This window comes from Rhipicephalus sanguineus, chromosome 4 (genome assembly GCF_013339695.2).
Source record: "Rhipicephalus sanguineus isolate Rsan-2018 chromosome 4, BIME_Rsan_1.4, whole genome shotgun sequence".
Classification (NCBI taxonomy): Eukaryota; Metazoa; Arthropoda; class Arachnida; order Ixodida; family Ixodidae; genus Rhipicephalus; species Rhipicephalus sanguineus.
In genome coordinates, this window is record NC_051179.1 from 119,144,691 (window position 1) to 119,433,048 (window position 288,358).

The 288,358-nt window shown below is 46.1% G+C and overlaps 1 protein-coding gene and 1 pseudogene across 7 annotated transcripts; both read left to right on the forward strand.

The window, feature by feature from the left end:
• The first annotated feature begins 3,464 nt into the window (after positions 1 to 3,464).
• LOC125758287 (uncharacterized) lies at positions 3,465 to 5,694 on the forward strand (annotated as a pseudogene).
• Positions 5,695 to 12,130: 6,436 nt separating this feature from the next.
• LOC119390622 (uncharacterized) lies at positions 12,131 to 226,171 on the forward strand. 7 transcript variants are annotated; one of them, XM_049414882.1, is made up of 6 exons: positions 12,131 to 12,224; positions 16,164 to 16,290; positions 26,694 to 26,805; positions 224,388 to 224,448; positions 224,515 to 224,677; positions 226,014 to 226,171. In XM_049414882.1, the coding sequence occupies exons 3-6, from the start codon at positions 26,698 to 26,700 to the stop codon at positions 226,132 to 226,134; spliced, it is 453 nt and encodes a 150-aa protein (XP_049270839.1). In that variant the 5' UTR covers positions 12,131 to 12,224; positions 16,164 to 16,290; positions 26,694 to 26,697; the 3' UTR covers positions 226,135 to 226,171. The 7 variants fall into 7 exon arrangements, 3 of the variants coding, with proteins under 3 accessions (XP_049270839.1, XP_037514156.1, XP_037514155.1); XM_037658228.2 differs by lacking the exon at positions 12,131 to 12,224 and adding an exon at positions 12,660 to 12,919; XM_037658227.2 differs by lacking the exons at positions 12,131 to 12,224; positions 16,164 to 16,290; positions 26,694 to 26,805 and adding an exon at positions 220,612 to 222,997.
• Positions 226,172 to 288,358: the final 62,187 nt, after the last annotated feature.

Genomic DNA, 288,358 nt, shown 5'->3' on the forward strand with positions numbered 1-288,358 from the left:
CATAAGTTGTAAAATATCAAAATTTGCATAGCATAGGATGAGTCTATGACGAACACGATTCACCAATGGTGACATGAATAACGCAAAATACCTTTCGCGTACGTCATGAAACGCTTTCCCTCAGCCAGGTGTGGCACATACCCCCATACCAGTGTTATGCGGTATGTGCGACAGGTGATTACAGAGTCTCAATCAACGCAGTAACCGCGAACGTACACGCTGACGCGGAAGGAAAGTGGTAATATAATAGTGCAAGAGGGTTTATTTACGACGTCTGGTAGCAGGCAGACCGCAGGTCCAGCGAGAAACAAGCAGGCTCAGCAACCACAGCTCGCGATCAGCGCTCGCGCCTTTGCACCAAGAGGTGATCCCACTGGTGAATGCCTTGCTCTTTCACCGCTACAATACCCCGGTGATGAAGAGGAGCCATCCTGGCGACTCCAGGTGACTCGAGGACGGGAGGGTCGTAGCAGGGCTTGAGGCGACTGACGTGGACCGTCTCACGACCAAGACGGCGCTTGTCCGTGGACGGCTGGACTGGCTCAATCACATAAGTGACAGGAGAGGGGCACTTGATGACGCTGTAAGGGCCGGTATACTTCGGTGCAAACTTGGGAGTCAGGCCAGGAGAGTGGAAAGGCAGTCGAAGCCACACGAGGGAGCCGACGGGGAAAGTGTCCGGGGCCGCATCACGGTCATGGCGATCTTTTTGGAGGGCTTGATTGTTCGTTGGGAATGAGCGTGCGAGCTGACGACACTCTTCAGCATATTCGGCCATTTCGGAAACTGGGCTGAATTCTGAGGCATCGGGATTTTACGGCAGTATTGTGTCGAGGGTGCTGCATGGCTCGCGGCCGTACAAAAGAAAGAATCGGGAAAAGCCTGTTGTGAATTGTGTCGCAGTATTGTATGCGTACGTGACGCAAGGGAGAATGACATCCCAATTGAAGTGGTCAGAATCAATATACATAGTAAGCATGTCTCCCAGTGTGCGGTTGAAACGTTCCGTTAGGCCGTTCGTCTGAGCGTGGTAGGCACGATGACCAGTGGCGACTGGGCCGTACCTTGTTGGGCGGTGCCTTGCTCGGTGGTCTGATCAGGCATTGTCGGCGCAGCGGGCAGCTTCCGGCATCGACGTTCCAGATTTAGCTACCCAGCTCCTCCACCACTTTGCAAGGGGGTTTATTGACGACGTCTGGTAGCAGGCACACCGCAGGTCCAGCGAGAAACAAGCAGGCTCAGAAACCACAGCTCGCGATCAGCCCTCGCGCCTTTGCACCAGGAGGTGATCCCACTGGTGAATGCCTTGCTCTTTCACCGCTACAATAGTAATTGTTGGGGCTTTACGTCCCAAAACCACGATATGATTGTGAGATCCGCAGTTGTGAAGGGCTCTGGAAGTTTAAACCATCTGGTATTCTTTAACGTACAGCGACATCGCACAGTACACGGGCTTCTGGCATTTCGTCTCCATCGAAATGTGACCACCGCGGCCATGATCGAACCCGTGACCTTCGGGTCAGCAGCCGAGCACCGTAACCACTACACCACAGCGGCCGAAGCCAGGAAAATTAGGGAGCTGAAGACAGAGCACCCCTGGAAGACGCTTGGCTACCATGCACTCGTCAACGTGGTGCGCAACGTCTACCACGTGCATTACGCAAAAACCGGGGTCATTGTTTCTTATAATACCTCTGCCAAGAGGACCATGTCCCTCATGATTACCAGTGACTTCAGCATTGATTTATCAAAACCCAACAATGCCTGGTTCTTGGACGGCATGAAAGACGGCTTGTGTGTGGACCTTGGTGCCACGTCCAGGACAGGAGGCATCATCGATCATTTCTTAATAATAATAATATCTGGGGTTTAACGCCCCAGAACCACGATATGATTATGAGAGACGCTGTAATGTTGTGAGGGATTCCGGAAATTTCGACCACCTGGGGTTCTTTAACGTCGCGCCTAAATCTAAGTACACGGGCCTCAAACATTTTCGCCTCCATCGAAAATGCAGCCGCCGCGGCCGGGATTCGATCCCGCGACCTTCGGGTCAGCAGTCGAGCGCCATAACCACTATACCACTGTAGCGGGGCCATCGATCATTTCTTCGCAAAACCATCCGCCGCTTCCACCAGCTCTACTATACCTCGTACTTCTTTACACTTACAGCGTTCGCAGCCGCGATCACGAACGGATAAGGGAACAAGACTGGTCCAGGTGCTAGTGCTCACTGATCACGGTGATGATGACCTTATGTAAGAACCCCTTCCACACATGCACACGGGTTCGTGAAACGTGCGTGCGTCCTTCGTCATAACGGATAAGTATAAGCATAACAACTGTACGCAACTCTAACAACTGCAACTGTGACTGTAACGTACATGCAGTGCACCTACGCGTGCAACTCGCCTGTGTATCTATCTATGGAAACTTTTCTGAATAAAAGCTTAGTGGCGAGTAGCGCCTGTCCTGTGCATCTATTTTCCTTCATTTTCCTATTCGAATATTGAATATTTCGAGTATTGAAGAATATAAGGACTACATATCAGCTTACTGCGTCTGGTGTTGGTAACACCTATGTTGCTGTTGATATTGTTAAGCAGCTGTAAGCAACTGGTTATATAACACATACGCGACTCTTCAAAATATGTGTGTGCGTATACCATTTCAGGGTGTCTGGCGACCGGGAAAACCTGGAAATGTCAGGGAATTTTTAGCCACCGGGAAAAGTCAGGGAATTGTCAGGGAATTCGTCAATCAAGCGAGACAAGTCAGGGACAACTGTCTTGGGGCCTGCCCACACTACTAATGACTCGCACAGCCGATCGCTTTGGGCGAAACGCTAGAGTCAGGGGAATGAAATTTCCATAGAAGGATGATAGGAGGTGTCTAAATTCCACGCTCACTCTGCTTTTTTTTTATGTAGGGAATCTTGAAGACGATGCACTTTTGGAGGCGATGCATTTTGGTAGCCAATATTGAAGTCAATGCTTTCTTACGACGTTAAGAGCCGGAATTACGTAATCGAAGTGGAACACGGCATGTTTTCGGTGTCACCTATTTTTGCGCCATCGTTTGCACGCACTGACCTCTACTAAAATTAGTTTGTGCGTTCTGGCTGCAGAGGCAGGGTAACGTAGCATATCGAGCCGAGCCACGACAAGCCGCACGCAATAAATCCAGCATGGCGGCGTCCCTTTGTTGTACAGTGGGGCTAGGCTCTACTACGACTGAAAATGTGTGAATTGTGAGCTAGCGCGAATTGTGGTGTGCGACGTTGTCCGCGACTAAGTGCTTCTGTGATTTGAAGTCAACATATCCGTATATTTCTCTGAAGACATATTCCGAAGAGAAGAAATCCGTCGGACCTGCAGCATTTCAGACGCGAGTATCAGTGTCGCGCGCTGCTTATCAGTGCTGCGTTTCGGTGTCGCGCGCTGCAAAATATTTTTTCATAGAAGATGTCAGGAGGCAAGAGGTGTTTCTTTAATGCGGACTGGGCGAACCCAAGTGTCTCCGACTATGCAAGTTGGATTAGGCCTGTGGAAAATGATCCGCACAAAGCCATCTGTACAGTTTGCCAAAAAAACGTTTTTGCTGAGGAACATTGGTCACAGAGCGGTTTCAAGTCATGCCTCTAGCAAGAAGCACATTGCTGCATTGAATTTTCTCAAACGTGCTTCCCAGCCAAAGATATTGTCATTTTTTAAAGAGCCCGACCGACGCCTCGCCTAGCAGTAGCGCTGGATCTGCGCCTGCTGCTACCGAAGTTGCAGTGACTACAGCGCCTGTGCAAAGAGTCAGTGGGTGGTTTTTAAAGACGATAGTCTTTCTTGGGATACTTAAACGGAGAAATTTTGGTCTGTCTTTCTGTTTGTCGGCACGTCCCTCGATTCAACCACTCGGCCAAAGTTGAACCACTTGCCCACTTGAACGGCTCACTAGGTTCATACTTGTGTACATTGTCGATCAAAAAGCAAACATTACGCATAACTGAGGCGCAACATCATTAGGTAAGTATTAAGTGGTGTGTTCCTTTAATAGAAAATGCATACATACGTAATTCTAAAGACCCTAGTTTCTTAAGCTGTGCTGAAATGCGACTGCACTGAAACTTGCCTTCCTCCGTGCCCTCTGCACGAGCTCATTGTTGTGTTTCGGTTTCGGTTCTGTATTGCACTGTACGAATGTCATGGGGCGCCGCTCTGGCATTCCTGTTTTACACAGGCGACGTGTAAATAAAATTGTGTGTAGAGTACTCGTTGAGTGCGGAAGTTTCTTCTGCTTCAGCGCTTCGTGCCAAACCGCGTGTTCGGGCTGGCTGGCGTTCCCGCCGGTCGCGCTGGTCACCGCCGGTCTTCGCCTGCTGCTGCGCCGGGACTACCAGCCCGCAACACAGCACTCATGTTTCCCGACGTATTGCCAGATGGCGTCCATATCTCACACAGCGCCTCTTCTATCGTCTTTAGACGACATTTGCAGCGAAGCACGCAGATACGCGGCCAATTTTTGTTTAAGAACAACGTGACTAAAACAGAAATAATTTGGTGTCTCAATACCATAATGACACATGGATCCTTTCGTTCTGCGGCAGCGTCTGCGGCACTTTTTCCACTGATGTTTCCCGCTTCTGAGGTGGCTGAAAAAGTTCAGCTGGGTAAAGACAAGGTAGGCTACACCATTTGCTATGTCATTGCGGCGCCGTGCTTTCGCAATATGTTGCTCTCGAGTCTCGTCAATGTGCCTTACCTGGTAGTCTGTTTCGACGAGGCGCTGAACAAGGTCACCCAGAAACAGCAAATGGATGTGCTCATTAGATACTGAGATGCTGCTGACGACAGCGTGAAGACTCGCTACCTGACGTCTTGTTTCATGGGTCACACGGCGCGGAAGACTTGGCATCAGCGTTTCGTCAAGCGGTGCAGAAAATCAAAGGATCCAAAATCCTGCAAGTGTCCATGGACGGGCCAAATGTCAATTTTAAGTTTTTGTGGTCTCTGAAGGAAGAGCTTCGCGAGTCAGATGAGAGCCATATCCTCGACATAGGAAGCTGTGGCCTCCATGTAATCAATGGTGCTTATAAAGCTTGCCACGTTGCATCTGGCTGGTATTTGGTATCATTTCTTCGAAGCGCCTACAACCTGTTCAAATGCGTTCCTGCACGTCGCGCTGACTTCGTCAGCCTCACGGGGTGCTCGAAATTTCCCATGAAGTTCTGTGCAGTGAGGTGGTTGGAAACAGTACTGTAATCTGTAGGGCACTGGAGATTCTACCACACCTCATTGCATTTGTGCAGCAGTGTAAAGAAAAACCACACAAGAAGCCAATATGCTCAAGCTACAAAGTGGTTGAAGGAGCTGTGTCTGATCAGGTCTTGTCAGCAAAGCTAGCTTTTGCTCCTTCTATTGCTGAGGAATTGGAACCCTTTCTGCGTGAATTTTAGACGGATAAACCGATGGTTCCATTCCTGTCAGCAGCACTAGAGAGCATTCTGCGTTCACTGCTCTCGAGAATTGTAAAACGGGAAGTTCTCGATGCTGCCTACACGATCGCCAAGTTGATGAAGATAGCCATAAGTATACCAGAAAATGCAGTAAATGTAGCCGCATTCGACGTTGGGTTTTCGGCAAAAAACGAGCTCCGCAAGAAGAAGAAGTTGTCACAGCTTGCAATAATGAATTTTAAAAAATGCTGCATATTGTTAGTCAAGGCTTGTGCACAGCAAGTGGTGGAGAGATCGCCGCTTAAGTACAAGTTGGCAGTGGGTGCAGGCTGTTTGGACCCGGTCTGTGCATTGTCATTGGATGCTGGTCCCAGGCGGCTTACGCTGGCACTTGAAGTACTTTCCGAGCACCACTGGATGACCGGCTTGCAAGCAGAGCGAGCCCATCGCTCCTACGCGAAGGTGTGCTCAGAAAGCAGTACACAGGCACAGCTGGCAAATTTTGACAGGAAGCAACAGAGGCTGAATACTCTGTGGACAAACATATGTTCCCAGGATTACAAGGAGCTGCAGTTTTTTGTGAAACTTCTCTTGTGCTTGTCTCACGGCAATGCTGCGGTGAAAGGAACAAGGAATGCCTTGCTTAAAATTTGAAAGAAGATTCTCTTGTGGTCACAGAGAGTAGTGCATGATGCGGTCTTGGCAGCAGGTAGCATCGCTCAAGTAGACATTACCGACAGGATGGTGAAGACAGTTCGCAGTGCCTACAGTGTCTACAGGGAGCAGCTGCAAACGAAGAAGAGAGCGAGATGAAACAACTGAATTGGAGACGAAGAAAAAGAGAGCAGCAGCTCTGATTAAAGAGCTACAAGAAACAAAGCAAATGCTGCTTAGTGAAGCGCAACTTGAAGCTTCTATTCTTCAAGACGAAATAAACTCTCTCAAACCCTAATTGAAGTGCACACCCTGCATTTGCACATTTCTCTAGCGTCATTCCGTAACGTTTCACTCAATGCGAAAAATGCGCATGCTTCGCATAACATCGATTCACACGGTACGTGCGATATGCCGAATTTTTTGTTCCTCCACGAAATCTCACGATATCATAGGCTTTCTTAAATCTCTCTTCAAGAGCGGGTATTCACCAGTCAAATTGTCACCGACAATGTTCCTCTATTCATATCCGAATCATTCCAGGATTTTCTAGAGGAGCGAGGCATTCAGTATTGCAAGTCATTGAATTGTTATCCGTAATCGAAAGGATTAATCGAACATTTTAACAGAGTACTGAAGGAGGTAATGCAGGTCGCACAGCTGGAAGGCAAACCAGTGGAACAGACCATTCTGGAGCATCCAGATATGTACCGATTTCCACCACAGGCGACAACGAGAGTTCCGCCTGCAGTACTCGTACATGGCAGACAGACACGTATAAAACTGTATTTGAGTAACACGAACTCTAAGTTCTGATAACCAAATCTTCCACGGAACGTAACTATGTACAAGTCACTCGAACGTAGGGGCGCTATCAGAGATCACCTCATTCCTGAGATCGCAAAAGCGCCACAGAATAAAAGTAAACAGCAACTATGTCGGTAAACGTAAATGCATCAAGTACCCTTTAGTACATCACGGGGCTTTCATTAGAGTCCGATCATACCGAACAGGTACAAGAAATTACTTAGGACCATCTTAAGTAACGCAGAAGAGAGGTCCTAGCTCCTTTCTACTCAGTGATGGTAACACCTGGAATGCTTCGAAATTAGTGCAAATACCGTCGCTTTCAGAGAACGCCTTCCAAACAGAAAATATTCGTATGCAGGGCTAGCTCGCTACTTCGGCTGTCCACTCGCAGAAGAACAGACCGATTAGACTGAGAATGCTGCAAAGATAACGTAAAATAATACTAAGCTAGGTGTGTCAACGCCTGAAAGCACGTCATCGACCGTTCCTGAGTTCTTCAACGCGGAGGGGGAATATAATTGAATGGCACCATCAGCTGACTGTGGCTGGGAAAAAGCGAGTTCGAACGATCGAGCTGGGCGTGCAGAACCGAAGCGCGACCCCTCAAGATGGACAAAGGATTACTACATGCAAGTTTTAGCCTATTGCTACAAGGTTTCGTAGTCTTGCTGCGGTGTGCGCTAATATGTCTGGTGTGTTTTCTTCGTTTTCTTCTTTAATGTGATAAGTGCTTTCCAAATTTTTTTATTGCTATCTGTCTACTTTTCCCAGTGTCTGAACGTCCCATCATAAGGCACGCTTGTTGTTTATATTATAATGCTGTTGCTCTGCTTCCATTAATTAAGAGCATATTTTTAAGGAAGCGCTGATGTGGTGATGTCGTGTGCGGTCTTCTGGTGTACTCCACCAAACCACCTTAAACCGTATCTAAGAATAGTAGACCATGCTATTGGGCCAACAACACTGTGTGTGCTGAACTGAAGAAGATTAAAAGAACGGAGGGCCTCGCGCTCTTTGTTCATCGGCGTCGGATTGATATTGTCCTTTGATCGAGGGCGCTCGTCGAACGCAGGGCGTAAGCCCCAATAGGACGTTGTCCGATCTTAAGCTACGTGATCGCGATAAAACGCCTTTCAGTGTGGCTTCAATGCGACTACGAAAGTGCGACGCAACGCGACCTACAAAATTTCGCGCCCTGGAAGGCAGTACACTCGAAGTCGCCTGCGCTCCTTCCGTAGATCACTCGCCAGACAAGGCACGCGGGCCGGCTATGCGATGAGCAATGTGGAGCTGTGTGATGAGTATTGTACTGTAACTTGGACTGTAACTGTTTGACTTAATGTGTGGTGTTTCTTTATATCGGTGAGACGTCGAAACCGAAAGCACATGACGTGCATCAGAACAAATAAAAAGAAGAGCGCACAAAGAAAATGCTGTGGACGGGACAAGGCGGAGGAAGGAAGAGCAAGACGAAGCGGCTGGCTTTTGGAGCGTCGAAGGAAGACGTCCGTTGCTTTATGTTCGAGGTGGTCTCAAGGCAGTTGGGTTCCGGACCCTAGCCAGTAGACTCGATGGCAACCTCTTCGACCCGCAAGGACGACGCCTGCTGTGCCACGTGGCTGTGGTAATGGCCTCTAGGGTGCACTTGGCAGGACTTCCATTGACCCGTTGATCGAGTCTCCAGGAAGCGCCGGCCCTCTTCTCTCCTGGCCTACTAACGCCTACATCACCGACGTCTCGCCGCAGCATCACCACAGCACCCCGACGTCTACCTCTACCAGAACTGTAAGAGGAACTTTGCTACTTTTGCAGGACCTTAATTTTTGTAGTCAAATTTGAACTCTTATTTATTCTTTTTGTATAGATACCGTTTTTTTTCCTTTCTTCATTGTACTTTTTTTCTTTAACCTATTTTTAGAAATAATGAAGGAATATTTTTCCACCACGCGGTTTCGTTGACTATGCCACTGAAACAATAATTTCAGTGACAGTATTTACCGTTCGAACCTAACACACGACAAGCTGCAGATGCCTATACACACTCTATAGGAAGACACGCTCAGGCCTGCCGCGCCCTACTCCAGACGCCAGCGTGCGGGAAGACGGCGCGTATTAACAAACCATCGTTCCTAGCTTAGACTTGTATGCTGCAGAAGCTTAGCGATGTAATCTTCGCGCAGCTTGATTCTATAGAGGTCAGGTCGACCGAATCTATATTCGCATGAAGTGCCCCTACAATTCCAAATGAATTTAGATTAAGATGTTGAAATGTCTTGAAAAAAATAGCGCTAGCACAATCATGTGCTCATATAGCTGGGAGTAAAACGTCCCGTAAAGCGTAACGTTTGAGCAACACAAACACAGCCTGCGACAACATTATCCATGTGGTCTAAGGTTCTCCGTCAACCTATGTGTAATTCTGCGGCTACCGTGCACAAAGGGAATGCGACAGACGATAAAGAAGATGAAGGCGCAACCACGCATAATATGAACACATTACTCTTCCTAAGAAACCAAACTTGTCATTATTCTACGATTAGTTTATACATTTTACTTTGGACGTACAATTTATTCATTAATTCAACAGCACCTACAGACCGCGGCTTTATAATGCCAGCCACCGTACGGCGTGCGCGCAATTACTCAACAGAATGGCATAAAACGATCGTATTGTGGTCTTTCCTTGGGGAAGATGTTCCTACCACATTATTTGACTATGGCACCGAATAAATCGGTAAATCCAGTGTATGTTTCTTTTCAGCTGCTACTGAGGTTTCCTTTAACTTTTGTGGTTATTTGGGTGCGCTAGCTTACTGTTTTCTTGAATCTGCTTCACTCGAATACTAACCATTGTTTGAACTTTTAGTGTAGCAGGATTGTCGAACGAGAACGTGCAAAAGATTTAAAACTGTTTAAGAAAATATGAAGTGCACCACGGCGGTAATTTTTAATTTGTTTAAATTGCATCTCCCCATCCATATTTCGACGTACTCGTGAAATTTCACTGCGTCAAAGCGCTTGCGTTGCAAAGTCGACTGTCATCGTACCGCTGAACTGTCGCCTACGAGAAGACGGCTTATAGGTGATGGAGAGTAAAAAAGCTATTTAATCTGTAAATTAGGCTGAATGTGCCAGCACAGTGATGGAATTTGGGACACTTCAAGGTTCGTGGTCGAGGGGCGTCGAGATGTTGCGTTACCCACGAGACCTACATTGCCCTCGCCTACATCCAGATGCCTATACAGCAAGATTTATTATATTAAGTCAATCATTTGATCAGGCTTCTGGCATGTTTGATATGATTCAGGCATGAACATTAGATTTAAAAAAAAAAGAAATGTCATTCATGCTCCTTCCTGTCTTTCCGTCGATCTAGATTCGCTTTGAGAAAGACCGAAATTGGTTGTAAAAGAGCAGTGCACGTAGAGAGTCGTGCTTTCGCATCTATTTATCTGGCCCGCACTGTAGGTCTTCATGGTGAAGGTTAAAATAGAGACACGTGTACGCCCTTCGTGCTTATTTTTATTGGAGACTCAATGCAAGATCATTTTGGATGAACCTGCTGCGCTGCTTTTATCAATATAGCACCTCTACATTTCATACTTTATCAACTATCGAGAACCTTCAGCTACCAGTCCCATAATATACTAGGAAACAGCTTCGCGTTTCGTAACTAGAAGTTAACTAAACGTACAGAAACCCTCATTAGTGAATCCGAACCAGTGACTGCCTTAACCCTTCATCACTTTACATTGCCAAGAAATCCGCTTATATTGCTTCTTCCAACATTCCACCCGTGCTCAGCTTATGTAGCTTCGCGTTAAATCGAATAAAAAAAAAACGTCAGGACTTGCGCGGAACAAAGGGCTCAGTCACAACGTAAGCTGGGGGATCGGCTTCTTAGAGGTCCCTTGTTAACTCTCTAAGCGCATCATCTAATACAAGTACAACTGCGAAGTAGGCACTATGCCACAATTCAGCATCATTTTACTGAGTACCGAAGTACCCACTGCGCGTGGTAAGCCAATGTGAGCACCTAGGTAGATGCTGCGGCTTTAATGATGGAGAAATATTGCGCAGCTCTGTGTAATAGGTGGGTAGTTTGGAACCACCCAGTGTTCACATAGTCATTTCGCGTGACATGGTATGACACCAAGTGCGATTCTATGCTTCCGCCATGCAATACTTGCATAGCTGCAAAAAGTGATTGGCCACCTGAAATCACGCCTCTATAGCCTTTTTCCGAAGCAGTTTCAAGTAATGATGCGCTTCTGGGGTAGAATACCCGACAACTACGGAGAATGACGGGGTTCCGTTGTGAGCGGTAGCTGGAACGCACACCTGCGTCCGTGGTAACGGCGGCGCGAGACATCGCTACCAATATCGGCTGTATTGAGCTCATAACAGCTTACGCTGTAAAAATTATTTTATGTGCATTCACGTGCCAAAACGAAAATATGATTATGAGGCACGTCATCAGAAGAGACTCCGCATAAATTTCGTCTACGTGAGCTCCTTTAACTTCCAACTAAATCAAAGTAGACGGTGGTTCTTGAATATCTAAATTTTGGAAAGCTGTTGCCGTGACGAGCAAGCGAATCCCATCTACTCAAGCTTCGCACAGCAACAGCTTATCGGTTCAGCAACCAAGTAGGGGAGACCTCAGGGTTATGTCCTCGGTCATGCTTTTTTAGGAAACATGCTATGTATTGTTCATGGCTTCAATTTATATTCAACTTTCTGAAAACAAAAGGACAGCGCTTGGACTTACTTTTAAATATCGTTCCCCGTCTTCGAGTACACAAGAATTACAGATGCAGTGCCGTGTGCGACATGCACCTGTTGCTTGCTAAGGTTTTCTTTTTTTTCTTAGTATCCAGGACATCGACATTGTTCCAAGCAGGACAATGACTCAACGTGTCTAGTACTGGATATATATCTCTCTTAATGTTGTAATGAATGGTTTGTATTGGTTTATTGAGCTTCCTCGTTGTCGTCCTGATGCCTGTAGTTTGATTTAAATAGTGTTACACGAACAAAAAACGAATTGCATATTTTTGACGCTGCCTATATGCATATTATGACAGTAAACGCATCTGTACGACCGCATGTGTGCTCGTGTACGGGCACGTTTGTCAATCTTCTTGTGGCGCGAGCTATGGACGGTTGCCACAGAGCATGCATATAAAAGTTATTCTTATTGCCGACAAGGCATAACGACGGATTGATGTTAGCGTGGATTGAACAAAGAGCTCTTTTTAAGAAAAGCGTACGAAGTTCGCCCTGCGGGACGGTAAACGCCATTGCACTGTGAGTGAGTATGTGACAAAGCCGCTTTATGTGGGGATGCGTCTTTGGTAGCGGTTAACGTGTAGCTGACGAAAATAACCTCAATGGCATACGTCTCTAACTTGCGTGAAGACGCGGTAATTTGTTATGTAAATGCACTGAGAGTATTTGACTTTCTTGGCGAAGGTATACCACCCCTTTGAAAAAGACCGGTATACGACGCACCATGATCCTATATGTGATCATGCGAGCGCTCCTGTGATGTCATTCGCGGAGACATTATATCCGTGGAGAGGCGGGTGAAATCCATAGGTTATTTCACACCTTCCCGGGCCCTCCTTCGTGCCCTTCTCCTCTGTTATTTCAGACCTTTTTAATAGTGAATCTGTTAACGTTCGAGGTAAAACGTCCGCCCGACCGCAGAAACCCTCCGCGCCAGTTGCCTCGTAACAAGCCAGGCCACAGCTGCGCACCACCTGGACTTAAACTCGCCTAGGCGCGCATGCACTGAGGAGCAGCCACCACCAAGCCACGCCCACAGACGGAGACAGTACGCGCGGTCGCCGCGCCGAGCACTGCCCCAGCTGGTGTGACGTCAGCATAGCCACACATGGCCTCGCACCGCCGCTGGTGTAACGTAGCATAACCGCGTATGGCCTATGCATAGCCGTGTCCGTAGCTACCAAAGCCGATGTACAGCCGTGCCGTAGCTAGTTTACGGTATGTTGCCACCTTTTTGAAATTTTTTCTAAAATTTTGGTCCTAAACTAACTGTTTTATATCTGCCTTAAGAAGGGCTGTTTAAAATGACATTTCAAGTATATTAGACGGAAAAATTTTATTATTCACAATTTCATTACTAAAATTGCCCAAAATATGCCCATCACGCGAAGAGTCACGGGTTCCGATCCTGTAAAACAAAACAAAAATGGCTTGGCAGCAATGTAGTTGTACATGAAAGGCTCTGCAATTAACTAGAATCTTTGCGCTGCCGTCGATATTATGTATAGAATAGGCAAAGAACCTAAAATTGTATAATTTGAGGTGGTTGTATTTCAGTCGAAACCTTCTTATAACATCCGAAGTTACTCGTGGTTTTCAATTATCCTAGTTCATTGCACAGATTAGTGTTCTATAAAGAATAACGCGAAGTTTTATGGAAAAATATTGGTTCATTCAAAGCTTATGACTTTTGCGCAACAAAAAACAGCTGAAAATGAAGTTGTGAGAAAAACAAGAGAGAAGATTTTCCAAACGTGCTATGTACATCAATGGAAGGTTGTGGGACACTGAAAGCCGCCAAGCTCATACCTACGACCTTTCTTAGCTGCCACGAGTTCACCGTGAGATTGTTTAGCAGCTTCTATATTTTTTCGGGCTTGTTTTTCGTCAGCCGTTGACTGGTGGCAGGCGTTCTTCAAGCAAGTTTGGTCCCTGCTGAGGCAAGGTACTGAGTGTAGTAGCCAGGATCGACACCCACCTGTCTCAGGATATTCAGCGTGCCACTACTTACATTGTTGAACTGACATGTACAATGTTATAGTCCGAACGAAACAGTGTGCGGGCCTACATAGACATCTTTAGGGACACGCCTCCAGAGCATCCCATTGAAGCATTCATTAGCGTTTTGGATTTTTCTGCAGACACATGTCGTCAAAACATGTCGTCTGAAGAGAGTTCTGCACACACAGGCTTCAGATTGTTCAGGCTGTCTTTGTAAAAACCTCCCCACTGCTTGTATCATCCTGTGCCCAGAGATTTCACTCGGTTGTAGGCACACTAACTTCTTACACCTTGCCTTTCGGCCTCTGTTTCACTCGGAACTTAGTCATATCTTGTTATATTCTGTAAGACAACAATCTTGGACACTAAACTGACGAAAAAATAGCTTTCACAATGGTAGTACAACACGTCGGTGCAGTGTAAACACGATGTCACTTCGTGTGCGCCCACTTTGCAATTCGCGCAATTTGAATAAACAATGGTCGCGCTTACCATGGCTCAATCTTATTAAATTTTAGTATACTTCGTCACAAACTAATCTTCATGTATCCTGCGTATTTGAGCACAAACACAAGTTTGTTTTACTCATTGAAATGTACGTCTCTTTTTCACAAAATATCAGTTTCGGTTTCAGGGAGGACTACCGGTAGTTGTAAAAACCAACATAACTCTCGAACAGAAGCGCATAGAGACATCATTTTTGCTGCAGCACAATTCTCAATGTCTGTAAATTCTTAAAATATGAAAAAGTGAAATTCGCTTTTTCCGAAAAAAAAAACGTTGTTTTCAAGGGTGCCAACATACCTTAACCGTGTCACAGCAGGTTTGACATCAGCGCTGTCGCTTAGCAACTCGTCAGGGCCCGTCAGTTCCTCATCTTTCGATCTTTCACCTTCCAATATCTACTTCTTTTTCGTCCCGTCCAAACTGCTCTACTACCACTGTGAATATTTTCGGAAATAGACGGCCATGCTTTGCACAAGTATATGCGCCGTTTCATTTTATGACCGTTGACAGAAGTCGCGTTGCGTTGAGGTTAACAGCTCTTCATTATATGAGTTCCTGTCAACCTACAATGGTAACCTAGAGAATGTACTGTATAAGATTACGTTTAATAGTATGTCATGGCATTGCAGACGCTGTAACTCAGCTTTTCTATTGAGCTACTGCAGCTAAATCAGAGTGTGGAGTTCAAGTAATGTCTCTCTAATGTCTCTTGTTCAATCTTTCGGCTGTCATTAGGCATGAATTTTGAATTTGTAGTCAAACTCCATGTTCTTGCTAAATTTTTCTGCACTGTTCTCTTAGTTTGCTGTGAATTCTTTTGTAAGAATGCAATACAAATGACAGCACGGGGAAAAGAAGCGAACGGACAAGAGAGACGACTGCAGAAGCACCGTTCTTTTTTTTTCGGGGCTCCGAATTTTCTTTTGCCCCTAAGTATTTCCTCGTCCAAGCTTTCACGTGAATGCTTTGTAAAAAGTATTAAGTAACAACCTAACCTATACATATTCATGAAACGCTTCCTAACAGTTTTAACTTTTTAGGAATGCTATGAGCGCCAGCGACACCTACACGGCTTTTTGGAAGGCAATATCTGTGCTGCTCAAATGAAGGTAATTCACATGGGCAGATACCGTTCTATGGTCGTTATCCGAGAGAAATTGGCTACTTGTAACGAAGAATTATTCTTAAAGCGGTTGTTTCCTTTGGGAGATGTGACGGGCGACATGGGTGAAGCGATATTTCTAATGCCTTGAGCGCCGCGGAAGCGCAGCGACATCTAAAAAAGACTGACTCCCTTAAGTTACCGTGTTGGGCAACTTTAAGACCACCAAAGGGCTTAGAAGGAACTGTGCGTCTCATGTAATCGCGTAGCTGAGCGCTTCGGAATTCACAAGGGTAACGAGAGACACTCCAGACACTGTCCATATGGCTCTAATCTTCGCTGAATGCGTTCACGAACGGGACGCCGGGTCACAAGGGAAGCCAGAAGCTCTCCCCCACCTCATATAGCGGGACTATCACGCAAGCAGACCACGGCATGCGCAAGGAGTTTAAACACTTAGACTTGGTATATTGCACGATATGCCAGTGCCCGTGTATTCGCAATTTACCAGAAAATATATGCATATGTTATGTGAGTTACTTCAGCTACTGCGAGTTTTTCATGGCCGACAACATTAATCCTCTGCATGCAGAGTGCGTGTGGCTACTCGTCAGCTTGGTTACATTCGAGTGAAATGCCGACCCCTTAGCGGTACACATTGTTCAAGTTAGGTTTATTAACGTCCAACAAGGGTCTAACGTATTCTACGCAGACACGTTTCGCTTAAGTGTTATCACCGATTAATGTGAAAGGGACATGAACCACACCTTTTTTCAAGAGTGACCATGCTTTGTTTAGATTTACACTCCTCTGATATTGTTCTTTAAACCCACATGTGCACTTCTCTACTAGGAACCGATGACCAGGTGGATGCGTATCCTCACGATGACGCAGTCATTTTTAATCTTTATCTTAATGGCCAAAGTTGCATGTATTGCACCAGTGCGGGAAGTCAGATGCCCAGTGAGACGCCTACCACGTGAGTTACAGCTTTCGGAATGTTTATTATTTATCTTCAGCTCGAGAAATGTATTTCCCCTGGTAAATTGACAAAGAAACGTGTTGTTGCAAATTTACGCTTTTTGTGCACTTTTGCACAACGCTACTCTTAGCATGCCAGGCTCGCTGGCACTCCCAGTCAATAAAATCCCTAGCAGATTTTGGAAAATAGGTTTTGAAGTTATTCCCAAAGAAAACACCGTGTCCCAGTGCGTCCCAGTGATTTCCAGCGCATTGTTTTATACTAGGCGTAATGAGCAGGTCTACCAGTATGAACCAACGCACTTCTTTTTACTGAGACCATGAGGAGCTCACTATAGGGCACATCTGGGGCGCACTGGGTAGACATTGCTGCGCTGGCACTTGTAGCTACTTACACTGAAATGCACAGTGATATGCCCGTATAGATGTAGGCTTACGTAGAACAACGCTGGGTAGTATCGTATCACTATAGGATCAAAAGTTGAACATATCATTTCTAAAACCATCTGCGCCGTATTGTGAGTTGTTACAACGTAGCAAAACGAATGACGCACGTGATAGCACACTGTAATGAGCATTGGTATAGTGTCAGATCACTAGCGCAGCTAATTTAGCATCTCACAGGACTTTCCTACATATGCATCGTCGTGACTGGTCGTTGCAGCTTATCCTCATAGTACTTTCGTCTTCTGTCTCTCACTTATGTTTACCGCTGTTTCTGCTGGTCGTTCATCTATACAGCAAGGTCACAAATTATGCCTGTAGTGTCCTTGCGCAGTAAAAACCTCAAGGCATAGCTTTTTTAACAGCCGCGCTAAATCGCAAAGCGGAACGCAAGCGCCAACGACGGACGGCTGCTGCTAATCACGACGCTGAGTTAACTCGAGAGATCGAACGCAAGCTACAACGGTGAGCCGAGGAAGCGGCCGCCCAGGCAGAGCAGCGTCAACGAGGCAATGGCGGGAATGCGTTCGCGGGACCCAACGCCCGCTTTCGACGGGAGTGTCTACAGCGGCAGTTTGGCTCCGTCTGCATTAACCCACTGCTAAACAACGGGGACGCTCATTTCAGCTTCGATGGTTAACCATCTATACGGAGTGCTTGGGCGCTGATTTCAACACGAAAGTGCTTTATGCCGAGGTCCACCAAGACTTTCATGACGTATTTCCGTCACGGAAGTACGTCAGCAAAAAGGAGGTCATCAGATTACAAAGAAAAGAAACTATAGCGCCATTCCACGCCAAGTGTCTCAGACGTGGCGCTCGCACAACACAGACTTTGCTGATAAAATTTGTGCCTTTTTCCTGTGCCCCATAGAGTATTGTGGCAAACATTTTTACTGGAAAAAAATTGACTATCGTGGCGCCCACTCGAAGTTCGCATGTATTTGTTAAGCTGTGCCTAATAGAAAAATGTGTATAAAATCTATTTTTGTGGGTTGAACTTCCATACCATACTTGCGCTATAGCAGAGGTTCTGTTTATTGTCCTATTCATTAATTCCGAAATTTTTGGGTTTCACTAGCAGCTACGTATCTTCAAAAACTAAAAAAAATCTTCAAAGTGTGTGTTTTTTTCTTGAGCTTTCTGAAACTCTCCCTAACCAATCTTAATAATAGTAAGATTTTCAGGAAAGTGTATTTTAGTATAAATATGTTTAGGGGGAAAATATACTTCAAATCTTCGTGAAAAAAATGTGAAAATAGAGAAAACATGCGATGCGTCGCATGTTTGACCGTATTTTTCATACTGATGCGGTCCAAGTAAAAATCCTCGTCGTGCGGCTTTTAATATAAAACTTCATCGTTAAGTAATGAAGAAAGTCTAATGAAATCATTGTTTTAAGGAAGAAAATGATTTTTGAATTTTGCCCTCCGAATGCGCCCTGCATTTCTTTTTGTTGCCACTTCGCCGCAAAGTACCTGGTCACCCTTCCAGCTGACACTCGTCACAGGGAGCGGCAAGATGCGAGATGTATGTCAGCGGCTCGTGAGTGCTCCAAAGTCTTGTCGCTTTGATGTCAGGGCGACGAGTAATGAATTCGAAGTTACAATGTGAGCTTGCTTGGCGGGCCCAATAGGAAGTATGAACGCCGGGGAGTAGCCTAGGGCGTCGTTGGCACAATGTGCTATAGTGCCGTCCGCACAACTGGCATGTACATACTGAAAGAAATAATGCACATTGTATACACTTCATTTTTCGGGTATACGTGGTGTGCAGACGGCCCTCAACATGGAACCCATGCTGTGACGGATGGAAAAAGTCACTGCTGTCGAGAAAATTCATAACGTGTGAAAATATGACACGTTCCATGATCCTTATAAGGGATACTAGTGATGGATATGGGGCGTAGTTTAACGGTGATTCACGGTTACCTGATTTTTAAACTGGGACGACCTTGCTTTTTTTCGACTCGCCTGGAAGGGTGCCTGATGATAATGATTGTGAGAACAGCAGGGTTAGATACATCAGCAGATATGCACTTGGTACTTTTTAATAGCTTCGAGGTGATTTTGTCAACCCCGGCTGATGAGCATGGCTTATGTTTGTCAATTAAAGTAGATATTCCGACCTGTGAAAATTGATATCAGGCATTGGAGGCATGACGTGAACAGGGATATGGAGGGATAGGCATGAGTGGTTCAGTAGTGAAAACAGATACAAATCAGGATTAAACAAATTGTCACACTCTATGTCGGATAATACTCCACAGTCTTTAGAAATTCTGATACCAGGTGATAATTTAGGGTTGATTACCTGCCAGAATTTTTTGGTATCATTAGTTGAGCATGCGTGGTAGGTCTGAGCGAAAAAATGAATGTTTCTGTTGTCGAACTAGCGGCCAAGTAGATGTGTTCAGCTTCGTTATAATTATTTCAGGAGTTGGGGCTTGGTCGAAGTTTAGCGGAGCGAAAGAGACGTTTCTTTTTGCTCTCCAGTTTTTTTTAGTGTGTTTGTGAAGCATGGCCGGTTGCGATTAGGCCGGAGTACGATTGTCGGTATATACTGGGTAACAAGGCTAGACAGCCTGTTTTCGAAGAGCCCGTCAGTTTTCAATTATCGAGCGATTTTTGAAGCACGATTCGAATGATATGGTAAAATGCCTTTAAATTCACCTGTTAATTGCGGTGTAATTCGCTTGGTCGTACAGGCGAATAGTTTTGTGATCCGTAAGATGTTTCATGGGCGAAAAAGAGAAAACTGTGTGAATTACTTTGTGGTCGCTTATTTCGCGTGAATACCTAAAGGACATGGTGTCTGGATGAGTGGTTAGTATCAGATCAAGTATGTTTGCGGTATCATGAGTTACAGGTGTGGGCTCCTTCACTCTCTGTGAGAGGTTAAAATAATGGCAAACGTCTACGAAATCTTTAACTCCTGCATTAGTGGTACCTGGGCTAGAATAATTAGTCCAGTCGTTATGTGGGTAGTTGAAGTCCCCAAACAGCAAAATGCACGCTTTCGAGATTTTTTTTTCTTAAAAAGCCAATATATTGTTACGGGGATTATTTATTCGGCAAGCACTGGTCGAGCTATCACTGCACACAGTGCACAGGAACGCAGGTCAAAGGCAGCTCCAGAGTCTGCCCCACAGCAGCAACGTCGTCGTCGTCGTCGTCTTCATCCATCCGGTATCAATGCGGCGCCCGTGCTAGAGTGACCTTTCCATACCCGTGACATTACCCCGGTCGGCAAAGCACCGTCCCGGTGCCTGTTATGGTTAGAAGGGCGTGTCACCATTGTAGGGCTTCAGGCGAGAAACATGCACGATGTCAGTTCTGGGTGTAGCAGTCGATGAGTTAGTGGCCGGGGAAATCTCATAGGTGACAGGTGTCACCTGGCGCAAGACTCGGTAGGGCCCAACGTATCGCGACAGAAGCTTCTCGCAAAGGCCAACACGACGAGATGAGAGCCAGAGCAGAACGAGAGAGCCCGGAGTAAAATCGGCATCCCTATGTCGACTGTCATAGAGTGACTTCTGTGCAGTCTGGGATGACGAGAAGCGAGCGCGGGCTACTGTACGTGCGATGAGAGCACGGGTGATGGCATCTTGAGCGTATGAAGTGGTGGATGGAGGGTCAGGCGCAAGCAGGGTGTCGAAAGGTAGTAAGGGATCACGGCCAAAGAGAAGATAAAAGGGTGAGTAGCCGGCAGTTTCATGACGCGACGAGTTGTAGGCGAAGGTGACGAACGGGAGGGCCGTGTCCCAATCGCTGTGGTCGTGAGAAACGTACATGGAAAGCATGTCCGTCAGTGTGCGGTTGAGGCGTTCGGTCAGCCCGTTAGTCTGAGGATGGTAAGAAGTCGCAAAGTTGTGTCGAGTAGCACAAGATCGAAGTAAGTCGTCAACCACATGAGATAGGAAGCAGCGACCACGATCTGTGAGTAAGTGACGGGGAGCGCCATGCTGGAGAATGATGTCGTAAAGAAGGAAATCTGCAACGTCCGTCGCGCAGCTGGTCGGTAGCGCTCGAGTGATAGCATACCGAGTAGCATAATCCGTAGCTACTGCGATCCACTTATTACCTGTTGTTGAAGTTGGGAAGGGACCTAGCAAGTCCAACCCCACTCGATAAAACGGCTCGGCTGGGACTTCAATAGATTGAAGGCGTCCGGCAGGGACAGTTGTAGGCTTTTTTCGGCGCTGGCACAGGTCACACGCAGCGACGTAGCGGCGGACTGAACGATAAAGGCCCTTCCAGAATACCTGTCGTCGAACGCGGTCATAGGTTCTGGATACGCCTAAATGTCCAGAAGTTGGCGCGTCGTGAAGTTCTTGCAGGACGTCCTTGCGCAGATGACGCGGGACGACGAGTAAAAGTTCCGCGCCATCGGGGTGTAAGTTGCGGCGGTACAAAACGTTGTCTTGAAGCAAGAACGTGCTCAATGAAGAATCGGTATCGCCGGACTGAAGGCGGTCAATGATGGAGCGCAGCGATGGGTCGCGGCGTTGTTCATCCGCCACCTGCAGAAAGTCAGTGATGGCTAAGATGCAGTCATCAGCTTCCACCTCAGTGGAGTTGGGTGGATCAACAGGGTGTCGTGATAAGCAGTCGGCATCGCTGTGCAACTTGCCAGATTTGTACACTACCGAGAACGTGTACTCCTGCAATCGTAATGCCCATCGGCCTAGTCTTCCTGTGGGATTCTTAAGTGTTGACAGCCAGCAGAGGGCATGATGGTCTGTGATAACTTGGAATGGGCGTCCGTATAGGTACGGACGGAATTTCGCGATAGCCCAGACGAGAGCTAGGCACTCCCGCTCGGTAATGGAATAATTCCGTTCCGAATGTGACAGAAGGCGGCTAGCGTACGCTATCACACGGTTTGTGCCATTCTGTATCTGAGCGAGTATAGCACCAATGCCATGGCCACTTGCGTCGGTGCGAAGCTCTGTTCGAGCGGTTGGGTCAAAATGAGCCAACACAGGTGGTGATGTGAGCGCGGAAATCAGCGACGCTAAGGAATGTTCTTGGTCGTCACCCCAGGAGAAAGCCACGTTCTTTCTGAGGAGATCCGTGAGTGGCCGAGCAATTTCCGCGAAGTTGATGACGAAACGGCGGAAGTACGAGCAGATCCCCAGAAAGCTGCGGACTTCTTGTGTGGAACGTGGAACCGGGAATTCGCGGACAGCGCGGACTTTGTCGGGGTCGGGTTGGACACCAGCAGCGTCAACAAGGTGGCCAAGTAGTTTAATTTGACGGCGTCCAAAGGTGCACTTCGACGCATTAAGCTGGAGGCCAGCACAGCGAAAAACGTCAAGAATGGCCGACAGACGTGGAAGGTGGCTTTCAAAGGTGGGCGAGAAAACAATGACATCGTCCAGATAGCAAAGGCAGGTCGACCATTTAAAACCGCGTAGGAGAGAGTCCATCATGCGTTCAAAAGTTGCAGGAGCATTGCACAACCCAAAAGGCACAACCTTAAATTGGTAAAGGCCGTCGGGTGTGATGAACGCTGTCTTCTCGCGGTCGCGGTCATCGACAGAAATCTGCCAGTATCCAGATCGAAGGTCAATTGATGAGAAATACTTGGCACCATGGAGGCAGTCGAGCGCATCATCAATTCTAGGTAGAGGATAGACGTCCTTCTTAGTGATTCGATTGAGATGGCGATAGTCGACGCAGAACCGCCAGCTGTTGTCCTTCTTTTTGACAACCACCACAGGTGATGCCCAGGGACTTGAGGAAGGCTCTATGACGTCTTTGTCGAGCATTTTCTCTACCTCCTTCTGTATAATTTGGCGCTCAGGGTGAGACACACGGTAAGGGCGTTTGTGAAGGGGACTGGCGTCGCCGGTATCGATGCGGTGGGCTACGACGCGTGTGCGGCCCAGGGGACGATCGTCGAAGTCAAAAATGTCGACGTAAGAAAAGAGAACACGGCGACCGCTACGGAGATCCAGAGCAGGGTTGTTGGAAGACCCGCACCTCCACCAAAAAGATGTTACGGGGATTATTTATTCGGCAAGCACTTGTCGAGCTATCACTGCACACAGTGCACAGGAACGCAGGTCAAAGGCAGCTCCAGACTCTGCCCCACAGCAGCAACGTCGTCGTCGTCGTCGTCTTCATCCATCCGGTATCAATGCGGCGCCCGTGCCAGAGTGACCTTTCCATACCCGTGACAATATTATTGAGCTCACGGGGAGGTCAGTATTACTGTTGGGGGGGGGGGGGGCAATAGGGGACACCGATAAGTAGTAGCTGTGGGTCAGCTCGACAGATAAGGCATAGAATTTCCAGGATCGTGGTCACGTGAACAGCGGAATACGTCAGCTGTTCTTTTTTTTTGCGGCAATAAGAACGCCACCGCCTCGGGCACCCTGCCTGTCCTTGCCAAGAACATCAATGTTCGGCAGTTCATTCATGACTTCACTGTCAATGACTTCATTGGTAAGATACGTTTCATTCGAATTACGTCACTTTCAGATGAGGATACGACGTCAGCTACCTGTTTACGCTTAGAAAGGAAGCTTAAGGAAGCTTCTAACAATGGTAAAGATAACAGAGACTGAAAAAGATTTTCGAGGGGCAGGCAGAGTACGTCGGGACGGCTGGCGATGGGCGCGCGTTAGCAATGATTCTTTAGCGGATTGGGACGTCTCATAAAAAATGTAGCGTTTTGATCCACTCGATAGTGTTTTGTAGTGAGGGGGAAAAGGAACTGCCCTGCCCCTCGCAAAGGCGTCAAGGTGTTTTCGCGCATTCTGCACTTTCCTGGAAAAATCTTCGCCCACACTGTAAAGAGTGTTTTTAAACTTACGGCCGTTGGACAAGGCTTCCTTGGTTTTAAAAAAATTAAAGCTTGACAATAATATGCCGGTTACGACCAGGACAGTTTCGACCAAGGTGATTTGCTCGCTCAATTTCCTTTGGCTCCAAGTAAAAATTCGATTGCTCGGAGCACAGCCGAAGTACCAGTTCTTCAAACTGAGCAACTGATTCAAAGTTATTAGTATCATTAATGCCATCAAAGATCAAGTTATTACGTCGTGAGCGGTTTTCCGATTCATCAAAGCGGGTTTCAAAGTTTCAAACTCGACGAGCCGTTTCAGAGATGTCGGATTGCACTGTTCCGAGCTGCTGCCTTAAGGGCTCAATTTGCTGGCAATTGGTTTCCACGTTCGTTAGGCGTATGCTGAGTTCAGACAGTGTGGTATTGGTCGCTAGAAGCTGACATTTTAGATCTTGTACTTCTGGGAGAAGTTTAGTTTGCCCGGAAGAGAGTTTCTTCAGTTCAGCCAGTTCCGCTGTTGAGTCCGGTCGAGGATTGTGTACAATTTCACCCGAGAGCAGCAGCAGGAAACGCACAACAGCAATACATTCATCAACCAACGAAAACGAACACCGGGGGCTCGGCAGCTGTACCAAGAGATAGTTACTCGTTCTTTTAGCGAATAAACTGTGGGGTGAACGAACATGCATGGCAAATAGCAACGGGTTAGTGTACACTCTAGCGGCACAGCCACCGAGCCCAAGCTCGATTCAAATAGGTCGCGAAGCTTCGGGCGAGAAGCGGTTCAGAACCTATTGCCAACGACACCAGCAAGGGGAATTATGGGTGCTGCGATTCAAGCGCGACTCTGTTTGGAGGGAACAAACACTAATACCGGAAAACCAAGTTTTATTCAAGGGCGAAGCAATCTTTATGTTTTACAAATTACATTTATTTCGCGAACAATATTATGTAGGTGCAATGTGCCAAGAATGTAAGATAGCGTTTAATTATTACGAAAAACCTTTTTCTTAGCGCCCCCTGTAGAGAGGCGTTCGTCATTGTTATTCAGTGCAGCCCTTGCGGTAAATCGAAAGGCGCGTTCGTAAACTCGTTTGCAACGACACGCCCCTTCACGTGTTCTGGTGTTTCGCACTTGCATGCGTTATGTGGATTATTGTGGTGAGAATTTGATTTTGGTGTTCGCGAAGTTGCGAGGTGCGTTTCATCGTTGGTGAACGTGTTGGCTGCGGTGTTCAACGGGCAACGGCACGACGCGGCTAACATTTCACGCCGAACGCTTTCCTCGGAACTCGCGGAAACAATGTGGTGTTCCAAGGATGCAATAGCAACACGCGTATGCCTGGCGAGCCCTCTCTTCTAGATAAAGACACCGGGGCAACGGTTCGGAGTGGTGTGCTTGCTGGATTTTCATGGATCAGTATTCCTGCTGCCCGGTTTCCTTCGTGAACACGCAGTGCCTACTTTATTTCCTGCTATCGGTGAGCAGATCGCTAAGTTATCTGTCGCGCTACAATTCGCATGTCTTGATACGTAAGGTTAATTTATCGGAACATAAGGCAAAACATAGTGCATGTAGTGTACGCACTTTTTATACTCATTACGACATTTGTTGCGCATTGTGTAGGATGTGATAAACCTGCGTTATTGTGACCATTGAATAAAAATGAAATATCATTATTTTGGCGTGACCAGGCGTCATTTCTTCTCATTAGAACTAAAGCACGCATGCAATGCGCTCTTTAAGTCCCCTGCGCATGTGCGAAGCAAATCAGCAGCGTTGCAAACATTAGAGGTACGCTGCTGCCTACTTTATTCACGATACGGAAGATGACACGAACGCAGAATAAAAGCTCTAAGAATAAGGTTTCCTAGTAAAACCAAGGTGAATTGAACGGCGGTAGACCTAAACACCGCTGTTTAGTCACGGGTCGACATTAGTTTAGCTAGCGTTGGCTTCAGGCGCATTCGCCAAGGGCTTGCGGCTCGCCGTAGCGCGAGTCCTTAGCGATCAGGGGCCTAAGAAGAATATTTTGAGGTCAAATTTCGCGCCAGTGCCAACAAAATGACGTCACCGGATATTGCGTCACATCAGCTTTATTTTTTGTTCCGCCGGAAGTGTTCCCTCCTCACACAGATGGCGCTAAGCCCCATGAGCAGCTGATGAGCAGCCATTTTCTGAACGTATGGGCTTCTATGGAAGCTTCGCTACCATTTACATTTACCTTGTCGAGCCCACGAAGCGAGTGGCGCAGATCCCGTGGTTTTATAGCTGCCGTGATGACGGCTGTCGATGCTGATGGTGCCTGCCAGGCTGGACCGAGGACCAGAGGCCGTGGTGCCGATACAGCCTGCCCAGTCGAAGCGTTGATAACTGTTGCTTCAAGATGCGTTGCGATAGCCGTAGGCCTATCGCTTGTGTGATGCCATGAAGTAGATGGAATTGGCAGGCGTGTTGAAGCGATGCCGTCCGGGCCACGAAGAAGCATCAGGATGACAGTCTTGGTGAATACCTGCATGGCGAATAGCAACGGGTTAGTGGACATTCTAGTGGCGTAGCCACCGAGCCCAGCCAGATGCAGAGTTGAAGATGCAGAGTTGAAGCGCGATATTATTTCTAACGCCGCCTCCTGAATGTCGACCAGTTTCTGGGCGACTGTCTCATCTGCTTTGGGCTTGTTTTGCAAAAGAAAAAGCAACATTAAGCTTGATTATAGCGCAGGTGCTACCTGCAGTTTCTTCGTTGCTATGCGGCTGGCTAACCTACTGTTGTTTTACTAAAAGAGAGCAAAACGTTCTGCAAATACATTTTCCAATAGCACTAGCACTGACTTCTCGTATTTCACGAATTAGTTTTGTCTATGTTTCCTTACTTCCTGTGCCTTCTGCTCATGTGCCTACTTTTTATTCATCACTGAATATTGAAATTCTAGCCGTCCTTACGATAACTTTTCTCGCTGCAGGAAAACTTTCTCTTGCTTGCTCTTGATCGCATTAGAAAATAGACGTCAACCACAAAGTTTAATTTAGGGAGTGTCATCTTGCAATGTAAGCTTAGGCTACTAGTTCGCTAATATTAAGCGTGCGCTTGAGTTTGGAGTTTCTAGCTGTGTACGGCTTTTCTTGAAAAGGAACATTACACTAACGTTGTTGCTTTCTTTAGGTGAATGCACATTTTTCGGGAACACAATTCCTGCTGGAGAGACCCGTTCTTTCGAGGACCCGTGCGCCCTAGTTTCTTGTACTCGTGGGGCTCTGTCCGTAATTGTATCAGGGTGAGTACTCAACGCCAACTTCCTACCTTAGTGTTGTGATAGGAAAGCCAGTGTAGCCAGACACGCACTGCTCCCAAAACATCTCCGGTTCACCCTCCACGCCGCGCAATACACAAAACATGCAAATGTGACAAAAAGAGCTACCTGTCAAGCTTTTTAATGCACTGTTTACATGCTTGAAAACTGCCGAGACAGCGACCTGACCTTGCTTCCCGCACAGCCCCAAATAGATAAATAAATAAATAAATAGTAATAATTTCGCGGCAAGGGCGCAGTAATAAATGCAATAGATACAAATTGGAAGTTTATGCAAAGTAATGCTACCAGCGTGACTAGTAAGTGCGATCGTGTAAGAGAACGCAGTCATTGAGCGAACGAAGCGACCATAAAGTTAGTTATCGCTTTCAACTCAAACTAAGGTGCGCGAACACAGCAAGCACAAAGACGGCGACGACCATAATGCGCGTGGAGTGTCCATATGATTGCTATGCCATCAATAAAAAATTACACCATCTCCCGCTAAAGGGGACCATAAGGCGATGCGAAGCCGGAGCACTTGCGCGATCGCGTTCCATTGGCGTTCGTTGGGCATGCTACCGACCTCGCGTCGTGGAACGCGAAGAGGCACGCTACGCGCGTCGTGTCTTCCCTCTAGCCTGGCCGTCAGCTCTCACAGGGCGAGCGGGGAACGCGGTCGACAGGTGCGCGAGAGGAGGGGACAGTAGGAGAGGAGAGAGAGGGGGAGGGGACGCACATGCGCTGGCGCTCATCGCAGCGTTGCGCAGGAGAGAATGAGGCGCGTGAGAGGGGTGAGCGTAGAAGAGGAGAGGAGGATGTGCATGCGCAGTAAGGGTGGTCACGCCGCACACCACCACCACCGTATAGAACTCGGCCATAAGATGCGTCGCATCTAATAAAGAACGGTTAGCAGCTCTTCAGGAGCCGCAGACGGACTCATCAGACCGAAAATTTCAAGGTGAGGTTGATCTCAACAGTCCTGGCCGTAAATAATTAAAAAAAGCCCTGAAGAGAGTGAGGGATAAAGGGAGTTAAATACGCCTTTATTTAGAGCGCTAAAAAGTCTTCCGCCCTGGGTATTGACTCACCTTTTTCGAGGAAGCCTGAACATTGGCCCTCTTCTTCGCCCGCTAGCATAAGCGGTGCTGGTCCTCCTGTACAAGCTTGAAAGCGGGGCCACTGACAGTTGCTCAGAGGAGCTTTTGAAGAGAATAGCATTACTGCGTCTTGCACGTTGCCAGACAATATGTATCGAAGCCCCCAATACTTGTCCAAACGTGCACAGTTTATTACAAGTAGCAGGCGGTACTGTATTGAGTAAGATGTCCCGAACATTGTTATTCGTTTGGATGATGTACATTTCTAAAAATAATGTTCATGTGCTGTTTACATTGATGTCACCATATTGATACAACTGGGCGAAGGTGAACTTCTTTCGTTTTTTACTAACAGTACTTATAGATTATATACATCATCGTGATAGCGATCATTCAAGCTCATAAGCAAGTTCACTCTTTCACTCAATGTCAAACTGTGACTGCTGGAAGAAAATGGTGCTGTGTAGTACTTGGACTGCGGTTATGACTTCGTTTTGTTTTGTTTTGTTGTATTTTGTCGCGTGCTGTCGTCACAAACTCTTCTTCTCTTTCATTCTTTTACATCCCCTTTCCCCTTCCCACGTGCAGGGTAGCAAACCGGAGACTGCTTCTGGTTAACCTCCCTGTCTTTCCTTTCTCTCTCTTCTCTCTCTCTCTCCATTTTTTTCTGAGAACTTATAAAATATCGCCAGATTTCGATTAGCCCACAACGTCTACTCACAAAACAAGAAGAAACATACGATAAATCCCAAGAACAACGATAGTAATGCAAATGCTAACTACATGACCACATAATGAGACAAAACATTGTAGCGAAGTGGCATGCCCAGCATTTCCACCAAAACATAAAAAAATTCGGCAGATCCCACGTACCGTGGGAATCGACGTTATGCGAAGTATGCGCGGGATGGTGACTGTGGCGTAATTTTTCACGTTGAGCGAAACGTTACGGAATGACGCTAGAGAAATGTGGAAATGGCATACGCACACTCATATGTTGAAGAGTCGCGTATGTATTATATAACCAGTTTACATGGAGTTGCGTAACGATGCCAGCAGCAACATGTGTGTTACCACCACCAGACGCGGTAAGATGATATGTAGTGCTAATATTCCTGAATACTGGATAGCGTGAATCCGAACAAGACAAAGAAGGAACATAGATGCGCAGGACAGGCGTTACTCGCAACTAAGCTTCATGCAGGAAAGTTTTCCTAGATATATACTCACCGGAATGGCGCGCGCAGGCGCACTGCACGTACGTTACAGTCACAGTTGCAGTTGTTAAGTTGTTATGCTTATACTTGTCCGTTATGACCCCGAACGCACGCACGTTTCACGAACCCGTGTGCATGTGTGAAAGGGGTTCTTGACAGTTCTTGAACAAGGTCGTCATCACCGTGATCAGTGAGCCCCAGCAGCTGGACCGGACTTGTTAATCGGATCCGTTCGTGATCGTGGCTACGAAGGGTCTAAGTGCAGTGAAGTGCGAGGTATAGTAGAACTGGTGGAAATCCTCGATGCCTCTTACGATGAAATGATCTGTGATGCCTCCTGTCCTGGATGTGGCAGCGAGGTCTTTTGATGCCCTGTCCACATCCAAGCCGTCTTTAACGCAGTATAAGACCAGGCGTTGTTGGGTCTTGAGAAATCAATGTTGAAGTCACCGGCAATGATGAGAGGCCTGGTTCTCTCGGCAGGTTTAATATAGGAAGCATTGATCCCGGTTTTTGCGTAATCCATGTGGTCTCCGATGCAGACCACGTGGACGAGTTTATGGTAGTTGAACGTCTTCCAGGTGTGTTCTGTCATCAGCTTTCTCGCTTTCCTTGCGTCCGCTGCGGTGGTGTAGCGGTTACGGTGTGCGGCTGCTGACTCGAAGGTCGCGGGTTCGATCCCGGTCGTTGCCGGTCGTATTTCGATGGAGGCAAAATGCTAGATGCTTCGCTACGGTGTCTCTCATGCTCATATCGTGGTTTTGGGACATAAAACCCCAGCAATTATTATTATTATTATTGTCACTTTCCTTGCGTGTCTGTGTGTCTTCGCGGTTACTGTGCTGGTTGAGCCTCTGTATCACCTGTGGCACATACCTGTATAACATAAACTCTCGTATGCGGGTATGTGCCACATGTGACTGAGAGGAATGGTTTCATGACGTACGCGACTGGTATTTTGCGTTATGTATGTCAAGACCAGTGAATCGTGTTCGTCATACACTGATCCTCTGCTGGGCCAATTTTGGTATATTACGAGTTATGGAAACAACCAGGAGAGCGCCCAGACGTTAGATAGATAGATAGATAGATAGATAGATAGATAGATAGATAGATAAAAAAGATAGATACGTAGATAGAAACGGTCAAAGTGTCTGAGGTTCGCTAAGAAATGATTCGCATTTAAAACACTGGGCTGAGAGCCTCCGAACAGGGACTGCAAGAGCTGGACAGGCACAGGCAGCGTTGCAGCAACCACAGGCTGGGCAGCTCTACCTCGTGCCTTGAGCAGAGCTGGCGATGTCGCTGCAGCGCTGGGCATTCCTCTTCGCTACAATAGCAATATTTGAGATGTCGGTTGAGCTAAAAACTAACATCTGTGCAATTTGGAATTTATCATGCATCCTCTTTTCGAGCTACGCTTTCAAGATGCAGAACCAGTGGGGGTAGTTGGTGCGCATTGGTCTCAGGCATAGTTAATTAGCCAAAAAAGGCACCGCGTCCTCTCGTGCTCACCTTGTCCACTGTCCTTTAGGAATAAAAATATTTGTGTGTACTATACTAACTTCAAATACCTGTACAGCCGACGTGTATTTTGGCGGACAATGGACCTACGTCAGTTCCCGATACTGCGAATATTTAGACAAAGTACCTTTATGGATATGCTCTGAACAATGCAGCTTTTGCCCTTCTTGCTGTTATTTTTTTAATGCATATGGCTGGCACAGTATTACCTAAGTAGCTTTATGACCGATGCGCCCGATTTACGCAACATTCCTAGAAGCTTACCGTTCTTTGCAGTGGCTTTGCTGCGTATAATTTAAGGAAACTTGTTACAACGGTAGCTTTGCACGCTTAGCTCGTTCGGAATCCCTCATCTTTTCAATAATTACAGTTGAACATGCATATATGCAACCCGAAAGAATATGGAAATTAGTTTGATAAATCGTACAAGTTGATATAAAACTTATAAAGAATTTACCTTACCTTGGACGCGGAAGTTGGCTTCTTGGCACTGATTTATTATATTGCAAGGAAGATGGCTTCACCGAAACACGCTGGGATATTCTTTTAAATTTATATGTTTGCACGGTTTGTTCTCGTTGATGCGGGTTATATGCAGCGGCAGGTCATGCGATAGAAAATACTGTATCGATGTAAACAACGTCCAAGATCTTCATACGCAGCTTCATACTTGCCGGGCGCCGGTAGCCTCCACCATGTACCGAATGCCGGCCTTGTTCTTCAATCGTACTGCGGGTGCTTTTTAGAATAATGTACACAGCGGCGACGTCGGTCTTCTTTTCTCCACGTTTGATTATCTTGATTATCACCAGCTTTGCGGAGCTAATCGGTCAATTCTCCTTCATTCATTAATGAATTATTGGAAACATGCGTGTATATTGTGCACCTAATTAAAAATCAATTACAAAATAAACACATACAGCGAGTAACTTAGGCAAGTAATCTTCAATATAAATAGGCCCTTTCTTTTCATCCGTAACCCAAACTGTAACTATGCACGCTATTACAACAGCATGTGCCTTTCCGTAAGCACCTTCCCAATTACAGGCTCAGAGTTCCTAATGGCAAGGTTTTTATATACTGCAGATGCCCAAGCCATCGTAGGCCGGAAGGACGCGTTCCAAGAGGAGGTGCACCGCATGCGTGGCCGTATTGTTGTGATCGATGTCGCAGAGATGGGTAAACTGTCTGCTTAAGCGCTGCAATCCATGTTTTGAGACATCCTAAACATACGTCTCACATAGGCATAGTATGGCGTGCGGGAAGTCGCTGCTGCTGTACCAGCCGCATTTCAGCAAAGGAGTAGTTTACCACGTTTATTTTCCTCGGTGTGGATGAAATGTTTTTAAAAGCGGTGAAATCGCGCGATAATATATTACCTGGCGTGAAGAAGCAGCAACTGGCATCCGCTTGTGGTGACGAAACCACAGTGTCTCTTATTATTGAATGTCTTCGCGCACTCTCTTTTTTCTCTATACGTGACCTTGTTTCTGCTCATTTGCTGACGCTTCGGTAGTCCGCAATAGCCGACGACATAATAGAACGCCCCAAAGCAATAGGAGAGCATAAGCCTGCATATCGGTGATTGACATGAGGGCAAGGTTGCTCTTATGGTTTTTAACTAAAGAAAGTTGTTAGTGTCGATAAACACAGTTGTGTCGTAATTGTCAAGGTATTTGTCATGGTATCTGTTGGGACTCAGGTGCACTCAAGCTACAGTTTTGTTGCTTCTGGTCTGTGGTCTTTCCCCTGTTTTGCATGGCAAAAATAAAGCCTTTATATTTATATTTGGTCACGGATCTGTATTGCACTGTTTTTTCATGAACTTACATTACAAAGCTCTCTTATGTATACGCAACGTAGTCTCAGGTGGGTAATAGTGCTTTTATAGCCTTTTAAATGCAAAGCATTTCTTCGCGAACCTTTGGTACTTTGAGCGTTTCTATCTACGTATCTATCTATCTGTCTGTCTATCTATCTATCCGCCTACGTGTGGGTGCTCTCATGATCGCCCCCTGAACTTGGTGTCGACCAAAATTGGCATGGGAGGGTAAGAGCATTTGACGAATATGACTGTCAGGTCATGACATGAATAACGTGAAAATCCTGTCGCGTACGTCGTCAAACCCTTTCCTCCAGGCACGTCTGGCACATACCCGTTTACCACAGGCCGCGGTGTACGGGTATGCACGTGATTGACAGTTTATATCTACCCAGGAGCGGCGAGAACAGACATTAAATACGAGAGCGTTAAGAAAAACCGACATCGGCAGCCTTGACCCGACGAACGGAAAGAATGAAAATCAGGATGCCAGCAGGAATCGAACCCAAACATTCTGCGTGGCAATCAGGTATTCTACCACAGAGCCACGCCAGGTCAATAAGCTGGTTTGGAAAAACAGCCTATGCACCCGTAATGTAGGTGCAACGTCAATTGTGGTTGTGGTGCTGGCTAACTAATCTTTCAAGAAAGCAATAAACAATACATGGTACTCCTGCGATGTGTATACTCCTATGATACAGGCGTCATATCAGATTAACGTCTGTGGTTGCAGTGTTGGCTATGCTTTTATAGCAGCCTAATAAAAATTACATTTGTATTCCTATGACACAGCAAGCTATATTAAAGCATTGTTCGACCCCGGAGGAATACACTAACGAAAGTCATGTATGGTATTCAAATCATCCCACCGTAAAGTGCACTCAGTCCGCCAGAACGACGCGTTGTCTATTTCTTACGAGGCTGGGCGATGGCCGCATGCTGACCGAAGATGATGCCAGTTTGATTGACGGGCGCTTTGTAGACTAGGCCACGTAGGCCACATACGTCCAGGTAGTCTACGAATACTACAGGCGCCATCCACTAATGTTGGTCCACGTCCAGGCCTAGCAACCTCGACGGCCTATACCTCACAAAGGCGAAGGGTGACTTCCTATTCTGACATGTCGCCGGCTCTATCGACAGACAATTTGACGACGAAATGACCGAGGCATACACGATTTCCAACAGCTGTACTATACCTCCTACTTCAATACACATGGACCCCTCGTCACAGCGATCCCGACCTGATTCGATAACAAGTCATGACCAGCTGCTGCTGCTCACTGATCACGGTGATGATGACTTTGTTCAAGAACTGTAAAGAACCTGCTCCACACATGCACACGGGTTCGTGAAACGTGAGTGCGTTCTCCATCATAAGGGACAAGTATAAGCACTACATATCAGCTTACCGCTTCTGGTGTTGGTGTAGCACCCACGTTGCCATTGGCAGCGTTACCCAACTGTAAACAACTGGTTATATAACATATATGCGGCTCTTCAACGCATATGTGTGCGTATAAAATTTATACAAATATTTAGCGTCATTTTGTAACGTTTCGCTCAGTAAAAACATTACGCCACAGTCACCTTCCCGCCGCATGCTTCGCATAAGATCGGCTCGCACGGTACGTGGGATCTGCCGAATATTCTTCCAGAACGGCCACCTAATGAAAATGGCCTGAGCAAATAAGGCACTCCTCTTCATCAACGTTCATGTCCTGTCCGCTGATGTATTTGTTGTATGCCTAGGGGTCGTTGTTATGAGATATAGGCAGCGCAATATTTTTGTTGAAATGCTACGCTGTGCAAGTTCTCATTGCCTTCTTGATTTTCTGTTTGCCAAGCATGACGGAAGTGCTTTGTTGTGTGTATACTGTACGCCAATTGTTTATGTCTACCTTGTACTTCTGAATCACTCCAACTCACCTAATTGCTTAGTTGCCACTGCTGCATTTACAAATAAATAAACAGTGTCACGGAGTGCGTGAAATGCGAAATATCGCAGGTTGGCTTTCTGTGCCACACCTTATGAAGCCTTCGCCAACAAGCACAGAAGAACTGGCATTTGGACGAGTTGTCCACCGTGCCAACAAGCACACGTGATTGCTGCTGCTAAAACCCCGGCAGGCCTTGAGTTCACAAGGTGCTGCACCCCGGCGGGGCTCGGCAAACCTGGTGGAAGAATTTTGTTACTTCGACAGTACTATACCTCTGGCCAGGACATTCGCGTGCCAAAAGGGTACGGTTTAGTCTGTAACCATGGTGATACATTCATTGCAACATGTCCCGTCCTGGCGCATGATGATTCTCATACATGTGTAGACCTCATGAACATGTCTGAACATTGACTAATAATACCTTCATCTATGCACATGTGACGCGGTTCGTTCGCAGCTCTACCTAATGAAAATGATCTTAGCCAGCAACGATCAATGATAGGCACCATGGGTGGCTGCACTGGCTGCAACTGTTTAATATCTTGGCTGATATCTGTGCTGTGCTTCATTGTTGACGTTTATAGTCAGGAGCAACCCTTGATGTTTTCAAGAAAATTGTAAAATAGGTCTCACATGCGCTAATATGAGCCAGTGCAGCAGTACACGTAGGTGGTCGCTCCCGACAGATAACCCAGCGTGTGGTCCTGTAAATGTTCGCGCGGACACGTCCATGCAAACTTTTACTTCGGTACCAGTGCCTGCCGCACTGGCAGGGTTTTGTGTGCAGCATCCCGCAGTACTGCGACTGGGCAATTTGCCATGTGCCCTTTTATGCTGCCTACTCCTGCGTCCCATGTAATGAGGCACGAAACAGCTTTTAGGCAACTGCCTTCGTGGTATTGTTTAACCAGTTATCTCCTGCTCTCATTACGCCTGGACATCCGTCTACAGGAAGAGTAACTCAGTAGCACTGACATTCAGCAGCAGCACCGCCTTATCTCTTGAAACTTCAGCCCTCATCATTGAAAAAATGTTGAGCGCACACATTCAAATTTTAGATAAGGTGTTTCGCAATTAATATAGATAAAGAGCCTGCTCGCAGATTCTATCACGTTATTTTGCTATTTTTTTTTTAATTTTAAATATCTTCCTTGAACCTTTGTCTTTCTTCCTAAAGAAACGCCTAACCAATAACATCAACATAGTGTTGCAATATACACGCCCTGAACGTAATATGCACTGTGTAATATTTATGATTTCATTTTGCATGATGAGCACACTATCATATTTTATCAACCGTCAAAAATTCATATTTTTGGCATATAATAATAATAATAATAATAATAATAATAATAATAATAATAATAATAATAATAATAATAATAATATCTGGGGTCTAACGTCCCAAAACCACAACATGATTATGAGTGACGCCAAAGTGGAGGGCCCCGGAAATTCCGACCACCTGGGGTTCTTCGACGTCAGGGCTGGGCAAAGATATTTTGAAATTGTATCGCGATACGATACAAGATACTCAGGCAAGAAGTATTGGACATACAGATACAAGATACTCTCGGAAAAATTGTTTCCGATACGATACTTGGCAATTGTATCTTAAGATACTTCGATACATTCTCAAATTTGCTATTATAGATCAATATAATGTAGCAGCAAACTCCTATGCACGAAAATGTCTGCTTGAAAATGTCTTAACTGTGGCTTATTTTGTTTCGCTTGAATGAAATGTCTGTAAGTATCTCAAAAGATTTGCCCTTGTTGCTCAAAGTACATTAGTTTCCTTCCAAAATAACTTATTGGGGTTTGTTTTAGCTTCTTCACAGGACAACTCTTTGTACACTTCGCTGACAGCGGTACCTGCTTGTCATTTTTGCAATTGATGGGAATCGCTGCACAGCTTGCCGACCATCTATAGCGGGTTCCCATATAATCACAATAACTTAAATAAGAAGCCTTCGCACGACGGTGCAAATACCGGTGTGGACTTTTACCTTGTCCGTAAAAAACCGCTTGCGCAATACCGTATATCCGGACAGGTGTACAGCAGCAACAACAGTCGTAGCGACATCTTTTTTTTTTTTTGGGGGGGGGGGGGGGGCATGGTGTCTACTAGGGGTTTGAGACCTTTCGCTAGCGGCCCGGCCCGCACACATGACCGTCTTCGCACCATTTGTGTTTATTTTCGAAATAAGTATGTTTGTGATCTGCACAGGCATGACTGGCCTCAAGCATTCCTTTCCTGAGGAACATGTGGTCACCATGAGCTGAAACATAACCGTGGAACAAAAACTGCATATTTCAGAATCCGCGTCTAGATATCAGTCATTCTGCACATCGGTACCGGTGTTGCGGAGTTGCCACTCCGGAATTTGAATGACTCCGGAATCATTCTACATTTTCGCGACCCCGGAATGGAATGGGAATGGAATGAGGACAACGCTTGGAGGAATGGAATGGGAATGGAATTAAGCGCCTTTTGTACGCAATGGAATGGGAATGGAATTACGTCTTCCAAAAATAGAGTACGTTTTCGTCTACGCGCTGTTTTTCAAACTTTCAAACCTTAGTAAGTCAGAGCCTCGAATTTAACAATAAAACAGTATTTTTAAATTGGCTTGGCTGAGAACAAGCACGGTATACATTTACAAGCAACGCGCCTACTACAAACTGAGGCATAAGTTAGTGCACAAACAAATGCCTTATCCCAGCAGATACTGAAGAGAGAAACAAATTATCCTTGCGCGTTGGCTCCCATTTATACCGCCACAAAAAGTGATGAATACCCTATGCACAGCCTGATCTTTATCTCACGAGCAGTTTAGTACCTGACACACGTAAACAACCTTTGCGACCAGCAAGACATTGCACACCTTCGCACAGGCGAACACAGAAAGTTATACTCCATCCGTGCTTGCGAAGCGCGCTTGACAAGCGTGAGTGCTGACGAGCAGTGCGACCTAGTGTTCCGTATTCGATGCAAAGGCATAAGGTGCCCGAGCGGTGCACTGTTCCAACTAATACCAGCAGATCTAGAGGGCTTTGTTCCCCACTAACAAAATCTTAGTTTTCTCCATATTCACGACCGCTCCAGACGCGGGGCAAAACTGCTTAGTCTTCTTGAACACTACTTTTATCCGCATAAAAATACGCTATGTCGTCATTTTAGCATTAACACATTTCAGCTTAGACAATATTAAAACATCCCCATTCGTTCAAACATACTGACCATGCAAACACTCTAGGTAGCAGGAGAACTGCCACTATGGCAATTAGTAGGGTGGTTGAACTGCACGAGATACGTCACCAATTAAGCTACTATCGCTCGATCTTGGTAGCGTGTTTTGCGTACTTTTGCAGTTCTTAATGCATATGATGCCACCAGCTTTAAGGGGCGTTCATTTTTAACTCGATGAAACTATCAAGATGCCTTTCCTACGTTGAAGAATTACGGGAATGGAATTGAACTGCCCGGCTATTCCCGGAGTGGGAATGGGCTAAGATTTTTCATGCCGAGGAATTGAAAAGAATGGAATTGCGGCACATTTTAATCCCCCGGAATGGAATTGGAATGGAATGGAGGCGCCCATTCCGCAATACTGATCGGTATCGATGTGTCTCAAATCCTGACTCCAAATACCGTTCAGAAATGACCTATATATGAGATATGGGAATGGCTTCCTTTCAAACGTCATTTTGCAACAAAATTTCGCGACTGCGGCCCGCTGGCTATAGGCTCAGTTTGAAACCCCTGGTGTATACGTATATGGCGTAAAACTGCAATGAAATTTCATATTCTACTTATCTGTTGGCGTAAAGGAATCTTCGTTGATATACTCACTAACGTGCAATCGTTTTAGCAATTGTTCTTCTAAAGAGAACATGTGCAACACACAAACGTCTCAGACGTATTGTATAGTTCCACAAAGCATCGCAGGACACCGCCGCTATTCGCGCTATTGCCGCTTATAGCTCCCATTACGAGGTGATTAGTAATGCGAAAAATATTTAGGAAAGTCTAAAACAGGAAAACAAATATAAGCAAAATAGAGAGGCGGTTCTGTATCAACCATTCACATTGAATGAGTGCAGAAACACAATACAGACGGCGCCCTTAATAGCTATGAGCATGAAGTATCGTCCACTTACCTGTTGAGACAATAGAAAATTCAGTGCCCGTGGAAAATGCCTGAAACGGCTCGTTGGGACGCTCATGAGTAAAACGGAGCATTCAGGAAAACAACGTTTCTCGAATCCCCTTCTTAACATCTTAAAGATGGCTCCTAATGATTTCCATTATTATAATGCAAACTCAATTTCGCTATTTTCCTAAGCGGTAAGCTGAATGTTTTGTACTATTTACTCAAGGTACGCCCACATAATTATGTATTCGTTTTCAAAATGGCCTTGGCAACGTGTACATGTGTAAACAGTAGTGGAAATAAAGCAGACAGTTAGAAGAATAAAGCAGAGGTCTTATTTTGGGAGCGCGTTACAAAAGACATACTGCAGTGACCAGAACGGAAAAACAGTGCATATACCTAGGTAATGTATGGGATGCAAAATAACAGCTAAGAAAGCACTTGTGCTAACAAAAGAATGATTATTCCATAAATTCTTTAAATAAATGTAGCAAGAAGTGAGAAATATGGTACGCCAAGATATTTGCTGTTAGGTAAACGCTTGCTCTTTTAGATCTAGCATCAGTACCAGTGATGCTAAAGTTGTTAGAATCATAACTGCATATAAGTTAATTCATGGCATCCAAGTCAAACTTACGTCCACGAGATCCTTCATATCGCTGATATGTAAAATCCACGCGACGCAAAGGACCCCATTCTTTCACGCATCACATTTTATCACGGAGCAAGACTCGAGAGAATCTTCAATAACGACACTAGCGACATAACAATTGGCGCGATGGACGCGGCGCGGGACAGTGGCTAAGAGCAAGTGTCACGGTATTGGCGCAACTAAAAAGAAAAGAAATCGAGCGAAGAAAAGGTGCGTGGGCTGGGCGTAGGCGTCCGCGCGCTTGTCTTCCTCATCTTCTGCCCTCAATGGAGTACTCTGGCGGCAAAAATAAAACTGCGTCACTGCCCTATGACTTATTCAGATGGCTTAGTGGCACCAGTACTAGCTTGAGAAGTGGAGCCTGGCCAGCGATTACTGTTTCGCATGGTTGTGCTGCGATAGAAGGATCTTGTATCTTAAGATACACGATACATTATCGAATGCATCGGAAATACAGATACAGATACTCGTCTTTCGAGACGTATCGCGATACAGATACAAGATACCCATAGAGTATCTAAGATAGTATCTAAGATACATGTATCTTCGATACTGCCCAGCACTGCTCAACGTGCACCTAAACATAAGTAGACGGACCTCAAGCATTTTCGCCTCCCGATCAAAAATGCAGCCGCCGCGGCCGGGGTTCGATCCCGCGGCATTATATTATTGGGCAGTGGACAAGTTCATGGGGGTTCAGTTGCGACTGTGCTTGATGGGCAGAGAATATTGTCAGAGCGATGAGTGAATAATATATCACACGCAGCAGCGCGTGAAGCTTCCCGCTGTATAAAGTGCGTCGTCACTATATCAGCGGAAGCCTGCCTTTTGCTACTACTTGAAGATTATCTCATTAGCGCAGAAATGAACGACGTACAAGACGACAGAACAGACAGGACCCAGCGCAAGGTCCGGATTTTTTTCTTTTGTCCATCGTTTTCCCTCGTGCATCGCTCATCGCTAATAAATATGCCTCAAGACACTAATTGCTACCGACTAGCCCAACTGTAGTCAGTAATATTGCTATTTTCGCTGTGCATCAAGCTTCCCGTGATCAATAGAGCATATAGGGGGCAGAAAGAAATAAAAATAAATAAAGGAAAGGCCTCGCCATAGAAATTAGGAAAATCCCACTACTCACCACTGGTTTACCAAGTGAGAAAAAGCTATAGAAAAAAAGAGAGAGAGAGAGAGAAATTGAGAGAAATAATGGGCATGAGGACATAAAAAGAAAGAAATACAGAGAAATATATAGAAAGAGAGAGAAAGAGAAAAAATGAGAAACACAGAAAGAGAGAGAAAGAAGCAGAGGGAGGAAGAGATAGGAAAAAGATAGAAATATCAAGAGAGAAATAAAGAAAAAGAACGAGAGAGGAAAAAGCAGACATAAAGATCGTTCTATGAGAGGTGCGAACGCATGGTTCTAGAATTTGGGCATCCGTGTCGTGACTAACCTACCTAAAGCCTAGCAACAGCCTAGAAGCAACCAGATTAGACTTCGGAATAGACCAGTTTCGCAGTTTCAAGTCTTGCGCGACTTATTGCAAGCTTCCTTTATTTTTCATGCGATAGGAATTATATAGTCTCGGCTGGGTTTTGCCATCGCCGTCGCCGCCATCATGCGCCGTATATGTATAGGTATGTATATATAAAAGTCTCAAAGAAAAAGCATTCAGAAAAATGCTTCCGAATCGCGAATCGAACCAGCGACCGCTCGCTCCGCAGCGCGTGGCCCTAACCACTACGCCACAAAGCGCAGATCCTTGAGGTAGCTAACGGCGATCGTTATATACACACCCTCTACCGCTGGCAGGACTCAGAGACGGCAGGCGCTTATAAGCGTTTCTTCATTACCAGCGAGATGGCGCTAGGAGCGCAACGGGCGAATTTAAAATTCGTCAGCCAGCTCGCTCGCTTCTTCTAATATTTGCACAGGGAGAACCTTGCCCTTACGCTGTCTGCTCGCGCGGTAGTTGCTGCCGGAGGGCAGGTCTTTCCGCAGCGTAGCAGCGCGGCCATCACGGGCCGCTTTTCATGCTATCGCATTCATTCTTTCGCCCTTGCGGCGAAACTCTGATTTTTTTTGTTTTGTTTTGGCTCAATATTTCGAAGCCCAAAGGGGACACCACACGTACCAGCGTTAAACGCGGAACAATCGCTTGTCTCAACTCTATCATTCTTGTTTTGTTTCATTTCTATTTTGCGTTCTGAAAGCTTTTGCTGTCATGTGAGTACTAGGCACAGAAAAAGTCGTGTTATCTCTTATCTCCTCTTGTTGATATTTACCGAAGAATGCTTATTGATGCTTCAGCTTGAGAAAATTGAAACACAAATACTTCCATTATTTCTCAATTGTTTCCATTAAATGCGGCTTGCCATTTGTTGTACCAACAAGCAAAACATCAAAGGAAATTACTGTCAAGATATTAAGTTGAAAAGTTCGAAGTAGCTTCTGAGATTTGCGTAAATTCCCCGGTGGAATTATACACGCGAGGAAATTGAAGCGAATTACGATTTGCTGACCACGCCAAGTGTAATACTGAAGCAATGAGCTTATGTTGTAGACAGCTGCATGTGGTGATGTTTCATAAATATTGGAAATTGTGGCGGTGATCCCCAGGCCATATATAGCTAAATCGCCTCGGCAAAACCGCCTATGGAGCAATAAGACCTAAGAAGCACTGTGTGATCAATATTTCTGTGACTTACATGACAATCACCAAGCAGCAAAGAATATGAAAGCAGTAACACTAAACTGCTCGGTTGACTACTCTGCACGGGGAAGAAGGGCATCGGCGTATGGAAAAGCGTACCTTATGCCAGAACTATTCTTCATTAATAACGTTTGCTGTCGGGCTAGTTGGTGCATAGCTTAACTTCAAATTATGGCGCGAATGTTAAGACAGGAACGTAGAAAACACGTAAGACATGGACAAGCGCACACTCGCAACTAAAGTTTATTCTTCCGAAAGCTTAGCTTAAGAACCCTCAAGCATGCGCGCAACACCACAGAAGCAAAATCAATCTCTGAAACCACCGCTTGATCAAAACCTATCCACCAAAAAATTATACTCATTTTAATAAACAGTTACAGAAGGAACGCTGACACACACATAGCCAGCTTTCTGTATGTACATAGCCTCCGCCAATTCCCCTGCCGCCTTGTCTTTGCTTTTCCGCAAAATGCACACGCTGCCCAGTAGTGGTTTACACGTACAAGCCTTACAGTGGTGTGGCAAATGAGATCCGGTCCCATTCCTTATAGACAGGGCATGATCTGCTAGTTGGTCATTAATACATCAGCCGTCTGGCCGATGTACATCCGGCCGCAACTCAAAGGAATCTTATAAATAACACCCGTTGCACATTCCATAAAGCGCGTCTTCTTCGTGTGTTCTTCCCACACCCAGGACTCTTATCAGAGCACACACAAGAATGAGATACCTTGTGAATGTAGGGAATGACGACGGGACGCCTATTTTTATTGTTATGACAAAACAACCAAGTTGCGCGTATTCTGAGTGTGTGACTGAAGTCCTAGACACTTTTAAGGCTCTAGGACAGGGGCTCAGGTTTACTCATGAGCTCCCCGCTGGCGACAAACTTCAATTTTTAGATATTGTTTTCACGATTAACGAAGACCATGTCTGTTGGATGCATCACCCTCGTGTTCAGAAGGAATTTGTGCCATTTCATTCCGCCCATTCTAAGAATGTGAAGAGAGCAATAGCAACTGCTAATTTGCAGATGGCTCTAAATATGTGCTGTTCACATGCAGTTAAAGAAAGCTTTGAACTGCAAGTTTCCAGACTTGTTTCCGCGGGTTACCCTTCATTTCTTTTAGGATCTGTTTGCGAGGCTTTATTGAAGAAAGTTCGACGTGATGTCAGTGGTGCTTCTCTAGTGAATGATAAAAATAGGCGTCCCGTCGGCATTCCCTACATTCACAAGGTATCTCATTCTCGTGTGTGCTCTGATAAGAGTCCTGGGTGTGGGAAAGAACACACGAAGAAGACGCGCTTTATGGAATGTGCAACGGGTGTTATTTATAAGATTCTTTGAGTTGCGGCCGGATGTACATCGGCCAGATTGCAGATGTATTAATGACCGAATAGCAGAGCATGCCCTGTCTATAAGGAATGGGACCGGATCTCATTTGCCACACCACTGTAAGGCTTGCGCGTGTAAACCACTACTGGGCAGCGTGTGCATTTTGCGCAAAAGCAAAGACAAGGCGGCAAGGGAATTGGCGGAGGCTATGTACATACAGAAAGCTGGCGATCTGTGTGTCAGCATTCCTTCTGTAACTCTTTATTAAAATGAGTATACTTTTTTGGTGGATAGGTTTTGATCAAGTGGTGGTTTCAGAGATTGATTTTGCTTCTTTGGTGTTGTGCGCATGCTTGAGGGTTATTAAGCTAAACTTTCGGAAGAATAAACTTTAGTTGCGCGTGTGCGCTTGTCCGTGTCTTACGTGTCTTCTACGTTCCTGTCTTAACATTTGCGCCATCAATTGAAGTTGTTCTTCAGTAGGATTATTAACTTTATTACAATACCAATGCTATTAAAAACGAAAACGTTCTCTTCACACCAACACATATCATACTTCAGTTCTCGACGTGATGTAATATAGGCAGTTACGAATTCCACTCTAGCCCCACAGACTGCATATCAGATTCGCACCAGGCCGTGGCAAGCAATGTGCAACAGTATACATTTGAAGGAGACCTACCCCAAATAGAGGTTACGTTGTACAGTACACGGTATACTGTTTACACAAAACGGCTTGCAGGAGATTTTATACGGCCACCGCTCTGAGCCTCTTCTTTCTTTCGCTCTTCTTCGAAGCATTCCAGGAGGTTATGCTCATTGCATGCTTTGATCAGCCAGGTGTGCCACAGCAACGGGTACTAAAGGTTATTTCCGTAACTTCTATTTTAAAAGTAAATTTTTGTATTTTTAGTAAAGGTTAATTTGGCAAAGGTCACTAGATAACTTTTACTTTATACGTACACAAATAAGTGAAAAGGTGCACCTTTAGTAAAGGTTAGCGCGCTTATAGTGTAAGAAACGGTACGTCTTTCTTTTGTTTAACGAACACAAACTGTGTAATAGGATTTCCAATGTCTATTTTCGCTCTTTCTCACTTGATATAGGCTGTGAATCACGTGTATAGCACACACCCGCCTACCACAGACCGTGGTATGCAGGTGTGCGCTATACGTGACGAAAGAAATCCAAAAAAATAAAAGGCAGAAGTTCAGGGGAAAATAGAAGCTTGAAGCGATGAAATACTCGCGCACACGAGGTGTCGCTGAAGCTGACGTTTCGACAAGCGGACTTGTCTTCTTCAAGGCTGCCGCTAAAGGGCAGGTCCGCTTGTCTAAACGTCGGCTTCCGGGACACCTCGTGTTCAGGAATTTTTCATGACGTGCAAAGGGTTTCATGACATAGGGTACGAGCATGTCGTGTTATTCGTGCCATAACCGGTCAGTCTCTCATACAAGCGTACGCTCCTACGCCAATTTGGTAGTACCAAGTTAAAGAGGCGACCATGCGAGAACCCAGAAGTGGATGGATGGATGGATGGATAGATAGACAGATAGATAGATAGATAGATAGATAGATAGATAGATAGATAGATAGATAGATAGATAGATAGATAGATAGATAGATAGATAGATAGATAGATAGATAGATAGATAGATAGATAGATAGATAGATAGATAGATAGATAGATAGATAGATAGATAGATAGATAGATAGATAGATAGATAGATAGATAGATAGATAGATAGATAGATAGATAGATAGATAGATAGATTTCATCATTTTGTGGATTAGTGAAGTACCCACTACGCCTCTGCAAAGCAAGAGGCGCACCAATACAGCTGCACATTTTGTTGATGCTCTGGCTGATGATGGTAAATTATATCTGCGCGTTTCCTAACAGGTAGGCCTTTACACCATCCACTCGTCGCGCAGTTGACATGGAATGACACATGGTGCTATTATGCGCTTCTGCCACGCAATAGCATTTTTTACGCAACTCTTCGCACTACATGACGCTGTACAGGGTTTCTTTCCGGAGCAGTTTTAAGCACATGCGTGGCTATGTGTTAGAACACCTGACTCCCATGCAGATGGTCTCGGTTCGTTTGCAGCTTGAACCAGGGATGTTTATTTTCTGCCTCAAGCGTGATTTTTCACTCACGGGCAACACCGATTTTTTGGCACACAACCAACGGCGCCAACACCGACACCATAATTTTTCGCGGCACTGGATATTTAACGCTAGTACGTTAAAACGCATGGCTAATTTTTGCTTGAACTCGTTAAGTTCTGTTTATACTTGGTACCGTTCAGTCAATCCATTCAGTATTGACTGAAAACAATTATGTCGCGTAAAAACTTGCCTTTGAAGCCCACACTATCGTGTACCTAATTACAGTACCAAAGTTAATAACACTATCGACCGACAGATGACGTTCGATAATAGCGATGAACATTCATAAAAATAATTGCTATAGAAATACAATACAGAAATTTTCAGAAAGAAAGCCTTGTGCTGAAACAAACTTGTGCAGGCACCCCAAAAGCTATCCGCGAAAAATCCCAGAGCAGGACGAATGCTTTTTCAACTGCCGCGCTATCTTTCCGGGGAAAACAAACTTTTTCATCGTAGTATCGCGTCTCAAGTACGTTGATGACATTTTTTTCACATTCAGTGGACTTTCTTCTACTTTGACAGCTTAACAGATCCGTCAGGGAGGCGTTTACTACAGCGGAGACTTTCGACAAACACTGGAAGCGCCTGCACGATGTAAATCCCACTTATACAGTCACTGGAACCTACAAACATCCACAAGTATCCAGCGTAGAGAAGAATATGGATTGTTCTTTTTGATGGCAGTCAGGAAAAAAAAAACTAGTTACATTAGGGTAAGCAGCACGGTATCTTATGAAACTTTAAACTTTCCTGCATCAATCTGACGGACAATATCAACAGACTATTGTTGCGCTAGAAAGGCGGAAAACTCGAGTCAGATTAGATTACATAAAATGAATATCTGTAAGCTTTGCGTTGAAGAGCTAAATTGCACCGTTGTGCATCTATGGAGCGCCAGGAATTCATGCGTGCAGTGGTACTTAAACATTTTCTGATAATTCGATCTAGTAATCTGTGCGAAAGTAATCCGGTGATGATTCTGTCATAAAATGCTAGAAAAAAAAGCGTGCTAGTGCAAGCGAAATATGGTTTTTGGATGTGGAGCTTCACCTATACATTCAGAATTGACTCAAATTTTACAAAATGCCACGTAGTGTTAACAAAAACTTTTATTCACGAAGTGGTTAAGGTTTATGGGAGTACTGAAGACGTAAACAGATGCACTATTCTTTTTAACAAGTGATGTTTGAAGTGGCATTGTAAATACAGCGATGCGATTAGTAAATCGAACAGCACAATACACAAGTGATGCTATTTCCTCCACTTCATCCGTTCTTCCGCTGTTGAACCTCAATCCACAATGACTACAAACGAACGCAAATGCCACTGCAACCTCGTATAAAAAATATGCTTGAAAAGCGAATTCAAGGCACCTGATAGCAAAAAAACAGACACGTAAATAAAACTTTCAACTAATCATTCAGGAGGTGAAATTTGGTCTCCCAACTAATCTCGTGCACCGTTGTTAACACTCGCTTCATCACTCAAGAGAACAAAAGAAAATATAGAGGATCTTAATGCTGTACTCGAGGGACAAATCCCTCTAATGGAAACAATAACGACTCATAGTCAAGTCTTCAATCCTCTCTTGGGGTTTGAGATGCATGAAGCGCATATGGGGCATTGTTTGCGTGGTGCCGAATGACGCCACCGTCTGACCACTTCACGATTGTTCGGATTTCTGATGACAATCAACTGCCTGTCGGGCGCAAAGACAGCTTTCCAAATCAATGCCTGTTCAGCCTGTGTTTTCTCAGAAGCCTTCCGGTCGGTTTCCCACTGTTCGATGGAAGCATGTGGGCTCTCGTCATAACTTGGTAACTAGCATTGTTCTCATGTTTTTGCGCAGACATTGGGTTGTTCTGCGTAAACTTACGCGCTGTGGCGTAACGCAGAGTGATGAATGGCCATATTCTGTTTTGCAACACATTTCTCTGCCAGCTCTTGTTGTGTACGCGCCGCAGTGGTACTGTACGTTGTCTGGAAATTTCAAATCGTGTAAATGTTTCATGACATCGATTGAAATTCCTTTTCGATTTCGTGCAGTCCTGCGGGCATCATATCAATGGTGCATACTTGCACAATTATTCTTAGTTAGGCTTTAAAATAAATGATGAAAGTGCCGCAATATGTTCTGCAACGTGTCCTGCCGAAACAAGTTACAGCCATTTCACTCTTTGAAAGGGGGCACTAGCACAGCTGATGCGCGCAAAATTTTCGTCGGGCGTTCTCTAAGGGATGCATCAGCGTACGTTCATTTTCGGTTGGGGCCTGCCCAGACTGCTCTTTTCAGGGAGCATCGGCATAGCGTCCTTTACACTGGCGTATAAAGCTAGTAAGGATTTTTCACGCACAAAAGTTGTTTAGCCAGAACGCACGAAAATTCGGCAGATCGCATACCTTGTGGGAATCGGTTTCATGCGAAGCAGGCAACCAGTAGTTATATGCAGCACTTTATTGGCCTTAAGCAAGCGTTAAGAGGTGGATCGACGTGCTTTTTTTTTAATGGAGGAGTTGTGCGCACATGATGGACTTACCAGGCACGCCGACTGGACTGACATTTAAATGGTAACATATGGTCTGACGTAGTATCTGCACTTACTCTAGAGCACAGACGTCTGTGTTAGCAAAACAATGTGCATGCGACGGTGTGATGACGTGAATATCATACGTAACTTTCGTTTGCGTATTCCTCCGGGGTCGAGCAACGCTTTAATATAGCTTGCTGAATCATAGGAATGCAAATGTAATGTCGATTAGACTGCTATAAAAGCCGAGCGAACAGTGGAATCACAATTGACGTTAACCCGACATGACGCACGTATCATAGGAGTGCACATGTAGGTGTTTATTCTCTGTTATAAAATTAGATAGCCAGCACAACCACATTTGACGTTGTACCGACATTATGCCTGCATAAGGTCTTTTTCCAAAGCAGTTTCTAGACCTGGCGTGGCTCTATGATAGACTACCTGACTGCCACGCAAAATGCTTGGGTTCGATTGCTGCTGGGATCTTAATTTTTATTCCTTGCTTTCGTCGGGTCAACGCTGCCGATGTCGGTTTTCCTTAACGCTCACACATTTAAATTACCATTGCCTGTTCTCACCGTTCTTGGGTGGATATAAACTGTCAATCACCTGTGGCGCCTGCCCGCTTACTGAGGCCCGTGGTATACGGGTATGTGCCACATGTGTATAGAGGGAAGGGTTTGACGACGTGCACGACAGGATTTTCACGTTAGACATGTCATGACCACACTGTCATATTTGTCAGGCTCTCATACCCTCCCATGCCAATATTGGTCTACACCGAGTTAAGCAGGCGATCAAGAGAGCACCCAGATGTGGGCGGCTAGATAGAGAACGCAACTTATTGTCGTCAGACTTGACGGAGGCAGATGATCCGCCGGGCTGAACCTGCCGTAGATAGATAGATAGATAGATAGATAGATAGATAGATAGATAGATAGATAGATAGATAGATAGATAGATAGATAGATAGATAGATAGATAGATAGATAGATAGATAGATAGATAGATAGATAGATAGACAGACAGACAGACAGACAGACAGACAGATAGACTAGATAGATAGATAGATAGATAGATAGATAGATAGATAGATAGATAGATAGATAGATAGATAGATAGATAGATAGATAGATAGATAGATAGATAGATAGATAGATAGATAGATAGATAGATAGATGAGAAGACTATGTAACCACGCCGATAACCCGACAACACGAATAGAAAGTAATAATTATGGCATTTGCAAATCAGCATTTTTGGCTGGCAGCTTCGCGGTCTGCGCGCGCTTGTTCAGTGCTCCGTCGAGGCTGTGGAGAAGTATTTTCCTCAAAAATGGTTAGGAGCCGCGCGAGAATGGAAAGCGATAAGTGACACCATGTGCTAAAGACGCAAAAGGGCTGGGGAGCTTTTTTGCGCGTACTTGGCGAGTCTTTTGAACTGTTTCTCTATTCATTCATGCGGAAACTCATTTATCCGAATTCCTCCCATCTTCACGCTTCTATGCGTGTTTGTTAAAAATCGCCTTGATACGCGGAAAAGCACAAAGATTGAGTGCATAGAAGTGAAAAACAAGTATGGCAGCCATGAGATTGGAAACTTCGTTAATTGTAAAGTAACTTCATTAGTCCATAGCACGCTGTGGTATGAACATCACTGCATGATTGCCACACCAAAACCATCTAGACGCATAGATACTTCTCAACGAGAATAAGAATCACAATCTTTCTGTCCCACCTCACCGGCAGGCTTATCTAAAGATGACAACGAATGGAATAGCTAAGTTGAAAACAAAGCATGTGCTTCAGCTGGTATCAGATGCTGTACCTTTCTAAAATCCGCACTTTATCAGCGACATTTATATACCCGCTCCTGGATATGCAGAGCGAAAGCTAATGGAATTTAGAAAACAGAGCAAGCTCTGCGCGATATTGCGGTATTTGAGAAATATCGTAATAATTCCCGTACCGCCACTACCAAGCCCACGCCCTTGCAATCACTGACAGCTCTTTCTGACCCATTGTTACTGTCCAAGTTAACACTACCACCTCTGTCGATGCCGAAGCGGCACCTATTGCCCTTGCCATCACACAAACCACCGCGGAATACACTTTCACTGATACCAAGCCTGCGGTCACAACTACGCGGTTGCAAGGGTGGGCACCCCCGGCCACCGGTATCTTGCGTTCTCAAATTGTTCCCACTCGCCACATCCAAATCATCTGGGTGCCCCTTCACGCGAGTCATCTAGGCAACGAGGCGGCCAATTCCATTGCTCGCGACTTGACTGACCGAGCAAGGCCGCCCCCGCCGGGAATGGATGCGCGCGATGCGCTTCCCACGTACCACGACATCACTTTCATCACTTTGCACTACCACCTCTCTCGCCTCACCTTTCCCCCACCGCACAAATCTATTTCCCAGCACCACCTTGTGATATTGGCTCCACTTGTGGAGCCAACTTCATGTTCACACCTTTGTGACTCTCGAACTTCTTGCCCTGTTCCACCCCGGACGTACTCGCCAGCCTGCCGCTTATGTGACAGCTCCATCGCCAATTATGGTCATATATCTTTAGATGCGAAGTATCTTAAGGGGGAGCTCAATCCGGTGGTGGTGGTGGTGGTGGTGTGCGGCGTGACCACCCTTACTGCGCATGCGCATACCATCTCCACACACCTCCTCTCCACTCACCATCTCCACTTTTCTCTCCCCTTCCCCTCTCCACATTCCCTCTCCCCTTCCCCTCCCCCTTTCCACTCTTCCTCTGAAACGCGGGCTAGACATGCCGAAATTCTCTCCTGCGCAACGCCGCGATGAGCTCGAGCGCATGCGCGTCCCCTCCGCTTCTCTCTCCTCTCCCACGCTGCCCCCCTCTCGCCTGCCTGTCGACCGTGTTCCCCGCTCGCCCTTTGAGAATTAACGGCCAGGCTAGATTTTCTCATACCCGGCACACTTGCCCGTTGGCACCTAAGAAGTCCGCACCAGTGGTAGGCTGCTTTGTCGAGCACCAGGCCGGATCTCCAACTGGTGGGCTGGTGACCTGCGCGGAGGACGTGGCGTGTAGGCAGGACCTGGACGCTACAACCGGCAGCCTGAAGGCCGCCCACAATGCTGCTAATTATTTTTTTTTATTTTTTAAAACTCTTGGCCTTCTCACAATTGAAGTTCTGCACCACAATGTCAGAAGTTCCGTACAGCGAAACTCCATCGTACCTTTCACCCCATACTCGAATGCATACATAGGGATGTACCTTTCGAGGACTCTTGTACCCAGTGTGTCTAATGGCGTACGATGTCCACTCATTATCATCATCACCATCACCCTCACTGCGCCCACTACAGGACAAAGGCCTCTCTCGTGTTCAGCAAACCAGCCTGGCCTTGTGCTTGCTGTGGCCACGTTATACCTGCAAACTTCTTAATGTCATCCAGCCACCTAACTTCCTGTCGCCCACTCACGCGTTTGCCTTCTCTTGAATCCAATCTGTTACACTTAAAAGGGGCCCTGCAACTCTTTCCAAGTAACCATCGAAGAGCTTCATTAAATGATTTTATTGCTTCACGAATCGACCACCGCAATTTTTTTTAATCCGTCAAGTACGAGCAGAGTTACAGAGATTTCTCGCACGCTGTAATTTCTTTCTCTCTTCTCTCGTCCCGACGAGCGCGCTGGAAAATAAGCAGGGAGAGATGGTACAGGGGAAAAAGTAACATCACTCGTAAATCATGACCTCGAGTACTTTTTCTCTCTTTTTTTCTTCGAACGCAAGGACCGTGGTTTGGTCTCGTGCTTCTCATGTAATCTGTCTGTCCTGGCTTTTACGCTGCTGTTTTACCTGCCAGCCAGCGTGTTCTGAGGCATTCGTTTGATGTTACGGTATTGTGGGATTGCGGGAGGTAGCGGTGCTCTTCCTCCCGTGGTGTTGTGTGTGCTTAACGTTGAAAACAAATTCGCGTGAGTGATTAATTACTAACGAGTATGGTTGAAGTTATCCACACCTGATAGTTCATAAAACTTCAAGCGCATATTTATTTCTCATGTAAAAATATGACATCACTAGTGAACATATTATCACTACCAGTAGTCGGCGAGATGATCAAAACACTGAAAACACAAACTCGATCGTTCAGTGGTCCAGGGTAGACAACTTTAGAAACAGTGCGTTGTAGGCATACAATTGCTTACATTGTGTAGTGTCCGGAGAATTGTAGAAAACTGAAGACCGTAAAAGCGTTTGCTATTTATTCATCGCACAAGGCATTCTCTTCCATCTAGTCGTAATTATACGCTAGTGCCAAGTACTTGCTCCAAAGCATGCTGCTTCGAAGCAGCGTATTGGACCAAATTAGTGAACACACACGTGTTTTCAGTCGCAGAAATATAATACAACAAAAACGAGAACAGTGTCCCAATAGTCCAAACGAATGCAGAATAAAATTCAGCAGTTTATGCAATTGGTACGTGCATTAAAAAATGGCATGGTCATTTCAAGAAGCAATAGGCTTTTTTTTGCAGCCAGCTGCCGCTCCTTCTACGTGGGATTTACCTAGGTTATTAATTATTCGTTATAACATCAAGCCAGATTGTGATGACCTTGCCCAGCCCGAGGAGAGATCTGGCTTCGTGTTTTCCTTGCAGCTGCCTTAGCAAGAAACGTGCAATGAGGAAACGCAGACGAGAATAAACATACATGAAAACAAAACTCATCAGCCTCCTCCGCTAATTTCTCGCGCAGCGTTGCATTAGCCGTGTTGACTAAGCCTAGAGGAAATGTGCAAATACAAAAACCAATTTCAGCAGTAATAAACAGGACGATGGACCCTGATAAAGACGGTGGCACGCTCTTATTGCTAATCCTCCCTTAATGATGTGTCCTTCGAATGTAGGCATTGCAGAGATTAGCCGGAACGGCGCGCCATATCGCCGTCGTCATCTGTTCATCAAATAATCGTCAGTATCAAAGCAAAGACTGTCTCAACACATCTTTGCTCGGGGAAACAAAATGTGAAAAAGGAAAGCCAAATAGACCATGAAATTTGCTGTTCTCCTGAAAGAACTGTGCAGATATTTTCCGCCCACATTAGCCCGGAAATATTTCAGCCATTGTATAGAGTTGAGATTGCGTAGTTTGTTCGAGTTACAAAGGTTGCTGGTTAATAATTTTGCATGATATAGCAATGGTAGTAGAGGTGATGAACAGGTATGTTATGCAGTGGACGAAATGGCTCCGGAAGTGTGGACAAGTATTGTGTAGGTATATCGCCACGCGTGCTTGTTTCTTGAATTCTATGTAACACGGCTCCACTCGCAAACACTGGGGTGCTATGCAGGATGGCCCGAGTTTGGCGAAACTCGGAATCTCTCCGAACTCTGGCGACATCTCCTTTTTAATGAGTTGACAGCACGAAAAGATCAAATCCATCCCTCAGCGCGCGCTGCGTTCCCTTGGTTACGATGGAACGCGGCGTCACGTCAAGGGCGCTTAGAGTTCCTTACTATAATATCTAGAGGGTAATCTGGCGCTTGTGTCTATGCGGGCTCCTTCAGCGGCGCTTGAATCGCCATGGGAATGATGGGAAGTACAAGCTTCGGATCTGCGTCGGATGGCTTTTGTTCATGAGATTCGCGACGCTTGCGCGAAAAAGCGCGTAAGCAACGTCGAAGCAGATGCGCTCTCCAGAGCCCCAATAGTTCAACTTATGTCACACGACCAACTTCAACGATGCAGCAATGAGCGCCTAAATTGAGCGTATTCATTGCAAAACAACATAGTCATCGTCAAAAAGAAAGTACTGAGGAAGAAATATGTGCACCATGAACTACGCCCGACCATTCTTGAGAATGCACATCAACGTTTTGGGCATGTCGTTGTGAAGAACACAGTATCACTCCTGTCTCCGCAATATTATTGGCCGGATATGGTAGCAGACGTTTCCATCTACATTCCGCATTGTGATACATGCCAGAGATGCAATAAGACCAAAAGGAAGAAGTACGGGACACTTGAATAACTCCCTCAGCTGAAGATCCTTTTGACCACTTTGCAATGGACACCATTGGAGGATTTTCTCAATACGGCTATTCAAAAAGGTTTATCCACTTGGTTATTGATCGTGCTCATTGGTACCTATAGGCGTTCGCTCACAAAAGTGAAAACAGCGATGCGTACATCTCATGTTTAAAAACCATTTTTGTTGCCGGAAAACTACGCAAGTTCCTTTCAGATCGTTGGAAAGTATTCACAGCAGCCAAATTTACGCAGTTCTTGAAGCATAACCGAATACCTAAACTTTTCACCTCATTTCGTCATCCGCAACGCAATGATAATGTTACAGGTAGCTTGTTTAATAACTATTCACAATGCACAGCGCAGGGTGGACAAGATGGCGACAGTCCAGCAACAACCAGCAAGCGACGTCGTCTTCCTCTTTCATGCAGCCACGCTGTCTGGTATCATAACCCCCCGGCGGTAGAAGCACCGTCTCGGTGCTTAATCTACACAGATGTGGTCGAAGGAGGGTAATAAGACTTGAGCCGAGACACGTGAACGATGTCGCTCGTAGCTGACGATGACGTCGTTGGATCGGCTGGGATGATCTCGTAAGTGACGTCAGTCACCTGGCGAACGACACGGTATGGTCCAGTGTACCGTGACAGCAGTTTCTCAGAAAGCCCCACACGCCGGGTGGGTGACCAGAGAAGCACAAGAGAACCCGGGGAAAAGTGCACGTCTCTATGACGACAATCATAGAGCTGTCTTTGGTGCTCCTGCGAAGCTTCTAGGCGGTTACCGGCGAGTTGGCGCGCGTGGTCGGCGCGGGCGATGGCTTCGGCGGCATATTCGGTGGCGGAGGGCAGCAAACTGTCCAAGGGTGGCGCGAGTTCTCGTCCGTGTAGGAGATAGAATGGCGAGTAGCCGGCAGTGTCGTGACGCGAGGAATTGTAGGCGAACGTCACATATGGCAAATGAATGTCCCAGTCCTGGTGATCAGCCGCAACGTATTTCGCGAGCATGTCGGTTATGGTCCTGTTGAGGCGCTCCGTGAGACCGTTTGTCTGTGGATGGTACGAAGTTGTAAACTTGTGCTTGGTATTGCAAGACCGCAGGATTTCTTCAACGACAGCTGAGAGGAAGGTGCGGCCACGGTCAGTGAGAAGTTGGCGTGGGGCTCCGTGCACTAAAATTATGTCGTACAACAGAAAGTCCGCAACGTTGGTAGCGCAACTCGTCGGAAGTGCTCGTGCGATAGCGTACCGGGTCGCGTAGTCTGTGGCGACAGCAATCCATTTATTTCCGGAGCTGGAGAGTGGGAAAGGGCCAAGCAGGTCGAGACCGACTCGAAAAAAAGGTTCAGCGGGAACCTCGATCGGCTGAAGGCAGCCAGCTGGAAGGGCAGACGGCTTTTTTCGGCGCTGGCAGGGCTCACAAGCGGCGACATAGCGTCGAACAGAACGGGCAAGTCCAGGCCAAAAAAACCGACGACGTACACGATCGTATGTGCGGGAAACGCCCAAGTGGCCCGCCAAGGGAGCGTAATGAAGTTGGTGAAGGACAGTCAAACGCAGATGTGCCGGTATGACGGGAAGTAAGTCGGAGCCGAGTGGATCGAGGTTGCGGCGGTATAGGATCCCGTCTTTGACGAGATACATTCGTAGAGGCGCGTCACGAGGTGCTGACTCAAGTTGGTCAATGATGGCTCGTAAAGATGCATCCCGGCGTTGCTCTTCGCCAATTTTGAGCAGCTGCGACACAGAAAAAACGTCTGCGATGGTGTCAAACGAGGGGACAAACCCCTCGTTTGACAGGGGAACGAGGGGACAAACCAGACCATTGTAACGAGGCACAGAAGTATTGGACTAAACTGCTCTCGGAGGTAATAGATGAATACAATAGGACGCCCCACGCAGTTACCGGTTACGCACCTTGCTTCCTGGTGCATGGAATTCCATCTTATCCATCTATACGGGGCCGTGCTCCTCTGTACCGGAAATCTGCAAATACATTGAAAGAAAACCTGAAGACAAAATCTTCAAGCCTACGACACGGGTTCACGTTGCGTCCTCCGACTCATCCCTGTCAACGCGCGTGTAAGCACGAAAGAAGACAGAATGCGATCGAAGTCTGCGATAAATCACTTTGACTCCGCTAATACTTGGCGGGTTTAAAAAATTGGGGCATGTGATTCGTTAGGATATTAACTGCTTTTGTGATAACGTTTAGTTATAATTTGGCGACATGTTACTGGCCCTATTTCACTTCTTTACAGTCGTGAATGGCTTTCTCAAAAGAACAACGTGACCTTTTTCCTCGAGTGAGGAATCTTGGGCTATTATTAACTAAGAAATCAACCCAATCATACTGCAGCCTGTGACTTAGTTCTTCCTCATACCTCATGACAGTTTACATAATGTCAGTGATATAGCTCAGCTTTCCATCCACCGAAGTCTGGCGGCTGATGACCCGAGTCCTGGTCAGGTATTATTACACCGGCGTCAGACGTGGTGTGAAGGTGTGCTTCAGTCTCAGGCACGGAAGTTTGCTGCCGCATTTCCGCAGCTTATCTTTGTGTGCAGGCACCACACGACCCTACCTTCCCGCGGTATTCTTCCTCGTAGGAAGCGTCGGTAGCAAAATGTTCCAAGTGTCTGCTTGGCTGGATCGGTAACACCGAACCGTTTGCGGTAGGGCTCCTTTTCTTTCCACCTGCTGTTCCTTTCTCCGACAATCCTAGACAGTCCTCAAGACAATGCTGTCATTCCTTTCCAAGACAATCCTTAGGCTCACTTGGCACCACATTTCCCAGCAACGATGTGGCTGAATCTGCGGAAATGGCCGGCAGAGGGAAGCAGCGGCCCATCTCAGGCTTGAATGTGCCGTCTAGTAGTCGCCATGCGGCGTTGCACGACCTCTTCCTGGCATTGAGAACGCACGTGGCATTGAACTATCTCATATGTGAATGGTTATAGGCATAGGTGCAAAAAGAAGGAAGTGCGAATTGTGCAGCCATCGAATGCCTCGTGAAATTAAGTTCTGGGACTGCATTCGCGCAACTTTTCCTGCGCATGTGTTCCTTAGCAGTGGTCGGTTCGCTTCGCTAGTCGAAACCGACTATATCAAACTCAGCCAAAATAAATTATATTTTTATCGCACTTTTTGCAATCATGACAATACTTTATGGACAATGCATGGAAAAACCTACGGCTATATCGAACAAAAATAGTCCGAACACTTAATATATCGAACATGGGCAGCGGGAAATACCCCAAGAAGTTGGCTCTTTCTCACGACATTTTGGCTCATCCTCAAGGAAGGCGACTTTCCCGCACGCATTTCGGAGAACGAGCGCTGTGATTCTGCCTCGATGATTCCCCGTCGTTGCGCTCGTGGCCCGTCGCGCGGGGTCGCCTTTCGCTTCTCCGCCTGTTTGTTAACGCGATAGGTGCCGTAAAACCGAAGAACCTGATATTCTCCGCGAAGCTGGCGATGACCTATGTAAGCGAACTTCAGGAAAAGAAGCCTTACGTCGCCGCTGCGTACAGCTTCCCAAGAAACATGCTCTGTGAGATATTGACAAACAAGCGTAACATTAGGGACATGCAGACTAGACACTTCAGACGCCCAACGAGTACGTAGGGCTACGTGCAACGATTCTGAGGTGCTATTTACATTGATAACGTATTTTCTCGCGTATAACTCGCTCCTGCATATAACATCGCATTCCCAACTGCAAACCGCGGTAAAATAGAAATAAGGAACTCTTATTGTCGTGAAGGCGTCTTCCTTACTTTATCACGAGGCACTGCCATGAGTCAACTTGCGCACCGAAATTCGCATCGGAAAATACAACAGTCTCAGTGAAAGTTGTATTACAATTATTCCTTCTTTTTTTTTCTTGTGAGCTCGATATATGCGGATTTGGCTGTAGTGCATGCGGCTTCACGATTGCCTGAAATTTTGTCTTAATGACAAGTGTAACGGACGATATCTCTGTGAATACGGGCACTTGTGTATTAAACATGAGATTATCGGCTTGTCGCTCTTGCCAGTCCTTGCGCACGCTTGGTGAAGCGTATCAGTATATTGGACGTGTTTGGACATTCGAATTCTCAGTTACCGGTTAGCGCTGATAACTTAGTTTTCCCTGTGTGTGTTGGTCTTTTTGCGATCTTCATTACGTCAGGAACCAAGCCGGCTAGCCTACGTTTTTACGCCACCCAGCACTGTTTAAGTTTTGATCACAATTACATGACATAGCATCGATAATCGCCTGAAAATCTGAACGCATGTTGTGTAACACCAGTAGCCCATTCACCGCATGTCCGGAAGCAATGTTATCAATGTAACAACAATGATCTCAATGTGATATAAGAATAACATAGAGAGCCATACAAATAACTTGCACGGCGCAGCCACTGTATAAAAAAGTGCTTAAATGGAGTGCGCTATCGCTTGGTTGGGGGAGGGGGGGGGGGGGGGGGGGGAAGGGGGAGAACGGCTACGCGGTGTGCTCAAGAAAAACTGTGCTCACGCAGTCGCTCTTCTCAGAACCTGCCACTCGAGGGTTGGGCAACTTAAGAAGAAGCACGCAATTGCGACCTGTGTGCGTTACTGTTTGCCCGATGTGGTAAGTGGCCTTTGATTACACACAATTGCACGAAAGGAAAACCCGCGCTTAACAACACGGCCAAGAAAGTTGCACACACGGTGCGCTGACTAAGAACACCATCTTTATTGCAACGAGACAATACACGTATACTAGAAAAGCAACTTCCGCTCAACACGAGCAGAACACAAGTTCCGCTTATGTGCGGACGAAGGTACATAGGCAGACAGGCGACTGCCTCAAGACACGCTTCAGGAAACATTCCAACAAAGTTGACTACGTGCATGATGCTATTTGGCCCTACACTGCGGAAAATGCAGCTGTTCACATTGCGCAGGTTATTTGAATGCTTTTGGCTAAACTTCAAGGTTACGAGGTGACGGTGGTGGAGGCGCACGCAATTCGCAAGAACAGTGAAAGAAATCCGTTTCTTCGATTTTGCATTTTAAGGCTTTAATCCCCCACTTTGACCTTTGAACTGGTGACTTGCTTTGTTTAGGAAAATCTTTCTTCATTCTTGTTCGTTTTTAGTTTTTCTTTTCCTTCCTTTTCTATTCCCCATCGGGCTGACGTAACCTTGTGTCGAACAGGCGGTATTTTTCTGTACATTGCCTTCTTGAAATAAAGACCATGTTGTTAGCGCCGCGTGTGCATAACTTCCTTGTCCGTGTGGTAAAGCGCTGTTTTTCCCTTCGCAAAAGGCAACACCAACTGTCGCAACGTCGTTCAATAATACGCATTATTGCTTTTACATTAAATAGGCAAACAAAATGGGCCAGGGGATTAATGGGAGATTGTGATTGCATGAAGACAAAGAAGAAATAATAGAGAAGGAAAGGCAGGGAGGTTAACCAGTATGGGACAACCGGTTTGCTACCCTACACATGGGGACAGGGTGGGGGAGATTAAAGATGGAGAGGAAAGAGAGAGAGAAAGATAGAAAGATAGCACATCACACTGCACACACAAAATCAGTCGGTCACTCTTGCGTGGTACGCGACATTTCTGTCACAGCCGCTTGTCCAAGTTCGTCTCTCTTAAAACCTCAGCAGTGCCTTCGTCGCCTTAAGCTGTGATGTCTTCTGTTGACGGCATGCAAGAACTGTTTCAACAGACATTTGTCCACTGTCTAGGCGCGCTAGAACGGACGCCAGTGACTGTCTCTGAACATTATATGCCGGACAGTCGCACAGGACGTGGTGTAGCGTCTCCTCGCAACGACAGGCATCGCAAAGAGCGTTGTCGGCCATTCCAATCCGAAAGGAATAGGACTTCGTAAATGCCACGCCTAGCCATAAGCGATAAAGCAGTGTGGCCTCTCTTCGGCGGAGTCCAGTTGGCATACAGAGATGCATCAAAGAGGACAGGTGGCGTTGACGATTGGTCCGGTTGGTTCGGCTGCTTGGTAGGCACCATAGAGCGAGCGTTATCTCATGTGCAAGCCTTCGAAGACTGCTGGCAGCGTCAGACCTTGAAAGTGGGATGGTATCTTCCTGTGTGCTTTCATGAGCTGCCCGAGCGGCATTATCGGCGTGTTCGTTCCCTATGACGCCGCAGTGACTTGGCAGCCACTGAAACGTCACGTGGTGCCCTTTCTCATGTGAAGTATGGAGAAGACATCGAATTTCAAATACGAGCTGTTCGTATGGCCCGCGACGCAGAGCAGATAGCACAGATTGTAGGGCTGCCTTTGAGTCGCTGAAGATAGACCAATGTTGAGATGGTTCCCGATTGACCAAACAAAGTGCCGCGCGCAGAGCAGCGAGTTCCGCAGCTGTCGACGTCGTGGAGTGGTCAGTCCTAAAGCTGATGGTAAGAGCTCTTGCTGGGACAACCACCGCACCGGACGAACACTGGGTGTTTGTGGAACCATCTGTATATATATGTACACTGTCCGCATACTTCTCGTGCAAAAGAAGCAGAGACAGTTGTTTCAGCACAGGTGATGACATAAGAACCGTAAACGCTGCGTACTTTGGTAATCCATACTTTTCGTGCTGTGTAGTAGCGCGCTGCAGCTTAAAGGTTACATCGCATGTGTACTCAATATTGAGTCAGTTCGTGCTCAATGCGCCGATTCAATTTTGCGGCCGCATCGAATTTTTCTCTTTTTTTTTCGTCCAAAACATTCATTGAAAATCAGGCAGAGCACAAAGAACGCTGTTGTTTCCGAACCAAAAAAAAAAAAGAAAAACCGGATATGGTCGTCCTCTCTATTTTAAGGAAAAGTAACGAGAATACGAATAACTGTTGCGAGATATTCGGAGATTCAGAAAACCCCGGTAGAATAAACAGTGCAGCTATATTGGTCCGTTTCTTCGTGCCTTCATTCCGCATAATTGAATGCGGGTGTGAGTACCTCTACCATCTTCGCTTTCGTGACAACATAGTCTTTTGACGCTAATTCAATCGGGCTGATTTATATCCGGTGGACACTAGTTTCCTCACACAATCGCAAGTTTCCGATGACCAACTTTTCAGCAGAGTGCAATAACTGCGGCGACATTGAGAATCCGGAGATTGCTTGTAGATCCTCGACTCTCGGGCACCGAAGCTTTGAAGGTCTTCCACCTCCTATTTAAAGCAGCCCCGTGTTTTGTGACTCATCAAATATTGAGAGGCACGTGGAACGTCTTGAGCTAAGCTTCGCTGAGCTGAATGCCCTCCGTCCTTCAGGCACTCAGCAGGCACTCTGTCGTGAGCAAATACGACGAGTCAATACTCTTTGCTCACTTCTCTCGTGTTCAAACAAGAAATGACCCTGCGTTTCGTTTGACAGCTCTATTATCCAGCTATAAGCACGTGCCAAGCAATGACCGGACCCTGGGTAAATACACGCAAATGAAAGGCGCTTCCACAAGCTTCGCTGGGATCAACGACGTGCCCTCCCATCGTGGAACTTACCGCGCGCTAAGAAGGGCGCGCCCACTCATACGCCCAAAGAATATACATAGGTCAGTGTCTCGATCGGGTGGATGGAATTTGGTATCTTAAGCGACAGAGCAACGATAGTGCAAAATAGGTTCGATAAATATCGTGACGATAAGGAACAATTCGGAATGACCGACGTAACACCGATATTGGGCGCATTAGCCCTGAAGGTCATACCTTTTTGTAAGATATGTGTTGCGCAACATTATTTGGTACATTATGTGACTGCTTTACATTGACAAGCCATTGCAGAGAAACGGCACACAAACACTGTCATCATCTTCACCAATCTAGACGACGGGCCACGGCGGGGATTCCGACCTTTGCCGCCCCGCAATCGCTATCGCTGCACGGACAAACGGACTAACCGCGGCGCCACCGCTGTTTTGCACCTCCGTGGTAGAAAGTAACAGCGAGGAGCACCTTCGCCACTGTGCCCATTATTGGGCTCGGCCTCGTAAGGCATTCACTCGATGGCGGCGATAACACTGACGCTATTGTCAGCACTCGGCATGCTGTCTTCATCGAGCCCGTTTGAATCGTTCGCTTCTAAGTGAACCGGCGAGACAGAAAAGCATGGAGGAAGACGCAGGTTCACGGCAGATGCAGTTGGACATCATCGCCACGCAGAGAAAAAAAAATGTTAGGGCTAGCGGCTGCGCAGTGCGTTCGGCGAGGTGCAGCGCCTCAAGTGACAAACTGCTAGTAGAATGGTCGCAAGAGGCAACAGCCGGAGATTTTACATGCTAATCTTTGCTGCTAGTTTATTGCCTTCCTTGCGTCTTAATGAATATATGTTTTTTGCCTTTGCGGAGTTTCCTCTTCAGCGCTTTTAGGCTTCCTCCGTTCATTAGAGCATGTTCAACTCTCTTCATAGTATGCCACCTTATGTCGGCTATGCGCCTGCTGTTTAACTTCGAAAGCTCTGCCAGTCCTATTTTGCCTGTTGGGTTTGAGGCATTCATGCTTTCACTTTTCTTAATGAGGTTTTTCGTCTCCTGGGGAAGCTTGTCAGTACCCTGCCTAACGACCGTACCTCCGACTTTCACTGCACACTTCGCAATGATACTTGTCAGATTGCCCTTCATTGCGTCAACGCTGGGGTCGGCTTTCTCGGTTACAGCCGAGTATCTCTTGTGAAGGGAGATCTTGCATTTCTGTACTTACCCTTAGAGCGCTAACTGATTATTTAGCTTCTCGCGTACCAGTGTATCCCGTTCCTTCCCTGAGTCTAGGCAAAATCGAGACCCCGTCCGATAGTCATTGCATCGTATCTAGCCAAGCTCTTGAGCACCTTTCACGCTGCCATGGTGCGCGCGCAGTATGAAGTCTTTTTCATTCTTAGTGTCGCCATTAGGGCTCGTCCGCGTCCACTTCCGATTGTCTCGTTTTCTATAGAAGGTATTCATGATCCGTAAACTATCGCGTTCTCTGAACTCCACTAACAACTCCCCTGTGGTATTCCTAGAACCAGTGGCGGATCCAGAGGGGGGTTGCGGTAGGGGCAATCGCTCCCGTCCCCCCCAAGCCTGTGTTATCACCCCCCCCCCCCCCAAACCTTCAGTCCCTCTCGTACACCTCCAACCGGTTTTTCTAATGGGTAGAGAAGTTGCGCCGGCATGTACTCGGTGTTGTAGGAATTCCATTCTCTAGAAAGTGCCCTCTCCTTTCCTCCAACTTCTTTCACTATCCCTTTCTCAACGACGCTGAGGCTCACTTTCGCTAGTTTAGTCCCTCTCCCCAGCCGTGCACGAGGCGGTTTAGGTGCTTTTTTCTATCCAAGAATCTCGTCTCCCCAACCCCTCGCTTCCCCAGCACAAGAGGATGGCAGATTTCGCGGCGTAAGGGCACGACGCTGGGTTGTGCACACCGCTGAAATATCTTAGGCAGAGAAGGTTGTGGCAGATAAACCTGCAGGATTGTTACCATCGACGTGACCTGAACTCTTTCTTCATGAAATGGTGTTCTTCATCGCCGTTTTTTCCGGCACTCCCAACGCAGACTGTCGCTTATCACAAAATTTTGCCCTGTGAGAACTAAAATGTCAGAGGCTATTGAAACGATGCACCTGCGGGGATTATGCCGCCGAACTCACTAAAGCGTTTCAGCAGTGACCATAATACTCTAAAATAAGTACCGAAATACCATGCCGTAGTCGTTGGCACGTAGTTTTTTTTATCGATACTGCCTGCTAAAACGCCCTAGTCTCATGCATGGTCTCACCTTTTCACTCCTGTTTTACTCAATTCGTCCGCCGGAGAGCCCTTGCGGTGCGCAAATAAGGCGCTGGTGCACTTTTTTTGGACTACAGTTCTAATGCTGTACGTTTTACATTTCGCTGCGCGTAAAAAAACAGTGCGTAGAAGTGGAAGGAAAAGTTCTGCGTCGTCTTTGTTTAGGCCAAGGATTTCCACTCCCGAATTTGGCCGAAAACACCGGTGCGCATTGACAAAGCACGCGCAGCTGGCGACTGTCCCACATTCCTGTCAGTGTCGTAGACATGCGTGTTGCTAACCCAGTCGTATAGATCTGGAGTGTGGTACTGTGATTGCCGTTACGTTGCGGGGTTTGTGTGGCTTTCCTTGGGAAGAACCACACCACTCGGCTGCTGGGCACAAACTGCTTTATTTTTGCAAAGCGGCGCCTCTTCGCGAATGCGCGGTCAGTGCGCTGCGTTCTTCTTTAAAGGGGAAAAGTAACCCGATATCCTCTTCGCTCTGGCCGCGCGGCTGAGTGACCGGAAGCCGATGCTTGCGACTCCTGGAAAGGCTGCACACCTATTTTTCAGGAGCGGCAGTGCATCGCTTGTAGAACATCATACTTGCCACTTGGCCCATCCCGACGACACAACGTAAGCGTTGCCTGTATTTAGAACTTCAGATTTGATATCATCACCATTTATTTATTTTGTGTTTGGCTTGAAGGAGACTTGAAACATCACCTATCATGGCTAGCTGCAGTATTTGCGATACGAGACACGCCAGTAATGAGCAAAATATCTCCTGCAATTTTCATCATCGACCTCCTCAGAGCAACCAAGCCACTCGCAAACTGACTAGAGTTTATCTTTCTGCCGCCCTTATAACGCAGTTACGAGGAACGTACCAATATCTAATAGAATCCGCTATAACATTATGCGTCAGTGCCTGAATTAGGTACTTTTTGTCTCAGTACATTTCTTTTTCCGTATCAAAAAAGTTCAAGGTATGTTTTTCTAGACATGTTTTATTTGAAAAGAATATGAACATGTATAGCTGAATTTCGATGAAAGAACGATTGCCGAGGATTTTGTGCTGGGACGTTTCAAAGCAATGTCACATAAGCAGAACTAATTTTGCTAAAATACAAGCGATATGTCGCGCGCTCATATATTAAAGCATTTCTTGCTCACTTTCAGCCCGATATATAATGTTGCGACGGTCATCGTGTGTTGGGACCTAGTAAAGAAGAGAAAGAGGAAGCGGAGAAGCGACCCACTACGCACGTGTTTTTTTTCTTCTTCTTCAGATTCTATGTCGCCATTAAAGCGATCGTAGTTCATTCTACTACGTATTGAGTATTTATTGCCGTGTCCTACAGGATTGGCTATGTTGCGCCATAACACATGGTGCCGAAAACCCGGGATCTGCGGCTAATCGGCGACACGGACGGCAGCATCGACAAGAACGATTTCTCCGAGGAATAATCGTCGGTGCTTGGTAAGCCTTGTCGGTGGCCGCGCCCAGCTACGTCAACGAGTGGACGCAAGCCCAATGTTTCCTGTGAGTACACTGCAGCACTGAATCGTTTGAAGCAGAAGAGATCATCGGCACGCGCTCAGAATAGCAAGATAATCAACGAGGCGACAGCGTCGATAGAGCGACAATCCACGCATTGAAGCAGCGGCTGACATCCAGCAATGAAAAGCTGAAGAAGATATCGGAAGAAATAGAAGATCACATTCCAACAGAGGAGCTCGCGTCTGAATACGCCGCAGCAGCAGACTACGAAGATCAAGTAGTAGCGACACTTGCACGTCTACAGTGCCGAATCGAGGACATCAACAACGCGCAGAGAGCCGTCGACGCTGGAAATTCAGCAAGTACCGTCCATGCTCCTACGAATGTCGGCAATGCACATATCGGGCCCCGCCTACTTCGACTGGAGATCAAGCCGTTTAACGGAAACATACGGGAGTGGACGGCTTTCTGGGAGCAGTTTGAAGGCACCGTGCATTCAAATGCGACACTAAGCGAGACGGACAAGTTCCATTACCTTCGGAATTACCTGAGAGGAGAAGCTACTGCAGTAATCGCTTGATTTGCGACTACAAGCTCATGCTACGGAAATGCAGTTCAGCTACTCAAACACAGATATGGGAATAAACGGCAAATAGAGCAACATCACCTACGAGCCTTGAGAGACATTCGATGCGTGAAACTGGCATCTGACGTACAACAGCTGCGCAATCTATACGACCAAGTCCAGATGAACATGCGTGGTCTCGACGCTCTCGGGGTGCCGACAAGCAGCTTTTCCGCGATGCTGTATGACATTCTACTAAAAGAACTGCCGCAAGAGATCGTCATTTCTTTTCACTGCCAGCGCCGTATAACTGAAGTCATGCTCCGAACATCGGTTGCTACAAACGAAGGAACAGTGTCATCGTGTCAGGAGCTCGAGAGCTTGCTACAGTTTACCCGCATCGAAATCGAAAGCCGAGAGCGATCAGGGACACAAGAATCGTCAGAACGTACTTACAACCGCAAGCATATTCCATCGGCATCTGTGCTGCATACCGTGCATACGGGAAAGCAGAAATATGGTGAGTGCTTCTTCTGCAAATCCATGAGACATGAAACGGAGGTATGCGACAGTTCTCTAACGCTCGAAGAGAAGAAAGATAGACTAGGCAGAAACATGAGGTGCTATAATGCACTATACCGGGACACCTAGCCAGAGATTGTCGAAGACGCATACAGTGCATTTCTTGTAAAAAAAAGGCACGCAACAACTATGTTCAACCCAAACGCCAATAAAATGAGTACTAGGAAATTGAACACAACGACAGCCTGCGTTAACGAAACGCAGTCAGATCGGAACGAAAGATCAACTGCCGTAACGAGCTGCCAAATTGACGAAGGTGTACATCTTCAAACGTTTCGTTCTTGGGTGGGAAGAGAAAATAAGGCTTGCTACATAAGAGGAATCTTAGACAGCGGCAGCCAGCGTTCATTTATAAAGGAAGAACTCGCTACACGTTTGCAGCTGAAAGTAATCGGAGAAACGAAGCTGGCAATCAACACGTTTGCGTCTGAAGCACCTTCCCAACCACAACGAAGTAAAATAGTAGAAGTTCACGTGAGCAGTCAGTTTGGGGACAAAGAACAGGTCATCGAAGCTATCACGATACCAGTGATCTGTCAAGATGTCGCAGTGACGAATACTGACCGTTCCTTTGGCAAGAACCTTCGTGAACTGAAGATGGTATTAGCGGACGAGCTTACCATTCCTATGGCGCAAGCCGAGCCTGGAATAAGTCTGCTTATTTGATCCGACCAAATATGGAAGATCATAACCGGTGAACCTATTAAAAGCCAAGAAATTGAAGGACTAGTGTCTATTAACACTATATTGGGTTGGACGCTAGAAGGACCTGTGAAGAAAAAGAGCTTTGTTCAAAGTACATCCAGGGTGATGGTATGTGTATTAAGAACAGATATACGTTCACGATCGGAGATTAATGATGATCTGCAGTCCTTTTGGACTTTGGATGTTATCGGCATCTCCCCAGAGGAAGAACAGCTAACTTCTTCAATCACGTTGTCCAGGTTCCTAAAGAATATTGTCAAGAAGGATCGACGGTACGAAGTTGCAGTGCCGTGCAAAACACCTGACATAGAACTAATTGAAGACAACTACCTCGTCGCACGTAACCACCTTCAGAGCCTTGTACGACGACTATCAACCAAAAAGGGCCTGCTGGAACGGTACGACCATGCCATCCGACAGTACGCTGACTCGGGACACGCGGAAGTAGTCTCCAAAAGGAAACCCAATGAGGAGCGTACATATTACATGCCGCACCGAGAAGATATCCGTGAGGACTCTTTCACTACGAAGCTGAGGGTGGTATTTGATGCCTTGTCGCATGCAAGAGACCAAAAATCGCTGAATGATTGCCTAAAAACCGGTCCGAACTTAAATCCTCAGCTGCTACAAGTACTCATGCGATTTCGCTGGCACAAAGTACCAATGACTGCAGACATGGAAAAAGCGTTTCTGCAGGTTGGTGTTAGACCACCAGACGGAGATCTCTTCAGGTTCTTGTGGTTTGCTGAGAAGCCGACGTTACCATTCAGGGAAGACGACATACAGGTCTGGCGAATGACAAGAGTACCTTACGGATCGACGTCAAGTTCATTCATGCTTACAGCGACCATTCAACATCACTTCAAAACAGGTGTAGACAACGAGCAGCACGGAGTGGCCCAACTACTTGCGAAGGCATTCTATGTAGACGATTTGCTGATTGGGGCGAATAACTTACAAGCAGCTGTAGAGCTTTACGCCACCACAAAGGCAATAATGAATGACGCTGGAGTGCCACTCAGAAAATGGACAAGTTGTCAAGAGCTGCAGGACATATTCGACTCAAACGAACCAGTTATACCTAACAGCAGCGGACAAACGTCATCCAAAACAAAAGTCCTCGGAATGACATGGAACATGGAGACGGAAAGCCTTACTTACAGCTCTCAAAATATCTTGTCATTTCTGGGAAAAGCTCAAGATACAAAGCACTTTCTTCTGCAAACAGTGTCGAGAGTTTATGACCCACTGGGACTAGTTGCTCCTTTCTTGGTACGAGGAAAGATGTTATTTCAACAGCTGTGAGTCCGTAAAGTCGACTGGGATGAAGAGCTGCCAGATGATATAGCACGACAGTGGATGAGCTGGAGAAGTGATTTGGTTCACCTTCCCAAGGTCAATGTTCCCCGACGTTTGACGTCAGAGGCAGCTGATATTCGTGACATTCAAATACACGTCTTTGTGGACTCAAGCACGAAAGCTTATGGAGCGTGCGCATATGTTCGCGCTGAGCTAGCTAACGGCGACATCAGCACAAGTCTCATTACTGCGAAATCAAGGATCGCTCCATTGAAGCCTCTCTTTTTGCCACGCCTAGAGCTAATGGGAGCGCTAATAGGCAGCAGATTGCTAAAATATATAGAAGAAGCATATACTCTTTTTTTTAACAGACCACTTTCTATTATGTGGACAGACTCTACAACTGTCCTGAATTGGATTCAAGCAGATTCATGCAAGCAAGAAGTCTTCGTTAAAAATTGGCCGCGTATCTGCGTGCTTCGCTGCAAATGTCGTCTAAAGACGATAGAAGAGGCGCTGCGTGAGATATGGACGCCATCTGGCAATACGTCGGGAAACACGAGTGCTGTGTTGCGGCCTGGTAGTCCCGGCGCAGCGGCAGGCGAAGACCGGCGGTGACCAACGCGACCGGTGGGGACGCCGGCCAGCCCGAACACGCTGTTTGGCGCGATGCGCCGAAGGAGAAGAAACGTCCGCACTCAACGAGTACTCTCCACAAACTCTCTTACTTACACGTCGCCTGGGTAAAACAGGAATGCCAGAGCGGCGCCCCCTGTCATTCGTACAATGCAATACTGAACCGAAACCGAAACACAACATGAGCTTGTGCAGAGGGCACGGAGGAAGACAAGTTTCAGCGCAGTCGCATTTTCAGCGCACCTTAAGAAACTAGGGTTGTAACATTGTAGGGCGAGTAGGGCCAGAATGACCGTCACGACGAAAACCTGCCTCCTCAGTCGTATTCGCCTGTAACGTTGGTGTGGCTTCGCGTTCCCTCCTCCGCTCCTGGCCTTTCTACAAAGCTACTGCCTAAGTACGAAGGCCCCTACCGCGCCCTACGTCAAGCATCTCCAGTTAACTATATGATTGAGCCTGTTCAATCATCTACGGACCGCTGTCGCCGCGGCCGCGAGACTGTTCACGTCGATCGACTGAAGCCGCATTATGACCCACCATTTGTACCTGTTCCTTAGGTGATTTGTAACATGGCTAGGGCGCAGACAAGAACGCCTGCGAAAGAAGACGACGAAGACGGTTGTTGTTGGCGCTCGCGCTTGCTCGGCTTGGACCGCTGATCGCTTCAGCTGTGGCAATCTTTTAATAAACGCGTTACTGTGTCAACGTTAAACGCATACCATCAAGGTCTTTAAAATTGCGTATCTATGTATTTTCTGTTAAAGGAACACACCGCCTAATACTTTCCTAGTGATGTTGCACCTCAGATATGCGTAATGTTTGCTTTTTGATCAACAATGTACACAAGTATGAACCTATTCAGCCGTTCACGATGGCTGGCCCTTGGGCAAGTGGTTCAACTTTGGCCGAGTGGCTGAATCGAGGGACGTGCCGACAAACAGAAAGACAGACAGAAGGACAGACAGAAAGACAGACCAAAATTTCTGCGTTTAAGTTCCCCAAGAAAGACTATCGTCTTTAAAACTGCATCGCTGAAATCAAAGCAGTGACTCAAATACGGGATTGCAGCTGGCAGCATTGCCCAGGAGACGAAAATCCTGCGGATTTGCTAACAAGGGGTGAATCACTGGATGCCTTGGTACAAAAGAACGTTTGGTGGCAAGGACCGAGTTGGCTGCGGCTGAGTCCTTCTGAATGGCCACTCAGGAAGCCCTTAGCTGCTGAAGAGGGTCAGGAAGCAATCAACTCGATACATATAGCCCTTCCAATAGGTGACAAATCGCATGAGCGGAGAGCGCCAATCTTTGACGCAACAAGACACAGTTCTCTCATCAAACTGCTGAGAGTCACGGCGTGGGTATGGCGCTTCATACACAACGCTAATAAAAGTTGCCCGGGGTATGGATGTCTGAAGACAGAGGAAATATTGGCAGCTGAGCGTTACTGGATACACCAAGTTCAAAGTGAAGCCTTTGGCGATGAAATGTTTGCGCTTCTAAAAAGCAGGTTCTACCTAAAAGTTCAAAGGTGAATGACTTGCGACCGTTTCTAGATGAAGAAAACCTGCTTCGAATTGGTGGGAGGCTACAAAACCTCAATGAAAGCCCTGGTACAAAGCACCCATTGGTGCTACCTGGCGGTCATTACTTCACGTTTCTTGAAGTTCGAGATTCCCATGTTCGCACAATGCATGGAGGCATAACCGCCACGCTAAACCACCTGAGAGAGCGCTTCTGGGTATAAGAACTCGCCGAACAGTGAAGAAGGTGATAAACCGTTGTGCGTTATGTGCTCGCTTTAGAGCAAAGGCAAGCTCGCCGCCACAAGCTCCACTTCCGACCTGCAGGATTGAAAGATCCAAGGCATTCGACACTACAGGAGTGGATTTCGCAGGACTAGTCTTTGCCAAAAAAGCTGGACAATGCGACCAAAAAATGTACATTGTAATTTTTACTTGTGCATCAACGCGGGCGATACACTTGGAGCTGGTGACGGACATGACTGCGAAAGGCTTCCTGCTAGCATTCCGAAAATTTATTGCTAGGAGAGGATTGCCCAGCGTCACTTACTCATACAACGCTCGATCATTCAGAAAAGCGTCTAAGGAACTCAGGGAGGTAATGGACCGAATCAAAGAGACCGACTTCCAGTCGTTTACGACACAGCGGATTAAATGGAAATTCATCGTAGATGCGGCGCCGTGGTGGGGCGGTTGGTGGGAAAGACTGATTAGAACAGTGAAGACGTCTCTACGAAAAGTCCTCGGACGAAACAGCCTTTTTGCTGCAGAACTCGGTACGCTACTTACCGAGGTCGAGGCTGTGGTTAATTCCCGACCGCTTACTTACGCCTGCCTCGAAGCTTGTGAACCATCCGCGATTACGCCAGCACATTTTCTTATAGGCCGACAATTTGCCACTTTGCCGGATGGTGATTGAACAGAAGATTCAGTGACACACAGCGGTGCGAAGGAATATTCACGGCGTTTACAACACCGCCAAACCGCCAAAGTTTGTTCGATTATTTTTGGAGACGTTGGAAGCACGAGTATATTCTCACTCTACCATCCGCACATCGTTCTCCTGGATTTTCTTCCCGCAACCTAGCAGTTGGAGACATCGTGATTGTGCACACACCGAACAAAGCGAAGTTTATGTGGCCTCTGGCAAAAGTGGAAGAAGTTTACCTCGGCAATGACGGAATTGTTCGCGCTTGCCTGTTACGCCTGGGTAGCGGAAAAGTTTTGAAAAGACCCGCGCAGAAGATATACTACCTGGAGATCGGCGCTACCACAACTGAGGCCCCGGAAGATGTTGGGACCTCAAAAAGAAGAGAAAGAGGAAGCGGAGAAGCGACCCACTACGCACGTGTTTTTTTTCTTCTTCTTCAGATTCTATGTCGCCATTAAAGCGATCGTAGTTCATTCTACCACGCATTGAGTATTTATTGCCGTGTGCTACAGGATTGGCTATGTCGTGCCATAACATCGTGATTTATTCGTTCAATCACAAAGCGAGCAGTAGCTTTGTTTTTTTTTTAAAAGGTATCCAGCAGAACGTCCCCTGAAAAGTTTGCGTAAATATGCGTAAGCACTCTGCCACCTGCTAGTCTTCATCGTCTGTGATGCTGTTGCCGTTTTGCTTTGTCATTGCTGTCTTCGTTTTACTGGTTAAAACGAGGCGACATACGCGTGGAGATGAGCAAGTGGCGAAATTCTTGCGACCTCGTATGTGCATCCTGATGTGCATCCAACTTTCTTCACCTGAGTATATGGTCTCCCCTGTTAGTAGCTTAGATATTCATGATTAATAATTTAGATACTCTCTAACATAAATAGCTATATTGCAACCACCACATGCGCAGTTCTGAAACCTACTCCCCATACTCACACGTGTTCCATCCCTGCTCTGGTACTCAGAAACGCAATTTATGTACACTCTAAAAACTGGTGAGAGTATCGCATGAGTAAAAAGACCGAGTTACTATTCAGGGCGTTTTTTTTTTACTCTCGCCCATCGTATGGAGTGAAATCCGTTGTTCACTCCATGTAAAAGGAGAGAGTGAAATGTGATTATACTCCACCTGTACTGAGAGAGTGGAATGCCCATATACTCTTCTGGCATGAGAGAGTAAAACAAAGTTATACTCCCGTTCCTGATGGATATCGATGTGCCGGCTACACTCTTTATTAAGCACACATGTATGCAGTAATGAACACTGCATTTGTTTGTTGTGACGGTGGAGACGACTAATAAAAATAAAAAAAGTGCGTTTCCAGCACCTCTCAGTGCTCTAAGCGCACTGGACGGCACTGGGAATGACCAATATCCGCGTTTGTAGCTTCGGATTTGTGTAGTTAAATCAGTTAATATGACCCCAATGATGGTGCATTCAGACGACAGACTGAATCCGGATTTGTCGTGGACGCGGATAGCCAATCCGCGGATAATCCGCCTGCAGGCGCATCCATACGACGGACGGTGTCTTAGGAGAGAACAGCCGGATTACTCTCGACCGCAGACTGTGCGCTCACCTGCGCCCGCTGGCAGCAGACCGGGTTGAGAGTATTCAACAACACGCAAGCCGACAGAACGCGAAGCTCGCCGAGCTTTGTCGAGTATTGTCGAGGACTGTAATTTGTTTCGGCGAAATCGTTGTTGTTGGCGGAATGACTGAATGAAAAGAAGAATCTTCTTTACAGAGAGCTGCTGGAGACGGACCTCGCTGCTGTCACGCGTGGGGCCCCGCATACGAAGGGAGGATACAGTGATGCGGCGATATCGGCAGTATTTTTTTTTTCTTCTTTTGCTGACAACAGCTACCGACAGTGCACATTGCACTGCTGCACTTCATGTTTCCTTCCCTCGGTTCGCATCTTAAGTGACCTTAAAATCAGTGTTCAAACATGGGCTGTGTTCTGAGACAACCGCTTTCGGCGACAGCGCCACTTTGCCTGCCACAGAATCCTACTTGTGCAATGACTGAAGCGACAACTTACCCGCTACTCTCCAACCTGCCAATCAGCGCGCATTAAGTATGATATATATCTCAAAGGTGATCTTCTTAAAATACGACCCCAGAAATAAACTGAACTAAGCGCCAGCAGAGCTGAAACCAACTGCGAGTACAGCTGTAAGGCTTGAGCAGAAGAAAAGTGTACTGATTGCCAGCCTCTTTGTCCGCTAAAGCTGCGGCGTTCCGCCCCCAGAATGCCAATGAAAAAATCAGGTTGGGGTCATGCGCCCGCAAGCCACGCCGACGAGGCGCGGATGAGGAGAATCGCTGATGTGAGGTCACGTGAAGCGCCATCCTCCCCGCCACATCCGGGTTCGGTCCATCGTCTGAATGCACCTAGATTCGGTCATGATCGAAACCACATTCGAACAGTTATTTATTTCTTCGTATTTCAGTATTCACGTTTATCGCTACGAACGCCGAGCACAGAGTATGAAGCCCTAAGCCTAGAGGTCAGTGCGGCTATAGAGTGAACTATTGCAGCTGTGGTCCCTGAACGTGAACAAGAATCGACAATATGTTCAAGGAGGTGACGAAAACTGAAGTGTTCAGTGTGCAGTTCAGAAGTACGCTGTTTTCTACACAGAAATGACAAACCACTTAGCAAGTCAATGCGGACACTGCATACATCTTCGTTTTAAAGCCTATTAACTGCGCTAGTAAAGACGGACAAATACGATCGAAGACAGGACGCGCGCGGATACGTTCATCTTCCTTACTGCAAAACGTGCCGGATTTACATTCTCATCCAGAAAAACACAAAACAAACAAATGAACTGCCTTCTGTTTGGTTGTCGCATGTACGGAGACACTCAAATCTGCGTTTGTAAACAAGAAAATGAAGACAGATTGTCGGCATTACCGTTGCCGTCTTTCTGTGCGGTGTTGCGGTAGAGTGTCGGGTTCGCAAGTTGACGTGCGCGCGGGGATAGCGGAGGTAGTGTTCCCAGCGACCGGGTCACCTTTGCAAGTGTGTTCTGAATATCTGAAGACTCGAGTAAGAGCCTTCTTCCCGGATTCCTTTCTGCTTCTATAACAGAAGCGCCAAAGTCAAGTTCGTGGTCGCGCTCCTCACATTTAACCCCTTGAAAGCTGTGCCCTCGCTTCTCAGAGACTGCAAATGAACTGGAGTGGGTTGAGGGAGAGCAACAATAGCGTACCGCGTATCTGCCGTGTCGCCTCTAAGGCGCTGTACGGACGATCTTCGGCCAAACGTATAATCCTCGTACAATTGCTGTCAACGCGCGGTCAACGCGTCTCCTATCTCCGAAAGGATCGTCAGAGATGTTGGTCTTCAACATGTGAAATCCTGCGCAAGTGGAGATATGTTTGCTCATAATTAAGGCACTGCCAATGCCCCAGGATTGGTGCAATCCTGGTGACCGCGTGGATAGAAAGAACAGGGGGTGTACGTCAACCTGCTTATTTAATTCATCATTTAAGAAGCGCAAAATGACACGGGGACGAAGCATAGACACACACAGGACAAGCGCTTTCCAACGACTGATTTTATTATCGAAACAACTGCAACAAATGTGAGTGCAACCCTAACATAGATAATACCGTCACTTTGTTCACTCATAAGAACCAGACATCTAGAGAAATTGCTGAAGCTTTTTTCATTTCACAACACAAGGAAGATTGCATTAGTCATCCTTCAATAGCCCTATCAGACAAAGAGATACAACTTTCTGCTTTTTTGTGAACGCCTTTTTATGTTGTTTTAGCGATGCGCGCTAAGGCATTAGCAGATGTGATTTGCGCAGTTCCGTATGGATTAAAAGTCTGAGTTGTTTCGATAATAAAATCAGTTGTTAGAAAGCGCTTGTCCTGTGTGTGTCTATCCTTCGTCCCCGTGTCATTTTGCGCTTCTTAAATGATGAACCATTTCCAGCTAGGCCAAACAGCCGTTTTGCTTATTTAATTCTTTACACCGCAGAGTGCCGTGCCTGTTCACTGAGATCTGAATAATATAAATACTTGTGCAACTTTTTCTTTCTCACGTCAACTTTTCCCGATGACTGCCCCGGCACGACAACCACCCGTCTTCGCACCGGCCACGCATCCCCATTCCTAACAAAGGCTTAGCGCAGCAAAATTTGCCGATATATGAAGTGTGATCGCCTGTACGGTACGGTACGGAGAACTTTATTTAAAGATCCGGAGAAGCGCCACCCCTTAGGGTGACACCGCGGGCCGCTCCCACGTGAGGACAGTTAGACCTAACCTAACCGCCGCATCGCAGGCTCTCTGGACAGCCCAAAGTTGATGCTGATATTCCGAGCTCTTGAGGGCTGAGCTCCATTTCTGCTCTGTGAAGTCCTTATCCCCACGTAACGAGGGGCACCGCCAAAGCATGTGCTCTAAATCGCACGTTCCCCCGCAGCCAGGGCATTGCGAGCTGTAGTCACTTGGGAATAGACAGTGCATGAAGGCGAGATTCGGAAATTTGTTTTAATTCTTCTAATCATTGCGATTAGAAAACAGATTAGAGCAAATGAGTGGGGGCATTGTGAACACAAATGAGCAGTCTTTATGCTGCGATGGGGTCCTTCTTGTAACTACTAAAAAGAAGGGAGTCACGACCCGCCACCCCCTCGTCTCCAACTGTACTTGAAGCGAGCCCCCCCCCCCCTACAATGAGTGGCCGGATCTGTGCCTGCCTAGAACCTATTGCCATATTCCCACACAGCCTAGCCTGTTTCTTGCCTGCATTGGCATTGATGTCTCCTATCGGTAGAATATATTTTGTTAACTAGATTCATTACAAATTCCACGTCTTCATAGACGTTTTCAATTAACTGGTCGTCATGGCTGGATGTGGGCTATTAGCCCTGCACCACCTTCAATTTGCAACTTTGGCTCGCTTTATTTGTGATATCTGCCACCCTCTCTTTAATGCTATAGTCTTCCTCTATGCTACCAGCTATCTTCTTATCAATAAGGATTCCCACCTCTTGGTCTCGTTTATCCAATAAGTAGGGGTGTGCGAATATTGGACAGTTTTGAATAAAGAATACAAAAGCATTCTATTCGATATGGTTCTCGAGTCGAATAGTGCATATTCAAAATACCCATTATTTTTCGAATACTTTTCGAATAATCAGCAACGACGATAATTGCTAAAAGTAACAAAACGTTGGAAAAACGAGAGGTTACGTTTCTTCTTTTCAGCTTCGAATTACTCAGACGCATGCAGCCCACGTATTGGCGAAATTGTGGACGCTACATTTATGCAGGATAAGTACGTCTTTGCTTAAACGTTCAGTGTTGTCGAGGCAACAGTGTCATCAATTTACCATCTTCGCCGCGACAATCAAGATGTCTACTCATGAAAATTGCTTCATATTTATGTATCATTTTATAAAGCTCTTAGCATAGTAGCACTTTGAATACTGTAGCCAGTGCTACATTTCAGCTCGCAGTTACAAAGGATATCGAACGCTCAAGTTGCTGCTGTGTACGAACTCGCCTGAGTTTAAATATCTCGGGCATTTTTTTATTTAAAATAACTGTAATGTTCCTTTGTGAAAGCTTGTGGATATTTGCTTCACACAGAATATTGTAGAATTTTCGGGCTGCTTTGAAAATGATTGCCTTATTATTCGAAAAATATTCGAACACTATTCTATCTGTATTCGTGATCGATTCAGTGTTATCACTATTCGAATTGTGTTTGATTGGGTTCTAAAATTCACTGTTCGCACACCCCTACCAATAGGTCATAGTAGCATAGGAATTGCCCGTTGTTTAGCCACGGCCGGACTGGAGAGGCGCGCGAGCGAACGCCGGTGCGCTTTTCCCGCCCGGCCATGGTTTAGCATTGTATAGACGTCATCGTTCCTCCTAACGTCACTGAGCCCTATTACACCCCATTTAATAACCTCTATATCGTGGAACAGGACTGCTAGACTCGCCTCACCTTCTCGCAATAAGCGTTGCTAGGTTCAGATTTCAATGGCGGCCTGTCCGCGCCCACAGATTCTTAGCGTCCTCCGCTGCGTCGCAGGTCTGACCGCGTCATGGTCAGTTGCTTCGCAGCGGCTGGAGAGTGAGGGCCAATGGTTAATTGGTGTATTGTTATGGGAGGTAACTGTCAAGTGCTGCATTAGACTGGCCAGTCCTTGTGTGCTGAGAGAGTACATTACCGGCTCTGGTCATCCACATGGGGCGCCCCCCCCCCCCCCCCGGCCTCTGTACGACATCGGTATACGAAATTACTTCGTTGCGCCTTAGGCTTTTCATGTTATTTTTCTTTTGTGTTTTGGCGTCCTAGGGTTGAGAATAAACATTCTGCTAATTCTTATAGTCATATTCTTACATTCGAGGATTTCTTTGTCAATTTTAATTGCTGACAGAGTGCGTGCCTGGCTCATTACCTCGCTGTGGGTTAAACTACATTTGCAGCAAGAGAACAAGAAATATTCCAGCGGAATATCGAAATTACGTACAGAGAAACACTATCAAATACCTTTTACCAAAATACAGCGATTAGTTTACAAAAAAAAAAGGGAGCATGTGTTCCATCGACCTATGACGTGTGTGTGTGACAAAGTGAGCCTACACTACCTCATTTTCTCATGAGGACACTAACTTCTAATCCATTCGCCAAATTTCTCGCAGGCCCGAAGCAAGTTGTACGTGGGTGCACGTCACAAGCTACGTACAAAAACTTATTGCTGGTCTCATTTTCAACTGCCGCAACGCAATCTGCAGCTGAAAGTGCATGTTTAGATGCATATCCCAGTTTCATGCGCATTATAGCGTCACTAGGAACTGGATGGCTTGGAGTTGTTCTTTAGCCTTTCTTACAACTCCAAGACTAGTGGGACGTCTTCACATACATCAACCAATTAATGTGCTTCTGCTCCTTCTTTCGAAGTAGATAAGCACGAACACCTTATCTATGCCTGAATGTCCACCCACCAATGCGACAACAAATCAGGGCAAACACCACCATTGTGGTCTCTGAGTGCAGTGAATTTTCAAAAAAAGCATTTACATCTTCCGCGTCATTTTCATCTCGCCTCAACTTCATCCAGGTCGGTACTTTTCTATTAGACATTTTATGTTCTTGGTGTCTTTCGCTTCCTCACTTCTTAGTGCATCGATCTTGTCACTCCGTCTAATTTAAGGGAGACCGTCCCAAGGGCAGGGTTTGATCTCATTGCCGCTGGTCTACGAGCTGTAAAAAAGGCTAAGCAACAACTCCAGGCCCTTCACTACCCTAAAGCAGTCTCTTGTGACGTAATAATGCAGATGAAACTGGAATAGAAAACATCTATTAGTGCATTTTAGATGGCTGACCTTAGCAAGAAATTTCTGCATGTTTCGTTGGAGTACGCTTCGACACAGTTAATGACATAACTACTGCCACAAGATTGAAAAATAAGCGATAGTTGGAAGTAGAAAAGCGCATACTTATACTTAAGGACGGAGTAAGCAAGACGACACAATCGCTGCGAGTGCTTACTTCGTCCCTGTCTAAGAGTGCACTATTCTACTTACGTTATGTACGAACAAGCCCACGGTGCTCTTCTCAATAGTTGGAAGCTAAAATTGTCGCTCTCACAATCCAGAAACAGATAAACTTGCGATAAATCTTGAACTTTTGTTCCTTCCACGTTATTATACCAAAATAAAAAAAATAGTATGCAAAAACAAACATCAACTGAACGTACCGCTACCGCCACGCAGCATATGCATGCTTAATGTTTCTTCTTGGTTTTATAAGGTTTGTGATACATGGCAGCAGAAAAAAAAAAACCTTGTGCTTGTGGTGGACCTCAAGGTCCGCCGGCTACCAGGCTGTCTTATAGGCCAAGAAACGGCACGTCCGAAACGAAGCCTTTAATGGAACATTTGACTAAATAAAGAACAGATGGCTTCATGCCCTCGAGCGAGCGGCAGCTCGTGAAGAGGAATGGCAATGATGATAAATGGCGTCTGCTAGGTTGGTGAAGACTAAGTTGCAATAGTGCTCAATACGACGCGACACGGCGGGGGAAGCTTTCTGTGTGGAACACATGCTTCCATTTGTCCCGCAATGATTTAGACATTCCGAAGTGGTATTTATTTTACATAACATGAGGAAACTGCAGGAGTTGAGCGCCTAATTCCGATTTCTGCTCAGCGAGACAAATGATTGCATAAAATTAAGCATGCCCATAAGAATGCATGAGCAGTGGAATGGATTTTAGCAGTCAACGAAATTGAGAAAACAGTTTCATAGGGTAAACTTCGCCTGAACGCTGTGGACTACTACGAGCCCGCATTGTGTGTATTGTGCTTAATCGGTACAGGCGTGACCGAGTGTAACACGTGTCACTAAGTCTGTCATTCCGAGTGACGAAGATGAACACTACTTCGTCACTTGATACGAATGCACACCTGCGGCACGAGCACGAGCTTATAGAAATGAGAGCGCAAAGAAAGACACAAAGAGTCAAATTCAAATATAAGAAGAACAGGCTGAATTCCTGTTCAAACAATGAACGGATTTATCGTGTCGCTGCACGAGCAATTCCCATGAATCTGTCGAAGCAAAAAGCCGAGACCTCTATGCGCATCTTATTCATTTAGTGAAAACTCAGTTAGGTATTTACTTTCACTCAACCGGATTTGCAACGTGAGCTGAACTTTGAGAAGCGTGTGCAAAGCGTAAAAGAAATTTGCTCGCCGGAATATGTATGCGCTCACTCCCATGAAATAACAAACGTCCATATTTTACTGCAGGCACTATAGAAAAGCTGCTATGTTAGACAGTTAGGCAACACGGAAAGGATAATGATTGGCAATTAGCACAAGAAATGACAGCAATGCGGAGAGCACGCAAGATCAGTGGAGTTTTAAAGTTTTTCTTGATATACGTACACGCTTGATTTTTGTTTAACATATTTCTCGGTTGTGTAAACACGTAGATTACAGTCGTTTTAGGACGCTAACAGTCTGTTTTCTTCGGTAGACTGCTGCGGTACCTACTAGGCATGCAGCCCTGCAGGCTTGCGGCTCTGTAAGTTTACTCTGCAGGCTGTTTGTCCACGTAATACCGAGTTCATCTAGTGTCGAATTCATCGCAGCAGATGAAGGACAGTGGTAATTGAAGAGTGAGCGATTGGAAGGAGGAGAATGTAGTAAATCAGTTCTGCAGAATCACTCAGGGTGGAGCACGCTTCAGGCAAATAAAAGAAAAACTCACCCGGGTGTTACCAGATAAGATCGAGCACGAGGTCCCGGTCACCAGTCCCGATTCTGATGAAATTTGCTGTAGGTCTAGGCATTACACCGAGAACAATGGTTTCGAAGTTAGTCCTGCGAAAAAAAAAATTTGTTCGCCTAAAAAAATATATATAAATTTTGGCCGCAAGAAGCAGTTTTCTGCCAATTTCGCGATTTCTGAATTTTGAGCGCGCCTAGGGAAAAACAGTGCACTTCTCGGACAGAATATTTATTCCCCTTAAAGAACAAGTTAAATACAATCTTATGAGTCTATTATTTTCCTTGCTTGTCGAAGCACGTGTGAAGAAAAAAAAGTCACAAACTTGGCAAATTGCACTAAATACCTGTATTTCGGGAATTTATTGCTGCAAACAAGTTAATGGAGGATAATAAAAATCAGTACATAATAACGTTGATACTTTCACTCTCTTTTAAAATAATTTTCTTGGTTTTATTACGCTCCATTTTACTCGATAATTGGGCTGAAACGTAAGTGATTTACCCAAAACACCGAACTTTGAAAACAGTTTTCTCAAAAAGGCCATTTTTAATTGTTTTTAAAATCCCTCTGATTGAAGTCAAGGACGTCGTTTATCATTCTGCATAAAAAAAAACGTTGCATTATTTTGGTTCCTAACAAGTTGTAATGCGTCAAATGTGACCAAGTCAGCCTAGCGGCCGCGTCGTTCGTTATGTGCTGAAACTCGGATATAAGTTGTTCAAAATACTTCTACGTGACATATTCACAAATCAGTAGCTCCACACCAACAAATGCGCAGCAAGGTGCCATGGTTCAGCAAGCTTTGTCTTGGGATAAGCCGCTTGACAAACCCGCAGCAGCGGCCGCTCGATGCTGCGGGCACTCACATTGCATCGCCGGTAGAGTTTTCGTTGCATACTATGACATTTGTTTGCACTTAACGGCCTTTAACTTTCACAGTGATGCATTCCTTCTCTCGTTTGTCCTCTGAGCGTAGTTTGGCGCTCAAGCGGAGCTCATCCGCAGTCGAAGCGGCACTTATGTAATGTCAGCGCCCGCAGCATCGAGCGGCCGCTACTGCGGGTTTGTCAAGCGGCTGATCGCAAGACAAAGCTTGCTGAACCATGACACCTGGCTGCGCATTTGTTGATGTGGAGCTACTGATTTGTGATTATGTCACGTACAAGTATTTTGAACAACTTATATCCGAGTTTCAGCACATAACGAACGACGCGGCCGCTAGGCTGACTTGGTCACATTTGACGCATTATAACTTGTTAGCAACCAAAAAATGCAACGTTTTTTTATGCAGAATGATAAACGACGTCCTTGACTTCAATCAGAGGGATTTTAAAAAAAATTTAAAATGACATTTTTGAGAAAACTGTTTTCAAAGTTCGGTGTTTTTGGTAAATCACTTACGTTTCAGCCCAATTATCGAGTAACATGGAGCGTGATAAAACCAAGAAAACTATTTTAAAGAGAGAGAAAGTATCAAAGTTAATATGTCCTGATTTTTATATCCTCACTTTAACTTGTTTGCAGCAATAATTCATCAAATACAGATATTTTGTGCAATTTGCCTAGTTTGTGATTTTTTTCTTCAAAAGTGCTTCGACAAGCAAGGAAAATAATAGACTCGTAAGATTGTATTTAACATGTTCTTTAAGGTGAATAATTATTGTGACCGAGAAGTGCACTGTTTTTTCCCTAGGCGCGCTCAAAATTCAGAAATCGCGAAATTGGCAGAAAACTGCTTCTTGCGGCAAAACTTATACATTCTTTTTTTCAGGCGAACAAATTTTTTTTTTTCGCAGGACTAACTTCGAAACCATTGTTCTCGGTGTAATGCCTAGAACCTACAGCAAATTTCATCAGAATCGGGACTGGTGACCGGGACCTCGTGTTTCGACCTTATCTGGACACACCCACCCGCTGGGTTTTGTAGCGCAGAGCTACAGAGGAAGCCGGTGTGCGTTTCCTTTATATTGCTTCGTGTTAAAAATGCGTTCGATGACAGTTTTCCGCCTTATTACCGGAGCGCAATCTGGAGGCGGTACCGTTTGTTCCTGAATATACCGGCCTTCGTCAGTGGATAATCCTTGAGATTACATAGTGAAAAAGTAATAACGAGAACTAACAGACAATAACGCCAGTTATCTTTTCGTCCACTTTACGTTCTTCACATTTAAATCCTAATTGTTACAAATAACATCTCCTATACTTTACTTGGCGTTATTGTCTGTTAGGTCTCATTAATTATGTGTCTAACAAGAAAAACGAGCCCGTTAAAAGTCGTCTTCTTTCCTTCATTCATAGCAACGGTCTCGTTCTGGCAGACTTAATGCCTTCAGGTAGTATGCGAGGGTTTATTGGTCAGCTTCCTGGTCGTAACAAGATCACGCTGCTAAGTGACGCCAACAGGCAGAAAAAGAGTGTTCCACACTCGCCCCCATGGCTGCGATCAGCGCTTACTAACACTCCTAAGTTGAAATGTACATATATTCCCCATAAACAGGACGGGAGGTTGACCGCCGCCGTAGTTCAGTGGTAGAGCATCGGACGCGTTATTGGAAGGTCGCAGGTTCGGTTCCTGCCGGCAGCAAGTTATCTTTTCGTCTACTTTACTTTCTTCACATTTAAATCCTAATTGCTACAAATAACACCCCCTATACTGTCCTTGGCATTAGTCTGTTTGTTCTCATTAATATTGTAACTAACAAAGAAAAACGAGCCCTTCGAAAGTCGTCTTCTTTCCTTCATAGTAGCACAGCGTGCCGTATAGACATGCACAAATAATAAGACTATTCGGTTAGTCAATCTCAATGCCATTAAACTGCGCCGTTAAAATGGAACTTACCGCAAGACTGAGTCAATCCTACGCATTGCAATTACACGACTTGCGGAACCGCCAGCCAACTTCCTTACTAATGCCAATAAAGCAAATGCTGAAAATCGCTCGTCATTTGCGCCTCGGCAAACGGACGTTATGATTTAGGAGTGTGGTTTGCTGGGCCAGTTGGTACATGATGAGTGGTGAAGGGTTCCAGCAATCTCAAACACGTGCGTTTCCTTTCTTGTCCTGAACGTTATGATGCATAATTCCTATTACCACTTATGGGGGGGAAGTTTCTTCTTGTTGTTGTTTTTTTGCATTCCGCTGTGTCCATTAGGCGAAAAACATTAGGAAAATGCGATGTCAACAGAGAGACAAGTGGACAAGACAAATTTCGTGTGACTCGCCTTTTTCGTGACGTCGCATTGTCGATTGTAAATGTAATAAGGGGTGCAAGCATCAGTATGACGGCACATGCATAAGCGCCAGTGTACCAAGCAGAAGCTTGTCGAGGAACAAACACCTCGATTACTGCAACCAACTGCAAGGACTGCAATAATTCGGGCCCTGTACCTGGTATATTTTGTGAGAAAATAACGTTTATTTTACTTTGTAATGCTTTCGAAAACTTAATCAGGAGAGTGTGTAAGATGTGGGACACTGGACATGAACTACAGAACCATTACTGCAATCGATATCACAATAAGAAAGGCTATTCAATTGCTCAATTGTGTTTGAAAAAAAAGAAAGATTTCCGTAACAGATTCGTCTTGACAAAACAGTGATCGACACCTTATATGCGGATTGAAAGCGCGAAGGCCTTTTCTATGGGAGAGGCAAGTACTTAATTCGTGGTGGAACGTGCTTGCAGTTGTTGAGTAAATCATCCCGAGAAGTTGACTTTCCCTCACCAACTTTTTCTTGTTCTCACGGAAAGGAGCATTTCCGCATGCACTCGAATACCGATCGGCGTGTGTTTAGGAAGAGGCCGCGCGGAGCGAGCAGAAACTTCCTGATGTCATCACGTGCTTTCTCCCACAATTTCTCGTCGTTGCGTCGGCGGCACGTGGTGCGTGGTCGCTGTTCGGTTCTCCGTCCGCTCCCTTTGTTAACACGATGGATGCCGCGAAACAAAGTAAGCTGCTGATATATATATATATATATATATATATATATATATATATATATATATATATATATATATATATATATATATATATATATATATATATATACATAACGCAACGTCAAAATGTCATCTTTGATCCGGCCGAAAGCTCAGAAATATATATATACTTCGTGATGGGTTTATGACCTGATCCCTGATCCCTAGTCTGCATCATCCACGTTTGGGGTTAGCCAAGTTGACGCTTCCTCGGGTAGCAGCTTTATTTTCGTATTTTCCCACATTTCCCAAAACTGCATCATCATGCACTTCGTAGAGTGCAGAACCACCATACACCATATGTGCTATTTGCAGATGTCATATGTTCTCCATGAAACGTATTTATTTTCGTATTTTCCCACATTTCCCAAAACTGCATCATCATGCACTTCGTAGAGTGCAGAACCACCATACACCATATGTGCTATTTGCAGATGTCATATGTTCTCCATGAAACGGAGAATGTATCGGTAAACTTGAGATTTAATATGGTACAACGCAGTTGCGGGCGATGACGATCTATTTTCTAAGTTGACCTTGATAAGCATAAGGAAAAAAATGAGGGAATCTGAAGTGTAGCTCTGTGGTAGGCTAGGTTTCGAGGCAAGCGATTCGACAAGACTTGTTCGATTTGATCATTAGACAGATAACTTAAATAACTGATATGTGGCGTGTCTTCACAAACTTTATTCACTGTAGCGAACAACACGACTACTAATCCCCTATTGTTTCAATATATTGCCGAAAACAATCGCAACGGGGCAAACCGACGCAGCAGTACCTGATTGCATTGACCGTTCTAGGGGTAGAGCGGTCGCCATGTACCATGCGATTGTTTGCACCGACGGACCTTTTCCTGCACTCGTACACGTCTGGTTTGGAGTCCTTTGTAAATACGGAGGGCGTTCTGCCACTGCGGGTCCGCAGACGATTCGCTAGGTCAAAGAAGGTTTGCTATACAGGTTAGAAGCAATCAAGAGAGCGTGGGAGATGCCAAGTGTAAATGGATGTCGTGTTCACTGGGGAGAAAGAATTACTGCCAGTTCGCCGATCAAAGCGCAATCAGTACAAACACCAACTACTACTACAGACCTCCTCGTGCTTTGCTACAGCTCCTTCGAGGCTGTTTCTCTTCACGGGTCCTAGACGCTTCTCTCCTTTATAGGCGAGTGCTCTTTCTTGCTGTCATAACTGGACCAAGGGTGCTATGCAGGATGGCCCGAGCTTCTCGGGCACACGAGTTTGCCCCGAGCTTGCATTACGGTGGTCATGATAGGAAGACAGTGCGGAGCGCGCGATAGAAGCGTTGATAAAAACGGCTACAAGAACGAGAATGGCGTCACAAACGCATGCGCGGCGTTTGCGGCGGTTTTCAAAGGAATACCGCGTGCGAACGCGTCAGCGCCGCCACTCAGTCAATAATTTGACAGTGCAGCGACGTCAGCGTGATTGTCGCGCTATCTTTTTGCCAACTGATCATCGCGCCTCCCACGGGCGTGTTCGTAGGCGTTTGTCCTCTTTCGGAAAATTCTTTCGTTCCACCTGCAGCATGGAAATTTCCTCTCTCGAAGGCAACAAGGGCGCACGCGCAGCACTCTGGTGCAGCTCGTTTCGCTTCTCTGGAATATTACAGATAAATAAACGGACAGGTTACTGCTATACTTACATTACACGTCTGAAGATTTTTCTGCAGTAGCGAATCGGTAGAAACAATGCCTCCACAAACAAGTAAATAGTAAACAAGTAATAGTTCTCGCCGAAAATCCCACCAGGGGCGCTTGCTTCATAGCTGTGAGTGGTACGTCGTGACAGCGGTGAAAGTCAATGCGAGACATCGTAGCCACGTGATGATATAACCTTTAGTTCTTCGTGCGTGTGTGCATAGTCTACACGATTAGGCTCATAGATGAATCGTGCCGCTCGCTGGCGTTGCGTCGTGAGCACTGCTCCTCGGCAAGAGGAAACACGGTTGGCGGACCCGCTCTTCGCCGCGGGCGTCTGTCAATCAAATTGATTGACGCGCGAACTCGGGCACAAACTCGCTGATTCTGAAAAGGCCCCAGTTCAACTCGTAAATGTTATAGTGCCGGTGTGGTTGTCAAGTGTTTTATGCGGTGGACGCTACTCAGCAGCTTCTTTGCATATAAAATAATTTGGTCAGCTTGCACTACTTGTGCGAAGGCTGGAGCCATCGGATGAGCTTGTGATCACCTAGCTTCTTCCAGCTTTTTACGTGGCTCGTCCACTCAGTATGCTTGTTCTGCTTTGGAGTAATGACCGTGTCAGTTCGGTTTCAATATTGGTGCTATTGATTAGGAAGGCCTTAAGTAACATGGTATTGAATGTCCTTTCTTAATTGTTAATGTTTTAATTACCACGACATTAATTACCCAGGTTTATTTCGCAATGTCCTGAATAGCACGGAGGTAATTAACATAATACTAATTAGCAAGATCCTAATTAACACGACTTCAGTGAGTAAGGTCTTCATTATCTTGGTTTTAAGTACACGCTCCTAATTAGCGTCGTGTTAATTAGCACTAATTGTCGATGTTTTAATTACAGCGTCATTAATGACTCAGGTTTATTTCGCAAAGTCCTGAATAGTACAGAGGTAATTAGCATAATTCTAAAGAACACGATTCTAATTAACACGCTACTAATTAGCGTCGTGTTAGTTAACATTAATTTATAGTGTCTTAATTACCACGGCATTTATTACTCAGGTTTAATTCGCAAGGTCCTGAATAGTGCAGATGTAATTAGCATAATCCTAATTAGCACGACCCTAATTAACACGATCTCGGTAAGATCTTGATTATCTTGGTTTTAATTAAATGCTCCTAATTAGCGTCGTGTTAGTTAGCATGATCTTAATTACCTTGTTCCTAGCTTTACACGACTTCATTAGCATGGTCTTAGTAAGACGTAGCTTAGTTAGCTCGGCCTTCGCATGATTTGGCCTAATCAGCTTCGTCATAGCACGTCCTGACTTAGCTAGGTATACCGCCCAGCCAATTAGCTAATCAGCCGGGCGAACGTGCTCTGGGAGCGAGCAGACGATGAAGAAGAGAACGACGAGGGCGCGCGCCGGCCCAGCAACGCGCTAGAATGTACAGGCCGACTATGGTGATTATACACGTGGCCTCGGCGATTAGCTCTAGCCGCCGTGTTATAAGGCGCTCGGTCGGACACGGTGCTGATTATCCTAAAGGATACCTAGTGCAGACATTAAACGCTTGAAAATGAATTCAAACGGCCCGCGCACACATAAAAAATATAGTTAGTAGAGCTTTCTACCACTTTTCTTGCATGGGTGCACTTCTGCACTCAGTGGAACGACAAACAAATGAAAGAAGTTTGACGACACCACCCAACCTTCTCGACCGCCCTTGACGTGACGCCGCGTTCCACCACAACCAATGGAACGGAGCGCGCGCTGAGGGATGGATTTCACCTTCTCGTACTATTAGCTCGTTCAAAAGGGGGTGTTGCCAGAGCTCGGAAGATTCCGAGTTTCGCCAAACTCGGGCCATCCTGCATAGCACCCCAATACAGTCACGCGGTACTTAATGTATATAAATCAAGATACACTTTCATAAGTTGATATGAAGGGGCCCCACTAGCATGTTTTAAAGACAATCTTGATCGTGGCACCATCCATCACCATTGTGTAACGAAGTATGGGTTCTGGTCCCCAATATGAACCCATCCAGAAAACAGAGGTTCCAGTTAAAGAACATTGTTTTTGAGCCTTTCTGTCGTGTAAGCCGATTCGCGTGCATCTCCTCCTGCTGCCATCAGGCAAATGTGCATGAAGGTACGCTGTTCAACGTTTGATGGTTTTATTGACCCGTTGCCTACTGTTCCGAAGTTTCGTTGTCTTTGGCAAGAACTCATTTATTTTGCGTAATCTATCTGCAAATATACTGAAATAATTTAATAACTTATTCATTTATTCTCCGCTTACCCGCTTCTTGAAAGCAGAGCAAGAGGGAAGTGAGCGTGATCTTATTTTTATGGTTTTGTTTATTGATTATGGCACACTTTATTGTTCAATAATAAGAAACGAACGCCATGATAGCGCTACTGTTCATTTATCTACACATTAGGCGAGAAAAGTCAATGGCAGAGCTACTTTGGCTAATTTTGTGTTCTCTTGTGGCCCCTTCTCGAATACACCTAACGGCAAGCCTGCTTCTGAGGAAACCATAAGCCTAGTGAGAAACGCACGAATCATCTGGACGAGCGTGTTTTCACTCTACAGCGACGGAGTTTCATCGCATTTAATGAGGCCTGACCGTGTGACGTAGTGGTTACGGTCCCAGGCTTCGGTACTAGAGGTCCAGAGTTCAATAGCTGCCATCAGAACATCTTTAAGGTCGCCGTAGTGGTACAGTGGTTACAGCGTTCGGCTGCTGACCCGAATGGCACGGGTTGGATTCCGGCTGCCGCGGTAGCGCATTGATGGAGACGGCATTCTGCATGAATGCCTGTGTACTTATATTTTGGTTACGTTTAGGAACCCCAGGCGGTCGAAATACCTGGAGCTTTCCACTACGGCATGCCTCGTAGTAATGTCATGGGTTCGGCGCGTAAAAACCCAGAAATTATTAATATACACCTTGAACATAATAGTTACGTTTATACGGAGTATATGCGTGTTCCATTCCCATCACTCGCGCGTGTGGGCGCGCGTGTGTGGGGCCCGACTTGCATTTTATTCCCCGTCGGTCAGCTGCTCGGTCCAAACGTATGCGAGGAAGCTAGGGAAATGTTATACGTGCTTAAAATTTTTCGCTAAATAAATCGTGGCACTTGAAGCCTCTTCGCTTTACAAAGAGCCACATGCGGATGCTGAGTTATGCTCGTGAATAATCCAAGATATTTGAATTAATTTATAATGCGGATAAAGAAGAGGAGATACAATTAGAGTGATTACACAAGGGAGCAGAAATCACATTCTGCAGAAGACGGACATTTGTGCAACGTGACATTCAATGCGCAATTGGTATTTTCCTGACGTGCGTGAGCAGTAATCTATTTAAGCCATTTATATTGTTAAGCGTCCGGAATGTACTTGCAGTCAATGATATTATATTAAGAGAAATGGAGGCGAGTAACGTGTACATTTCGTGAATATATATTTGATGACGCGACGCCGGGCATACTGCCGTTCAATCAGTTATGTATGCTGAGTTAAGGTACAGGTTTCGCCAAGTACTGTCGTGAAGCTCTGAGATATTTTGACGCGCTTGTTATGAATGAAGCAAATGGTAGACATTTTAGTAATTCGCACTCCACACTGCAGCGCCAACTGCAGCACAATCAGATTATCTTAGGCAACGTGCACGAATAAATACCCACGAATTCGCACATGAGAAAGGCGACAACTATGCCGCACGTTCAAATTATTGGGCTTCTAAAGTAATCGGATTCTTCAGAGACGATGGCGACGATTTGCCAAAAGTTACTGAATGAGTGAACAATGAGTCTAGGCCCAAGCTCAGAAAATATTCAAGCACAGTCGGATATAGACATACAGATGACACATATAATGTTTCTAGGGGCCGCAAAAAAAAACAAGATCTCGGAATCGGCAAACATACCCTTGATTCCGGGCAAGAATGTGTACATCTAGGACAGGGGGCCTTTTCGTGTAACACAAGTTACCAATGAATAAGGATGGCCTGGAGCGCACGCGGAAGGCACTCCGGAATCACGATCGACAAGTATCGGGTAGCCCCCAAAAAGTAGAGTATGCAGTCACAACATATAGGAGCCTGAACTTTGCACAATAGCGCAGTAGCTCGAGGTTAAGGGAAACGCGCAGCCTGTCATAAAACGTAAAATTATAGGTGTATTTGTAAGGGACAGGCAGACAGCAGAGCGAATCAAAGAACAAACAAGGTAGCCGGTATCATAGTTAGCATTAAGTCCGCAAAATTGAGTTTGGCGGGTCATGTAATGCGAAGGGCAGATAGGCGATGGTCTGTTGAAGCGCCTAAATGACTAAGAGACGATGGTGAACGCAGCGCAGGACGCCACCAAGTTACGTTCGTGATGAAACTGAGAAATTTTCAGGCATATTATGCGATCCACTCGCGCAGGAGGGTGCTACTCCGAGCCCATTCGGAGAAGGCTTTGCCCTACAGTGGACATAATATAGGCTTAGTACGAAGGTGATGAACCATCGGGTAATTTATCTCCACCCTGTAAGCATTAAAGGAGGACCTTTTGAACAATTATCGGCCTTCTGAATCTAGCAAGCACCCGCCATCTCATGGGCCAACCTATCCCTTTATTTACCCAGCCCCGAATATGCAGAGCCGAAATCAGCTCCTAATCATTAAGCTGGAATTCCTCGCAAAATAATTATCTAGCCATTCCGCATCCTAGATATCGGGGTGCACACTGGTGTGTATCTGCGTTTTGTAAATACATCATTCAATGCTCCTCGGTCCTTCAAGAAAGAGCCGATCTTCCGGGTGACAATTGCTGTCTCTTGTAATCTCGTGGCTTCGTCTATAAATGAGACATCTAGAGCTTAGATGAGAAAGAGAAGCACTGCGCATTCCCTCCTACATGGATTCGTTGCCTATCAGTGTCTTGTCAGGAAGCTCTGGTAGACACACAGGCCTCCATATTGCGCACGCCTTTGTTTAGGATATTCCTTTGTTTATCATGCATTTCGGCCAGTTGCTTGCTTACTATGTATGTATAATTACAACTGGGGCATACGTTTTTCCCGTAGTGACACGGTATTTCAGTGAGTCAATCTGAGGAATAATTTGATAAAGGTATTAGCGAGACATACTGATATGCTGCTCTCATTGTAAGGCAAGGACCACAGGCCTATTATTGTTATTTACGGATGTACGCAAGTGCGACATTGATGTCGGAATTCTGTACTAATGGCGAGTCGTAATAATGAACTCGCAATCTTTCTGAGAGCCATCTATAATCGAACGAATATTAGAAGTGATTTTCTTACCGCCGGCGTTCGGAAGTTTCGAAATTCCGGAGTACAGATGAGTCTGAAATTTACTGTCATTGACATACATGGGTGTTGGCTGATTCTAAAGTTATTTATTAGGCGAGTAATATTAAAAAGTACGCGGAGGCAATCGCTGTTCATTGCGGAGTCAACGACGCACCACGAGAAAACATTCGCTTTGTGACAGAACGTTAGACCTGACACTGAACGACACTGACCTCGAAAAAATGTTACCGGCCTTTTGCACATGCATGACAAATTGAGCACAATCGCCAACTCCAGTTGTCGTTCCACTTCAGCTTCCCTTTAAACTTCCCTTGAAGCATCTTCTGGGGCGCCTGTGGGTGCGTGAGCCTGACGAATCCTGAATTTGTATGCACCAATGCTACAGTAATGCTGCAAACAAAACTGCGGAAAAACGAGTCTACGGGCAATTCATTAGGCGGCAAGGAAGCTGACGGATCTAAACTGACCAGGGGAGTTGGTTCACATCAGCACGAAAGGTTGAGGGAAATATAAAGAAAAGGATAATAAATTCGAGAATAAGAACAAAAATTCGGAAGCTACAATCACCGAACACTGCGCACACCTTGTCCCTATTCTTAAGTCCGGCTCGCTCGCCGCGTAATACAAGCATTTGCGTCATTATTGGACGCGATACAAACTCTGTTGCTTCGCCTCCGTGGCGAAATTGCATTGCTTTCTACCCTTTCCATTTTTATGGCAATACTTTCTCTATCGCTTCCTTGCGTAGACATCCAGGTCATTCCAGATGAGAAGTCTATTCCTATCGGTAGCAAGCCGTATTCTCACGGTGCCGTACGCTTCGCACAATCAGGCACGCCCACTTCCACTGGGTCAAAGATAACTTTATCGCCCAGCCTACGTGACGGAACGCTTAGGGCGCGAAGTAATAAACCTAAATCTGAGAGCGCTCTTAGGTTAGGCTAGGTCACGTAGTGCCAAATGGGGCTCTTTTAGAGGCGGTATGGAAGGATAATAAAGAACGCCAGGCACGACGTCTCGTAACACTGGCCCATTTCCGGGCCCTGGAAAGAGCATTCCTCGAAGTATAGGGTGCCGTAGCTTACTGAGAAGTTTAGCTGAAGGGTGTCCTTTCCGTTCGGGCAGTGCAAGGCAGCCAGCAGAGACCCGTGCGGGGTCTCTTTGTCGACGGCCAACCTACTACTTTGCGAAATGCGATATTTCAGCCTACCTCACAGTACAAACAATAATACCATCTAGCATAAAGAGGTTTCTTTTGAGCGGATGAAAGAAATTGCGCATCAAATGTCAGCAGCTAAGAATGCTCGCATTGGCAATTGCAGTGTGCTTTCCTTATTGCTAGCTGCCTAGAATTCTCAGCACCCTATCTTTACATTGTAAATGTACAGTGCAGGTATATACCTTCTGTAGATATAGTTGCACATTCTGCTTAATATTTAAGCGTGAATATTTCCCCGCATGAAGTCTTACCACTGCGTGATACACTGATTTTGCAGCATATTAAGCGTAACGTGCGTCTGCAGAATAGAACGGATTATGTAAGCTTGTCGTAATCGCCGTACAAACACCAGTGTATTAGTACTATTAACTGCGGGGTCTTGTGACGAACCCTTTAATGTCACATACAATTACACCAAAATTTCCATTTTTTCTGTTATCAACACTACCGTAATTTTTTTTCCGTAAGATTCCACTAGGCATTTTTAATTTTTTTGGTCATGCATTCGCTAACTTCTGAAGTACTTACCTATTTATTGTACCGCTAGAAAAAACAGGCCGCTCCGCTTTTTAAGAAAAGCTGCATGATGCTAGGGATATCTTCGCAGGATAAAGTTCCAAATTCACATAAGTTCTCGTTTGAGAGCGTTCCTTGCCTTTGGCCACTCGGCTAGTGCAATCGCAACCCCTTCATATTCACTCCCCTATCCCACCCCTTGCTGTACCATACCATACACGGCAATGCTATACTTTACACTTCCCTTCCTCATTGCCCTCCTCCTCACCCCCCCCTCATTACCGTTTCTCTTTTCACACCCTTACTATACTATAGTTCACACGGCTATGCTATGCTGTGCCCTCCCTCTTCTCCTTTCCCTCCTCACCCTCACTTTTCTTTACCATGCCCTTTCTATACTATGCTACACACGGCTATGCTATGCTTCATCCTCCACCTCACCCTTACATCACTCTTCTTCACCCTCACCTTCCTTTCCCATCTCTTGCTATATTACACTACACATGGATGTATAGGTTATGCTTTGCCGTCTCTCCTATTCCTTTCTATCCTTCTCACTCTCACATCACTGCTCCTTACCAGCACTTTCCTTTCCCGCCCCTTCCTATACTATGGCTGCCATGGCTGTGCGATACATGGCTATGCTATAATATGGTTTTACCTACGTGACGTCGAGCGACGACATCAGATGACAGCAGATGACATGAGCCGACATACAGGGCCCCGAGAGTGCTCCGCACTTAAAAGTACTCTTCAGAAGAATCGGTGACTGTAGTTACCAGAAGGGAATATGCTTCGCCACGGCGAGTATGCATAAGACGATTCACTCACGTAGTTACAGTGGCTAGAATACTAGAAGTGTGATCACCGCCAAGCGGCTGCAATGGGAGGTAGTGACGCCGCCTTGCGATGTTTCCGCTAGGTGGCGCGCGCTGTCGTATACACGTCAGGCTCTCAGGCTGCGCACGTTCTTCAATGCTGGAACTGGAACTCGCCGGTTAGACGTGATTCTTTTGCCTGTTTACGCTGTTCTTTCGTGCTACATTTGCTGGTCGGACAGCCTTGTCGTGTTTACGTTATGTCTTTTGCGGAGTGTGTGCCATGAGCAGACGTCAGAGCCACTGTTTTGTGCCCAGATGCTCAGCTGCAGGTACAAATCGTGCAAGCAGAAGCTTTCGTTGTTTGGAGTCCCGAAGACGACCATTTGTTCCAGCAGTGGCAGCGTAATATACCAAGAGCAGACGAGCCTTTGGAAAAGAATGCTGCCGTTCCAATCCCCGAGATCCAATCGAAAAGCTATTCGGGATGATTCGTCAGTTATCCGGGTGCAATGATCATCCCACATCGACCCAGTTCCTTACTGCCGTGAATTCCCTTAGCTTTTGCAATTTGGTAAAAGCACCAAACACAGGCAACTATGCAGGTGACACACTTACGTCATTAGTTGGAACTGATGAAGTGGCCATCCATGTTGACAATTTACTGGACACTGGAAACCTGGACGAAGATTCAAGTGTACTACAGGCATCGACTCTCCTTTCTGACCATGTGTATCCTGTGCAAGTCAGTGACGGAAGACTGGTGTACTATTTGGCCGGCTATGTGGCACGGAGGAAACTTATGGCAACGAAATGCCAGGACTGTTTTGAGCAGGTGCTCAAATCCATCGAGAACGCAGATAAGGATCTTGCGTCATTCACAGCATTCTGTGATGTTGGAGGGCTTTTGTACCTGTCACCTGAACTATTTTCATTTGTGGAGGCACTGGAGGACACATTCACATCGTGGTTCAGTTATAACAAGCTCTAAAGGGACCAGGGGCGTAGCCAGAATTTTTTTTTTTTTTTGGGGGGGGGGGGGCGTTCAACCATACTTTATGTGTGTTCGTGCGTGCGTTTGCATGTTTGCGTGCCTATATACGCAGGCAAAACTGAAAAATTTCGGGGGGGGGTTGAACTCCCCAACCCTCCCCCCCCCCCTGGCTACGCCCCTCAAAGGGACATTACAGTTGAACTTCTTAACTCAATGCAGATCGTACCATCCGTATAGTGTGCGACGCACACACGCAAGATCTGACGAGCAACATAATCAAGTTTTTTGTTCTCACACGGCTTCACTTCTTCACGAAATCTCTAAACAGAGAAGTTCTGCAAGAGAAAGATCAAAGCACTTCAATTTTCGAAGGGCGATGTTATGTGCATCACCCTGTAATGTGCTAGCTTTCTTCCCTACTTTGATTCCCCCAACTTTAAATAAAATGTGTAAGAAGAGTAAAATGCTCTCCGATTTTCTGTGCAGTTGTTAATTGAAAAATATAAAAATACGCAAGAATACTTAAGTTCTTGAAAACTATCTCATGCAAAATGTTAGGTATACTGCATAACAACATGAAGAAAATTGATATGAATGTCATAGTAGCATTTTTTTTTTCGTGCTTCTTGAGGTTGCTTATAACCTTGTGAAATGGCAATCCCCCCAAAATGTTAATCAGTTACATTTCTCAGCATCAAGGAACGATCGCAAGCAGTGGCAAGCTTAGCTGGCCGCGATGTTTGTGATTGATATAAAGCTTCACTTATGATACTGTGCGTACGGTCATACCATACGGTGATAATGTTTGATAATATCTGCCGCAAATTTCATTTCTTTATGAGGCACTTACGCCCTGCATTATAGTAGAGACACTAATAAAAATTTACGGCGCAAACAAAACCATATGAGCCACAAATCAGCCTTGACATGGCAGCTTCGCTGCAGCGAGCCGAGCGAGCGACGTGTAAGCTACAACCAGCGCCACCTAGACGGCGCCGGTCGAGGCATCGGTGGAGAGCGTCAGCGCAGGCGGCGCGGTCTTCACACTTCCCTATTCTAGCCACTGTAACGTAGTTACGCATCGTCACCATATCTTACGTGTCTTCACAAAGAATATACTATTGCTCTAGCTGCTTGATTACCGTGTGTTTACCTGCATTTATGGCATGGCAAAAAAGCCGTTTCGTTGAAAGCGATGTATTGCCGATGTACAGCATAACTGACCATAGCGCTTTGACACATTGAGCGAAGTTCTCCGCAAATTATTCATGTTGGAACGACGCCGTGCCCAATGCAACTACTGGTATGGGTAGAAGAATACAGCCCTGACGTCTTGCAGGCCTCCCATAACGCTGGTGTGAGAAGTCGCGTCTCCAGTAGCGTTAGACAGCAATGGTACCAGAGATATATGACAGCAAATGAGAAAGCGTCGGCATTATTCGGTTTACAGCGAAATATCGGATAACGGTACATTTTGTGATATCTCAAACTCCACCAAAGAGATGTTACGGGGAGTATTTATTCAGTCAGCACTGGATGAAATAACGCTGCACAAAGCGCATATGAATGCAGGACAACAGGGCAGCTTCAGACTAAGCCCTACAACGACAACGCTGTCGTCTTTCCTCATTAAGTGTCATTTCAGCGCCCATACCGGAGTGACGTTTCCGTACCGTGACCACATATAGAGTTGACAAAGGCAAACAATATGAATTTTATATCACATGGAGGAGTTGCCGCTGCAGTAAGCTCCTCCTCCCTCGCCCGAGAGAAAATGTCTGCTGCGACAGTGGTCAAATACATTGGTAGTATTTGATGGACATGACAAAGTATACCTTCGTGCACATTGCAGTACAGCTACAGCGCACTTTGTTAAACACCATATTTCGTGGTGACATTCGATGACGTTCATTCGTGGGAAACGTCATGCGTTTCTTTCGTGACTGCCTCGACTGCAAGCATACCTATGTATCTACAATACTGTTAGACTCCTTTTAATAAGAATGTTAAGCTCCAGCCACCAATTCGGCGCGTATTCAAGTGCACGTAAAACGAAGAGATGCTTTTTCGAGACATCGAGTAGGCTCATTGGAGCAGCATTATTTATTTTAAAAGAGACAAAGGCACATCACAGTAAAAACGACATAAGCATCACTGTTATTACCGCACTGACGTCCTTGATGAAGATGATGTTTTTAGCTGCTGTGATTCGAGGACTCCCTTTGTGTGTTTCTTTTCTAGGGTTCATACAATTTCGTGCAGTATGCTTTGATGTCGTAGCGCAAAATAACGCAAAAAAGAAAGCACAGAAGGGTGGCACCAGCCAATGAATGATGCGGGAAACCAATTATGACGAAGGAAATGAACAGTAGTCATCATTAAAAAAGAAGCATAGAACTCTAGTACAGCTCAATATAGGCAGCCCATGAGTATCCAGATTCTCGTTGCACACAAAGCACCCACAAGGCAAATTCATCAAAAAGAATAGATGGAAAGCGTGCACGTGCTATGGCCTAATTATGTCGATGCCGCCTCGTGGTGGACACTTCAATACTTCACACGCGAGTATGGGTCACAACCGAAAAGTGGCAGAAGAAAAAAAGAACGATCACTACTTTATATAAGAAATGAAGCGCAAGAGGCAACGAAGCAGACCACAAACCCGCACTGTTAGAATGTGACGTTTTCATCGTTTCATTACACAAGTCAACCAAAATACTTTCTTATTGAATCGCTCGATGCTTCTCTCTTGAGCACTTCACGTGGAGGAAACTTGCCCGCATGCTCGCAAATGTTATGCATATGCTTTCGAACGCGACACACTTATACGCATCTTAAACTATTCACGTTTGAAGAGAGCTTATTTTTTATTGTCATAGGTTTCTTTTATTGTACCATATATATGTTAACGTACATTTCCGAGACTTGCATCGTTCAGCTCAATAAATGCAGCAACCACTTTGTTCCTATTCTAAAAGCATGTGTCAACGTCACCAAGGTATTCCGGAGTAATGTATTCCTGCCCTGCAATATCCTGACCCCAGTGTTGTTTTTAAGAATTTCATCGCATACATAGTTGTTACTGCGCTGTAAGCGTTCAGAGAAAAAAGTGCTATGTGGTGCTAGATGAAATAGCAGGTATCTAGGTATTCATACAATAACCTCGGCGGTTATTTGAAAACCTGGGCCACTTTAAATTTCAGCCTAATACTGTGGGCAAGGCCCGAATTTTAATCCCGTAAGCAGAAATAAATAATACATACTAAATGCTAGGCGACACTTGTCAACATTCGACCAAGTCCATCCATTAAAGGAAGCTAGGGAGGCACTCGTCACCGTGAACTTCGTTGTCTAGCGAGCCTCACCATGGTGTGCGAAGCGATGCACCTTTCCCAAATGCAGAACAGTGTGGCTCTCTAAGCGCGGACACTGTGGTAATGACTGCCTCTTGCACACTATCAGGCGTCCTTCTGTTAGGATAACGATAATTCAAAATTACCAATACCACTACTGTTGTAATTTATGCTGTTTTAAGCGTCGCAATCGTTAGAATACTGGCGCTTCGAGGGAAACGGCTGTCATTTTCGTTTACGTTCGCTCGGCGTTTCCGTTAGTGTGTGCGGTTTGTATTTAGTCTTTCTTTTTAATCATTACGCAGCGAGCCCTGCGCTCTGCTGCTCCGCGACGACCTCGACCTCGGCAGAGGTTGGAGTGCTTCTGCAACTGGCGCCGACGTTGACGTTACAACTCATCTGAACGGGAGCGAAGCGAGAATGACGGAAGCCGACAGAGTGCACGCGCTTATATACACATGAAATGGAGGAGGGAAGGGAGAGAGTGGGTTACAGGCTGTATTTGGCTGCGGCGCGGCTGCGTCACGTGGGAGGAGAGGCTGCGAAGCATCTTATGGGCGAGCTTGATCCGGTGGCGTCCACGCTCCATTGCGCCTACTCTTTCTCTCACTCTCCTCCTTAACGCAGGTTAGGTTTCTGTCTACTCTCCTCGCCCGCGCTGCAGCCGCGGCGCAGCCTGTCCTACCGCGTGATGCAGCCGCGCCGCGGCTGCAGCGCGGGGGAGGAGAGGAGAGAAGGCGACCGAACACCTGCGTATAGGAGGAAAGTGAGAGAAAGAGTAGGCGCATGCGCAGTGGAGCGTGGACGCCACCGGATCAAGCTCGCTCATAAGATGCTTCGCATCTAAAATACTTCAGACTTGGAGTATACACCCTGTCTTTTCCTTGTCTGGAATATAAACCTCTCTTTTGTTATCCAGAAAAGATAGGGTTCTTACCAGGAAATTTCTAGAAAATTCTACTTAACAACTCAATAGGAATGTTCAGCGTTGAAGGAGCCCTTTTTCGAAGCCTCAGAGGAAACTTGAGTAGCAGTTACCAATACCATAACACCAGTCCAGTTTCGAGTGAGGAAATGTCATTGAAGATGAACAGTCCACCTTTATTTTGTTTCGGTCGTCTGTTTCTGTCAAGTTGTGAGTTTATCTACATTCGTGCAATATCGCCATTCAACTTTGTAGTCGCGGCGCGCATACGAAGGCGTCAATATACACAAGCCTTCTGGCGAGCGGATGGCATGCGTGCGCATCGGCCAGCGCGACAGAAAGCTTGAAAACCATGAGTGGTGTTTATGTTGCCCTATCATGTTATCTGCAAGTAATAACACAAATGGCCAGAAAGTGTGCCAATGAAAACTTCGAGGTAGCCAAAAACAGTCCTGGAGCCAACGTGACATTTTAATCGCCATACGGGGTCCAAAAGTAGACAGTCTAGCGCAAAGCCGTTACCAGCGTCAACCCTGGAGCTTGATGGTGACTGGATCCCCCCACGCCGTTATGTACGAGCACTGGCATCTGGGTGGATTTCTCACAGCGTACTCTATACGGCAGGATAGCTCAGACACCACGGGCAACGCAGATCGCCATGACGAAGGCTCAGAAAGGCGCGACAGAGCAGCACCGGCACCACCTGTCATGAAGTTTGAAAGAAAGTATGCGCTGTCTCAGCGATGTCATCGATCTTGAGAAAAGTTGGCTTCTCCGATGTTCCACTGGTGGACTGTATTTCTGCTTGACACTGCCCGGAGCGACTAGAGATGCAGGGAACCAAAACCGTTGATACACTTCGGGGAGACCTAATGCTTTCCGAATGCATTTGGAACCGCGAGTCCAGCATCAACAACAAAATATCCGGTGGCCTGCATGAGCTAAGCAAAACATAAACCATACGTTTGCTCAAAAGCGCCGTATGCGGAGCCGAGAGAAGACGTACTTGTGGGTCTTTCCCTTACAGAGGACGTGATACGCTGGCAAACTGAATTGATGCTCATTGACACGTTATTCCGTATGGTCATCTCGGCACATTAAGGACGCCCAAAGTTGAGCGTGATGGCTCAACGTTTCTGCGTAAATCGCAGATACAAGAGCTAGTACATAAAATGATTTCGCTTGCGAGCGATTCCACTTCCAAATGACACCCGTCAACGGTAAGAATAAAGCCAAATATCCCTTCGTGTTTCATCTCTAACTGCATATGGCGAAATTAGTAGCACATTTTATGAAACACTGACACAATTCTAATGATCCCATAAACATAAATCAAACTCTCACGAGGGATGTAAAAGCACCAGATTTAGAATTCCACCGTCATACGGGCTTATAAAGAACATCTACAACACAAAAGTGAGAGAAGCTGGTAACTAGAAACGCCGGTGTTTTTTACTTAGCTTACGTCTACGTGAACCAAACCAAACACATAAGAGAACGGAGACAGTGATGTTTTCTCCACTATAACTTGAAGTCTGGCATGTCTTTGAAATTAATGAACTTCAACATAACGAAGAATCTCTTCTTGTATTAAAGTACAACTAATTAATAGCTATACGAGTCCTTGGACTGGGCGACTCAAGATGTCTAAACAATGGTTTCACTGAGAGTTATGTATGCGTCCCCACCAAATTACTTACTAATAACTAACTCTGTTTAGGGCTGTGTTAATGAGAACTATGTAGGTTTTGTCCACACACGTTCGCAGCTGGGAATATGTAAAATCAAGCAACTTTTCAACTACAACGTTGCAAGACGTCAAAAATAATACTACTAGACTTCCTATTTAGGTGCACCATAATGGCTCAACACTGCAGGAAAAATATTAGCTGTGACTGTTTCGTGACCCCTGGCTGCCCACATATCTTTAGAAATACACGTTAGCACTTTTTAGGGGATCACTATTCTCTCTTCAGAGGGGTGTGGGAGGTCCGATTCACCAAACGAGTGTTAACGTGTGTATTTAAAGACAGTTAGATATGTGGCAAATGAGTACTTACTAAGAGGAGTTACAAGTAATCTTTCTTTGTGGCATTGCAGAGGACTCGTAAATATGCGTACAAAAATATCCGGACCGCTCATGGAATTATGGCTGCCTACCAATCTAGAAAGATGAGCACAGCATCTCTGCCGTTCACACACTGTATATCTCCCACACTTGCCATTACTGGAGCAACCGCTCGCCGTGACTAGAAAAATATTTATAAGTTAATATACATTTTCTTAAGAAACTGTCAGGAATTCATATCGAATTATCACATTAAATTGTATATTACCAATACTATCGTTCGTATCGTTCGCTTATTGCTCGAGCAATAAGATAACTCCTCGTACTCGAGGCCGCACCTAAGTAGAAAAACAAGATGGCCGTGTTTAACAGTCATGAAGAGGAAAGGGCTCGAAGGTAGCCATCACGTCGAAGACATGTAGCTGCGGACTGACCTAGTCCGCAATCAGCTTAATATCTCGACGAATATATTTGCGTAACCCTCAACGAACAGGGAAAATAATCGTGAAGCTGCTGTCACCTGGCATCGCTCGCCACGGCTGAATGAACCACAGAACTGAGCAATCAGCGAGAAGCAAACAAGAACTGTGGGATTGCAATGGGATAACAAACTGAGATTTCTTGTTGAGCAAGCAGCATTCCCTCAGAAATGCCGCCCGAAGCTTAGCGCAGCATGGAGCAAAGCGAGCGGCACGCAAATAACTCAGTGGGCCAACGAGCGCTCGGCCATGTGTGGCCGAAAGCACAACATGCTGTCGAGTCGTCTTCGGAAAGTGAGCATGTAATACATCAGCGAGACGGTGATGGTGTGGTCTGCCTCGCACACTACCTGAGCAATCTTTGCGACCTTTTTTTTAAATAGGTTGTCGTGCTTATCCTTTATCGCTGTGCTCAGTGCCACATAATTTATTGCACCGTATTTTAAACGTCTGTAATCATGAGGTGTATTTATCAAACATTCTAGGCATATCAGGTCTGCAACAACACAGTCAATAAAAAAAAAGCTTTGTTCTTGATCGGCAATGAATTAATGCCTGATAATAAATGTCGTAGCACCTGCCATAATGATCCGGTCACCTGTGCTATGAGGTTTGCAAGGAAGATAAACATCATGACTGTTGCCTTTCTTTTCCTCCAACATGCCTTGCAGTACAACTGGAGACCGAGTAGAACCGAAAAAAATACATAGCCTAGACAACGAGATATAAAGTCATTTTGCCTCATAGACTGTTTGACGTGAATCATATTTTACGTTTATTTGGAACAGCCTAGGTGTTTTTTCATGCTTAGCGTCAGCTGTGATTCTAGCAGTAGAGAAAGGGTTGCACTGTATGGTAAATTGTATAGTTTGTAAATTTGTTCATACATGTGTTCTTATAGTTTAAATGTGCACTGCATATGAAAATTTTCCCAGTGCATAAGGAACGCCTCATAGTTCTGGGCGAAAATCAGCAATGGCGTTGGTGTGGCCTTGCCGCATTTGCATGTCTCAAAGGTTTACATTCGATATAACTAAGCGCGTTAGGCTCAGAAGTTATGTTGCAATGCAATCCTTGAAATTCATATTTCTTAGTCTGCCGTACGCTTGCATGACGCTTAGTTGCTTGGGCTTCTTTTTCGAACAATAAGCTATCGAGGCAGAGCCGAAGCGAAAAATTAACATTAAATAGAAGTATACCATACGCATTTTTGAAAAAAAAATAGGCAGTGCGCGGAAAGCGCAGCACAGTCACAGCGAAAGCTCGAAGAGCGGCATTTCTAGAGCCCGTTATAAACTCTCTTGTGGCTACTAATACAACTACACTAGCAACGTACCCACTACGCCACAAATCATAATTTTTGTGAAGTTGAGAAGCACCGACCACGACATTACTCGTCATTCTGCGGAAAAGCGAGGTACCAAATGTGCATTTTGTTGATGCGGTGGTTGATGACGATGAAGAATTATGACTGAGCCTTTTGTAATGGGTTGGAAGCTTTAGAGGACGGACTAGTTATCTAATTCGCATTGTGTGACGCCCGTTCGTTATTTCACTCTCCCACCACGCTTTATAACATACGCTAACGTGAGAAAGAGATAGAGAAGGAATTAACTTCATTGAGACCCTGAGGAAATGCATCATGGGAGCCTTATGGGCTTCCTTGGCAACCAATAGAAGTGCACTTACGAGGAACCCACTACGCTATATATCATCATAATTTTTGTGAAGTAGAGAAGCAGCCAACATGCAATTTTTCGTCAATCTGCGAGGAACCGTCGTACCTGCTAAACACCTGTAAGGCATTATGTGCACTTTGTTGATGCTTTGGCTGATGACGATGATTATGGCAGGGCCCTTGTAATGGCTTGCAAGCATTCAACAACCTACTCGTTGCGCAAATCGCATTGTGTGAGGCCTGATTAGAGAATTCGCGTTTTGTGACGCTTGATTGTTATTTTACTCTTGTACCCCGCTACATTACATATGTTAATGTGGTTCCTTGTCGAAATGACGCCTGTATAGGGTCTCTTTGCAAAGCAGTTTCAAGCACCGGTATGGCTCTGAGGTAGAGCACCGGGCTCCCACGCAGGCGGCCCAGGTTCGAACCTGGTTCAATCCTGGATTATTTTTTTGCTATTTCGTTTCTTTTTTCTTATTTCGAGCGATAGCGGTTACGGAGACCGGCGGCGGCGGCGGACAACTACGGTGCAAAAACGGCCCTTGTTGTGCTCTCATAACAGCTTTTGTTGTAAAAGTGTTATGCGCACTATTATGAAGGTAGCTGGACGTGCACCAGCTTAATTTACACTTCTGGTATCCTTTGACTGAGTGAACCCATCGGACAATGACGCCAGGGAATACGTGTGACATATATATATATATATATATATATATATATATATATATATATATATATATATATATATATATATCCCGGCCCCGCCACGGTGGTCTAGTGGTTATGGCGCTCGACTGCTGACCCGAAGGTCGCGGGATCGAATCCCGGCCGCGGCGGCTGCATTTTCGATGGAGGCGAAAATGTTTGAGGCCCGTGTACTTAGATTTAGGTGCACGTTAAAGAACCCCAGGTGCTCAAAATTTCCGGAGCCCTCCACTACGGCGTCTCTCATAATCATAGCGTGGTTTTGGGACGTTAAACCCCAGATATTATTATTATTATATTATTATATATATATATATCCCAGCTGTAACTTCGAAGGGTATAGAACCACGGCGCACTGTACGATGCAGCATATTCTCGTTAAATGGGGCAGACGATGACGACTAAGTAATAATTGTGACTATCAACTAAACGGCACTATGTAGTTTATATAATGTCCGGAATAAACTAACGATTACCATGCAGTTATGCCTCATTATTATTATGTATTCCCTCTAAACGTACAGGTACGCATAAGTCGACATGAGAGTAAGAAACCTATCCACTTATCGATGAATCTTAAAATTGTGTGAATGTGTGCAAATGGCTTTGGAAGCGTACTTTTTACAGTGTCGTCAGAGCTGTAGTCAATGGAAGATCAAAATCTCAAGTTCTAGGTACTTGCTGCGGCGCGAACGACAAAGTAATGGACTCATGCAACGCGTCGCCCTGTCTATCGTCGTTTCGTCGTTGGTGCTATTCACCCATGGAAAAGTCAGCAGTGCCGTTTGCCTGAAATCACTCAATTAGAAGTATTTAGGTACAAGATAAGGTGAGGAAAAGCCTAGAAAGCGATAACTCAATTCATTACATAAACAGTTTTTGTGAATGCAGTCAGCACGATGAAGCAACGGAAAATATAATCGCGGAAGTAAAAGCGATCATGTGAATTTTATTGCAGAAATCAGCCCCGCTTCTCGATACCTCATTGCATAAGCAAGGATCAGGAAACCCGAGATTTAGGAATAACATTAGACATACTAACTAAGTCACCTCTAGCAGCGTCGCAATCAAAAGCTGATGGGATAGCGTGCGAAGGTCAAGATTGGATTAATTGAGTGAAATCCTACGTGCACTGTGCACGAGACCTACTGTTTGTACTTGAAGAAGCAAACATTTAGCCAGTGCTTTGGCACCAATAGAGAAAAATAACATAAGCTTTTGATTTTTTTTTACTATCACACTGTTCTCAGAAAACAAGGCAAACAGCGAAATGCTGCTCTAGACGTAATGTGACAGGGCATCTTTCAATAAACCAAACCAGCAGTTCGAACGAGTAATATGGCCGGCTGCAGCGCGCAAATCATATTCCTCGTTTGAACTACATGATAGTGAGCTTTTGGTTCCATGTCGTGGGAGTGGCTTTTTCTTTTTCCTAATGCAAATATTACTTGGGGCTGCTTTTCACGCGTACTCTAATCTTGAAGAAATATATCTTTCTTGATGTTGAAATACGCGCGTCGGAGTTATGGCGCATTCTCAGACGAAAAAGACACCTTTTATTTTAAGATAGATAGATTCAAATACTTGCTGTATTTTTTTCACAATGCTCTACTTTAAAGAGAGCGTACCTGCCGTACCACCACATTAGACAAGCGTTTCACGATTGACTGGAGCGTGTAATACTCCGGAGTATCACGGTATAACGCGCCAAAGAAAAAGAGAAAGCACACAACAGACCTGGCAGCGAAGGTTTATCGTTTTGTGCTCTATCTTGTTTTGTGTTAGGGGTGCCGTAACCTGATTCAAGATGACAATAGAATTTGCGTGGCCCTTCGCGGGCGCGATGTAGTTGTGCTGCTTCAATCGATCGTGTCAAATCCATCAGTTGGGGCATAAACGAACAGAAATAATTACACTTTTCATCATCGCATTTTGCGTGCCACGGAGGTGTAATGTTTTTTTCTACCCCTAACATTAGTTATCACTAGTTGTGCAAACGTCGTGAGCTCACAAATAGTACTTAAGCACCTACGCGGCTATAGCTATGGTCGTGCTTTCGTCCTAGTCTGCCGGTGTTGCGCCAATGCAACGAGTCAGCGTCCGCTATTGCTATTTTGCCAAAGCTCTCTAAAACAGGAGAAGTTGGAGCGCCTTCAACCTGCGTATCTTCGTCGATACGTATACTAGAAGGGCTTGATCTCGTACATTTCCTCGCAATCCCACTCTCTAAATTTTCCAGGCTTCGGTTTGAATTTGGACTTCCATTTATTGGGCTGCATTGTCATCTCTCTGTTTCCTCTTCAGTGCCCATTGCTGCGATACAAGAGACGTTTTCAAACTGCACAAATATATTTTTCCTTGACAAGCCTAGACTGATAATGTCAAGTGACGCCGCTCTAGTATGGACGCATGCAGAAGTGACTTTTATTGTCACTGGATTCCGCGCTTTACGGGGCGGGATTCTCCGGTGAACTAAAAACAACGTACACCCCGGAAAGAGGACGCAAGCCCGCATGGACTGGTAGTGTAGGGTGCACAACCCTTACGCTTTCTGCATAAGTACGCTCGACTGCAGCCGACTGAAAATAAGAAAAGAAAACAGCTTCCATTTGTCCAAGAAAAGCCTACCGAGCGCAACTTATACACACAGAAAGAGACAGGGAAAACGACGAGACAGGACGAAGTGCTGCCTACCGAGTGACTTGGGCGCGTATCACGTCAGAAGGGGTGCAGGTAGCGCATTGTATCGGTCCTTTTTGTTTTGTTTTTAAAATGTATATCAGCGCTTCTTTCACGCACCTACCGTTACAGCGACTAAATATCGATTCGCGAAGGAATCGGCCATGATGTCTGGGCGATGCCCCTGTGGATAGAGGGAAACTACTCAGTCTCTCTTTATCTGCTGAACGAACTTCTACCGCTAGTAGTTGTGCTCTGTAATCCTGCTCAATAAAAGAGCATGCGAGGGTGCACTTTTCAAAGGCGGCGCGTTGTACATACTGTACCTTTTAAATCCGAGGAGCAAGATGTAATAGCTGTGACGTTTACTTCGTGCGCTATGGCCAGACGTTTTGCAGTCGTGATCGCACTGCCACAACATCCCACCTTCTACCCTAAATTTTGTGACTGTCAGCAGTAAATGGCAAGAGCTCATAAGTCAAAGCATCTTGCTTCAAATAAAGAATATTTACGCGAGGTGTTCAGATCTCTTTTGTGGCTGAATTTGCCGTACAGGATATCGAACGATAATTTTCAGTTCTCGTTTTTTTGCGTCAAATGAAAGGCCAAGCATTCAAATGTACGGCTAAGCGTGAGTGCACCCTGAAAAAAGCAATTAAGGTATGTTTTGAAAAGATAGTTTCGGCTTTTACTGTACCGTGATGTCAGGATACGTTATGTGCTTCACGTCACGTGCTCGGGCAAGATAACGTGACGTTTCCACGGCCACTCCGCACCATGGCTGCGTCCACGGAGGAAGGCAAGAATTGAGGAGGGGCCCTGACGTCACACTCGGTGAAGCCTTGGTGAAGCCGGAAGTCAGCCATGTTGACTGGGCAGATCCTCCTCTCTTAATTGTTTACTTGCGAACAGCGCAGTGGAAGGCACGTCGCTCTCTCTGGCTCGAAAAGCAAGTGGGCTGCGTGGCGCGCGTGCCGTGGCGATCCGAAACCATCTGAACGGAATTCAACACGCTGGGCCAGCGCGATACCGCTGGCAAAATCATTTCGTGCGTTGCCATTGCGCACGAGCCTGCAGCGAACGCGTTCACCGGCTCGTCTGTCTACCCTCCGAATGGCCTTCCTCAGTGTCCGAAGTGAAAACGCAAGGAGCGGGCGCACCTGCTAGGAGAGGAGCGCGCGAGCGTCTTTTGGTGGTTTAGGCAGTTCAGGAGCCTGGCGTTTGTCGCGTCGACTGCGGCGACGGCTTCCGCAAGAGACGAAACGACTGTATACTGAGTGCACGACGTACGGAACGTTCCACTAGCCGTAACGTTCGGTTGGCAAACTGTGCTTCGGCTACGAGGGTAAACAAGCATAACCAAGCAAACAAGTTTTCGCTTGCATAACCGGCGCAGGGTCTGGGTACGGGCTAGTTGGTATTCCATTTTTTTAAATTGTGCTAACAGCGCAAAGTAAGTGCTTGATCATGTTGGCTTCGTGTTTCGGAGGGGGCGTCGATCATTTATCATATGCGGTTTTTATCGCATGTCGTTTTTTAATAAATTGCTTGTTGTTCGCAATATAATTTTAGTTGGAAGTCAGCGCTCGTCTTCGTTGCTCTCTGTCTCGTGTCTTACTTTGCGCTGTTAGCACAATTTAAAAAAAATGCATAACCGGGTCTAGCCGAGCTAAGCCGCAGCCTGTATTTCGTACGTTTTAGTTTTATGCTGCTGCCTTGTTTTCCTCTGTTCGGGCTATCAGCAACAATGCGAGCTTGACGCGGCGATTGTGTACGAATACAATCCGCGCAATCTCATGGCACTTAAGAATGCTCGGCGATGACCTACAAAGCTCGTACTTCACGTACGTACGTACATACATTCCGCCATACAGACTCATGGCTAAACCAACGGAAGTTTACGAGCACAGACACATATTTTCGTCACAGCTTGAGGAATCGCTTTAACTCACTGAACAACGCGGCCACGCACCGGGGAGCTTGCGTGCACCGGCGAAATGTGGCGAGCGACAGCACACCGACGAACAGGTGAGCACAAGACAACGCCGTGAACTAGATACACTGACTACGGCGTGTGGTGTCAATGTATTTACAACATCTATTCACGCACTGTACAGAAAACACGATCGGCCGTGCGCCGTCCTCTGTGGTTGCATTCTGTCTCTCACGCGGCGCCCGGTCACCGTGCCCGTGTTCCACGTAAAAGCTCGCCGGCGTCAGAATTATGCGACCGGCAACCTTGTGCACGGTGCAGGTGCGCGATTGACACTCGAACGCGGTTGCTCTAATGCCGAAAGTACACTGCTAGAAGCGAGCATTGCAAGGAAAACAGAAAAGGTGTTTTAACTTAAAAGTAAAGGACGAATGTAGGTTTTCACCTACATTCATCCTTTACTAGAGTACGCCGCATGTCTATGGGATCCCGGTCACGTAACGCTCGCTAACAAGTTAGAGGCTATTCAGAACCAGTCGTCACGTTTCATTGTTTCCAACTATCATCGAACATCCAGTGTAACTGCCATGAAGCTTAGACTTAATCTCCCTCCGCTTGTCACGCGCAGAAAAATAGCTCGCCTTTGCGCCTTTCATAAAATATACTATCACAATCACAATCTAAAATCGCGCTTAATGCAGCCTGCATCTTTCATATCATTCGGCATAGATCACCCCAACAAAGTGCTTATCCCTCGAAGTAACACATTCACCTTTTCCCAATCTTTTCTTCCGAACACATGTCGTGACTGGAATCTTCTATCAGCATCAATCGCCAGTATCGCTAAGCCTGACGCATTCCGTCAGGCATTAGCATCTTCCATGTTATAAGATTGAACGCTGCTCATGTGACAGTGCCTCATTGTTTTCATGACCTGTGTCTTGTAACGCCATTTTTGCTCGTTTTTCTTATTAATGAATCAATAGTTCTTTCTGTGTTTTGGTTAGTTTTTTTTACGTGTGTGTTCTGTATTTTGCCCCTCCCCTCTACAATGCTGTAAAGCCCTGAGGGTAAAATAAAGTAAAATAAAATAAAAATAAATGCGCACAAGCAAGTGCTTACTGTAAACGTATACAACACGAATCTACATATGTGATGTCCTCATGTCATCTTGCAGGGCACGAATGTTTCTTCCGCTGTCACAAGCAGAAACACTGCACAACCGTCACTGACCTGCAAGGCGTACGCGTTCTTTCCACGCACTGTTGAAGCCCCGTGGCTACCAACAGGTTTTGTAAACGATGCTAGGTACAATAACCACCGGTTGAACACTGCGTAGCGAACAACGCGGCATAAAAATTGAATATCCGCCACGGTTCGATACGAGACCTACGGAGGCGCTCAAGCCACCGCCGCTACGCCAGCTACACTGCACAACACGGCGCGCCACGTAACCATAGCAACGCCGCCATTGTGCCCAGTGGATGAGACCACTATGACGTCATTTTCTCCACACTTTTCTGCTAGCGCGCCGGCTCGGCATGCCCTCTCCTCAGTTCTTTCCTCCCTCCCCCTCCCCCGCCCCCCGCAAGGACAAAAATAAAGTTATGTCTCTCTCTCCTCTGTGGCTCCGTCGGTGATGCACAAGAATCCATTTTGAATGTTTTGGTGACGCACAAGCGGCCATTTTGCAAGGTTTGTTACCTGAGGTGATCACTACTGGTCAGACTGCTGCATGAAGTCACCAGATGTAGCACTGTAGCTTGACGTCAAACTAATGTCGATGTCGGTAGGTGCGCCATGAGAAAATGGACTTCAATATCAAAATGAAATCTGTTATCAGCATTTGCTGAGCTTCAAACTTGCTCAGAGCCGTCTCTGTTTACATGACATTTGTATGGCAGAGTAAACTCACCTTCGAAAGGTGGGTTCAGTACCTGTTTAACGCATAGTAGTTTACGCCTAAACGGTGCAACATAGTATCGTTTCTTTCTCCGTGAACTTTTTCTCTGGATGCCTGAGTCGTAAATCTGATGCATGACTTATCAGTGTCACCAAAGCTTCACAAGTAATATTGAGCGCAACTGCTCGCATCCCGTAACCTGTAAGCGGGAGTACTTTTAATTCAGTCCTTATAAGCCGAATTATTGGAACACAGCGGGGTGAAAACGTGCATTAATTGTGCGTGCGTGATATCATGGCCCTCTAATCGAATAATGAGAGCAAACATACAGAAATACAAAAATGAAAGCTCCTGCTGCTAGTCATGAGTGCTTGTTGGGTTTTGTTATGAAGAACTGTAACGGTTTGGCCCGTTATATTTTAAGTGCGAATAATTTCTTAGCTAGCCAAACACACGTTGACTGTGTCCATCTAGCTTGCTAGACGCCTACATCACGGCGCGCTCTTGGTCACATCCTTGACTTGGTATATATCAGTTTTTATGGCAGGACATGACTGTGTGACGGACACGATTAACAGTACAGGACATCGAGAACGTGACAATCCCGTCACGTACGTCACGAAAGCCTTTCCCTCCGTCGCGTGTAGCGAATGCCCACGTACGACGGCTACTGGTATGCGGCGGCGGCTTGTTGACGAGCAAGAAATCACGACGGATGCAAAGTATGAAATTTGGTTTCGAGCTGCAATCGAACCCAGACATTGCACGTGGCAGTGAAGTATTCTACCACACCAACACCTCATCTATTATTGGAGGAGGCGACGACTATACAACGAGGCTACCGCTTGAAAGTACATAGGAAAAAAAGATCCTATACGGGTGTCATATCGGGGCAACGTCAATTGTGGTTGCAGAGTTGGTTTTGCCCTTTTATAGCAATGTAATGAACATTACAGATGCAATCCTGTGACTTAGCTAGTTAGGGTCAAGCGCTGCTCGCTCCTGGAGGAATGCGCCAATGAATACTTATGATATGCACATCAGCGCACCGTACCGTGGAGTTCGCTTCGATAAAATTGACGTCTGTGCTGCACCACAAGTGCCAAAGTTACGTCATACCGTAAGCTGCCTATTCGAAGCCGGTGTAATCGACGTGCTTGGCAAACCCACGATATGCACACTGCCTAATTTATTCCGTAACGTTGGTTGATGCCATAAAGCTTGGCTCAAAGCCACAAAGTATAGCGTAAGCAGCTACTCGATGACTGCTTCGCATGAAACTGATAAACAAAATACGTGAGACCTGATGGAATTCTTTAATGGATTCACAAGTACATATACACAGAGTAAATCTTCGCGTGACATACTTTGACTTCAACAACTGAAAAGACAAAATCGATATCGCACTCTACAATGCGCCCGTCCTTTCTGGTATGTTATCTATGCTTTATGCAACGCGACAGATGACAAAACGATACGCGGGTCACCATACCGAACAACCAAGAAAGCCTACTTTATTTTGCTGCTTAAGTGGTACTCCGCCACTGAAATACTGGGTTTGTCCGAACGGTATGTAATGTAAGATTGTTAGTGACAGGGTTATGTTCCTCTTCTACCTTCGTATGTACACTCTAAGGCAAAATTGCCCGAAAGAGGAGTAACGGAGGCCAATAGGCGCGCGCGATGAACGGATAGACCGTTGAAGGAGCAAGCGCAGAGGTATGCGTGCAGTGTACAAATCACTTGGTCTGCAAAGACAGCAAAGGCGGCAAAGAGATCAACTGCGCGTGAGATGCACGACGTGTGTAGATACGTTCCGTGTGCAAACCGTTGTCAAGGGCACTAACCGTCTTCCTCGCTCTTGGGTCAGTCTTCCCACTAGTGTTCTTGGTGCGTGTTAGCGTTGTGTCGGGCTCGGAGAGTTCGACGATCTGGGAACTACGCCGCGGAGCCTTATATATACAACTATGCGTGGATGATCGTGTGGCGCTGTTTTGACGTTTCGCCGCATCCATGAAGTCTAAAGCTGGTTTCAAAACGTCGCGACGCCCATAGGCGTGCTCACAGGGGGGACAGGGGGGGGGGGGGGCGGCCGCCCCCCTTAATCACCTAAGAGGGGGGGGGGCGCGAAATCTGCCCCGTACATTAACCCTTCTGGTCACCAAAGAGGGGGGGGGGGCGCAAAATCTGCCCCATACATTGACTGTAGGGTGGGGGGGGGCGCTGCGATGAACCTTCGCCCCCCCTGATGGGGAACCCTGCGCACGCCTATGTCGACGCCGCGCTGCATATCTCCGGCGTAGTCACGGCACTGCGTCGCCACCGGCTGGGTATGGTGGCCGAGAAGACAGTAGGCCTATCGGATCCATGATTCTCTCTGGGCATCCACTCTGGGCACAAATCGGCGCTGGAATATTTCACAAGTAAGTGATCGCTCTTTATTCTGGCGTACGTGTCGAAATCGCGACAGGTACGTTACAGAACGGGCTCGATCGTGTTGTATATCGCGCCTACAAAATGCACCGCGAAGGCCAGTTTGGTCGTCAGATCGTCTCTGCTTTGTGACCGCCTGTAAGTTGGCCGCCATTGCCGTCGGCCGCGCGGACGCTCGCTCATAGAGGGTTCGCCGCGGTAATAAGCTGTGGGCTCGCGGTATTGGGCAGAGGCGGCGCTGCGACTCGTTGAAAACGCATTGCGGTGGCCGGCAACCAGGTCGGTTGTACGTCGCGTGCTTGAAGTCCACCGGCATGGGCTGGCAGGGACTTTAGCTAGCCGACTTCAGCTGTGCTTCGGAACTATATCTAAATTGCTAGCCGTTACCGTCGGCTTCCCCCTCGCTCGCTCGCAAGCAGCTCGCCGCCGTTCGTGGTGGCGGCTCCGCGTTTGCTCGTTCTTCTTCTCGAGGTTCGCTGGCGGCACCGATGACTGTCGGGCATGCTCGAGTTGTACGACGCCATTCGCAGAAAACTTGCCGACTCGCTGGCGGCACCTCGGCCTGATGGTTGCGGCTGCCGCACTTGAGCTGTTGCGCTATGTGGCTCGAAATGTGTCTTTGATGATGTATCACATCACGGTGATTATTTGCATGCCATATTTTTGACATGTATTTTTATTTCGCCTTCCACGTATTTGCCATGTGCTTGCGTCGTCATCCTCTCTGTCCCGCGTGACTAACTATTTACAGTCTTTTTGTGCTTTGCGGGATGCAGCCGTCGTCAACAACGTGCAGAATGATGTGAGCGCTGGCGCGTGTAATGCCAGTCATCTATCGCTTTCGTTGGAGCAGCTTCACAAAAAGGACGGTACGAGACATGAAAACGCGGCTGGGCCTGTGTTGGACATTTCACAGTGAATTCAATGAAATAAAACAGAAACTTGATATGTATAGAGAAAAATGAAACGTTTCGTTGTTTCACTTTTGTCTTTCGTTGTCGCATTGACTGCGAAAGCATGCAGTAATACACGCATGACTAAATATTTTTTTCCCGTGGTGTTTTCCGCGCCATTTGTTGCTCACTGGAGCTTCAAGCCACGACACCGCACTTCCAATAATTAAACATTGTTTGTCAGTTTGGAAGAGGTGGTCTAGTTCATAGGTCGTTATGTCGCTCATGTGTTGCAGATATTCTAAAGTGCAAGACATTCGCATAGGTTGCGGTGAGTTCACTTAGGTGCACCAGCATTTAGCTGCACTCATTTAGCCTGCACTATGGGGAGGAGTACACCCCCTACTAACACCAGCTGAGACTCTGGAGAAGCTGTCTGATGCTGGGATCATAGCTGTATACTGGTCTAACCGCGTAGCTTATGGTGAGAAAGTTCCCGCTGAATCGGTTATTGCTACCTTTTCCGGCACTTCTTGTCGATCAGAGTTGAAAATATAGCCACTCAATTTCAGAGTAGAATGCGTCGCTTCTCGTCCTTTTCAGTGTTGTAAGTGTTGGCGTTTCGGCCACAGTGTAGGGGGTTGCAAATCAAATATACGCTGCTGTGTCTATGGTGAAGGTCATCTCTTTAATGAATGCGCTGCCGAAATATCTTATTGAGTCAGCAGAAGAAAAAGCCCTGTCGAAGGCAATGGATCACATGATTACAACTGTAACTGAGTGTGTCTCGCAAGTGTTCTGCTCTCAAATGACACAGCTGCTATCAACAGCTGCAGTAGCAATAGCCAATGTGACATCTTGTGCAGCAGCAGCAATAGAAGCAGAGACGTCAACTCCAGCCCCGCAGCGGAAACTCCGAGCTGATCAAATGGCTATTTTATCCGAACTCTCCAACTCAACTCAAGTCCAGTCACAGTATGAGATGGACATAACCCACGATAACAAATGTCAGAGGCAAACTGGGTCTCCAGTGAATTCTCCTTGCCCAAGTTCCAAAAACCAAAAAGGAAATTCTAACTACAATCCAGTTTTAAAAAAAATCACAGCATATCCACGGAGTGAATGATGATGAGTGGGCGAAGCTGCGGAGGTTCAACGGTAAACCGTGAATTTTCCGTGAATTCTGCCCAGTACATCATCACCGACGTGAGATCGGGCGCGTTTATACTAAAGGTTCGATGAGTTATGACGATTTGCAGCTCACTTTAATTTTACATGTACGCTGTGAATTTTCATTGTTTAGAAAACCATTGCTTTAGGAAACATCTGGCGTCTTTCGTTAAGCAGCTGGCGTCTTTTCGTTTTGCTTTAGAAACATCTGGCGTTCTTTCGTTTTGCTTTTAGAAAACATCTGGCGTCTTTCGTTGGCTTATTTCATCAATCAACGGCGTTTTGAACAAAATTTTATTGTTTAATCATGCACAGGAGAAATCTCACCAGGCACTACCTTGGAGGTAAACAATGGCTGCTAATGGGGATGAGCGACAGAAGAAGTCGGCTTTTAGCTAACACTTACACTTCTACTTCTACTAACGTTTCCTACTGGAACATGCCAATGGTTGCTAATGGGGAATGAGAGACAGGAGAATTCGGCTTTTAGTTAACGCGCACGCTGCGAATTTTTTATTGTTCAACAACGCACAGGAAAAATCTCCCACCGGCACCACCTTGGAGGTCAAGATCTGGTACTAGCGTTACGACTGGTTACGCGCTACTACGACTACGAGGGACGAACGGTTGCCGCCTTAAAGAGATTCGCCCCTAAAAGTATTTTGGAAACGGTTGTTGCTGAAATAATTCCTGCATCAGCATAGATACTTTAAAAGTTCTAAATTGGAATTGTCGTTCTTTCTTTTCTGCTTCAACAGACTTACTTTTCCTAATTAATCAATTGATTCTCGACATAATAATATTGCAAGAACGCTGGCTTGACCCTGAAAAAAAATTTTATACTAAATATTTTTGAACACTTCGGTTATATCGCCCTTCTCCAGGTGGTGGTGTAATGATACTTATATCGAACAAATTTTGCCACTCAGAGAGTATGGCTTTTCAGCTAATGTCCTCGGGCTGTAAAATTTTGGCAATAGACCTCAGCATGCCATTATACCAATCTTTTTCTATTATAAACGCATATTTTCCCACGGGTATGCACACTACACAACATTTAGATAGTGTCCTAGCTAGCCTTAAAAATGAATTAATTCTTACCAGTGACTTCAACTCCCATCATGCTTCATGGGGATTGAGAAGACTCTTCGGCTACTCTTCTGTGGGACTCAAACATAGATAAAAATCTTACCTGCGTAAATGAGGGACAGCCTATATTTGTTCGCGGTCGATCACGATCAGTGTTAGATCTGACATTTTGTAGCTCAGTGTTCCCCTGAAGTCTTGGATAACAATTGATTTTGCTTCAAATAGTGACCATCTTCTGTGTACTTGAAATCGTATGACCAATAATATCACTTGAGAGAAAAGAGCAAACTTTGGTTTATTATAAAAAAAATGTCAAGACTGCTTGCGTTCTAATGTTAAGACAGAGTCCAGCGGTAGAAATGGAGACCTTAGAAAAATGAATGCTGAGTTTTAGAAATCTTGAAAAATACATCGGAGTTCGTGCTTCGTGTATGCTTCGGCTTCAATCAACTGTGCCCCACCTATCTGCTGGTGAAATACTGAGTGCACACGGGACTACAGAAGAAGAAAAGCCGTATGGTAAAGTTTTATGCGTCTGCGCAAAATTGGAAGGATTATGAATTCGTTGCGGCAACATTGAAACGTATACTGTCTCACGCTCCGAAGAGGTATAAGAGAAAAACACTTCGACTATCTGTCTAAATCGAAAACCAAACGGGCATTATTCAGTTTCCTTCGTTGTAGAAACAGAATTCCAATGTCAGTAATTTAGACTCGATAGTTTACACCTTGCAAGAATTACAGGAATCATTAAATCTATTGGCTCAGGGACTAGAAAACAGGCTCACAACGCGCCTTCCAAATTTTGCTTATTCGCTGGTGTTTTTGGAATACACAGAAATACCGACTTGCGAATTAGAACAGGCCATGGACAAACACAAGGCAGAATGTAGTACCCCACCCCCAAAAATATTCTAAGTCATAAACTCCTCCATTAGAAAGGCATCCATGCCTTATGAAGGGAAGATTGCCAAACTACAGCCGTTGCTTAAAAAGCAAGGGACAGGCTTTAATCACGACAACTTAAGAGCCATTGCATTAACATCAAATGTATTGAAACTTATCAAAGGGATCTTTCATGGTCATTTAATAAAATTTATTATTGAAAAACAATCGCTGAGCCTCTGTCAAAATGGCTTTAGATCTGAGTATTCATATGGCACGTGGATTAAGGCCTCGAAAGTCGAATTCACATCGCCTGGCAGAAAAAGCAGCATGCGGCTTTAGTTACGTTAGACATATGTAAATCATATGATAGTGTCGAGCATCCCGTTTTAAATAATCGGTTATTGTGTCACGGGCTCGCTACTTGAATCGTAGCTTGGGTGGCGGAATGCTTAACAGAAACAGGGCTTTATGGTTTTCAAGATGGCTTCTATTTCGGCACATGCACACGCGAGGTGTACCTCAGGGGCCGGTACTTTCACCAGTATTATTTAACACTTTGTTGTGCGCTATCCCCGTTAAGCCAGTGGTGAAAACTTGTGTTTACGCTGGTGACATTGCTTTTTTTCCTATAGCCCTTGACACACATAGCCTTTACAATACCTTGCAGATATACTCGAGTGAACTCAAAATTTGATTAGATGGTTTACAGTTGAATCTGAATAGAATAAGTGTGCTAATCTTGTTTCCCCAACAAACAGCAGCAAAAACACCAGCAAGAATGGTCACGTAAGGTTGGGCAAACACACATAGACTTTTTCTTTTCCCAAGAACATAAGCTGTGGCACTTCCTTCGCTGAGTACAGTCTATATTTTGAGTATACTGCCGCACCCAAAATGAATGAGGACACAGCTTCTAGTGCAGGCAAGCACGCTGTTGCTGTCTGTCGCCTCATAACGAGCTTGTACTCGTGCGTGCTAATAGCACAACTCCCTAAGACACAGGCGTACTAACACCTGACAAGCGTGACAGCATAGAGTCTCCTTACCTAAGTGACAATTTAATTTCCTTCGCCACCATTATCACGTGGCGCAAACGCTTAATCTAGGGCGCCTGAATACGTCACCCTAACAACTTCCGGTGTGCTCAGATTACGACATTTTCGCTTACTACTGCTGTCCTTCAGCGGTTTCTATCCGCCGCGAAACTAATTGCATCCACTGCACTAATGTATTTTAGACGCAGATAAAACGAAATAGGCGGAATCATCTGGCTTAGCAAATAGAACGTTCGGAGGTGACCGGACAGCCTTGACATTTTTTGTATTAGCGGGCTTTTTCAGCTGAAGCTGCATGGCCTCCTTTGATTCCTTTCGCTGGAATGCACACTGACTTGGGCTTAAAGCTGGAGAGCGTCTGTTTACTTGATCTCGTAATGAAGGACGCCCAGGGAACTCGCTATAATTAGAGCTAAGGAGGCAACTGCCAAGGACAGCGACAGTGTATTTCGAAGGCCATAGCGGATAATGAATTCGCAGCACATCTAGACGTTCTTCCGGTGTGTGTAATATTTATGAGCTCCTTTATATTCCCGTAATTATCGTTCAGCCCACCAACTATAACAATTCTTTTTAAGTGCGAAGCATTTCTTAGCGAACCTCGGGCACTTTGGGCGTATCTATCTATCTATCTATCTATCTATCTATCTATCTATCTATCTATCTATCTATCTATCTATCTATCTATCTATCTATCTATCTATCTATCTATCTATCTATCTATCTATCTATCTATCTATCTATCTATCTATCTATCTATCTATCTATCTATCTATCTATCTATCTATCTATCTATCTATCTATCTTGCCGCCTACGTCTGGTCGCTCTTCCGGTCGTCTCTATAGGTTGCAATATACCAAAATTTGCATAGCATAGGATGAGTGTATGACGAACACGATTCACCTGTGATGACATGAATAACGCAAAATACCTGTCGCGTACGTCACGGAAACCCTTTCTCTCAGTCACGTGTGGCAGATAACCGCATACCAAAGTTCATGTTATGCGGGTATGTGCCACATGTGAAAAGAGGAACTGATGTTTTCATTAGAGGAACTGACTATAGGAACTGATGTTTTTATCTGAAGCTTCAGGTCCAGGCATGAAAACCTTTGCTTCCACACTCGAAACGACCTCTCGACATGCAATGAGGCCAGGAGAAGGACTTGTACCTAAAGAAAGCAGTTCGTTTCACAATTTAGGCATTCTTTTGTGCACACAATGGTATTGCTTCAACAAGTTCACCTCTGCTGAGGGCTGTCTTTCGTCCCTCTTTTCCTAAATGGGGTCTTGGGGTAGGACCAGCAGGAATACCCCTTGTCGCCAACTAGGATGCGAGGCAGAGTTCCTCTCTCATGCTGTACTCTGTCCCAACTGTTGAATATGCGACTGTCGTAGGCCGAGCCCGGCTAGCTGGCCGCCGAATAAAAATAAATTGAAGCTGACGCCCTCTGATTGCCTTTAAAACAAGGCAATTTTTTCGTGTGGAATGCTCCTGAAACCTAGTGCAACTTTTGTTGCACATACAACGTCACGCAGCTACTTGCGGACATATTATAATCGATCGGGTATTCGCAAATTCGTTAGCGTTGTTTGTTACATATATTTTTTTTTCTCCGACATAGAAATTTTCCCTTGCAGTTCGGTATTTATGTCAATGGCAGCGCACTAAACATACCTGGACATTGATTGAGAATGATCCCTTTCGATTCCGAAATTCCGCCGCGCCTTCTCCGTCGAGATTTTTCGTAGTCACATGTGTGCAATCTATGCACCCGCTTAACCAGGGAAACGTGTCAAGGTATAAAATTCCCCCATTAACATGGGCGCTCCAGTGGCGTTGGGCAATTTCACAAGCTGCGGGAACAATGTGTCGGCTATCATTATTGATATGCGTGCATTGATGCGTGACACGCTTGCTTAAGACACATTACCAAAGTCCGCGTTAACGAGTTGAGAGGTTCCGCCGCCGTAGAACTGCAGTGCGATGAGAAGCTCTAGCAGTGGTGGAACGGGGTGAGCGCGTTCGTTGTCCTTTGGGCCCAGCGGCAGAATTTCCAACAGGCGTAGGACCACTCTCTTGGAAACGCGGTGCCACGACAGCTAGGAATGCTGCGTCGTTATACGCCTCTATGGGATTTTGCCGATGCCTGTAAAGTGGACTTAACGGCCGCGCATAGCGATATACTTCATCATGCGCAATTTCTTCAACACGGCCAGCAAAATGGGCGACGTCGACGAGGCTGCAGTAGTAGTCGGCCATTTTATTTTACGAGTACACACAAGTGTGCCCTAAGGTAGGCAGTAGCTGTACTTTACTTTCCGGTAGTTAAGTGCCGATTTCACTTTACCTAAAATAGATTGGTCTGTAAAACGCGCTAAGCGCCGATCGGTTACTGAAGCAGTAAGTTAAGCGTAAGTTTCGTTTGTGAACACGGGCATTTGTGTAGCCTGTGTCTTTCTGTATTATTGTATTATGGAAGCGTACATTCTTCAGTGAGCGAGAGAAGCTCTGGTATGTCTAAGCACACGCTACCCCCAATTGCATAAATGAAGAAAATAGAAAAGTAAACACCGTTTAACATCAGCCGTACAGAGCAATGAAAAGGCCGACGCATAAGCTTAGGTGGGAAGGAGTTGGGGATCTGGGGTAATATTCTTAGTTACAGAGCGTCCTCCGCAGCTGTGCGGACTTCGCATCTATCCCAGTTTCACTTTTCGTGAAAAGCTAATAACGTAAGAGATATGATCAAAGCTCAAACTGTGTAGACATTGCCAGCGGAACGACTACGGCCTTCCAAACAGCAAGCACGGAATTTTAAGACCGTGATACCGCGTTACCTGCGTTGCACGAAGAAATAAATGCATATTTAAGCAATTCCAACTTGCCCAATTTTAATTCTTCTACAGAATGCGTACGATTCGCTCGCGCTTCGAACAGGTTAAAGGCAAAAGCGGAGCTTCCGCAATCCGGTCGCCCTGTCAGCTGGTTTCGACACAAACTGCTTTTACCTCCTCACTTTATAAAATGTCTTCTCTTTAGGAGCGGATATTTCTTTAGCTGCACTATTAGGCATTCTGTAAGAAGTGCGGTAAGTGGACTGAACGTCACGAGCACGTATATGTAAAGAGGGTTTCTGCCACTCAACTAGTAAGGGGCAGCTTTCGGGCATCATGCAGGAGCGCGCATATGACGCTGCAAATCATATTTGCAAGTGATATGAAATGTGAAATTCTCCGCAATGAAATGTCTTAACGGAGTGCAGACACCAAAATCGTGCAGTAACCTTAAGCGATACTGAATACAGCGTGAGCTTCATGCTAGTAGGTAATCCTTTGACGAACTCTGTTAGATAACGGACGACTTAAAGCTAATTTACTTGAATTTTGAAGTCTATAAACGTCGCTCCTTTTCCAGACTTATCGCACTAACCATGAACGAATACAACAAAAGTGATCTGCAAAAGGTATGACGTTAGAGACGTGTATGGCAAATATGACTGCAACCACGTTTCGTGTGAAAACATTTCAGCTTCCGACGCCGGTGGATCAGAAACGAAATGGTTTCCCACAACCACTCGCTCACTGGGCGGTCACTCATGGTCGGATTCCCTCGAAGCTAGCGACGACGAAAGGGTCTAACTGCTGGGAGGTGCGGCTACGTGCTTCGGTACAGAGCTGGGGCCCTATTCATAAACTACTGCCAAAGGCGACAATAGCGAAAGTGCCCTCTTTGGTGCACGCTGATTGGCTATTAAGCAAACCAGAAAAGTGAGGGCGCCATCTAGTATTTCCGTCGACGTAAAGGTGCTCTATGGTGCTCCTGACATGCCTGGAGTAAACGAACACACCTGGTCACCTTCGGTTGGTGGTAAAATCTAGCATTTCAGGGACATAGGCGGTAGTTTCTAATATTTCCAGTATGCAATACGTCGTGGTGGATGTGCGCAGTATTCTTTACGCTGAAGCTTTCAGTTAGCGTTACCTTGATGTGTTGTATCATTGTTTTGCGGGCGCGTGGTTTTTGCGGTTTGAACGTACCAGCAGCATGAACGGTCGATTGCTTGCGTGCTTTATCGCGCGCTGGCATCGTGTGAAGATGTTGAGACGACGTCGCTGCGGTGGCATCATACGCCGTGTTAAGCTGTCAACAACAATAGATTACAAACTAGGTTCCATTCCTTAAATACTATACTGCGGTTTAAACAATTGGACAAGAAACGCTGAAAGCACTTTAAACACGTATTATATTTCAAGTAGCCGCAATCAAGCCTGGCCAATGCGTAAAAGCCAGTACACACTAGAAAACGCCGCACTCGGGTTGCCCTGCACTCGTACAGTACTCTCACTCTTGTGTCTTGAGTCGTTCGAATTACCAGCGGCCAGTGAAACGATGACGTTACGAGCAAGTAGTTTATTCACTTATTGAACACGTCGGGCTACACGTCAGGCAAAGGCAACATTGTCGCTTTTTGTGGTACTTCCAGAATACGTCCCCTGGTGTCGCAGTTTGGAGACACACATGTGAAAGACGCACGCGGAGGCGCACGGCGCATCGGTTTGCTAACCTCACTATTTTGCTACTCCATGTGATGCTGCTGTCACGTGATTACTAAGTTATTAGGTCACAAAGAGATTTTGTGCGCCATGGCGGGAATTCTTGAAGCCTTCATCCCGAGCTTTCGGTGTCTGTAGAAGACCGTTAAATGTAGAATCTGTAGAAGACCGTTCTCTGGCGGCGCTGTCCCACGCCCGTGCCTCACGCGCTCTGCCGTGCATCGTCCTCTTAGGTTTTCATCAGTGTCTATACACCTCTAACCTTATACTCGACAAAGCGAATAATTCTTACAAGATTGCCTTTATTAGCTGTTATCAGTGATAAGTTCTTGCATAGTTCAGTGGAGTGCAAGTGAGACAAAATCTATCCTAATGTTCCCTTGATATCTCGTCGCCATCATAATCATAATCACCAGCCTGCATCTCATCATCATCCGACCACCCGGGGTTCCTTGACGTGCGCCTAAATCTAAGCGCACAGTCCTCTAGCCTTTCGCCTTCGTGGAAATGCGACCGCCAGGGCTGGGGTCGAACCCGCGTCCTTCCGGTCAGCAGCTGAGCACATACAGCCGAGCGATCGATGCGACGTACGTACCGCTGCTCGTACGATCGTTCCGCGCATGACCAGAAGCGTCCGGATGTCGCAGCAGACGATACGTTTAGTTTTCTTCTCTCATCGACGCAACACTTTTCACTCAATGCACAGTATTTACTCCCATAAATAGATTATACGTCCTTTCGTAGGAAAACACGCAAGTATGCTTCCGCTGTTGTAACAAGAAAATGGTTCTATACTGAGCAACGCGAAATCTAGATCATAGCTGCAGAGCAGATCTGATTCCACCTCTGAATTAATGCAGCAAGCAGGAATACCAACCCTCCGTAACCGTGCCGAACCCGCTCGCCAGGAAATGCTGCGTCAACTTTTTCACAATAACTTCGTATTGATAGCACCAAATACCTATTTTACCCAGAAACTACACCCTCGCGTCATAGGCGCCCCTAATTCCTTCAGGAAGGCCGGTTTAAAACTGATTGTTTTAAATCTTCCTTTTTTTTTCCACAAGCCATTAGGGTATGGAATAGGCTGCCTACATAATTATATAACTAGTTGTAGTAATTGTAGCGAAGCGTAGGAACTGATTAATCAGTGGCGTTGTCAGCGCATTCTAGTGGGTCGTCCTCTTTGGCTTCTCCTGAAAGGACGACGCTCGCGCTCGTGCATTTGCCTTGACTGTCGTCATTGCGCGTTTTCGTTTAGATGCCGTTCAATAAACCCCTTAACACAATGAAGATAACTTCCTGTAACTTCTTGGAAGCTACTTATGTGATTCCCAAATATGAACTGTTTGTATAGTTCTAACCTTACCGTTTTGATTTGTGAAGTGGCAATAATTACATCCTGTAAGGACCTTTTCACTCATTACACGTGTGTTTTAAGTATACACTTCTTTTATTATTGTTGTTTTTTCCGTGGCGCGTTTTTTGTAACTCCTGTATTAATGAATTCTTTACACATTTTTATACATGACATATGTGTCTGTTAAAAGGTTTTACGTGCAACCTTCTTTTGATTATTCCAAACTTGTATTTGTAAAATATAAAAGCAACTTACGTTTTTGTATATCTTTAGTGTTTGTATGCCCTTCCTGTTGATATTCCTGTGGGATTGGCAGTATGTCTGAAATAAATGCAATAAATAAATAAACAACGCATATCCTGATGGCCGAATTTTCCCTGGTTCAGGTCAATCTCCCGGCCACGCAAGTCATCCGCAATAAGTTTGACACACGGAGGAATGCAGCATATTTTAGTCAGAAATAACTTCATATCGCTTTCTCGAAAGCTCAGTGAACGAACGCCACGAATATCAAGAACAAAATCCATCCGAAACAGATGCCCAGCTTTTTCTTTCCGTAATATCCACGGTCGTTGAGGCCGAAGATAGTTTAAAAACGCTGAAGTGCAAGCTCTCGCAACTTATCAACAAGAAGTGCGAAGCCTGCATTTGCCCATGCTTTACCTTAAAAAACATAGTGCTTTTGGGTGACACCCGATTTAAGTGATTAGGTTGCAACATAAATGCTAGGTCAATTATCAAATAAGCGATCGCTGTTGCCCTACGAAAGTAATTTATCCAGATGAGTGGTGGCTGCGTGATCTCTAAGAAAACATGCAACGACTAAGGCTTCTTAAGGAAACGAGTAACAGAAGGAGACATGTTAAGCCTTATCTGTCCAAGACAATTAGCCATCTTCAACGCATAGGGTATGTCAGGGAATCGCTACCGTTTCTTCGTTGTAAGCTAACACTCTAGCGTGCCCCCCGTAAGATGGCGGAGGTCTGGTTTCACTTTCGGGAGAATTTTTACTCCAGCAGTTCTTCTGAAGCTTTTTGGTTGAAGCGGCGCTCAATGCGCCCGCATGGCTCAGATGTACATATACTTGCGCAGATTCTAGCCACTTGTTACTGAATGGGAACTTGTCCTTTTACCCGATTATCGAGCGTTGTCTTCCTTTCCTGCATATTAATTTTTAGCGCCATTTTTATATTTATATTCTTGGTCTGGGTCTTCGGCCACTTTTTTCACTTCGTCACCATCGCTAGCGAAGAGTACGATGGCATCTGCAAACTATGGGCTGTTGGAATAATCTTCGTGAATTTTTATTCCTATTTTCTCTAAATCAGGTCGTTTAAATGCTTATTTAAGCATGCCGTTATCTATATATGAGAGATTCTATTTCCTTTCTTGCCTCTTTCGTAATCGCGATTTTCTTGTTTCCTTTGTGGACAATCACGCTAGCTGTGAAATTTCTGTAGACGTTAGATGTAGCATTAAAGGGACACTAAAGAGAAAAACGATTTCTCGCGTGGTTAGTAAAATACAACTTCCCAATACAGAAAACACCACTCTTACCGCGAGGAGACGCTTGGTAAGCGAGAAAAAACGCGAAAAGAAAATGTGGGTGGCGACGCCACTTTGAAATGCCCGTACCTAACGCCGTGGCGTCATAGATTTTGACGGCGTCTGCTAGGTCGTACGTAATTCCTAATCGGCCAAAATGAACTACATCGTCCTCTCAGGGGGCTATAAGCTTAACATGCCAAATTTCGGGAAATTTCGCTGAGCCATTGTCGCCGAAATACGTGAAATACTATTTGAAATCGGTGACGTCAAGCGTGCAGATTACGGCGCGAAGTTTGAAACTGAGACTTTGACCTTGATTTTTTCCTCTATTGATAAACATATTATTGTTAAATTAACGGCATTAGAGTTCTTAGAGTACATTTTGTCCATCTAAACTGATTCATCGTTTCACTTTAGTGTCCCTTTAAGGCCTTAGATGCCTCATCAAGCGCGAAGATTGACCGTCGGCAGCTGCGGCGTCGGGGTCAACACGAGTGATTCAAGAAAGGATCACAATGTGTTGACGTCACCATATGACGTCATCATGACGTCACAGGCCCCCACAATTTGTGTCATCTTGACATCGTGACGCCATCCCACAACGCTAAGTCCCATGATGACGTCATCGCAGCTTGATCAAACGCACGTCGATCACCGAGTCTATGCAAAACCGCCCTGCAAAATCAACACAATCGACTGGAAGAAAAATAAGGTGGCTCTCACCTTCGAGTAGTCTCCTTCTGTGAAGCAACGCTTCCTTAAATGGTGGCATTTCTGCTGGTATCTGTGCTGAGTCGAAGCCCTTTGCGTAGTCCTCGAAAGCCATCATGAAAGGGGTAGTTGTACTCAGCTGATTTAACAATTACGCGATTGACTGCATAGCTATGATCCGCTGTTGAATATCCTTTACTGAAGCCAGCTTGTTCCCTAAGTTGCTTGAAGTCAGTTGTTTCTCTCATCCTCGTAAATAATTTCTGTAATGCTGAAAGCTGGTGGATCAACAACAATTGAAGTGTTTACGCCTCCATTATTATGTAATAATGTGGGCGTTTTTCCAGCTCAATGGCGCATCTTCAAGTGTCAAGACATTCTGTGTGGGTTGTCGCGAGTTTCTTAACATCACGAGTTTCTTCTGCAGCTGCCTTACCGTGGAACATGTCTCGTATGGTCTTTCTCACCTCACGAATAAACTCACGTGCCTCACGAATCTGCGATGTGTACAGTTCAGAAAAGAAATCTCTGCCTCTAAGTCATTGGAACTTTCAGATAAAATTTTTCTGCTTACCTTTCAACGCGTTCATTTTTATCCTTCCTATGCAGAGTCTCGTTCTAGGTGATTTGATGCTTCTGTCTCTTTTCTTACTGCTGCTTCTATCTCTTTGACATTACAATATCATATCTCTGTTTCAGTTTCTCGATCAGCATCTACTTATTCGCAATACAGGGCACATGACTGTTCCGTAAAAATTACCTTCACAGTGTCGCGTTACACAAGATGTCCGTGCGCCTGAGAAATATTAAATCTCGTCATACGTTGCTACGCCATCTGCAGCTGCGTTTTCCTAGTACTGTAAGAATACTTTATTTTATATGACATTCACTGACAGTCGTATTACGCAACACCTATTCCGTTCGATATCTTGCGCTATTCTTAAACCAAGAAGAGGCGGCCACGTTACGACAGGGCGAAATGCAAAACTGCTCCTGCACTTTGAACGAGTGTGCGCAAAGGAACCCCATGGGGTCAAGTTTTTCATCAGCCCCCCACTGCGGCGCACCTTACAACCGTATTGTGATTCTGACAGTCCAGGAAAGAACTTTAAAGACTCTTCACCCACTCCGAGTTCTAAGGCGAGAGAGTGGTTTCTGTCTTCCTTTCACTAACCCGCCTACAGACTCACCACCTATTTCTTCAGAAGACACGTGGACACTGCAGTACTCAAGATTGAGGCTATCAGGGCTTTGCGCTTTTTTGGCTGCCGGAAGTTATATCCGCTTGTGCAATTCCACTTGCCTTAAACGAAGTGAAATCAGTTAATCGCACGCGATAGCCGAGCGAGACAAAGCAGAACTGGCGTGCGACTACATCAGGAAGCCAGCGCCACCGCCGGCGTGGCGTTCGAGGGACGCTCACCTGGTCACAGCGATAGTGTCGTCTGCTTCGGGAGCGTGCGTCGGCGCGCTAATTACGAAATTTTGTCGCGACAGCAATTATATGGACACTCTCGGCTGGTTTTTCCCGTCGGCGTCGCCGTCGCGGTGATGTCCCGATGTATATGTATGTATATATTTATAAAAGCCACAAAGAAAAATTATTCAGAAAACACTTTCCAACGCGCGCATTCGAACGGGCGAACCCTCGCTCCGCAGCGCGCGGCGTCAGACGGCTACGCCACGGAACGTTTGTTCCCCAGCATTCTAACGGCGAGCTATTTATATGCACCACTTACAGCTGGTGGTACGCAAATTTAGAGCGCATTTCAGCGTGTTCTCAGCATTACCAGCGAGGTGGCACGAAGGGCTCGCGCGCTTTAAAGGTCGTCACCCCGCTCGTTGCCATGCGCGCACTCCTCTGTACTTTGCCCTATACATGGCGTAGTCGCCAGTGCGCGCTCTCGCTTATCTCGCGATGGGGGTCATTTGTTCGTCTTGTGCTTACACCGGAAAGCTTGCGTGAAGTTACAGAGTGCACGAACGTCACTTCGCTCGCTGCAGCTGCCGCGTTTGCGAAAGAAGCGCGCTGCTCAAACACAAAAAAGTAACAACTGGGGCAGTTGTTAGATCGCACTCGTCCTGTGTATATCTGTGCGTTTGTTTCGTGCACCCTTCTTTGTGTTTGAGCAGCGCGCTTTAAGTGTCGATCAGTGAGAGTTCTCGCTCATCCTGTGTATGTTCTTTTCGTTCGTCTTTTGTGCTTGTGCAGTGCGCTGAAAGTTTCGAGCTGCTTGCCGTTCTTCTCGCGGCATTCCGATCCACTGCTATCGCATTCGCTGCTTCGGCGTTGCGGCGAAACTGTGCCTTATGTAGTGCTACCTGCGCTGTAATCCTCATTAAACGGGGAAGCTTCGCCGCTTCGGCTGTGGGCTTGACAACACTTGAAAGCACTAAATACGGAGCACTAAAATCCCCGTCTTTGAAGGCGTCTTCTGTTGCACGCCAGTGCTCGGTGCCGCAGTGCAGTACGTACGCAACGGAGCATGGTGTCGGCCTTCACACGCGTCCAGGTTAAAGAGCTGCGTGAAACTTAGACGGTGAAACTTCGAACTGGTGAACATCCATTGGCTACAACACGCGTATGCAGCAGTTGCATTGTATCACTCCCAAATTCATGTTGGCCCGTCCCAGCCTTATTGGTCTGGGGGGGAAGGTTTTTCCGAAATAAACGCCAGTTGTTAGTGCCACGTCTCTGCGCTCTGTCTCTGTTTTCTGCCGCTCTGCTTTTCCCGTTTTCGATGTTTCGTGGCTTCTTTTGCAAATAACTAAGTATGTACCAACTTGCCCAACAAGCAACTCTCCTGAACGTGTTTTCTAGTACCTTGTGCTCTTTCCTAAGTAAGTTTTCTTTCACGGTTCGTTTGAATGTGTGCGTGGATGGCATCGTTTACCACACCCTCAAGACACGCTACCTTTCCAAGTGCGTCAAGAATGGTGTTCCTCCTGGTGATGTCGTTGCCTTATTTGGTTCCCTCCCTCCTTCGGGGGGCCATTGGAAGAGGATTTCGAAGATTTTGATTTCGGAAGCATGCAGAAAAGCGAGACAGTGGCAGTACTGGCTCAGAGTGACGTGCTTCACCGGTCAAAGCAAGGTACTCGGGTCCGCCTCTTTTCGTCAACACAGTCATCGAGCCGGCGTGTTGATTGAAGCGCACTGGCTAGACGTTGTTCGGTTAGTTCCGAAGCGTGCGAAAGGAAAACAAAAAAAACAGGAGGCGTGGTCTACATGGATGGTGCGTCGGTACCCTCTGACGTCCACGCCTTGTTAGAGAAAGGCCCCAAGTTGCCCTGGCTCCAAGCGTAACTCCCCCTCAGCTTCTGGCCACCGTGCGGGAGTTGTCACACAAAGCGCCGTCTGAAGAAAAAGAAAGGTGCCTGTCGGAAGGTATTGACCAACTTGGGAGGTCTGTAGTGTCAAGTGGTTCGTCGGGAAAGCTATTGCGACCAGTGGTGCGGTATTTTGTGGAAAATGACCTTCGCTTAGTCCAAGCTGACAAAGGTGGTTTTGTTGTACTTCCTTATCACTCCTTCCACCAAAAAGCAAGTGAGGCACTGGACAAGAACTTCAAGGGGGTTGCCCTAAAACCGTCAAAGTTCAAGAAACCGTCAAAGATCAAGAAGGATGCTCTTAAACTCATGGAGCAGCTTCACCTTGAGGCCCTAGTGAAGTCGGCGAAGAAGAGCAAAGGTGATGTGCTATCTGTGTTTTTCGCGCTTAAGACGCATAAGCCGGAGCGCCCTATGAGAACCATTGTTACAGAGGAAGGTTCGTGGCAGAAACTTGTCGGTAGGTTTCTGCAAGGATCCCTAAAAGGTCTCGTTCCCGATGATCCGCGTGGCATTGACAGCTCGAGTGTGCTGGTTGAGGCTTTGAGGGCCGAAGAGCTGGTAGCGAACACAGCCTTTTCGGTGGACATTGAAGAGCTGTATTATTCTGTACCCCATAATGAACTGTTTGCAGTTCTTCGTGAGGCCATTTAATTGCATGTCGAGACCTCTTTTCAAGGTGCGTGCGGCTTTGCAACTGAGAACTTCATTAAACTTTTAAACTTTTATCTGTCGGCAACTTCGTCACCTTTGATGGCAAATTGTTTTTACAGAAAAACGGTGTATGCGTAGGGTCTTGTGTCGCTCCCGTGCTTTGCAGTATTTTCCTAGCCAATTTTGACAGACGCCTGTGCCAAAGCCTTGTTGATCACCGGGTAGTCCGCATTTTTAGATATGTTCATGATTTTATTGTTTTTCTTAGTATTGGGGGGAGTGAATGTATTTTAGATGTCATTGGTAACATCATTTCAGCATTTCATGCATGCTGCTCACAATTAAATTGAATCAAGGCTAACGGTTTTCGGGCGTGAATGAAAAAACAGCGTATTTAGTTTTTTTGGTATTAATTGTTAATTTATTCGCTACAAACTATCTGAAAATTTGTGAAAGCTCTATTTGTGTTTTTTTTCTTTCCTTGCTGGTATTACCTATAATTATCAAAGAGGCGTCATCGGCGTACATTGACACAGTAGCGAACGTCAAGGTCTGCGGTAAGTCGCTGATATAAATTGTAAAAAACAAGAGGCCAAGCACCAATTCCTATGGCACTCCTGTTCTCACATTCTTGGGGCACGAAGTTATCTCGTTCATACTAACAATTTGCTTTCGATTATGGCAATAACTACGAGAGACTTTAAGTGAGTTGTCGGGAAAACCATAACTACTTAACTTACTAAGGAGGAGAGTATGACCAACAGTGTTAAAGGATTTCGTTAAGGCGAGAAAAACAACTGCGACTAATTGTTATTATAAAGAGCGCTGTTTATTGTCTGTGTTAACGAAAGCTCTGCCGTTAACGTGGAACGTTTAGGCCAAAACCCATGTTGTTGTGCACTAAGTACTTCATACTTTCCAAAGCAAGAATGAATAATTGAATATGCTATGAAAGAAGTTTTTCAAGGATCGTAATAAACACTAAGAACGCAAATAGGTTCAGATTTTTCTGTCTCCTTAAAGATCGGGGTGACCTTTGCAGTCTTTAACGCTGTTGGATAGATTCCCGAGTGTAGTGAGTGGCTGAATAAACGGAGTAGTATTGAACCCAATATATCAACGCTTTCTTTGGCTAACCTCACGGTTATACCATCGGTCCCTGCCGCGTTCCCAGTATTTTCGTTGTTTACAGCATTAACTGTTTCATCAAGATCAATGTCGCGCATAAGAAACGAATTAACAGCAGGAGTAATGGAATATGTGGACATGTCATTATCGAGCAGCATTACTGCTAGGCTGGGTCCTATGTTTGCGAAATATGTAATAAAGCTATCAACAGTATTTTCTGCTTAATTGTCAGGAAGAGTGTGTCCTTGCTAGATTGTGAGAAAACTTCTTTAACAATATGTCATACCCTCTTGCAATTACCTGCATCTCGCCTAATAGGCCCTGAGTAATAGTCTCCTTTTCGTTTACGCAGCGCCGACTACTGTCTCTTTTATAGTCATTTAGGGAGCATCTATTGCTTTTGGTGTGTGTCCACTTATGGCGCCAGTAGACTTTTGCCTTAAGCAAGTCTAGTGCGTGATAAGTCATCCATGGGCAAACATATTTATCACGAGAACATTGCAGAAGTCACGCTTGCTGTTCTTTGAAATGAATTCGTTTCAATCAGAGTCGACATTATTATGAAAATTTGTATCTCTTTTGCACGCCAATAGGCGGCTCCGCGCATACGTATAGTCAATTTTAGTTAATGTCTTCCTAATATTTGATTTTTCTGTTACAGGGATTCTTACATTAACCAATATTCGCGTATGCTCTGAAATAGCTTGTTACAGAACATGTGTGCCTGCATTCGTTGCTGTGTTTGTCAAAACATGATCGATTAGAGTTGGTGAGGAAGAGGTTATACGTGTCGGCTTGATGATGAAAGTACAACAAATATATTTATTTCAAAAATGCCTTACTGGCTCATTGAAGTGCCTTGAGTAAGGGGGGGGGGGGGGGGGCATCAGTAGTTACATGGCAAACAAGACGAGCAAAAAGCAAGAATAAAAGCAACAAGACAAATATTGCACATAGAAAAGTGCAACAACGTTATGCAATGTGAACACGCCGCAAAATCAGGTTAGCACGGGAAGTTTCGCAGTCAAAGATGAATCCCATGTGATGCGGAAGACACCCTCAGTGTGCAATTGATATAGGTAGTGGTGATGAGTAAAATGCCTGCTTGTGACCATGAATGTGCATGAAGCGGCAAACAGTAAAATTTATTGCTATAAATATACCTGTGAAACAGACATAAAGAACAATGACAATTTTTGGGGTCCACTTCCCTTCGTCGGCACCCGATGAGCAACATAAATGTCACAGCCTGCGTGTTCTATTTGTAAGCACGTGGCAACTGTTGGATTGTTTTGCAGAGGTCCTCTATATCTGCTGCATGTACACCTTTCAAGTCCATGTTATTCTTTCGTCCATACTGTTTCAGTTCTATAAATTGCGTAATTGTTAACTTCCTTCAGTTCTCGGTTCAGTTTCTCATTTTCCTGTTGGAGGCCGCGAGCGTGCATTTTTACCTGATATACTTCAATGAGAAGTACCTTGATTTCTTATTTAAACTCCTCCTCAAAACTCTCATTTATGCATCCCATCGACGCCCTCACAGACGTCAGTTCGGCTGTTGCCGCAAAGTTCGACGACTAAAGCGCCCGTGCTGCTGCTGTGAACTTCGTAGTCATTTCAGCTATTACGCTGACAACTTTTTTGATGCTATTTGGCGCCTTTTCTCCCAATGCTCTTGCAAAATCTGCCAGAGCGTCTGTGTTACGGTGCTCCATGATAAAACATAGCAGCAAAACAATGTTACAATGCAGAAAAGCAACAGTGTGTAGTTGAGCAGACCAGCAGCCGCGACCACCAAGCAATCAGCTCGTAAACTTCACCATACAAGAAAAGAAGTTCATCACCTGCAGCAAATGCAAAGGAACGCGGACGTATGTAGGGTGCGCGGCTGCTGGCTCTGCTCTGTAAAGTTGGCCGAATCGACCTTCCTTTTCTAGGACCGACGCAGGCGTTTACCATGCGCAGGTACTGGACACTTGTTGATGGCTGTCCCAGCTCGCAAGGAATCACGATGCCTTGTCAGGTCCGATAGCCGCCGGTCAATGACGCCGTCTGCCTGTTGATTACAGCATGCGGTTGCTTGTTGCCTGCAGGAAATGCTGACGAGCGTGTACGTATGTAAAGTACACGGCTACTGGCTCCGCGCAGTAAGATATTCCAAGAGAAGGCAAGCGCGCGAAAGGAAGGCAGAAAGTGAGTAGGGAGATGAGATTAAGAAGTTTGCGGAGGTAACGAGGCCGCAGAATGCACAGGACCAGCTTCATTGGTGAAACATGGGAGGCATTTGCCCTGCAGTGGGCGCAGTCAGGCTGATGATGACTTTGATGAGTGGGTAGCGGCCACGGTGGGTGCGCGGTGGGTGAATGGTGGATAAGGTGGTTAGACAGTGGGTGGCAGCCTAGGTGGGTAGATATGGGACGTGGTGGGTAGATAGTGGGTGGATGGCGGGCGACGTGGGTAGAAATTAAGCGGTGTACAAGGTCAGTGGCAGGTATGGAGACGGCGGGAATAAATGTGAAATAATGATTTCCCTTTTAATGCCAATGCAGTTACATTTAAAAACTCCTCTTCCTGGTTACAGAAGGCACACAAGCTAACCGCAGAAAAGAAATTGCAACTCCCAGCTTTTCTTCCAGTTGTGTTATCGGGCCACACAGGAACCATACGGCCATGTTTTCACTAAGCAGCTAACAGCCTGGCTCAATGAATAGGTTTATTTACTTTTCTACATATATTTGTGCTGTGCTTACTTCTATGCATTGACGGGCAGCTTCTGCAGAAAACCCTCACCACTGCATCATGGTAATTCCTGGGAGGTTCTAATTGAAACAGCTACAAAGAGATGTATTTCTCTAAGCAACCTGAAAAAACATTCGAAAAGCAATATTGAAAATATAGCTTGGTTAGCAATGATGAATGCTTTGTTTAGGTAGTAAACATAATAATGCACCTTACACTGCGTTTTTTTCGCCCATATTAAGCACCCTCTGTAGCAAAAGTGACTTTTTCAAAATACAGTAAAATGACACCACTATGAATTAAGGGCAGGAAAATTTGTTGTCGCAAAATTATTTTACGGGGATCATTAACTACAAGAAAAATATTCCATTATCTATCCGATAATCCGACCTGTGTAATTCTTGGGGTTCAACGCCCAAAAACCACGATATGATTACGAGGGTAGTGGAGGGCTCCGGAAATTTCGACCGCCTGGGGTTCCTTAAGGTGCACCTAAGTCTAAGCACACGGGCCTCAAGCATTTTCCTCTCCATGGAAAATGCGGTCGCCGGAACCCGGATTACATCCCCTGACCTTCGGGTCAGCAGTCGATCACCACAAGCACTAGACCACCATGGCGGGTGATAACCCGATCTGATTAGTGCGCTTCGCTAGCTGAAGCGCCCGCGTTTCCTTACGCCAGCGTTTGCTAAAGTGACGCCAGATCACATGCTATAGGAGATGGCTTCACTGTTGTACACGTTACTCTAAAACAGGAACGAGAGCTCATCCCTCGTTCCTTCCCAATCTTGGAACGAGTTCCCGTTACAAGTTCCTTTAGCGTGAAAGGAACTCGTTCCAGCTACAATTCCAAAATTGGAACGTGTCGTTACATTGCCGTTACATTTGAATTTGTGCCGGATAAACCTGAAGCGAAATAAAGTTTGCAATTTAACGCTAATATTGAGCTACATATATTTTTTTATGTTGTTATAATAATGTTATAGATAAAATAAGTCTAAAGAAACGCTCCTAGACGGTTTTTTTAGAGACCACCGGCCATACTACAGACATATGTCTAACTGCAACTGTCGTGCTCCTCTATTACAACAATTTACAAGTGCAACACATGGGGCACTTTCCACGTCAGTCTTCAAATGCGCTGTCTGAATACTGCGCTTCAGATATTCAAATATAAATCCCCATACATGCGCCAATATAAACAAATTTCTGGCACAGGAAACCACATAGAATAGAACAATACATAGGCGTACGTTTAATGAGTGCTGATTCAATATCGCAGTGTGAGTAGAAAATAATGTCCATGATATATATTCGCAACTCAGTAAAGCCCTTGTTCGCACGCAGCAAGAGTTGCATCTCGATGTTGGTATCCGACTGAGGAACCTGCTTTCTCGTCGGCACTTCGTTGGCAATGTTGAAGAGCCGTTCCATCAAGTGCTTGAGGGTACTTCCGTGTTGTACACAAATAGGCACAAGTCAACCGTGGGCGTAGCGGCGAGGGCAGTCTCAGCGGGCGCAGCAAGAATGTAGCGCTGGATGTACGCGTATCGTTTATTGCACGACAGACGATACCGGTGCGGCGGCTGTCGAATTGAACTATAATAAATGTTGTAGATTGATAGCCGCGAAGATAACTCGCATGTTGAAGGGATGCCTGTCCAAAGGAAATCATCGAAGGCACGTGCCGGACAGGCGCCACTGCAGCACCCGCGTCCACTGCGTTTCGGTCCTCTTCCCCGCTAGCCGCGCAACAGGGTGTGAAAATAAAGATTTATCGATAGCTGCCGGCGGCATGCACGAGATACTAAAGGGGCAATTCAGCCAGCCGCTAATGACCACGCGATGAGAGAAACATTCCCGGGAACTAGGCCGAAGCTTCGCAGTCGGCAAAAAGGAACTAGTTCCTGGAACGTCGTTCCTTGGAACGCCGTTCCGTACAACAATGGATGGCTCTAGGCCCTACCTCGTATAACAATCCACTTTGTTGCCACTGCATTCATTGATACGTCTTTGCGGCGAAATTGACATTTTTATGACCCAATTTGTTTGCGGTAATATGAAACTTGCAGAAAAAACGCCAGGCCTGCGCGGAAAGCACAGCACAGTCACAGCGAAAGCTGGAAGAGCGGCATTTCTAGAGCCCGTTATAAACTCTCTTGTGGCTGCTAATACAAGTACATTAGCAACGTACCCACTACGCCACAAATCATAATTCTTTGGAAGTTGGGAAGCACCCACCACGACATTATTCATTATTCTGCGGAGAAGGGAGGTACCATCTGTAAGGCATTATGCGCATTTTGTTGATGCGACGATTGATGACGATGAAGAATTATGGCTGAGCCCTTTTTAATGGGTTTGAAGCTTTAAACGACGCACTAGTTACGTAATTCATATTGTGTGATGCCCGGTCGATATTTAAATGTCCCACCACGCTTTATAACATACGTTAACCGGAGAAACGGAGAGCGAGAGAGAGAGAGAGGGAACAAACTTTATTGAGACCCTGAGGAAATGCATCATGCGAGCCTTATGCGCTTCCTTGGCAACCAATAGAAGTGCACTTGCCAGGAACCCTCTGCGCTATAAATCCTAATTTTTGTGCAGTAGGGAAGCAGCCACTATGCAATTTTTCGTCATTCCGCGGAGAACCGTGGTACCTGCTAAACACCTGTAAGGCATTGGGTGCACTTTGTTGATGCTGTGGGTGATGACGATGAAGAATTATCGCAGAGACCTTTGCAATGGGTTGGAAGCATTCAACAACCCACTCAATGCGCAATTCGCATTGTGTGATGTCCGGTTACAGAATTCGCGTTTCTATGACTCCTGGTTGTTATTTTACTCTTCTACCACACTATATTACATATGTGAATGTGGTTCCTTCGCTACATGAAGCCTGTATAGGGTCCTTTGCAGTGCACTTTCAAGCACCGGCATGGCTCAGAGGTAGAACACTGGGCTCCCACGCAGAGGGCCCAGAGTCGAGCCTCGTTCCATCGTGGAAATTTTTTTCTTATTTCCTTTTTTTTCTTATTTCGTGCGATAGCGGTTACGGACACCGGCCGCGGCGGCGGCGGCGGACAACTACGGCGCCAAGAAAGGCCGTTGAAATGATCGCATAACAGCTTTCGCTATAAAAGGCACAAAGTTTTAGGGAATATTTTGAGACATCAAAGTGATCTGCAGCATTTTTCGTAACCATTTACTGGTGAGGGCCTGGTGGTGTCATTTCCGCCAGAAATGCTACTGCAGAGCACCCGTACGAACCGATGAGGTCGGCAGCGACGGAGCGCTTGTTTGTGATTAAAATACTACATATATGCATGTAGATGCTCTACCCTGTATTAATGTCATCTCCACTTACCGGTCTATGTATGACGCAAATAACAACAGGGGTCTGAGTAGTATCCGTCGTTGATGAACGCACCGGCAAAGATGGCTTGTATATGCCGCGTCGTAAACTGCAATCACGTAGCCCTTGTCTGCTCAGACAAAACATCCACACATCTTGTTGCTTACATTACCATGGTTAGTTTTGTATCTATTATGCGGGAAATACTACTTCGGCAACATTGCCACATTGACGGAGCACAGGGCAGATTTTGCGCCCCCTCCCAGGTGATTTGGGGTAGGGTTGGGAGTGCACGGCCGTGACTCGCCCACGTCCCCCCCCCCCCCTGTGGCAATAGATCAAGTGTACGCTCGGCACAAACATCATGTGTTTTGTTTTAATCGAAAATCGAATGCGTACTAGGTACTACATATGAAATAAAAATTGGGGGACGCTTAAGCTTCGCCTTTAAGAGTTGAACGCGATAGCGATATTCTGTTCCTAGTGTGCGGTTCGAACACTACGAGTGTTTAACAGAATGCGCGCACTAAGGTGTGTGCCTTATGTAATGGGTAGCATGCTTTAAACAGGAGCAGTTATGCGCGAGAAACTTTTTCAAAATTGCGATGCACCCACTACGTGGTCTTAAGGGAATACGCGCAGTAATGTGTCTGCCTTTTGTAATGGCTGGCTGTCTTTAAACCACGAAGTCGTTAGGATATTGACATGGTGTGACGCCCGATGGCAATGTACGCTTGTACCACGCAATATTACTGCGATATTACATCTCGTACTGTGACACCTGTATACAGGACGCGTATTTCTCTGTAGCATGAAAGTTACTTTCAGTGCAGCTCCAAGCAGAGGCATACGAATCGTTATGATACAAGTGCGGCTTTACAGCAGCAATTACTGAATGACCACAATCTAATAGATGTGGGAGCACATGCGCCCTCCTCGGTAAAGTTCACGCACTTTCAGGGTGTCTCACACGCTAGACTAGACCGTGTGTATGTATCTATAAACCTATGGTCTCACATTCATAACTATGCTGTAAAGCCCATATTTTTTTTTTTTACAGACCATTGCTTAGTAGCCGTTTCATGGGGTCCCCAAAAATTTCGTAAGGTTCCTCCAAACTGGGAACTATGGAAGCTTAACGTGCAGCTCTTGCGTGAGGAATGTTTCGAAAAAATAGTCAAGGAATTGCTACGTGAGGTAACACAATGTCGACAGCTGCCAATTTTTTGCTCAGTGGGAAATGTTCAAAGAGAAAGTTAAGTATGAGGCAATTGGTATTTCATGCGAGTTGACCCAAAGAAAAACTGCTGAAAAACGTTATCTTTATGATTTACTTCATAAGCTCCATGCATTTGAAAGTCAAGAGCCGGGATTGTACGTTGATGAGATAAATTCGGTTCGAGCACAGATACAAAAACATGATGTAGAAGTATATAGAGGAGCAATGGTTCGTTCACGTGTTACTCGTTTCACTGATGAGGAACCCACAAAAAGCGCTCTTGGGGATGAAAAGCGGTATGCACTTTCTAAACAGATATTGCAAATTGAATCACGTGGTTCTATTTGCACAGAGACATGTCAAATAAGAGCCGCATTCGAAGAGTATTATAAAAAACTATTTACCGCGGCTGAGCTTCGGGATGATTATGAAGAAAAAGCTGACCACTTTATTGCGCTTGTGCCACCCTTACAAGAGGATGACAGACTTAGTGTTGATGGGCCCATCACTAGGGAAGAAATAAGGTTTGCAATAAGCACGTTGCAGAAAAACAAAACTCCTGGCCCAGATGGCCTTAGTGCGGAATTTTACATAAAATTTCAAGAACTTCTGGTTCCTTTTCTTGAGCAACTTTTTAAGGAGGCTTATGAACGTGGTGAGCTTCCTCCTTCTTTCTATCAGGGCCACACAACATTAATACCAAAAAGTACTGACACTGAAGCGTTAAAGAGAGTTAACGGATATAGGCCTATATCATTATGTAACGTTGATTACAAAATATTTGCGAAATTGCTGACAAATCGCCTGCAGACAGTGATCACTAGATGCGTAGGTGACCACCAAACATGTGGAATTCGAGGCCGCTCTATACAAACAAATATCCATATAGCGCGGTCAGTCCTTGAATGTATCGATGGTAGTATGGACCAAGTAGCCCTTCTTCAAATAGACCTCGCTAAAGCCTTTGATAAGGTACAGCATGCTTTCCTGTTCAGGCTCCTAAGACATCTGCAGTTGGGTGACGTACTGTACAATGGTATTTCACTCTGTTATAAAAAGTGCACTACAAGGCTCATTGTAAATCGCACACTTTCGGATATAATAGAGTTAAATTCATCCGTACGTCAGGGGTGTCCGCTCTCGCCTTTGCTCTTTGCAATATACCTGGAACCACTATGTTTAAGTGTGCTTCTAAATTCTAGCATTAGAGGATACCGATATGAGGCTGAGGAAATTAAAGTTCTAGCTTATGCCGACGACATCGCCTTCTTTTGCACCGATAAACCTAGTGTTCAAGAAGCAGTAAACACTACGTTACGCTTCTTTGAAATCGCTGGAGCCAGTATAAATTTTGATAAAAGCAGAGGGTTCTGGCTGGGAATGTGGGCTCAAACTCCCTCAGTGTTCTCAAATATCCATTGGAATGCGACTGCTATGCGGTATCTTGGTGTGCCTCTTGATAACTATCGTAACAGCGGCCCACATTGGACGTCCGCGATAACTAATATCCGTCGAAAGGTGTCAACATGGCACGGACGAGACCTTTCCATTTTTTCAAGAGCTAAAGCGTGCAATGTATTTCTTGCATCAAAGCTTGTCTATGTTTTGCAGGTATTGCACTGCTCTCGTGTGCACATTCAAGCGTTTCACAGGATATTTGCTTGTTTTATTTGGGGCTCTTCATGGGAACCTATGAGAAGAGACAACCTTTTTCTTCCACTTGAGAAGGGCGGCCTCAGTCTGGTGCATTTGTTTGTGCGACAGTTGGTGTTGCGATTTTTTTATCTTAAAGACGTCTGTCACCCATTTCTGTTGGCAGTTCTTCGAAACCGTCTGAGTTATCATCTTCCTTTTCTTTATGTCACGACAAATGTTGCCAAGGAATCGCAGTTGTCGGGATTCTTAAAAGAAATTGTTGATACTGTCAACTTTTTGAAAACCAGATTTACATTAGAGTATTTATATAATATAGACAGAACAACGCTAACCGCTGCACTTGTGAATAGCCTTTTCCCAGAACCTGTATACCGACTGCCATATTTGCTTTTGCCTGGCCATGATGTATTATTCCGTGTACGTAGGATGTGCATATCGCCAGCAGCGAAAACGTTTTTCTTTAAACTGCACACATCCACTCTACCAGTGAAGAAATGGCTCAATGAAAAAGCAATATATGTGCCCTGGACTGTAAATTGTCGACTCTGTGACCAACCTGAGACGATAGAGCATTGTTTTATCCATTGTCGTGACGCATTTTATTTCTGGGACATTCTAAAGAGAACAATCAGAAAAGACCTTCCAATCACAGCTCATGGTATTCGGTTCCTTCCTTTCAAAAAAAAAGCCCCACCAATAATACACCGTATGATTTATTTATGTTATTAGGACTTTATGCGCTATGGAAAAGTCGCATGATCGACAGGCACGCCGAGCCACCACGATCGACGAGGTCTGTCTTCCGAGAAGAAGCTGCTCAAGTGCGCAGTGTTGTTGAGACTTTTGAGCCCGTTCCGGAGTGGCTTGCACTTCTGGACGCTTGTGTGTGTTTGCCTGACTTTTGAACAGCCTCTTACTGTAGGCAACAATGTGGGTGTTCTGAATGTTAAGGTAATTCTAATGTGACGAAGTATGTAGTGTGTGGTTCACAGCAATAACGGGTCATATTTCCATGAATTAAAGAAAAAAAAAAGCAGAGGCGTGGCTGTGTGGTAGAACACCTGCTTGCCACGCGGACGACCTGGGTTCGATTCTCACTCGGACCCAACATTTTTTATTATTTATTTTATTTTTCAGCTTTTTCGATTTTTCGGTCACGGACAAGATGATGATTTTTCGCTCACAACCAACGGCCCCGACGCCGACGGCGGAATTTCTGCGATACGAGCTCTTTAACGCTATCGCGTTAAAAGGAAAATCCTAATTGCAAACTAGGTGTTAATTTTTTTTGCATACGTAGTCCGTCCCTCATTTGTCGGGGGAATTACGTTTTCTTTTCGTGAAGAAGAGAGCGACGCACGGCTCCAAGGACAAACTGAGCTGGCACTTAACCTCACCTTGGAATAACCTTGTAAATACACATGTACTCCTCGGGTAGAAACCTTATGCCGAAGAGATCGCGTTGCGTGATATACAGGGTGCAACTGTATGAAACGAACAACACGAGCAACACAGCCCCGTCATGTGACGCTCGTTAGGGTATTTTAATTGGTTAGTTACCCAAGATCAATTATGCAATCTTTTTTTATTATTATTCATTTTAGGGCCAAGTGCGCTTCCATACATTCCAGAGGGCATTGCGAAACGGCCGATTAAATGTTTAGTGGAAGCGTACACGGTGCATGGTGATTTCTACCGCAGTTTAAAAAAAAGCCCCGCGAAATTTTAAATATAACCCCGTGTCTGCGCTCATGCGCTACCGTGTTTCATGACTCTCAACCATGCTTCGAGCGAAGGGACCGTGCGCGCGGACCGTGGCGAAATCAGCAGCCGCTGATGGGCATCGCCTTCAGAGCAGGTCAGCATTTTTTACGACAACACACGGCAGGGAAGCGTCATCGTGTCTGACAAGCGGTAGGCTGATGGTCCGCGTGCACCGTTGCTTCGCTCGAAGCATGGTTGACAGCACTGCAATACGCTAGCGCACGAGCGCCGTCACGTGGTTTTATTCCACATTTTGCAGGCATTCCTTAAACGCCGAAAAAAAAAAAATCACTACGCAATGTGTACTTTGGCACAAACTTGGTCGTTTTCGAATAACCTCTACAACGTAAAAAAACGCACTTGGCCCTAAAGTGAACATTAAAAATCTTGCATAATTGATCTTAGTTAATTGCTTAATCAGTCTCAATATAAAATGTCCCAATGCGCGTCACAAGACGGCCAAGCGTAGCTCGTTGGTTTCATCCAGTTGCGGTTAGCCACTTTTTTGCCTTAATGCTTGGTTCTCGTTAGTGAAACACCTTGAATATTCCCTTCATGACAGGAACATTACACGTGGCTTCCGGTTTGTGTGAATTCTGGATAATCTTCTGCACGTAAGGGGTGAAAAGGTTATTTTCTATACTTGTCGCATTTCAGCTTTCAAGCAATTTCGTGCACTCAACGGGCAAAAGGCATATTTTCTTCCACGGAGCGTACGCACGCCCCAAATGCTAAGAGTCCTTGCTTCTTTTCTTTTTTCCGAAATGGTTTCCTGCCACAACACGGAAAAAAAAAACTCATCTTCGTGTGCCCTGGTTTCGAATGACGCGATAATAACGTACAGTATTCCACATATTTTTATTTTCACGAAAGGACTATGTAGTGCTTTCAGAAAACTATATGGCTTCCTGTTGCAGTCAGAAATGCTCCATCTGGGTAGGACGTAACATTTGCTACTACATATTGCTGAAAGTGAAAGCAGTGGATAGATATTTAAATTTAAATGGGCCCACAACATGAACAGAACAAAATCTGCATAAATTTGGTTGTTTTAATGGTTTCGCGAAGACAGCACAAAAGACGTGAAATGGTCTTTCGTTGCTCTTGCATCTCATGGTTGTAAGAAAAAAAGAAAACATCGAGTGTCAAGGAAGCCCTCCATGATTTTACGGACTTGTTCAAAAAATATGACAAATAAAAATGGCCCACCCACACGTTCGCTATTTCTTTAGCCAAACATCACCGTCGAACGTGTCGTCTTCTATAAGTCCCTATCTCTCCTTTCAAATCCACGTGACAGCGTTCTGTGCACCATGCCGCAACACAACCCCCCCCCCCCCCCCCCCCCCCCCCCAAAAAAAAGGGCGAAATATTCCCTGGTGTGTTCCATCATCTAAGTTAAGATAAACTATCGACTTTCCCATGCTCGGGTACGTTCTTCCTCTTTCGTTTCTGTATGGGTTACTTGTTACTAGCTCCATTTTCGAACGAAAATATTACTGCTCAGCAGCAAAATATGTCATATGGCGTACTCTTGCTGCCACGTGCAGTCTCTAAGCTGGCGTACGACGTGATTTTTGATAATATATATATATATATATATATATATATATATATACACTTTTTTTTTCAGAATACCGTTACTCGGAAGAGCAGGATTTTTGGACGTCATTTCGTTTAGCCCCTGCGTTGAACATAGTTTTTTCGGTCCTTATTTCCGATTTTGTCCTTCACTTCCTACCTGGCTAATTTATGTCCAATCGTAAAATTGTTAAGCCGTTGCAAGCGACCGCATCAATGAGTTCATAGGCAACGCGTCTCAGTACGCTTGCGTGATAAGAAGCGCGTCAGCGACATTGCAGGTGTGGCATCTCAGCCGTTCACAATATGATCGAACTAATTCCAACAGTTTTTAATGACATGAGACGTGCATATACAGCCTGTCCCAGCTCACTCGGACCAAGATTCTTTCAAAAAAGAAAAAGCTCACCAATGATTACGATACTGCCTATCCGAATTCGGAGCGTAGCTGTTTAGGTGTTTTGATATTGCGATAAGTTGAGGAGCGACTGCATCGCTAACCGGGAGACCGTGGCAGGCAGCGCGTGGGAGCGTTCCACAACAGCCGCCGCAGACAGGCCTCTGTTAATGGAGCGCTTTATTTCCATATATGATATCGGTGGACGCCCTCGAAGCATACCTTAGTGATGACGTCATCAGCGGCCGCACGAGGGCGAGCACTGCTCTAAAACTTGTGTATTATGGGCGAACTTGTGCCCGGAAAGCTAGATGCAATATCTACGAGTGCGCTAAAGCGTCCCACACTGAAAGTGTCCCTTCGACCAACGCACGTCTTCTTCTCCCAAGCCTGGCAAGGCATCCCACTTTCTCGTGCCCGTGCGCGACAGGCATGCGTTGCGCTGTCGCAAGAGGCGCGAGCGGGAACAAGGAAATGCAGACGCTAACACAGCGGCTCGTTGCGCTCCGCGGTTGCTCTCTTTCGTCCTCGTTCGCTCTATCGGTTACGCCGACGACGGCAACGTCGCTCAACGCAGGAACGGGCGCCTAAGATCTGCGCTCTAAAAAAAACAGTAGCTCTGAACAAACAGCACTAACTGCATATCAGCAGCCGTCATTTGTACTTAGAACCAGCATTTCATCATTAATAAGTAATAACTAACAAATATATGAGTTTGTCAATATTCTACTTATTTGCTGAAACGCTAATGCAACTACCTCAATTTGAAGTTGTAGGTCGCCTCAAATAACCTTGGAATCAAGCATTCATCTATGCTTTAACATGCCTGTATTTTTTTTTTCGAGAAAAACGAAATTCTGCGAAACACGCAAAATGTGAAATAGACGCGGGCTCGCACGCCCGTAGCCTGGCCGCGGCGGCAGCAGTTCCATGGAGGCAAAATCCTATACAGGCCCGTGTACTTAGGTTTAGGTGCATGTTAAAGTGCACCAGAAGCCTCCACTACGGCCTCCCTCATAATAAGATTGTTGCTTTTGGTACGTAAAATCGCAACAAATATATCAACAAATATATTATGGCGCGCCGGCACTCAAGCGCCTTCCAGTTAAGCTTGACGGAGACACGGCTGCATTTCTTTATCGCCGCATTGTAATGTGGTTCGCCACCTAGTATGTTGGATTGGCTTCCCGACGTAACTAGCGGCCAGATAAGCTTCAGTATGTGCTCGCGCAAAAACGTTGTCTCACGCGACATTTTGCCTTGCTTTACGTTTCTTCGGGCACCTATCTAAAAAACGAGAGGGGCACGCAAATTGGCACTCGGAGGAGCGCCGTTGTACTTTTCCTGCTTATAAATCCTGGGCAACTTGCCAACATGCAGAATGGGCGTAGTTCTAGGAACTACGTAGTGCTCTCGCTGATCGGGTCTCGCAATTTATGGCACACAGATTATATAAGGTTTTTCCATGCTTCCTATTAAGCGGTCGCAATCGCGGTCACTACTGCAAAATCGTACAGCGATCAACCGATCCACAACAGTCGCTGTTTGACCAAAGCCGACCATGCTAGAATATCTGCGAAAAATCAGGGTTGCGAGGTTTGACTACATTGCATCAATTCGGCTACCTGTTTTAAGCCGGTGGCGGCAGAAGGAACGTCTTGGCTACTTCGCTAATTCTTGGCTACATTGCCTTCTCTCTATTTTTGTCAAAAAAAAATGATATCTGGGGACATCGCACTCATTGGTGTCTGAATATAGGGGGTAATAATTGGCGGCCAATGCCTGTTCCTAGCTTTCAAATTTGGCGCTTTCAATACGCAAACAAAGGCTTTGAACACGGGGTCGCGAGTACGCGAACCCCGTCGCGCATGTATGTAGTTTGCCCCCTGAATAAAACCAACTGAAAATAAAGCGTCAGTATACAGGCCTCAATGCCAGTTAAATTTTAAAAACGAGGGGAAATACTGCAAAGTAGAAAACAAAAGGTAAACAAGCCTGAGTTTGCCCACCACCTGTTGGTGAAAGCTACTGTGAACTGCACCTTGAAGCAAACAGGGCAGTCAGGGGATTTGCGCACTCCGCATCAAGGGCGCTCAGCACTCAACATGAGAAATCGGGTGTCCGACGAACTGCTTGTATCTATTCTTACTATTAAGTTCTGACTGCGACTGAATAATATGAACTGCGCGCATTTCGTCATGTCACAAGATACGATAGTGAAGGCAAACACCGGTAATCGTGATTTTGGGTGCCATTTTTGCAAGAGTGCAGTATGCTTCGTCAATCCGCGCGATATGATATCTAAAACCAACAATTTCCTCTAAATCCGAGCAGTTCTGCTTTTGGTGTACTTACATTTTTTGACAAGCCCATTACATTTGGCCGTTTAAATGAAAACAACCGTTCTCACAGAACAGTCGTTACATTTGGCTACTTTTGCTGCTCTTCGCTCAAGTAGCTACATTTTGGCTACTTTTGCGGATGTTTTGGCTACATTTTCTTTTTTTTTAGCTGGCAACACTGTTTGTGATCACCTTGGTGGCGCGACCTTTGAGCGTCGCCGGTGTCAGTGAGACCTAAGGGACCAATGGCGGTTACAGTGTGGGTCTATGGGTGCAAGACGTGTTGTCTTGCACCGGTGTCGCTGTTCGTATCTTTTGTCAAAATATTTTATTTTAATGCGGTGCATTTCTTAGCGAACCAAAGATACTTTCACTGCTTCCATCTATCTATTTATCTATGCGCCTACGTCTGAGCGATCTCGCGGCCGTCCCTTTACCTTTGTATATACCAAAATTGGCACAGGAGGATATGAATGAATATGACGAAAGTGATACACAGGTCATTACACTAATAACGTGATTTACCTGTCGCGTATTATGAAATCCTTTCCACGAGTCACGTGTAGCACATACCCGCATAACACGGCCAGTGGTATAAGGGTATGCGCCACAGGTAGTTCACGGTCTATATCAATTATCTCCGAGAGAACGAGAAAATACTTTGGAGAGAGAGGGAGAGAAATAACATTCTTCCCGAGATATTGACGCGAAAGCGTTATGGAGCCTGTGCCGCTGAAAGTCCGGTGCCGGCATCACCGACGTTGTCAGTGAGCGAAAAATCCGATGGAGGAGGAGGAATAAACGTTTATTGCACGAAACGGTATCGCGGTGCTATTCCCGCGTCTACCCTAGGTGGGAGGTCTCGTCATTCCAGGAACCCTCTGGCCTTCGCTGCATCCTTGGCCCTGGCGACGAGACGTCGTTGCTGATCCAGGTGGACGCCAAGAATAAAAAAAGTCACGCCATATCCACGAAGTAAATGATGTTAGAGGAGCTTGCTAGGAGTTGATCGCGTAACCCGCGAATGCTCCGTACAAATTCCTCTATAGTCATATAAAGACGTGACCACGTTGTTATATATATACACATTATATACACAATGTTTATTAATTTACAAGCGGTGACAATTAAGCGACCGCGCTGCTTAGGCTACGCGAGCCCTCGCCGCTGCCGCCACCTCTGGAGTAGCGGTAGCGAAGTGCACTGACTGAGCTCCCGGCGAAGAGAAAGAAAGCACGCCGAGAGCAAGCGCTGCATATGGGCGCGGCCCTCTAGCAGTCACCTATCTAACGAGAGCACGCGCCGAGTGCGCAGTGGAGTGTGCGGCGGCGCGCCATCTAGTGAGCGCGCTTGAATCACCGGAGAGAGAACAGCTGCGCCTCTAGCGGGAGAAATGAGAACTAGCGGATACGGCGTGGTCGACAAGGCGCGAGCATAAGAAGCTTGGCGAGCAAGCTCCTAAAACTACAGTGAGTCAGAATCGAGCCCAAGCCATCTACGTGACAGTCAAATGTTATGCCACAGCCACATCGCGTAGCCACGCCAGTGCTTTAAACAGCTTAGGAAAAAGACCATATACAAGGTGTTTTGTCGGGGCAACGCCAATAGCAGTGGCAGTATTCACTGTCCTCCTTTAGAACAGTGCAATAAACACTGACTGCCCACGGTATAGTCAAGAGATGCTCCTATACGCCGGCAACCGCTACTTATGATATACACTCCAAAAAATTGGCCGCGTATCTGCGTGCTTCGCTGCAAATGTCGTCGAAACACGATAGTCTTGTACCGGCCCTACTACACGATTCCTCCTCCTCTATGTTGAACCGCCGCATCTGGCTCATAGCGTCGCCAGCACCGCATTTGCAGCGCAGCCTAAGAAACACTAGCATTTTCAGCGCAGCCTAAGAAACATTAGGTTCTTTACAATTACCTATCTATGTATTTTCTAGTAAAGGAACACACAACCAAATACTTCCGTATTCATGTTGCGCCTCAGGTATGCGTATTATATGCTTTTTGATCGACAATGTTCACAAGTTCAAGATGGCGTACCAGTTCAAGATGGCTGGGCGTTAAGCAAGTGGCTAAACTTTGACCGGGTGGCTGAATCAGGTGACAGACAGACAAACAAACAGAAAGACAGACAGACCAAAATTTCGGCGTTTAAGTTTCCCAAGAAAGACTATCGTTTTTAAAAAACAGGGAGCGAGAATGAAGCAACGGGCTCCGTTTCTCCTTCGGAGCAGCGACTTCCTCCCTCTCGGACGCTTTACTCGTCGCGCATTCTTGCGGCAAGCGCCAATGGAGAAACTTTTCTCCTCAACCACGTGGACTTGCGTGCGCGCGCATACGCACGCCGAGTTACGTCGTGATTCCGTGCTGCGGAGAGCGGCCGCCCTTTCGCGCTCACTCGGCAGCCTCAGACCACCCAGTGCTACCCGACCTCGGCAAGTCGCGTGCAATTACTTGTACCTAGGATTGATGCGAGCAATACACGAGTGACGTTCATTGTTCACTGTACACCAATAATTTAATTTTTTTCGGCGTTAACATACTTGGCAAGAGCACGCGTTTTAGTTTTGCACAAAACTTATAGCACTTATCAATACAACAAGCAATATAAAGAAGCATGAAAGTTAATTTTTAACACGAAAGTGTTTTATGCCGGGCCCACCAAGTCTTCTGTGCCGTATTTCCGTCACGGAAATGACGTCGAAAATTTTACACGATCAGATGGCAAAGAAAAAAGTTCCGTCAACGGGCATCGAACCCACGACCACTCGGTCCGCAACAAGAGATGCCGGGCACGCTACCCACTGCCCCGCGGTCACAGACTCTAGCGGCTTTACAAACGCGCTTTTTATGTCTAACCACGTTCTCTGATTACGCTTTCACCGTTAACACCTACACACAAGGGTTTGTTTAATCATTTAACATGGACGTTAGTCGATGGGATGGAGATGTACCACCAATCATCAAAGTGGGTGCATAAACGGTGAACGGTGCCATAGCTGCCGGACATCAATATACATTGTGCAAACTCTCTTATATCAATGTACAGTAAACATTCAGTTACTTCTGTAAGGGCATGCTTTACTTTCGTGTTATTCCGATTCCTATAACGGAGGGATCAACCATGTTTTTCAACATTTTAGAAAACGTGATACCACTGGACAGTGCATGCGTGAAAGTACGATAATATATAATTGCTCGAGTTTTACGTGTGAACACCATCATATGATTATGAGGCACGCCGTAGCGTGGGACTACGGATTAATTTCGATCAACTGGGGTTCTTTAACGTGCGCCTGAACATAAGTACATGGGTGTTCTTGCTTTTCGTCCCCACCGAAATGCGGCCGCTGTGGCCGCATTTTAACGTTAAACTGCATCATAATGGCACATATCTGAAAAATTGGTCAATGACTTCTGTCAGTTAAGCCAAAATTCTCAATCACATGCATTTTGGATTAAGCATGCCATCACTGAGAATTAGGACGGACTTATGCACGCGTGCAGTATGTATCTCTCGTTGTCAGGATTTTGCTTTGGCGTGCGAAACTCAACGCAAAATGTGCTTCTAATGACAGCTGAGCACAGTAGGTAATCACTAACACTCTCACCCACCTTTGTGAAAAGAGTATTCCAAATCCAGCGCAAGACTAACCACCGCCACAACGACAACTACACAGCTGTCGCACAATGACCGCAATTTGACACGCCAGGCGAATACCGTGACGTAACAGTAGCAGAGCAGCATGTAGGTACAGCGTACTGAAATATTACAGAACACGTAGTGTGGGTAGCGTTCTTTTCCATAATTCGCGCGGTGTAGCGCCAGTTTCTCTACTCAAGTAATCGAGCTGCCGCGCCGCCAAGAGCCACTGACGTCGCTCTCGAAAGACCACCGTCCGGTGCGAGGCCATCTTGTCTTGTTTCTTCGCACGACCCGCGTTGTAACGTACGTATACACAATTGAGACGGCCGTTACCGCATCAGAAGCCAGAAGCATAGTCATTGAAGTGCTAGCAGTTGAACGAATCCATGGCTCATCGTCATACCTGTGGTCAACGCTTAAATAGAATGTGAAGAGACGTCAACGCCAAACCACACAACGAAGTCGACGCGACGAAGGCGTCATAATCTGAAATGAATGTTGCGCCCTCCCACAGTAACTGTAAAAAATGAAGAAATCAGAGAGGGAAATTTTATCTGTGGCCGCTATCGAAAGATGGCGCTACTTCAAAATGGCGTCGAAATGCTATGAACTGTTCTCGATATGGTCGTTTTCGCATTAACATAATCAATTCTGTAATTATATCGTTCATTATTATGCGGCTTTAGGTTAACTGGTGCACTTGGCTAAGCCATAGCTACAATTTAATAATGTTTACGTATATTGGTTTGCAGCCATGAAATGGTAAAGAGTTAAAGAAAAAAGCCGGCAGATCCCACGCATTGTGGGAATCGATGTAATGCGAAGCAGCCAGCAAAGAGCTGCATACGTCGTCTTGTATGTCATTGAGGAAAATGCGTGTCATGGTTTTCATGTTAACTCCTATTATTTATGTTCGTCACACAGTAACGTCGCGCAATACCAACTTCGGGGTCGATCAAGCTAGAGAAACGGCCGCCAGCGCCCCATGAGCGTGGCACGCAAGTCATGCTGTACATGACATACGTGTCATGACTTTCATGTTAACTCGTGTTATTTATGTTCCTCACACAGTCACGTCGCGCAAAACCGATTCCCGGGTAGATAAAGCTAGCGAAACGGCCGCCAGCGCGCCATGATCGTGGCACGTAAGTCATGCTGTACATGACATGCGTGTCATTATTTTAATGTTAACTCGTGTTATTATGTTCGTCACATAGTCACGTCGCGCAATACCAATTTCGGGGTAGATCAAGCTAGCGAAACGGCCGCCAGCGCTCCATGAGCGTGGCACGTAACTCATGCTGTACATGACATGCGTGTCATGATTTTCATGTTAACTCGTGTTATTTATGTTCGTTATACAGTCACGTCACAAGATACCAATTTTGGTGTATATAAATCTAGCGAAACCACAGCCAGCGCCCCATGAGCGTGGCACGTAAGTCATGCTGTACATGACATGCGTGTCATGCGTTTCATGTTAACTCGTGTTATTAATGTTCGTTACACAGCCACGTCGCGCAATACCAATTTCGGGGTAGATCAAGCTAGCGAAGCCGCCACCAGCGCCCCATGAGCGTGGCACGTAAGTCATGCTGTGCATGACATGCGAGTCATGATTGTCATGTTAACTCGTGTTTTTATGTTCGCCACACAGTCACGTCACAAGATACCAATTTTGGTGTATATAAATCTAGCGAAACCGCCGCCAGCGCTCCATGAGCGTGGCACGTAAGTCATGCTGTACATGACATGCGTGTCATGATTGTCATGTTAACTCGTGTTTTTATGTTCGTCACACAGTCACGTCGCGCCATTCCAATTTCGGGGTAGATCAAGCTAGCGAAGCCGCCGCCAGCGCACCATGAGCGTGGCACGTAAGTCATGCCGTGCATGACATGCGAGTCATGATTGTCATGTTAACTCGTGTTTTTATGTTCGTCACACAGTCACGTCGCGCAATTCCAATTTCGGGGTAGATCAAGCTAGCGAAGCCGCCGCCAGCGCACCATGAGCGTGGCACGTAAGTCATGCCGTGCATGACATGCGAGTCATGATTGTCATGTTAACTCGTGTTTTTATGTTCGTCACACAGTCACGTCACAAGATACCAATTTTGGTGTATATAAATCTAGCGAAACCGCCGCCAGCGCCCCATGAGCGTGGCACGTAAGTCATGCTGTGCATGACATGCGTGTCATGAATGTCATGTTAACTCGTGTTTTTATGTTCGTCACACAGTCACGTCGCGCAATTCCAATTTCGTTGTAGATCAAGCTAGCGAAACTGCCGCCAGCGCTCCATGAGCGTGGCACGTAAATCATGCTGTGCATGACATGCGTGTCATGATTTTCATGTTAACTCGTGTTATTTATGTTCATTACACAGTCACGTCACAAGATACCAATTTTGGTGCATATCAAACTAGCGAAACGGCCGCCAGCTCACCATGAGCGTAGCATGTAAATCATGCTGTACATGACATGCGTGTTATGATTTTCATGTTAACTCGAGTTTTTGTCTTCGTCATACAGTCACGTCGCGCAATACCAATTTCGGGGTAGATCAAGCTAGCGAAACTGCCGCCAGCGCCCCATGAGCGTGCCACGTAAGTCATGCTGTACATGACATGCGTGTCATGATTTTCATGTTATCTCGTGTTATTTATGTTTGTTACACGGTCACGTCGCAAGATACCAATTTTGGTGCATATAAAGCTAGCGAAACGGCCGCCAGCGCACCATGAGCGTGGCACGTAAGTCATGCTGTGCATGACATGCGTGTCATGATTCTCATGTTAACTCGTGTTATTTATGTTCGTCACACAGTCACGTCGCAAGATACCAATTTTGGTGTATATCAAACTAGCGAAACGGCCGCCAGCGCACCATGAGCGTAGCATGTAAATCATGCTGTACATGACATGCGTGTCATGATTTTCATGTTATGACTTGTCATTTATGTTCGTCATACAGTCATGTTACGCCATACCAATTTTGGTGCACATTCGATGAACCTAGCGACCAGGAGAGCACGAAGTCGTAGGCGGCTAGATAGATAGATAGATAGATAGATAGATAGATAGATAGATAGATAGATAGATAGATAGATAGATAGATAGATAGATAGATAGATAGATAGATAGATAGATACGCTCAAAGTCGCAGAAGTTCGCTAAGAAATGCTTCGCATTTAAAATGACGCATCGCTTGTGCCACCATGGTCCGCTGTAATTCAGTGACTATATGAGGGCCTGCGCCTCATAGAGGGGTATGTGTAAACACCTCTGTACGAACGCGTCTGTAGTGAATTGTTCTCGTTATATGAATGAATTGTTTATTGAATTCAGTGAGTGTGTGTGTACTATGTGTCTGCCTCGTGAACGTGTGCGTATTAATAAAATTTGTATCAACCTTCCGGTGCCCTTGAGTAATCCACGAATGGGCCACCTCGCCGAAATGCCATAGCGTAGCATCAACGTACGCCGCCCGCAGTCGTTAACACCTTTTTTTTAGTATCGTTTAATCCCTCTAGGTGTCGCCAGCTACCACCTATTTCACGGCTGTGGCGCTTTCACAGCTCCACCTACTTATATGTTGTTGAACATCTATCTATCGAAACTATGCTCTGCTGCGCCGGGATTGTTTTGATGCTACAGAATGTACATTTTGGAGGCACATGTCGGGGCCTATTGCCCCGTAAACGCGTGGACAACGTCGCTACACCGTGTGATGCTTCGACAAATAAAGACAGCAAGCCTAACGTACAGTCTCCGGGTGAGAACCCCTTTGCAGTATACGTCTCTTAAAGTGAACGCCGTCTCGCTCGCCGAACGAAACGTACGAGTTCCGTCGTTCTCTTTCGCGAGGTTTTCATCACTACAGGTTTGCCTGCTTGATTTTATTGTCATATCGTTCGATATTAAGCTCAGCGGGACCGTTTTCTGTGATTACCAGTGCCGCATACTCTTTATCAGTCGAGAATCGATGCACTCGCTAGGCCTAAATCTATTGCTCGCTTCACTGGCTTGGCGTCAGCCATCTTGATTTTAATGGGGGAGGAACGGCTTCTCCATTCAAAAGGGAGGAAAGTTCCTCCATTTGAAGGCGAACATTGGGGACATCGCCGTTTCTCCCTTGAAGGAGAGAGGGTCACTCCATTTCTTTAAGAGTGTACACATCATCGCACCATAGAGTGGACATCACTGCGATAAAACCGTTATATCAGCTCTAACATGACTGCCGCAGTTACACCGGCCCATGAGCTACCCTTTAGACGGCAGCGTAGTCAACGTGCCTGGCAAATCCACGATAAGTCCACTTTAAAAGTCCACTACAAAAATAGACAAAGACGTTGGTACACCACGTAAAGCTTGGCTCCACGCGAAAAACACGGCATGGGCTGCTACTTCGCAGACGGCTTCACATGAAATCGATACCCACGTTGCGAGGGAAATGGCGAACATGTCTTAACCTGCTTTTCAACTCCGAGTTCTGGGTAAAACAGCCTTGTGATAGACTGTGTCGATGTGCCTCTTTTATTAGGAATATGCTTCCACCTTGGTCTCGCGCATCGACAGCCCCTTAGCAAGCAAAACATACGAAAACTGAGTTGGAGAGTTATCCAAAAAGCGCAGCTGAACAATCAGGTCATTCGTATTTGTCAACGGCAGAGTGACCCGGAAAGCTCAGATTGCGATTCATTCCTTTACCGCTTCTATTTCTGGCTGACGAGACACCGATGCATTATCAGTACACCGCCTCACGACCCGGATTCCGAGAATCTGCGATTTCCCTTTTACATAACATGTCTTCATGGCCGACACGGCGTAATAAATCACAGAGGCGGAAGCAAGTAATTGCTTCATTTTTTTATGTCGTTCCAAACCAAGATTGAGCAGTGGCTTCGAAGTGCGTTTGTTCGTACGATAGGAGCCATTTTCAGACAACGTTTAATCAGGTCTTGTTTCTGGCAGTATCCTTCCTTACTTCCACGGTCCCTGTGCATATACTTCCTCTTCGCATCCGATATGTGATACTCAACTTTTGCTCTAGTTGCTTTCTTATCCTCCAAGTTTAGGCCCCACGTGTTAGAACGGACAGCCGGTGGATAGCACGAGCAGCGTAATGGTTACCAAAAGATGGGAAATGCAATCGAGATAGGCTCAGAGTTCGATGGAGTCACGAAAATAAGAAGCTCGCAGGGAAAAAAAAACGCCAGGCCTGCGCGGAAAGCCAGCTCTGTCACAGCGAAAGCTGGAAGAGCAGCATTTTTAGAGCTGCTTATAAACTCTCTTTTGGCTATTAATACGAGTACACTAGCAACGTACCACTACGCCACAAATTATAATTTTTGTGAAGTTGGGAAGCACCCACTACGCATTATTCGTCATTCTGCGGAGAATCGAGGTGCCATCTGTGAGGTATTATGTGCACTCCATTGATGCGACGGCTGATGACGATGAAGAATTATGGCTGAGCGCTTTGTAATGGGTTGGAAGCATTAAACGACCCACTAGTCGCGTAATTCGCATTGTGTGAAACCCAGTCGTTGCTTCACTTTCCCACCACGCTATACGTTAACGTGAGAAAAAGAGAGAGAGGGGGAAAGAATTTTGTTGAGACTCTGAGGAAATGGATAATGGGGGCCCTGTGGGCTTCCTTGCAATTGCGAGGAACCCACTACGCCATAAATAATAATAATTTTTGTAAAGTAGGGAAGCAGCCACTATGCCATTTTTCTTCATTCTGCGGAGAACCGTGGTGCCCACTAAGCACCTGTGCACGTGATGCTGTGGCTGATGACGGTGAAGAATTACGGCGGATCCCTTTGTAATGGGTTGGAAGCATTCAACAACCCACTCGTTGCGCAATTCGCACTGTGTGACGCCTGGCTGTTATTTTACACTTCTACCATGCTACATTATACAAGTTCATGTGGTTCCTTCTCGACATGAAGCCTGTATAAGGTCTTTTTCCAAAGCAGGGTCAAACATCCTAATGGCTCTGAGGAAGAATATTGGGCTCCCGCCCAGAGGCCCCAGATTCGAACCCCGTTCCATTCTGGATATTTTTTTTTCTTATTTCGCGCGATAGCGGTTACGGACACCGGCGGCGGCGGACAACTACGGCGCCAAAAAGGGTCCTTGTTGCGGTCGCATAACAACTTTTGCTGTAAACTGAATTAGCTCGCACGGGACAGCGTAAACTGGAGATGGTTGGGACAGGCGTTCGTCCTGCAGTAGACTAAAACAGGCTGAGAATGATGGTGATGATGATGATATCTGCTGGATTGATACTTCGGTTCAGTGAGTCCTTTTTATTCGGGACACATCATCTGCGGCATGGCTAGTAATCCAACTTCTGTCAACATTCCTAGGAGATGTGCGTGATATCGGACAGGAACGTCCTGCAGAAGCTGCGACGCAGCTTCTATAGGACCTGCATGATATAATAAAGCATATAAATAAAGCATAATATACAATAAAGCATATAAATGTAGTCGCTGTTTGCTAGGCTGCTGCTAATTTCGTTTTAGGCGAGCAAATCGTTTCATATTATGTGTACGTCATAATCGCTGCTGGCGTGTTCATTCTCGGATGCACCAAAGCAGTACTTTTAAATGCGAAGCATTTAATAAGGAACGATATTCACCTATCTATCTATCTATCTATCTATCTATCTATCTATCTATCTATCTATCTATCTATCTATCTATCTATCTATCTATCTATCTATCTATCTATCTATCTATCTATCTATCTATCTATCTATCTATCTATCTATCCAAGGAAAAGGAAAAAAAAGAAGGTACTATTGACGCGGCGCTGAAAGAGCGCGAAACAGAACGAAGAAGTAGAACGGGCGCGAAGGATTTGGTGATCGGCAGCTTCTGGCCGTCCCTTGCCTTTTGCTTGCCGCTTCATTGACCTCATTGTAAATAAACCCCTATCCTGACATGTCACAACGTAATGAGGCCACGAGATGAATGGCATTATATGCCTGTCGCACGCGTCATAAAACTCTTTCCTTGCAGTCACGTGTGACTCATACCCGCATACCACGGCTCTTGGTATGCGCCAAAGGAGGAACCCAGGAACGCCAAACATAGACACAATGTTTCTAATAATAGCAATAATAATAATAATAATAATAATAATAATAATAATAATAATAATAATAATAATAATAATAATAATAATAATAATAATAATAATATAATAATAATAATAATAATAATAATTAATAATAATAATAATATAAGAAGAAGAAGAAAAAAAGAACAAGAACAACAATAATTACAATTAGGGTTTCACGTGCCAAAACTACGATATTGTCACGGGGTCGGGACGTCGACGAAGGCAGCAGTCGGCGTGTCAAAATGAAATTTTGTATTTGCCCAAGCTTGTGGCCGGGAAATGGAAAGTCAAACTACAGCAGTACACACTGTACAGTCATAGCGACGAACAGAGCGTCGGCCATTGATAAACTGATCATCGCTGGAACGCGCCGTCTTTTATACCTCACACATAGAACTTTCCAGCCTTATCACTGGCGGACGCGCAAGCTCTGGAATAAACTTCGACCATTCGTGTCCTGCGCGCAATCTTAACAAAATGATCTACTACAATGGCGATGCTTCGCAAACGCTGCGGCGCGGTCTGCGTCGAGCATTGCTAACCATCCTTGCGGGTCCAAACTCGAATAGATGAAAATAAACAAGAAGGCGGACGTGGCAAATATTGTCAGGGGCGTAGCCAATGGGGGGGGGGGGGGGGGGGGGTTCAAACCCCCCCCCCCCCCCCCGAAATTCTTCAGTTTTTGCTTGCCTATATATACACGCACACATACAAACGCACGCACGAACATACACAAAGTATGGTTGAACCCCCCCCCGAAAAAATTTCTGGCTACGCCCCTGAATATGTCAAGTGGTCGTGACGTCGACGAAGACAGCAGTCAGCACGTCCGAGATGAAACTGTTTATTTGGCCAAACTTGTGGCCGCGAAACTGAAAGTCAAACTACAGCAATACACTGATAGCGGCGAACAGAGCGTCGACCGTCGATCAACTGACAAGTGGTGAAGCGCGTCGGCATTTATGCATGTGCCGTAGAATATTCCAGCGTTATCTCTTGTTGTCGCGCAATCTCTAGAACAAGCTCGAGCGTTCGCGTCTTGCGCGCAATCTTAACAAAATGATCTACAATCATCGCGAAGCTTCTCGAACAATGAGGCGCGGTTTGCGCATAGCGTTGCTGACAGTCTTTGTGGGCGAAAACCGAACACAGCAAAAGTGATAATAAGAAACGCACGTGGCAATATGATTATGTGGCGCACCACCGTGTGGGACTGCGTGTTAAACTCGACCGCCTGGGGTTCTTTTATATGTGCCTAAGTTTCGGCACTGGGGTGTTCTTTCGACAACGTCCGATGTACATATGCTACATCGCTTTTTGTGCTTTGTTGGTTTCTGTCTTCAGCTTCTGCCTTTTTTGAATTATCGCTACTTCTACATTTATAAGTTACATTTTATTTATTTTATGGATGGATGCCAGTCTCGTAAAGCTAACATGACGCTATAATGCCGAATAAGTAGGAGCGAAATAAAAGTAACATTGGAATGGGCGCCATTATTACTTACCGTAACTTCGAGGTCACTCATGCTGTTCCTGAAGTTTCCGTAAACCAAAACAGAGCTGCCTCTATTGCAACGATTCTTTACAAATTCTAATTCTGACTGAAAATTTCACTTCTTCATACGTTACCAATATGAGAGTGCACTGCTTAGGTTGGGCGAAAGGATATCGAATATGAGAAAGGGCTCCGGCAATAAAGAAATGTCCCAGCTCCAGGAAAAGAATTCTGCAATTTAGGGCGCACGCGGTGCCGCGCACAATGACAAGAAGATTGCCATGAAAGTTGGCGCCAGAGTGGAAACATCAGCGCTTCAAAATCTGTCCAAACTACGTCAGAAAAATAATGTCTTGTTGCCACGTACAAGAGAGAGACAAAAATTGGGGGACCCTTAAGCTTCGCCTTTAAGAGTTGAATGCGATAGCGAAATCCGGCCCCTAGTGCGCACTTCAACCACTAAGTGCATACCTATTAATGTGTATTGTTACACACACACACGCACGCACGCGCGCGAATTTTACAGGCTTTCGATCTAAAGCAAGAGTCGCATGGCCTCCAAGATATACGCCGCGCGCCGGCCCTCTCGGATGCCATGAAAAATCGAGACATATTTCTCACAATGCCTCACAGATGGCAGCACATTATCTAGCGTTTGCTGCGTTGGCTTGATATGCTTTCCTCTAGATGGACATAGTTGTCCATTTTTAGAGCTGTTTGAAAGTTCGTGTGTGTATTTAGCGGCGATGGCTGCACTATCCCGGCGTTTTTCGACGTAGTTTGATGGCCTCGCGAATGCGCCTACCGTATGGGCTCGTTTTCGTCGTGACACCTGCCGAACAAAATGCGTCGAGACTGCTTTCACTACATGACATTTATGTAGTGTTTTTGTCCGAAGCAGCTGCAAGCAACATCATGGCTTTGTGGTAAGACACCTGCTTGCCACGCGAACGGCCCGGGTTCGATCCTCATGGGGACCGAAGATTTTATCGTTTATTTTATTTGCTACTTTCTCGATTTTTCGCTCACGGATGATTTTTCGCTCACAACCAACGGTGCCGACGCCGACAGCGGAATTTCTGCGACACGAGCTCTCTAACGCTACCGCGTTAAAAATATCTGTACAACAAAAATAAACGCAGTTGTTAGTAGCAGGCGGCGCTGGTACCGTTTGGTCTTTCTTGTCTTCGTTGTATCGCGCGGTTTTCTACTACGAATATGTACCAACAAGCTCAAGTTCACGCGCTTTTAAAAAGAGAGAGAGAGAGAGAGGTTTTATTTACAGAAAGGCAGAGAGGTCGCCCTGAGCGATTGTATGCTCTAGCCTGCTGCTCCACAACGGGGGAGGGAAACGGGAAGAAAAAAGAGTAATGGATGACGTTGGTGAGTTAGGGAGGTGAGTGCATACAGTCCCGTCAAGTTGGCGAAATGCTATAACCGTACATCCGGTCCAGGTGCTTGTAGGAAGGCTATGACTGCTCTTACGCCCCCAAGTTGCACTTCTGGCGTCAGGCCGAAAGCCCAACACAACCTCATCAGTTAATTACCTATTACGAAATGGATCAGTAGAGGACATCAGTTTCCGTCGTTCACGTGCGTATGCTAACAGCTGCAAAATATGTGCTCAAGTGTTTCTGGCACTTCACAGTGACCAAAATTGGGACCGGTGTCACTGCCGCCCATGCTATGAGCATAACGTCTTGTGAAAGCCATACCAAGAGGAATACAGTGAACCGTACTTGCGATGTGTCGCTTTAATTTAGGAGGCATGCCTAACCTCGTTTCCGGGTCCTATTTGTGCAATCACCGGTGTCGTCGCTCCTGATTGGTCCAGTGCTCAAGTGGAAAGTTGCGCATTCCGCAGCTAAGCTGGGCGTTCGTGTCTGGCCGTGAAAACGCTATGTGCACTTCAGGGGCATTAAGGCGCTTTTAGCGTCAGCGTCTGCGTCCTCGTACGAACGGATAAAAATAATGTAGCATTGTATGGACACCGCAGTAAGTATGTAGCCTGCGCACAGCGCGTGGTACAAAAACTGGACCATCTTGTGCTCATACCCACGTTGGACAGCCAGCCGTCTCGTAATGAGTGCATAAGAGACCACGCTAACAAGGTGCACAACCTGCAGGTGAGCTTTGGCTCATTCATTGCCATGAGTGTGCTTGCACATGCCATTTTAAATATGAATGATTTCTTGGCAAATATAACCCATCGTAACCATAACTATCCATCCAGCCACCTGCGTCTTTGTGCTTTCGTGGTCATTTCGTTAATTTCATATGCACGAAAATTCGCATCACAGTGCACGAGTGTACCACGAACATAACTGACTAGTCGTGACACGAATATTATGAAATGCATCCTGTTTACGGCATCAAATGATGACAAGGATGACAAGAAGCCGTTGTAGTGTCATCGTGGTGGCTTACCTTCATATATACCAGCACTTGTATCATATGATGTGCGAGCACCACTAACATGAATGACAGGTTATGAAATGAATGGCATGACATGCATGTCATCTCGTGTACCTGGATATGACTGACGCAAATTAGAATAGGCATTAGTCGTGAAGCCTTCTCGGTCCTTTTTGTTAGTACGTGTATGCATGACAAACATGTGATAATGAATAACATCTCATAACATTAATCACATGTCAATTCATGAACGACGTGATACGCATTGATGAGTGGCTTGATTTTAATGTAATATATAACTTAATGACATATCAGTCATTTTGCTAGGATATATCACTTTACCTGACAGATCCTAAATGACATGACACTTGCTATGAGATGCGCCGTATTTACCTGCATAGAGCAAGCACTAAATCGCTCGCTGTCGACTAGAGTTGCATAATTGTACCAGAATGTGCATGCATGTATGTGAAACATGGGGTACTGAATAACATGGCATGACATGAATGACGCCGAAGCTCAGTCGGTAGAGCATCGGACGCGTTATTCGAAGGTTGCAGATAAGGTTCCTGCCGGCGGCATGTTGCCTTTTCGTTCACTTTAATTTCTTCCATTTCCATCATAATTACTATAAATAACATTCCCTATATTTCCCTTGGCTTGATTGTCCGTTAGTTCTGATTAATGTTGTGTCTAACAAAGACAAAAAACGAGCCGTTCAAAAATTCCACTTTCGTTCATATCATGACATAAATGACATGACATACATTTCATGTATGCCTGAACGTGAATGTCGCAATTGACATTCTTTAATTAGAGCATTTTCTTAGCCCGGATATGCCAATATACACATTAATAACAATAAGGACATTACATACATGCCGTGTCATGTCTGTACTGTGTATTCTAGCGTAAAACTTGCACTGACTGACAAACTTTCGGCCGGTGTTCTGGTTACCAAGTGTTCGCTAACTGTTCACTTGCAATGTTGGCTAGTGTGCGATAATTTTTGCTAGTGGTGGCTAACTGGGAACCAATATTGATTGGCGCTGGGTAGTGTTCACTGTCAGCTAGTTCTCGCTAGCGCTTCCTAATGTTTCATTTTGGTTGGCTGGCACTCCAGAATATTAGCTAACATATGGGGTTGGCTTGTACTGGCTGAAGTTGGCTAGTGTTCATTGCCACTAGGCAGTGTTGGTGAGGATTGAGCCTAGTGCTGGCTTATGGTGGCTGTAGTTTTTTTTCCAAAGTTGTCTTGCACATGCTTAAGTTACCTAGGTGTCAGCTTATGGTGACTAGTGCTTGCTAGTGTTGGCTGACTCGTGGCTAGCACTGCATAATTTGGACTAATTGTGAGTGGTTGCTATTGCGGGCTCACGTCGGCTTCTGTCCAGCAACGGTGGCTACACTTGTGTGGCATTGGTTATGCGTTATTATAAAAAAAGCTAACAAATAGGACACAACTATGACTTTTCCATTTATTGTTCAGCGTTCCTCTACGCTACCGGGCAGCACCAAAATGTTCTGCTTATGATTTTCTAATTTAGTCGCGCAGAGCTAAAGGCACAGAGAAATAACTGCAAAAGGAAGAGGACAAGTAGTGCGCATACGTTCAAATGTTTATTTTGTGTTTATGCACAACATAGTGACGATAGCCAAGTACTATGCCACAACGTGCTATGCATCAAAGCAAGTCATTTCAAGCCCTCGGGTTCCGCATGCGTAGTGTTAACTAATCTAGCAGTTGTCAATAAATTTAAAGGCTGCCTCATTTATGATTATGTGATTTTAACATAAGATATGGCTCCATGAATACGCGTGTTCTTTCAGAACTGCAATGCGCCAACTTCTGCGTTTGATTAATGACGTGCTCACATCCGCATCTTTCGCAGTGGGTAACTAAGTGCCCTGGCTACTGAAGTGTCTCTGTAGCGTATGTATTTTCTCTCAACCTGACACTTATGCAACGCCCGGTCTGCCCAATATAGCATTTCCCGCACGTGAAGGGAATTGTACACACTACACCCTCATCGCAACCTACATGTTTTTTAGCGTGCTTGACGGTGTAGTCTTTCATTGACGACGTTTCTAGGGGATTATTAACTTGTTTACATAGGCCTGTAAGCTTCAGTGGGGCTCAAAAAACAACTCCAGCACCAAATTTGTCGCCGATTTTTTTGAGCGCATGCGATATCTTGTGCCTATATGGAACTACACATATGTTCCCAGTACGTCCGGCATCTTTTGCTGCGTTTTTACTTTAAAGAATTTTCTTTAAGACCTTTTCTGCTTTGAAGGATATTAAAGTAGCCGCGTATATGCTATCACTAAGCTTCGTGGCTTGTTGCTGGAAACTATGAGCGACCTTTTGCTCACACAACCTTCTTACTGCCAGTGTCAAGCACGAGGAAGCAATGGCTGTCTTTAGGACTTTAATGTGACCCGAGCCGTCCGGAAGCAGCGATTTAATGCTCCTAGTTTTACATTCCCAAAAAGTACGGACCGCGATGAAAGTTAGCTGTAAATCTAAAATTTCCAAGCTGTTGTTACATGACATTTCCACTGTCAAGTGGAGTCGCTGGTGTGCCGGTGTAAACAATTCCAAACTTTTTGCTTTTGATTTATCTTCAGTGAATCATTCATATGGGAGATGCTCGCTCAGCGCAACTACATCAGAATGTCGTCCGACCTAGCCCAAGTTTAAGCTTTGCTGTTATGCCTATGACAGGTACGCCGTCATGCGAGAGCGTATATACTTCCTCCGTGAAACTAACGTCTATGCTTGAACACAAGTGTAGAGCGTGTGTTGGATTGTATGTCTGTAAGCTAACGCTTTGACATCAGGGTGTAGTCGGCACGCCTGGTAAGCCCGCGTCATGCACACAACTACACCATGAATACAAATACGGCAACCGGCCTCGTAACTCGTGTCTCAATATCAAACAATCTCACATAGCCAGCTCCTCCCTGACTGTTTCGCATAACATAGAGACGGTTTCAAGACTGCGATAGCAGCAGCACACGTTGTGCCCTAAGAAACTTCCGGTTTTTCATTTATCACTCTTTAACACCGAAGCGGAAAGCGCGTTTTTAAGTTATGTCAGAGTAAGGAGAGACCCTTTTTCTACCTTCAGATGAAAGGAAGTTAGGACGTTAGGCATAGTTAGGATGTTAGGTATAGATTAGAGGCATCTTTATTTGAAATATTTGGCTAGGCACATGGTGAGAAGTGTAGAAAATCTGCGGGCTACCCACCAAGGCTTTTGTACGTCAGTGCACGAAACCGGAAACCGTCCAGGGTGTGTGTCTGTAAACAGCGAAACCGTCTATACAGCCCGAGTGCCAAGTATCTGCCGAAACTTTTCGTAGCACTCGTATAGTGCATAGTAACACGCAGCAGTTTTGTTCTATGATGGTAAAGGCTACAAAAAGTTATCGTGATAGTCTAACTTCTAGGGTTTTACGTGCGAAAGCCACATGATTATGAGGCGCGCCAAAGTAGACAACCCCGGAAGGTTAGGGAACGTGGGGTCCTTTAACGTGCATTTAAAGCTAAGTACACCGGCCTCTAGCATTTCGCTTCGATCGTTATGCGACCGCCGCGGCCGATCGTGGTCATTTAGTGTGTATGTGAGAGCACCATGTAGTTTGCTTAGGAGAAATTAAATAATTTGTTTAGAGGGTGTGGAGTGTAGCAGTGGTTGTGTGGTGCGGCTTTAAATTAGTTCTTTCTTTCTTTCTTTCTTTCTTCCTTTCTTTCTTTCTTTCTTTCTTTCTTTCTTTCTTTCTTTCTTTCTTTCTTTCTTTCTTCTTTCTTTCTTTCTTTCTTTCTTTCTTTCTTTCTTTCTTTCTTCCTTCCTTTCTTTCTTTCTCTATTTCTTTCTTTCTCTATTTCTTTCTTTCTCTATTTCTTTCTTTCTTCATGCTTAAATATGCAAGCGCTCTCGACAATTAAATACCGTGAAAGTGAGAGCATATCGCGTCTGGTATTGCGTTTTGTTGTCCAAGTACCAAATGCGCACAAGCCACTAACATACAGAACTACAAGCGTTTAAGGGGCAGTTTCATGTCGGCTTGCTGAAATCCCATAGAAGTCCGCACGAGAGCAACGCCATTTTTGACCGAGATGTGCTGGGAAAGTACACAGATGCGCACGCAGCCACGCACGCACACATTTGATTGCACACACACGAAAAAAGCAAAGCCGAATGGGACATTCACAGGACCGGGATATCGTTCAGAAACAGACCTTCAGCATTAGATTGCTTGCTGCTGTAGCTGCTCCGAGGTCATGCCATGTCAGATTGCTCTAGCGTAATTAGTTGTTAGGAAACGGTAGCAGATTAGCCCGCTCAAGAAGTCGAAGCAGTGCTCTGTGGAGTGCTTTGTCCTTTTGTGGGCGTATTTGTGAGTGTTGTCTTCTAATCAGAAGTTAGGTTTAGGAAAGAAAAAAGCAATTGATTGACCGTGGAAATGGCAAAAAGCTGAACCGAGAACGTGCCTATAAGGAACTGTTTACGGCTCTACTTATGAGAACCTTCCTAATAAGGGAGCATACGTAAGGAGGAAAAAATATAAGCGTAATGCCAGGATGAGGAAACAAGTGAAGTGCATGCAGGCGCATGGTTTCTTAATCTTCATCTAATGATGGGCTGCTGGAATGAGCACAGCACGGACAAATTAGCCTGCTAGGCGGCTTTATCTTTCTCCTCATCTGCCTAGCATAGGCTAGTTCCTATATATATTTACCGCGTTTTTTTTTTACAAGAAGGCTGTTTATCCGTCAGGCGTGGGATTTGTGAATCACTGAAGCCAATATAGTAAAAAAAAAAAAAGCAGCGCATCGCTGAAATCAGCCTATTAGAAAGAATTATCGAGAGATCGTGAACGCTGGACAATCTTTCACAAGGTGCAGATCAAGTGAGATAGTTCTGGGAAGAACTGATGTCACAATTTACTTCCTGAGGAGTGCTGCGCAAAAAGGGCACAGGCTGCGCGTAAGCAAATACTAGGCGGATTTGCGAGCAGGAAAACAAATATTTGTGAGCTCTTTCAGAATCCCACCGAACACATTCTGACGGCATCCATAGTAATGGGAGGACATAACTACTCGCTTGCCGCAATTACGTCTCATGATTTTAGCGATGATATTAAGGGTACGCAGGAAAATTCATGAACTCGCCTTGAAGTTACCGGTTCTACAGTGAACACCTCACGCATAACATGTACAATTTCTCACCGGCAGTGGGATACTACAAGCAGAATCTGTGGCGGCCTCACAGCCGTAGGCGTGCGCAGGGTTCTTCATTAGGGGGTGGGAGGAAGCATGTTTCACCGCAGCCCCTGACCCCCCCCCCCCCCCCAATTATATTAAGGCACGCGAAAGTTTCACCTCACTATCAAATAAAGAAATGAACATGTCGCTTGCCTCTCAAAGAAATAAGAAATGGACATAAAGCATTGCCTCTCGAAGATATATAAAAACCCTCCATCAACTCCCGGGCTGTGGAATCACTGCTCTTGCCCAATGTCTTAATGTTTCGAAAAAATCGGTGAAGATTGACAGTGCGCTGGCAAATGCTCATTCTTCCTAACCGACAGGTCATGTTCCCTTGCACGGTCATTCACGCAGCGTCCAGTTTGGCCTACGTATGATTTTCCTCGTCATAGCGGAATTTTGTAGACGACACCAACAGCGCAGCTTGCGTACGCCGAAGCGTGCTTTTTTCCGCAACCACCGGGCTCCTTCTTCTTACCAAAAGAAATTCTGCGTCAAAGCCCAGCCAGCTTACGCGGGCCGCAAAAAGGCAACTGGCGCATCGTCCCTACTCGATATCATTTTCAACTTGTGGGGAATTCGATGCAGATGCGGCAAGACTTCTGGGAGGCACCAACTATGCGGCCCAGAGTTCACGCAGGCGAGTGAAACTTCCTATACCATCCATGGAATGCGATATTCGCTCGCAGCGCCGGACGAACACCTGGTGTTTGAGGGCGGTACTAAAACATGGCGGCGCATTGCAGACACGCACTGGAAGACGTTATCTACATGAACACTGAGCATCCGAGTGGCGGGGGTGGGGAGTTTAGCGCCATATTCAATTGGGATGCACCAGCAAACCAAATTGAGCGAGTGGAAGGTATTCAGATGGCGAGCGTGCGACCTTCTTCCTGTTGCGCAACCCATCACATGATCAAAACAGCAATAGTTGCGTTCTGACTAATGAAGGTTTGCCCATCCACCTATTTTCGCGCCACTTATTCTAAGTAAGGCTTTGTTTTTGTTTACGTGTACACATAAATTAGACAAGAATAAGGAGAGGAGTTTGTTTGAATGTTTTATTGCCTAAACGTACCATTCATAGAGCAAAAACACAACTAGCATATTTTACGCTACTGCTGCAACCGCATCCTGATATGCAATGCAAGCATAGAAAAACAGAAGGAGCAGCATGCAGATCGCACCTATTCGTCCGCCGAAATCCGAAAGAATTTTATGCCGGTGTGGCGTGCAGAATTCCGATACCACTCATCACAGCACGATTTGTGATGACGGAGCGAATCCATTCATGCGTCTGCTTCGCTGAAGCTTGCACGGGTTTCGCTCAAATAACTTTACGGTGATAAAAGCGGCCGTTGGCACACCGTAGGCCATACCGTACATGGGCGCGCGACAAAAAACGCCTTTTTTTTCGCCGTGACAGATAAGACGGCGCAATTCCCGTTGTCAGCTCCGGGTGGCGCTCGTGTTTTCGCCGTCTCGAACTGCAACCTTTAGATTTACTTGCGTATTCAAAACTCCGGAGTTAATAAGTAACCTTCTAATAAATATAAAATGGAACAACAACGTCAATTTATGCTCGTAGGTAGTACAGCCCCCGAGCATTAGGTTCGCTGCGGTCACGGGACAGAAAAACCGCGAAGTTTCATCCCCCTTGTTCACACTGGAACGCGCTGCTTTTGCCTCACGCAAAAGAACCTCTCCGATTGCCGTAACGTCCGTGCTAGGATAACTGGCAGCAAATAAATGCCGAACGTAATCATTAAAGCTGTCTTCCATTGCATGTGGGCATGACAGCATGAAAGCAGATCTCAACATAGTTTGGCAATCCCCCCCTGACAAGCTTTGACTGCGCAGAATCATATGGCAGGAATGCCTTCTGCGCTCGGTGACTATAACACCAACATAGATGATCAGTTGAGACCAGACGTAGGTCTAAAAATTGCAGCGAATAATCAGTGGGTAATTCATAGGCTAAGGCGAAGCCCCTCCCACACTGTCGAATAGCGTCAAGAATAGTATCGGTGGGTTTGTGCCGTCGTCATCATGTTCCGTAGAAAGGTCAAATCGATAATCGTACGTTCTACTCACGAACGCTGGGGACGAAAGCGGCTGAAAAAGAGATTAAACGAACCGGTCATCTCCGTCGCACGAAGGGCGAAAGCGATAACATCGCCCCGCCTACGAGGGTTCCCATCGATGGCTCCTCAAGCAGAGAGGAAACACCCCGCCCGTCTATCGTCGGGCTAAGGAGCATGAAGGGTAGCCTGTGGGGGACGGGGGGTGGGTTGTCTGCTAACCCCCTTGGAAGAGGGTTAGCAGACGACAAACTGCAGCCGCTCTCTTGTTTAATGTGTTAGCCTGTTTGTTAGCACGCTATTAAGAAAGAAACAGTGCCACTTTGCAAGTTTCGTGCATCAGTAAAGAAGTCGAGCCCTTCGTAGCACGATAAATATGATTATTTCTTACGAGGCGCGAAGTTTTTTTTTTTTTTTCCTCGCGTAATGAGGTAAGCAAAGAAGGCAACATAGGGGACATGACAGCAGTTTCAAAAATGGTGAACACTCCGGAACATTTCGCATACTGATGGCAACCTGTAGCAAAAATTAAAAGGGATTGTTGAGCACGTTGCCAGTACCGTTGCTCCCATACCCACTGAGAATGCCCGGTTTTCACCCGTCCTTCATAGTGCCTTATTCAGTGACGTAATGGGACGTCACCGAAGTGGCAGCCATATTTGCGCAAGCGCAGCCCCGCAAAGTAGCGATGGTGCCGGAATTGTGAAATAGCCGGTGACTGCAGATACGGCCCCGACAGGCACGCCGTAGTGGTTCGCACGAACCACCCCAAGATGCATAGCCGATACAAACATCCGCGCCGAAAACAGAACCCGTAACTAAACAAAAGGGGCTTCTCAGCATGTTGCCGGTTTCACTGTCACCGTACCCATTAACTTCGTGTAACTGGACGGTCTGCGTTTTCAGGACCTAACAGCTCACTCGTTGCCAGATTTCATTCAACTTTTTACGGCATTCACTAGTTGATCTTCCTCCATGCGACATGTTGCAATGGAGTAACTCCGTGGTACGAACTGCAATAATAATCTAAGCAACTCTCTCGGGAAGCAAGATTATCATTTGTTTCATTTTCAAATGATCCAATCAAGGAAGGGGTGCATCAGAAGCGCTGCTTCACTCCCAAGCTCCGTGAAAAGCATTCTCTCTATTGATATGATACTCCGTCGCTTCATGCTGTGTTCGTCGCATTTGCATTGCCGACAATGGTTGTGGCATTGCCGGCAATGGTTGCGCTGTATCCTTGCGACGACATGCAACAGCAGTGCACTGCTGTGGTAAGGGCTCTACAACGAAGGAGAGCCGTACATGAAAAAGTAAACTCTGAAGTTGCGCAATTACATATATTTAGTATCCTACGTTAAAAGTGATACCAACACAGGAGGTAAGTTTACAAATGCGGGTAAGAACGCATAGCCAAGCACATCAGGCAGAAAGCTTCCATGTACTCGTAAAACGTCCAAAAGTTTACAATGATTGGAATATAACATGAGGAAGTAGGATGTTTTAATTCCCGAAGTAGTGCACCAGGGAAGTATATTGAGTTAATCAAACGGGAAACGCAGATTCAACGTGCTGTGGGCCTGTTTAGGTGAACATTTAATTGGTGTATTGGCAAGTATTGGCAAGTACTGAACGCACAACTCTACTCATTTCACATGCGGTCAAATGTACGTAGGGCAGACTGGCTAATAGATAAATGACTATTCAGCCATTAGTTGACCAAACGGGATCACAGGAAAACTAGCTTTACGGTTATGAAAAGGGCGTATTGGCATCAAAAGAAAATCAAGTAGTAATGTTCAGAAAAATAGCCAGTACTGTAAGACTTACCAAATTGGCCGCTTGGCCAGAGCATACCTCATTGCAAACATTGGGCACGTTAAAATTTACCACTGGATTGTGTTTTCCGAGTTAAAACTACGATGAAATTCTGAGGCGACCCGAGATGGGGGACTCCGGAACATTTTGATCAGCTTAGGTCCGCGTGGACCGGTCTTATACATGGGTAAGCAGTGAATCTGATAAGCTCAAGTGAAGTCGCATATTGCTCACCTGTGGAATAGCGCCTAGCGTGGTGATTTGCCTGGCCTCCGTCTTATCCAGAGACAGGTATAAAGGTGCTCTGCAACGTAAAGTATGGAGGTTATCGGCCGCGATATCGACCTATAGGTGGCAGCACCGTCGCTGCATTAGTATGGACACGTCGCCCGTGCAGTGTGGAAATGTTCGGCGTTGCTGTTTCTATATCGTCATTCTGCGCTCTGTATCTGTCGAAAACGTTTTCATTTGCAAGGGGAGGTAGTGTTGGGTTCCGCAATGCCGCACATATTGCACAGGTCCAGAGATAAGCTTTCACTCCTCCCGGCGACGCGGAACATCGCCTAGAGTGGCTTGTCAGGTGTCGGAACGGCAAGGCGCGCTCCGATGGGGCGCAGCAAGCACGTCGATTACGGTGGGTTGAATCTTTCACTGACAAAAAGTGCTGATGCTCAGTCAAATGCTCTAACATGTTTCTCACTCTTAGTCTGTAATCTGTGCATTCATGCTTGTTATATGCGTACTTTCTGCGCGCTACGTGCCGTGAACACCGTTGCAGTCCACGAAAGGTCGTGGCGGCTTGGCCAGGGCTGCCAGTCATGATTTGCTTATGGTTTTGTGTACATCCGCATGTGAGCGAATCGAGTCTCCAAGTATGCAATTTGTTCTACATCCTTCGTGCGCCACCTTCGCAGGTTTCTTAGCCCTAGCTGCAAGTCCTTTATAAGCGAGCGTCACCGAGCCTTGCCGTAGTTTGCGCGTTTTCCGTGACGCTTACTCAACTCCTAGAAGCGTTCTCAGTGTTACGAAGTATAAATGTGAGCGCCGAAACTCGTCCAGTTTGTGCATGACCTCGTAGAGAGTACAAAATGTCGTTTTGCGAGCCAGAACGGACGGACCATGTAAGCGATGAAAGAACATGCGCAAGCGATTTTATGGCCACTGCTTATGCTGATATATCTGTTCTCTGAATCTTTTAAATGGACCTTGGAGAAATTATTGAGGCTTGATATACTACAGAAGTTGAACTTGCCGTAGCGTATGTTTGATTAGCAGAAGCTGACTAGCAAGGTGCGATAATGCAAACTGCGCAACGCACCGCGACGAACTATATTCGAACGACTTGAGGTTTTATAAGCATCCTACAGGGAGTGAGCAGTTCTATTTTGCTATTGTTTTTGTCAGTCAACTTGACCTAGACTTTTTTTTTTTTTGGGGGGGGGGTGGTTTGTTAAGCCCGGAAAACTTGAGCACGGATGCGATTACGCGCACAAATCGTCAGAGCAGCACTAGAAGAGACGACACTGACTTCAGTGATGTGACGCGTCGCAACAACTTTATCGCCATCGACGATAAACGTGACAGTCCCGAACATTAGTGAGAATTGTGCTCTGAGGCAGGGCTACTGTGACAGGGAATTGTAAATTTTAATCTCACAGCACGTTTAAAAGCGACAAGCGTTTGTGGTGCGGTCGCATTAAACAAATGATTGTCGCATCGCTACTCAAAAACTGCTACTGACTTTACTAACTTCCATTAGAAAAAAGACAGAACGAGCTTACTCAATGTCGACCAAATCGTCCCCGTCAGCTTTCATTGTGAATTCTCGAACGACAAACACAATACACACTGCTGCTGGAGCTGCGACGGGCCACTGGCATCCACACTTCACGGCTTCGTCCGTTCACCGCTAGGTGCCCACTCTGTTCGGTCTCGAGACCAATAGACGTTCATATTTGTCACATTCTAAGGTAAAAGGCCCACGTGCCTCCTTTAGACGCTGGCCTTGAAAGACGCAGCAATCAGGATTCAAGCTGGAATCGAGTATTCTGCATGGCAGTCGAGTGTTCTAATATAAAGCCAAGGCAGTGCTACAAACCGCTTTGGAGAAGGACCCTATACACTCGTCATGTCGGGTAAGGAGCAAGGTTAATAGATGTAATATTATGTGGCAGAAGCGTAAAATAGCACCAGACGTCACACTATTTGAATTGGGTAACGAGAGTGTGGTTAAAAGCTGCCAACCCGATACAAAGGGCTTAGCTACGTCACCATCATCAGTCACAGCATCAACAAAGACGCTGACCTGGAGGACGTGACGGGCGGTACAGAAACTAACCATTCCGAAAGATTAAACTTGAAATATGCGTCAGTGACTGTTATTCCTGAGAAGCGCTATATCGACTGGAACACGAACAGTCAAACTTCAAAGCAGAGATTCTACGAAGAGAATTGCGTAAAAATGGTACACTGCGAAGGCGAAAAAACGCACTTCGCATTGTTTTCTGAAACAAGGTAAGCACACTTTTATATAGCAAACGCAAGCCATCACCGCAAGTAGCGTCATCAGAATTCTAGAGAGACTGCCGAGTATGCTTGGGATGCTTCTTTTATCGAGAGAGCTGAAATCCTAGTGTATAAATACGGGACTGTTCTGTTGCACTCATGAATTACCGGGCCTGCAAGCCGTTGTAGTTTTGGGATTGCACGTTCGGACAATGCGTTAGACGACTTCGGGTTCAGCCTGATGTGTACACAACGGAGTGCAGCGTGCAAATTAAATCAGCCTTGTGTTTGTTCAGCGCAGCTTAAAAGCATTTGACCACTCTATAGGGCGTACGACCCAAGCGCATCAGGTAAACACTGTCGCTGAAGGTTTAAGGTTAACATGGCTGCGCAATTCTTTCCTGTACGCACGGTGATTTGTAAGCGACGAGCGTTTCCTGTTATGGCCAGTGCGACGCGTCCAATATTATGCAGTTGAGCCAGATCGTTTGGTAATGCAGTTTGCGTAGCATCTCCGAAGCATATTGCCAGGTGTGTTATATTGATGTATTCCGATTTCAACCGGAAAGACTGTTTGCAACGCTCGGCGCAGACCGCAACGCAGTCGGGTGGTTGTTACTCCGTATACCTCCCATAAGACGCCTTAATTCATGACGTCAGCGCTGGCAGCGCCAAACGTCCCTTCAGTTATACCCTGGCGGCTGGGATTCAGAAACTCAAACTGTAGAAATGGCGGCGCACACGGTATGCGTCGTCATGGCAACAACACCAGCCGCGCCTCCCACCTCCTCTCCTAGCTCTCTCGCGCGCGCCGTTTTTTTTTTAAAATCCTTTTTGTTTTGTTTGCGTGCGCGGGCTGCGTGGCCCCCTCCCCTACTCTTTTTTTTTGTGTGTGTGAACCCGCTCGCCTGCGCGTGCTGCGCTACGCGTTTTCTTTCTTTCTTTTTTTAGGGGCGAAGCTCCTCTTAGTCTAACCTTGTCCGGCGTAAGGCGTAACCGGCAGTATACTACGACCCATCACCGATCCTTTGCAAACTGCCCACTACTTCGTCTTTGCAAACATCCCACTACGACCCATCACCGATCCATCACTTCACCGACCATAAAGCCGTTATAATGCAGGGGGAACGGAAGCCACGTCTAGCTACCACTTACGAATAATAAAATTTCTTGTATAAATATATACAGTGTTTGTCACGTCTTTGATGATGTACTGGGCTATCGCTTTGATTACTGCTGGGCGAAACCACTGAAGATTTCACGGTGTAACCATGATTGCTTCAGGAGCTTCGCCCAAGCTCATCATCATTCACCCGTGTATATGCTGTGAACTTTTTTTGCATCCGCTTGCGCGTGCTGCGCCGCGCGTTCGTTGCGCGTTTGAATGTACGCAATTTGCAATCATGCATTCTGCAAACACTGCAGTCGTGCAGCATGTGCCAGGAAGCAAAAGAATGAATTGCACTCACAACACAAAATATCTTTAGTCTCGTTTTATTGTCCTCGTTTCCGAAAATCAGCATTTTCATGTTCATGATCACTAAACAACACGAAAGTTCCCGGTGCAGTTCAGAACTTAAATAACAGAACATAACATTAGGGCACATGCACATATTAAAAAACACCATTTTTATACTGACAAAAGTGCAGAAGAGCTCATATGTGCGCACGATATTGCACAAAATTATCATAACTAACAAAAGTGAACATTCACTGCAATGCAAAACCAACGAAAGGAGTTGAAATACCTAAAAATAGAATAATAGTGCAAAAATAATTTTAAAGATCTCAAAATGAACTGCGCATATAACACAACTAATATTGGCCGCACTTTATTGACTACATTTCCAAAAACGTTGATTTTTCGCGTAACTAGTGATGATAAACACGGAGAAAATGAACAGATGATATCGCAAAATTCATGGCATCTCTTCTTGAGATGCGCCGATTCTGCAATTCTTCAGCTTTTTTCTGGGCGCACCGATCAGCTGTGTGGCCTTCCGGAATACTTTAAAAACGCTTCCATCCTGAAGAAAAGTGACAAGTTCCAATCAGATAAAGAGCGCCGTCGACTCGCGCTACGGTGAGCTCGTTTGTTCGTATCAGAGCAGTACAAGTTTTCATACATCTACCTAGAGCGTCAGAAACGCGTTTATAGGCGATGGCGAGTAATTAACCCGAGACAAATGCAAAGCACACATTCAAATGCGCGGTTCTATGAGAGTTGTAAACCTGTAACTAGTTACGTCGCATGTGCTTTTATGTCCGCTGCTTGTTCGTGTAACGATGTCAACGCAGCATCGTGCCCTATTCGAACCAGTCATTTTTGAAAACATTAACTGCAGCCCCACTGCGGAGAACAGCTAATCCGAATGGCCGTGAATTCAAATTGACACAATGAAAACCGCGACTCAAAGGGCCCGCTCACCTGTCGTTCTTTTGGGGGCCGACACCATCTTCCGGGACTTGTTCTGGAAGTATTCGAGCAACAAAGCATGATGCACGAACAACGCGAGTCGTAAAACATCGCGGCGCATAAGCGCACAGCGAGCGAGCACCAAGAAACGGACGAACGACGACGGCTAACGCGCGCCTTACCAATGTCAGACACGAAACTTTCTAACGGATTTCAAAGTGGGTGGCGCCAGTAAGGCGGCGGAAAGCGCGCCAGGCGCCTCCCAGAGGAGAGGGAGTTGATCCCGCCAGAGAGGGGCTGAAGAGAGTCGGGAGAAAAGAGACGGAACGCACATTTTCACTCTGATCCCAGTCCATGGATGGCGCCTCAATTCGCCATACCAGTCACGTGGGTTTCTTTCACTGGGTGGCCGCAGTGTTTCAGAAACTTCGCGATTGTTTAAGATCATTCCGTTAAGATGGCGCACAGTACGCGAGTAGTCTGATGAATTCGAGAGCTTATGCGACCACCAGCGATAACCCTGGAATCTTCGATAGCACATGTTTAAAAGCCGATGCGCTTTACAGCGTGTCAGATTATCGACGGCCGACGCTGTGTTCGCCGCTACCAGTATAACGGGTGCACTGCTTGCTTACAGTTTGACTGTCCGTTTCCCGGCCACAAATTTGGCCAAATAAAGAGTTCCGTATTTCGGAGTTCTACTGGAGTCTTCTTTACCGTCACGACCACGTGGCAATATAATATAAGCAAGTGCTGGACATGTCGACAAGAACAAGGTGTTTGCTCATGTAGTGGCCACGCAATGAGTGCATTCGTGCGTAAGGTGTGCAGGTTTGAGATATAAAATAAAAGCACGCCAAATGATCGCGGTGTCAATGAACAAGCGCTCGCATGATGTCGTGGACTGGCCCTTTTGTAGGAAAGCCTATATAAGCGTGTCGATAAGCTCACAACGGAGGCGCACTTCGTCTCGTGTCGTCCCTTTTCCGCGTGCCTCAACTGCGGGCTGCCACTACCGCTATGGATCAATACCCACACGCTCACTCTTATATTCCGCACTGACTATTAAGATGAGCGTTCGGCATGTCAAGAGAGATGTGTAGGCAAAGTCAGCAGCATGCGTGTTAATTCAGCAGGTGGTGCTTAAGTGTCAACTTACGCTTTAATTTCTAGCTGTACGTAGTGCTTAGGAGCATGTTGTGTCTGAACTATCATAAGTATACCCGGGGAGCAGCAAGCGAATGCAGCGCAGTGCGAAAAGCAACTACCTTCAACTGGGCATTTCGAGGCACGTCCGGAATCCCACCGTAGGTATCGCAACGCTACCTGGTTGAGAAGCGCCGGCTATGACGTTGCATTTGTCGCAGCTGTAGGTGATGCGCGATATTGTACCTAAAAGAAACGCTCCAGTTACCACTGACCAAAAAAGAACTGTTTAGCTGAAAGCTCGAAGTGTGTATTGCATTTTCTCGGCCATCATTGGTCGGAACACGCAAAAACAAATCGCGTACACAAGTGCTCGTGCCTGATGGGGTTAAGAGAACATAAGCGTGCTGTAAACAAACGAAACCCACAGGGATAAATACGAGCGCGCGTTGACTCAGCGCTGTGACTAACCGCTTAATAGACCTTTTTAAAGCAATCCCAGAACCACCCGCGGGCGCGCGACGCACTATGGGAAAAGTGTGTAGGGCGAGCCCGCCGGCTGTTCCGTCGCTCGCTGCTCCTTGGCGCCGTGGGAGCACCAAACGAAAAAAAACGCGTCACCGCTGGTTGACTAATAATAAATCCTAAATACTACACATGTCTGAACGCACCTGCATGTACCTATACGCATGAAATGCGAAAGGAATGATGCAGTCAGTGCAGGTATTACCGAGCGGATGTATACCGGATGTAGATGTTAAAGCAGTACTGACACGATTTTGAGACATCGCAAAAAAGACGTTTTCCGTTTCCTTGGTATGCAGTGTCAACGCTGTCCACACACCGGTGTCGGAGAACACGTATAAAATATTTTAATTTGACTTTGAAGTTTTCGTCGCTGAGCATCTGCAAGCCAGCCGCACTGCAATGGACATTATCCCGACGAGTCAAGACAGTTCTCGCGAGTTTGCGAGTACTGCGTCCTGCATGCAGCCTAAATCTCAGAAATCACTGTCAGGGTCACTGGACGGCAGTTCACTCATCGTTGTTTATGTGTACTACGAGCCCCGCCACGGTGGTCTAGTGGTTATGGCGCTCGACTGCTGACCCGAAGGTCGCGGGATCGAATCCCGGCCGCGGCAGCTGCATTTTCGATGGAGGCGAAAATGTCTGAGGCCCGTGTACTTAGATTTAGGTGCACGTTAAAGAACCCCAGGTGATCAAAATTTCCGGAGCCCTCCACTACGGCGTCTCTCATAATCATATCGTGGTTTTGGGACGTTAAACCCCAGATATTATTATGTGTACTACGAGCAGATGACGGATTTGCCTCTAGTACGTCGCGAGTTTCTGTATTCCCGTGACGTCGTACTGACATGAAACGTCACTGAGAAGCCGCCCCCTCGATATCGAAACCGAAAGTGTCTTTTTAAGGTAGCGGTAATTAAAATATATACGATGCATTCCCAGGCACCACAATACTCGTTTTAGGTTTCTCGACACCAGTATTTTTATTTAGAGCAACAATCGGAAAATTTTTAAAATTCGTGTCAGTACTCCTTTAAGCGGCATGCGAGTTATCACGTGCCGATACATGTAGTCAAAATGTGCTTTCGTGAGCGATGTGAGCTGGAACACCGAATTCGTATTTATTCAATGATTGCTTGTTCACAAGCCGCTATGGCATTTAATGCCATAGCGGCTCGTGAACGGGTTCAACCAAAGTGTAGAGAGGTGTTGCAGTGTTCAGGTATAGAGACGCGCTGTACAAAGAAGTGAGCACATTATAAACGTGTTTAAAGAAAAAGGGATGGGACTAGAATTCACTTGCGAGATGCCTTGCTCTGATAATTTGCAGTTTCTTGATACATGCTTTTAAGTTTCACTGCGGCGCGTGATTGCGGGCAGTATAGCCCGCGTTCACCGAAATCGGTGTTTAATTTCGCGTCGGCGCATTCGAATATTGTTAAACGAGGAATTGTGATGTCATGATTACGCACGGCATTGGAAAAAATCTTGCCCACATAAGATGAACAGTAGTTTCCAGCTGCAAAGTCATCAAAGAGGCGGGATATCCTGCGTATCGTTGTATCGGTTTGCGAAAATCTGTTCGCATGGCAAAGAAACATTAACACGGACGTCCTCCATCTGTAAATAATGAAGAAACTAGAAATATTGCAGTTATTCCACATATGTATAAGAAGTCGCATGGCCTTAAGAACGTAGGGAAGCGATGTGGGCGTGAAGGTACAGTTTGCCGCCCCAAATAAGCTTAGTCGCATTAAGGTCGCAGGGGTCTGCGGTGGGCAATGAAAAATGCGGTCAGAGGCATGTCAATTGTTTTGTAAATTGTGTAGGAGTTAACCGCAAATTTCTCTTTCTTGTGTCCAGATGTATTATTACGCGCCTCAGCGAGCATCGCAATTCATTGAATAGAGCCGTCTCATCTCGCCATCGCTATGTCAGTCATGAAAATGTAATCCCATCTTCGAAAGCACAGTAATTTTGTACCATCAACATAATCAGACAACGCGAGAAATTTCGGAGGCATATAATGTCACTAATAAGGCCAGTGTGTCAGTCAACCTTCTCAGTCGGTACAACACAAGAAATTCAACTTTATTAATCGACTGTAAGCACGCGCCTTGGTTGTTTGACTTTTTGTGCCTCTTAATGACACGCGCGACGCGCTCCCATTTTTGTATATATGATTTTTTTCACGCTTGCAATAAACTTTCAGTTGTGTGTGAGCGCTGGTTTGTGCATTTCCTTCCTTGTACTGCTCCTTTATTTTTTTCGCTCTAAATATTATTCCAACCTGTAGTTATAGCACCAACGAAGGTTAGTAAGCACTTATCGTTCGTTACATTAATGGTGCGAGCGACGCAATGAATGTACCTCATTTCCCCAAATGCCGACTACAGTTTATAGTGTACTCTTTAAATATCAGAACCTCACACTGTGCTCGTCGACAGTGTCGATGGCGTTGATTCTAAATGCATCCGCGAATCATAGACCGCTCCTGCACTTCATAGGCAACCGAGTTGTATTTTCTTTTTCATTTATGCCGTAAGGCGCGCTGGCGCCAAAAAAAAAAAAGAAAAAGTCACAGTTTCGCCGTAACGGCGAAGCAATGAATGCGATAGCAATAAATTGGAATGTAACGCGAAGAATGGAAAGCAGCTCGAAATTGCCAGCGCGTCGCTCGAGCCCAAACGACGCACGAAAAGAACGCACACAGGACGAGCGCGAACTATCATGCGTCACAGCACGACTTTGGTAGCGCACTGCTCAAACATAAAGCCGGACGCACGAAACGAACGAACAGGTAGACACAGGACGAGCGCGAACTAACTGTCCCAGTTATTACTTATTTCTGTTTGAACAACGCGCTCCTTTCGCAAACGCGGCCGCATGCATCGAGCGAAGCGACCTTCGTACGCTCTGTGACTTCAGCGCGGACATCGCGGGGAAAGCACAAGACATACAACCTGAAGGGCACCCTAAAAGAAGAAGTGATGCCTTTTTTTTCTTTTTTGCCGGAAGAGTCTATAAGCCCACTTTAGGCGGAGCAGAAAGGTGCAGCTGTTTGCTACTGCCAATATGGTCGAGTCACCCTCAACGACGTTTCGGCAGTCTGCTCATGTCACCGACTTACCTGAAACCATGTCGCATAGGGGACTGTGCAAGTACACGCGACTGCCGTATGGAATTACCAGTGACCCAGCAATGTTTCAAGCGGTCATGGGTGAAGTGCTCAAGGGTTTCGATAGAGTGTCATGCTGTCTAGATGATGTCACTCTAGCGGGGCAAACAACGGAAGGATGCTACAAGTGGAACAGCTTTTAGATGTTTCATTGTTAACCCCTAGAGGGACATGTCATTTGGGCTGAGGCTGTTAAGAAAGGCTGCTTTCATCCTTCAATAAACCCAGTTGTTAGTGTGCGCTCGCTTGTCTCATTTCCTTCTTCGCGTCCCGTACTGCCACGCAGTTTGACCAAAATGAATACCTACCAACTTGCCCAACTTTCCACGCTTCTTAAGCATCGTATTGATCAGTTCCTCTTCACGTAGAGGAATACGCTAACCGTAACAACAAGAGAAAAACCAGCCCAGCTGTTTCTATCTGGAAGCATCGGACACGACTCGGCCTTCTGCACCACGATCTTGAACAACGATTGCAGGGAAAGTGCAGGAAATGCAGGAGGTCACAACAACAAAACTTTTGCGTAGTACATTTAAAATGTCGTTGCTTCCCCTAAACTTCAAGTGGCTGTCAGTGCATCGCCGCACAAAATTTTCAAATTAAAGAGACACTAAAGAGAAGAACAAATTTTTTTCTGTACTTGTAAATTACTGTTTCAGATTACCAAAATCAGCACGCTTCCCACGAGAATGCACTTGGTAAGGAAGAAAATGCGCAAAAACGAAATGCCGATGACGACACCACCATGAAGTTCCCGCACCAATTGGCGTGACGTCGTAATTCCTAACGGTCGAGTACGTAGTGCATCATCATCTGCGGGGCCAGAGATGTAGTATGCCAAGCATCAGGATATTTCGTTGAACCAATGTCGCCAAATATGGAAAAGGTGGTTCGAAAATGTCAGGTGAGGAGATTTCGGCGCTATATTTAAAAACGAGACTTTGACCTTGAATATCCGTTGTATTAAGAAACCTATGGCCGTAAAATGTGCGACAATGGAGATTTGAGATCATCCATCTGTCTAAATCGATTGATTGTTTCACTTTAGTGTCCCTTTAAGGAAATTAGAAAGCATGATATCTTAAAATATTTGCCATTTAATTGCATTAGCGATTTCCCCCGACTTACAATGTTCCGTCATATTTCGTGTGCGCTTGGTACTACCAGCTTTCTCAGCACAGTTGGCTAATAAACAAGGTGGCTGCTTTTTTTTTTACATGCCTGGAACATTCACCTTCGCTTCACACTTGCGACCTACACAACGCTCATGCAACTTGACAACAAAAGTTACGGCCGTCAGTGCATTGCAAACCGTCGCAGGAACCTTTCCGCACGAGATTGCATCTGTTCGCGCAATTAGCCCGGTATGTTCTGAAACTCTTGCTTTGCGCTGAGTGTTGTGTGACAGTCGTTTCCAGTACGTTGGCCAAGCTCGTTAGGCTGGTCCGATGGACAGCCTGCGAGGCAGTCAAGTTATTCGCTGCCCACCGAGCAGCGCACGCAGTTTGGCAGCCTTCTCAACTACTCTGGACAGATGTCGGCAAACGTGTTGACGTGCATGGACGTTGTGAGCGGCGGCAAGCGGCCTGTTGAGCACAACGCAACCGAAAGAAAAAGTTGCAAAATGTGCTGAGTGCCCTACGATGCCGTTCTGCGTTGAAAGTGTTCCAATAATCTGTCGCGCATTGTTAGTCGCTCGCTTTAGCAGGGCCCATGCACACTCTTCATTTGCAGTGGGTTTTATGCGTACAGGCAGCGAACAAAATTCTGAATCTGTCGCGATTCTGTTGCGTACATCAGGGTTACGGAGACCAGCCGCCTGCTGTGACGTGTCTGGCAGTTGCTTGCCTCTTGTGCCTCTGACGTGCATGTGAACTTCAACGGCCGTCAAAACGGTCCCTGAGCTTCCCCTCTGCGTTTAGGTTTGCTCGTCAGATCCGCTCGCACTGTGGTGATGTCTAAGTTGTTTACACCAAAAAAAGATAACGCAATTGCCTTTTATCGTCGTGTCCATCATCATCAACCTGTCTTTTCACAGTCTTGCGCGAACCTATGGTAAACGAGCGCTGGCCATGCGGCGCGCCTGAAATTTTCACAATGCGCCACCCTGGCGAGCTGGCTGAGAAGCAGTCTTAGAGAGCCTGCGCGAGGAGAACGAGACCGCGTTGAAACGCATGCTGAACGTCATTCCACACTACCACAGCAGTCTGTTTTGCCCGTTGTGCGTGGTTTTGTAGGAATACGCGCAAGACCAGCGAAGATCGGGACACTTCGCTGCACTGCGGTGCATAAGGCGAGCAGCGATGGCACCGATTATACTCCGCTGCGGCTTCAGCAATGAGGTGTACGCGGACGGGTACCTTCGCGAGAATGTGTTGTTGGAAGGACGGAAGCTGTCCAATGCGAAGTTTGTCTATGACATGGAAGGAGCTGTTTTTGGTAGAGACAGCAAATGTAACCTTTCGGTGAAGAGCCAAGCATCGTACGACGTAAAGTTAGGAGCAAGTGTGTTCGAATTGCGGAAGCGAAGCTGGACGCGGTATACAGCGTGTTTGTTATGCGCCCGCTTTGAAATAAAATTAGCGTCTCAGGCAGCACCGAGGTGACATTCGGCCCAGTGGCAGATGTTTTGAGCGAGCGCATCACATCTACGTAATCGGCAGTTACGGCTCTCGTACTATGTTACAGAAGCTGTCTCACCGCACGCTAACCTTGACGGTGTTTTCACCAGGTAGCACGTGCCTACTAAGTGCTTGTATCACATTCTTCAAAAAGAAAGTTTGTGAAGCTGACGGCGTAGCGCGCAATCAATGTACAAGGCAACATGCACATGTAGGGCCAATGTAAAGTGCAGATTCGTGGCGTTAGAGGAAACGCAAACATGTCGCAGAGGTGGTGTTTTAACGATGTCGACCCGCTGTCGTCTGCAAACCGTTTGCAAACTTAGAGTCGGCCGTCGCCTAAGCCTGATACGTAAAAAAAGATATCTTCGAGGAACCTAGTGGTAAATGACTTAGTGGTGGTTGCGTGTTTGACGTGCAGCGTGTGATCAGTAATGGACCATGCATAGACAACACGGTTTTTCTAATTGTCGTCGCTTTATAACCGGTCTATAACTATGTAAGTACACGGCAATGAGATGTAATATGCGGCGTTTCTTTTTCAAAAAGAGCCAAATGCAGAAACCGAAACTGGGCTAAATTTCACGGGGGCGTAAAGCGGGCATACGTATCTTTACCTCTTAAAGCAGTTGGAATCAAAATGGGGCAATTCCTGCTTGTAACGTGAACTCAAAAAGCTGGTTTCTAGTAAAAAATGAGCCAAATCCTACATCTGATTCAAGCATCCTGAGCCACATTCATAACCAGCGCTGCGTCAACAATCGTGACAAAAAAAAACCTGGAGGATGCTTGAGCTTCGCCTTCAAGAGTAGAACGCGATAGTGCAATCGGGCCCCGTGCGCATAGCCTTCTCAACCAGGGTTGCCAATGACTTTCGAGTAAATGTCGCCAAACGACGAGCAAAAGGTCGCCAAAAGTCGCCATATTTTTTACAAATTTCGCCAAAAATTCGCCATTCTGGATATGTGCGGCATACCTAGTAATAAAAATTTCCACTCACGTATAGACCCGTAGAATACTGTGCCATCCAAGACCCTTGGATTATATCGACGTTTCTCAATGCCAGTCGTATCGCCCGCTTCACCGTGGGAGTGCATGGTGCTGCTTCTCCGACTGGCCGCAAGATGTGCGTAGTGATGCCAGCGGGACTGAATGAAACGCTCATGATATCCTTCCATCCCTGCCCGCTCGTTTCAAAGGTAAAAGTGTGGTAAACCTTGGGCGAAAACCGTGAAAGCGTTGTTTGTAGACAGCTTTACGTACCCTTATATGAATTAAAAGGATTAAAAGGTTTATTGAAGGTAACACGACAGAATTCTTACAGGAACCGATCATTAGTGAGACTTACACCTTTTCAGTGTGAACTAATGATACCGGACGCCACCTACCCTTTCTTATAGTCACTTATATCTACACGCGTCAATCCGATGCGTTATTAATGAACAAGTAGACGATGTAAAATGTTATATAGCAATTGTTTTTATTGCACACGCTCACCGAGAACATTGGAAAATGCCTCAATAAATAATTTTTTATTGCACAAATAGCCGCGTATCCGCCTCTCTTCGCTATTCCAAAACAGTCTTTACGAGCTGAATTGGGGACACTGCAACAGTGAATAAGTCGCCAAGCTATTCAGAACAGTTGGAGCTTTGGCGGAACAAATGGTCAGATTACTCGGCCAACCCGTCGCCTAGACCCTTCAGAAGCGAAACTTCAGATAAGCGTAAAGCACCTAAAGCTATAGACTTACAGTCAAACACTGCCCCCGCGCGGTTCACAAGGCAGTCCGCTTACTTACATTTTGTTAGAATGTCGCTGGGGGACGTTGCAGTACCTCCTGCATCTAGATGGGATCTCGGACTAAGGATCCCACTCACTGATCTTCTCACAGAACATCAAATAAACGTTTTCTAGATGAATTTAGGAGATACGCACGAGTTACAGGACGGACATACCGAATGACGACTAATGTGCACATTCTACTCGTGGTTCTGAAACCAAGAAAAAATACAGAGAATGTTGCCGCTCATTCGTTGGGAAGACACTGAGCTTAAGATGCATAACTTGGTGGAGACCTAAGCCGGAAATCGCCAAAAATTCGCCATGTCGCCATTCATAATTTTAGGTCGCCATGGGCCTCTCAAATTCGCCAATTTGGCGAAAAGTAGCCACCATTGGCAACCCTGTTCTCAACTGCTAGCCTCACCGTTCTCGGTTCATGCCTCAGCCGTGCTGTAACGAAACGAACGACTGTGAGCGTAACAATGGCCGTTTCAAATTATCCTAGAATGCCTACTGAAATTACAGATGCGAACTGCCCACTACGCCATAATTCTTCGTTTTCCGCATCAGCGAAGTACCCACTACGAGTCCGTAAGGCAACACGCGAACCTACGCAGCTGTTCACTTTGTTGATGCCTGTGATGATGCTGATGATTATTAAACATGTCTGAGCGTTTTGTTATGAATGGGACTTTAAAACACCCACTCGTTTATTAATTCCCGTTTTGACGCCTTGTCCGATTCTACGCTTCTGCGACGCAATATAAGAGCCTCTGCTCTCTATGCGAGGTGTATATAAGAGCTCTTATAAAGAGCTGCTCTTTATAAGAGCCTCTGCTCGCTCCTACGCATGCGGGCGCCCCCGGATGCCCTGATCCATGGTAGAGACTCCAATCGCATGCTTAGATGACTCGCTACGCTCTCCCATAGCGGCATAGGCATCTATGTTAATGGTCATGTTGTTAAGACATTTTGTACCTTTTCCATTGAACACCCTTTGTACATCAGTCATCGAACCTTCCAGCGTTATAGCTGGTGCTCGCGCACCAGGGGCGTAGCCAGAAATGTTTTTCGGGGAGTGGTTAAACCATATTTCATGTATGTTCGTGCGTGCGTATGTATGTGTGCGTGTATATTGTCGCGAAGTCAAGAGAGAGGTCGTCACGCACAGATAAAGTGAAGAGCAGCAGGTCGGTCTATTTAATACCGCGCGCAGCCAGTTGTCCTTTTTTTTGTCCTTTCTATCTTCCGCACACAGCATATACCCATTTGTGTTGTCGTCTTATCGCATGCAGGTGGCATTATATACGCTAGCAAAATTGAAAATTTCCGGGGGGGGGGGGTTGAACTCCCCATTCCCCCCTTTGGCTACGACCCTGTCGCGTAAGCTCTCGAATGAACTTGACTATTCGTGTCCGGCACGTAATCTTAACAAAATGATCCCAAACCATCGCGAAGCTTCTCATACATTGCGACACGGTCTGCGTCAAATGCTGCTAACAGTCGTTGTGGGTGTAACCAGAATACACCAAAACAAAGTAACAAACACGCGTGGCAGAAATATCGCTGGTAATATTACCGATGCAACTATCGATTGGACTATCGATAGTTTGTCGATAGCAGTAGTATCGACAGTTTGTTCAGACTATCGATAGTTTCAAAATAACTGTCGATGCTATCGATAGTCAATTTACCGATAGTTCTGCATCTCTAGTATCAAGACCGAAATCAGCAGAGGTTTTTTTTTTTGCCTTTAAATTTTCCTGCCTTCATGTGTAATGGTGTAAAAAAAGAATTGAGTAAAGAACAATTGTGTCACAAAGCTTTCCCAAAAAATGCATAATAGGTATACTACAGCAGAGTGGAAGCAACGAGAGTCGCTATAAGAAATACAGTAAAAAACTTAACAGTATTGATGTGTGTTCACTCGCGTAACAAACACGAAGTATGGTAACTGCTAATGGTAGCAGGCGCCAAACAACATAAAGACTGACGAAGCATACCAATAATTTCTTCTTCGGTAATAATGCAGTAAGTGGTGGAAAGTACTATCTCGCATCACCATACCTTGCCATAGTTTACTGCCTTCACACAAAATACAGACCTTAGCAATAAACACGTAGGCAATGGTCAAGACTAGACAATGTTTAATGATCTCCGAAATTAGGGCGAGTAATCCTTGGTTAATGAGTACTACACGACAAGCATTCTTTACTGTATACTATGAATTTCATCTGAAAGTACATCACAAAAATGTCGCAGTGTTCTACCAACAGCCAATCCCAATTGCGAAAATTGGGGCTTAGATAGGACAGCGGGAGGCAGGGACTAAAATAACGTCTGTGAGAAGTCGAAATGCACCACTTTAAAACACGCACATTAGAAGTGGCCGTCGCACAATTTTTGGGCCAACTAGAAGCTACAAGAATCGCAAAAACAACTTTGCTTCACAGTCCTAGAGTAGCCACATAAGCGCCTTCCTAGGTACCGAATGAAGTGTTACTATTCTTCCTAGAAGCACTGGAATAAACATGCTGAAACACTGGAATAAACACGCTGCAGGCGTATCGGCAAGACGCCCCGCAAAGACACGTATGCATGCCAAACCTCTCTGCCGAAAACCACATGCGTGTATGCGGGACACCCCAGAATCTGTCTGCCGAACGCCACTGAACGTGCATACCGAACACAACTTGCGGGACGAGCATTTAACCTACTAAACGGGTGGTGTAATGAAATTTTCAGGCTACAAAAAGCCAACTGAAGGCTTCCTCTGCCTGCAAGGACACTCAGCACGGAGTGTTAGTAAACGTTTAGAATATACTTTAATTCGCCTCCAAAGTGAGTTTAAATGCTCATTGTCGCGATCGAGACGCATCGCTAGCGCGACTGACGCAGACTTCACTGCGTAGCAAGCGTAACGGAAGCTTTAGTAACGTCAGACCACATTACAGTGACGCGCAATAAGCGGCGACCCACAACACTGCTACAACGGGCAAGCCTAGAGAGAATCGGCTGATTACACCGATTTTTTTCTGAGCTTGTTGCCGAAGTAGCCAAACTTGCTCGCATTTTCCAAAATGCTTCGCATCGTCACGCGAACCTGCAAAGGCGACATTAGAGAAGTTATTTCGTTTGCAGACTTCCTTGCTTTGGCATACTGGGTTGCCGTAGCCGTAAACGTGAAAGGCCGGATAGGTAGGGCCACCTAGTGGCGCTAAGATGAACCAGGTAAGCACAGAATTGCTGTCGCAGAAAAACCTCATGTATTCTATTCTTCTGCTGGTGTAAATTCTCGGCACCGGTGTAATTCCAAATGGGTTGTCTTTTAAAATATTTTTTTTCGCCACAGTCACTCCGCGAGAACAAAGAAACGCCCCTATAATTGTGGTTGCATGAAGCGTCACAAGATGTCGATACCATCATCCGGTAACCCGTTATTCCGGAAACACATCTGCGTATACCGCAATATCGTACACGCTAATATTCTCTATTAGATAATTTTAGCCAGTGTTGAAGGTATCCGAAAGGCTTCTCACGTGTGTGAGCGAGAGCAGATGATGCAACATTGTGTGCGTCACAGCTTTGTGGGCGCACGTGTTCAAGCTTCCTACACAGTGACGTCAATGTCCAACTCGGCGCCCAGAGACCAGAAGTGAAAGTCGTTCGCAGAAATAAGGTGGTATCAGTTATTTAGTGGGAATACATGAATCTTGGAGCGTGTACATACTTCCTAGAGCAATAAGAAACGTTTGCAAGAAAGAACGCGCAAGCCACAACTTTGAAGGCACCACTCCATTATAGAAACGCCTACGGACAGCAAGGGCTTTGGAAATTGGCTCCTGCCAACGCCCTACACTCTAAGAAAAAAAGAGTCAAAAGTGGGTCACGGCCGCGTGACTCTCTTCGGGTGTCCATCTGACCCCTTTTGGAAGGTACTGACAGAGAAAGAGAGTTAGCATTTTGGCTGGAGTCGTGGGACTCTCCTGAAGCGCGTTTCGATTGCCGGCGCCGCCGTATACGCCATACATATCGCGCGCTTGCCCTTTGACGCCGTTGTAGCGCGTAGGCTCGCCGACGGAGGCGAGACAACGCGCCACAACGGCGCCGGGGTGGCGCGCCGCTTCTGCCTCCTCTCGCAGTCACCTCGTCTATTGGAACGCGTCGCGTGGTTGCGTCGGTTGCGCGGGTTGCGTGTCTGTTCATGCGCGTCTTCGGTGGTGTTGACGCCGGCACCGTGCGCGAAGTGACGCTTGGAGAGCGGAATATTCATGGAGCTGCGGACACGGACAACGGGCGCCAGTTAACGGTGAGCGTACTGCTTTCTTATGTACTAATTAAACAGCTTTAGCTGGGCGTCTGCAGCAGCTCTGCGGAAGTTATCTGCCAGCCATTTCCAACAGCAGCCTGTGTCTGCAAGGCTGTTGCGGATGACCAACTAAAGCTGTCAGTTAACGAGTTGCCACCGTTATGCGCGTTGCTGTGCAAGCTCCCTTATAGTCAGCGATTGCTGATCTCACGTTGTGTCTGCACTACTGAATGTGCAAGATGTCGTTTTGAGATGCACTTTAGTCTACTTCATAATAACATTTCCATCGACCTTGAGTATGCAGCGTGCTTCCGCGCGTGGGAACGTGAAGAAAAAATGCCTGTGTACAGAACGTTCAGACGCACTATATATAATGGTTTTTGTTGGCTTAAAGACGGTAGTTTGAGGTACAGACATAGTACGGTGCTTCCAGAACGTACGCGGTAGTCATTCAAGTTGGACAAGCCTCGCCGGTAAAGTGAAAAGGCTCTAGACTTTCGACGGCGCGCGTTGTAGCGGCCGCCGCCGTGCACTCTTTTCCCTCGTTTCTGTTTGCTGTTTTCGTGGTTTGCATACACTGTGATGACGTTGGGCGTTATAACAGAATCGAGTGAGTGTACGTAATTGTGGGAGCTATGTGCGGTAATTCTAGCATATGACATGTCTGATCTCAACATAGACGGCGTACGCACGCGCCCTCGCGCGTGCGTCCCCTCGTACTCACGTACCCTCGTAGCCTCGTTCGGGCCCTCGTACTCGCAGGTGTTTATCTGAGTATTTAGGGATGGGTTACGTTTGTAAAACATGCGGTCAGTAACCGCTCACGGCGTGCCCCTGACTGCCGGAGGATGTGCATTGGTGTCGGGATATGCCGGCACAAAGCCGTGTTTATTGAAACCACGTTTTGAAGCAATTTCTCAGAAAAGAAGTGCTTTCATTCGTGTATAGCCAGTGCCTATTGCGAGACGAAGTTCCCGCTGCCTTTTACGTGAAAATTCGTTTTTGTTGCGAAATTTCAACGAAACACTCGTGGCAGATGTGTGTACAATAACGGTGTATTGGACAAAGAGTGGTTTTAAACACAAATATTCAATGTCTGTGTTTTGGTTATTCCCAGTATCCCGCCTCTTCACTCCAGTTGACAGCCACACTCGGTGAAACAAAGGTGCCGCTCTGGTCTGGCACCTCACCGCTCGTGATGGGAAAATCAACAGCGGCGTTCGCCCTGTCAACGAGGCAGTCGGTCCTACATTTCCTTTGGTTGTTCAACGCGACGTAGGAAACGAGGTGAGTGGCACCCACGCAAAGGAACCTAAACCAATTTCTTTTGTTGTTTAAAAGAGGCTCACATCACCTTGCGCTGCAACTTTGCCGCCAAGTGACGTGTTACAAAAGCTACTATTTGCAAGTTGTGTTTTACACGATAACGGCAAAAAGTTGGTTCCTTACCATGCCTGTCTGCATTTGTTGTTTTGTTGTTAGCCTTTATTATGCTTGTGTGACCCACTTGTTGTGTATATTTTGCAAACCTTTACTGCAATTTCATTTTCTCATGGTAATATCACGTTCTCCTTTTCAGATACCGTTTTTCATGGTGCTCACGCTGAACAGGAGCGACAACCTAGCAAGCCACAAGTCTGATGCCTCCAGCCGTCACCACTTTTTGATTTATTCTTAATCATAAGGAATAAATATGGAAACATGATGTCGATTGCTGCTGCTTATTTAGCACCATATGACACTGTGCACATCACAGTCACACATTTTATTTGGCTATACTCATAGAAGCATGTAAATGAGGAATACCTTAACGTGTTAATTGGAAATCACAGACCATCTTTTCGCGCTTTCTATATAACTTTGCTGGAAAATATGTGGCATACGCCAGAAGTAATGAAACCCTAGCCATATACTGCTTCGCTCTAAAAATTAACCTTTTGCACTGTGGCCCAGTCTGGGAATTTCACATTAGCGTCCTTTGTTCACCTGCCGAATCTAGAACATAGGCTTTGAATAAGCGGCGAGGGCGTTCAGATGTATCTACAACACACGCATCCACTTTTATTTTGTCAGGCCAAACTGAAAGCATCGACTACGAACCGAACCAGAAATCCCCAATGAACCATGGAATAACAGCCGCTACCATCGATATGTAACAGCAACAATGTAGAAGTAGGCCAGACTATCCTTGTCGCCAGATGGTGGGAAAACAGGAAAGCCACTCATGATGGAACGCACACACGCGTACAGGAAACGAGGATCGGGCAACGCGGCGTGGCGGCCTCGTGCTTCCTCCCGGAAGGGCACCTCATTTCCAGGACGTTGGCCCGATCGTTACAAGCAAAGACGCGGGTCGCAACTGCAAGCCGAGTTGGACAACGGTCGACACGAGGCAAGAGGCGTGCCCATGTAAATCCGTATTGGCTATACGGTGTGTCCATGCGGACTGCCAAAATCATCCTTTTACTACAGGCTGCATCGCTGAACAATATTTCACCAAACCGATTGAAGCTGCAGTTAGAAATAACGTCATGGCGTTATTTACGGTGTACGTTCACGCCCAAATGTTTGGATATATGCACTACGCTGAGCATCACTATTCCCCGTACCCGGGGCGCGTTTCGTGGGTCTTTCAGCAGTTAGCATTTCTCCCGCTCGCGCCTTAATTATTGCCCCCTGACCTTTCGCAATGTGAAACACCTCTAATCTTTATTTCACCCTCACGAATGTAACCCTCAAAGTTTCTCGGCACTGGGATCGCTTCCTTAACACTTTTCCTACCGTGAAAAAAAAAAGAAGAAGATTGTACCGAATTTACGTGACTTGTTCGTGCTGCCAGGATTTGGACGACTTGACACGGAAAAGACACACACAGGGTGAAGCGCTTACTAACAACTGTTTATTGTGGGGAACAAGCCATGTATTCGCACCAGCTAGCCCCCATAGCAGCCTTACTTGTACCAAATTTACCGAAATTTTTTTCGCTCAATTTGTATAGTGCAAAACGGTACGATATTTTTTTTTCAATTGACTAGGGTGCCTTTATTTAACTAATCACGTAAAAAAAGATAACCCAAAGATAGGTTCACCGCATGAAAAAAACAATGAAAGATAGCAATAAAATGAAAGCCGAGACACAGATGGCACAGCGTGGACAATTCTGGCCAGCTAGTGTCAAGGAACACAATTGTGACAAATATAGTCGTCGTTGATGCCGTGTGGGACCAATTTTTGTTGATGACGGGTATAGTCGTCATCGGTCATTTTGGTTCAATATCTTACGAAGACTACACTCGTCAACAGGAGAGAAAGAGTTGAAAAGAGCCTGCAAGTTCAAACGTAAAATGTAGTAATTTTTGTGTCGTTCATGCTTAAGAAGACCGCACATCTCCATAGCTTTCAGTTCTTTTTTGTTTACCTAAATGTTTCCCAGTTTGGACAAGCTCCCGACCTTTTGTCGCAATTAAGCTCTTTCAATTCAATTGCTATTACAGTTTGGAAGTCATCGCCATCAAAGAGTTTGTTATTGTTCTTTCATAAATTAAACATCCTTCCCTTTTTTTCTGCTCCAAACAGTAAACTTTATCAAACACTTGTCAGTGGAAGGTAAAAGAGTTACAGAATAATCAGTGCACAAAGGTACACTGTCTAGCAACACATTGCCACGGCCAATAAGAGTGTGACTATCAAGGCAAGCGTGACTCGCCTCGAGATATGGCGTAGTACTCGTTTTGTCCCGTGCCGAACAAACAATTGAAACCCCCGAGGAGGATGAGAATATGGTCAATGTTACAATAGTCACTTATACGGCAGAACAAATCTAGGCGCTGAGCCACATCAGTTGGTGCATAAAAACAAAAAACTCGGCATTCGTTGCCGGCGAAAACACCTTGTAACCGACTGTATAGCAATACCCAAGTAGTTACTAATAAACATGAGGGCACCTTCTGGAAGAACCAATAGTATGACTATGCACACATTCTGACGCGCCGAAAAAACAAAACGTGCAATGTCATCGGTCCGGTCCGTGAGTTCAATTTTCGTTTTATGAACTGTAAATATATGTAATTCTTGCTCCGTCACAATACGATACTACAGATTTTGCTTCCTTGTAGCTGCCAATACACGAGTATTAATTGTTCCTAAGCGCAGGGGCCTTTCCAATGACAGGGTTCTGTCACCGGACGCAACCGATGGAAAGACGCCCATGTCATGTACATCAGCGCCTTGCCCACACGCCCCTGAGGCGGCTAAACATTTAAATCTTTGTCGTCTCTTGATAGGGATGATGCACGCATGCGAACAGCGCCACGCGCTTTCATCGCACCACTGAGACCCACGGATGCTTTTCTGTGCCCCAGATGTTGGTCATGCGACGCGGCAACCACAACATCGTGGCAACGTTTTGCTGGTGCTGCCTAGGCGTCCATCTCCTCCATAGCCATTTTGATTACCTCCGGTTCTTGGTAACTGCTGCCTCCCAAACCTGAAAGACGCTGCACGCGTCCCGCTGCTCAGTGGCGGATTGCTCAGCGGGGATCTCCTTGTCAACGCCGTCCGCGTTCTCTGCCGCCGGCTCTGTACGTTATTTACCGACGCCAGCGTTGCCAATAGCGGACGGTGGATGCCCAGAGGCGCTGTCGTCCTTGGCCGCTCCGTGAGCGTTTCCATTCTTAAAATGGCGACGCGCGTACCGCAGCCTGTCTTGCCTCTTCCTCGTCTATGATGAGCTCGCTCTGGTCTGAAGTGGTAGGCCGTCCTACCGCTCTTGCGTCATTAGAAAGTTCGAGAAATGAGGCGCCAAGGAGCTTGCGAGCCGCCAGGGCGCAAGCTCCGAGCATGCCTGCTATGTGTGGCCTAATGAATAGCATTCATTGCACCTTGGAAGTCCCGCGTATGGGACCCGTATGTTTCCAGCAAAGGCGCAACGGTTCGTAGGGATTCTTGCTTAAAGGGGTACTGACACCTTTTTTCGGAGGCGAGTTTACTCTGCCATACAAATCTCCTGTATGCAGAAGTGGCTCTGAGCATGTGTGAAGCTCAGCAAATGCTGATAAGATATTTTAATTAGATATTAAAGCCAATTTTTCCGTGGCGCACCTACTGACATCGACACTAGCTTGAAGTCAGGCTACAGTACAAATTCTGGTGACTTCACGCAGCAGTATGGCTAGTTATGATGACGTTAGATACCAAAACTTCCAAGATGGCCGCTTGTGTGTCATCAAAACTTCCAAAATGGCTGCTTGTGCGTCACCAACGGAGCCACGGTGCGGAGCAGCCGTGGAAACGTCACTACATATTATGCGAGCACGTGACGAGAAGCTCATACCGTGTTGTGACGTCATGATGCAGTAGGAACCGAAACTAGCTTTTAAAAACATACTGTAGTTACTTCTTCAGGGCACACTCGCGCTTAGCACTACTTTTTCTAGGCTCTTGAGGGTTTGACCTTTCATTTGACGCAAAAAAACGGCAACTGAAAATATTCGTGTCAGTACCCCTTTAAAGACGGCACGGACACCAGTAGGAAGTAGTGTTGTCTTGACTTCTCTCTTGTATGCGTGTTTGCACGCCCCACCTTTGAACATAAACCAAAATTCTTCGGGGGGTGGTCTTTCGTTTACTTCAAATCATTGCAATTGACGTCGCAATTAGTACAGTGCAGTTAAGGACAACAATTAACATCATTAGAGAGTTTCAGAATTGGAGCCCCAAGGAGCTCGGGGACCCAAGAAGCTTGCGAGCCGCCAGGGCGCATGCGCAGAACCCAAGCCACGCTTGGGCTCTTGCGCTCTCGTTGACCCGAGACGCAAAAATTGAGAACTAGCGTGGGGCCCCAAGGTAGAGTGATTCTAGTACACTCTACCCAACGCGTCTTGGGTCACCAGCGAGAAGACAGACGCAGCGTGGGCCACGACGCAGTATGGCTCGCGTCTCGGATGATTTTAAGTTCATCACGCCTGGCGCTCCGTGCGCTTGACCCAACGCAGCCAGCGCTGGCCCAATTCTCAAACTCTGCTGATCATACGTACGCAAGAGCAGCTGCCCAACGCAGCTTGGGGACCCAGCGTCTTGGGTCCCCAATTCTCAAACTCTCTATTTACTCTTTCCCAGGCCTAACTGTCTCTTGGATTCATTTCGTTGCGTCTAACAGTTCAACGTTGAGGTGACAGCCGGTTCATGGACTCAGCGGCGTGAATCCTCCTAAGCAAAAGTTCAACCGCCCTATTATTCAGCCTTCTTTTTGATATGTACCTACCTCTTAATTTTCCTCCGCGCCTTAGCAATGGCCTGAACTAACCCGTGTACCGCTACTTCATTTAGCTGCAGCAATATTTCTTTGCAGACTAGTTGGTTCTAACTGAAATCTTGACTTGCTGCACGAGCAAAAAGAAGGATAAGGGAGACAGGATACAGTGCAGACTACCAACAAGACAAAATCTCTTCATTATTATTTTCATCGTGCAGGAAAGAATATACGAAACAGCCCCTAAACCACCCATCGGTCGAAATATATTTGCGTTGTTGCAGTTCTGCACAAGTCTTCAATAAATACGCAGCCGCTAGAAATTTTCCAAATGGTGCCGCGATAGCGGAGTTACGCGCCTTTAATGATCCAAAAGGGACCCACGCTCGTTTCGCTATTCCTGCGCTATGCTCCGTTAGTCTGCTCGTCTCTCTTCCTGGCCCAGTGCTCCTCCTCACCGTGCGAGAAGAACAGCAGCGAGCACGCGTAGCTGCGAGCAGATAAACAGGTTGTTTTTGCGGATGAGATAACCAGTCCCGAATGTTGACGTCAAGGCCAACGCTGGGGATTACCGAAAGGCCCGGAGAGGCGAAGGTATGGTTTCTGGGAATTTGCGGTGCCCCCGCGGCTCGTAGCGCTTCCGCGTTTGGTATTTTTGATCGCGACGACATTCAGAACACGATGTGCGCGTTTTCTCGAAATGTTCAAAAAATTATCGGAGGTTAATCTGTCCCTTTAAAGGAACAGATTGGGATAAAATGTGTGTATATATTGACGCAGGATATCCCTGCAATTTTTTGTTTCCAGACGACATCACACTTTTCAGCACTGACAGCTACGAATTGCAAAAAAAATGTTTCAAGACTTAAACCGAGAAAGTGTCAAAGTAGGGGTGAGGTTGAATGTGCACAAGGCAATCTCAAATACTGAATAACGCGGATTCCATACAGGCGAGAGGTACACTAATGCATACGGCAAGCGCGACACGCAAGTAATCCGAGTAGCACTTCTGCCGCTTGCCCTGTGCATCAGTTTTCTTTCTCTGTCTCGTGTTGAATCCGCGCTGTCTAGTATTTATGATTATGAACCAACTAACCCAGCAACGAATTACGTTAAACACATGACAACGATAATGTCAAGTAATCCAGCCAGAGAGCGAGATTTCATGATAGACGATGGGACGCTAGGATCAGCAGAAGAGTAGGCATATGTACGTACATCAACGTCATATACTAACAGGGGAGCCTCCTCACGTAAAGGCTCCCCTGTTTGTATTTGACCTAGAAATTGTAGGCATTAATTATACTTCATCTTCCTCATCTGTAAATAACCATCATCAGTCATTGGCTCGGGCGTCTTCTTCGTCGGCGCCATCTTGCTTTTGGTTAATAAAGCGTCGGCAGAACCGCTTTATTTCAAGTGGTGGAGGAGCTTTACAATCCCTTCGACCTCTTCTTCTAAAGATCTCTCTTGGAGTTCAGTTCGGGACGCCGCTTACGCCAGCAGACCACCATGTCCCAAGATGAGCCCACAGTGCCAACTCATCCGGTCCAACCGCCCGCCGCCGCCCTTACCACGGCCAACAACCTCTCTCGCGACCCCGAAATCTTCTCCGGTCTCCCTGGAGAAGATGTCGAAGACTGGCTGGACAACTATAACCGTGTAAGCGTTTACAATAAATGGAACGAGGCATGAAGTTAGCCCGCGTACAGTTTTACAGTTACAGTTACATATATATAATATATATATATGGGGTTTAACGTCCCAAAACCACCATATGATTATGAGAGACGCCGTAGTGGAGGGCTCCGGAAATTTCGACCACCTGGGGTTCTTTAACGTGCACCTAAATCTAAGTACACGGGCCTCAACCAGTTTCGCCTCCATCGAAAATGCAGCCGCCGCGGCCGGGATTCGATCCCGCGACCTTCGGGTCAGCAGTCGAGCGCCATAACCACTAGACCACCGTGGCGGGGAGTTACAGTTACAGTTTTACAGTTAGCCCGCGTACAGTTTTATATAGGTGCACTCTTCTGCTGATCACAAGGATGAGCTCGTGGGCATACGGTAACTCATGACCGGCAACGTACCACAGTCAGAAATACGGAAAGTGTATAACCATTGTGTTCTGTACGTTCTAACCTGGAGAATAACGTAACCTAGAGGATAACGTACACCTGGAGAATAGCAAAGAAACTTGAGAAGAAGCTTAGGACCACGCAGCGTCCCATGGAACAAAAAATATTACGTGTAAGCCTAAGAGATAGGAAGATATCAGATTTGACCAGAGCAGAAGCAGGGATAGCCGATACCCCAGCACATATTAACAGAAAAAATGGACCTCAGCAGGTCCCTTTCTCAGGAGGATCGGTAAACGATGATCGATTAGTGTCAGAATGGATACCAAGATATAGAATGCATGGCCGACGACGCGAAAGGGTTGGTGTATTGACGACAGTAATGAATTCGATAGTAAGGAATCAGCAAGCGCAGGGCCGGATGGTTCGGAGACTATTGGGAGCGGTCTTTGTCCTGCAGGGGACACGAAGCAGCCTGACATTGATGATAACGCGTGACAGAAGCGCTAAGGAAGCGTAAGTGAAATGTACCATGTAATGGCACTTTGCCCACATATAGTGCTGGTATTTTTTATTATTCGATGTAGCTCTTGGCACCCACTCAGGGGCGCCCGTAAGGCCGACAAATCACTTAATAAAGGAAACTTTTTAACACGAAACATTAAGTGGGGAAGCAGCGAAAGAAACACAGCGTTTGCTTTTCAAGCTAACTTCATTTAGGTCCTAAGGTCATATCGCGAACCGACTTGATTCCTCTGTAATGCGTGCTTTTTTATATTTTTTTTATTTTTGTGCAATACTGCAGACAGTAGTCCAAGCAGGAGAGGGTGTACATAAAGAGAGGGTGTACATGTTGCTGATAACTAGGCTTCCTTGCTGTGGACAAGTACTTTGTCCTTTAGCTTATGCAAAGCGAATCTCCGTCCCCTTGCTTCGGACCCCCTCGCCTACTATTCTAGAATTGTACGTTCGGAACTATTACTCGCACTCGTTATCGCGACCGGATCATACATGGGGCCGCGCGAGCGCGCATTTCAGGAGCTCACGCATTCTGCGCGTGTTTCAGCGTACTACCAAGAAAGGACAACAGAGAAGGAATCGGATGACCAACGCGAGTAGGACAACAAGGAACGCGGCGCAAAGAAAGCAAGGGGTTTTTCCCGTCGGGACACCCGGATATGAAAGGCGAGGCTCCGAAGGGTCACCACTCTGCCAAGCACCGCGACTCCGTTGCACCCGGGCAGTCACATTTGTCGCTTGCCCGCGGCCGCCCACGTTGCTTCCTTTCTCGTTTCCCTCGCAATAAGGGCGCGGCAGGCAGCCGTGAGCGGAAACAAGATACGGCGTCGCCTCCCCAACCTCGGCCAGCGTCATAGCCCCATGGGAATTCCGCATGGTCGCCGCCGTGAACTCTGTGCCCCCTGGCTGCGGGGGACTTGATTTCCCGGAGCTCATTTGGGGCAGTGGCGCGTTGGATGTGCTATTTAGCACGTAGCGGAGCTCCAGATCCATCGTTCTTCTCCGCGGAAGATGATCACGTGCATCGTCTCGTACTACTAGGAATCCCGACGCCCAGTTTCTAGCGCTTCTGTTTTTCTTGTCGTCTAACAGTTGCATAGTAGCAATTCTATACCATGCGACGCTGTCCTGATATGGCGGAAAGGCCTAACGATGAATAAAGCAGTCAAATGTGATCTATGACTGGGCGCATGGGCGCTAGGTGCCAATGTGCATACTATAAACCTGAGCGCGTTTTTCTCACTTTCTTTTCTTTTTAGTTCCCTTGTTCTTATGGGTGAAAGTATCCCACCATGATTACTATTCTATCCGCCTTCTTCAACATACTGTTTGCGGAGGCACCCTTGCCTAGCCTATAAGATGGACGCATTCTTGTTCAAGGTAATATTTACAATTGTTTTAGCGCGAACTCAGGACAAGGACAAAGGGTACACGAAGGCGAGCGCTACCTCTTGTCCTTGTCCTGAGTTCGCGCTATAACAATTCGCATGAGGTACCAACTATGCAAGCCGCCACCCTCCTAAGTAATATTTACCTTAAGGCGTGCACTGCACATACAACTGTGCACGAGCGTCTGGCACAGTCGCTTCCCTAGAGCATGTTTAGTCAGGTCGACCTCCAGACCGGGAAACACACCTGCTAAAAATATGTGGAGGCTTTCTTGTTGGCCCAGCCTAGTGGGTTTTGCACAGACCATGTGAATTCACGGAACTCGAATCTATTCTCAACCTAGTGCAAGTAAAGCTGCTGTGGGGGCTAGTTGGTACTACTCCATGACTGTTCGCGCTGCCAGGAACTTCACGAAAGGACAATTCGAAAAGGACACACAGAGCGTGATGCGCGTAACCGTCCTGCCTAAGGCTTACATTGCGGCAACCACTTCCGCATTGTTTGACCCTTCATTCCAATATGTAAGCTGCGTTCTGTGCTGCCGTGTTTCTTATTAAGTCAAATGCCTTATATGACTCATGAGTCCAAAGTGCGGCATCCAGCGTTGACAGTGCAGAACGCTACCGAAAAGTACGTCACATGGCGCGATCAAGGAAGCTGCGTCATGACGTCACTTGAATGAGTCATCACACGAAATCATCGCGTGGTCAACTGTCGGCCGATCCCGGAGGTTGCGCAAGGCAACGGGAGGTGCAGAAAGTTACAAGGGAATAATTCAATCGACTGGCAAAATCTGTGTAATTTATTGAGTGTATGGTGAAAGTATGCTCTTTCGTCTGTGCTTTCATTATCGCTACCAAATGGGGGTGTCACTTTTTCTCCTCTTTAGCTACTATACTACGCAGTCGTGCAACAGATAGGTCAAACAAAATTCGGACAAACACACACACACACAAGCACACAACAGAAACAGAATGGCGAATAAAAACTGTGATTACGAGACGCCGTGACGTATTCTTCCTGCGAAACCTTCCAGTCCCGCACAGTTTGTGGACAGAAGGATTTGGCAAAGCTGTTTGCGTCACAACTGTATTCGTGCACCTTCTTTGAGTGGTTGTGCTGAGTCGGTACATAAGTTTGATCTGACGGGTAGTTGCGTCTATAAATGCCAGTTTGATTAGAGATCTATTGGTGGAAGAATTCCTGTCCAAATTTGTTTTCTTCTGGTGATTAACGGTTTCCAGCCCAGCAAGGCTTTTTTGTGACGCTTTGGAACTGGTTTTAATTATAAGAGGCGCCGCATGTAATTTGTTTTTGAAGTTGTTCTGTTATTTCTATGAGGTCTATTAGTTGAATTAGTTGTATCGTTCACCATAATCATATGCGTGAAATCCAGGATAGATGTAACATGCCCATTTCCCCTGGTTTCGTCCATAAACAAAATACAGTGTTTCTTCAACTTTTTTGGACGATCATTCCAATTTTTTTGCGAATCAAAAATAACCCTTGCCTTATATAATGACAGGTGGATGCGGGCGTTCCACTAATGTTTGGTCGTGAGGTAAAGTCCAAGGTACTTGCGCTGTGAGGCACTTCTTATTGCCAAAATTGCTCAAGGTCATGAGGCACGCTGACGAACGAACGCATATTCTCGCCGCCTTGTCTTCCCCCTCTTTGTGTAGCTTTCAGCGCGCTCACTGACACGAAACGGGAGAATCTAGGGAGGGGCGAAGATGTAGGCAAGGGTGCTTCAGCTCTACTAACGCGAAACCTGGGGAGGGGCGAAGCATTCAGTGTGCGCCGGTGTTTCCCAGAGCAAGATCGCTGATATTGGGCAATGAGAGACAGAATAATAAGAAGACGGGCCTGACCGAGGTAATTCGCCGCATTGTTTTGGAAGAGATTTCTTTCATGAGGCACTAGTGGTGCCAAGCCTGGAACCGGGCATGTAGGAAAGGGTGTTTCAGCATCACTAACGTCGTCGGAAAACTGCGTCGGAATGCAGCTTACCCTAAGGTGCTGCTCTCACTGCCCATCAGCAGCGATATTGCCGGAAGTTGTTTTCGTGTTAGAAACCGCAACATGCTACCTAGTATGCTTTGCAGGAGAAAACTTTGCATTTGAAACCAAATTTGAGATGGAATTTAGCAAATTTCTGTTCATTAATGCAATTGAATCCTCATGCTCGTCGGTTATTTATTGCGTTAATTGTTGCCTTCTTCACTTTAGTGGGCTGGTGGCGAGTAGTGGGATTTACCCAGTTTTTGTGGCGTTCGCCCGTTTATGCTTGACCGTGACGGCGACACGACATGCCGACAAGCCGAGAACCTAAGGTGCTTTGCCCTATTAACGTTGTTAACTGGGCAAGTTGTTAAGGGTTCATTGCGAAACAGCGCAAAAATTGGGGATATTCACCCAAGATGACAAAACGACACAACCAAGCGCTGACTACCTATTGAACCGTACGCTCGGACCCTGGAAAATAGCACGGCCATGGCTCTTGACATCGGCATCACAGTGTGCTAGCATTTTTGACGGTGGCACATGGCAAGAAGCGTCATCGTCCGTGATAACTTATAAGCGATAGGTTGACTGCACGCGCACATGATTCTTTCGCTGGAAGTACGCTTGAGGGCGCTGCGATTCGTTAGCGCGTGTGCGCAGCTCCGTGGTTTTAGTTCACATTTCGCGGACTTCCTTCGAATGAGTGACTGCTGCATGAGTGACCATTACGAAGAACATGCTAGGAGATATTAAAGAAAGTCGATGGATTCTAGGTATCCGAACGATTTCGTGTACAATATATGCTCAAAAGTCTTGCATGATGCTGTAGTTAACGATATAGACCCGTAGATTTTCACCTGTTCGTTGTCTATATCCTGATTGAAAGATGGGATTAACAACCACAATTCTCAACTCATGTGTGGTCAACCCAACTCCCTAAGACCTTTCAAGCGTACTACAGAAAGAGTTTTCTATAATGCCGTGACATTTCTTTATTACATACGATGGAATACTATACGGACACATAGATTTAAAGGTGACCAGGTTCCGTAAAAGACAGTCTTGTCATGTATATTGATGTTTATTTCATTCAAGAAATCGCCAGAGGTGCAATTAGGAGGAAGCGGAGGTTCTGTGTAACTCATTAGTGTCACAGAAAACAGTGATCTTAAAGAAAGGTTGAACATTTAAACTTTTCCAGCCTCTGTTCTTAGAGTAGTTTCATTAGAGTTTAGAGCGCTAACAGAGGTTTCATCGATTCTGGTTGTTTTTATATAATCGCAGCAGACTTAACGATATTTTTTCAGAGCTTTGTTTAATGAGCCAAAAAATAAGTGTTTAGTTTACTTGATCTCTAGTTTTAGCATTCGGTTTGCATCCTGGAATTCTTGGAGCTGAGTGAAGCGGTATTGTTGCGGAATTTTCGGTACACACTTCCAGCATTCCGCACAAAGCGCTTCAGAATTAAACAACTCTTCTTTTTCTTTCGCTCGTGCAATCATATTCATGTAGCAGTCATATTAGTCTGTCCCGAAGGGTGGACCTTAAGTGCTCTGCGTCACTACTTTCTGACAGAAGCTGGAAGACTGGCAAGTATGATAGTAATTCTGCCTGAACCATGTAAAAGTTATCTCTTCTTTATAACAATACCCGTCGCGGGATTGGCACTTGTGTCGGGTCCACTGAAATGTTTAAGTTTGGAACGACTGCGTCCTTAAAACTTTGGTGGCAACGTTGGGGTCCTTACGAAGTACAAGATTTAATATAGCCTCTCTTTTAGTAGAAAAGGGTTCGTAACATAATTAGCCCTCGAAAAAAATTCTATTGATTCGTGATTTGTTAGTTAATACGCCATCACTTTTCCAAGTTCTACATCGTAGAATAAAATTATCGCCCAGAAAAAGAGCATCAGAGCGCATTTATAAAGTGTCAGCGAGATTATGCATTCGAGTTTTGTTACTATAGGGTTGGCTGTACAATGATCGATACACATGTTTATAGCCCTTTGGGAGGCGCCACTCGACGCCACAATGATTCCGTATCATTGTCAAATTGAAGTTGTTTAATCGGCAAGCCGTTTCATACTAAAATAGTGACGCCTCCTCTTCGACGTTGGCTACCTTTACGGAAGACAGTAATAACCGGTGAGAATAAATGGCTGTTTCTTACACTCTTATCTAACCAGGCCTCTGTCTAGCACTACAACATGCGGCGGCACAGCCGCAACCATACAGACAAAAGCACCCGTCTTATTGTATTTTTTTTTGTTCTTCTGCAATTTACAACTCGAACGTAAAATCCTTTAGGTCCAACCAAGCCGTGGTAGCGGCTTCGACGTGTCTTACTATGGGCGTGTCATTCGCCATCACGGTCTCAGTAAAAGAGGTTGGTTTGTATTAAAGTCCCATATATATGTATCATCATTTATAACTGCATTATCAAATTTTAGACGCACGCGCAATTCCTTGCTTTGTTGTTTTTCTTTTGTATAAATCCACAGACGTCGCTTTTCCCGGACAGCGTGACTGAAGTCTTCCGAAATGCCAAGACCTGTGTCCTTAAATTTGCGAACATTCTGTAGCCCACTGTATCATGTTTTTAAGATCGAAATGTTTTTTTACAGTCGGCCGGTGTTTCACCCTCTCGGCACACTATCAATATGAATGTTGTCAATATCGAGGTTATTGTGAAAAACTCTTTTTGATTAGTTCTTCAGATCCTTGCCATGTTTTTTTCGGCTCCTTGTCATGGACGTCAAACGAACCCAGATTTAGTATCCGGCTTCTGTTTTTGAGATCGTCCAATCAAGCCCCAAGCATCCTATTGATTCCACGGCTTGTGAAACACGATTCTCAATCACTGTAGTCTTCGCAATCAAGTTGTCGATTTCTTTTTGGAGTTCTGTGGGGTCCGTTTCGATGGCTATGAGCTTTAACACAACGTTTGCCAGGTGTGCCTGTAGCTATGCTAGCGTAATCTCTTTTTTATTCGAAGTAATCCCCTTCGGTTGTCTTGATGGGGCCGGGGTTTAGCTCTACATCTCCACGGAGAAGCAATACCCCATCGCGAAACAAGATACACCAGTCAATAGGCAAGCATTCATTCTCAGGCAGTACACTCGCACCAAAGCAATGGACACAATGTCACAACAACCGCTTGTTGAAGCGGCACGGCACTCTTATATGTAAGACGTTATTCGACCGGTAAAAGAGGGGCGATTTTACGTAACCAACTTAGAGCTAGGTGAGTGCAGGTCCCAAAATGGCCGTGACCCCCGTGCTCTTCGGCCGGCTGTCAATATGGGCTCACGCGACTTTCTGAAAAAGGCCACTAAATGTTCCTTTTAAAAAATCACAGGGTCTCCACGCATTCGCCTAAGAATCGTTGACGATGAAAGCCATCCGGTGCTGCTACTTTACTGCGCACTTGACATCTCGCGAACGCCGCGAAGACAACGTGAACCCGCAGCTCGTGCGCCTGGAGACACGGGGCACGCCAGTGGTCATATGACTTTTTGTACGATTCCGAGTCTACGCCGGTATTTCGGTCGAGGTCATGTTCGCATGACACATATAAGGTTTTGGCATTGAAATGCCAAGTATAGCAACACTTCATAATAATAATTGTTGGGGTTTAACATCCCAAAACAACAACATGATTATGAAGGACGCCCTACTGAAGGGCTCCAGAAAATTCGAGAACCTAGAATTATTGAACGTGCACCCTAATCTAAGCAGACGGGCGTCAAGCATTTTCGCCTCCATAGGTTAGGGACGCTTCAGCCACTCGTGCTTGTACTAAATGGAAATGACGCGCACCGTATTATTATATTGGTCAGAGAAGAACAGTGTACTACAATGCCCCCGTGTCTATTGATATTTCTTCAAAGCACGAAAAGAAGGCGCTACACCGCAGCAAGCACTAAAGGAAATGACTATGACCTAACGGTACGGCTGCATATGCGCACAATTACGGTGAGTGCATTCTGCAAAAAGTGCAACAAGGGAATTTATATATGTGTAAACACTGAAATACATATCAATGCGTAGGCACTCTTACGTGACTAACCCACGAAATCCGTCCCTCCGTCTGTCACTAACGCCTAACGCGGTGCGCTCCATAAAGAATTTAGAGTAAATGCTGGCGGCGATAACTTCCGAGCCTAATAAAACCTCGCGCCCCAGAAGCTGAGTGTCTTACCCGCTGAGGTAAACAACTATTATTTGCTGAATTGCGGACTGTACACCTACGCTCTCAGAAAGCGAATATACCTGAACGATTCGTGCTGGCAAGCGCGATATCCGCGAGACAATTACGTCTAATCGTGTGACGCCGAAGATCGCTCAGGCTGCGGAGCGGTGTGATGGAGAGCGGAATACTGCCCACAGTGATTCGATGCTGCTTTGGCGACAGCCGCTTTCGACTGAAGCAAGTCACGTAGGAAGGATGAAGACAAGCGGAAGTGCTGACTACGGCGGAAATGGGAACAACTATGCGCACAGAGGAGCACGCGAAATCATTTCGTTACTTGTTTATCTCCACGTATACGTCGCGTAGTTTTAAGAAGCAGAAGAAAGAGAGGAACAGCTATAAGGAGAACAGCAACCGTATCATACATGACGGAGTTGAGGAGTGGCACAATGCCTGCGCAACCGTATTTGCGTTACTGCGCAAACTTTTATCGCGATAGCAATTATATAGACACTCTCGGTGGGTTTTGGCCGTCACTGTCGCCGTCATGCTATGCATGCAGTCCGAATCGATAACATTGCTCCGCGCGTCGTACGCTCTACGTGCGAACAAAAGTGCACGAGCGCTGCCGACGAAGACGGCTGAATAAGAGGAGAAACGAGCCGGCCATCTCCGTCGACCGAAAGGTGCATCCGATAATATCGCTGCTAGACCACGTGCGTGCATCTTGCCGCGCCCGTATTTCGTCGCGGGAATGAGCATGAAGCGGCCCCTTCAGTGAGCATGAAGGGGTGGGGGGCTGCGTCGCGCGGGCAAAAACTGCGGACTTTGATCAAAAGGGTGCAGTCGCGCGCGCACCCTATCCAGACAGACAGCAGTAGACGGCTCGTATACCCTTGCACGTGCTGTGCAATCACCGCTTACTTCCAGTTGAGACAACAGATAGCAGGAAAACCGCTTTGCTCCCTTCAGCGGTCGTATTCCCTTACACCAGTGTATTGTAGAGTTACGATAACAGGCCAGCCAACCTTCTATGCAGCTCCACCCTCCACCATTAACGCTGCTCCTTCGACATGGTATACACTGGTATTTTACCTATACAGAGAACGAAAATAAAGACAAAAAATTTCAATCTGTGTGATCGAATGGCATCTGGTCGAATTTGACATTCGCAGCGATATTTTTTGCAGTGTTTTGCAAGCTTAGTTTGTGCTAGCTGTCCGCATGAGCCAACACACTCTTTTTTATAATGTTCGTGGTATTGTAATGGATAAATGTCGCTCCTAGTGTACTATTTCAAAAAAACTCAGTTTCACCGCAAGCGCGAAGCAATGAACGCGATCGCAAAAATGAGAATATTATACGAATTAAAGCTAGTAGCTGACTGCTTTAGGATCCAATCGATGACACGTAATATCTATAATTACGTGAAACATTCGTGACATCTAAAAAATGGATATGCCATAAATTGGCCCGCACTACAACTTTCTAAAATAAAGAAGTGCCCTCAAGTCACTAATTAAAATGTTATTTAACGAGTTTTTTGTTAATTAGTCTCGTCAATGTCATTTCAGTTGGGGAAGAGTATTTCCGCTTCAGCATAGAGTTCATGTGCGAAAAGGACAGGAGCCTGACTGTCAAAGAATATCGAAAATCTGTATTGTTAAAACAGAAAAAAAGCGGCCCTTGATGGACGCGCTGCTACGCTGCAGAAATATCTGCCCCCCCCCCCCCCCCCCAGGCAGCAACTATCGCGGGAGCAGACAGCGGAAGGGCAAGGTTCTCCCTACGCAAATATTAGAAGAAGCGAGCGAGCTGGCCGACGACTTTAAAACGCACCCATTGCGCTCCTCGCGCCATCTCGCTGGTAATGAATAAACGCTTATAAGCGCCTGCCGTCTCTGAGTCCTGCCCGCGGTAAAGGGTGTATATAACGCTCGCCGTTAGCTACCTGAAGGATCTGCGTTTCGTGGCGTAGTGGTTAGCGCCACGCGCTGCGAAGCGAGAGGTCACTGGTTCGATTCCTCGCTTCAGAAGCATTTTGCTGAATTATTTTTCTTTGGGACTTTTATATATATATATATATATATATATATATATATATATATATATATATATATAAAAGTAATCGAAAGGTTATATTTTCAATGTCCAAAGCGGCGCAGCCCGCGTGACAAACGAAGATGATGATTACAATGGTTTCTGTACAGATGAAGAGTCACAGATGATGTGAGTCAGCGCTCACACTATTTTCTCCCTTCGCGAAAGCGGGCAGCAGGTTCAGGGTAGGAACGCCGAATATATGGTTTCAGGCGAGAGACATGAGCGATCTCGGTGCTGCGGCGACGACGATCAGTAGCCGCGCTGGCTGGAGCGACGCGATAGTTCACGGCAGATGTCCTTTCCAGCACGGTGTATGGACCGAGATATCTATGAAGAAATTTTTCACAGAGCCCAGGGGTACGAACAGGTGTCCACAGGAGGACTTCGTCGCCTGGACGGAACGAAACAACTCGACGTTTCGCGTCAAAACCGACTTTCCTCTTGTCCTGAATGGTAGCAGTGTTGGCGCGGGCAATGTCACGGCAGCGGGCGACGCGAGCAGCGAACTCTTCTGGAAGGGACTAAGATGGAACAGAGGGCGTGGATAAAAATGTGGTGTCCAGAACAAAAGTCGGTTCACGGCCAAACACGAGGAAAAACGGGCTGTAATTCGTCGTGCGTTGTATGGCAGTATTATATGCAAACGTGACGAGAGGGAGTACAGTGTCCCAGTTTTTGTGATCTGGCTGAACATATATGGATATCATGTCGGACAAAGTTCGGTGAAGACGCTCTGTAAGACCATTTGTTTGCGGATGATATGCTGATCTGGTCTTATGTACGGTGTTAGAGGCCTGGAGGACTTCAGCAAGAACATGGGAAAGAAATGTCTTGCCACGGTCACTAAGGAGAACACGAGGGGCACCGTGGCGCAAAATAATGGCGCGCAGGACAAAATCGGCTACTTCCGAGGTAGCACCAGAGGGAAGAGCTGCCGTCTCCGCGTAGCGAGTTAGGTGGTCCACGGCAGTAACAATCCAGCGGTGACCGGCTGGCGTAAGCGGGAGGGGTCCGTATAAGTCGATGCCCACGAAGTCAAAGGAAGCGGACGGGCACGGCAGAGGTTGTAAAGGGCCTGCGGGAAGAGATGTGGTACGTTTTCGGTGTTGGCATGACGCGCAGGAACCGACGTACTTCGCCACACTTGTTGAGAGGCCACGCCAAAAGCACCGAGTTTTGATGCGCTCGTAAGTCTTGTGAAAACCCAAGTGGCCAGCTGTCGGGTCGTCGTGCAGGGCTTGTAAAACCTGGACACGAAGTGAACGAGGGACGACTGGAACCCATTGGTTACCGAGAGGGTGGTAAATGTGCCTACATAACGTTCCATCTCGAAGTTTAAAACGTTCAAGCTGTCGTCTTAAGCGGCTGTTGGGGGCACGGGATAAGCCAGTAAGCCGATCGATGATTGTGCGGCAGTATGGATCTGCATGTTGGAGCGAGGTGAGATCTGTGGATGAAAGAATGTCCACTGAGGCAACGGACTCTTTCGGACTACCGGCCGTCTGCTTGGTCACTTGGCTGGTCGGTGATGAACAGATTGAAGGCGACACTTGGGCGCTTGGCGAGAGCGGGCACCGCGACAAAGCGTCAGCATCTTGGTGTTGCCGACCCGACCTATATGTGACACTGTAGTCATACTCTTGCAAACGCAGTACCCAACGGCCAAGGCGTCCCGACAAATTCTTGAGAGACGATAACCAACACAGAGCATGATGGTCAGTGACGATTGTGAAATGCCGGCCGTATAAATAAGGGCGAAACTTTTGTACGGACCACACGACGGCGAGGCATTCCTGTTCGGTGATGCTGTAATTTCGCTCAGCAGGAGAAAGAGTGCGGCTCGCGTAGGCCACGACTTGTTCTTCGGAAGCGTGGTTCCGCTGCAGCAGGACGGCACCGATGCCATGTCCACTTGCGTCAGTGTGTAGGACAGTAGACGCTGCAGGGTCGAAATGCCGAAGCACTGGCCGCGATGTGAGGCATCGCTTGAGAGTGTGAAAAGCGGCTGCGCATTCATCGGACCAGACAAAAGTTGCGCTCGCGGTCAAAAGCTTGTGCAAAGGAGCTGCAATAGTGGCGAAATCACGCACAAAGCGGCGGAAGTACGACGCTAAGCCGAGGAAGCTGCGAAGGTCTTTAGGTGTGGTATATATATATATATATATATATATATATATATATATATATATATATATATATATATATATATATATATATATATATATATATATATTGTAGCGAAGCGTTGGAAGCCTCTAATGGGTCGCCCTCTCGAGCGCTTACTAGTGGGTCGTCCTCTTCCGCTCTTCTGGAACAGCACGCTTCTCGCGCTCAGAGTCGGCACCCCGCCTTGACTGTCGCAGTCGTTTATCGTCGCCGAGTGCCCGCTAATAAACGTCTTTATAATTTGGTGGAGGGTGCTGGGCTTTCACAACAACTTCGGCCATCATTCGATGCCCCTGGCTCTTCGATCCCGTACCCTGCCGCCTACGATGCCTCAAGACGCCTCCCAGCAAACGGCCCCGCCTACACCGACCTCCTGCCCAGGTGTGCCTCGTATCCGCGACCCTCCGGTCTTCACTGGCGCAGATGGCAGCGACGTGGAGGACTGGCTCGCGATTTACGAGCGCGTGAGTGTCCCCAATAAATGGGACGAGGCAGGAAAGCTGACTAACCTCGTTTTCTACGTCGCGGGTGTGGCGGGCTTGTGGTACAACAACCACGCATCAGATTTTACAACGTGGTCCGACTTCAAGACCGCCATTATCAATGTGTTTGGCCGCCCTGCCGTTCGTAAGCTGCAGGCCGAACAGCGCTTACGTGAACGCGCTCAGCAGGCCGGTGAATCATTCACCAGTTACATTGAAGACGTCCTCGATTTCTGTAAGAAAGCCGACGCCACCATGTCCGAATCAGACAAGATCCGGCACATCATGAAAGGCATCGACGACGACGCCTTCACCATGCTGCTCGCCAAGAACCCCAGCACAGTGGCTGAGGTCATAACGCTCTGCCAAAGCTATGAGGAGCTGCGCCGGCAGCGATCGATGACCCGTCGCTCTCCATCACGCGACGCCGAGCTCGCTGGCTTGTCGACCATATCCGACCACTCCGCGTTGCTCGCAGAGATGAAGACATTCGTGCGCGAGGAAATCGCGCGCCAATTCTCTCTGCTGGACTTTGCTCGCCCGCAGTACGTCCAACAGCCGTCGACCACCCTTCTGCCTCCGCTCCGTCGAGCAATTGAGCAAGAAATCGCAGAGGTCATGCCCGAGTACCACCAGCACCATACGGCTCCTGCACCCTTGAGTTACGCCCAAGTGGTCGCAAGAACGCCCCCAGCAATCCCTACGGCTGCCCCACACATTTACGCCGAAGCCTCCGCTCGACCTCATTCTTTCGAAGCGGATGTGCCGGTAACCTGCGCCGACGTCACACACAGGCCACGACTGCAGCCCACCGTCCAGTCCTATCAGTTGCCGCCCCGTCAATCCCGTCCTGCACCATGGGCGGGCCCTGCCCCAGCGAACCGATGGCGCACACCTGACAACCGCCCCATATGCTTCGCATGCGGTTACGCCGGCCACGTGGCGCGGTATTGCAATCGCGTGCAGCCGCCTAGAGCCGCGTCGCCTGCCACCAGCCCGGCGAACCGCCCATATTACGACCCACCTACGCCACTGTCGCCGACGTCTCGCCCCGCTCCATCTACCCGCCGTTCCCCGTCACCACGACGCCGCTCGCTGTCACCGATGCGGCCACGTCTGGTCCCACGAGACCAGGAAAACTAGTCGTCGCAGTCCACGAGGCAAGGGCTGCGATGCTGTCGAACTGCGAAAGCCCTCAGCGAAGCCCATCGAACGTGATAGACGTGTTTGTGGACGGTGTTCGTGCATCTGCCCTTATCGACACTGGAGCCGCCGTATCCGTTATGGACGCAAAGCTTAGCCGAATACTGCGAAAAGTGACGACGCCACTTTCCGGGCTCTCCCTCCGTACAGCCAGCGCCCAAAGCATTCACCCTACAGCGGTATGCACAGCCCGCGTCATGATTAAGGACGTTATGTACGCCGTCGAATTGATCATAATTCCTGCATGCTCTCACGACGTCATCCTCGGATGGAATTTTCTCTCCCGCCACGACGCCGTAATTCATTGCGCACCCGCCGAAATAGAGCTCTCACCATTCTCTAATTTGACGCCGGCAGACAGTCCATCGACTGCGAGCAAGATACTCGTCAAAGACGACATAAAAGTGCCTGCAAACTCGTCAACGGCGGTGTCAGTCTACTGCGCCAGCCTATCCGACACCGTTGCACTCCTCTCGCCATATGACCGTGTTTGCACGAGGAAAGGCTTGCTGGTGCCTTTCGCGACCGTTGAAGTCACCCAGGGCAGCACCTCTATTTATGTAATCAACCCCTCCCCGTACAGTGTTACGTTGGTGCGAGGGGAATGTCTGGGCAGCGTAGAACCCCTCGAAGACGCACAAGTTATGGACGAGCCCGATGATTCGCACGGCCGAAGTTCGAGCACGCTCAGTGCTGTTTCGACGTCTGGTTCATCACACGCTGACGTATTTGGTTCCTCCATAGCTGACAACCTTACGCAGGTCCAGCGTTCCCAGCTTTTGGACCTGTTGGAAGAATTTCGCCCTTCTTTCGATGTCGCTCAAACTTCTCTCGGCCGCACGTCGGCCGTTACGCATGGCATCGACACTGGCGACCACCTGCCACTGCGGCAACGTCCATATCGCGTATCTCCTGCCGAACGCCGTGTAATCACCGAGCAAGTCGACGACATGCTTCGACGTGATGTCATTCGACCCTCTAACAGCCCCTGGGCGTCTCCTGTCGTTCTTGTTGCGAAGAAGGACGGTTCTGTGCGGTTCTGTGTGGACTACAGACGACTCAACAAGATCACTCGTAAGGACGTGTATCCACTGCCGCGAATAGACGACGCGATTGACAGCTTGCAAGGCGCCGAATTTTTTTCATCTCTCGATTTGCGCTCAGGGTACTGGCAAGTACCTATGGCTGATGACGCTCGACCGAAGACCGCCTTTGTCACGCCCGACGGCCTGTACGAATTTAACGTCATGCCGTTTGGGCTGTGTAATGCGCCCGCCACCTTTGAGCGCATGATGGATACCGTTCTGCGCAACCTGAAATGGCACACGTGCTTGTGCTACCTCGACGACGTCGTCGTGTTTGCTCCGGACTTCTCCACGCATCTTCAACGCCTACGGCATGTTTTGACGCGTTTGAGCGACGCCGGTCTGCAACTGAATCTAAAGAAGTGCCGGTTTGCAGCACGGCAGCTGACAATCCTCGGCTACACTGTAAAAAATAGCTGTTAAATAACACAGAAAAGAAGAAGATTTTCTGTTTTAGGTACTGAAATGTTCTTGAACTGAAAAATAACAGAAATTTCTTTCTTTAGAAGACAGGCTTTTTCTGTTAGCGCTATATATGCACTTTTTCTTGGATTTGACAGAAAATGTCTACGCAAGAAACATGGATGTTGTTGAATTTCACAGAAATGCTGAATGTTGAAAATTATTTGTTTTTAGGGTCATTTTGCCTTCGTAAGTCATTTCACGAATACCTCTGTAGAAGATGTGCTTCGATACAGGGCTATTGCAACAAGACACGCGTTCGCACACCTCAGTCGGTAAAGAGATGCTTTGGAACGACATGGTACACGGTGCGCAGCGGAGAAACTCAGACGAATTTTTGTCATCGTGAGGCTCTTTACTCGGCACTCCTCTATTAGGATGCATGCGGCCTATGCAGCCGATTCCATGTCCTTGGGTTCAGAATCCGAATGCCACAGCTGCTAAGCCACCGAGAGTTGACCCATAAAGTGTTTGCACATACGCGCTATTTCGCCTTTTATAGCCGACACACGAAAGGAGGGAAATTTAATAGGCCCTACACGACCAAGAGGTCGAAATTTAGTTGTGGTGTAGCAGTTGTGCACGAGTCTACACCGAACACGTAGCAGTGAAAATTTTTCGAAATGGTCTTGTAATAGCGTATTTACACAGGTTTGATGATCCAAAAGAGGCCCTCGCTCGTCTCGCTCTTTCCTTCGCTTTGTTCCGTTCGCCCCGCCACGGTGTTCTAGTGGTTATGGCGCTCGACTGCTGACCCGAAGGTCGCGGGATCAAATCCCGGCCGCGGCGGCTGCATTTTCGATGAAGGCGAAAATGTTTGAGGCCCGTGTACATATATTTAAGAGCACGTTATAGAACCCCAGGTGGTCGAAATTTCCGGAGTCCTCCACTACGGCGTCTCTCATAATCATTTGGTGGTTTTGGGACGTTAAACCCCATATATTATATTATTTTGTTCCGTTCGCCGGCTCCTCTCTCCTGCTGGCCTCCTCATCATGCGCGGAGGAAGAGCAGCGAGCGCACATGCTTGCGTGCAGATAAGCAGGTTTTTTTGTGGATGACATGAGTAGACGCGAATGTTGACACCACGGAAAAGGCTGAAGATCTGAGGAATATCCGAAAGGCCCGGAGAGGAGAAGGGATTGCTCCTGTGAATTCGTGGGGCGCCCGCGGCTCGTTGCGCTGCCACGTTTGGCATTGTTGATCGGGACGGTAATCTAAACAAGATATGTGTGCGCTTACTTGAAATGTTCAAAAGCATAATCGCAGGTGTTGTTTAAGGGCCCTTAAAGGGCTTGTTTTATTAGACACAACATTATGACAACCAAAAGAAAATCAAGCTAAGGAAAGTGTAGGTGACGTTATTCGTAGTAATTATGATATAAATGTGAGGAAAATGAAGTGGACGAGACGACAATTTGCTGCCGGCGGGAACCGAACCTGTAACCTTCCAATACCGCGTGCGATGTCCTACCATATATATACATGAATAAAAAGGAAGACACACGTCAAAAAACAGAATGGCTTCTTGATGTTTCGGCCGTGGGACCGGCCTTCGTCAGAATATCAGAAGTGACAGTGGTGCAGAGGCGTAGCCAAGAGGGGGGGGGGGGGGGTTCAAACCCCCCTCCCGAAAATTTTCAATTTTGCTTGCGTATATATACACGCACACATACAAACGCACGCACGAACATACATAAGGTATGGTTGAACCCCCCCCCCCAAAAAAAAAAAAAAATTCTGGCTACGCCTCTGCAGTGGTGCTACAGCATATAAGCATATACGTTTCGATTACAATGATCACGTGAGCGCAGACATCATAAAAGCCTTTTATGATGTCTGCGCTCACGTGATCATTTTAATCGAAATCATTTCGAACTGTAATCGAACTGCAGCGAGAGCAAACCGGGCGTTTCCTCTCGTTTCATCAATGAGCCCGGCGGCGCACGGCATCAAGTAAACACGGTCTATACCCCGTTTCCCCAGTGTGGCATCTGATGCCACACTGGGGAAGCAAGCGAAATTTCTTGCATGCTGCCGAACAAACAAATAGCTCAATGAGTTTAGGCTGTTTTAGAATAGCGTACGAAAAGCTTTGCGTTTGCGTTTGTCGCCACTTTCCTTTTGTGGGCCCCCATTAAGTGACAGATATAGGGAGCTTTCGAATAGCGTACACAAAGCTTTGCGTTGACTTTCGGCGCAACTGCGCATGCGTCGTACACTAACCGCTTGCGGGCTCCCGTTAAAGTAGGGAGCTTTCGAATAGCGTACGCTAAGTTAGCGTTTGCGGCCCGCTGTTTCCGCACTTAACGGGAGCCCGCAAGCGGTTAGCTTACGACGCATGCGCAGTTACGCGGAAAGCTTTGCGTACGCTATTCGAAAACTGCCTAGTGACGGAAATAGCGGGCCGCAAACGCTAACTCAGCGTACGCTATTCGAAAGCTCCCTATTTCTATCACTTAAAGGGAGCCCGTAAGAGGTTAGCGTACGACACATGAGCAGTGACGTGAAACGCTAACGCAAAGCGTTGCGTACGCTTTGCGTCCGCAACGACCGAAAACTTAGCGTACACCATTCTAAAACTCTCTATTACCACCCGCAATGCAAAGCTGCACGAAGCATTTTCATTTTATTGCTCAGCGGTGAAACGAACAAAGAAAGTTCTTTCTTTGTTCGTTTCACCGCTGAGTAATAAATGAAAATGCTTCGTGCCGTAGAAATAAACAAACCCCGTTATTTAAACAGTTGTCAGTAGGTTGTTGTGCATAGTTTTTAACGTCTCTCTTTTCGTAACGTGACCTCCGCAATCAGTTCCGGCTGCGCGATGACGGAATGAATCGCGGAGGCCAAGTACGCGACGCGCGGACTTGGACGTGATGCTGACCTAACTGTGTGCATAGCTTCCACAGCGTTGTACTTGATGTATGAAACGGAGTATAAAATCCTCAGTGAGCGACTACGACAGTCGCGATATACCAACGGCGCAACGTAGCAACACTAACCTCTTTCATACAGGCGTCGTGCACACCAGTTCGTTACGCACATTCAATATAAGGAAGAAACCGAAACAAGCCGAAAGCGAAACTGAACTATTTTGCGGACGCAGCGGAGTGACACAACGTTCACAATGCGGAGGTTTAATTGGTTTAATTTCGCCGCTTAGCGCACTTTATGAATTGCGTCGTCAGTTGCGTTCGTCTTCGTTCCCGTATGGGAGCTCTGGGTGCTTGAGTCCATGTTGAGTTTATCGCAAGCTGCTCAGTTGCGTTAGCGTCTTTGTTCCCGTGCGGTAGCTGTGCGAGTCCATGTTGAATTTATCGTGGGCTGCTCGTTAACGGTAGCCGTCGGGTGCGTGTTTGTTTGCTTGGTTGGTTCTACTTGCACCGTGTCGTTGTGGCCTTGTGACTCACTACTGCTGCTGGGAGATATTTGGAGCGGCCAACGAATGAAAAGGCACCGAGCTCGTCCACGCTGAAACAAGGTAAGCAAGGGCAGTAGTTCATTTCTGTCTTCGTTTTACTTACAGCCACGGCGTAGCTCTGTGAGTTCCTTGTCTTGTGTAACGGGTAATGGGCTTAGCACCGCAACTTCTGCAAATGCCGTAACTCGTAACAGAGCCTTCCTGCTGCCACTGCATGCTTACAAGTTAAGCCTTCTTTTTTGGCGGCGGCCATGTCTATCATTCGGGCACTGGATCGCAAACTTCGTGTCTGAAATTGTGCTGTGTTCGGTGTTATGACTACGGTATACTCCGACATTACGGCGCACACGTGCTGGTGGTGGTCGGTCACGTCAAGTTTGGTAAAGTTAACGATGTCGCGCCAGGCGCCTACCCCCACTTTCATATCTTTGCTACAGTCGAATACCTTCGACGCGGCGTGGCCGTCGAGGCGCATGCGCGGCAGTGCGCGGGACGTCCGTTGTGGGTTTGGAAAGAAGGAAAGCGGTACGACGGGGCCAACGCTCTCGGCGCGAAATAAGACCAGCCTCTCCGGCGCCGGGAGCCTTCGAAGCGCGCCGCAAGTCGTAGAACGCGCTACCGGCTGATTGTCGGCGGAGTACAGTTGGTAGATATAGTTTCGCGCTTTGGCCAACGGTACATCGCTGCGCTGTTCACCATTTCTCTGCGGCGCGCCTCATTGCCGCTGTCGCTTTGAGAAGTTAAACGCTATGAACAAAACGAAACGTAGGTAATCGAGTATTAGGCAGCAAAGCATGCTTGTAGTGAACGCTTATTGAGGCGGCCTGCAACCGTTCTTTTAATGCGCTGTCACGGAGCAGCTTTCGCCATGAGTTGTTGATAATTACTTTCTGCTTAGAAGTGCGCGGACGCAAGTTTCATCTGCGAGGGTACTATATATTCCTGGCGTGACCACCGCGGCGCATAATCCCTAGGAGATCGCGCAGTCGGCGCACACTGACATATTGCTTCAGGTGCCGGATAATGTTGGATCGCGTTCGTGCTCGGTCGAAGAAGTCGTGCATGAGCACATTACTGGTTAATATTGAGACTAGCGCTGGATTATCACCTGGCAGCTGTTCATGTTACGCGCATTGCATCTTGTTTCGGGTGCACTAATTCGTGTTTACCAACTGCTTGCGTAGCCGCGAAAAGTACGCCAGTGAATAATGAATTCATGGCAGTAATACTGATCGATATGGACGTAGCTCAACTCACGCAGGCATCTCTGGTATTTCTCTACCACCGATAGAATCCCACAAAGCAGCTTCAGAGAGATATATCATATATATATCCAGCTGCAAGGAGAGCGAAACTGCAACTGCATGGCTGTGTAAACGGGCAGCGCCCTTCGAATTGTTAGCGCGCTTGCATCCTAGACAATTCCTAAGCGCTCGGCCAGTGGTATATCTTCATTTGCTTAGCCTGTCGTGCCGTTTATTTCGCTTGTGTAACCCTATCTTAAGTTAGCCATGAGCGCATTGCCCAGCATTCAGTCCTCAAAAGACGTCTGGTGTGTTTGCGTTTACTGTTGGGCTTCACGTTAATTCTTAGGTCATCTGACCATCTCAGTGCGCGCAGCACATCCGTCAAGTAATTGGTAGCATTAAGTTCGAGAGCTGAGGGTAATACGAAAAAGCGTTTAACTCTTTATCAATTAATTTTCTGCAATTGTAAAGGTTACTCTCTCTCACTAGTAGGCCTTTGGCTTTAATTAATGAGTGTCTGTCGCTGCCATCACATGCAATAGAACTTAGCGAAACTAATTGCATTGAAATTAAATTTTAGATGTGTCGGTTCTATATTGATCTTCGCTTCTCTCCTGCAGTGGCAACCTTCTCCAGGCTTACTACAAATGACCTTTTAGTGGCCACGACAAAGATTAGCCATTTTGGTTCGGAACGAGTCGAACATAACCGTGTGGGTTGCTCCCGGTTAACAAAAGCTCATTGTGATGTCTTCACAAACCAGGTGAGCTGTTTCAAACACTATCTCACACTTTTCTTAGATACCTGCTAAGCTTGTTTGCATCTTAAGATAATACATATCAGGAGTAGGTGTTCGCAGCGTTTTTGTTCTCAACGGCCGCCTTTGACTACGAATTTAATGAAGCTGAACTGCTAGCTCTGAAGTATTTTTTCCTCACTTTTAGTAGCAAACAGTGCAAGTGTGTGCAATTTCTATTGCGACCACAGCAAATAGTAAATTTGATGGAAGCTGTACCTTCAGTGTTGCACCTTCTGTACTTGTGTGTAAAGCAGTTGCAGTTTATATAACAGCATTGTAGTAAGCTCTACTTAAAAGAAAGTTTGGAAAGGTGAGATATAGAAAACGCAGCACTCTTTATGAGCTACCATTTACAACGATGTTCATGACGCAAAATTTGATGCTAATTTCTGTGAAATATTTAATTCGTTGCTGTTGCAGGGGTCCAGTCCACCAAAGTGCCCCGTAAAATTCAGAATGACGTACAAGTGCAGCATATGTCAAGCAGTTGTCATTACTTTGCCTCAGTTCTTGAAGCATGCATCACTGCACAAAAATGAAAGCAGCCTTCACATTCGCTGTCCTTTCTCTGACTGCTGCAGAGCGTTTAGGAAAGTGAGCTCGTTGAAGAGCCATATATTTAGATGTCACAAGCGTGATGGCATTCCAGCGGCTGTGGTAATTTGCAGGAGCGTGTCACTGACCTGCACCATTGATACATGTATTCAGACATGCCAAGATCTTAAGTCCTTATTGAGTCATCTGAAAAGGCATATCACTCAAGGCAAGAATGTTTCATGCCCCTTTGTTGCTTGTTCACGAATGTTTGCAAACAAGTCCACATTTTCGTCCCATATTTCACGATGTCACAGGCATGCTTTTCAACCAGGTGTGTGCGAGTCATATTTGGAGGGCATCTCTACAGTACGGCACATAGGAGCACAAGCTAATCTACAAACGGAGACTCATAGTGCTGACTTCGAGACATGTGCATCTGAGGAACAAAATAATGAAGACTGCAACTCGGAGCTTTATGGAAGCAAACGAGAGGTGGCTGAAGGTGTCATGCACCAAGAATCTGTATGTACTGATATAACAGATGCTTTCGGACGTTTCTATCTACGTCTCCTTTCGGACAGTTTTGTGCCATCAAGAACAGTTCAAGTCATTTCTGAGGCAATTCGTGACCTCCATAGCAACAATCTTGACCATATGGCTGATGCACTAAAAATGAAGTTGAGAGATGCGGGCTTGAACGAGGATTTCATTGAGCTGGCTGTCAAGAGTATGCTTGAAAGCGATGTTATTGTCGGCCTGCACAGCAACAGCGGAGCTTTTCGCAGTGCTTACTCTCGCAGGGAGTATTTTCAGAGCAAATTTAATTATGTGCAGCCAGTAGCTGTGCGTCTGGGAAAAAATAAAAACAATCAAGATGCTCACTTTCATTATGTTCCAATAATTGAAACCATGAAATCGCTGCTAAGCGATAACTCAGTTCAAGAGCAGTGTGTTAACCTGGATGTTCATGAACCAGGTGTGTTTAAGGATTTGACCGATGGGAATGTCTTTCAGTCAATAACACTGTTTCAGGATCACCCCACGGCTTTGCGCTTGATTCTTTTTCAAGATGCTTTTGAAGTGGTAAATCCTCTGGGTTCAGCAAAAAAGAAGCACAAAATCCTAGCTGTGTATCTGTTGCTTGGAAACCTACGTTCTTGGAATAGGAGTCGTACCTGTGCAGTTCAGTTAGTGCTGCTTTGTAAAGAAAGTGACCTTTTGTTCTTCGGACAGGAGAAGGTGTTTTCCTCATTGATTAGTGACATCAAAAAGCTGGAAGCTGGCTGCATGTTAGTTGACAGCGTTCCCACATATGGCACTGTGGTGGCAATTCTGGGCGACAACCTAGGCAGTCACACTATTGGTGGATTCATGGAAAATTTCAGCACAGCTGAATACATCTGCAGATTCTGTTCAGTAAAGCGTGAAAATATGTTTGAGAAAAACATTTTTCACACCAGCGAGCTACGAAATGAAGTGAACTACAATGAGGCACTAAAGAAGCTCCAGGATGACTCTACCCTTCCTTCATGCAAAGGCGTTAAATTTGATTCTCTGTTTAACGGCCTAAAATACTTTCACGTTTGTGCTCCTGGGCTCCCTCCATGTTTAGCGCATGACCTGTTTGAAGGTGTCGTATCTTATGACCTTGCGTTGATGCTAGAATATTTCATCACCATGCAGCGATGGTTGTCTGTTGAAGAACTGAATAAGCGGATTCTCTCGTTCAAGTTCAAAAGAGTAGACGTGAACGACCAGCCAGCTGAGGTTTCTAAAACATTTAAAAAGCTGAGTGGACATGCAATCCAGAACTGGAATATGCTGCGGTTCTTACCCTGCTTTCTTCATGACAAGGTCTGCAGAAATGACCCAGTATGGGAGCTAGTATTGATGCTCACTGAACTTGTTCACTTGGCATGTGCTCCGGCAATAAATATGGCCATGGTAATGAGACTGAAAGATTTGATAGAAGATTACATTGCCCGGAGAACTGAGCTTTTCCCTGGTACTCCTCTGAAACCGAAGCACCATTACATGGTTCACTACCCTATCTGATTACTCAGTTTGGACCGCTTATTTGGTTATGGACTATGCGTTGCGAAAGCAAGCATGGCTATTTTCGCAAGTGCATAAGAAGTGCCCAGAACTTCAAGAACATCACATTAACACTTGCTGAAAAACACCAGCTTCTTCAGGCGTTCAGGGGGAGTACTTGCCGCTTTGAAAGAGACTTAGTGGTTGACTCCACATTTCTTTTTTGCCCTAGTTTGTTCAGTATGGAAGTTCAAGAAGCCATAAAGGCCTGTGGACTACTAGGAAAAGAATTGCATTGCACATACCAAGTTGAATACAGGGGCACCAAGTACAGCAAAGACATGTTTGTAATTTTGGGTCGTGAGGAAAGCAGACTAGTGTTTGGCCGGAACATTTTTATTTTATTGCTAGACAACAAAGTCTGTTTTCTTGTACGTGTGACTTGTTCTGTTTTGGAACCTATGATGATGATATATTTGTTGCCTGGTCCAGAATCTGGGGCACTGAAGTGCATTTCCGTTCAGGACCTTCAAGATTACTATCCGCTTGAGTCGTATGTTGTTGGCCATCCAAAAGTCACAGTCATTGCACTGAAGCATGCTGTTTTAGATCATTGCTAATTTCTTTTTTTCAGCTCTGAGGACTTCATGTCACTTGTACAGGAGTGGCTTCCAGCACTCAGCGAGGAAGACCTCACAACGATTGGTCGGAAACTGCAGGAGTTGGGAGTAAAATGTGCAGAACATTTCAGATATCTACAAGAATCAGACTTAAACTTCTTAGCCCCTGTGCAAAGGCGCATTCTGCTTGAGAAATTTCAGACCAGAGCTGCTCCTGTCCCATCAGGCCCAAGTGGCACTTGTGCTACAGTGACTTCAGATGCTAACTCACAGCTAGATGAATGGGCTGAGAAATTTTGCATTCCTTGGGAAATATTTCCACCACGCTTACTTCAAGCATGCAAAGCACAAGAAAGGGCTACAAAAGCCGATCTGAACCAGATGGTGAGAATGCTAAGTTCTCTCATCTTGGATAAGCATTCAGCGCCTGGCAGACGGAACCTGAGAATAATTGCAGCAAAACTTGTGTCAGTGTATCCTTCAACATTTCAGGATTTGTTAGAGGGTACAGTTGTCGGCACAGGAGTTGAGACGTTAATGTGGAAGCTCGAAAACTGCATCAACAACAAGAAGAGACCAATTGCACATAAGCTGCCTGCGGAAATTGATGACCCAGACTCATTCCAGCCACGTCCACGATCTAGACGTGACTCCTACGGTTGCCTAGCATGGCAACCAGAGCTGCCAAGTGGAGAAAATATGTTGGCACAACGGGAAAAGCAGCAGCAGCTCCTTTGTGAGCATGCTAAAATGTACCCCAACAAGCAACTTGTCTGTCGTTTGATGATAGAGACGTATGCATCTCAAAGACTGACCATTAATCACTCAAGGAGTGTGACAGAGGTGAAAAAAACTGGCCATTTTTGTTTACTGAGGACTGTCTTCTTCAGCATTCCAAGGAGCTACTTGGTAGTGAGGTTTGCCAGAGACTTGATGCTAGCATGGAAATTGTTGGGCTTCGTGTATATCGCTATGCTTACAGTCAGATAAAACGGCCAAAGGTGAAGAAATGTCTCGAAGAAATAGAACAAGCAAAGAACCGTCTGAAGAGTGTGACACCAGAGCATGAAGGTGCACCTGTTCTCCTCCTTGCCCTGCTTGACGAGGATGAAGAGCTCATCTACAAGACCGTTGAGGCAAGCTTAAAATTTTTCCTTCCTCTCCCATCTGGCAGAAAAGTGCTTGTGCATGCAGAATTCAGATGGTCATTGCATTTGTGTATAAAAACGTCCGCTTACCATAACTGCATTATTTTACCGGCAGTATGTTACCTCAATGTATTTCAGATAGTGATGTTTAAAATCTGTCATACATTTTACAATCTTTTTGATCTTTGCACATCATAGGTTTGTTCATGCTAGACTGCTCTGAGACTTTCGGAGTAGGTATCGCGAAAAATACAGTAGATTGGCTTTAATATATAGTGTTAAGAACTATTCTCGCGAAATTGTCCAAGGCCTCATCCTACAGAATATTCGGCGTTGGCGAGGTCAATGCAAAATCACAAACACGTATCTGGCTGTACACTGATTAGTCGGTGAATTCTGTGGTGTCACGAGGCTGCATGAAATGACTTGGCAGGACCAGCCAGCTCATTTAAAGTCATTGAGATGGGAGGTCGAAATTGGGTGTCGTGCCCTCTGCAACCTTTGGATTCCTCTTGAAAGAAGCTGCTCCTAAGGCACATCCGTATACGGCTTGGTTAAAGGGTAGCTTCATATCTTTCTAGTCTCGTGGATTATAACTTATGACTATATGCTAATGAGTATGCGCGAGATGATGTAGCAGCGTAAATTAAGGGATTATTGAGTAGAAAAGTGCATGTCATGTATGCGAACGAGGGTCCGCAGATAGGAGACGTTAATGCGGTTGCACAATATTCTTTAGAGCCCATTAGGAGTCGCCCAAGCTTTGGTGGTGACAAACTTTATATAAAAATATCTGCTTAGTCTACCTTAGTAACAGATATGTTTGCGACTGCAACCATTAAACGTTTCCGTATTCTTTAACTACATTGTTCTTGGCCTGATTCCATGTGTTAATGCAGCTAACAAAGTCAGTCTTCAGAACTGTTTTGTCTCTTGCATGCGGTTTATCTTGTCATTTTTTATATTACAGTTGGCATGCAATGGAGGAGTAATTACTTAAAATCTCGCAAGTACAACCACACAGCTACTCAGGAAAGTGCAGCGTTCATGCGAACTTCGCATTTGAAATAAATTGGTCCCAGTCGCATATTTGAACCCATAATCTTGATGGATTGGTCGTCGGTCTCACTCATGCCCCGTACCTTTGTTTGTTGGGTGCTTGACAGGTGCAGCCATGTTAACAGCTGCTACGTCCAAATATGCTGCATATCTCGCCATGGCTGAACAAGATTTTGAAATGAGTAGAAACGCAATTGCTTTGCATAGTGTATGATCGTGTACATTTGAACACGAGTTGCCACAATCTCGTTTTCATTTCATACAGCATGATATCAGTTTTTTAATGCCTTCCATCTGTCTTGCTATCCTCATTTTGCAGGAGACCGCCCATGACGATGACCTAGGAGACATGCCCTTGACGCCCATAATATGTATGAAAGGTTAGATTTTGGAATCGTTCACCGTCTCATAAAGCACTGATGTTTGTTTGTTGTCTTTTTTTTTAGGACCGGGTCTTTTTGAGGCAGAAATGTTCACCGTCTGTGTGGATGGTGTTGCTTTATTGACTACTCAGCGGGCCGCAGCTTTCAAAGCCATGTTTCTTTTATACTTTGTCCTTAACATCGAGTATCCACCTGAAGTGGCTTTGACATTGGAGTTTGTGCAGAGGTGAGGGCTTATCCTCCTTATTTTTCCTAATATATGTTTGCGTTAACCTGTTGCACTTCTTACAGTTCCACATAGTTTACAGTCATAGCTGGTTACCTTTATGCCTTTACAGAAGGAGGGGGAGAAACGTTTTACATTTGTGGTTTCTAGTGATTTTGACCGATTACGGACCGCGAAAGAACGGGCTGTTTTGGAATGTGCTGGAAATATTTTTAGTATTGTTTTTTCTACTATTTTGCTATAACATATTGCAAATTGAGCTATCAGGGATTAACTAAGGTTTTCCTAAAGCTGAAGTTGGAAGCGCTTAAGCGTAAAAGGACCACGAAATACCAGAATATTCAAGATACCATACATTTTCTCCTCTTCAAGACAAAAACAGTTGGCAGACTTATCCACAACCTTACTGATCTCTTGTACCCATATTCAGCCCCCAAGAGAAGATTCAAACGAATTTACTTGGCATTTACTGCAAGAAACAGTATGCATCTAATTTTCTTCTATTCGTAGCAAAGCTTGTAGTTTTCTATCGAAGCTTTCACGGCTCATCGTGTGGGTGTTTAGTTGAGGGGCAGTGTAGGAGTGCAAGCTTGCTAGGCAGCAAAAGATAACACGCGTAACTAACAGGCGCAAGCTGGCAGCCGATATGGCCGGGCACTGATTTCTCACAGGGTTTGTGACATATTGCGATCAGATAACCTGTCCATATTGGTACGAGCTGCTCATTCAGGCTTTTAATCTAAAGTGGCAAGGTGAAGGGGATCGAACCCTCCAGGACTCTTGCATCCCGAGTCAGACACTTTACCTCTAGGCAATGCAGCCGCGATTGTATGGTTTGGTTAAAGCAGGGCTCTATGTCCACATCGGGCTGTATTTCACGTAACGTTTTAGCTTGCTACTGCATGCTAATGGGTATGTGCGAGATAAGAGGCGCAAATGAAGGATGCGGAGTGGATTTGTAAAGGAGTATGGGCTAGAGCAGCTGGCAGATAAGAACCTTTAACGCTGTCATGTCATACCCTTAAGAAAGGGAAAATAGGCAACCACCTGTTTGTATCACGAAGCCACAAATAAATCCTTACGGATTTCTCAGAAATTTAGGCTTCTTAGTTGCCGAAAATTTCGTTCAAAAGAAAAAACAACTGGCGTGGCACTTGTACCTCGCTCTCCAAAAATGTTTTTTTTCTTTTATGTTAACAGCATTATAGTCAGCCATTTGATCATTTTTCGTGATTTGTTTCATCTATGCTTCAGACAGCATCTAAGCTTTGGGAGTACACATTATTAGCCCGGTGGCATTTTTAGTTCATTAATATCGACTCTTGGTTTCTTCAAGGGCAATCGCGGGAATCAACCCAGAAAGAAGCACAAAGGCACGGCGAACATCGAAGAAGCAGTATTGTTTGTCCCCAAAGGTGGCTGCCCTGGCGAATGCCCTGGATCAGTACAAGTTCTGATCTTGTGTTTGAGCTTTAATAAAAAGTAAAATTTAGAAGTTCATACCGTTGCCTTCAAATTCATTAGTGAATATGAAACACTGGTTTTAATGCTAGCACCATGCTTGCCCAATTGCTGCTGCATGCTTTTGCAGATAATGGCACATAAACTACAAGTATCCAAGTGTTAGTCAAAATATGTACTGAGTTTAGGAGAGAACAAAACACATTTTTTCTGCAGGATAACAATCCAACATGTAAACAAAATAAAATTGTGATCGCAAAATAATTCTTTTAACACCAAATATGCAAGGCAGAGAAAATTTGTGTAGAATTACAGAGAAAGCATTAAAAGAAATATTGTGTGCGATTACAAAAATAGTCTGTTATTTGAACTGATTTAGGGAGGAAGAATTTCTGTAGGATAACAGAAAAAGCATTAACAGAAAGATTGCGTGAAAATGCAAAAAGCGTGTTTTTTTAAGAATGGTGCCATAAACAGAAAATCTCTGTAGAAGTACAGAAAACCAATGACAGACATTATATGCAAAATTACTGCGAAACGGAAAACAGAAAACAAACAAGAACAGAACTGTTATGTCACCAAATTTGCCATGCATTTTCTGTTTTTTTCACAAAATTTTTTTTACAGTGTACGTCGTGTCCAAGGACGGAATTCTTCCTGATCCCGCCAAGCTTCAGGCCGTGACTGAGTTCCCCAAACCTACGTCCGTCAAAGAACTGCGCAGTTTCGTAGGACTGTGTTCCTACTTTGGGCGCTTCATTCGAAATTTCGCGACTATCATATCGCCACTGACGAAGCTTCTCGGAAGTAACGGGCCCCTCCATTCGTGGTCGTCGGAGTGCGACGACGCTTTCGCAAAGCTCCGTCGTTTGTTGACGTCGCCTCCCATACTACGCCACTACGACCCTGCGGCCCCTACAGAGGTACACACAGACGCTAGCGGTGTTGGCCTTGGCGCTGTCCTTGCGCAGCGCAAACCAGGGTTCCCTGAATATGTCGTGGCATATGCAAGTCGTACGCTTACTAAAGCCGAGACCAATTACACCGTCACCGAAAAGGAATGCCTGGCGATCATCTGGGCCCTTACGAAATTCCGACCTTATTTGTATGGTCGCCCATTTGATGTAATCACCGACCATCATGCACTATGCTGCTTGTCGTCATTGAAGGATCCCTCAGGCCGCCTCGCCCGCTGGGCACTTCGCCTACAGGACTACGATATCCGCGTGCTGTACCGCAACGGACGCCAGCATGCTGACGCCGACGCACTCTCGCGCTCCCCCTTGCCTGACGACAATACTTCCAGCTCAGTGTCTCACAATGCCGTTTCGTCTATCGACATTCAAACCATCGCCACTGAACAGCGCAAGGATCACTGGATTGCATCACTGATAGCATTGCTGAGTGATCCATCGGCGACACCATCCACTCGCGCATTGCGTCGTCAAGCGCACCATTTCGCCGTTCGCGACGACCTCCTCCACCGACGCAATTACGGCGACGGCCGCCAGTGGCTACTCGTAATACCCCGCAGTCTGCGTTCTGACATATGCGAGTCGTTCCACTCTGACCCGCAGTGTGCACACTCTGGGGTATCGAAAACCTACCACCGCATTCGCCAACGGTACTTTTGGCGAGGGATGTACCGCTACGTGCAGAAGTTCGTTCGCTCATGCATCGATTGTCAGCGCCGCAAAACTTCAACGCACCTGTCGCCGGCAGGTCTGCAACCTCTACCTTGCCCTGACCGGCCGTTTGGGCGCGTTGGCATCGATTTGTATGGACCACTTCCTCTAACGTCGGCTGGTAACCGCTGGGCCATCGTCGCTGTTGACCACCTTACGCGATACGCCGAAACTGCCGCCCTCCCAGCGGCTACAGCGCGCGATGTTGCCTCCTTCCTGCTGCACCGATTCATGCTGCGCCACGGTCCACCCCAGGAGCTGCTCAGCGATCGAGGTCGTGTCTTCTTGTCCGAAGTCGTCGAAGCCATTCTCAAAGAGTGCAACGTTGTTCACCGGAAAACTACTGCTTACCACCCGCAGACGAATGGCCTCACCGAACGCTTTAACCGCACGCTCGGCGACATGCTCTCGATGTACGTCGCCGCCGATCACACAAATTGGGATGCCATTCTGCCTTTTGTCACCTACGCCTATAATACCGCCCCGCAGAGCACTACTGGTTTCTCGCCCTTTTTCTTATTGTACGGCAGGCACCCGTCGCACACGATCGACACAATCCTTCCCTACAAGCCGGACCCGTCTGAGTGTGCGCCTATTTCTGCCACAGCAAGACTCGCTGAGGAGTGTCGGGAGCTTGCCAAGACATTTACTACGAATGACCAAGAGCGGCAGAAGAGCATTCGCGGTGACACCACCACTTCTGCGCCCACGTTCCTCCCTGGAGCACTCGTATGGCTCTCGGTCCCTACCACTGCACCTGGCCTCTCTTCAAAACTACTGCCGAAATACGACGGCCCCTACCGTGTCGTCGAACGCACGTCCCCGGTCAACTACGTGATCGAACCCCTTGAACCATCTTCGGACATGCGCCGTCGAGGGCGCGACATTGTCAACGTGGAGCGCCTGAAACCCTACCATGACCCGCTCATAGTGACAAGCAGTTAGGTCGCCAGGCGGCTCCCTTTTCGTACCCGGGGTAATTGTAGCGAAGCGTTGGAAGCCTCTAATGGGTCGCCCTCTCGAGCGCTTACTAGTGGGTCGTCCTCTTCCGCTCTTCTGGGACAGCACGCTTCTCGCGCTCAGAGTCGGCACCCCGCCTTGACTGTCGCAGTCGTTTATCGTCGCCGAGTGCCCGCTAATAAACGTCTTTATAATATATACAGTCGAGAAAGGAAGACAAAACGTACGAAACAAGCTTTACTAACGTTTCGGCAGGAGGGCCTGCCTTCGTCAGAGTGAATGGTTAGAGATGCCACGCAGGGCATATATACAAGGCGCTTGCTTCCATATCGCAAGACTAAGTGATTTTCACTTTTTTGGACAGGCGATATTGCAAATCAAGATATATACGTGGTTATACACAATGCACGTGCCAATGTACAATAATAGTATGGCACATCTTGGATAGATAGAAACTTGTGTGCATTGAACAAAGTATACAAAACAGCAAAACAAAACTGCAAACTGCGCACAAACCAAAAGAGAACCGCGAAATTCGTACACTAGTTTATATGGACATAAATGCAGCAGGATAATCTCGGTTAAACATGGATGAAAATAATACAAATAAATAAATTAGATACAAGAAGCGCGCAAAGCATGTACGTTCAAAATAATGAGTGACAGGCCGCAGGCGCTGCGTACGCGATGATAGCCAAATAGTGAACCGCGCGCAAGCAACATACGTTGTCATAAAATAGTGATTAACAAGGCAAAATGCAAGCAAGTGCACCCGAGCTCTCGTTCATTCCGTCAGACAAAGTTTTGAATTTATGAATTAGGAATGATTCTCTAACCTCGCGTTCATGATGTGATTCAAAACCTGATTCATGTATTGTGGCTCTGATATTACTAAAGGAATGGCCTGCGTCGGTGACATGCCTCGAAACTGGTAAGTGAGGAAGGGCATGCACATGAGCTTTATGATTGTTAAAACGGTACCTAAAGGCAGTTTCAGTTTGACCTATATACTGTATATGACAGATGGAGCATTCTAGCAAATAAACCACATTCGCTGAGTCACAATTGAAATCGCCCCTGATTTTCAACTTGAAGTTAGTCGCTGTGCTGGTTGCCAGGGTAGCCGTTGTCATGTGAGCGCACACTTTGCAACGGGGCTTTTTACAAGGATGGCAACCAACCATGTGGGTGTTGTCATTGCCTTTGGTTTTAGAGGAAGTTAACAAATCGCGCAAATTTTTGCCTCGTCTGTAGACAACACGGGGTGGTTCTGGAAAGGCTCTTGTAAGACGTTCGCTCTGCATAAGCATGTTGTGGTGTTTTCGAAGAATAACTGCGACATTAGGGGCCGATGCACTATGGGTTAACACCAAGTTAATCTGTGAACGACTCTTAGCATTTCCTTCGTTCTACTGAGTGCTGTTCGGTCTAATGCGTCGGCGCGCTTTACTGCGTCATCGATTGACTTCGGCGGATATTTCTGTTGAAGAAGTGCAGTGCGTAGTCGGTTACAATTAGCATCAAAATCAGACTGTTCTGAGCATATTCGCTTAAAGCGTAAGGCCTGGCTATAAGGTATGCTCGATTTGCAATGCCTTTTGTGGCTGCTTTCAAAATGTAAGTACCTGTGTCTGTCGGTGGGCTTGCGGTACAGTTTCGTGGTTAATTTCGTACTATTCAGACATACTGTCACGTCGAGAAAGTTAATAGTGATTGGTGAATATGTGTGTGAAAATGATATGGAGGGGTGAACATTGTTAAAGTCCGAAATGAAAGACAAAAGTGCCGCCTCTCCATGTGACCAAATTATGAATATGTCGTCAATGAATCTCTTATAGTAAAAAGGCTTCAACGAACGACCCGACAAGAAATTATTCTCAAGGATTCCCATGAAGATATTCGCATAATTTGGCCCTATTTTTGTACCCATTGACGTACCGCTTACCTGAACGTAATGCACTTCGTTAAATTCAAAGTTGTTGTACCGTAGTATCATTTCCAGCAGGATAGCTATAGTGGAGCTATCAATAGAATTATCAAGAGCGGAGTGATCATAAGCCTCAACCACGGCCCTTATACCGTCCAAGTGAGGTATGTTTGTGTAAAGAGACGCAACATCGAGAGTGACAAGGAGAGAGTTGTTGGGTACAGTAAGGTTGTTAATATCTGACAGGAAGTGGTCAGTATCACGTAAAAATGATGGAAACGTGGATGGTATCCGGCTGATCAGGCCATCTACGTAACGTGATAGGTTTTCTGTTACTGCACCTATGCCGGAAACAATTGGGCGACCAGGGTTATTTTGTTTATGAATCTTTGGCAACAAGTAGAATCTACCTGCGACCGGATTTAGAGGGATCAAAGAAACTGCCCTTTCATTTAATTTTTTATCCTTTATCAGTGCCCTTATTGTGCTATCTAGCATTGCTTTATAGTCTTCAGTCGGATCGGCATCGAGCCGTTTGTAAAACGACCTATCATCCAGTTGGCGTCTAGCTTCAGCGATATATTTATTCGTGTCCATAACCGCAATGGCACCACCCTTGTCAGCAGGTTTGATTGTGATATCAGTGCGCCCACTTAGATTCGCTATAGCTTGCAGTTCTAGGTTCGATAAGTTTCCTTTGAAAGAACGTCGTTTGTTATAAGCCTGAATAATATCTCGCGTCACCGCTTTAATAAACATGTCAAGATGTTTGTCCCGTTGTGGCGCAGGTGTCCAGCGTTTAGCCGAAGGCAAAGCTGTTGGATCGTCGGCCGGAGCCGGCTGATCGAAGAAGTATTCGTGCAGCCTCATATTTCGTGCGAAGTTATCTAAATCTTTGTACAACTGAAATTCATTGTAATTACCGCTTGCAGGACAGAAGCTTAGGCCACGGGATAAAAGGCTTAGTTCTTCTTTAGATAAAGTAGCGCTTGAAATATTAATAATATTATCGGCTACAGGTGCACGTATTGTTTCCTGGACCGAAGATAGAGGCGTTGAGCTTTGAAGTGTTACGCCGTCTCTGAGCAGCTTTTTACATTTACGTGAGTTAAGTTCGTCGCGTTTCCTTTGCTCATATGCACTTAGGGACAAAGATTCTTCAGGAGAAAGGACAAACTGATCGAGCACTTGACGTTCCCTGTTCATTAAGGATTTCAGTGAAGACCAATAGTGGTTTAATACGATGCGTACTAGATCAAGTGAGGCGTTCCTTAGCGTCTCAAGCCACTTCTTCGCGTTGCCCTTAGACAACTGTGATGTTGCCGGCTGCAGACAGAGACTTAAACCCCTAGGCGGAATGGACACCGCTAAATACGCTTCTAGAGTGGACACATGTAGCTCATAACGTACACGTTTCTCGACAGACTTTCTAATTATTTGAAACTCCTTAGAACAATTAGAATTCGCATTATTCGACAACCCGCGCTGTAGTCAATTATTCGGTTTCTTTTTTAAAATATCCGAGTATTTGTTTCGAAGTGGGTACCTGGAGCCAGTAGGGGGAATGGCCGTCTTTGCTGGGCCTTGGGGAGTAGAGCCGGTAGAGTTCCTTGGCGCAGTAGTCTTCCGAGAAGCGGAAGTGTGGTCTTCCTTGTTGCGGGACGCGTAAGGACGACCCGATGCTCGCTGGTTGACAGAAGCCTGGAGGTCAATCGTCGACCGCCTTGCATCATGTTGCGCCTTGTGAGTGTTGACGGTCTTTGACGTGGTCTGGTGGCTGATTTGCGAAGTATGCCCTCGAACGCACTTGGGCAAACATACAGAGTCGCCCCAACTTGTTGATGTTGCTTCACTTGGGGAGTCGAAGCAGAGCTGCCTGATGTGACTTGCCATCAGCGCGACACCTTCAAAGCTCACGTGCAGTCCATCCGCTGCCAGTACTCGCCCAGGTGGCAGCCATTCGAACATGTGGTCCAAAGAAGACACATGACTGGAGCGTTCGCAGAAGCTTCGCAATAGGCTGTTGAAGTGGCTTGCCTCACGGTTGAAACGATGAACGAATGCTTTGTTATTGAATTCCCCCTACTGGCTCCAGGTACCCACTTCGAAACAAATACTCGGATATTTTAAAAAAGAAACCGAATAATTGACTACAGCGCGGGTTGTCGAATAATGCGAATTCTAATTGTTCTAAGGAGTTTCAAATAATTAGAAAGTCTGTCGAGAAACGTGTACGTTATGAGCTACATGTGTCCACTCTAGAAGCGTATTTAGCGGTGTCCATTCCGCCTAGGGGTTTAAGTCTCTGTCTGCAGCCGGCAACATCACAGTTGTCTAAGGGCAACGCGAAGAAGTGGCTTGAGACGCTAAGGAACGCCTCACTTGATCTAGTACGCATCGTATTAAACCACTATCGGTCTTCACTGAAATCCTTAATGAACAGGGAACGTCAACTGCTCGATCAGTTTGTCCTTTCTCCTGAAGAATCTTTGTCCCTAAGTGCATATGAGCAAAGGAAACGCGACGAACTTAACTCACGTAAATGTAAAAAGCTGCTCAGAGACGGCGTAACACTTCAAAGCTCAACGCCTCTATCTTCGGTCCAGGAAACAATACGTGCACCTGTAGCCGATAATATTATTAATATTTCAAGCGCTACTTTATCTAAAGAAGAACTAAGCCTTTTATCCCGTGGCCTAAGCTTCTGTCCTGCAAGCGGTAATTACAATGAATTTCAGTTGTACAAAGATTTAGATAACTTCGCACGAAATATGAGGCTGCACGAATACTTCTTCGATCAGCCGGCTCCGGCCGACGATCCAACAGCTTTGCCTTCGGCTAAACGCTGGACACCTGCGCCACAACGGGACAAACATCTTGACATGTTTATTAAAGCGGTGACGCGAGATAATATTCAGGCTTATAACAAACGACGTTCTTTCAAAGGAAACTTATCGAACCTAGAACTGCAAGCCATAGCGAATCTAAGTGGGCGCACTGATATCACAATCAAACCTGCTGACAAGGGTGGTGCCATTGCGGTTATGGACACGAATAAATATATCGCTGAAGCTAGACGCCAACTGGATGATAGGTCGTTTTACAAACGGCTCGATGCCGATCCGACTGAAGACTATAAAGCAGTGCTAGATAGCACAATAAGGGCACTGATAAAGGATAAAAAATTAAATGAAAGGGCAGTTTCTTTGATCCCTCTAAATCCGGTCGCAGGTAGATTCTACTTGTTGCCAAAGATTCATAAACAAAATAACCCTGGTCGCCCAATTGTTTCCGGCATAGGTACAGTAACAGAAAACCTATCACGTTACGTAGATGGCCTGATCAGCCGGATACCATCCACGTTTCCATCATTTTTACGTGATACTGACCACTTCCTGTCAGATATTAACAACCTTACTGTACCCAACAACTCTCTCCTTGTCACTCTCGATGTTGCGTCTCTTTACACAAACATACCTCACTTGGACGGTATAAGGGCCGTGGTTGAGGCTTATGATCACTCCGCTCTTGATAATTCTATTGATAGCTCCACTATAGCTATCCTGCTGGAAATGATACTACGGTACAAAAACTTTGAATTTAACGAAGTGCATTACGTTCAGGTAAGCGGTACGTCAATGGGTACAAAAATAGGGCCAAATTATGCGAATATCTTCATGGGAATCCTTGAGAATAATTTCGTGTCGGGTCGTTCGTTGAAGCCTTTTTACTGTAAGAGATTCATTGACGACATATTCATAATTTGGTCACATGGAGAGGCGGAACTTTTGTCTTTCATTTCGGACTTTAACAATGTTCACCCCTCCATATCATTTTCGCACACATATTCACCAATCACTATTAACTTTCTCGACGTGACAGTATGTCTGAATAGTACGAAATTAACCACGAAACTGTACCGCAAGCCCACCGACAGACACAGGTACTTACATTTTGAAAGCAGTCACAAAAGGCATTGCAAATCGAGCATACCTTATAGCCAGGCCTTACGCTTTAAGCGAATATGCTCAGAACAGTCTGATTTTGATGCTAATTGTAACCGACTACGCACTGCACTTCTTCAACAGAAATATCCGCCGAAGTTAATCGATGACGCAGTAAAGCGCGCCGACGCATTAGACCGAACAGCACTCAGTAGAACGAAGGAAAATGCTAAGAGTCGTTCACAGATTAACTTGGTGTTAACCCATAGTGCATCGGCCCCTAATGTCGCAGTTATTCTTCGAAAACACCACAACATGCTTATGCAGAGCGAACGTCTTACAAGAGCCTTTCCAGAACCACCCCGTGTTGTCTACAGACGAGGCAAAAATTTGCGCGATTTGTTAACTTCCTCTAAAACCAAAGGCAATGACAACACCCACATGGTTGGTTGCCATCCTTGTAAAAAGCCCCGTTGCAAAGTGTGCGCTCACATGACAACGGCTACCCTGGCAACCAGCACAGCGACTAACTTCAAGTTGAAAATCAGGGGCGATTTCAATTGTGACTCAGCGAATGTGGTTTATTTGCTAGAATGCTCCATCTGTCATATACAGTATATAGGTCAAACTGAAACTGCCTTTAGGTACCGTTTTAACAATCATAAAGCTCATGTGCATGCCCTTCCTCACTTACCAGTTTCGAGGCATGTCACCGACGCAGGCCATTCCTTTAGTAATATCAGAGCCACAATACTTGAATCAGGTTTTAAATCACATCATGAACGCGAGGTTAGAGAATCATTCCTAATTCATAAATTCAAAACTTTGTCTGACGGAATGAACGAGAGCTCGGGTGCACTTGCTTGCATTTTGCCTTGTTAATCACTATTTTATGACAACGTATGTTGCTTGCGCGCGGTTCACTATTTGGCTATCATCGCGTACGCAGCGCCTGCGGCCTGTCACTCATTATTTTGAACGTACATGCTTTGCGCGCTTCTTGTATCTAATTTATTTATTTGTATTATTTTCATCCATGTTTGACCGAGATTATCCTGCTGCATTTATGTCCATATAAACTAGTGTACGAATTTCGCGGTTCTCTTTTGGTTTGTGCGCAGTTTGCAGTTTTGTTTTGCTGTTTTGTATACTTTGTTCAATGCACACAAGTTTCTATCTATCCAAGATGTGCCATACTATTATTGTACATTGGCACGTGCATTGTGTATAACCACGTATATATCTTGATTTGCAATATCGCCTGTCCAAAAAAGTGAAAATCACTTAGTCTTGCGATATGGAAGCAAGCGCCTTGTATATATGCCCTGCGTGGCATCTCTAACCATTCACTCTGACGAAGGCAGGCCCTCCTGCCGAAACGTTAGTAAAGCTTGTTTCGTACGTTTTGTCTTCCTTTCTCGACTGCATTTCCCACCGGATCCATTGAACTTCATCCTCGCATATATATATATATGTATATATATATATATATACGGTGCATCACGGCGGCGACGAAAGCCAGCCGAGATTGTCCATACAATTGCTATCCCAATAAAAAAAAACACCCGCTAAACAGAGCGCAAGAAGAATTCCCATCGGATGGTTGGTCTGTAGGGATATAGCTACCAACTGCTATGGTTAGCCTTGCACACACTGGGTGGCCCAGCTAATTCTAGCCAGAGTTTAAAAATTCGCCGACACACTCAGTGACGACGTGACCAAATGCATGTTGTAAACGGTTGCCTGGAGTAAGTCAGACAATTTTTTTGCTCTGATTAATTGCTTAATTTGGCCGCTTTCATTAACTAACTTTTGATGCAGTGAAGCTGGGCAAAAAAATTCCAATGAGAAAGATGTAGATCGGTTTGCAAAAAGTCCGATTACACAGTTTCTGAGTTTTTATCCATTAGGAATTAGTGTTTTTCTGCTTACTACAGACGCCTGCGAAGTAAAAAAAAATACCACGTGACATGCCCGCTTACGCGTGATTCTAGTGCTCCCTAAGGTTCCACGTACAAACACTATGCTTCTCTCGCGCCGGTTCATGACAGCGACATGGTGCAAGAAATACTTTAGGTGAGCGAACGCCAGCACTACCCACTGCGCGGCTAGGTTCTTTTCATTTCATTTCATTTCATTTTATTTACCCTCAAGACCTGAAGTATTACAGAGGGGAATGGTTAACAATATATACAAAAGTAAAACAAAACAAAGCAGCAAAAGTGGCTAGTTAAGACAAAGAATATTTGGTCAGTTAAGTCCGGGAGTGATGATGCCCGAAATGGCCGAGCGAAACTTTGAGTGGTCCTTGATAGAAACAATTGTGCCGGGAACGTGGTTCCATTCTTGAGACGTCCTAGGAATAAATGATTCGTGACAGGTTCTGGTATGGCAGTGCATTATCCCAACCTTATGGACATGATCAATGCGAGAGGAAATGCAAGACGGGGATGATATAAGGTTATCACGCAGGTAGGAATTGTAGAAATATAAGTTATGGAATAAAGCAAGGCGAAAACACTTACGTCGGGATGAGAGGGGAGGAAGAAGTAAGAGTTTTTCATGGAAGTTACGCTTGATGTTCGGCTGTAATTGCTATAAATGAAACGCGCGGCATTATTTTGGATTAGTTCAAGCGATCGAATATGGGTAGCGGAGTGAGGGTCCCAGATGGATGATGCGTAGTCCATTTTACTCCTAATGAGTGTTTTATATAAGATTAATTTTAATGAGGAAGGAGCAGAAGAGAAATTTCGCCGGATATATCCTAACGTGCGGTTAGTATTGCTAATTAGCTTATCAATGTGTAAGGACCAGGAAAGTGTCGAGGTTCTGCTTCGCAAGCAGCCCGAGAGATGGCACTACCAGCTTCGACCCGGTGACTGCCTTACGAGCGCGCGCATCGAAGCACTCTACGACCCGTTCAGGATGACGCAGCGTCACCGTGTGCACAGCGGCCGGAGCCTGCGCCTACTGTTGCAGCTTTTCCGCTTAACCAGTGTGCATATAGCGAATATGACGAATGCACCGGTGCGCCCCGCCACGGTGGTCAAGTGGTTGTGGCGCTCGAGTGCTGACCCGAAGGTCGCTGGATCGAATCCCGTCCGCGGCGGCTGCATTTTTGATGGAGGCGAAAATGTTTGAGGCTCGTGTACTTAGATTTAGGTGCACGTTGACCTTTTCAGCCCTGAATTATTTATTGCGATAGCAATTATATGGACAGTCTCGGCAGGTTTTTGCAGTTGCCGACATGTCCCGGATATGTACATGTAGGTACATATAAATAAAAGCAACGAAAAATAAATCATAAGAAAAAATTTTTTCAAGTGCGCCACCGGGATTCGAACCTGCGACCCCACGCTCCTCAGCGCGCCGCGTGAAACAACTCGGCCACGCGCCAGGACTGTTTATACACGCCATTTAACGCTGGCGGTATGCGCATCTCCAAGGTGCTTCTGCGTGGGCAGTATCGCCCGCGAGATTGCCCGCCGGGCGCGCTTTAAAGCAATGCTCGTAGATTTTGCTTCTGTTTGAAAACTGCCCTTGAGAGGCGCACTAAAACGTGGCCCATTTCTGTACCCACACGTGATGTACCGTCGGGTAAACAATGCGTCGAACGCCATCGCGCGGCAGGAGATGGGGACGCGCCGCACTTCTGCAGAAAACAGAAATATCTAAGAGCTTTGGGTTGTAGCGCGCTGCTCAAACGCAAATAAGTAACTGGGACAGTTGTTAGTCCGCGCTCCTTCTGTGTATACCTGTGCGTTCTTTTCGAGCGTGCTTCGTTGTGTTTGAGCAGCAGAGCGCGCTGCAAGTGTCGAGCTGTTACCGTTGTTAGTTCGTGGTCGCCCTGTTTGTGTTCTTTTCGTGAGTCCTTTGCGCTTGATGGGCGCGCTGGAAGCATCGAGGCGCTTGGTGTTCATCGTGTGACTTTGTAATTCGTTGCTATCGCATTCATTGCTTCACCATTGCGGCGAAACTGTGACTCTTTTATTTTGGTCGGAGACCTTTTTTGTGCATCTTTTCGTAATAGGACCTCAGAAGACAAAAAAAAAAAAACAGTGATAAATTGAGCCAGTCGTGCAAGTATTTATAGATGCATAAAGGGGAATTCAAATTTGGTCATCAGGGCTCAGTGGTTGGGAAATGAGAAAAAATGCTTCTTTTCTCCTGCTACTCACAAGAATACACAAATGTGAACCATCGTCTTAATTCTCAGTGTGATATTCCTTGGAACAGCGTCTGTACGACGTCCCGAAAATGGCGTTTACCCACCTCAGCTGACCCGCCTCGGCGTCACCCATGACTTCAGTCAAGCTTCCTCTTCTTTGTGGCTGCCAGCTCCGCAAATATGCCACAACTCTGACGTCAATCGCAGTGGCGATCGTTGAATAATTATTCCCCCAAGAATGAGCAGCTTTGGTTTCATTTCCGAAGTGCTAGGCAAAATGTGTGGTGGTGTCAATTGACACCGCCAGGGCCGGAAAGGTTAAAGAACCACAGGTGGTCGAAACTTCCGGAGCCCTCCACTAAGGCGTCTCTCATAATCATATTGTGGGTTTGGAACGTTAAAACCCCAGACATTATTATTAAAATGCAACAGTGCCTGAAGTATTTAGTAAAAGAAATAGCACGCTCTTATCACGTTCAGTCCACTGATACGATCGCTGAGGCGAAGCAGATTCATTTGCCAAACGTTCCCTACCGGGGCGATTACATTTAGAAACAAGAGGAATGCAGCAATATCCCGTTTCTTTTGATTTCTCACGGACCCAAGAATCCCAAGTAATCAAAATATTTCAGAGAATCAAAATGCCGGACCGGATCTCCAACTTTGAAGTTTTGTCACAATAAACTTTGCAGCTAGAATGAAACAAACGCATCCCAATGTTGCTTTCACTTCGTTGCCTTTCTTTGTTGGCTGGTGGCGTGAAAAGCGCGTACTCCTCTTTGCAAGAGTTGTAGCCGCTGCAGCAAAAGGCAAAAAGCACTTGCCCATTCCGCAGCGCAAAAACACTTGGCCACTACGACATTTTCAAAAACGAGCTCTAAAAGCAACGGCAGCAACAAAAAAAAGTGCGTTCACTGGACGGTTAACATGGACTGTGAAGGCCAATCCCCATATGCGCCAAAACGCACTTCACAGCGACAAGCGACGCTATGAGCGACGAGACGGGCCTTTCGCGCGATGTGTCGCGTGGTAGATATGGCGCGATAACTCGTTTCTCAGATTTGGAAACCGTCGCCCACGCGGCGGAGTTGCTTTGCGGAATTTGTCAGCAGCCCGCCATGGTCCTCACTCCGGCGCTCCATCTCTCGGCCTGCGGAAAACTAGAACATAATCCGCCTCACCCCAACTAGCGCTCCGTCCGCGTCGTTCGCTCGCCTAAAGTATTTCTTGCACCGTGGACAGCGATAAGCAGACGCAGGGGTTATCGCTTGTGTTGCCGCTAGCGAAACGTGTTCCTGGCACAGCCACCACGATCGTCGCTGCGCTGCCGAGGCAGCGCAACCGGGCAAATGGTCGTATGCATGCGAAACGTTAAAGGGACTGTCTACCGTCCTTCATCGCTTTTCTGTTTTGTACCGCAATAAAAAGCGTGCCGTCTGAAATGTCCAACCTTGCAGCGGTTTCTCTGGAAAGTGAGTAGAAAATTTTAAAACGGAATTTTTCTATCTGCGCTCGGTCTTCTTCCATTGGCGTGAAACATGCCCACAACAGTGGTTGGTGGACGCGATGACGATTGTAGAGCCGGTGAAAATTAAAACCGAAAGCACATGTGATTTCTGTAGGACTACTTTATTTTCGCGGAACAGTAATGCAACGAATCTAACCGTCGTTTTCAGCGCGCTAGCGGTTAAATGAAGCCTTATTGTACGATTACAGAAAGCTTGTATTGCTGTAATCGTAGTCTATGCGTTTATTTTAGCACTGCTGCCACAATCCAAGCCAAGCTGATTCGTCAAAAAGTAAAAATAAATGCACGCCTTCACAGCGCAGCACATGTGAGACATCCTAACAACAACACAGCGGCACGGTACGAGCAGCGCGGAGGGCCGCATGACATAGCGCATGAGTTGTAGCAGACGAAATCGAAGGCGGTGCCGCAAGCAGCGCCACCGGGCGCCTTTTACGACGCGGCAGGAAAAAAATGCTCTCTGATGCAACCGAAAGCTACCCCAAGTGCGTAAAATAGAATTTCAAGTTATACATGTTTGTTTTAAAGCAAAATGAGTCTACATGGGAGGATTTCTTGTCCTACCAGTAGATTGAACCACATCGCTGTTGGGTAGCGCTAGCGGTCATTCTTTCACGATTTTCAGCATCAAATTAAAAATATAATTATTCTTCGTGGCGCAAAAGCATGCTCGTTGCCGCCGATGTGACGGAGGATCTTATCATTTTCACCACAATCAGAAAATTTTTTCGGAGCAGTAGACAGTCCCTTTAAGGAGCACTAGAATCACAGCACGCCAGGCCCATAGCCAGAGGGGGGGCCCTCGCCCCCCCCCCCCCGAAATTTTGGTGAAGTAAGTGTTTTTACCAAAAATAAATAATAAAAATAGGTGTTTTTCTCGAAAAGTCAAGGTTTGCAGCAAGTGCCTCCTCACCCCCCCCCCCCCCCCCCCACCGCGAAAAAAAATCCTGGATACCGGCTTGCAGCACGCATAGGCGCGCAAGCGGGCATGTCAGGTAGTATGCTTTTTTTGTATTTCGCGGGCATCTACACTAATACTTCACACTAATACTTCATAGAGAGAAGGTTAGAAACTTTCTAATCGGAAGTTTTGCAAACCGATCTATAACATTCTCATTGGAATTTTTCGCCCAGCTTCGTTGCTTCAAAAGTTAGTTAATTAAAGTGACCTAATTAGGCAACTAGTCAGAACGCAATTTAGTTAGGTAATTACAGTGGTCTAAATAAGCAATTAATCAGAACCCCAATATAGTCTGGCTTACTTCAGGCAATAGTAAGCAACATGGATTTGTTCGCGTCGTGAACGCTATTTGATATTATGGGACATTCGCTAACTCTGTGAACATTTAGAAAAAAAAATCAAAACGGCACTTTCTCAGAGAATAATTTGTTTTGCTCGAGTGCTACATAATGTTATTTTCTTTCATCTAGTTGTTGCTGCGCTATCAAAAAATATCTGGCTCCCTTATTGCAGAATCGTACTATCTAAGCATTTTTTATTTGTGTTTGTACTTTTTATTTGTGTTTGTGGCACAGCGCCACAAGCTTGCGGCGCTCAGTGATGACGCACGTCGATGAGATAGGCGCACCAGTGAACCATGTTTGTTTTCTTTCTATTTGACTGTTAAGGTATATACATATGTGCCCACATGTCAAAATAAAATCAGTTGTAAGTCAGCGCTCTTGTCGTGCCTTCTTCGTCTTGTGTCCTGTCTCAATTTTGCGCTGTTTTTTGCCAAGTAAAAACACGCCTTTTGTTCCGGCACCATGACAATTCATGTCTCACGTATTGTGCAAACCGCAAAATAAACTTCGAACATCGTCATTGAGAGCGTTAGCATATTTTCAAACTCTGGCTAAAGATAGCTAGGGCACACTGTATAATGTACCGCGGACATTCAAAGGCGGGAGTGCCTCAGCAGCCGATATAGCGCAGTCTAAGCAAATACCCAAAATCTCGGAGAGATTCATTGTAATTGGTGAAGCACGTCTCAAAGCTGTGAGACGACATACGTTAATCTTTGCACACCTTCCCTATACTTATTTGTGGAAGCTGCATCTCATCAGCGTGCCTTCAGCACTGCTCACCAAATTCAACTTCGTCCCGCCGCTTCTTCGCGTAGCCAAACCGAAACCGAGGGACACCGTATTGGAAACGTTGTGCTTTGATTTCATTCAGTGCTTTCTTTTTCCATTTATTTACTTACTCCCGAGTCAGAGTCAACAGGCATTCGTTTGCATCCTTCCTTTCTCATTGCGGCTCCTTTTGCTGGTGATACGAGCCACTACATTCTGTCCATCTTCAAAAGTACGTGCGCGTCCGATCAACACTGACTACATGAAGGCTTCCTCAATATATTCGTAATCTGTTGCGAGAAAATAAACACTGCACGCGCGCGTACCGTCGCAGAAACGCAAAGAGCCGCAAAGTAAACGAGGTGGATGTCCACGTGTATAATCCCAGCAATGAGTGCAACGAAGCCGTAGTCCCCGCGGTTGAATGTTATCTGCCTCCAACATTCGCGCCTCGATGCCGCTTGCGCAAATAAACAACCCACGGACCGCGCGCCCCTCTAGGCGGCCTCCATTCTGCTGGTTGGAATGAAGAGGTACTATCGCATGTGCCACCAAAGGAAAGAAACAAAAACATGGTAGTTTATTCAGCTGAAAGACGTCTGTACAACGAGAAACAATCACGTAGCCGTGCTCCCTAAATTAAGGAGTCTCCCACAGGGCGAGGGAAGACATAAAAAAAGAAAGAAATTGAAGGAAGATGTGTTGGGCGCTGCGCGGGCACAGTACTCTCGTCGCAAACTAGTGGCTTTTGTTTCCGACCACAAATGCGGTGATGCAACGGTAACACGCTCACCACGTGCGCGCTCTCTGGATAACGAGAATGTGCAGTCCATCTGAATTGCAGATTTCAGCAAACATAGCAATAAGCACATTCATTCTGTGGCAGTGTGTAACAGATAATAAACGAGAAAGAAAACAAGGCAGGCGTGTCTAACAACTGAGACGCTTATTTGAAGGCAATGAATATATATAGTAAACTCGGGTGTGGATTATGCGCAGAAACGCACGCGTGCGTATGAGCATGAACACAATCTGTTCTTAAGATTGCGAGAGCGATGAGTCACTTATGCAGACTTTCTTGTTTTTAGCAATGCCGTATGCCTCAGCGAACTCGCGTGGCGTCTGATGATGGTACCGCTTGTTTAGCTCATAAAATCGCGTAAAAATGCCACATTAACTCTTTCAGGAAGAAAAATGTTATGGCAGCGGGATAGCGTTGCCACCTAACATTTTAATGTTAGCTGTCCCTGATCTGACAGGCTAAGCCAGCAAAATATTTTCAGTGTACCGCTCGGCTGGTTGCTTCGACATCGTGTCAGTTGACTTAAGAGGGTGTTGAGGCGAGCTCGTTGGTACGGATCCATTAGAATGCAGCGCTTAAAGAACACAAATACTTAGAACGAAAACGAGGACGGGCGCTGACTGCCAACAGTTGGTTTATTGTGCGTTCACTTATATAAAGAGGGCGAGAAAAAGAAGGGAGGCGGAACATGGAAGGAAGAGGAGTTATGCGCATGGGTGTGACTATGACATTATACCAAGCTGCTTCTGATTACTGGCTGAGATATCTGAATTCCTTGTCAGTAAGTGTGAGCGAAGGGGCACTGACACAAGCCGCGCCTTTGCACATCATGGTGTACGTTTCAAAGATTTCACGTGCCAGATTGTCCTTGTATCGGCGCAACACTTTGGCTTTTTTCAGGAGCGGAGTGCACCCACAGTCTGCGCAATGGATTGCTAAATTGCTACCGTGCTTGTTCTTGACGTTGTTCGCGTGCTCTCGCAGACGATCATTGAGACAACGTCCCGACTGGCCGATGTACGATCTGCCACAGGTCGTGGGAATCTCGTACACGATCTCTTTTTTGCACTGTACATAGGGCGGAGCGTGATTCTTCCCGCAGGATTGGGAGTCGGGGGGATTTCCGTTGACGCGTTTGCACAAAGATGAAAGTTTGTTCGGGGCTGAAAACACTACACTCACACCTGTTCTTCCAGCCGCTTTTTTGATTCGATGCGAGACTGCATGAACATAGGGTAGGACAACTAATTTCGATCTGTCGAGTGGAGGCCGTACTTTTTCTTTTGGGCACCTGATGTCTCGGACCAAGACTTCAATGAAGGTTGAGAGGAGGGGTTCCGGGAATCCACTATCCTTGAGGCGCTTAAGCTGGTCATTGAAGCTGCGGTGTATCTTGTGTAGGCAGCTGCGTGAGAGGGCGTTCTTCATTGCTCCGAGTGCAACAGCGCGCTTAACTGTCCTTGAGTGTGCCCCACGAAAAGGGGAGAAGTTGCTTCTTGGACCGGGGAGCGTAGGCCCAGCAGATGTGTTTGCGTCCCAGGTGGAGTTCAAGATCTAAAAAGCGTATGTGTTCATCACTTGGAAGTTCTTTCGTGAAGGTTAAGCCATGAAACGTTGTCTCGAAGGCACTGAAAATTCGTTCCACTTCTGCAGGCGCGGCTTGTGTCAGTGCCCCTTCGCTCACACTTACAGACAAGGAATTCAGGTATCTCAGCCAGTAATCAGAAGCAGCTTGGTATAATGTCATAGTCACACCCATGCGCATAACTCCTCTTCCTTCCATGTTCCGCCTCCCTTCTTTTTCTCGCCCTCTTTATATAAGTGAACGCACAATAAACCAACTGTTGGCAGTCAGCGCCCGTCCTCGTTTTCGTTCTAAGTGTTTGTGTTCTTTAAGCGCTGCATACTAATGGATCGTGTCAGTTTTTCGTTCTTAGTGAAAATAATGCCCGACCGACAACAGTACAGCGCTTCGTTTTGTCTGATGTGTTATAGCGCCTTTGCACCTGAGAATATCCGGAATGGGACGCCCACCCACTGCTGTGCCTCGGATGTGTGGCATCCATGAATGCCTGCGAGTGCTGCGTAGATGGAGGTCGCGGGTTTGCTTCCTATCTATGGTGGCCACACACGCAGGGCAAAAACGCTCGTGTTTCGTGATCTCATTACAAAACTAAAAGTGCAACTCAATACTGAGCCTTCCACAAAGACGTGCTCCATTACCAGCTTTTTAAGTTGTTTTTTAACCTGCTATTATCGGTCATCTTTCTCGAAGAATGAATTGGCTATATGACCTGTAACTAGGGGTGTGCGAATATTCGAAAGTTTCGAATATTCTTCGAATATTACATTCGAAATATGCGTATTCGATTCGAAAATTGTGTATTCGAAAAGTTTCGAATATTCGATAACTTCGAATATTCGAAAAATTCGAATATGTGATTCGATTATCATGCATAAAATAACTCGTCTTCCACATTTCTGCTGCGTTCGTATAGCTAAAAACGTTGCCGAGAGGAGCGATAAACATCGTAAGTACACGGAGGCACGATATCTGCCTGCGACGAGCGCCCCAATACGTATGATTTATTGCTGGTGCATCTCCGACGTGCAGCGCTGTTGGTGATCATGTAACCGTACATTTTCAATATTATTCGGCCGTAACGTGCCGCACTACCACTCGTTCACTATGCGGGACCACTTCTGAAGAAAGACAGTGACCCACGGGACTGGTGGTGGACTGTACGCACCTTCAGATACCCCAGTCTGGCAAAGCTTTGCCCCATGTAACTCCCTATACCAGCCACTTCTGTTCCGAGCGAGCGTGCCTTTTCAGTGGTAGGGGTAGGGGGGTTGTCTCTGTTACAAGGGAGCGCCTGCTGCCTGATCATGTGGAGCAACTCATATTTCTTCATGATAACATGTAGTCATTACTTTCATTGTGCCGTGATATTTGATTGTGTTGTGATGTGCATTGTGCTAGCCTGGACATTGTGTTCTGGAGATAGCAGTGTATGTTGTGTTGCCAGTCAGGCTGTTAATGTTTTTTTTTTTCAAATAGCTACACGTTAAATAAAATATTGTTACTGTGGAGGCATTTTTCCTTTGATATTCTATATTCAAAGGTGGATATTCGTATTCGATTCGTATTCGAAAAATTTGATATTCGCACACCCCTACCTGTAACCCTAAAGTGTTCACGCTTGAATGCTCTGCGACCAGTATATTTCTGTCTCCTCCATATAAACCAGCTAGTTAGCTTTGCGCTCGCGTTGTGCTTGTTTCTCGCTTTGTGGCATTCTTCGTCAGCACTCCATTCTTCTCACATGAAATCAGCTAGCGGAAAACTGATGGGATTCCTGTGGATGACAAACTGATAAACTCCTGTGGATGGCCTCGCCTACTGTGAAGATTATTAGCCTGACGGTGATCATAACAAATAAGGAAATCCTATGGCACAACGCATACATAATGGCATTGCCACAAATTTGAATCACCGAAGCAGCGGCAACGCGTTGATAAACACACGTTCTCCTCTAGTAGATCCGGTCGAACTCTCATACCTGGCTATGCAGGAGATTACCTTCGCATTGACGCTGCTAAATCTTTCTGGATCTATGTCCTGGGTGTGTCCACGACGCTAGACTTAACGGGTTATTTCTGGAAGCGGCAGACACCAGGGCACCTTCGAGCTTCACCACGAGGCCTTCATGCTGTAAGCGCGTATAATGTCATCGGTTGCTGACGTGGTTTTTCTTCCTACAAAGGACACATGTCATCGGCAAAGTGTTTTATGCGTACGACATGATCAATCGCTTAAGATTAAGAAATATACGAGGGAAAAAAAGAAACGCAACAGAAAAGAAAGCGCTATATGATTCGCTGCAGTAAATATAGTAAGAATTTTCTCGTGTTTTATTTTTAATATATTTTACCTGTATTTATTGTGATTAGGTGAATATATTTCCGAGATTCCAAACGTTTAGCACCTTGAAGGTATAGAACATCGGTTTATATTAAGAGAGAAATAAAAACAACACTATCTATCATTATATTTAGATATTCAATCTTTGTGTACGCGCTTAAACAATGCAGTGTCAAAGGGCAGTTCAGAAAGAACCTTAAGAAAACCTGTACGCCTGTATTTCGACACAACGTACTTTTGCGCAGCAGAAATATACATTTGCTGTTAAGCTATAAATCATGAATGAAACAAAAAGTTTATTTCTTTGATGCGTGACCATACATCAAAAATTATACATCCGGGCTATAGAGAATGCTACTGATGGCTGTGCGTTCTTGAGCTCACAACATAACTTTAAGGTATCCACATTATAGTTTGGCGTGGTGTGATTATAGTAAGCTTATATTACGGTATGGTTGTTCATGTCTTTCAGATCGCGCTAGTTTTCTAGCCAGAAACGTGTCGTCCCACGTCGGCACCGAAAGGCTTAGCCTCTCGGCCGTATCGCGGGCTGGATGGACTGCCCATGCCTTTTTTTTTTTTGAACACGTAAGTGTTTTAATCCGGGGTCCACCAAGACTTTCATGACGTATTTCCGTCACGGAAATACGTCAACAAAATGAACGCCCTCAGATGGCAAAGAAAAAAAGAACTATAAGAAAAAGTTTCGTTGACAAGAGTCGAACAGATCTCCTCTCGGTCCGCGACAATGGCTGGCGGCCGTTTAGCCCACTGAGCTACCGCCAAACACATAACGAAGGCTACATGAAGGCGCCTTTTATCTTTCACACTTTCCTTTCAAAGTGCTCTTGGATGGATGGATGGATGGATGGATGGATGGATGGATGTATGGATGGATGGATGCTATGGGCGTCGCCTTTATAACGGGTCGGTGTCATGTTTACCACCAGGCTCGAAAAAAAATTGAAAAAGAAAGAAAGTTCGTTGCCGCCGCAGTTAGCTCCAGCAACACGCCGTTGCCACGACCGTCCCATTCGGCGCGCTTCAAATTGGAGAAGTGCAATGTCGCCAAATCCGCGTAGAGAAAATCTTGGAAGATAAACATTCGCGTCCTTGCATTACTTCTGAGACGTCACCATATGACGTCACCATAACGTCAGAGGTCACCAACATTTCTGACGACATTATTACGTCATCATGACTTAACTGTGACGTAACGTGACGATTTAGCCCAAGCCTCGCTCCTAGCGTCCATCCATATGGGAAAATAGCTCTCCGACGCTCGCCTGGCTGTCGCACCGCGTTCCCCGCTCGCCCTGTGAGAATTAACAGCCCGGCTAAAGGGAAGGCACGACGCTCGTCGCGTTTGTCCTCACGTTTCACGACGCTTTGAAGGATTGAATATCTGGTATCAGTGTTTACTACGTGCCTTTTGATGCCATCATTGGACGCGATTCACCATATGCGGTGTCCAGGTATATATTGACAACTTCAGCTACCGCCATGTTTAAATCATGATCATGTGCGTTATTCCACTATAGGGAACCCAAGCTCAAGTTTGCGGCGCGACGACAGCGCCGCGCCAGCCGCGCTGCGGCTCTGTCGGAAAGCTCTGAACCTTCGCGCGGCCGACTCAGCCCCTTTCACGGTAGCGGTAGCGCACGTGCGCACGCGTTCTTCTCTCGGTGCGGGTAACTGGGAGGCCGTCAGCTGGGTACGTTGAACCAAGAGGCTTGCTGTGCGAAGCTGCGCATTTCCACGATGGCAGAAGCGACCCCGCGGAAGCGCAAGCGTGGTCCGAAGTATTGCGGTTTAGTGGCCAGCGACAACAGTACAGACAACACCAAGGCACGCGATTTACGTGTGAAACTGTATTGTTTCCCGGTCGTGTCGCACGAGAAATACAGGCGGCAAGCGTGGATAGCTGACAGCGCTTTCTCCCGCCTTCTATTTGGTTGTCTGAGTTCATCGCTTTCGTTTGCTTCGACTACCTGAATCGGTAAGTAACACGGCGCATGCACGCGGCGACTACAGTAATGATTACACGCTGTCTTCTCGCATTGTGAAAGTCCAGTTACGGTTGTAGGTGAAGCAACTTTGTGTTTTGATTCCCCGTGTTAGTGAGACCTACCCGTCGTTGTTGAACGTTCACACTCGCGCTATACCGTTAGCGTTGCGCGGTTGGTTGAATTCAACTGAACTCGGCACATTGTCAGAAGTTCGGCGCCTGCAATGCACGCGTCGGGAAGGCTGCTTTATCACGCCGGAACGGACGTCCGTGCATTTTCAGCAAGCTTTGACATCGTTCTGCAGGTTTGCTTTGTTTTTGTCACTTTATTAGTGTGATATATATTTAAGCCGCTAAATACAACTGGCACTTAATACATGCTTTGCAATTGCAACCTTGAAGTAACCTTCTGACTTTGTGCGATTTTGTAGCCGCGTTCGCGCAGCAGGTTTTCTACCCCTGTCAAGTCGATATCATAAAAAAAGACTGCAAGCGTGGCACGAGAGCCGAAAAAACGAGGCGAGCAGTTCATCTTGCTTCACAGTGGTTAAAGCTCAGCTAGCTGCCTCGCGTCTTAATCGGCGGGTGATTCGCCAGCGGCACGGATGACTTGACTCTAACCTTCTCAGGAAACAGGGCCATGGCCGTGTAATTTCTTTTTTTCGCACGCCGCAAACGTTTGTTCACGAAAGTACACGGCTGCTACTGTTAAGCATGCCATATCAAAACAACAATCATATGATTCGTAGTCCACACCGCAGAACATCGATAGCGTGTACGGCTTCATTTCGGAGTGCACGTGGACCATTATTCATCTTTAACATGGCAGAATGAGACTTACCTCGAGGTATACGTCCTACACTGTGTAATCGCGACTTGGGAAATGCATTTCGCTTTGAGTCGGGCGTCGTTGTCGTCGATAGTCTGCTCTTCACCGTTAAGGTGATTGACGAGCCTTTCTCCTTTTCAAGTTCGCTTTTCGGAAGCGCCAGTCAAGCTTGATCCTTTTGAAGCCGCACTGCACGCGGTACATTGTGAGACGCCGCAAGTGCACCGCGAGAGCTCTGCACGTGCACGGAAGCGAGCGGCAACGCGGTGGAGAGAACGGAAAACGCTCGCTGATCACGCCCCAGTTTCTCTTTTTCTGCCAGAGATGGCGCTGCCTGTCAAGAGCAGCAGCGCCGCTAAGCGTTGCTTGGGAAGCCTATACGGAGATGTGCCACTAGGCGTGAACGTGGGTGCGTCCACATCAAGCGGTTCTATATCGGCCAAACAACAGTAGACATTATACAAACAATCAACTACTTCAGTGATGACACGTTGAACTTTCGTGTTATACCGATTCCTATGACGGAGGGATCAGCCATCTTTTTTTTTAGATCGAGGCTACCGAGAGCCGCTTCGCAACGCTCTTTGGTGCTGTACTTGTCGCCGCGTAACATAACAGTAGTGTGCGAGAAATACTGGGCATTGCAGGTACAAAATCTCTCCTATTCTTTTCCGTTTTCCTTTCGTGGACAAAACATTAGTAGCGTTGCTCTCGCGTTTCTGAAGCTATTTCTTGTAAAAATCAAACACTCTCTTTGATTTTCACATTGATTTGTGGGCTGTTATATAAGGGCCACTCGAACACTTTTGCAGGTTTCAACAAAATACCTGCGTCCCATCTCAGGCTAGCAAATGCCGAAGAAGAACAGCAGCGTTCTTACAGCCACGGTCGCTACATAAAAAGAAAGGTTACTGAGAAGGCAATCCACGAAGAAAATTTGCGTGCCTGCTGAAGCAAACACCGCTGTCGTCTGCTCACGAACGCTGCTAAAGAGAAAGCACGCGGGCGTGCTCGCCCGGCCAGTAGCGTTTCTTGCTCTTTTTTGGCGGTTGCGGTTTCGCGCCTCAAGGCGCCGCCAATTGAAGTGTCTCCGTCGGCGCATGTTACCATCGTATTTTTTGTGACGTTATCTTGACGCCCGCCGACGCCCGTTCTAATGGGAGTTTCGCCTCCTAAATATTTCTTCCTTCGAGGTTTTGGGTAACTATAAAACGAGTGTAATGCCTCCACTGTCTCACTTTGTGAAACTTTACTGGCTGTTAGGGCAACCATACCTCCAAGTATTTACAGTTGTAATTCACATTTTAAAAACCAACAGAACTCACTGTTGCTGATATTGGTTGACATGATCAAGGAAGGTGCAGCACCTCTGACGAATGGGCAGCGTTACAGGGTGGTAAAAACTGCTTGCGTAATTCATGTGCACGGCGCTGATTTTACATGCGCAGGTGCGCTCTTCTGTAGCTAATGCGAGAGCCAAGTCAAAATCGCGCGTGAGCTTGCTACGTTTTCAACTGGTACGAGAGTCGTCGAACGTCGTGACAAGAGGCTTGTCTTTCTTTTCGTGAAGCTCTTCGATAACTTGCAAGATTTTACGCGAATCGTCCCCTGCAATAGATTCACAATATAGTATATAATATCTGGGGTTTTACGTCCCAAAAGCACGATATGATTTTGAGAGACGCCGTAGTGGAGGGCTCCGAAAATTTCGACCATCTGGTGTTCTTTAACGTGCAATAGATTGATAATCCAGTGACTATATAGATGGGTTAGCATATGCACGACCTGCGATAAAATTCACATAACGTTTCCTTATCAAGTGTCATTTATCATTAGCCAGCAGCCACCTTCGAGATAGCGCAATATAGCGCTTGCTTTTAATCCATTGTGCAAATATTCTTAGCCTAACATCATTTTTGTGCACGAGAGTCCCTTATTCATCTTCCTTTGCACTTGAGGATGCGAATTGTCCCAACTTCCACCCTCCTCTTCCCTTTCAACTAATCTCACGTTGTTCTTCTCATTCAGGAACTTCTCAATAAGAAATTAAATTTGTGTAACTGTCTACGATGTCTCATCGTTTATATAAATGTGTGCATCATATATGTACACGAGCTATTTCCAGCAGTACAAACAATATTTCCCGAGTACTTGTAACTGTATAGCTGTGGATGCTATTTATGTGCTTCAATTTTTGCATATGCTTTCCAATGTAAGGCCGAGTGAACATCTGCCATATCAAGTGTATCGCTTGCGTTGTGAACTTTACGCAGCGCCATCACTTTCATAGCTGGGCTCGGAATGTGTATTCGCTTGTCTTGAACGGTGTTTCTCGCTTGCGCGTTGACTTCTGGGAAAGCTTTTGCCCAAGCGCGTACATTATGCACAAGAGCAAGCACAGGCAAGTAAACTCCCCAGAGTACGTACCGCTGTTGCTGATTAGTTTGAAGCTAAAATGGTAGTTAGAGGTTTAGGAATAATCCATATTATAGTTAACAGAAATTGTTCAAATAACCACGCTGTGTAAAGCTGCTAAATAAACTGTCCTTAGTTGCAAGAACCTCGTAAAGGAAATGAGGTCCACACACGCCCTAGCAACGCGCACTTCAAGAACACAATTATGATTACGCCCACACGCATCATTTAGGAGCACAGAAGTCATCGAGCCCGCACACCACACGTGGCCATTGCTTTTTTCGTATACAGTTGAAAACCGCAATAACGAAATCGGCGGGGAAAGCACAAAATTTCGCTCTTGCGGGAATTTCGTTGGCGCGACAATGCGGCAGAAAAGACATGAAATTTACAAAAAAACACAATTCATTTCCAGAAGTCAGTAAGTTTGCTTTTGCGGGCCTTACCACGCAACAATTTCATGCCTCTCGATCGGGAATCTCGTTTGCCACGGCACAAATTTCGCCCCATGCACTGGTCAGTGACGGCGGCACTGCGCTGTCACCAGTACCGTCATAAAGTGCGCCTACAGGCGAACCACTGGATCAGCGCGGATCAGCGCAGAATCGTGAACAGCGAGCTGCACGCAACACCGAATTCTCCGGCGATGTCCATTTTTTCCTGCCCTTTTCCACCTCACTGATGATTGCAGCCTTATCTTCCAGCATGATGAACTTCCGCTTTTTCGTTGGAGGCGGCATCTTCGCAGGCAGCGAAATCGGACGAAGCAATCGCAACACACAGTTCACGTTGCACCAAGCGACTAAACAAACGCTCCACAAATGGCTCGACGCACGCGACCATGTGCGCGCAAAGCATACAAAGCTAAGCACAGAGTCAAGCCCACGAAACTCCACGAGGAATGTGGATTTGGCTACGTAGTCCGCAATAACGAGCATGTGTTTCGGCAGGCTATCATCATCATCATTGTCGCTAGCTTTTTTTAGTAAACAATGATGGCGGCTGCTTCTCAAGTGCGCTGTAGCGATAGTTTTGCACAATTTAAGTGTAACATGAATGCATTTCAGCAGTTTTCGAATGTAGTTAATGTTGCGAGAGTAGATTATTTGCGCACTGGTGCTTCAAAAATTTCGTTAATGAGGGACTGCAGTATGAATATCTTTCGTAGTCTTGAGCGACGAAATGCATTGACTCCTATGGGCGTTCGCTGGTGCTCCGAAAATATTTCGTTGCGGTGAGAATTTCGTTTCCTCGGGATTTCGTTATCGCGGGTTTCGACTGTACTCATTCTTCATACTTTGACTCACACGTCGTATCGGATCCTTTCGTATAAAAGTAGGAGCAGAAAATTGCGTCATTTCGGCACTTGCAGGAAGAAGGCTTGTCAGGAAAACAAACGTTGTCATTTATCGTTGAGGCATCATTCTATATCAGCGCTGGCGGAAAAGTAATCGTTTCGCATCGAACTGCGCTCACTTGCATCCACTGTTTTATTTGTTTCCTTTTTCCCACCGTGCACGAACCGAGCGTGGCAAAATCAATTTCTTCTACTCTCTTCAGCATGCTCTTCTCTAGCTCGTGGTTTCTCTTCGCGACAGCTGCGATACCTCTTCTCACTTCAGTAGGACACATATCACTGTTGGGGCGTCGGGTAATGTTCATATATTTATTTACACTTCCGAGTGGGATGACAGTTGATACGTTTTTTTTTTCTTTGGGTAAAAAAAATGACCCAGGTTTTGCCACAAGCTACAGCCGCCGGGGCAAGCGTGAAACGAAGGTGCCGCAATATAACGCGTTGCAGAAACCCACCGCTCCGTCGTTCTCTCTAGTAACGAAATGTGCCAAACGAAAAAAAACGGTCCCACAAATGGAAAATCAAGTTGGTGCTGACGGCTCCAATGAAACAAAACCCGAAGCGAACCGCCAGAAACAAAGTTATCGCCTCGCCTTACGGCTGCTCCTTCGAGGGCCTTTCAAAGCGCTTTTGAAACGTACCAGAGGAAAGATCTGATGCCTAGGAACGGTTGAAAACGACGCCGATTGCGAAAAGTCGATATTTTAAACGTCCACGAGGGAATCTCTATTGGAGACTCTGAAGAATAAGAAAAAATCGACTCATAAATTGGAGGAGAAGGGGCGATAAAAACAGTCGCAGGTACCCTGGTTTCCTTAAAGGCCTATATATGGCTCCAAGCTTCTGATTTGCTATGTTATACTTAAAACGCTGCTCTCTTGGCTCGCTAAAGGATTTGGTTTCGTGTTCTTTTGTTTTTCAATTCTCAGGGTGATCCCCGACTCGCTGTCCCGCAGACCGTCACGTGTCCTCCGTCCATTGTTTTTTGCATTGTTCAAGGAAAGCAAGATATACCTATTGTGGCATGAGAAACATATTGCTCGAAATGTCAATAGCCAAAACCATTAAACAAAAGGAGGGAAAAGGAAAAGAAGCATTGCCACGGCAGAACGATATCAAAAACCGGCCCACTAGCTCACGATGAAAGTATTTTATTCTTCTCTTTCTTCTTTGCCTTCGAATTGATTGCTGACGGCTTCCAAGGCTGCCCCCGTTGCTATTGTTTCCCTTTGTACGTGTCACAATATTTGCCTCTTGAGAGCTATACTCTTCCGCTGAGGTCTGACAGGAAGTTGCGCGTGCCCTCGGACTGTTTTTTTTTTTGCCTTTCAGCTGACGCTATGCGACGTCCCGAGTGCGCAACCAGTAGCTGAGACAACGGCCTGAGAGATGGCAGTCCTGGGTCGAAACATCCTCAGGGCACGCGTTCACTTTTTCAAGCTGCTTTGACTGTTGCTTTCGTCGAGTGAGTCCGTTTCCGCATGGCTGTTGTTTGCGCAGTGTCCTTGTGCCGTCGTCCCCAGAAGGAACACTGTGTTTTTATGTGAGTTCGCTCTCTTTACCACTCATATGAGTGATGTACGGGTATATTGATTGCATCTATCTATCTATCTATCTATCTATCTATCTATCTATCTATCTATCTATCTATCTATCTATCTATCTATCTATCTATCTATCTATCTATCTATCTATCTATCTATCTATCTATCTATCTATCTATCTATCTATCTATCTATCTATCTATCTATCTATCTATCTATCTATCTATCTATCTATCTATCTATCTATCTAACTAACAAATAACTAACTAACCTGTTACGCCGCCTCCTCCTTAAGACCAATGATTTAAAGTTTATCGGATTGTGACTGCTGTCAAAGCTTCATATGGGGGTTCGTCTAGAACAGCTCTCAGCGCTTGAAGGGTTCGCCACCAGTGATCGTGGGCGTGGAGACATTGATTCTCACTGGGACTGAAAAAGGCAGTTGCTGTATTGTGCTTTGCCTCCATCGTCATATATTTTCCCCATCTATCCGAAAGATTTCCAGAGATACGTAGAATAGAGTAGGGAATACGACGCATGCGCTCCAGCTTTGATTGTGCGGGATAAAACTATAAACAATGATGAAGAAAAAAACTGAGGCCTTCAACGAATATTTCGAGTCACTTTTTACCCAGAGTGCGCCTAGCGTGGTGGCAGCGCTTCGAGTTACCATGTCTTCTATGATTGATGTTCAGCTTGACGTTAACGGTGTTGACCGCGTGCTGCGACAGATACTGATGGCAATTGGTCCTGATGGATTATAGCCAGTTGTTCTAAAAAATGTCATAACATCATTGCAGAATTTTAGAACATTAAATATGAAGTAATGATTAATACTGGAATTGTTACTCACTACTGGAGAGTTGCAAACGTAGTCTCAGTACGTAAATGAGGGGACGAAATACTCGATGAAACTTACAGGACTGCCTCGTTAACAGAAGTTTGCTGTAAGGTGTTTGAGCACATCCTTCACAGTGAAATGCTCAAATACCTTGATTCAATCACCTTGTTCACACCATATCCGCGTGAGTTTAGATATGCAGGCTCATGCATTACGCAGCTAGTCGAATTTCCACATTGCCTTTCACATTCATTAGACAGCAATTCCCAAGTAGATGCAGTGTTTCTTGAATTCCGTAAGGCTTTCTACAACGTACCACAGAACATGGTAGAATTTTCAATGCTTTGAGCAAGCATTAACATTCGATTAACTAATCACATAAAAGTTGATTAAACGGTCACCAACAAAGCGTCGTGCTTAACGATCAAAAATAATTTGCTGTAGCAGTGACGTGTGATGTAACGGAAGGGACCGTATTTTGGCCGTTCTTGTTCCTAATTGTTGAAGGTGTTACGTTTCCCATGAAATTATTCGCACATGACTGCGTAGTGTTTAAGAAAATGAAATCGCAGAGAGATGTCTTAATCTTGGAGAGCCACTTGTGCACAATATCTCTATGGTGTCAAAAATGAAAAATGAGCCTAAACATTCAGCAATGTTGCTCATTAGCACTTACCAATCACATTCATAAATTAGAGAGAAGTTATGCCGTTCACAATTGTGCAGTTCATTACGAGTGTGATTGTAATTATCTTGACGTGTACATTTCTGACAGCTTTAGGCGGAATAAGTGCATAGAAGTTATGGTTTCAAGGGCAAGTAAGATTTTTATATTTTATACGGTGAAATTTTGAGCAAGCTTATCAAACCGTGAAACAAACGCTTTACTTTTCGTTTGTCAGTCTACTCTAGATTATTTTTGTGTTATTTCGGACTCTCATCAGTAGTACCGTATTGATAGACTGCAAAACGTGCGAAATTAAGCAGCTAGAATTGTAACTAATAAATATATTTCATTTTCACGTATTTCCGAACTAAAATGTCATTGGATGGGGGCCATTACAATCGGAAGGCAGAAATATCTGGCTTAAATTTCTTCCGAATATATAGTACAGTAATAATGGTAATAAACCCCATGAATAAGTCTAGGAAACGATGCAAATCTCGCTTCGACGGGATAATTCATGAAAAATATCACAATACGCGTCCAAAACGCGCCCTTTGGACAGTTCCTTCTACGTAAGAAAAATACAGGAATGCAAACAGTCTCCCATACGATACCGTTAGCATAACCAATAATGAACTCTTTCCCACTTCCCTATGACAATGTCAACAGCAGTAACCTCAACGACACGAATGCAATTATCCTTCCGAAGTGACGCTTGTTTAGAACATAGATTTATCGTAATATTTGAATATTCTATATAATTCCGTATAATATATGTCCTATTGTTCTTTTCTACAACAAAATGCATGCTGTACAACACTATGCATCGACATTTTGAACTTACCAGATCCAGGGCTCGCTCACACACACACACGCGCACACACACACACACACACGCACACACACACACACACACACACACACACACACACACACACACACACACACACACACACACACACACACACACACACACACACACACACACACACACACACACACACACACACACACACACACACACACATATATACTTTTTGTTTCCTAATTTTTTATGCTAACAACTAAATGGAACAGATGTCGCCAAGGAATGGCGGCAACAACCCCTTCATTTATTTTTTTATTTCGACGTAAAGAAAACCTATTCCTCTTCGTCTTATGTTGTAAAATATGTGCCTCCCCCCCGTACGGGATGCTTTGTGGGGATGTCCGGAAATTGTTAATGAACATAAGTAATTATAATTTGTGTGATTACCCTTCCCACATTAGATTAAATGTCGGCCAAAGCACGGTGACAAATTATGCACTCAATATGGAAACCCAGGAAGGAAAAAATTCGGCAGATCCCACGTATGGTGGAAATCGATGTTATACGAAGCATGCGCGCGATGGTGACTGCGGCGTAATTTTTCATACTGAGCAGAAGGAGCTTGATGTGGACGAGTTGGTGTAGCATAATGGAAAAGTGAACGCTGCGCGAAACACATGAGGACTAGAAAGCAACACTCAAGACAGAATAGCGCAGACTAACAAGCGAAGTTTATTTCGGGAAGCACTGATAACTAGTACATATAAACAACACACGTCACATCATCACATGCTCAGGTTCTATCGCGTCATGAAGGTAATCTCCTTTTCTTGGAGTGCTACTGACGCGCAACTGATGCGTTTTGGGCGGGAGGGCATATGGCGGAGCACTTCAAGCGCTGCAACTGCCGTCCACCTTCTTAATAAGGCAAAATTCTCGGCACGATCCGGTGGTAGATTAGAGAGGGAGATACTCGAAGCGTTTTACATTGCACGTGTCGGAGACACTTGCATCAGTTGCGCGTAAGTAGCACTCCAAGAAAAAGAGATTAACTTCATGTCGCGATAGAACCTGAGCATGTGATCATGCGACGTGTGTAGTTCACATGTATAAGTATCAGTGTTTTCAACGTCAGTTGTTAGTTTGCGCTAGTCTGTCTTAAGTGTTCTTTTCTAGTCCCCGTGTGTTTCGCGTAGCGTTAAATTTCCCAATATTTCATATTGAGCGAAAAGTTACAGAATGCCTCCAGAGAAATGTGCGAATGGTATGCGCACATTTCTCAATACTGGATAGCGCGAATCCGAACGGGACAATGAAGGTACACGGATGCACGGTACAGGCGCTTCTTGCAACTAAGCTTTATTCAGAAATGTTTTTCTAAATATATACAGAGCAGAGTGGCACGCGCAGGTGCACTGCACGTACGTTACAGTCACAGTTGCAGTTGTTACAGTTGCGTTACGGATGCTATGCTTGTCCGTTATGACTCTTTCGTTATGGCGGAGAACGCAAACACGTTTCACGAACCCATGTGCATGTGTGGAAGGGGTTCATGACAGTTCTTAAACAAGGTCATCATCGCCGTGATCAGTGAGCACCAGCCGCTGGGGCGGTTGTTATCGGAGCTTCGTGATCGCGGCTACGAGGGGTCTAAGTGTAGTGAAGTGCGACGTATAATTCTGGTGTAGTGCTGGTGGAAATCCAGTCCTGGACGTGGCAACGAGGTCTTGTGATGCCCTGTCCACATCCAAGTCGTATTTCATGCAGTGTAAGAACCAGGCGTTGTTGGGTTTTGATAAATCAATGTTGAAGTCACCGGTAATGATGGGGGGCCTGGCTCTCTCGGCAGAGTTATTGTAGGAAGCCTTGAACACGGTTTCCGCGTAATCCACGTGGTCCACGTTGCGGGCCACGTGGACGAGTGGATGGTAGTCGAGCATCTTACAGGGGACTTCTGTCTTCAGCTCCCTCACTTTCCTTGCATCAACCGCGGTGGTGTAGCGGTTACGGTGCTCGGCTGATGACCCGAAAGTCGCGGTTTCGATCCCAGCCACGGCGGTCTTATTTCGATGGAGGCAAAGTGCTAGAGGCCTGTGTATTGTGCGATGTCAGTGCACGTGCACGGGCCTCTTGCAGATGGCCAAAATTTTCGGAGCCTTCCACTACGTCGTATCGCGTAATCATATCGTGGCTTTGGGGCGTAAAACACGAACAATTATAATTAGTTTTATTATTATTCTCACTTTCCTTGTTTTTCAATGTGTATTTTCTGCGGTTCCTGTGTCAATTGACACTGTATCATGGCACATACTCGTACAATATAAACTCCGGTATGCGGGTATGTGCCACACGTGACTGAGAGAAAGAGTTTCATGACGTACTCGGCAGGCATTTTGCGTTATTCTTGTCATGACCAGTGAATCGTGTTCGTCATACACTGATCCTCTGCTATGCCAGTTTTGGTATATTACAACCTATGGAGACGCACGAGGGAAGAAATTCGGCCTTGTTGGTAAGACAGGAAAAATTCAACGCGAAATGACACAAGGACGAGAAGGGAGGACACAACACGTGCGCTAACTTTCAACAAAATGGTTTATTTCAACCGAGGCACGAATATGTACAGTTGTTGACGCTCAAACACTACAGCCAGATGTGATGCGCAGAGAAGTACTGTTTTGTCATTCTGAATTTAACAGGAGACGTGCAGGGAAGTGATATTTCCTTATCATAATTTTTTATAGAAGGTATGCGCACCAACCACACAACTAATGCATGTTCAAAATATACAATTCTTTTTCTGACCGGGACAGGGAAGGAGTGCTTACACAATCGCTACCCAACTTTGCGATTTTGGCGGCTTCTACTATTAGCCTCGTTAGTTCATCACGGTTAGTCAATAACACCTTGGTGTTCTCAAAAACCGGGCGCACCCACAAGCTCTGCAATGCATGGCGAGCTAGCCATCGTTACCCTTCTTTACAAGGTTGCAGTGTTGTCGTAACCTGTCATTCAGACAGCGCCCCGTCTGTCCGACGTACTGCTTTCCGCCAGAGGGGGTATCTGATAGACAACCGCCTCCCTACAGTCCACGTCTTATCCCTCAGTCCTATGTCTTATCTTGCAAGCAGAGGCGTTTTGCGGTGCTGGACTACTCAGTCTCCAAATAGAATTAGGCTTGCACGGGGCGGAAAAAACTACCTGCACATTAGCACGTCACGCCACCCGCTTTATGTTATACGAGATTTTGTGCATGTACGGCACAGCAGCTATCTTGCTTCGCGCGGCATCAGCGTTGGAACGACGCCTTGGTTAGCGCGCCAATATTTCTTAATCTTAATTTCATGATGGAGACGACCAGTGGAGCGCCCAGACGTAGGCGCCTAGATAGATAGATAGATAGATAGATAGATAGATAGATAGATAGATAGATAGATAGATAGATAGATAGATAGATAGATAGATAGATAGATAGATAGATAGATAGATAGATAGATAGATAGATAGATAGATAGATAGATAGATAGATAGATAGATAGAAACAGCCAAAGTGCCTGAGGTTCGCTTAGAAATGCTTCGCATTTAAAAGGTTGACTGAATGAGTATTGTAACCAAAGGACGACGGACGAAAAGCCGTGGCTGTTGCTCGTGATCAGCGCCCCTTCGTTTTCTTTACTAAATGCGAAGCATTTCTTAGCGAACCTTTGGCACTTTCAGCGTTTCTATCTATCTGTCTAGCCGCCTACGTATGGGTGTTCTCATGATCGCCTCCTTAACTTGGTGTAGGCCAAAGTTGGCATAGAAGGGTAAAGAGATTTGACGAATATGACTGTCTGGTCATCAGTAATAACGTGAAAATCCTGTCGCGTACGCCGTCGAACCCTTTCCACTAGACACGTGTGGCACATACCCGTTTACCACGGGCCGCGGTGTACGGGTAACCGTCACAGGTGATTGACAGTTTATATCTACCCAGGAACGGCGAGAACAGACATTGGTAATTTAAATGCGAGAGCGCTAAGAAAAAACCGACATCGGCAGGGTTGACCCGACGATCACAAACATTAAAAATTAGGATCCCAGGAGGAATCGAACCCAAGCATTCTGCATGGCAGTCAGCTATACTACCACAGAGCCACGTCAGGTCTGGAAACCGGTTTGGAAACACAGCCTATGCAGGCGTACTGTCGGTGCAACGCCAATTGTGGTTGTGGTGCCGGCTATCTAATTTTACTACTCAAGATATAAACCATACATTTGTATTCCTACGACACAGAGGCGTCATATCAGAATAAAGTATGTGGTTCTAGTGTTGGCTCCGCTTTTATAGCAGTCTTATGAACATTACATGTGTATTCCTATGATTCAGCAAGCGATACTGAAGCATTGCTTCAGTATGGTTTGCTATACTGAAGCAATGGAGGAATACATTAACGAAAGTTACGCGTGATGTGCACATCATCACACCACAAAGTGCAATTCGCTTCGATAATACTGACGTAGGTGCTCTAAGGCGAGTCCTGACGCTACTTCAGACCATGAGTTACCCTTTAAATGCCAGTTTTTTTGACGTGCAGAGAAAACCCACGATGTGCACACAGCTACTACACTTACAAGGACACGTCGACCCACCTCGTAACGCTTGGCTCAAAGCCATGAAATACAGCGTAGAAGTACTTGCTGACTGCTTCGCATGAAACCGATACCCGCAACGCTGGGGATCGGCAGAATGTTTTCGTAACACACTCCCGCGGCCGACAAACCCATGGTGCTGGCTGCTTCAAAAAGATAAGCTTTCTGTTCATGACGCCACTTATGGAGCGAGACGCCAACCTCAGGCAACACGCTCGTGCGATGATTTCGCGACAGGGAAGGAGTTCGTTTCCACAGTATCCACAATATTGGCGCTGAGTCTTCGTGCACCAGGATGACGTCGCCGACCTTAAGTCGTGGTGGTTTCCTGGATCCCGCTTCGTGGGCCGAAAGCAAAAGTAGCAAGTACTGCTTGCGCTAGCGCTTCCACAAATGATCACTTAGCACTTGTCGATATAGCACTCGACGTCGCAGATCCAAGCCTGCTGATTCATGGATCGCGGCCCCGAAATCTTGCGGCAAGCGCGTTGCCTATTTGCTAAGCAGGAAGTGCGAATGCCTAAGTGGGCTTGCGTCCTCGTAGTCGGCAGATAAATAAGTCAACGCGGCTGTAGAAGGACGAAGGATGGACAACTGAGTCATAGCGTCCTTGGTGATGCGAATTGTTCGTTGCCACCACGACCGTATTCCACGACGAGCGACGATTAGCTAATGGTGGTCATGTGGGTTGGTATCTCAGATTAAGAGCGCATGTTATGGCGTGCGAAAAAATGGCAATGAGTGCTTTTGAGTGAATCCGCCAGGAGGTGCTACTCAGCGACGATGAAAGTTGCTGCCAATGGCGCTTCCACGGGACGTGGTCCATTCTTGCTGTTGTGTCCAGAGGACTTCGTGGTCACATGGTTTGCCAAGTTCAGCTTCTTGTCCTGAGGCCCGGTGTACTTGCTTCTTTGCTTGGGGCTACTGGTCAACTCGACATCATCCAAAAACTCATCCTGGTGGCTTTTGCGCTTCTTGCGTCGCTTCTTGGTGTCGGAAGAGTCTGACTTCCCCTCCCGTACTTCGAGGTCGCTTTTTACATTGGTTGACAAATGAGGTTTCGGAAAGTCAGACGACATGTTCATTTTGTTCTTCTCGGCACCCTCCCTTTTGTGCACTGCGGCAGAAGTTGGCGGAAACATTTGCGAGCAAAATGCGAAGGAGTAAAATGGGAGAGAAGCCTCCTGCGGCAAAGACGCCGGCGACGGCGCCATGATGGACGCCACAGCAGCAGGTGCGGCAGCTAACGGATGCGGCAACGCAGGCGTCAGTTGGGGTTGACAGCACCTCAGCATCTTTGCCGCTGAGTGGAACCTCACATATCTTGGCTGTCTGCAAAATCTTTGAGATGCTCAGAGATACGTGGGAGTCCACTTACGTAGCCTGAGGCACCGGATGGAAATCAACTGGCGATGTTTGCTTTCCTTTTGCGCACTCCAGGTCGCACTCAGAATCGTGAGAACACGATCGTACTTGAGCTATAGTCGAAGCGAGAGACGGACGCTGCAGTCGGTTCTCAAATGGCGGCGTGTTGTGGTTTCGAAGCGAACGGCGCGCTCTTGAGCTTTGCGGTCGAGACGGAGGGGGCAGGAAAGTTCAGAGGACGCGACTCGGTTGCGAGGCGAACTCTCGTTTTGGTGTAGCTCACCTTCTCGTATTCGTAGGCAGTAGTCAGGTCGGCTACCAAAACTTCGTCGTGCAGTGTGGACTGTATTTCGACATCCAAGCCGATTAGTTGTGCGTCCTTCACCGCTTTTAGATTGAGGACTTCCTGGAGTTTATCAAATGGTGTGGTAGAATCTGCGAGCGAGGAGTCGAGAATTGGCAGACCCTTCGTGATGACTCTTCGGACGAAGCGCCGCTTCGTGCGGAGGTGCTCCATTGCCGAAGGTCGAGTGCCAGATTACCGGGCGGATTTCAGCGGGCACTGGCATGGAGCTTCGAAAGCGGGCACCAAACACCTCCTAGCTACGAGAGCATGCCCGGGTTTCGGCGCCAGAATGAATGCCTGGTATTGACTGGCAAGTGTCGTTACGCGTGTAAGTGGAGCGATGACATTATTATAGCCACAAGACGACAGTTTGTTAACGAATTCCTGGTAGGTCAAGTTATCTTTCATAAGGTTTATGTTAAAATCACCGGCTATTAAAACGTCATACCGATTCAATGTTGAATATTCTAATATTTTCTAAAAAAATGACAAAAGTACGCGAATATCTCCCGAAGCTTAGAATAACAGAGAGCTAAGCTAGTTAGTAAGTATTCATTCTAAAAAGACAGGGCGTGCAAACTGATTGTCGTACAAGTGTGGTGTATAAGGTTTCCTTCCGCTGCGGCCGCTTCTACGTAGGACAGACGGGCCACTGCATTAACCAGTGATTATTATAACATAAAAGATCACTAACCGGAGGCTCACCTTCTAATTTATCGTTACATTGTCGAGAGTGTAGATGCACGCCAAAATCAATGAATGCGCAGTATTGTACCGACATAGGAATGAAGAAACGCGTGTGATGATTGAGGCATGGCATATCTAGAATAGTGGTAGCGCATGCGTAGCCAACCGTCGATTAACTTGCATAGAGATGAAATCAAATGCCTTAACAGTTATCTTTCGCGTAGGCCCCAACGCGTGCCGGATTGATAGGTTCGCCTATATTGCATCTGCATGAGCAGATAAGTTTTCGTACCTTCTTTCTTTTCCGCCGTTGTGCATCTATTGAGTTGTTAGTCGGCGTTTGTGGTATCCTGACTTGTTTCTTGTGTCCGTATTTGCACGCCCTGTCTTTTTAGAATGAATCACCCGAATGTGCGCGGTATAACACCACGTACAAGTTATTATTATTCTTTATACAAAGCATTTCATAATCAGGTGTAATACACGTACATTGCGGAGTTATGTCGTAGAGCGCGTGCTTTTTTACTTTTTTACATGCATTGCCACTCCGACACCTCGGAGTGTAGTTAGATTGCTGAAATAGTGATAGTAGTTAACCAGATTCAACATTTCGCTTCTTTCATGATAGCATGCCTCAGTCGGCATAATCACATCATAAAATAAGTTGAATCCGGTAAAAATGTGCTTAACTCATCTGTCTTAGGAGCGCCAGAGCGTACATTGAAATGAATAACTGTGTGCATGCACTGCGACTGCGCCGAGAGTTAAAGTTCAGATGGCAGACAAATTTTTTTTATATGGCATAGCGTGCACAAGAAAAAGTAGCAGACACTGTGCCCACAAGCACCTTAGGCAATCTTGCTTAGGTCAGAATCAGTTTCAATGCTCACGTTTTGCGTGCGAGAATCCTTCCATTCTTCGTCCACACATACTGCCAGTGATGCTCCCGTTTTAAATGCGAAGCATTCCTTAGCGAACCTCAGGCACTTGAGCCGTTCCTATCCACGTATCTATCTATCTATCTATCTATCTATCTATCTATCTATCTATCTATCTATCTATCTATCTATCTATCTATCTATCTATCTATCTATCTATCTATCTATCTATCTATCTATCTATCTATCTATCTATCTATCTATCTATCTATCTATCTATCTATCTATCTATCTAGCTAGCTAGCTAGCTAGCTAGCTAGCTAGCTAGCTGCCTACGTCTGGGCGCTCTGCTGGTCGTCTCCATAGGTTGTTATATATCAAAATTCGCATAGCAGAGGATCAGTGCACGAAGAACAGGATTCACCGGTTATTGCATGAATAACGCAAAATATCTGTGGCGTACGTCAGGAAACCCTTTCTCTCAGTCACGTGTGGTTTGGGCGACAAGAGTGGTTTACTTCAAAATAATTACCTTTTGCCCGTGTATCAGGGTCGTAAGGCTTTCGCCTTAAAAAGGACTCGCGCTGCTTTCTGCGCAAATCTATTACGTATTTTTTTTTCAATACTTGACAAGACTCAGTGAGAAAGGCCAGCATGTTATACGGCGTCCCACCGATAGAGCTTACACTCTAAGAAAAAAAAAAGAGTCAAAAGATGGTCATGGAACCGTGACTCTCTTCGGGTGTCCAGCTGACCCCTTTTGGAAGGTACAGGCAGAGAAAAAGAGTTAGCATTTCGAAAGGAGTCACTGGACTCTCCTGAAGCGCGTTTCGATTGGCTTCCGTGATAAAAGGTGCGCAGTATACGCCACACATATCGCGCGCTTGCCCTTTGGCGCCGTTGTGGCGCCTTGCTCGCCGACGGAGACGGGGTCGGCACCGGGGTGGCGCACCGCGCCGCTTCTGCCTCCTCTCTCAGTCGTCTCAGGCTCCTCGTCTATTGGAATGCGTTGCGTGGTTGCGTTGGTTGTGCGGGTTGCGTGTCTTGAAGTTTCATCAGTTTCATGTTCATGCGCGTCTTCGGTGGTGTTGACGCCAGCTCCGTGCACGAAGTGACGCTTGGAGGGCGGAATATTCGTGGAGCTGCGGACAACGGGCGCCAGTTAACGGTGAGTGTACTGCTTTCGTAGGTACTAATTATACAGCTTTAGCTGGGCGTCTGCAGCAGCTCTGCGGAAGTTATCTGCCAGCCATTTCACACAGCAGCCTGTGTCCGCGGGGCTGTTGCGGATAACCAACTAAAGCTGTCAGTTAACGAGTTGCCACCGTTATGCGCATTGCTGTAAAAGCTCCCATAAAGCGAGCGATACAAACAATTATAAAGGGTCATTTCTTGCTGATCGTACGTTGTGTCTGCACTACTGAAGGTGCAAGATGTCGTTTTGAGATGTACTTTAGTCTACTTCATAACATTTCCATCGACCTTAATGTGCAGCGCGATTCCGCGCGTGGGAACGTGAAAAAAAAAGTCTGTGTACAGAACGCCCAGACGCACTATATATAATGTTTTTTGTTGGCTTAAAGACGGCAGTTTGAGGTGCAGATATTGTAAGGTGGCTTCCAGAACGTACGCGGTAGTCATTCAAGTTGGACACACCTCGCCGGTAAGGCGAGAAAGCTAGAGACTTTCGATGGCGCTCGTTGTTGCGGCCGCCGCCGTGCACTTTTTACAGCGAAAGCTGTAATGAGATCATTTCAACGGCCGTTTTTGGTGCCGTAGTTGTCCGCCGCCGCCGGTGTCCGTAACCACTATCGCTCGAAATAAGAAAAAAACGAAATAAGAAAAAAATTTACAGGAAGGAACGGGGTTCGAACCTGGGCCCTCTGCGTGGGAGCCCAGTGTTGTACCTCAGAGCCATGCCGGTGCTTGGAACTGCCTTGCAAGAAGACGCTATACAGGCTTCATGTCCAGAAGGAACCACATTAACATAAGTAATTTAGTGGTGTAGAAGAGTGAAATAACAACCACGCACCACACAACATGAATTCTGTAACCAGGCGTCACACAATGCAAATTGCGCAACGAGTGGGATGTTGGATGCTTCCAACCCATTACAAGGGGCTCTGCAATAATTTTTCATCGTCATCAGGCACAACACCAACAAAGTGCGCATAATGCCTTACATGTTTTTAGCGGGTACCACGGCTCTCCGCTGAATGACGAAAAATGGCATAGTGGCTGTTTCCCTACTTCAGAGATATTATGACGAGTTACAGCGTAGTGGGTTCCTCGCAAGTGCACTTGCATTGGTTGCCAAGGAAGCCCATAAGGCTCCCATGATCCATTTCCTCAGGGTCTCAATAAAGTTCTTCCCTCCTCTCTCTGTCTCTTTCTTACGCCAACGTATATTATATTGCATGGTGGGAGAGTGAAATAGCGACCGGGCGTCACACAATGCGAATTACGTAACTGGTGAGCCGTTTAAAGCTTCCAACCCATTACAAGGGCTGAGCCACAATTCTTCATCGTCATCAGTCGTCACGTAAACAAAGTGCACATAATGCCTCACATATGTGTAGCTGGAACCACGCTTCTGCGCACAATGACAAATAATGGCGTTGTAGGGGCTTACCAACGTCACAAATATTGTGATTTATGGCGTAGTGGGTACCTTGCTAGTGTACTTGTATTAGTAGCCACAAGAGAGTTTACAACGGGCTCTAGAAAAGCCGCTCTTCCAGCTTTCGCTGTGACTGTGCTGCGCTTTCCGCGCAGGCCTGGCGTTTTTTGAATAAAGAAGTTCTCTCCATATCTTATAACCGTTGACTTCAGGTAGAATTCTAGCAAGTCTAAGACGTCATGACTGCGGATTCCTGCTGTGTTCTGGAATTCAGACTCTCCGAAGGCTGATATATTTTCCTTTAAAGTGCTCAGTAATTCCTGATCCGGAACAGAATAGTACAGCTCTTCAATGTCAATGGAAAATGCAGTGTACAAAGCTGGAGGCAAGCCTCCTAAACACTTAAAAACGTCCGATGAACTCCTAACTAGAAAAAGATCCCTGCTCGCCAACACACAAAGATGCTTCTGTAGGTATCTTGCGACGAGGCGTTGCCACGTACCATTTTCGGAGACAATGGCTCGAAGAGGTGCTCCAGCCTTGTGTGTCTTCATCGTGAAGAAAACTTAAAGAGATGCCCGCGGCTGCTTCTTTGCTTGTTTTTCGAGGCTATCAAAGTTTCGACCTTCCAGGATTTTCAGTGCCTTTGTTTTTTGTTTCTGGGGATCGAAATCAACTTGCTTGAAATTCTTGCCGATTGTATCAACTCGCCCGAGACAAACTCTTATTGGAACAGTTTTGCGCAGCATGCACAGGATTTTGCAGCGCGTCGCAGAAACGCTCACACCGCGGCAAAAAAGAGGGGGCGAGTACTTGCTACTTACGCGATTTCAGGAAGTATTTCGGTCTGATATTTATTGAAGTGCAGCTCATTTCGTGTACTCCAGTGCAAGAGGGCGGGGCTTGCGTGTGCACGTCCTATCTTTACCTATGCTAGCATACGGGTTGGCCCGCCTCCGGTAGCCATCTTGAATGGCACAGAGAGCCACCTATATTTCGCCGGAATTGCGAATATACAAGCCGAAGTAAGCGGTCGCTATATCGTAGTTTATAAATGCGTAAGAATGCATCATAGAGCAGGTAGCGCAATAAAATACGTAGACACAAGGCATGAACGTACACACGAGACGAGCGCTATCCTTCTGGGATTTGTCTACGTATTTTTTTGTGCTACCTGCTCTATGATGGATTCTTACAAACTCGGCCAGATTTCCGCTCTGGAAATGCGTAGGTATTTCTATGCAGACACAGCGAGAAAACCATCTGTCCATTTGTCCCTCTGCACTGTAAAACATTTTTCTTGAAAAAAAACTTGTCTGGCAGCTGGCCTGCCAGAAATTTTCTGTTCTCTTTCTGTTGTCACCTTTTTGTAATTTTACATGTCTCTTCTGTTCCCGCTAACAGAAAATTTCTGTAATTTACATGGCTTTTTCCGTCTTCAGTAACAGAAAATGTCTGTAATTTTATATGTTCTTTTGTTCGTAGTAACGGTAAATTTCTGTATTTCGAATGTTTTTTTCTCTTGTCAGTAACAGAAAACGTCTGTACCTTGACATGGTTTTTTCGGTTCTCACTAACAGCGAATTTCTGTAATTTTACTATACTTTTGGTTTTTAATTAAAAAAATCTTTTGTGATTGGACAAGTTTATTTTTTCTCATTTGTTCAGTACAGGAATTTCTGTAATTGAAATGGGCTTTCTGCTTTAAATAACAGAAATATAAGACAGTGACGCAAAATGGGACCAGGACGAAACGGGAAGAATAGACGTATACAAGCGCACGTATACAAGTGCGCTTGTATCGTCTCTTCTTCCTGTTTCGTCCTGGTCCCATTTTGCGCCACCGTCTTATATTTTAACTATGCACCAACTAGCCCAGCAACAAATTTTATTAAGTAAAAAATTGTATTTCTTTCTCATGGCAGCAACGTCGCTTGACAAATATTCTGCAGTTTGACAGGTTATGCAAGATTGGTGCAAGACAGGTGCAAGAACTGAAAATGTGACAAACAGGAAGTGCCACAATTTTTTGCATCTGCATTGTCCCCTTTATAGCACGCATCCTCTCTCACAAATTCGTTAATTCAGTACACCATTGAGTGAAATGCTAACATTTTAATTGGCACGTAACATAGAAGTTCGGGCAGTTGTCAACATGTACATCTTAAAATACGAGACATGCCCTCTCTATCACAAGCGCTCACTATGCGTTATTCGAAGGTCGCAGGTTTGGTCCCTGCGAGCGGCATGTTATCTTTCCACCCACTTTGCTTTCATCACATTTGCTTCGTAATGACTACAAATAACATCCCCTGTACTTGCCTTGGCTTTCTTGTCTGTTAGTTTTAATTAATGTTGTGCCTAACAAAGAAAAACAAGCCTACAATTGCCTTTCCTTCACTATGCCCACAGTATCACAAGTGGTCCAGATTGAGGAATCTCCCGGGGATATTCTTCGAGTTGGCAGGCGCTTATGTTTAAAATTCAAGTCCTTGAGGGAGCTAATCAATGACGCCACTTTCGGGTTCAGGTTGTGCTGTTTGCCACGGGTATGCTCAGTCTTATTGCCCTTTCCGGGACTGACAGTGGCAATTAACGTAAAAAGAAGAGGCAATTTTGTTTAGCAGAGCAGAAGTGCCTAAATATTATTAGATACAGTGTAACTACAAAAACACCCACTTGTTCTTCATTAAGAATAGGTTTGTCTGCATGCATCCATCTCTACCTAAATTACCTTCACTATAAATACAATATTGCCACATAAGTTTAAAATGAAACTCCTAAACTTTCTAACACTAAAATTAGAATTTGAACCTTCTAATGTCTAAGTACTGACAGCCAGTATGTTTGTGGATACTCGCGAGCAGTATACCATAAAACAGATAGCTTCTCATTGAGGGGATTGTGCTTTAGTTTTGATAACTTTGTCCCAAAACGCTTTCTTTTCCTTTTGACTAAATAAAGCCACCTCAATAAATAAACGTATTTTATGTGAGCAATATACCATACATTGCTTTAAATGTTACCGGAAAGATAAAGTTATTAGCCAAAGTATTGTGTCCAAGATTTAGTTTCAACATCACCTATGAATGAACTTCAGGGTAGGACTTATCTCTTTTGGGTAGAAACGTTGACGCAAAGTGTGCCAGGAATAATATCTTGAACGCCTCCCTAGGACTGAATGCTTGCATGAAAGGGACGCTGTCAATGCAAACTGCGAAATACTTCTCTGTCGGTAAACCACCACCAGCAATTTGAAAATTTGGGTTCAAAATTTACAGATATTTAGAAGAGGATAATAACATACCTTTAGCAAATATGAAAGGCCAACTTGGCATTTCCTCACGCTCATCGTCACAGCTGGTATCCTTGAATAAAGAAACGAGCATTGATCAAATAAGTAGACACGAGGCAAAATAGAATTCGTTAATAACAGGAAACAGCGCGGGCAAACGGGACAAGAAAGGCTGACAGGACCTTCTTGTCCCGTTTGCCCGCGCTGCTTCCTGTTATAATGCCAAGCCAACAAGCTCGAGCTCATACCTTTTTAAACAAATTGTTAAAACTGGATGCTTGCAGATATTTTAACACTGCGTACTCTTAAACCCTTTCAGCGCCCCAAGGATGCTTAATAAAAAGCACAATGCAAGAAAGAAGATAAAAAAATTCGGCAGATCCCACGTACCGTGGGAATCGTTGTTATGCGAAGCATGCGCGGGATAGTGACTGTGGCATAATTTTTCATGTTGAGCGAAACGTTACGGAATGACGCTAAAGAAATGTGGAAGTGGTGTAAACACACCCATGTGCTGAAGAGTCGCATATGTTTTGCATAACCAGTTTAAAGTTGCGTAACGATGCCAAAAGCAACATGGTTGTTACCATGTTGCTTGGATGTCCACATCCAAGCCGTCTTTCACGCAGTATAAAAACCAGGCCTTGTTCGGTCTTGATAAGTCAATGTTGAAGCCACCGGTAATGATGAGGGGCCTGGTTCTCTCGGCAGCTTACCAGACGCGGTAAGCTGATATGTAGTGCTTATATTCTTCAATACTGGATAGCGCGAATCCGAACAGCACAAAGAAGAAATACAAATGCACAGGACAGGCGTTACTCACAACTAAGCTTCATTAAGCAAAGTTCCCTTGGATAAACACACAGCTGAGTGGCACACGCAGGCGCACTGCTCGTACGGTACAGTCACAGTTGCAGTTGTTACAGTTGCGTTACAGTTGTTATGCTTATGCTTATCTGTTATGATGGGAACGCACGCGCGTTTCACGAACCCGTGTGTATGTGTAGAAGGGGTTCTTGACAGTTCTTGAACAAGGTCATTATCACCATGATCAGTGAGCACCAGCAGCTGGCCCGGACTTGTTATTCGGATCCGTTCGTGATCGCGGCTACGAGGGGTCTAAGTGTAGTGAAGTGCCAGGTGTAGCACAGCTGGTGGAAGTTCTGGATGCCTCTTACGATGAAATGATCTATGATGCCCCCTGTCCTGGACGTGGCAGCGAGCTCTTTTGACGCCCTGTCCACATCCAAGCCGTCTTTCACGCAGTATAAAAACCAGGCCTTGTTGGGTCTTGATAGGTCAATGTAAGCTACCGGTATTGATGAGGGGCCTGGTTCTCTCGGCAGATTTATTGTAGGAAGCATTGACCCCAGTTCTTGCGTAATCGGCGTGGCCCACGTTGCGGACCACGTGACCGAGTGCATGGTAGTTAAGCGTCTTCAAGGGTTCGCGTCTTCAGCTTCCTCATTTTCTTTGTGTCCGCCACGGTGGTGCAGCGGTTACGGTGCGCGGCTGCTGACCCGAAGGTCACGGGTTCGATCCCGGCCGCGGCGGTCGCATTGCGATTAATGCGAAATGCTAGATACCCGTGTACTGTGCGATCTCGGTGCACGTTATAGAATACGAGATGGCCAAAATTAAAGCCCCAACAATTATTCTTATTATCACTTTCCTTGCGTGTCAATGTGTGTGTTCGCGTTTACTGTGTTGGTTGAGACTTTGTATCACCCGTGGCACATACCCGCATAACTTAAACTCTGGTATGCGGGTATGTGCCACACGTGACTGAGAGAAAGGGTTTCATGACGTACGCGACAGGTATTTTGCGTTATTCATGTCGTGACGAGTGAATCGCGTTCACCATACACTGATCCCCTGCTATGCCAAGTTTGGTATATTAGAAGTTATGGAGACGACCAGGAGAGCGCCCAGACGTAGGCGGCTAGATAGATAGATAGATAGATAGATAGATAGATACGTAGATAGAAACGCCCAAAGTACCTGAGGTTCGCTAAGAAATGCTTCGCATTTAAAAAACAAGCGATTTTCAGGCTGCATTAGCACCGAATCTTTCGCCCTAAGTGGAAGTGAAATGGCGCATTTTGAAAATGTTGGTCTGCACCTGCGATGGTTCGCTCTATATTCGGTGTACAATCGAGCCCGCATATATCGACTCGATGGAGATTGTGAAAAAGTTCGATATATAAATAATTCGATATTCGATATTGCGCTCGCTATAAAAACATAGCACGTCTATGGGAAATGTCTAAACTTGCAAGAAGACGCGAGATTACCGATTGGTGTATCCAAAAGCAGCAACGATGGTGGTAAATGATTTATTTGATGAGCAAAAAGCCGAACAGGTTGACGGGGCTCAACTGGCGGCACACATGAAATGAGCCAGAAGGAAGAAGTGCTGAATAAAAAAAAGGCCAGTTTGGTGCCGAGAAAGACATGCACTGTAGTCACAAGTAAGCGCTTACGTCACATACAAAGTCCAGCGCCAAATCGCGGCACCGATAGCTTCGACGGAGCGCAAATTCGTCAAAAGCCGCCACTTCAATTTGCCCACCTTCCCCCCCCCACGCCAGAGAAACGTGTGCAAGGACAGCCAGCGTGTTTCGAACACGTAAGCGCTTACACCACATTCAAGATCCAGCGTCAAATCACGGCGCCAATACCTTTGACGGAGCGCAAATTCATCATATGCCGCCACTTCTTGAAAGCACCCACCCTTCCCCCACGCCGAAGAAACGCGTGCAAGAACAGCCAGCGTGTTTCGAACAAGTAAATGCTTACGCCATATTCAAAATCTAGCGTCAAATCACGGAGCCCATACCTCCGACGGAGCACAAGTTCATAAAAATTCGCCATTTTCTTCAAAGCACCCCCCCCCCCACACACACACACCAGAGAAACGGGTGCAAGAACAGCCAGCGTGTTTCGAACAAACAAGCGCTTACACCACATTCAAGATCCAGCGTCAAATCACGGCGCCGATACCTTCGACGGAGCGCAAATTCATCAAAAGCCGCCACTTCTTCAAAGCACCCACCCTCTCCCCACGCCAGAGAAACGCGTGCAAGAAGAGCCAGCGTGTTCCGAACAAGTAAGGGCTTACACCAAATTCAAGATCCAGCGTCAAATCACGACGCCGATGCCTTCAATGGAACGCAAATTCATCAAAGTTTACCGCTTCTTCAAAGCACCCACCCTTCCTCCACGCCGGATAAACGCGTACAAGAACAGCCAGCGCGCTTCGAACAAAGCGCTTGCGCATAGCCTCGAAAGTTCGAGAACCTGAAGCGTCAGCCGTCTCAAACGACACTGCTTTCACTGGCACGTGTGCCGACAACGCCGAACTGGCTCAACACCTTTACCGAACCACTGCTGTACTGTGAACAGATGAGTCATGTCCAACTCTCCCGAACCCAGGCGCGAACCAATAAGCGCGCAGAAGCGTGTGGGTCGGCCAGTCAACAAAGAAGCCAGTTAGCTTGAAGTGACGAAAGACACTATATATATCAGACTGTGGCACTGAAAGTGACTTATCTGTCGCCACGCATACATATCTTGTAGCAATGCAAAGTTTAAAAAAAGGAACCAGAAAAAAGCAGAGCAACAAAAGACAGGCGCTACACCCTCTACGGTACGCGTGCGCGGACTTCCTGCGCGTGCGGTGCAGTGCACTTTGAGGCCTTGGGCGAGGCGTCGCGTTCGATATATAGAATGTGTAGTAAAGAGGAGCACTATATTTGCGTACACTAGCCCCACATATTTGCATGGAATATTACAACAGTTCGACATGCGCAACAGTTAGTGTGGTTCTATATATGCGTGTTCGACTGCATTTTTTCGATAAGTGCTGTTCATGTAGAGGGCACAGAATCGTTGCGGTATATGAAACGGGTTGAGGCGTTGCTTAAAAGGAAAACTGCGTCGCGTCACTTTTTTAAATGATTAGCTTATCGAACGGAATCTCGAACGATAAAATTCACTAAGACAGACATTAGCACTCCGGTGTCAAAGAACCTCTATAGTTCGACGTAACGTCGGTGCGTGCGCGCGCTCGGCGAAGCGACGCTACGCTATTCAAACATACAGCGCAAAGGTCGGCGCGTACGGCGTCCGTCGGGGCGCCGCGCCCCTGCTGCAGCCGGCGCGAGATCCGAAATGCTGCATTCCGCGCCGGCAACGTTACCCAAAGAACAGTGAAACCAAAGACCCTGACTTCATGGTGTCTGCGTTTCTTCGTTCTTCGTGACGAAGGCAACGAAGCGACGCCGGGCGTGCTCAGCTGCGCATGCGTCAAGTCAACGAGGCGCGGCCGGCGCTGCGCGCAAGAGGGAGTATGAGTGCTCGGTTTTCGCGTCAGCGTAACGTGACGAACAAAAGAACCTGGCGTCGCGAACATCTGCCGACGCTGGTTGACACGAACACCGCGCTAGACTATAAAGAGCCCTTCATAACGAGGCGATTCCGCTGGCAAAGCAGAACAAAAAGACGATAGAGGAGGCGCGGTGTGAGATATGGGCGCCATCTGGCAATACGTCGGGAAACATGAGCTTGTGCAGAGGGTTTCCTTCCTCCGTGGCAGAGGCCGTTCGTCGGCGCGCATAGGCATTTTCAACGCAGCTTAAGAAACTAGGGTATTTAGAATTACGTATCTATGCATTTTCACTAAAGGAACACACCACCTAATACTTACCTAATGATGTTGCGCCTCAAATATGCGTAATATTTACTTTTTGATCTACAACGTTCACAAGTATGAACAGCCGTACCAGTTCAAGATGGTGGGCGGTAAGCAAGTGGTTCAACTTAGGCCGCGTCGCTGAATCGGGTGATAGACAAACAGAAAGACAGGCAGACAGACCAAAATTTCTGCGTTTAAGTTTCGCAAGAAAGACTCTCGTCTTTAAACATTGCGCATCACAGCAAGCTAAGGGCGCACGTGACCCGCATAAATGGGGCTCATTGCTCCAACACCACATGAGACGAACACATTCTTTGATCGCAACATTAGCGGAGCACCTACTTCGGTGCGCCTAAACTAGCTCCTCATGCATATAGGACAACGGGCGAACACATTGCAGTTGGCGCAATCTCGCGCACTCAACGCCTGAACTGGGCGTGCACGATAGCACGCTCTGCGAGGTAACAACGAACCGCACTGCGCAGACCGCGGCAGCCGCTTGGCACATTTCAAATGCAGTACTGCTCTGCTTACACCTCCTGCCAATATTTGCACCACCTGCCGCACGGCTAAGCGCAGCAGCACAGCTAAATACCACGTGCACTAGCAACCAACGTATCTAGAACCATTGGTTCAAAAAACGTTGCTAACTGTGTATGGCTACACGAGCCGCTGTAATCGAGCGCTATAGCAACAACATAATCACGTAATAGCACTTCAGTAATACCGAATAGAGTTCAGTAATCACATAAAGCAGTAAGGGAACTCTTACTCACCTGATGGGCGAACTGTAATAAAACGCAGTGGTTCAATGGCAGCAGACCGTCCACGAGCAAACAACGAGGAGCGTCAGTCGGTTCAGTCTACAAAGCAGAAGCTGGGCCTATGCAGCATGAAATTTGAATCTGTGCATTGAAGCGCGCCAAAAGCAAGGACCGCAACGTGTAAAAATACGCATATTACTTGAAACAAAATTAATTGCTACCCTTGGCTTGCTTTTTAAAATATGAGGAATATATTACTTGGTGGAGTGTATTTTTATAGTTGTTTTTCAATTACTGAGAGACACCTGATCAATCGTCTGTAAAGCGCCGACCTTAAAGACAGAAATTCTCTGTTTTTTTTTTTCAGGTACATATTTCTGTTAACGACGAATAACAGAAATTTTCTGTGTGACCACAGACTTTTTCTATAAAGATGTCTGCGCTTTTACACATATCTTTTACTGTGTGTCACGTAAAACCCCATAAAGAGATTCATGACTAAACGAAAATACATCTTCTTCGAGGAGCTTGGTCTCAACCCGTGCCCCAAGCTCTGATGGCGAGTGTTATAAAGAAACACAGTGTCCCTTCTGCATTCACCTAAGACGACTGCAAGGCGAAAGCCATCTTCTTTTGCTTCTCACTCGATGTATTGATGCTGCCCCGCCAGCATCCGAAACCTTTCTACATCTAACGTCGTTTTTTTGCACTGCCTCCAGGATCGGAGGCACCTCACCTGATTTCGCACTGCCTCCGTGACATCGTACCTTTGACGAAGGTACGATGTCATGCGATGACGTCATCATGTGACGTTACGTCACAGTGACGTCACATTTACCTCAAAATGACGTCACAAGTTTTGGCGATCTGTGACGTGATGATATCGTTTTATGGTGACGTCATCACTTAGTAATGATTTTTCCATCACTTGTCCCCGACGCCGGCGGTATATACGCTTGCGCCTTATTAAAGAATAGGCTGCGCACCCACGCTTGAAAAATGTGAATATATCTGAACCGTATAAATGCGTTGTACCGCGGAGCAAAACAAATGCAAGAACAATTTCTATGAGGGCTACGTCGAATTCCGTGGCAGTCGAATACATATCTTCTGCAGGGCAAGATCTCGCGTTCACATCCCGATCCGCTAAGGAAATTTATTTTGCCTTATACATTTATTTCTTTACTACCCGACTGTTTTCAGTCTACGCACTCGATCTATGCACGCAGCGGCCCACTGGGAACTGGCGTGTAACAGCTCATCTGTAAAAAAACGTTCCGTGCACATTATAGATATTTACAAAGTAGTTATTGCTTACACATAGTGCTGCGTGCAGGATCCGCAGACAATATCGTTTAGTTTATTAGCGTGCCTGTCACTCCTGAAGCTCTACTAACCACGTTTCCTCACGTTCGGTCAACTGCGCTGTGATATGTTCTTTTACATGCTTGCATAGGGCTTAGTGTCCTGAAAGAATGAACAAGAAAATTGCACTTTTCAATTTACACAAGTACATTGTTTAGCACATATGATATACATACGTTATAATATGCATAGACCTTTTCAATCTGTTTATGCACGGATTTCCATAAGGTAAGGCTGCATGGCCGGTCTTACACCTCATTCGTAGCGCAAGTTCTAACCCTACGTCAGTTTATCCTCCAACAAAATTGTAAAGAAATGGTTCATTACCTTCCGATGTTTAAGGTTTCAGTTGACTAGGCAATGAACAATTTCAAATAAAGTAAGTCGTATTTTGTAAAAAAAACGAACCCATGTTACTGTGCCACAAGGACGTACGCGGACAATTTTTCATTGGCATGAACATAACTTCTTTCGAAAAGAGTTCGCATGAGCAGTAGCAGCGGTATTGGGTTTCTCGATGCCTTACTGGAACGCTGCTCTGCGGAGGATGGCGGCGTTAACAGTCGGCTCCGCCTCTGCCTTCGAGCGATTGCTGGCGCGTCCGTCACTTACGTGTCCACATGGTCCTTACCGTACTTGCTAGTGCTGCGAACAGAACACCCTCTCGCACCAAGCAAACAATCTCTCAGAAACGCATCTGACAGCTGTGAGCGCCAGTGTACGAAACCCTCCAGAAAAGGCTCAACAGACTTCTATGGTAGCTGCAGGTCAAGGGTAAAAAGCTGCATTCTTCAAACGCCTCACGTCTAAGCAACTTGCAACATGTCGTAATCATCAGCCTGACCACGCCCACTGCATGGCAAAGGCATCTCCCGTGTTTTTCCAATCAACCCTGTCCTGTCCTTGCTCCTGCCCATGTTATCCCCGCAAACTTCCTAATCTCATCTGCCCATTCAACTTTCTGCCTCACCTATCGCGCGCGTGCCTTCTATTGGAAATGTAGAGTATTCTTAAAGGGACACTAAAGCGAAACAATGAATCGGTTTAGACTTATAAATTGTGCTCTGAAAACTCTGATGTCAATTATTTCGCCATCATATGTTTTTTAGTAGAGGAGAAAATCTAGGTCAAATTTCCATTTTTATATATCGCGCCTAAACTTCCACGCGCGACGTCCCAGATTTCTAATTGTATTTTTCGTTTTTGGTGACATTGCCCCAACGAAAATTTCTGAAACATGGTATGTTAAGTCTATGGCTCCCTCAGAGGACAGTGTACTTTAATTTTACCGATTAGAAAATACGTAGGACCTAGCAGACGCCGTGAAAAGCTACGACGTCGCGGCGCTCTGTGCGGGAATTTCAAGGTGGCGTCGCCACCCACATTTTCTTTTTGCGCGTTTTCTCGCTTAACAAGCGTCTTCTCGCGGCACGCGTGGCGATTTTGGAATTGTGAAAGAGCAATTCACTAGTCACCACAAAATCGGTTTTCTCTTTGGTCTGCCTTTATTGACCAGTGGTTACTCGCCCTCGCGCGACATGTCCTGCCCATGCACATTTGTTCGTACGGATTTCGACTTAGATGTCGTTAACACACGTTTGTTCCATGACCAACCACGATCTTTGCGAATGTCCTAGGAATTTATTACACTCCACGTAGGAACGGTTTCACAAGTTGAACGTGCTTTATTGTTTGCTCTGTCCTGCACAATCGAGTACAGGTGGGCGATCGATGTTCCTAATATACATATGTTAATATCTTAAGTTGTGCAAGCGTTCAGTTTACCGTCCCTTATGAACCACGAGGAATCAATAGCGCCTCTTCATATTTTCAGCATTCGCTTCGCCGTATAATATTTCTAAACGTATATATGAACTGGCTGATACAGCGCTGCCCACTGGCCCGCTATTTTTGGGCGTAATAAAGAGTGCACCACCAGTGCCTAATGCGCGTGTCTAAAGCAATCGTCTGCTGACCCGAAGGTCGCGGGATCGAATCCCGGCCGCGGCGGCTGCATTTTCGATGGAGGCGAAAATGTTTGAGGCCCGTGTACCTAGATTTAGGTGCACGTTAAAGAACCCCAGGTGGTCGAAATTTCCGGAGCCCTCCACTACGGCGTCTCTCATAATCATATCGTGGTTTTGGGACGTTAAACCCCAGATATTATTATTATTATATTTAAAGCAATCGTCGCGGATTTCAAAGAAACTCCTGTTTGATCAAAGTTCTTCCTTCTCTCTTCAGTGGTGCGACTTGTGGCAAATGCATCTTGATAGGTCTAAGTGATGCGCACTTTCTTCCGCCTATAGGTTTCACCTTTTCTTACTCAAAATGTTGAGCTGAAATTGCCCGTAAATCTACTTACAAATATCATAGTGTTTATCACTGTACTAATCATGCCAGGTGCACTTACGTCGAGAAGATATGCGCTACAGCTAACAGAACTCTGGGACTTTTACGTGGGCATCTGCATCATCATTCATCTGCCATTCGGCAACAGGCCTATGAAACGTTTGTACGCCCACAGCTGGAATATGCGCCATAAATCTGGTCTCCTCATTAAAAATACCTAATACATAAGCTGTAATCCATCCCAAATATAAATTTGTACATTTTATAAATTTTAAGTGTAATTGTGATTCTAGCATTGCCCAAATTAAACGCGATATTTTTTCTTACTAACTAGGATTCCCTCCGCTCTGTTACCCTTCTGTACCTGTTTCATAAATACTACTCTAGCTCGTGGTTCAGTCGTCTCTCGCTTGAAATCCCTTCAGGCACATCTCGCCGACTTCGTTCATAGTCATTTCTGTTACAGGCGCATTTTTGGCCACACACAGTCATTCGATATTTTTGCATTGCCTCCATCTCACTATCGAAACTTCCAGGTGCTACTGTTTCCTTGAAAATGCCTGTCAAATTTAGTGAATCACTGCAGCTTGATATAATCACTTGACTTTGTATAACTATCTTTTTGTCTTTCACTATATTTCCTTGTAGTGTCGCCTCTTTCCTTCAAATGTACAAATTCGTTTGTGTCGCCTTCTGTGTAGTTCCTTTTATGGTTTATTAATTGTCGTTCTTTCGTAACCTTTCCTCCCGCCCCCCATTTAATGCTCTTATGGGACCTGTAGGGTGATATAAATTAATTAATGAATGAGTTCGTTAATTAATTGCATTCTAGCATTTTACGTATTTAAAAAATGACTTGGCTTTAATACACGCCGTAGTCGAAAAATTCAATTTATTTCTGCACACGTAAGATTGAAGTTGACGAGTGTTCCTATTTTTTTTTTTTGCATTTCGCTCACATAAACGTTAAGTGACAAGAACACAACAGTGTGCAGCAGGAAAAAACAAATGTTAATCACATCTAACTCGCAATTGAGAAGACCAAATTTGGCACAGACAGGGCATGTTCCAGGAAGCCAAGGTAACCACTTATAATCAAATGTAACAGACTGGATTGTGACAAAAAGGCAAGCGCCCCAGGGGGATGGTGGAAGTTATGTGGACAGATAACATTAAGGAATGCTGGGATAATGTTTCCACAGCGAGCACAGAAGTTAATAAAGGAATAATAAAGAGCAATTTGCCCTGAAGTGGGCGCAGTATGCTGATGGTGATTATCGTAGTTGTGGCAAGAAAATTCGTCGATATAAATTTCAGATGCTTATCACATTCGGTCTTCCGCGCGTTAGGCTAGACGATGAAACGCATAATAGGGATTTTGCGAGATTAGCGGCCGCTAATTGAAGGCAAGCTGCATTTGGAGGACTATGTAGTTTAATCCGTAAGCGTACGATCACTAAATTTTCAATTAAAGTCTTGTCCAGCAAGTGCAAAATCTGTTAAAATGGTTCCTAACGTCCTAAACCTTAAGGCGCGAGAAACTGCGAGAGAAAAGTAAAGATGTAAGCGTTCCGACGGCGAGTACACGTGCGCTTACAAAAAAAAAAACAGCTTAGCCTTCAAGAGCTTAGCCTTCAAGAGTAGAACGCGATAGCGCTATGGGGCCCCGTCCGCATCGTCTTCCAATTCGCTTGCCACGCTTCGATTTTCCGTGGGCACCTCAATCGTGCCGTGAGGAAAAGAGCGTGTGTGCGCGTAGAAGTGGTCATTTTAAGCTCTCCTACAATGTCAACTGCCAGTACATTTGCGAGGTGCCCACTACGCCATAATGCGTCGCTTTGCGAAGTAGCGAAGTAGCCAGAACTCGTCCGTAAGGCAGTACGCGCACATGCGCAGCTGAACACCTTCTTCGTGCGGTGGCTGATTATGATGACGACGCGTGTTTTATTTTGCGAAATAAAAAAAATCACCGACGCTTACGATACTGCCTAATGGGAATTCACAGCGCAGCTTCGTGTTGGGGCAAGGCCACCAACTGTGTTTGAAGTTTTGGCTTTCCGCAAGGTACCGACTACGCCATTAAATCGTAATTTTTTGATGTAGGACAGCACCCACTACGCCATTATTCGTCTTTCTGCGGATAAGCGAGGCGCCCGCTACGCATCTGTAAGGTCTTATGTGCGCTTCGTTGATGCTGCGTGTGGATGATAACGATGAAGAATTATGGCTGAGCACTTTTGCAGTGAGTGGGAAGCATTAAACCGCGCATTCGCTGCGCAATTAGCATTGTGGGATGACTGGTTGTTATTTTACTCTTCTGCCACGCTACATTACATAGGTTAACGCGATTCCTTGCTGAAGATGACGCCTGCATTGGCTATTTTTGCAAATGCGTTTTAAGCACCAGCGTGGCTCTGTGGTAGAATACTCTACTGCCATGCAGAGGGCCCGAGTTCAAACCTCATTCGATCCTGGGTATTTTTTACTCGTCTTAGTTTTCATGTTTATCGGTTACGCCACCAACAGCGACGGCGACGCCGCTAAACGCAGGAACGGGAGCCTAAGAGCTGCGCTCTAAAATACCACCATTCTTTGAAGAGATTTCCCAGACTAGACTTCACCGAAAAAACTTTACTTGGGTCCTGCAGGACGCGCTTGGCGCGTAGATGCACTACACCCTTGCACCAATCGTGCGCTGTCGAGGAGTGGATAGTGACAAGATGGACCCCATAGCGGATGACAAGGTTGTGGCCATCGTGTACATAGTGGCGGCAAAGGAGTACATCGTGGCGCCTTAAGTGGAACCTTCAGTAGTTTTAGGCAACTTCGGATCGTCAAAAGCGCATTTAAACAGGATTCGGCCGAAGCCTTGCATAAATGCGTACCAAGAATGCTAGGAATTCCCCTAAGTTGTAGGAAGAAAATTACAACACGTGTACTCGGTATTAGGCTGCGCTGAATAAAAAAGATCGACAGTGACCTCATTGGACTTGCAAAAGAGTAGATGTAGGCAATCTGACCTCGCTCAATAATTACTTTAGCGACCAACAATGGGAAGCTACGTAGGCTCAGTGCTCTATGACGACGGCAACGAAGCTTCATCGTTGATGTCAGTGATATTTAGGGTTGAGAGCCTGTGACAGGAAAAAAAAATTATGGAAACGCAAAATTATGCGTACGTGCTAGCTCAAAGGGGCTATGTAACAAGAGACAAAGCGGCACACAATGTACATCAAGAATGTAAACGGGCACAGCATCATTATTGTCGTGCATGTTTGGGAAATTGTACGTTTCACAACATCTCTAGGATAAGTGCGAAAGCCGTGGGACCTAAGTGCGCATGAATTGTAGTTCTACGAAGCAGGTATTGCGAAGAAGAATATAATTTCACGGTCGAAATATTAGCACCTAGAGCATATACGTATCATGTATTCCTACCGCACGTGCCGCAAACACTATTTTTTTGTGTGTGTGGACAGTGTGAGAAAGATTGGAGTTCGAGTTAACTGAACAGGCTGAAATAAAAATGTCTGAAAACTAAAACGATGGTGCGAAAAGTGATTGTCCAGTTGACCGCTTGTACAGAGTCAACGTTCACAACTTTTGCCTAAACGAATTATTACTTGAAGGAAAACAACTCCATATTTCACGGGTATGTTTACCACATATAAATCGTGACATCTCCGTCAATAACGTAAAATGCTGGTGCCAACATCGATAACAAATTATCAACGTCTGTGCGGTTTTTGGTTCTGTGCTTTTCACAGCTTTCATGGGACTTTCGATTACCTAGTGTTCACTTTCCCTGTCGTGTGACTGCCGCAGTCAAATGGATGAAAGCGTTATCAAAGCATGCGTCACTAGATAGGTGGAGCGGAGCTCCTTGAAGTCCACGGTTCCACGAATGCGGAATGAAGGAATGTATGCGGTGTATACGGCCATCAAATATTGGAAGCTGTTCGGAGCAGAAATGCGCTTGCTTACTTGTCAACGGCAAGCAACGGAAAATGCAGTGTCCTGCGTTTGAAGCGACCAGGCCGCGCAGTTTTTCTATGCTACTGCTCATGCGGAAGCGGAATACACAAAATGTGCATCTATTCGAGAGTGGGTGTACACAAAGACAGGCCACGGAAATTACAAAGTCGTTTTCTGTTCGATGCTTTACGTGCATATCGACGGCGATTGTCAAGGTACTCATGAACACCTTGGAGAGCTCTGAACGCCTGATTTTGTCACGGTATAGTATACGCTACTACTACATTGCCAACGGATCGCAGTGCGTTACTGACCATTTACTACACATGAGACAGAGGTCTCCCAAAGTCTTGGAGGGCGTCGTCAATACAACGAGCAGCAGCGATGATTTCAGTAGCGAATACATGAACGAATTTAAAGCCATTTCTCTGCGTACATATCGGCCAGCTTACGAATGTGTTACCCAGGCCGGTAGCGAGGGGGGGGGGGAGGGCCGGGCCTGCCCCGAAATTTTTATGATACATGGTGTTTTACCGAAAATAAATAATGAAAATAGGCGTTTTTCTCAAATAATCAAGGCTTTGAGAAAGCGCTCCCCCCCCCCCCCCGAAAAAAAATGCCTGGCTACGGGCCTGGTGTTACCTAATCTTGGCCGCCATAGTGTTGAAGGGCCGCCCGCACTTGCAAGGCCAGTACTTATAGACCACCGATGCACAAACAAGAAGTACACCAAAGAATCAATGATTGCTCTTCGTGTCGTCCAGCGCCGGGATAGCGGCGGCAGAAGGAGAAACCACGTTCTTTGCCTGAAGGGTCCTCGTGCGGTAAAGAAGCCGCTATTCTATCCATTATATCATCTCCGTGTAGTGCATTCCGCATGGGTGCGTCTTCAGTTATTGAGTAAGACGCTTGCAGCTTGACCAAAGTGCCTTTGATGTGAACACGTGAACAACCTGAGCAAACACACACTATTGGTTGCGATGTATTTGAGCAAGTATGAATCCTTGCCCTTCGACCCGCAAATACCCACGAATCATTTCAATTCGTGGTTCAAGCTCCCTTGCGATTTCTCATGTCGCGTGCTCCCTGGAAACCCGAAGCTTGTACGTGAGCAGTCAAGGTGGGAGCGCACGGATAGAAAAACAAACAGCAGGTAGATTGAATTTACGCACGTTACCTCAGACGGAATAGCCGACATTTCGATAGGCGGACCTATCTCAGTTAAGGGCGCGTGGTCCTCCATCGCTGGTTCGTTTTATGCGGGCTAGCTGATGTCATCATGACCCATTTCGTCACCGCCGGCAATGGCTACCTGGAGAGAAGAAACTGGGATGATGATGATGAAATAAACTTTTAATTTGCCAAAACAGTGTCCCCGAGCTCTTAAGCTTGGGGTCAAACTGGGAAGGAGATTAACAACGCTCTTCCCGCATCTTAGAATTGTTACGGGGCTCAAGAATCGCGGAGGAAAGGAGGGTGGGAGAAAACATTGTAAAGGAATAGCAGCAAAACGGAATGAAACACTACAAGGGCAGTGAACGAGAGAACACTGGTCTGCCCGCAAGCAGACGCCGACACAGGGGTAATTGCAGTCGAAGGAACACACGCAGAAAATTAGAAGGGGGAACTCCGGTGAACGCTTTAACTTCTGGCAGACGCTGTGAGTGCTGTAAATCAGAAAGGAAGCCGTGGAGCGAAGGTCCCGTGCTTAACGGGTTAAGTCTTGGGTAGAAACTGCCTTCGAGTAAGAAGTGATGGCAGCGCCGTAGCTGGCGCAGAAAGGGGAATGACCTCAAAAGTATGGCCAGCAGGCGCGAAAAATAAAGCAAGATAATAAACTAAAGATCAGGCTTTCAACGCAAGAGCAAAGCAGTGAATGCGGTATGAAAAAATCCTAATGTTGTACGAAGGCCGTCAGCTAACTCTTTTAGATCCGATCTCTCGTAACTCCCCAAAACTCTGGTGTAAGGGAATACGGCCGCTCCAGGGAGCGAAGCGATTTTCGTGCTTTCTCAGGAGCCATCGACGACAGGCCTCGCATGTAACCTTCGTGCGACGGAGATGGCCGGCTCGTTTCATCTTTGCATCAGTCGCGTTCGTCCCCAGCACTCTTGTGTTTTTACTCGCATGTAGAATATACGATGTGCGGGGCGATGTTGTTTGTTTTTACTTTGTATTGAATATAACGGCCATGACAAAAACTCGCCAAGAGCCACCTTATAATTGCTATCACAATAATAGCAAACGATCAAGAGAAGGAGGCACATTTACCAGGAGGCTAGGGAGGGGTGGAAGATGTTCTAACGATGCGCGGATTGGCGTGGTTGTTAGACAACGATGTAAGGTGCAGAAGTGTGGAGCGAGCTGAGAGTTTGAGGGTTAGCGAAAGCTGGATTGAAAACAGTAATAATAATTGTAAGAATTATTAAATGATAAAAACTAAGCAAGCAATGAAACAAACGGGAGAAAAAGTCCATATAATAATGAGTTAGGTGAGCTAGTGACGGTTGTATGTTGTGGGTGGAATGATGGTCGAAGTTGCTTAAAAGGTTGGGCGTATTGTCTCTCTCTTGACTGAACAGGAATTATACCATGGCTTTTAGAGATTCCAATTTGCGCGCGTATTAGATCTATTCCTTGTGGGTACAGGGATGTAAATTTGTGTATCAGGTACGACTCCGTGTATTTGCTTTCGTGCGGTGAACAGAGATTTCTTTGTAGTACATAAAGTTTGCCTTGCTCGAAGTTATTGTCCTGTTGTTTGAGCTCTCTGGCTACTGCTTTTGGTACATTGTGCTTTCTATCTGCGCGGTGGCTGTTAAGTTTTATATGAATCGGTTGTCCAGTCTCACCTACGTATTATTTGTTACAAGTCGTTCAGTGAATACAGTGGGCTAGGTTGCTTGAAGCGTAGATCCAGTTACCTTGTTACTGTAATCTGATGATGTGCGTTTTAGGTTAATAGTCGGCTGTATATGTTTACATGCAGAACATCACGACAGGTCACAGGCACCAGACGGTGGCTTAGTCTGTTTTGATTTTTTTCAGGAACAAGTCTGTGTTGCGTCTGTAGGGGACTTTAGGCGGTTCAGGGAAGGTCTGTTCAAGTTTCTGGTTGGTGTTGAGAATTGGGTAGTATTTTCTGAGAATGTTCCCTCATCACCATTCACCACAGCAACAACAAACCGTGTTATTACGTAGGCAAGTATATTATCTTAGAAACTCGTAATGGGTGTTTCGTTACATCGTTATGTAGGATGACTTGTTGCCTAGTGTGTACCTCTCTCAATTGTAATTGCAGGTGCACAAAAAGAGTTTACTGCCGGCTCTATGAAAGACGCTCTGTCAGCTTGCGTTGTTTAAGAATCCCTGGGTACAGCAGAACGCATTGCGTTCTACTTTATGCAGAGGGGCTTGAACGAGCAGTTGCAGTTTCTGAAGATGAAGACAAGAACGATTTACATTTTTATTTATCGAAGTCACTCCAGCAGTGCATAGAGTTTTAAGCAACAAGAAATCCTCACACCAATCAGCGTATTCACATTCCATAGTTCTATCCCCCTCAGAGGCCGCTGATGTGTTAGCAAATATAGCGATATGACTCGAAGCACGCTTTTCTTGAACATGTCTGATGCCTGTCAGGTTTGCAAATATGACATTAGAATTTGTTAACGCACCTCTGCGAGAACTTGTGGATATCATATTAGCTATACATGGAACGGTTCCTGGTCCAGGCCGTATTAATGCTTATGTGATTA

What these genes read in the sequence shown, in the direction of transcription:
- LOC119390622 (XM_037658227.2), top strand. Translation starts at nt 222,803, where the DNA reads ATGGAAATTGTTGGGCTTCGTGTATATCGCTATGCTTACAGTCAGATA. An exon ending in GCCCATAATATGTATGAAAG is followed by an intron (nt 224,449 to 224,514) that starts GTTAGATTTTGG and finishes CTTTTTTTTTAG; the next exon opens with GACCGGGTCTTTTTGAGGCA. An exon ending in ACATTGGAGTTTGTGCAGAG is followed by an intron (nt 224,678 to 226,013) that starts GTGAGGGCTTAT and finishes GGTTTCTTCAAG; the next exon opens with GGCAATCGCGGGAATCAACC.